Genomic DNA, 242,514 nt, shown 5'->3' with positions numbered 1-242,514 from the left:
CTCAAAACGAGGAATTGGGGAAACCGAAGTCTGACTCGATGTCAAAACAGAGAATTTGTACAAGCTTTGTGATGTGGCCAGCAAAAGAGTCAGATGAAAAGCTTTTTGTAATAGCCTAGGCTCTAAATCGGAGCATGATCCAGTAAGTAAGTCTGACTCTCAAACAGAAAAATGTCAAGTGCATATTTTCTAACGGCTTTCCACTAAATGCACCGTTGGCGACCGAGCACTTTGCCGGGATATGGACTTAAAAGGATATATTAACAGTCTATCAGAATACTGCCTGAAGGGTAGCATTCCCACAATCTGGAGATTTACATATAATCAACCATCTCTGAACCCAACATGTACAAAATCAGCAACAGAATGCAAGCAGGAATGGTCTATATCTCGAATCAGTTTTCACGGTAGGTATTTTGGATAAATGAACCGTAATAAGTGAACGGTTCCTTTTAGCAATTTAATAAACATTTTCCATAATATACTTCAATAAAGGATTACAATTAGGTTTTATCGCATTCAAAAAGATTTTTTAAAGGTTTTCAATTCTCTTTATGGACATGCCTTTCATACTAATGTGACAACATTTATTTGGCTACCTTCTGAAAATTTATGCATTGTTGTATACAAAAAAAAAAAGCTTTTCCATGTGCCATTGTTATAACTATTGATAAGGGATCACACTCATTTACGAAAGTATAAAAGAATGTAATCAGCGATAACAAGCACAAAAACATAGGACAGAAAATTTTTCCATTCATTCTGTTCACAACATGAAAGTAATTTTCATGACTCTTTTCTTCCCTTTATTCGTCCTCATTCTTTTTGCTTCAACGAAAATTGCGATATGTCACACACATAGACGTTAATATAAATACAAACAAATGGTACGGTACCTAAAACAAAGGAATTTTCCTGCTTGTAAATTGTTCTGCGCATTTATTGAGAATAAAAACTGTAAGAATGAAAATGAAAATATTTTAAGTAGAACAAAAAGAGAGCTAAAAAAAAAACTCAAAAAAAAGTCACACGAGCATATAATTTCAGGTAGGAACGATAAGAGCAATAAATTTCCATTTTATCTCAATAAAAAATTCTGTCTTGCTATTAAGAATGTCGGATACGTGCTCGAGGCTAATTGTTTTAAAGGAAATTTATTTGATTTTATTGTTAGTTTGAACCATTTCCGTACGGTTTTGTTCTCATGTCTTCTGTTACTCTTCATATTCATCCACAATAAATGTTGACAATATTAGTGAAACGTTTCATTTTTGTGAAGGAAAAGTACAAAAATTTAATTTTCATTTTAAATTCAATTTATAAAAGCTCCAAGTTCTATTTTTGAACTCAATTTCCTTGTTGTCTTCTTCTTCTTTATCTTTTGCTGATTTTGCATACTTCTTATTCTCTAAATGTTGAAAAGGGTTTAAAGAAAAGATCATAAAAATAGAATTTTTAGAAGAGACAAAAATTTATTTTATGCTGAATTGTAGCTTTTTTAAAAAATTGAATATTTAGATCTGTTTCGAAAAGTGTGATATTGGCATCGCCATGAAATATTTTGTAAGGACTATAATGGAATCTTATCTGCTAGAATGCTGAGCAAGCAAAATTTAAAAATTGTTTTAAGAATTGAATTTTTTTAAATATCAAATTATAGAGCATTCATAAACTTAACATTGTATACAAATTATACCCGAGTGACACAAATGAAGAAGGCACTTTGATACATGATTATCGGGTTTTAAAACGTACTCGTGTAAATACAGTATGTAGAGCTAGTATGTGATTCAGATCCTACTATAAACTGCAGAACTAAAGGGTATGGAAAAATCGATTATTAATCGATGTCTCTCAAGCTCATAAGGCTGGGTCCATCAAACGTTATATACACCAAATAAAAGCTCCCTCCGTGTGGATGCCGAATGCCAGATTTCATTTAGTGTTAGTAAAATAGTTTTATTCATTTGTCTCGCTCGACACATCCTTTTGGCTGTCATTTGACATCCACATAGAAGCTGCTGAAGCAGATAATGAAAGCTCCCTGGCGAATCCTTCTTTTGTGTAGCTCGGCAATTCATCCGAAACAATGAATACGTATATCAAGTTTAATTAACGAACATACTGGAACATACAACGTGAGATGAGTTAAAATTTCAAACTCAATAAATTTTTTTTTTTTCTAATAAATTGAAAATTTTTCAGCATGTAATTACTTTATAAAAAACTGCATGCACAGAAGAAAAAAAAAATCCAACTTTAAACTTAATCTACATTTTAATACTCTTTCAGTAGAGTGGTGCTTCATACTCAAGTTAATTTAGAGGACTTTTGAGGGGAAAAAATTGAAAAGAGTTGGAATTAAAAAAGTTTTGTAAAGAGCTTTTTAGTTTTTTTTATATAATTTTTGTTGGAACTGGACATTTCAGAACTCTATAGAAATTAATTTACTATTACTACACAGAAGCTCTCATAATAATTCGCCTTTTTAAACTTCAGTCTAGAATTCAATAGCTTCTTCATATAGACATTTACATACTCTAAGGTTCAATTAATATAATATATACTCAAAAACATAAAAAGCTCGAGGGCGGCCAATGAACTCTTAGAGAGATGCTGTTGATAGAAACAGTGAAGCATTTGGTAGTAGTAATTGGCAAAAAGCATCCTGCGATTGAGCCAGATTTGAACGCCAACTGAGAAAAGCCATGAATCACAGATGTTCTGTACGGCCAGCGAAGTAAGTAAGTAAGCCTTTCATCAAATGATTGAAAATATAAAATAAAGAGACCAAAAAAATTTAAACAGTAAATCCTCTTATAATCCATATTTTAACATGTGGAAAGAAGTAAATCCTCTTTTGGTTTCAGCTTCTCTCCTCCCAAAAAAGAAAGAAATCCTTAAGATTCCACAAAGGCTTACCAACAATAAAAAATTAAATTTGTCAAACACATAAATTACTTTTGAGGGAAAGATAAAAGAATTTTTTCCCATTTTCTCTCTCTGAAATCAAATTTATGGGAAGTGATGATGTTCATCCATAAATTCTCTATCATCCATATGCATAAATGTATACGACGTTGAGAACAGACTAAAGAAAAATGCTTTTAGTGCTCTCACAAGGAATCTGAAAATGTGAAAAGTTGAAATTTATGAATCACAGTAACTCACTTACTTTATTCATCCTCACGTGTAAGTTTATGGCTTTCTTTATCTCTACATGGAGTTATTTTTATGTTCAGAATGTTGTTCATGCTCATATTCCTAGCGTTCCTTTGTTGATCGTCAAATGCTTGTTTTCCAGATATTCTGATCCAATTAAATCTGTAAGCCCATTTAGGGTAATTAAGTATTTTTAAGAAAATCTAGATAACCTAAAAATGACTCGTCAATATCATTTTATGAGCTGCGAATCCGGTTATTGTTATGTTGACATTTTCAAAAATTGTTATGGCAAATCATCAAAAACATTTGAAATTTACTCAATGCAAGCTATTTTGATCAAACAATCCACTTTTATGTCTCAGAGCTCAGTGTCTGAAAATACAACCAAAGATATGCTGTGTCAAATAATATATGTGTACAGCATTACCACGTGAATATAAAAATATTTGCCATATGTCATCGACGATGAAAAAAAAAAGCTTTTTGGTTATTTTTCTTGTGTCTTGAGACAAAAAGGAAGGAACTTCACATATGAGAAATGCTGATGTGCTGTCATAAACTCAATTTTCATACCACGAAAGCAATTTTTCGTAAGTTATACATGGGAGTTTGAGTATAGCTTTATATCATTCAAAAAAAATTTCATTTGTTCACATTCAAAATGCTATCAAAATAAATCATTTTAGCGTCTCCTATGCCTTTCCTTTTTCTGTTGTTGCAAACTTCCCGCATTTGATGGAACATCATCATTCTTCTTTATTTTGTTACCTTTTTGTGCCTTCTGTTTTTCTCCCACACATTTTTGTGTCTCCCTTATACATTTATTTATCTACTTATCCATCTCGTACTCATTCAGAGGCCTCAATTCTACACGCTTGAAGGCTTGAAAGTATCATTTACATTTAATGTTTATTTTTGCATGAGCTTTGAAAAATGAAGAAAAAATGGAAGGGAAGAAAAAACATTTGCTGTTGATTTATGTTCGCATGAAAGGTGTAATTTTCATTTAAAGTATCAACAATTTTTTAACCTACGAAAATTGGCTTAATTATGTTGTTGCCCAAAAATGCTTATCTGCATGTTCTGTAAGTGTTTATATTAAAAAGTCTTTGAACTATTAAATATGTTCCATGATGAAAGGTTTTAATTATAATTTGAAATGTATCCTTCAAAGGATTCGGTTTTGTTAAGGATTTTCGATGCAATGATCGAGACTGGACTTCCCGAGTAGTCTCGGGAAATTCTCGAGACCGTGACTTCGGGAAACCTTAGTTTTTGTGGATTAGATAGTTCACGGTCTCCTAAAAGTGGTGAAATTGCAATAAATGTGACTTTATGCTACTATTAGCTTAACTCCACCATGTAGCAACCTCACCTTCTCACTGTGGAGTTAATCCAAGCCACTGTTTTGCAGAGTCTTGTGTTCGCCTAGCAATCCACCATCCATAAATACTAAGAGAAACAATTCCATGGATCACAATTGATCTGTACAGCCAACGAAGTAAGTAAGGTAGATTGCTCACATGTCAACTCAATTCAATTGTTAAAAAACATTCCTGTAAAATGAATAGGATTCGTTCATATATTATGTAACATAAAAAATCGAATTTTTGAGTCCCCTTCCGTCACTCAATAACATATTCTCCATGGTTTCATTATTTGGTAGTTTTGTAGCTAAACGGTCCCATAGGTATTTTTGTAAAATCAAAATGTTTTTTTTTCTCTCTTCTTTCGCAATTTTACTACAATCGTCATGCATGCCGTGCTGAGTAGAAGCAATTGAATGAAATATGAAAAAGAATGAGTTTCATGAAACCGCATATTTTCATTAAAAAAATACTTGATAACGCTTGCAGTACAATCTCTTTTATTCATTCATCTACGGATACCTTTCATTACAAATGAATCTTTCAGCCTTTGCAATTCCATCTATTTTTTTATTTGTTTGTTTTAATTAATTGAAAATGCAAAGTTTTCTTTCCATTCACTCTCATAAATATTTATCATTCACATAGGGATATATATATGCTTTTGAATGTTTATACATGAAGTTGCATAAATATCAGGCGAATATTTTTCATGTTTTGTCTCTTATATTCTAATTTATTCACGGTGCACATTTCGTCTTCTTTTGAATTTATTAGAAAATGTAGTCATAGGTGTTTAAAAGGAAAGAATTTTTGTTTTCATTTTTTTATGTCTGGCATCCTTTACGGGGATGTATTCAAGGAAGAGACTTGAATCAAAACCTCCCTTTTTTGGAATAATTCTTCAATTTTATATGGGTTTTTATGAAGAATAAAAATTCCAAAACCACCTCTAAATTTATGCGAACCATGCAAAAACCCCCTCAGTAACAAAATAATTTATCCAAACTTTATTCATAATTAAGTTAAGAATGTAAATGGTGAAAAGTTTATTTAAAAAAGAAGAAAAATTATTATTTTAATAAAATAATAATAATCAAAATCCGATAAAACTTTTCGTCTATACAATTTTCTGTTTTATCAAAATATTACGAACTTTTTATTTGATTTTATAACTGTTTATCTATTTACTAGAACAATACCCGATTAGCCATGGTGGGTGGATATTAATTCATTAGTTCCCGGGGCTTCCAAGGGGATTTAGAAAACTATCAAAATATTCAAAATTAGATTCGAATCATCTAAACATCTTGGATCCTAACAGGCAAAGAGTATGCTCTCAAGGGCAGAGTAAGCTGAGAGCACACTCGTGAGCATGTTTAACTAGCTCTTGAAAGCATACTCTTTCCTGTTAGGAAAATTTTAAAGCTAAGAGCGGAATAATGAACGAAATTATATTATTTAATTCAACATTTCTTATCACCGACTGGATTTTTTTGAAACTTAAGAATGTCAGAATGAAACATTATTTCACTTTGAATCTGAAAAGTTAAGCTTAAAAGCTCTCTTTCTTTTAGAAGACGATAGAAATTAGAAATTTAAATAAAAGCTAAATTAAAAGAAAAATTAACATTTAAATTGAATTAATTTAAATTAAATGAAATTTATGAAAACCTTTTGAATGAATAAATGAAGCAAATATATCATCACCATTAGTGTTTGCCTTATTTGCATATCAATTTCCATTTCTCTCTTTTTCCATCTCTTACTACGTGTTCTTATATAATTTATTCTTCAACATTCTCATTTCATATTGTTCATGAATCTTTTCATTATTATTTTAATAAATATCTAGCATGACTTTTCATTCCATGTGAGACAAAGAAATGAACATTCACATTCATGTGAGCATGTAGTTATTAAAATTTTGGAGTAATTTATTATTTTCAAATTGCAACGGTTCATTTTTGCACTTTTGATTCTCATCTCTTGTGAGTTATATTCTGTGAGCTATATGAGTTGACTTTATCACATTAATGTCTTTTATATCTTGAATAGAATGATGAATATTTAATTGAATTCACTTTTAATCGCTTGATTTGGGGTTAAATCATTTAACTATGTATGCAAGTATATGTACATTTAAGGAAATATTAATTAAGAGATTAAAGTCAACTTTGAGCTTCAGATTAGTTAAGCTCACACTCCATAGTACATCATAAGCTTCCCAAGCGAAACAAATGAAGAAGACGCCGTTACGTAGCTTTAAAAGGGTCCATTTGGTGTTAATGAAAAGCTCAGTGGCGGATCTAAACTAGCAAAGAGTACCGTAGTATGAGAATGTCTGTACCATCAAATTTTGCTTTTTGCCTATTAGAGGAAGCATTCTTTATTTGTGTCGCTCGGGATTACAATGTTCAATTATAGGATATTACGACAAGACGCATTTTTCACGTTGCAGACTCTGCAACTATGTTTACGCTTTACCTTTAATACGACGACATATCGTCAGAATTCGAAGTCGTCTCAACTTTCGTAAGAAAATCCAGTGTCCTAGCGAACACGCTGTGCTGTTCTAGATACATGTTAAGAAAAATACAAAGCCCATCAAATTAATTTTACTTGTTTTCAAGAAATTTTATTTTCAATTTTATAATTTACAGAACAATTTAATTGCTAATATCTCTTATATATAAAAATCACGAATACAGCAAGAGTGCAAGAACTCATAAGAATTTACATGATTTTTTTCATAAACTTTTGCACAACAAAAATGCAAGAAAAAAAAGTATGAAATTCAGTTAATGTTCCATGAATGTGTAGAGAGCAGGGATTAGGTAAATAGCTTAAATAGAGCATTACCAATCTCTGTTAATGAGCGGAAAATTTCTGAGTATTTATTTTATTTGCAGTCATTTTAGCATTTTTTTAAAATCCTATGTAGACATAATTTCCTGTGTTTCGTTCTCTTTTGGCTCTTGATTATTTTGAACGCGTTTAAATTTTTTCATTCTCATTCGTCGTGGAGGTGATCTTACATAAAATGTATCCAAAGAATTAACACCTGCTTGTGCTAGAACTTGCTTAAAACTATCACTTGACGAAAATACTTCATTATTGTTTTCATTTAAAAGTTCTCGACCATCACGATGATTCTGCAAATAATTACATTGAGCACATGGATATGGCACTTGTAAATATTGACCCGGAATATGATTTGTATAATTATTTGATGGCATACAGTGTGGCACAAATAATACTGGAATGAGACCAATTGCATACTGTGGCTGTTGTTGATTGTTTTGTGATTGCCATTGTGCATTTACATTTCCATAAGGAAATTGAGATGAAAAACTGCTATTATGGGAATGCATGTAATAGCATGGGCATGTTGGAGCAAGTGCGAATGGAAATGGAATGAAAAATAATGGTTGATGATTTCCAGGAATACTAAGGCCTGGGTTTGGTGTATATTGTGGTGGACGAGTTGAAGGTGGCTGAACTCCAATATTTCCTCCTGGACTACCAGTTGGGTTTGGTGTACTTGATGGTCGTGTCGGATAGGTATTGATGATAGGTCGAGATGTAGTTGATTTGGTTGAAGTAGGTCTTGTTGAAGTTGGTCTAGTTGAAGTTGGTCTAGTTGAAGTTGGTCTAGGTGTAGTTGGTCTAGTTGAAGTTGATTGAGTAGCAGTTGGTCGGTATGTAGTGACCGGCCTCCTTGATGTTGTTGTCGTTTTTGTTGTTTTTCTAGTTGTACTTTGAGTTGATGTATACGGATAATGTGTAGTTGGATAATACGTGGTTGGATGAGGATGATAACCTGGATGATCACAGTTAGCATCTGGATTATTAGGATCCGGTCTATGGCCTCCTAATTAAGAATTTCAAAATTTATTAAAATTTCTTTTTATCATGATAGTTTTTTATGTTTCTAATTTACCTTGATTATGCTCGGATCCATGTCCATGTGGTCCATTAGGTCCATAGCCTCCTAATGGAAACAGACAAACAAAATGAATTTGTTATAGCTTTTCAAGTTTTTAAACTGCATCATTAAATTCTAACTAACCTTGTCCTCCTTGTCCTCCATGACCTCCATGTCCTCCACTACCTCCTTGTCCTCCATGTCCTCCATGTCCTCCTAAACATACAAATTTATCATTAAAATTACTTCTCATTAAAATAAATTTCAAATTTGAGCTGAAAATATTTACAAAGCAAATAAGCAAACAGAAAATCTAGTAAAGTAATGAAAAATGCAATTTAGTTTAGTGATGCTATGCGTAAAATTGAGAGTGCTTATTAGGATTAAAAGATGATGTATGAAACTGATACCTTGGCCACCATGTGGGCCTGAAGTATGAATATATGGAGGGGCATGAGGTCCAGGATGATGATTGTAACTACCGCTATTATCTGGATAGTAATATCCTTCATGGTTTCCATAACTTGGATAGGAACCTTGATTTGAACCTTGTTGCCCACCGTGCTGACCACCTTGATTTGAACCTTGTTGTCCACCGTGCTGACCACCTTGATTTGAACCTTGTTGCCCACCGTGCTGACCACCTTGATTTGAACCTTGTTGCCCACCGTGCTGCCCACCTTGATGATGCCCTCCTGATATTTGATGACCTCCAGAAACATGTCCATGCTCAAAATGGCCACCATGCTCAAAATGTCCACCAGGCTTTGTATATTTGATGGCCTTGATTTTGGTTACCCCATGAACCTCCTCCAGAAACATGTCCATGCTCAAAATGGCCACCATGCTCAAAATGTCCACCAGGCTTTGTAGGAGTTGTTGGTGGTTTTGTTTGTCCTTGGCCTTGATTTTGGTTACCCCATGAACCTCCTATTTGATGGCCTCCAGAAACATGTCCATGCTCAAAATGGCCACCATGCTCAAAATGTCCACCAGGCTTTGTAGGAGTTGTTGGTGGTTTTGTTTGTCCTTGACCTTGATTTTGGTTACCCCATGAACCTCCTATTTGATGGCCTCCAGAAACATGACCATGCTCAAAATGGCCACCATGCTCAAAATGTCCACTAGGCTTTGTAGGAGTTGTTGGTGGTTTTGTTTGTCCTTGACCTTGATTTTGGTTACCCCATGAACCTCCTATTTGATGGCCTCCAGAAACATGTCCATGCTCAAAATGACCACCATGCTCAAAATGTCCACCAGGCTTTGTAGGAGTTGTTGGTGGTTTTGTTTGTCCTTGACCTTGATTTTGGTTACCCCATGAACCTCCTATTTGATGGCCTCCAGAAACATGTCCATGCTCAAAATGACCACCATGCTCGAAATGTCCACCAGGTCTCTTTGTAGTTGTTGTTGGTTTAGTTTGACCTTGACCTTGATTTTGGTTACCCCATGAGCCTCCTATTTGATGGCCTCCAGAAACATGTCCATGCTCAAAATGACCACCATGCTCAAAATGTCCACCAGGTCTCTTTGTTGTTGTTGTTGGTTTAGTTTGACCTTGACCTTGATTTTGATGACCCCATGTTACTCCCAATTGATGATTACTTGAACCAATTGTGAACGATCCTCCTGGTTTTTGAGTTGATGATGATGTTGGCTTTTTCGACGTAGTTTCATGATTGTGGATTATTTGATGCCCTCCTGAGACATGGCCATGTGAAAAAGATCCACCATGTTCATAACTTCCTGGTTTTCTTGAAGTAGTTTCATGATTGTGAGAAATATGATGTCCACCTGTAATATGATCAAATGAAAATGACCCACCATGCTCAACATTATGAGCTAAATGGCTATGAGATGATCCTTGAGATTCGTTAGGTGATGATGATGGATTATGATTATGATTGTCAAATGATTCTGAAATACCACCTACAGAACTACCTTGCGTGCTTTGTGCTCCATTATCTGAATCATCTGTTGCGAAATCTGGTTGTGAATTAGATTCTGTGTTAGTGTTATGTCCAGGAACGTGTCCAAGACCTAAATTAATAGACCCCGTATTGCCTAAGACACCAGTAAATTCTCCACCAATTCCAATTCCATGTGATGGCTGAGAATGTGAAGGGTTGTTGTGCGTATGTGTTATTCCAATTCCTGGTAAAGGAATATTTCTAAGATCATTGGTGTTTTCATCATTACGGTTGTTGTTGAAACGAGTATTATCTATCATACGACAGCCTTTCGGTAAATATAAGTCTTTCCACTCTGTCAGAATCATTTTAGGCTCAATTGAATTCTCGCTTTTATCAAGACTTGACGACCTTGTTGAGTAAATCAAATAAAACAGGAAAAATTGTAATTAAATCATTAAGAATATATATATAGTCTATGAATTTATACTTTGGATCAGCCACGACAGGATAAATCTTAACCGGTTTGTTAGCTTCAATAAGCCGATAGCCATGTGCATCAGCTACATAGTGTGTCATTAGCAACTTGTCATCGGTATCAAAATATCCAAAACATCCATAAGTAACACCGTCATTTCCTCTCACTTCATGATGAAATTGTCTATTTGTTCCAACTTCGTACCCGAAATTGTAAGATCCTGTAGTGAAATTAAGATTAAAGTATTGAAAATTAATTTAAATATCAGAAATTTTAATGGAATCTGGAAACTTTAAATTTATTTCTTCTACTTCTATTCTCTCAATATTGTCTGAATTCTTTCGAAATAACTAAAGAATAGAAATCAATGGCGAATAGAAAATAGCCGAGCATTTACTTCTATTTCCTTTAATTAATTAAATAGAAGTTTAGTACATAGAATGAGCATTTTAATCATCTTCAATAGCAGTAACTGCGAAAATACTTTCTTCTTTTAAAACTTATGGTTGACTGAACAAGAATAGAAGAACAAGAAATTTCCATTAGGATGATAAGATAATGTAGTCAAAATAGGGAGACGATGAGAATGAGATGATAGAAAACTTTTTTTTACAGTAAGGAAATAAATGTTTTAAATGATTCATTGTGGTTCAGTTTAATAAGACGCATTTTTACTGGAAGACTAACTGCACATGCTCCATTTGACACTAAATAGAACAGTATTGTCCAAGCTGTATGTTGAGGAACATTAGTGTATCCCAGAAATTTTTTGGTTGGTATATCATGAACTGCATGCCATGTTCGGCTTGAGTCGTGGGTTACCACCAAGGTGTGCCAAAGCGCAAACAAGCTTGGACAAGACCAAAATAGAGGAAATCTTTTTAAGACAATTTGTTCAATACTGTACTCTTAAAGTTTAATTGATTCTTAAACATGCTATAAAATTACAAAATTCTTCTTAAAGTATTTGAAAAAAATGCTGACTATAAGAAAAAAGAAGATAAATTGCTTTGACTATCTAGCATTACTTTTTTTCTATTCTAATAGACTTAATGTTGAAGAATTTACACAGTCAAAACATTCATCTCAGCTTTATATATGGTGATTGTCATGTAAAAAATGAAAAATGTCTTTTAACGCACAATAAGATGCAGTCAATTATTTTTGCATTTATTATTCAATGACAATTGCAGAAAGAAGGAAAATATGATGACATGCGACAAGTATATACAATTTTATATAAATTGTGATTGATTGCATAATTCAACTTACTTGTGTCAAAATTCACTTCATGATATTGAGTTTTATCTTTATCGTCAATCGATACTATTGTCTCTCGGCTTGATGCTCTCGAGAAATGGAGCTGAAAATAAAAAAATCAGAAAATAATGAATAAAATCCTCGATCAAAAGAAATGAGATATTCTCTTGAGGCTAATTAAAATAAATTTAATGTCCTAATGGTGTCATCTGGCAAAAGATCGATAAAATCACACGATAAATGCAATTAAAAATATCGTGCATGAATTAAGGACCGAGAAGAAATTTGCAATGCTGCGTGTATCCAATAAAGGAAATTGATGTCATTTGTCATTTTGTTTATATTTTAAAAAGCGATTAACGGTCTTATCACGATAAATCGAATGACAAAAATGTATAAAGGAAATCCTAATTAATTGCATTTCATTTGAATGAAAAAGAAGAAAGATGTCTTAAGGTTTCCAGAACTTAAAAATTGTTTAGTCAGATTTTACATTGTATATTTTTTACATTTTACACAAGGCGTGGGAACTCTCAAATATCCCAAATAAGTCGAAGCACTTTCTGACTAAAGTTGATAATGAGCATTGAGAGATGTAATATAATTTCATGTCACGAAGTTTTGGGATATTTTGGATTTTTGGCAATTTACACGATTTGATTTTACATTAATTGCAATCAAAATGAGCAAACATATCATATCATATAATGGCAAATAATCAATTAATTAAAAATAAATGTTATAATTGTGTAATTGGTGTAAAATATTTAATAAACTAATATATCATGAATTTGTGTAATCAAACGTGACAGAACATAAAACGTATTGAGGATTGAGTTACAACGTTCATTTAAAATTTGAATAATATTTATTGTATTTAGGTAGTTGAAAACCCCTTTTTACATGAAAAGTTTAGTCTGTCTTTAAATTCTGATGAATAAACATTTATTTATTTATATGTCCATGTGGACGTAGTTTATTTGGACTACAATTACCGCAATTTAGTAAGTAATTAACATATAAAGTTAATATTGCTGCCAAATAGAAGCAAATTACATATGAATCACTCGTTTGAAAAATCCACATTATTATAATTCCTACAATAGTGTTTGACACTTTTATTTCGGCTTTTTGTTAATTCTGCAATATAAATTGATATTGATTTTGTTTGAAGACCTATAAACAGGATAAAAAAAAAAAACCAGCAAATATTATTCTATATAACCTCCGGAAAATAAATCAATATCAATTAATTGTAATTTTAGGCATTTTCATAATATTTTCATAATGATAATAAATTAATTCTACCAATTTAAAATAGCTAATTGAAGAAAAAAGCACATACTTTAGATCTGCATACGCTGCGGTGAATGCATCGTTTTGTAATGTAATTAAATTAATAAATAAACAAGTAGCAACAATTAAATAAAGAAGGAAATATTTTGCACACAGTAAGTTGAGTATCTTACAACAACAAAATCGTTGGATATGCTTGCAAATGAGATGATATTCATGCAATATTAACTTTTAAAATCTTTAGAAATTACAATTACTACATTTTACGTGCCATTTCCCATAAAATTATTTTTGGCGTGTGGTATTCTCCTACTTAAAGTACATTCATTACCAAGGAGTATGTTGTGATCTTTTAACACATGTTTTTCACACTCACTTATCGCATGCTGTGAATATATTCTGTTAATTTTATTGATGTTATTATTTATCTGTCATGTCGCCTCTCATTCACTCTTTTCACTACCTTATTGTAAGTAATTTAAACTCTTTTCAGCGTGCATATCATTTATTTACTGTTTTTTGCAGTCTGTTTTTGAACTTTTCAACAAAATATTCATAATGGCAAATATGTCAAGTTAATTTCGCATTAAGCTTTAATACTTTTGGTTGCATGATTTTAAAGATTTTTAAATCTGTAATGATATTTAAATTGCAATCAATTTGAGCAGAAAATCAAAAATGAATTTTTCATAATGTTTCGGAATCATTTTAATAACTGAAATTAGTAATCTATGTAGCAACATCTTATACAAAGTGGCTAAAATGGATTATTAGCTTTTGATAGTAAAACTTATAATTTCTGACTTAGAATTCCCGAGTGGACAATAATACGTTATTACTAGGTAAAGGCAAGTAAATGCTATTTAATGACTAGTTCCAACGATTTTTTTGTCCACAGAATTCTTAGTCACAGATTCTTAGTCAGAATTTTTAATGCTCATACTATTTAGTTTATTCTTACTGAAAGGTCAAAAATATAGAACAAATCCGGATCGGTACACATTGAAATGTTGAATAGAGCAAAAATGCGAACAACATTGTCTGTACATTATTCTACTTCTTAAAGAATTAAGCCTAGATAAATATTAAAATCATGAAATGAAGGTCAATAATGGTATCAGTGTCAAGACTGTGACGTAAACGTTTTAAAGCGAAATAAGAAATATTAATAAAGAAGGCATGTCGATATTGTGCATAATGTACTTAAATCGTAATTAATGGGATTGCTCGCATGCTGTGCGCTTGTTGTAATTGAAATGAGTGAGTGGAATTTGCGATGATAATGCGAACATCACAAAAAAATAAATGAATATAATAGTAATAATAATAACAATTGTAATGATGACATTTAGAGATACACAGACATGATTTCTTATTCATCATTAAAGGTGGTTCCCATTGCCATTGTGCACAGTGTTACTTTTAAATCAAGCATTAGATCATAGGCATCTATACGCCTACTTTACAAAAATATATAGAATTCACTTTTGCTTTCGAATTAATTTAAACGCGCGCGCGTTCCTTGCCTAGAAGGAATGATGAATCTCTTGACATTCCAATGATTTTTACTTCTTCTTATTTCGTTTCTTAGAAAAAGTTTAAAATAAAAATATTATGTTAATTGAAGGTTCATTAAATTTAAGGTAGAGTAAAAATCTGGTAACCATAACTTTAAACGAAAAATCCAATTAGAGTTTAAAGAAGAAAAAATAACTTTTCACAACAATGGTAGTTGCTAGGTAGAATCAATTTATGTAAATTCTGTCTTCAAATAACAACAGTTCGCGTGAAATTGTAAAAAATATTCTAACAAGTACTATTGGAACATCAAACAGTAGCAAATAAATCTTGAACTTTGAATAGATCACAATATATTAGGATGAAAATTTAGAATCAACAAAATGCAATTAATTAAATAAAATTTTATTTTAAATGCAATTGTAATAGATTTATCCAGTTGTGCTGAATTGATGTGCATGCTTATTAATTTCAGAAATTTCTATTAAATTTAATCACATTTAGATTTCTAATTTTAAATATTTGCATTAAATCAGTGGTGAGCAACCTTTCATTTTCACGGCACACCTTGGTGATACGCCTGGACCGAGGCTGGACACGACAAACGAATCATGGCAAATCCAAAATATTTTGGTGGCACAATAGTGTACTGCGGCAAACAGATTGCTCACCACTGCACTAAATTATAACAAAATAATTATACAATTTATGGAATTACCTAAATTTCTCACCAATAAATTCTAACAACAATACAGAACTGTTGAAAATTAAAGTAGTGGGTGTCATCTAGGAAATACAGTGATTTATTAGAGAGTGTGAGATTCTGAGAGCAAATAATTTTGTTCATTAAGTTGTTATGAATACATTTTCACACACTCACCAGCTCGTTGAATTTACTATTAATCATTTATACCTTTATAAGGTCGAGTGATTCACATGAAATTAAAAATATTTCAGAATCATGAGAGAAAACCTACAATTATTATATTTTTTGAGAGATTTTCGCTCAGCATCTCATGTAAAATTCATTGAAAATAAAGCAATAACAACAAAATATTGCAATAAATGCAGCACAATTCAACTCATCGATTTATATCTTATTTAATATTTATAAAATCCGGATATAATTTGACAGTAGCTCGATTTACGTCTTTTTATTATGGGCTGGGGTAATCGTGACGTTATTTACTTCACACGCCCACATTTTATAATGTAAATAAAAAAATAACGCTCAAATTACTCAATTACGCTTATAATATCGATGAGCAATTATGAGCCCGAGTGACACAAATGAAGGAGGCTCAACCACTGAACTTTAAAACCTTTTCATACCCTCTCTTATTAACACCAAATAGAGGCCGCTTAAAATTTGGCTTTTAACGGGTTATGGTTGGTTTAACAGAGCTTTTCGTGGCATAACCTTCTTCATTTGTGTCGCTCGGGCAAATAAGAAGATCTACAACATTTTCTTATCGTTTGTAAATGGCACTAAAAAATTTTGATCAAAATTACATGACTTAATTCGTTTTGTTTGCTTTTGTTGAATGAAACCTTCAATGATGTGCCTCGGTAACATGATTTTGTACTCAGAAACGTTTATAAATATATAAAACAATGAGGAAGAAGATCTTTTCGTATAAATTATGTATGTAACTATCTTCTTGGATGTTTTTCTGACATAAAATGTGAATCAGGCTTCTTGTTAGATTTAAGCATAAATTTTTTAGTAGATTGAAAATCAATTGAACAATTTAAGCAATTCTATTGTTATTTATTAAGAAATTACCATCCCTAGTCAATAAATTAGCTTTTATGTCGGTGCATACAAATAAAAATTTAAGCAATGAACTTCCAATGGTTTAATATTAAGCTCATGATTGTCGTAAAAATCGTACAATAATATGGAAAAAAGAAGCAGTTAATGTGTGTTGAAAGCTGTTATCTCTGATTTATCTTCCATATCATGTCCTCATGCCAGCAAAACAGAGAGAAAAAAGAGACAACATAAAGAAGAGGTAAAAAAACGTGGTAGAAAGACTCACATTTACGTTTCATTATGACTATTGAGCGTGTATTTTTTTATTTGAGTACAAAATTAGGCAGAAGAAGCGATTTTTATGAAGTTGTGCGAATCACATTATGACACTTCATGATGTGAGCCTTGAAACAAAACTTTACGATCTCTTTTTATGTTTTATTGTATATATAATATATTTTTTTTTTCTCTTTTTTTCGGTCACTTTTTAAGCACATCAGTTGATGCATTTCTTTGATTTACCGTAAATTGTATTTTAAATTGAATCTGACCATAAATTATTGTCATGAATATAATAATGATTGTTTAAATTTAATGACTATTATCATTATTAATTAATGATGGATAATTGACATTTTTGGAAGATTAATGTACCGAGAAATTAAATACAAAATTGCAAAATATATACAAAAGGAGATTATGAATGCAGTGTATAATGGGAGATTAAGGTATACTGTAAATGAAAAAGGTTAACTAGATATCAATTTTTTCCTTTATGCTTTATTTCATTGAATTGTTTTTATATGTACATTAAAGAAGAACTGCTGTGTGTCTAAAGTAAAGTAGCGTGAATAGCTATGAATTGCTTCTGGCAAGGCAATAAGTCTGGCATTTCAGACATACAAATTATTATAATCTTTAAAGTGTTAATTAATTTTATTTCAGTCATTTTGAGTGCATTTTTTATCTAGTTTGATTTGATTTGTGTAAATCTAGACATTCTGTACCCTAACGGACCCGAGCGACACATATGAAGGTGGCTCCATTGCGCTCAGTTGAGTCGTTCTGGAGACAATGAGCATAATCACGTTAATGAGAATCACAATTAATATAATTGACTATACTCAATTTTGTGAGCATACTCATGAGCTCCTTGTTTGTTTTTGGGGTGAATCTAATTTTAATATCCATTACGCACTTAGAATCAAAGAAAGTTCCTTGATTTTTTTGTAAGTACCGTTGAGGGTACTCAGCAATATTTTTTACTAATTAAAACTTTTTAATGGAAACTCTAAAAAGTCATTAAAACACAAAAAATATCGGATTTCGATGGCTTCAAACTTTTTAAATTACAGCTGCTTACATTAATTAGGAAAAAAAGAATGTTTTGAAGGAATCAGACAAGATTACAACATGCCTTCAAAACAAAAGATTGTTTATACCTTTAAAAGAATTCTTCAAATTTAATCTCATTTATCAATAGGATTTTAAAGCAATCAATTTAAATCAAAAAATTTCAAAATGCCAAATACTTTTTGAATAAATCACGTCTTATCGTAAAAGAATTTGACTTAAGTCCACTGGAAACGTGTTCAATATTATTTCGGCAACTCATTAATATTTAATATTCATCATAAATTGGCAATATCATTTTTCATTAAACGGCTACCTACTGCTGTGCAAAAAATGCTTTTACTAAGTGAATAAGATCATGAGATTAAGATGGCATAATATCATAAAGATTATCAAACAGATCGACACTATAGTCAAGTTTTCAACAGAAAAGTTAATCAATAGGATGAAATATTTCATATTATCGTAGAGTTTCGGTTTTCAAAACAATTGAAGTTGTAATATAGTCAATAAACAGACATATTTATTAATCGCTATAGATATGCCTACTAGGCTTGCCTTGTTTACACCTTTTTTCTCCTCTAAGAATTATTTAAAGGAAGTAATCATCTTACATGAAAACATTTTGAGATTTATGTGAATTGAAGCTTTTGGTTCTAATATTTCCAAGGGTCAGGCACTCCAAAAGTACAGTTGTGTTTACTGTACTTTCAAATAAGTCCAGTAAGTATTGTAAGTACAGTACTGTACTTTTGGAGTGTCTGACCATTGTTTCAATTGGATCGTGTAACGTCAATCAAGGGCGTAGCCAGAAAAATTATTATTATTTTTTTGAACCAAGATGACCCTAACCTACTATCTCATCCCTGCTTTATTAGCACATTTTTGCTATAAAATGATTTTATGAGTATTTAATAAGCTATAAAATCGTCATTATTAATTAAGTACGTGATTTTAATGAACAATTATTGATCTAATTTTCAATTCTTAAATCAGAATTACATTAACAAGCAGCAGATGTCTAATCTGTCAGCCTAACTATAAGTCTTAGCTTCAAAATTTGAAAAATTAACTCAAAAATCATATGTGTGTAAATGTCACGATTAATGACGAAAACAATTTAACATTTAATATATTGTTGAAGGCAATCACTCAGAAGATGGTCCACTTATGAAAAATAAATCCAAGGAATGACTACTTCATACTGAATGAATCAGCTGTAAAATATTTATTTCTTAATAAACATTGTGTTATTGTTGTTGTAACAAAGGTAAATATCACTAATAAGGTGCTAATTGAGTCAGTCTTTTGAGACATAAAATTTCCATCTGGTGTCAATTTTCGATATTATGAAATAAGTTGAAATTTATTTGATAATTAATATTATCTTTTGAATTGAACTTTATTGTTTAAAATTTATGGTTGATTGACCGAATTTTAATAAAATGAGATAAAATCAGAGTCAGAGCTCGAAGTCGAGTCGGCATGAATTGACTTTTCCATCCAAAATTCAAGTCGACTTCGAGCTCTGATCTGAGTTGACAAAGACAATGCACAAGTTTTCGAAATAAAATATTTAATTCCCTTGACTAGGATCTAATAACACAAAAAATAATTCATTCAGCTTCAATGCCACAATTAAAGACTTAATTTACGCTTATAGTTTTAACAAGTATGATAGATTCATACGGAAACTATTTGATGTTATTACAGTTTTTTAAAATTGTCTAGCAATTAATTTTTGAATAATTTGCATCCCAAAAATACAACATTGTACAATGCACATCAGAAGATAATTAAAATTAGTATGAGACTTACCAAAAGTGTCGTGAGTAATATTTTTCGATTCATATTTGCTCTTGAATTATCTCGCACAGACGAGATAGATTTTTTATTTTATGTAATATTTGACTACGACCGAAAATATTTTTTTTTTCACATAAAGTGTTAAGCAAATTAATGTAAATTGAATTTTTTTCTTTCTTTTATTGCACAATCTTTTTTTTTATTCACCAATTTTTGTAAGCACTTTTCTTCCTTTATTTGCACTTGATCTAAACGGCTTGAATATTCTATTGCAACTGGCTAAGAATCTGCATCACTGCCAGAACTTAAATGATTTTTTTTCGTCCCGTTTTTTAGCAGCGGCAGAATGTAAAGTAGAAAAAGAAAAAAGGGAAGATGACAGTAAAAGAAAATTCTTTAATCCAATGAACTCTCTACGGTGGTATAAGAACGTGGTGTTTAGTATGTAAATGCAGTTTGTATAAAGGCAACATGCGAAAAAAGAAGGAATATTTTTGACATATATTTATATATGTGCGCGTTTTACAAAAGCGAGATGTTGCCGTTACTAATGCGAAAATGACAATGGAATATCCAAAAAAACTCACAATTTTATGATGATTTTTTTCTCATACTCAATGAGCTTAGACAACTACTCATCTCCTAATATTGTGTTTATTTTTTGCATCTCTCTATAAACGATCAATTTACTTACTCATTCGCTCACTTACACATTCATAGGATATGGAAATAATATATGAATTACTAAATTTCATCTCTTCATCTGTTGATTAAAATCGATTTCTCATTTTTTTGTGAATATCTAACAATATAACATATAAATGCTCTTCTGATCATGTTGCGAAAAATATGTCTATATATAAATGTCGTGGTGCTTCTGCATGTATGTTACATATGTACATGTTCTTAAGTCAATGTCTAAATATGATTAGATCAGTGACGGGCAACTTTTATGCTGTGGGATACTATTCTCCACACCATTTGCCGTATATCGAGGCTTATTCAACATCAAGGTTTGCAGTGAGAAATAAAAGGTTGTCCACCACTGGATTACAGCATAATAAAAACGGCTGAATTTTTTTGATCTCCAAGAATTTCATTATTTGTCATCACACATGTCTTTGTCAAATCAATATTGTATGAAGGTATAAAGTACATAGTCATGTCTATATATTATTTTTTGATGACAACAAGAGCTTACAGAAACTGTTTTAATGCATTTCTTTTAATTTATTACATATCATATATCTTCGCAGCTTTATCATCAGCTAAAACAATTAAGAGTTTGTTTCTTCCCTTTGTAATGATGCTCAATAAATTTGCCTGCTTTCGGCTGTCAACATAAATGAAAGCTAAACAGCTTTTTTACTTATTTGTCTTTCTCCTCTTTATTTTAAAAATAAAATTCGCTGTTTAGGTTTTAAATTGCAGTATGTTTGGACTGCAGGAAACATCATACAGCAGTCTTAAAATCTGTGCACAATCCTTGTTATTTCAGATTAAAACAAACAAATTCGCTACATGAAAATGTGAAACAAAATACGAAAATAAGAGAAAAAAAAAGCGATACGAATCTTTTACTGTCAGGTGCAATCAAGTGATTAGTTCTCTACATAACTTGGAGACAAAAATCTGAGAGAATCGAAAGTTATTTTTTAAATTGTTTTAATGCCAGCTTCTTAATGAAATGCATAGAAGAATTTCAATTGTTACCCGAGCGACACAAATGGAGAAGACTTTGGCATGGAACTCTGCTAAACCTCCATATGTAAAGCGCCCAAATTTGGCCTCTAAAAGGACACCAAAAATAGGTGGTAATAAAAGGTTTGAAGCCTTTTGAGATTCGAGACTGAACCCATCTCCATTTGTGTTGCCCGGGTTGTCATTAAACTATTTATTCGAAGTAATTCAAATTTATTGTCGACTTGCGTGCAAGAATGAATATCATTTAAATGTGGATTCTTCGTCTGTTAATGATGCAATCAAGGCATGTAGAAAGCTTCAACACGATTTCATAGAATTGCTGTGAAGATGTCTATGCAGCAATTACACACATATATAGGCATGATAACACATATCATATTTTTCAACAAAAAAGTAAATAAACATATAAAATTTGATAAGTAATGAATGTTAACAAGGTTTAACGAAGAGTTATAAATTTACTAGAAGCATGCCCAGGACATGAAAGTATAAACTTAAGATGTAATAGCTAGAAATTCAATGATTGTAATTCTATTGATACACCTATCCAACATTTATTATTTCTTGTATTAAATAATATTTATTATTTTAGGGCGTAGTTCTTGTGGATATTTAAGTCATTAAAAGCCGTTAAAATGATTTATGTTATCACATTTTCTTAAATCGCTTTTAACTTGCACTTATTTATGCACTGCTTTCCATTATTTTAAACTTAATGCTTAATAAGGAGAAGAAAAAAAATTAAATCGATGCAATGGCTATTTCATATGTTTTTTTTTCTATGATTCTCCTCCTCTCATTCATTTTTCAATTGTCATTGATTTTCAAAAGAAATTAAAATAGAAGAGCACAAGTTGTGATGTTCATGACGTTTCAGCAGGGCACAAAGCGCATTTACAAGGGTTTGTACGAAGATCATGAGCTCTCAAATCAGAGCGAACTAATGTCGAATTTGACCTCTGATTTATTCATGATCATCGATGATACAATTTCCCAAGAAATGATTCAATCGCTTTATCTGACCAACAGTCCTAACAACACTTCATAAGTCATGCAATCTCTTCGAAATAAGTTCAAAGAATTTTTCAACATTGAAATGGCAAAATGATATTTTTAGTATCATGTAGATACCTCCAGGGCCAGTCTATGGGATGTCCATTGTATATAGCTATCACAACAAATGTACACTTTTCTATATTTTGCGTAGAATGAGAATAAAAAATTTTTATTTATTTATTTTCCGATAGATTGTTTTATTCTTGCCTTCTTCTTCTAGGCTATTATATAAGAAAGAAAATGAAAAGCCATCCATGAGACGCTGCTCGCGAGCTTCTTTATTAAGAAATTAAATTGAAAGAAATTATTTGCATATAAAAAGCAATATAACTGAATATTTTTACATTTGAATCATTTATATCAGTACGATGATAAATTAGTTCAATATTAAAAATATCTCATGTTTGCATTTCTTCTATTTATATGCTATAAATCTCTCGATCAACTTCACAATTCACTTAGTTCATGCTATTTTAAATGTAATTGGATTAATAAAGAATTCTTTTATACTTTTGACCGCCACATGAATGCATACTGTAAATTCTTAGCGAAATTCTTTGTATCATGAATTTGTCAACTTATAAGTTCAGATCATGAATTGTTTCACAAAACAATGCATATTAGACAAAGACTACGATCGCCTATGATATTCCAGATATGTCATTAATAACATTATGCATCTATACTGTTGAAATTATAAATGATCCATTGGCATGATGCGGATTATAATGAGTTGACATGATACCATCTAAATAGATTGCTTACCATAAAGAGATTGCCAAACGGGATTTTTTTAAGTCGCACCTCAAATGTCCTTGAAAGGCTTTCCATCATGTATTTCTTTTATTCATATGTACACACACGCACATGATGATATGAAGGAATTAATATGAGAATATTATGCATTAAAATTGCTTCATGAATCATTTGTCAGTTGAATGGAAAACGCACATATGTACGAGTGATTATAGGAAATATAATACTTCAAATAGCAGTACCTAGCAAAAACTGATGATTGGAAAGAAATCGTATCTGATTTGTTACAAATCCATGTCGTCAGTGTTCTTTAATGCAGACTAATAAATATATTAAGCCATAAAACTATTTAAAAGCAATATTATGCCATAAAACTATTCAAGTTTATGAGGAAATAGAAGCTGTTCATTTTGCATGACGAATTTTTTCGATTGAGTTAGACTTGTAATGCTTCATGATAGTCTGATAAAGATTGAAAGAAACAGCTAAGGGAATGTTCACTTATTACGTTCAGTGGAAAACGGGGAGTGAGGGGGGTTTAAGGGTAGCTCTTATAAGCAACGGAAATTTCCAGAATTCCATTGTTCATTTTTGAAAAATTGTTCCTTATTCTGTGAGAGTGAGCTTGCCGGAACTGAGACAACAGCCGCCAATGGGCGTCTGCCGCCAAAGATAACGGTCGAGGACAGAAGGTGGAGATGGACAGCCGTTTTACAACGCTGTGTAAAAGTGATCAGCCCCTGAAGTTCTTAAACATAAAAGGTTTACAATTGATAAAAATGAAATAAAACTCCACACAACTCAAAATAATTCCTTTATTCTGATTTATCCATTCTCATTCCATGCTCATCGTATACAATTGTTTGATTTTTATCCATTTGCATGACATCTTTATGAAACATATGAGATTGAAAACATTGTGATTCATAACCATTACAAATCGAGAGCATTTACATCACGCGCCTCAGGTATTCAACAATATTGTTCACAGCATATGGTCGATGAACTTTTATTGATCCCGTTTAAAGCTTTATAATAAATTTTACTTTTCTGGATAAATCACAACATGAAGAATTAAATTGAATTAATGTTGATCGTGTGATATTCTTTACATTTTTTAATCAGAATAAAGAGCTGAGATTTGAAGATGTTTTGTAAATGTGCAGTTTCATACCAAATTGTCGCCACAGACAATGAGCATACTCTCCTAAATAAATGTGCTCATGAATGTACTCAATCAATCCTGCAATCAATATGATTGATAATGCTCAATTTTGTGAAAATACTCATGAGTATGCTCCTTGTCTGTTCGGGTAAATGATCTAATGGATTTGTTGGGATTCACCAAAAGTACAGATCACGTATAAAGGAAAGTGAGATTCCCAAAAAAAATCATCATCACTAATCATATCAAATCTTATCTTGTAAAACGTTCATCAATTAATTACAACATTTCAACAGAATTTGATACCAAAATTGTTTTAAAAAGCTTGTCGAAAAATGCAGAAAGATAAGTAAATCCATTTATTTGTTTACTAAATGAATATTCGGAATATTTACGAGTAAAATAACTTATTTTTGTGGTTGTTCTGTTAAACTGTAAATGTTAAAACGACAAAAAGCTTTTAAATCGATGAAATGTTATATCCGCTGCACTGAAAAATAAAATATACATAAAAATGAATTTTTCTTTCATTTCAAACCAGCTATATATTTTTTTTAACATGCCAAAAACACTTAAATTGACATACGATGTTTTTCTTCAGCTTCTCCCATTCAGCCAAAAAATTTATTTTAAAATAAAAACCCACGAAATAATGACGGAAGTCATTCTTATCTGAAAACATCAATGAATATTTTAAGTAAGTAAATAGTTGGGACTGTCTCAATCAATACAGTCTTGTTAATTTTTACAAAAGCGTTGATTTAATTGATATCAAGCAATAATGCGTCCCACACACGCGCGTATATTACACATCGATTCTCCACGCGCTTGATAGGTTTTTATGCCGTAAATAGTAAAATCAGTTACTACGAAGAATAGTAGAGTCAAGTTCATTGAATAACAGTGTATAAATAAAGAAATAAAAGAGATACATTGACTAAAAATTTATAATTAATTGCAATTTATTACCTTGTATGTTAAATGATTTTCATTGGTAATAAGTTTATGCTTCTTGCCAACTGCTGGTGGTTTAAGCTTTTATTTTTGAGTTGTTGAAAGGTGGTAAGGATTGCAGTCAGAATGTCTTTGGTTTTCTGGATGTTTCAATTTGAAATTTTATACTTCTTCATGTTCTGTGCATAAATATGTAAGAGCCTAGTAAAGACATGCAGATATGACTGGTAAATTTAAAGATTAAACCAGTGGTGGGCAACCTGTGTGCCGTCAAAAATTTTTGAAAATACCGTTTGCGGTATCGCTCGAGGTTTACCACCAAGATGTTCCGTGAAAAATAATAGGTAGCTCACCACTGATTTAAACTATGCTGCATGACTCTGTCACAAAAAACAAACTTACAAGATTATCTCGAATAGTCTCACTATCTTAATTAGGGATATTCTGAATAGTTTATTATTCAAATTAAAATTAAGTAACGCTAATTTCTGCAGTAAAGCAGAGGAGATTATGCTTCACATATTATGTGATTGCATGGCATTGTGTGCACACCGCTACAATCACTTTAATGATAAATTAACTGGATGTTATGTGTATAACGGAATCATACGGATAGTGCAGCAGATCAGCAAACAGAGTCCTTTTTCGTGTTAAGCTCAATTATCCCTTAGGTAAATTTTAAAAGATTATTTTTAAAAAATTATAGAATTATAGAAATAATTCCCATAATAATGTATTACAAAATCTGATAAATCTTCAGTTGCTTTTTTATTATTATCTTTAGATAAATATGAATCACCTCATTAACACGCTACAACACAAGATCGAAACAAGATGTTTTATTTTATCATTGCGCAACTATAAAACTTGCAATCATACAAATAAAAACCGTTTGGTGTTGTTCATTTCAAACAAATAACATAAGCTGTAGAAATGACAATTATAATAAATTGGATAGTTGAACGATACGATTGGTCGATTGAGGATAATCTCAAATTGATTTGCATTCCACGTAAAAAAAAGAAAATTAAATGATAATAATTTATCAACTGAATAGACGAACACACACATGATATTGCCAGGTGCTAGATAAAATGTGAATATGACTGAGAACCCCCTACGGAAATATATACTGCTAATTGCTTAAACCACCTGAAGGAATTGCTACATAGATAATATGAATGACTTATAACAAAGTTGTTCTGTTCCTTGCTCTCAGATTTTTCCTAGATTTTGCATTCGAAATTGAACATAATTCATTGATTTTTTTACATTCTTCTCATTCTCATTGGATAAAGCAGCTTTAATTGGAAAACATTTATCATTTCAATATAAGAATAAAAGAATGATTTAAATTTTTTTTATGTAATCAACTCTCTTTCGTGATTAAACTCAACTATTTGTTGCTCCTACGCTTTAATAATATAGAAATATTCTCCATTTAATGAAATGATAGAAAATCAATTTGAACTTTCCAGTTGCTTTGATTCTCTCTTTTTATGCTGAAAACTGTACTTCAATTAGCATCATTGACGAACACAAGTGGATAGAACGGATTAATGTGGTCAAAATGTGAATGCAATAGAGGCAAAAACAGCTCAATGAATGGCGTATGAATGTGAAAGCTGAAAGGCCACAGAGACACTAAAAATATACATAAGTACGAAAACAACAGCAAAAAGTACAACAAAACCGTGTTCTCCAGTATGTTGCACATTGCTCGATTGTGCATAAGTAAAAATATATAGACTTTATATAAAGCATATTGATAAGAATCTCAACATAACAAAATGAAGTGAGTGAACTTGTGAGCTAAAAAATTCATAATTGCTTTGCACTTCGTAACAGAAATAAAATAAAATTTTATTGTAGATGCAAACTAAAGTGAACTTTATAAAACAGGTCGTGATAGCAAGTGGATTTTTTCTTCTCTGAATGTATCATGAATAGCTTCATATTTAATTCATTAGTTTTTACTTTATTTATAAAAAAATTATTAGAGATTCACAAAAGAGACATGTTGAGCATTAAGAACACCAACGTTTATGTCTGATTTTAGTCATGACAATATAAAGGCAAACTTGGAGTCTTATTGTTTGAAGAAGAAGCTCGGTGGCGGGATGGTTTAGTACTTTGATACCTAATTAATGTACTACTGACTTTTCTATGACTTAACATTAATGACATAAAAAGAGTGGGTCTGATCACAATATAGACAGGTCTTCTGAGTGCAGAAGTCTAGCGCACCCTTATTCATTAAACAATTATAGCCACACATCAGCCTAGCTCAGCTCTGGATCACAATGATCTGAATAGCTTAAAGTTGTTCTTTTTTAAAGTGTCTTAATTGCCTTAAAAGTCGATTTGTTACTTGTCAATATTAAACTATCTATTATGCTCATATAAACACATTTTAAAAGTTTGAAGAAAGTTAAAGAAGTTGAAAGGAAGAGAAAAGTTTTTAAGAGATAAAATAAACAACAACAGAATTTCATGAGCAAGTTTCAAGGTAATTTAAATTTCAATCATCCACATATGCATGGAACCAACATAAAGAAGCAACAACATAAAGAGCAACATAAAAAAATAGTTATAAAACAAATAAACCAGCTTCAGCAAGTTCAATCACCATTTATTCCAATTGAATAACAAAATATTGAACCATATTAAGAGTCAATGAACAGAACATAAACATAAAATTAAATGTATGCAAAACAAAAAATCACCACCAGTACTCGATAACAATATTTTCGGAATTTTCACGTATTCTCCGTTCCTACATGAGATTCCCCTTTACCTAATTGAATTTATTGACTCTCGAACTTTTTGTAAAAAACCTTTTTTGAATTCAAAACAACGACAAAGATTGTCGAAATGAATTTGTGTACGCAATTAAATGGAAACGGTAACAATGTAAAATTTCGCTATGTAAAATATACTCATTGTGTGGCATCAGTATATGTACATAAAATATACTGTATATAAACTTACTGCTTCGTAAGAATTGAATTGAAATGGGAAAAATGAGCATCGTGCTGATGTTAAGGAATGAAGAAAATAAACACTTGCGGCAATATAACAATTCTGAGATTCTTTATCAAATGCTTCTTCTTTTTTCTTTTAAATGACAAAAATATCACAGAATAAAAATCAATAAAAATATTTCAATTTTAAATTGTTTTCTGATAAAAAATTTAAAAGCATCAATTATTAATTTTTATTTGTACTTTAACTTTTTTTAATAATTAATGTGACCAAATTAAAAATTTTCAAGATGTTCCATAAATTCTTAAATTTCATACCATCAGTTAGAATTTGACAGTCATGATATTATCACACAATAATCAATAGCAATATTTAATTAAAATTCACCGCTGTAATCAAGACTAAATTCAATTTGGAAAGATTTGAAAAATTACCAAATTTTACGAAAGTAATTAAATTTTATATGATGCTGAAAACCTGCAAAGAAATTAAAAATCAAAATTTAAAGTTTAATTTTTAATAATTGAAATTTAAAAGAATTTTAAAAATTTTAAGATTGATATTTTAAAAAATTAAAATTGAAATTTGAAAATCGTAAATTTTTAAAGTTAACAATTTACAATTTTTACAAAAAAATTCACATCTAACAGTGCTGTACAAACTTCCCCGGTACACTGGAGTGCTGCAAAACAAGATCAAATTTCCACGAAAAAAATTTAAAAATTTCAAAACATATTTAAATTTTGACAAAAATTTAACATTTGAATAAATAGCATATTTAGGGTACTCTTATTGTTTGTGGATCAATCCATCGTGCCAGACACTTAAATATCTTTATATTAGTAAATGTTCTAGCGCGAATAATTTTCAGCCAAAATGTACCATGTCTCCAAATAGCTTAGACAACACTGATTCAACAAAAACTCATTAAAAATACCACATTGCATTACCCACGCTTGGATATAAAATAAAAAGAAAAGTGAAAAGGAGAATCAGACTTTACAGTCAATTGATAGAATAGTATTTGAAAATTCAGCAATAAAAATCTTGCATAAATATTCTTCAAAGAAGCAGACAGACACTGCAAATAAAAATCGTACCATCAACAACTGTGGATAGAAAATGGAAATAAAAAACAATTTATGCATTGTCAGCGTCAACATCATACTGTGCTTGTTATAACAAGGTCAAGTTCACATTTACATCTGTAAGAAGAGTACAAGTGATGGTAAGTATCTCTCGATACACTTTCATAGCAATGAAACGAAAATTAAGCAGGAATTTTGTCGAACGCACCTTTAAAATGATGATTTGCAAATCTGTTGTTTTGAAACTTAAAGGTTAGATATTTGGCAGAAATAGAATGCTTATTCTTTTTTGTTACTTAAAGGAATGTGCAAAAATCCTTAAAGCATTTCCAAATACGTTTCTGCAATAAAATTGAGTTCAAATGTTTGCTTACATAACAAAAGCAACAAAGCATCACGTAAGAAAGAAGTGTAAGAATAAAAAAACTATTAAAATTTTTTAAGCACGTTCAGAAACTTTAAATCTGCACATAGCACATCATAAAGTGCACATTAAGCGTAATACATATTTCACGAGCTGTGATTGCTCTCAAGAATATTTTACAACATTCTTCCTAGCTATATAATTTTTTAGAATAAAAGAAATTATTTTTTGAACATGTACTTTAAAGTTACGTAAGAACTCACAATAAGAAGCTTTTTACGGTCCTCGAATAAAACTTTTACTTACTAAAGTGTGCTTGGACTAGCTTATTAAAGTAAATTTGATCATTTATTTAGGATTTTTCTTGTATTTTTAAATCATTGTCTAGATTCGCATTCAAATCCGGCATCATGCAAAAGTATCGCCGGTTTGATGTGGGATTTTGGATTGACTCACCAACTAGTGCTTTCCTTGCTCACCTTTAATATACTAGACGAGCATGTACGTCAACAGTGCTTACTATGCTCTTGAGAGCGAGCTCTTTATTTGTTAAGGAGGTCAGAAAAGTTTACAGTCATCCAAATTAGAATAATTTTTTTAAATACAAACTTTTGTGATTTGAAAGAAGTTCCAAACAAATCAGCTACACTGTTGATAACGAAGAAGATGGAATCAAGATCAAGAAGAAGATGGTTAAAGAAGAAGAAAAATAAAGCAAAAAGAAATTATGAAAATTCCATAGCAATGCACATAATGTTTGAAACGTGAGGGATCTGTGACATTTTTCAAAGTTCTTCTCGCATTTCTTTTGATTTGTTACATCAACTGCGAGATGTATGTAAGCAATAAAAGGAGATGAAATGAAATAGCGAGGGGCAAAAGGAGATTTATTTGCTTGTAAAACTTCTTTGATTGATTGCAGTGTGGATTGAGGATGAATTTTAATATTATGTAATCGAGGAGGCAGCACAACGGTGATGACAGTCTTAACTTTATTGATATTATGCATTAATTATCTTGTAATTTCTTCATATTACATTCAGATGCCTTAACTTGTCATATCAAATTTATCATTTTGATGGAGATGATTATAGCGTTTATTGATATGAATTGATTTTGGCTCTGTACTTGCAAAACTGTGTTTGGAATTTACTTCCTGGCCGTACAGTTCAATTGTAATCCATGGCTACCCTGAGATGTCGCCTGAAGCTTGTCCACCACATCGAATCCTGTTCAGTGTTTAGAATTTAGTTCTGTTTATTTTGATATTCGGTTCTTAAACTGTAGAACAATGGTAGCCAATTTTTGGCCACACCTTGATGGTAAGCCTGGATCGAAATCGCATACGACATATGATTCATGACACACAGGTTGTTCGCCACTGCTGCAGAATGTCATCCATAAGAACAAATAAATCTAACGCCAAGAAATCATCAATTAAAGCTTTTAAATTCACAATATAACAGCAATTAATTTTTTTTATCTTCAATAAATAATATGTGGCTCAGACATAAAACAAAAAGCTGCAAACTATAAGGAAAAATTAATAAAAAAGTTCAATAAAAGGAAAATATTTTCTTATCAACAATAAAGAAACTTTCTCATTGGTAATTTATTGCAAAAGTTTATTTCAATGTTTGAATACAATACTTTATCTCCATCGACTGGCCATGGCAATAACACTCCCCAGAAAGGGAAAAGCATCACATTTAATAAATAACGGAACGAAAAAAAAACTCTTTTCACATCAGTTTATGAACTATTGTTCATTTTTTTAGAAAGAAACTTTGTCCTTTGAATGAGCATATGACCCCGAGCAAGACAAATGAACAAGGCTCCTCAACGGAGCATATGGCTCGCAAAGGAAAGTGGCTTCCATTTGGTATTAATTAAAGAGGTTTAGCGGAGCCTTTAAAGCTCCTTGGCAGAGCCTTCTTCATTTGTGTCGCTCGGGGACGTACATGAAAGATTAAATTCTTTTATTTAGACATTTCTGTGAGGCTTGACTTTATCCTGCAAAAGTTTCAAATATTTTAATTAAATTTAGTATCGCGTGCTTAGGTTGTCATAAGCAAAAGCCGTGGAAAAAGAAAATCTTGCCGTATACCTTTGTTATGAACTAATTAGTTTGTCTGTCATAAACGATTATTTTATTTGCCATATTTTCGTGTAATCATCATTGCCAAAATTACAAAAGACGCAAGATTGAAACCACATTAAACTTCTCAAAAACAGAACTTTATCCCTCAAAAACCAAATTTTCCTTGCCGCATACACATGAAAGGAGAAATTTTACCAAACTCAATTTTAAGCAATAAGAAGAATAAGTTATGAAACTTTGTAAAGATCTCACACAACTCAATTCTTAAATGTTTGTTGAGAAATATCATGAAAATGGTAAGGAAGAAAATTGTTTTAAAAAATATTCAGACAGATAGGAAAATACACAAACTTATAACTTATAACTTAATATCCCCCAAGGCAGTCATTTCAAGATCTTATTTTCATCTATCTCACTTCTTCTCAACTCAACAAATGTCATAAGTTTTTATGAAACTTGTCACTCACAATTTCGTATCCTACATATAGCGAGAAATTGGTAAACATTTCACAAACAATCTTTGCTCTGCTTTGGTTATAGAATGGAAAAGTTTTTATTACAATTTTTTCTTTCTTTTATTATTTTACATTTTTTTCGCTTTTTTTTGTCTCTCGTACGCTTATTTGTCAAATTAAATAAAATTGACGTCATTTTCCGCTATTGCATATACATGCCCGAGGGATACAAATGAAGAATGCTCGGCTGAGACTCTCGAAAGTTCCGCAGTCATATGGACACCAAAAGTAGGCGGCTTCCATTTGGTAATAATAAGGGAATTGAAGGACCCTTTAAAGTTCCGTGAAGGAGCCTTCTTCATTTGTGTCACTCGGGATGTACATCTATATACATTCCGCTTTCATTATTTATCCCTATCAAGTCGAGGACATGAATTCTCAGGTGTTCGTTTAACGTTGATTCAATTTTATCATTTCATCGCGTTTCTTCTCATTCATTGCCTCTGTGGTTTAACGAAAGATATTTCCTCAATTGCGAGAGGAAAAAGTTTTTTTTTTAGTTGAAAAAAAAAAGTAGAGTAAAACTTTTAATGAACAGCACTTTCATTGCTTCTTTTTGTTTCACTTCATTTAATTTCTTTCTTTCATTATTTCTTCCTTCATCTTCTATTCCTGCCCGTCACAGACATGAACAGCAACAAAGAAAGAAAAGTTTTTTTTTTCATTCATTTACGCTTCATTGCATTACAATGAAAAGCAGAAGAAAAATTTAGTCGAATTACAAATTATAGGATAAATTGGAAGGGAAAACCACGAACAGAAAGTGATTTGAGGAGATTGATTGAAAAAAAAAAAATTTGCAAATGCAGAGCACGTCTATCGAGGGAAATTATGTCAATATTGGTAGAAAAAATTTTCCTAGTCGATGCCAATTAGTGATTTCTATTCTTGATTGAACATTTGGGAACTCGAATGAATGAATATCCTCTGAATATCTTAAAGGTCTAATTTAAGATGTTTGTTCTATTTTTCATCCATAATTGGAGATGTTTCTGAAATAGCTCCACCTTTTAACCTAAAAAACTGGTAATTTAGGTTTGGTATTTAGTATAATTCGTATTAAAACGATTCGATCTTTCATTAAATTGATACAGTGAACAAACCCAGGAAGCACAAGGCGAACAAAAGGCAAAAAATTACGCTCTTAGCTAAAGGGCAGTTTATTCTGATCTGTCATGCCAGATTCACCATGCCAGTCACTTCAGAATCTACACTCCCGTCACTCTAGAGACAAGCTGGTCTGGAGCTGGATTTTTCACCATTTCGACGACATGCGCTTTCCAAGAGAAGACATGAGCCTGATTTGTAGTAAATGGCATTTTGCTTTTTTTTTAACTCTGCACAGCAGCATGGCCAAGGGTATATCAATGCAATGTACTTTGCCTAAAATTGAGTCGTGAATTCACAAACCGAACTAGAGTGACTAGAAACTGCGAAAAAGCGTCCGAATCCGATTATTCTTTCATTGGGATCGAGAACCCGAGTCATTAGAGTCGGTAGGCTGCCACTATAACCACTACATCAATGCTTCTAATTCGCTGCCCCAGCAATTATCATCAACAATAAATAAAATTGCATACTTTGGAGCATGATTACTTAATTTATTTTTTATCAGCATTCTTTCTTTTTAACTTCATGATACATTTAATCTTTTTATATATTGTAGTCTAGCATGCCTTACACAAAGAAAAGAATATGAAAGAAGAAATAAGAAAAGTGATAGAATTTTTATTGATTCATAAATTATCAATGATGTGAAAAGATTGAACAGATAAGAGAATGAGCATACAAAGTTGATAGCAGTTCTTCTAGCTATTTGTCTAAATGAAAAGAGATTCAAAATTTCGCTGGATTTACTTAAACAATTTTTTGGTTGATTATGTTCATTTTATGCTGCTCCTACTCGGGTTGATTTGCTCGACTGAATTGGATGTCTTATAGAGTATTGCCAGGAAATATCCATTGCCAGAGTCAGACGCTTTGGGATTTGGGGTATTTTGTAAGGATTTGGGGTGCTTAAGTACTTGGGTTTTGGACCCAAGTAATATTATTATTTTTTAGTTTTTCAAAATTATTTTTCAAATTTTTAAGAAAATGTTGGCACAAAAATTATATATAACAATATATGGTTAAAATTTGACTTGCATGTAGATGCGTTGGCCTAAAATTCCAGTATTTGTTCTTATTCGGGATTTGGGATTTGTACAATATTTTGGGATTTGTACAAATCCTGAAAACCCAAATAAACCCCTAATTGGAAAATTGCCAGTTCAGACTGTATAAATATTGAAAATGTCTACTATTGCTTAAAAAACTTACTGATTTAGCCAAATAATAGCTGAACCGTGTTAAATTGTTCCTAATAAAGATACAATAAAAGTACAGACAGAATGCACCCACCAATAAAAAGAATAAAGTTCACATGTGCCAAAAAATTTTCATACTAATTTATTTTTCACCCTAATTCTTTACAACTACTGGGAAATCCAAATTCAATTATTTTATTATACAAGTTCAGTCAAGTGCAAATTGAAATTGGATCCAATCAATCAAGTTTCCAATTTTTTTTCTCTTCGTATTTTTCAGAAGTTCACAATTTTTCACAAGTTCACAACAACAAATATCAGTTTGGGAATGATTTGTAACTTACGTGATGGGAAAATGGCAATCATTTATGACTTTTATATATTTTGGTATATTCACATGCTCATATATGAATTACCTTAAGGATTCATAAGGCTTATAATTGAGGTTATTTTATGAAGAGAAAATTCCAAGTCATTCAATATTGAAACTTTTTTTTTGTATAGCATAGATAAGGAGCCTTTCATCATTTTGTCAACACGTTCTTTTTTATATTTTTTGTCGATCCCTACTTATGTACTTTACTGCTTATTAGTATCTTTTTATATTATATAATAATAAAATTCATCATTTCAATGAACTTAAAGTTGCAATTTTATAAACGGATGCTTGGATAGGTTTGTTTGTAATGTAGATGCAGAGTTGGCATGAATTTATTGTAGAAATTATCGAATAAAGCTCAGCGAATCACGACTTCTACAGGTGGCCTCTTCCACAAGTCTGCTGATCTGCAGAAGGGAAAATCGCATCGATGGAATGTGGCAACCTGCAAAAAATGTCACATACTAAAGACGTCACCTGCGGCAGGAGGTAACCTGCTCAATGTGGATTGGTAAGCTGGTAAACCAATCTTATGTCAACTCTGATGTAAATGATGAGGAATTATGTAGGTAAAGATACTACATCACATTCTGAGACTTATATTTGTTTCAGAAGCATGAATATATGTATAATATGACAATATAAAATTCTAACAATATAAAAAAAATATCTTTATTTGCTCAAATAAACAACAAAACAAGAAACATTCATTTTTATGTATCCTAAGGCTACAAATAAGATAAAAAATTATAAAAATATTAAAAAACAAGGAGAGAAATTTTTATTGTTACATTTGAATGCCTTTAAGACATAAAATATTGAAAGAAAAATAATTACAATGCTTACATTACTTTAAATGTTTAGCTGGGGATTAACATGAAAACATCTTGTAAATTCACACGCATGAAACTTACAAATGAGTTTTGTTGCATAATTTTAAGGCAAATAATTTGGAAATTTTGTAGTTTTAAGAAACATTAGGAAACATCCAAAAGCTTCATTCAGCATTTCTGAGCATATCAAAAGAGTGTAAAAAGATACTTAAAGACAAAATCTCAAATTAAAAGATATAAATAAGAGAAAAAATAATTAAAAGCTACAGGACGACAGAAATGGACATAAATTGCTGCCTCATAAATTCTAATTAAGGCAGTTTCTTTTACATTGTCATAGCCTGAAACACACCATGCTCATTTAATCAACATTTCTCCTTCTTTATTCAGTTTGAAATAAGTAAATGAAATAAAGTACATCCTAACATGATGTATTTAATAAAAAGTTGTAACATTGCCATGATATAATTGCTGCAAGTGACTTTTTAATTGGTTAGCAGCATCAAAACATTCAAACAAAATATATATTTTTTTCAATTTAATTTTACCGAAGTAACTGACCATAGTAACATGTTTATGTAGCACTTGTAAATATTATAACGTATGTATCACATGTACAGTAATTGTAATCTGGTTTATGTCAGCATTTTTTTTTTTTATTTCAATGATAAGACTTTTCTTGTGTTGTGATAAATGATTGTGTTTATGCCATTGTAGTTTTATGAAACCAGAATAAAATAAATTTGCAGAAAATGTTTTATATTATCCTCTGTATTGGACGATACAGATTTACTATACATTTATGTGGTTATATTGTTATGCTTAGTACTCATAATTTTCGATGACTGTTAAACTAACAAATTATACTAGCAAAATTTGACGACCACAATAAGCGTTTTGTTCAAGCACATTGGATATAATTCTACTAACCTCATGTGCTCAGCAATTAATTTATGACAAACCACAAAAATAACAAATTAATAATGGATTCACAAAATATTAAGACTCATGCTGGACGGAATGATAAATAGCTGTTTATATGCACGCAAAAAAATGCTCATCAAGGTTTAATATAAAATACAGCTTGTAAATTTGGGAATAATTACTAGATTCTTCTGCAAAAAGCAGATCAGCAAGTAATCAACTAAGAGGCTCAAATTATAATTTACGTCTGCATCCCTAATATTAGGCGACCTATTCGAAAAAAATTTAAACCCCCGTTCTCAAAAAAAAAAAATTTAGCATCGCCTCTGGCTGGGACAAAAGCACAGTTGTGTTATACCGCCCTTGATTAGAATCCGAAATGGAAACGGCGACTAGGAGCTCCGAAAGCTACTAACTTGGTGCAGAACAGAATATTAGCTTAACATCCAAATACAGAATTTGTACAAATTAGGTGACAGACTGTAACATGATCTTCACATAAGGAAATAATTACATTCAGTCAGTAAGTACTATCCCGAATACAAAAAATTATTGACTTTACAGTTAAGTTTGCCACAATAATTTACATTTGAAATATAATAACACGTTCATTATATTATACCTCATTCTTTTGTCATAAAATATATTTCCACGTACTGAATTAATTATTTGATATCCTCATAACACCTCATATCCAACTACTTTGTATGATAATATCAAAATACAAAATCAAGCAATAAAATAAAATTATTTATCGCTTCTTTTTCTTTTGAAATGGAATACGCAAATGAATGTGTTCGCAAAGTAAGCAGACATGAAATATTTTTGTATCAGTTTATATTCATGATGAAGGTATGATGATATGATGACATAACGAGGGTTTCATAGCAAAAAAATATATATGTATAAAAAAAAATCCTGTCGAATGCAGAAAAAGGATGCGAAAGGGGTTATGAATAAAGTATGTATGAGTATATGAGCTTTATTTCTTGCGCCATAAATATGAATGAAGTTCTTCCTTTTGTATTTTATCAAATGTGTACAGAAACGAGTTTTAAATGCAAAATTATGATTTTTGTGAGTTAAAAATGAAGCTATTCAAAGAGCATGTTCATGAGTATGTTCACAAAATTGAGCATGCTTAATTATATTGATTGAGTATGCTCATGAGCACGCTAATTTAGGTAGGTATGCACATTCTATGTTAGGTTAGGTATAAAATTAAAGCAGAACAAGCCAATTCGTCTTTAGTATGGAATAGTCGACTCGACTTCATATAAAATTCAAGTCATCTTCGAGCTCTGTATTTAAATTGCAAAATATGAGCATATCACATATATCATAAGTGAAACATAATAAAATGTCGGCCACATACCAACAGTAAATCAAAATCAAATTCATTATGGAATACATCATCAACGGCAGTAAATTTTTGTGAATAAATTCTACATTTTTTTTTTCTCGGCAAAATAAAAAATCAATGCAGAAAAAAAGGAGTCAACACATTTCACCCCGTCTCTTTTGGGGAAAAAAATGGAAGAATCTGAAAATTTAGATTTATCGCTATCCATTACGAGCACATCTTGGCTCGCCTCAAGATGAATGTGGTTGCCTAAAAGAAATGCTTTTAAGCCATAACAGAGGAAAAAAAGGAAAAGTCATGAAGTCAATGACGATGGAAAAATAAATTATACAAACAAGAAGAATATATCAAAATCATCTGACGGTGGTTTATTCAATTTTATTTTAGAATCTTTCTTTTTGTTCTGTTTAGTCTCTTATTTCACCCTAAAAATTTACATGGTTACCTATATTTAGACCAGTGGTGTGCAACCTGTGTGTCGCGGCACTCTAGTATGCTCCCAAGTTAGCTATTTGGAAATGGCATGAACAGGATGTCGCGGCGAATTTCGGTAGTGGCTAACCACCAAGATGTGCCGCGAAAAATAAAAGATTGCCCACCACTGCTTTAGACTAAAATATCAAAAAGGATAATAAATGATGAAGTCTATTCCCACAAGGAATTATTATGATACTAACTCCTATAAATAGATTAAAGGATTTAAATGTACATAAAAAGATTCTTGAATTCTTATTACATTACATTTCACTTCATTCCGTTCATGCTTGACATGCTAAAAAGCTCTATTCTTTAATTTCATCAGATTTTCTTTATATTGTGCAAAAAATGACATAAATAAGAAAAAAAACATCAAAAAGCACTTAAGAGATTTTTATTCTCGAAATCATTTTCTTCAACGAGCTTATCAAAAAAAATCTTTCATGAAAAGAGATCTTAAGCAGTAAAATTTTCTCTTTTAATATTTTAACTTTATTTTAATGCAATTAATTTAATACATTTATGCCTCCCCCAGGAAATACTTAACAATCGTTCTAAACTTACATTGTTAAAATTCATTCATATCCTTTCCCGAGAGACACAAATCTAGGAGGGTCCACTATGGAATTCTAAAGGATCCGCCTCCGCTAAACCTCTTTTAATAACACAAAATGGAGATTGCATAATTTTTGCGTCCATAAGGCTTAGTGAAGCTCGAGTAAATATGATTTTAAAGTATAAATTTTTAGATTCCAAATGTCACTTAGGCAGCCTAAGAACTCATAGAAAGTAGCTGTTGATCAAGATAGAATTGCATTTGACATCGGGAATGGACAAATAGTAACCAACGATAGAGCTGGATTTAGGAGACACCTATGGGAGGTCATGGATCACAATTAATGTGTACGATCAACGAATTAACTGTAAGTAAGTATGGCTTCGTGAAGGTTCAGTAAATCTTTCTTCATTTGCATCGCTCGGGAATTTAAATTGAACTTCAGCTTGATGAATATTTAAAGTATAAAATTGCATACTTCAACATATTATCTAAAATTTCCATGACTACAAATCAATTGAAAACAATTTAAACACAATTTAATTAACAATTCACTGTGAGTCTACAGTCAGATTTCATCCATAAAGGCACAAAACTTGAAAAAGGAAAGTCAACCAATTCAAATCATCAATGATATTTTTTGTGCTATTTGTACACATTTTGTTTACTTTACCAGTGAAATGCGATCCTTGTTCAAATATTACAACGGATATAATTTGGCCATCGTTATTTCGAGAGGGTATTTGGTACGATCAACTTCGTATTTATTCAGTCCCTCCACGGCTCGATACTGTTTCTTTATTTGTGACAAGATTTGAAACAAAATGTGGATTTTATGAACTGCAAGGCAAATCAAAAGTGGGATTTGATTTGTATAAAGGCTATTATATTGAACGTTTCGATGAGCACTTCTATCCATTCATGGCAAGAGTTAAAGCAAATTATGATAATATATCGTATAGTATTTTTCTGGAGCGGAAATTTTGCGATTATTATGCAAATAATGAACGAGTTGCTCATCAAATGAATATCCTCTCAACCGATTATGCAAGTTATATGATCCTACATCAATGTATCGATGGAAACAATTTTGTTATGTTACTAACACAAAACGAGAATTATATCACTGAAAATGATGATAAAATTGGCATCGAACAAGCAATTGTCAATATAATTACCAAGCACAATCTCGTCATTGAAAATCGGATATTCGTCTGGTCCGCTAAAAACTATTGTCTACAACATATTGAGGAAATTTATCCTCAATTTTATCGCAGAAAATATATTGATCGTAGACAAGTTGAATGTCCAATAAATTCAACAATAGATACAATTGAATTGGAAGATTACTGGTGGAATAAAATGGAAATGGAAAATGACCAAATGAGTTCTCTTAAAAAGCGTTTAATTACAATGGCCTTATTCTTGGTTGCAGTGGCTAGCATATTATTCATTGTTTATGTGTTTGATAGTAATTTTGAATTATACTAAGCTAAGATTTGTGGTTTGAAGTAAAGATTTTAATGGTTGTTGAATTAACAATTTTGTGTATTAAGGAGCAATGAACAAAACTTTAAGAATACTAAATGTTGCATGTATTTATATCTGTAATAATAAAATATTTAAAATCTATTCCAATATTGAAATAAAATCATTGAAAATTCAACTTTAAAATTCACAAAGAACATCTCTATGGTCTATGCTAATTGGCATTTATCGTTCGAGATTACCGATATCATTCAATTAATACTGTGCCATTCGAATCATTGAGATAAAATAGAAAATGAAAGAAGAGAACAATTCGACAAAAGAATCAATTTTCAATGGACAAACATACATAAATCAAAATAGCATGTTGAAATGAAAAGACATGGACAATTTTCTCATTGAAAAGGATTTTCATTTATTGATTTTATCGACAAACACTAGATTTCATGAGAATGTATGCTAGACTTTACAATTCACAATTTTCAATTAACTTTATCTTTCTTGCTATATAAAATTGATTTTTTTATTTTTGCTATGTATATATTGAATAATGTAACATCTCAAATATTGTGGTATAATATCAAATACTGTAGAACAGTGCTGGACAACCTTTTGTTTTTCACGGGAAAACTTAGTGTCAAGTCTCGACCAAAACCGTAAACGGCATATGGTTTGATGTCATTCCGAATTTAGAGGCACTCTAGTATGCCTACCAATGCTGTTGAGCATACACTAGGGTACCGTGGCATACATGTTCCTCATCACTGTTGTAGAACATGCACTAGTGTGCCATGGCATACAGGTTGCCCACAACTGTTTTAAAATATGAATTTTGTATCCAACTTTTTGTCAAATACCTATTCAAATAAAAGATAAATCATATTCAATCATTTCTAATTAAAATTTATTGTCAATGGATCAATATATAGTTTGAAATCACCTAGTTACAAATTTGAAATAATTATTATAAATTCTGATGAAGCATAAAGTTCAATATGGTTACATAATAAATATATTTAATAAGATTATGTCATTCACTACATGGAACTGTTTTACGACATATATAATGGTGAATTTCAACAAAACATTATACTTAAAAAATCAATGAACAGATGAATGGCTTCTATATTCTATTTACATACATTTATTAATAAAAAATAGGTCAAAATTGCATTCTTTTTAGGAATATTTATCTAACTTCTTGATAAAATATTGGAAAATTGTCAAGATTGTAAATGACATTGTCAGTGGAATTGATGATGCTTTTACCCAACCCCAAATATCATATGGATTGTCAGATGTCCAGTATGGTTTAGATAACTCAAGTTCACCACAAGATGAAAGCATAACTGGCTCGAATGGCTCGTCATCTGTTGTTGTCTTTACTCGCTCAATAACGTGAATCCATTCTTGACCGTCAATAACTTTTCCGAATACTGTATGTTTTCCATTAAGCCATGGTGCAGGAACTGTTGTGATATAAAATTGACAGCCATTTGTATCCGGTCCATGATTCGCCATACCCAAAAATCCTGGAGCCGTGTGATTTATAGTCATATTTTCATCCTCAAAATGTTTACCATAAATTGATATAGACCCGGCTCCATCTCCTTTTAAAATATCACCGCCTTGAATCATGAATTTGAAAATTACACGATGAAAACGCGTCCCATTGTAGGATAGTCCATCAATTCCCTTAGTACAAATGTGTCGAAAATTTTCTACCGTTTTTGGAGCATCATCACCAAATAGCCCAATAACGATTCGGCCAATATCATTCTTTCCATGTGCCACATCAAAATATATATGCGATGTTACTCTAAATTGTGCCGAGTACTTGAAAACAAAAACAAATTGAAATGATTCATTTATTCAATATTTGAGTATATCAATTTAAAACTTACAATCACACTAGGGATGAATATAAGGTAAAATAAGAGTGCTACGTTTGCCTTCATTTTTACAACTGGTCTGTTATTTTTATTTTCTAATTTTACAGTATGAACGAAGCCATATCGACAAATGTAATAAATTAGTGGAAAAGGACGTAATGAGGAACTGTCAATTGAGTAAATTTTATTAATTAAATATCCAGTCCTGCATCGACCACATAATGAATTGTTAGTGTCGATAACGAAACGGTGTATGAATGCTTACTGAGGGGTTTCGAAAATCAATTACAGAATTTTATCGTCTATGCCCTGGGACATATCGTTTTTATTATTATTATATATTTCTCACTCTCTCCCTTAACATCATACAAATATTTTGCGAGTTCTGGATTTTTTTTCTATAATTAAATCACCTATAGGTGTGGTAATAACGTGTTCATTTGTAATAAATTACATAATTTTTTTTTTAATTCGTTTTTGTGTACATTTAAAATTAAATTACCGCAATTTTTCTGACATTTTTATCCGATCGGCACAAGTTTTTCATGACAGCCAGGTGGTGGTCACATGACATCCAATTGATAATTTTTATGTCAGTTATCATGGAAATTTATACTTCGACGCCATCCGGCAGTCACTTATAAACTGAAACCATGCTCCACTGTGGAGCCTAGATTACTTACAAAAGGCTCTCCATCTGATATTATTGCTGATCTTGTCACAAAATTTGTACAAATTATCCACTTTTGGATCTAATTGACATTCTCTTAGGACCCTCCTACGCCATGCTGCTCTTAAAACTTCAGGTCGTCTATTCCCTTGTCGATTACATCAAAGGGCGGTAACACACACATGTGTTTCTTCCTTCACATTGACACTTTCTGCTGTATTTTGCTTTCGAAATGTGTGACCTATCCAGCCATACTTTCGCACAAAAGGTGGCAGTCACTTAGCTGCCATGAATAATTTGTGTCGATCGGGTTAAACCCAAACAAAATTAAAATTTTGAGGTTAACATTTAAATTGAGAAATCTTGATATGCATTCAAAATCATTAATTAGGTATTTCATTTCCAATTGAGATATGAAATTTGGTGTGAAAGCTTTTTTAAACCAGTTTTGCAATTTTAAAGTCTACAAAAACTCTGAAAATTTAGACAAAATTCAAGTTTGATGAATATCCGATATAAAAAAATTTGATTGAATTTATATGAAATAAGAGCAAAGCCCTTTGAAAAGGAAATGCATTTCGATTTGAAATTCTCATTTCAATAAAACTTTTGAAGTGCACTGAGGATTTTACAAAATAAATGTATTGTTGTGTATTATGTAGTTGTACATAATACATCATGATTGAAAAAAAATCAATATAAAAGCTCATACTAAATGTAAAGTTCATCAAAGTTTTTATTTTCATTCCATTTCCAACAACTATTACATGCTTTTGCAAATTTAGATCCATCGAAAATATTTTCTATGTAAATTTCCTTTTTTTAGTAAATCCTCTTTTCTACATTCACTAACATTATTTACTATTTATGGCACATCAAAAAAATTCATTTCTCCACTTCATGGTCGACCAACTTTACAACCATACACTTTTGCAAATTGCTGTGTATAGAGTAGATTGCATGTTGCGGCATTATTCTCGTACGTCATCTCGGGAACTGTATATTTAAATAAATTTTTTATCATTTGGATCAGATGTTAAAAAAGTCATGTTTTCAACCTCACCTTTATGTTCCGGATTGATGGATACTTTGAATGTATATTCACCAAACTCAATTTCCGTAATATCGATCCACTGACAATCAATGTTATATTTATATATGTCATAGCATCCAACGGATATTCCTAGAGATTTATAGAAATGATTTTTTATTCTAAAGCACACTTTAGACATGATGCTCAATTAAATAAGTTGACAATCCATTTTTGAAAATTTGTTGAAAATAAAAGAATTATGCTTATTGATGTTGTTGTTTACTTTGGACATAAATTAACCACAATTTAATCCATGAATAAAAATATGAACTTGTTTTCGTATTGATTTTAACATCTGCTTCTGCTTTTTAATCCCATTTACATTCATCGCACAATATTTTTTATTGTAAATTGAAGCTTACACAAAAAAATTATTTAACCCGAAAACACAACAAAAGTTTAAAAATGTCAATAAGAATTACATAAAATATACGAACCTTGGTCTCCATAATTGGCACATGCATAACGCGGCTGAATGTCATCTTTGCAGAGATTATCTTCCAAACAGAATGATGCTTTATGTCCCTCCGCCACCTTCTCACCTTGTTCATTTATAATATCGAATGTAGCAAACACTTCCATTGAATGATAATGCCTGTGTATAAAAGGAATAAAAAAAAACGAAAACCATGAAATAGTGTTATGGTAAACTTTGGCATATATCTCACATGTGACATAGATGAAATTCCCACAAGTTTTTGGGTATATGCGGGCGGAAGTCATCAGTGCCATTATTAAGAACTTTTGCTGTGAACTTTAGTAATCTTCGTGTCTCCATGTGCCAATTTGGATTTTCCTTTTGTATTTCATAAGCCTGAGATGCTACACAATTTTCTTCCATCGCACAGGTTAAAAAGTAAAGAGGTCGATCTTCCAGATGTGTCGTCACTTCTAGTTCAGTTCCATCGATTACTAAATCTGGCATAGTTTTAATACATGAAACACCTGCAACATGATTTTTATTCCCATGACATTTTGTTTGTCTACCAAATCCATCAAATTTGCATTGAGATAATTCCGTTTCATTCCCTAAACATTCTGTGCCACTTAAAACAACGTTTGTTCCATTAGATCCACCAAAAAAATCAGTTTGAAATGCTAAGTTTGCATAGCCAAGATTCAATTCCTTGCAAATTACATTTGCTTCAATAATAGACCATCCATCAGCACATATATCTCCAAAAGGACCATTTCCTCCGAAACGTACTTCAATGCGTCCTTCTTCCGGAACTCGTCCACCAACTAATCGAATCTCCATCGGCTCTTTTGATCGATACATAATTTTTGGAGGCTTTTTTGGTACAATTTTCTCAACGATAACTGTTTCGTTTTTATCGATATTACAGATAACTCCAGCTGCTTCAGAATGATCACAGTCACTACTTCCCCATCCATCAAAACGACAATCGGATATCTCCTTCTCATTTCCATTGCAGTATAAATTATCCATCCAAAATTTACGACGAGCATTCCCAAACACGCCACTGTGTGTTGCTTTGCCGCCTTTCTTAAATCCCAATTGTCGACAAACGACTTCTGCTTCATATTTATCCCATTCATCATCACAAATATTTCCCCATCGTCCGTTATGAAAAATTTCAATATTTCCCTCGTTATCGCTTTGTCCACCAACGAGTCGTATGGCGCCTTCCTCCTTCTTCAAATGCTTGAAATGTTTTCGTACTAATTGTTGACGTTGAGTCCTCGCATCACTTGTATGCTGCTGATTGCACATTGTGTACGTGATTAAAATGACGAAAATGTAAAAATTCACTATAAGTTTCATCGTATTAACAAAAAAATATAATAAAATCACAACGAATTTGCTCTAAAAAAAATTTAGTTGTTGACTCGACTAAAATTAAATGTGAAATGAACAGAATTTGAGAAAAATCAGCATTCTTAATGTACATCTAGAATATGTGACGATGACTTCATAATGTTTATTTTAGCTGAAAAACAAAATTTATCATATGGTAGCCGCATTAAAATTTCTTACCGCTACTCTCATTCCTCATTGTCATGCTAGTGAATATTTAAAAACATGTCATCTCTTGACCTAGTGATAGCTTCATGAGTGACGGAAATGGATTTTGTTTGCTCGAAAATTCACTAATGAACAACATGTTTTTTTAATGTACTCAAAAAACTATGTGCTGGTCATTATCGCAAATAAAATTCAATGTCAAAATTGCATTAGAATTTTATAAATTCCTTCCAGTTTTACATGGACATCTGTTAGAATAATTTAAATTAACTATCACTTAAAATATTTGTCATGTCATAATGATGACATCAATACCTAAATGTGAAAAATTTCTTTATATCATAATAAACAGATATTTTTATGTAGTACATATGTACGTGACTTCGATCGAGTAGACTAAAATTCTTGATCAAATAGATTGTATCCAATTTCAATCATATAAGCTTCGTCCCCAAATTGATGACAAATAGAGTGGACATGACGATTTGTTGATTTTTTGAATTTCATCATTCTCCTTTTTATTCCTATTTGGTTTTTGTGGCATCATGCCGGTATTGTTCGATAGTATCCAATCAACGTTGTCATGATAATTCAATACAGCCACATTTAAATCTCTGTTTTCAGGTTTTAGGTTTTTTAATACAAAAATCAATCATTTAAATTGGAATTTTAAAAATTGAGTTCATATGTGTGAGAGTCATATGACACTTACAGAGTCTGATCAGTAACTGACTCTTACATAGTCTGATCCAGTAACTGACTCTCTGCGTAACAATATTCTTAATCTTACATCGCAGTCCTTAAAAAATGTAGTGTAATGTAAGTTAGTAAGTGTTATCAAATGGTCACAGTTACTCTGTCACACATGCCCACGTAGTTGAACCAAATTCTTACTGGAGTTAATGTGATCATGCTAATCACATCAAATGAAGACGTCTCCATGTGAGATCAAAATAGATGTAATACGTAAGTTGAAAACAAATTAATGTCTAGTTGGTGATTGTTGATGAAGACAGTGAATCATTTGGTATTGGTAATTGGCAAAGGACATCACGCAATAGAGCCAGTTCTAGACACCAACTGAGAGAGACAATGAATCATTGATGCCTAAAAGCAGTCACTGTGCCTGTAAGGGACATAGATAAAATAAATTCAAAGACATGACTTCTAAATTTCTTATTTTCCGCTATAGATTTTTCTTTATTTTCCTCCTTCTTTAAAACTTGTGTTGAAATACAATTTTTTACCATGTTTTTATTAATAATTAACCATAATATTGGATTTCTATTATTATTCGTTCTATTTTATGATCTTGATCAATAAGACAATAATTCTTCGTCTTAATTTATTTCTTCTCTTTATTTATTCTACAAACTTTTTTTACTTAGGATATAATTTTTCTCAGAATTTTCATAGTTTTTCTTTTCTTTTTCCTTTAATCTCTTCTTGATTTTTTTTTTCTGTTCTTTTCATAAACTTTTTTCCTTCTGTCTTAAACAAAATTTCAGTATTATCTCATAAATTTAGCATTATCTTCACGTTTCTTTTTTCAAAAGAAAACAACAACAAGGAACGAAATAAGAAGAAAAAAATGAATCATTGAACTAACAACTAATTACATCTTTTCATTCGTATCTTTCAGAATTTTCATGTATTGTTGACTTTTTTGCTTATGTATTAAATATTTGGTGTGTGCTGAATATCAAGAGCAGTTTTTCATCATCATCATCGTTATTTGCTTTTAGATCTTCTTTTTTTCGATATTAATTTTTTGGGCTCCCTTTTTGTGTATGTATTTATCTCATATATTCCATACGAATAAGGACAACACAAAAAATGTACAACATATATGCTTATAATTTGAGATTAAATGAGATGATTTTTCATTTTTTTTCTTCTATTTATCCTTTATGCTTGTGCAAAAATCAATTTATCGATCTCAATGATGTAGCATTAAATGTGGTTTATGTTGGCTTTGGATACACAAAGTAAAGAAAAAAATCAAAAGAAATAGGATTTACTTCTTCAAATTCACCTTTTTTGCTCCTACATCGTGGATTTTGTTCATTGAAAAGGGCTTAGCATATTTTGCCAATTTTATTCTGTAACTAAAGTTCGACGAAACTTTTTCTCACCGCCCATTGTTATAAACTATAAAATAATCCAAATGCTCTTAGGATATTGAAGTGGAAAATTTATGTAAAAAATTAAAGTTGTGCTTCTAGTTATAAATTCACACTTGTAGGCAGAGGTATAGCCATGGGGAACTAATGGAAGGATAGAAACAGTTTTGCATTTGGTGCTAGAAATTGACAAATGGTAAGTAGTAATAGATTCAGTTTCAGGCGACATTTGATGGAGGCCATGGATCACAATTGATCAGTCAGGCCAGCGAAATAAAGAAGTAAGTAACCCTTGAAGCTCACAATGTAGGTATGGCTCAATAACTGAAGCCAGATCGACTTGATTCTAGTCTGAAACCGGATTTCATCAGACTTGACCTGAGTTCAAAGTCATGCTGGCTTGAGCAAAGCTCGAAGTCGATTCAAATTTTATATAGAGTCGAGTCATTTTTAAAGGTCGATTATTTTTCGCGTGACGTAATAATTGAACAGCCCTAATCTCTTGAAAATTTTAATGATTTTATTTAAATTTTCAAAGAAATAAAAGTTTAAAAGTTTCGCAGTTTAATGTCACATTTAAAACTTAACCGCCGAGTTTCTGTAATTATTCCGCATCAGTTATCCGACAAAAATATTTAGTACTCCCCATCCAGTAACAAAAATAATCATTAATGATGAAAAGTATAATATGATAATAAAAATAAAAATTTTGCCTAACTAGGAGAATTTCTGGCTTTTTTTAATTTACAACCCAGTACATTTATCGTATTGAAAAAGGTTAAATAAGAAAGAAGAAATAATGTAAATTATAGGATAATTAATATTAATTTAAGAGAACGGAATAATTTTCAACTCAGGCAAAAATTTTATTTTACTTTTCTATTTTTTTATTCGTTCTATGCTGTTTATTTTGCCTGAAATGAATATAAAAAAAAAACTATGGAGAATTGAAATTTATATTTTTTTCTCATCGTACTACGTATATATTCACATTTTTTGGAGTTGAGAGCGAGGAAAAATAAAAGGAACTAAAAAAAACAAAATAAATATACATAATTGAATAGGAAAGCTTTTTTATGTTATTTTTCTCGCACTCTCGAGACCGAAAACAACCGGCCTTCGTAGCAAATATTTAAATAAATTTTTATACTGTTGTGTTATGCCATAAGTAGAGAAGAAAATCAGCTTAGGCAAATTTTTATGCTTTTTCTCTAAAAAATTCACTTGCTGTATAGATTTTTTGACCTTTTTTTCATGCTTCAATTTTTATTCATCGTCGCAAGCTATGAACAACAAATGTCTATACAGATTTTAAAAATTCATTGCCTTAACGTCAGTTTTTTTTAATTATGCTGTGTGTTTTTATATAGTTAAAGCAAGGCATACCCAAAAACAAAAAATATTCATCAGATATTAAATTTAATTTAATTCAATTACGAACACAATACACAAATTGAAGGGATGAGGGGTTGGTTCCTTGCAGCGATTTGTTTTTAATAAGATACAGAATGAAAAGCATTTCCACACAAAAATCGCGCCTATAAATTATTTAACAGCAGAAAAGGTTTTCGTCTCTTTTTTTCTATTTCGAATAAAAATTGGTGGATGGATGGATGGAGGTTTATTTTTAGTCTGTTTTTCTCCCTTTTATATCCTCGGTGGCTTGAGATGACGACGCTTATCAAATAAACGGTATATCCATCTTTTGCATGCTTTCTCTAAATTATATGTTCGAAAATTGATCAATTCTTCTCCTGATGTCGTCTTCATACATAATAAATATTTTCATGAATATAAATTTGACAAGCTCTAGAACACTGAAAATCAGGTTGTAACTGTGTTTAGGAAAAAAATGAGATTATCAAATATTTATTCAAATAGAATTAGCAAAAGCTTTTCTATTAAGATGCGTTCAGAGATTCGAGTGAAGTGAAACATGTGCGATAACATTGTATATACTGTACTGTTTTCAGTGCAATGACACTTTATGCTGCGAATGAATATGACCCGAGTGACACAAATGAAGAATGATCCACTGCACCTCTTTTATTATCATCAAATGGAAGCAACCTTCGTATGGCGTACATGCGTCTTTCAGAAATATGCGACTTCCATTTGGTGTTAGTAAAAGAGGCTTGGCGAAGCCTTCTTCATTTGTGTCCTCTAGAGTTCCGTGTCGGTGTCTTTTCCATTTGTGTCTGTCACTCGGGTGAATAACATGAATTGATTTTTTCTTTTGATGTTGCAATTGAAGCATCAATGATTTATTTTTTCGAACGTATACATAAATCATCGAAATGGCGAGACCATCAAATTGAAACCTGTATTTGGAAAGCTATTCCTTTTTTCCATGGATTATTTAAACTGATTTAACCTGTTTTATTTATCAAAAAATTCTGCTAGCTGGTGTTATTGCCATTTAATATAAATCAGTTGCAAACTGTGTATACATATTTGGATTGTTGTCACATACATGTGTCTCAAAGCATAGCTTAACGTGTACATTTTGTGTGCCACCATATTTTGATTTAACCACATATACTTTTGATATTTTATGAGATCGATTCTGTATCCTAAACTAAATAAAAATTGTTACCTAAAAAAATTTTTGGCTATTTATAAAATAATGCTTGGATGTGAAGATAATTGATTTTGGATTTACATACTAAAGAAAATAAAGTTTATCGTCTCATTCGGAAATTCGTTTTCATTGACTTTTTGTGCGCTTTTTACACATTTTACATAAAACAGCAATAAACATAACGACAACAAAACATGATCCAGAAACAACTAATGCCCATTTAACATTTGCATATTCATCATATTCATAATCATTATCAATATGTCCGTGCCGACAAATTTCGGGCGATTCATCATTTAATAAATGTACATTTTTTAAATTAAATATTCCATATGTCTGTAATGTCTCTTCGATATTTGTTATTATTGATTCCATTGACCTTTCATCATTATTATTCGCTTTTGATGCATTTGGACAATTGACAATGCCATTGCATAATAAATGTTTGGGTAAACAAATTGTAGGATTTCCGGGACAAACAAAGTCACAAGGACTTTTTAACATTTGTGTTCCACTTGTGAGTGTACCGTCAGCATTTCTTGGTAAATGGAAAAGTTCTGTCCATACTAAACGGAAAGCACTCTTTCCAGGAAAACGATTGTCTCCTGTGTATTGAATTATAACTGGCAGTGGATCATCATTGGTGTTATCGAGTGCACCAAGCTCTGCAGCTGATAAAATTGGCAAATCTTTTGCCATTGTTGCATTTTCTGGACATACAATAAATCGTGGTTCTAATCGACCAGCAAGATATACTTCAATTTTTCCAATTTCACAACTTCCATAAATACCAAATTTCGCCTTATCAATACTCAACCATAAATCACGTTGCGCCGAAACTTTCAATTCCCATATACATTTAACATTCTTCTGTGGCGTGCCAGTGAGTGGTAAGCCGAATGCATTTTTATGCGGAAATACCAATTCACCATCTGCCTTTGGGCCGAGAGTAATATCACCACATAAAGGCGGATGCACAAACTCATAATTTGCTGTAAAGAGTGTATTTGGATATTTGAAATAATGTTGTGTTGCATACTGTCCAAGTACCATCATCTCTAAGTTCATTTGATTGTCAGATGATATGATGCGTACGGGACGTGGAATATTATCGCAAAAGCATGCCAAACGGTGTTGAGTCTTATTCTTCTCTTCCCATATTATTATCTTATCAACACGTTCTTCGTGGCATCTGGTGCATGGTGAAACTGTGTAAGGAGATTCTTTAAAGGAAATTGATATCATTTCAATTACAACACGTGCAAAAGCTCTTTTGTCGTTAACAAACTTATATTGGCATCGTACATCACTTGTAGACGCAACTCGCTTGTAAATAAGAGTATTTAATGGCGATCGTAAAATACCATGGGGATGTTCCCATGCGTAAAATATTTCATCACATAATGTATTTGGAACGCCTGAACCAAACTTTGTATTATTGAAGAAATCATAATGACCCCAATAATACAATGAACTTCCACTATATGATCCTGTACGGCTCACAAATTTAACAAACATTGAACGTCCGGTACTAACAAAGTCAACCTTCTCCATTGGCTTGGAAAATGTATCGCAGAATGTCTTAATAACTCGTGATGGATCTGGATAGTCTGCATCATAAATTGTCAATGATTCAGCACAGTCTCCTTCTGCTTTTACTATTGGCGCTTCTATGCGATTTATGCGGAAACTGTTTTTTTTTTGTAACATTGACGATTCCGATTTTGTTTTTGCATTGATATTGTGGCAGTTCCAAGAAGAAAAAGAGGAAAGAAAAAAAAGAAATAATTTATAAAATAAACTTTTTCGTTTCAATAAAGATTAATATTCCGCAAGAGCTACAGTTGCCGCTTTTTTTTTTCATTCACTCTGTTCCTTAAAGTCTGTTTATTATATATGTGTTGTTTTGCTTTTATGATATGAAAAATAAAGGCATGAAATAATGATAAAGTCTTTCCCTTTTACATATTTTTTCTTACTTTAAAAGAATTTTTTTGCTCCCTAACTTTACACACAGGGGTGTGGCCAGAAATTTTGTGCATAGGCCTAAGTGACACAAATGAAGAAGGCTCCTGTAAGCCACTTTTGTTTACATCAAATGGAAGTCGGCTTCTTGAAAGGAAGCTGTTGATAAAGACAGTGTAGCAATTTGGCAAACAGGTAGCCACAGGTAGCTAGTGTTAGACATTAATTGAGAAGGGGCCATGGGTCACAGCGGATTTGTACAGCCAGCAAAGTAAGTAAGTAAGTAAATGGAGCCAACTTTTAGCCTTCATACGGCTGCAAAAAATAGTCCATTTGATATTAATATAAGAGGTTAAGCGGAGCCTTAAAAATTTTGTGGAATCTACTTTATTTGTTTCGCTCGAGAAGGAGATTTGAAATTTTTTGCATGGATCTCAAAAATTTAGGGTGGTTTTGGAATTTATTTACTCCCAAAAAGCATGGGTGTGGGAGTTTAAACCATCCTGAATATACCCCTGTTTACACATCCATCCCTTTACATTTTTCGAGTCAGTCGATGAAATTTCAACGTTTTTATATTTTCCAGCTCTTGAATGAGAGAAGAAAGAAAACTTTTTATATTTAGAAAAAGTTTTGAGGGGATGAAAGCTCATTTTTTATGACTTACGAAAGTTCGAGAAATAAATTCCGATTATTTTTTTTCGGGTTTTTCTTGATAAAATTATGTTTTCATGGATACAACTTCCACCCTTCTTTTAACTTGAGAATATTCAAAATAAAGGATGTTTGAAGGCTTCTTTTCATTTCTCTTCTGCAAAATTTTTCATCGCTCTTCTAAGAACTTGTTACTATACAGAAATTATTTATTAAAAATTCCAAAATTACATAAAATAATGAAGAATGAAGCGGCAGAAAATTTGAATATTTAGACTCGATCAAAATTATTTAATTAATTTGATTTTTAAATAGCTCTGGGCACAAAGATTGTTAGCCATTTTTGCGTGCCAGTGATTGTTTCTAAGTATAATTAGATTGTATTAAAGTCGTAGCATAGAAATTTACTCATTTAAAATTCAAAAATTACCTTGGAAAATAAAGTCGGACAATTTCATTTTCCACGCCTTGAATATGATAGTTGCATGATGTATTTGGTGGATACCAATGAGCAACACTCAAAAATATTCCCTCGGAGGCACTTGTAAGTTTCAAGGCATTTGAGCTAAGAAGCCAATCGCATACATCATTCTTAATTCCAGCTGGCTCAACATATCCAGGCCAATTTCCAACATTAAAATGAAATCCTGTATTCAATAATGGACCAGCTGGAGATGATACAAATTCTACGTACATATGTTGTGATGTTCCTGAATAATAATGATGCACAGAAAAAAGAGAAAATCAGAAACTATTAAGAGAATATAAATTGATCATAAAATTACCGATAATACTGAATGGAAATTTGCCCATTCCACAAAATTGTCCAATAACTGGAGCGTTTTCATCACGTCCGTCGTGAACGGCTAACCAATCATATGGGCAATGCTCAGGGCCTGATCCAATTTCTTTCATTGGACAAGTAATCAGATTTTCACACCTGTTGATAAGATACAAGGGATTTAGTCAATCGTAAAAATCATCATAAAATATTTCAATGTTCATATTTGGAAATCTTTAAAGCTTTTGTGATTCTTTTAGTAAATTCCGACATTGGAATGTTTAATACTTCATAGAAATCAGTTTGAAAATTCAAAAATAAATCAAGAGAAAACCTCGAAGTCGACACGGCAAAAAGTGAAAGAGACTTGTTGCTGATATTTACAATAGCTTTTCGTGTTTCAAATCTATCTTAGTGTCACTCAATCTGTGCTTCGTTATAAAAAATCTTCTTTTCTTCTCCATCTTCTTATACATACTTTTCTTTCGACTCAGTTTTGCAAACATCAGATTTTATAAGAGAGAAAAAAAGCCATCCAAAGAAGCAAAAAACAAACAATAAAAATCGATAATGATATTAGAATGAATAAATAGAATGAATAGTGACTCAAAATTGCTTTAAGCGAATAAAGATGTAGAAAAATTTTGAAAGCTAAAAATAACAAATTTTCATTACGTATACACAACTTTTCTTTCGGGGAAAGTATGGTTATTAGAAAGTTTTATCATAAGCAAGACTTAGAAGTAAACAAAAAGTTTTTTGATGAAATTCATATTTTTTCTTCTTCTTCTTCCCCTAAATGCTCTTAATCTCCTAAACATTAAACCTTATATTTCCATTAAAGTGTTGAATTAAATCTTTTGCTACCACGTCATAAATATAATAGGTATATTATGAATCTCGTTTAATCCTCTAACCCGAGCGAAATGCGTCAAATCAATCTTTATGGTGCTATCAGGGCAACTTCTCTTCTAATCGTTAATAAAGCGAAATACCAATGCTTAAGCGAACAGATTGTGCAAATTAATATCCCGAACAGAACATCCCAAAAAGTTTGTTAAGGTTACTACGTCAACATATTAACGGGAAGACACGTTGTTTCCGTGATGGCACCTTGATGACTAATTTTGATCCAATCCCGAGATTTTTAAAGATTCTGCTAAAACTCTTTTATTAACACAAAATGGAATCCGACTAAATTTAGCGCTCATACAGACCTATGGAGTTATAAAGTTCCATTGCAGAGCTTTTTCCTTTGTGTCTCTCGGATTTTAAGGTGAAAATGAGATTCACTGCTTTGTGCGCCTCGGGTATAATTAATTATTTTTATAATTCTCCCTAATTGGATTGACGGAGGATAATAGCTTAAAAACTCTATACCCGGCATTAAAAAATTTTGAAAATTTTCATTACGAATGAATAATTTTCTTATTCTGAATTTTCATTTTCATCTGTATTTAAGGCTTACGAAAAAAACAATTTAAATACCTAATTGTCTCATTACTATTCGACATTCTATATTTCCGAATAAGCTATTCAATTAAACTCAACATTTTAAAACCTCAATTTAACTACAATTTAAAATAGACTGAAAATTAGATCTAAAATTGATTAAGGTAATTAAAATAATAAAGTAGCGAGTGATAAAGCAGATGGAAACTTTTACTTGAATCATTCTCAACAACCGACATCAAATCCACAACCCAAAAATGTTTTTACAGTATCACCTTTTCTTATCAGCAAAATAATTTTACTTTTAAAGTAATTATTATGACCTTAATTCCTTTTGCGTCGATTATTTACTTTAGCGCTATTGTTGGAAAATTTTAATAATACTGGTTAAGTAATAGGAAAAGTTTTATTCGGTGAGATAAAGTACATAAAATCTTATTTGAGAGAAAAGGGATTTGGAAATATATCCTTTGTATTTTGAATATTTTTATTCTAAAGTTTGAGGTTATGTAATATTTTTTGTCAGTTTATCAATTTTATCAATTCAATAACTGAGCGACACAATAAAGAAAGGTTCGTCTCGGAGCTTTTAAGGCTCCACTAAAGCTCTTTTATTAACACCTAATGGAAGCCGCTACATGTAGCCATATAAATGCGGCTTGGTAGCGAAATAAAGCTGCTGCTTCTTCAAATTTCATTTTTATTCTCAATCAATGTTGGTTAAAAATAGATTTCCAAACGACACAAATGAAGAAGGCTCCAGTACAGCCCGATCTGTTTGGATCCATGGCAGAATCTTCCTCATTTGTGTTGCTCGGAATTATTTCTCTTTAGCGACTTATTTGAAATTAATTCATATAGCTAGGTGCATTTTAATTTCATATGAAATTAATTTAATCCTTAAACTAGAAGTTTAATAAAAGTTTTTTATTTGAATTTATCAAAGGAAGAAGATGAGCATTAATAACTATGTTATTCATTTTTATCAAAAGATAATTATTTCTCTTTTAATTTTTTTAATTTTATTATAACCACATAAACCTCAACAAAGGATAAAAATCATGAGAGTAAAATAAATTAAAAATCCAAAAGTGCTCTGCTAAAAAAGAATTGTGTGGTTTGTTCATTATTTTAAAATTTTTCTATGAATATGCTTTATTATATTTTATTCTTTGTACCATATAAAAATCATTTTAAACAATTAAAAGCTTGTTCTTTGAAACTTGTGATAATTAAATCATCAAGGGGCCTATCACTTGCATATTACAAAAGGGAAGGGTCCTTGAGATTTGTAAAAACTCAATTTTTCGCTTTACTTACTAAGTCAGTGCGATCCATATTGTCTGCCGTGGCAGAAAAAGGCAATTATGTTGGAATAGCCATGCCACGAAGGTGTGCCATGGCACAAAACAGCTTAAACAATACAGAACTAAGTGAATATTCTGACAATCCTGACATTTACATAGCTCAATATAACCAATTTAAATTACATTTTGGATTGCAAACTGATTCGCGTTTCATGAAAGTTTCCACACCACTACTTTAATGCTTAAAAGCTTATTCAAGCTTACACTAATTGCACACCAGATGCTTGCAATTTAAGTACACATCGTTCTTGTTTTATTTCATTTTCCGTACATAAAATTTACGTGATGTGAATATAATTATTGCTGCCATTTTTCTCTAATTAGAAAATTTCTCTATTTTTCCTACCACTTTCTATACTCATAAATAATTTAACAGCGCGTCGGTAATTTTTATGTTAGTTGGAAATAAATATCATTGAACATAGGAAGCAAATGTATGTGGAACTGAAAACTAATAGACAAACCGACATAAGAAATCAAGGAAGCTTTAAGTTTCCTAAATGACACAATGAATTTACAGTCTATATAAATGCTTCAAATTACCTTTGTCCATCGATAGCAAATTGTTCATTCTGCAAATATAGCTTGATAAATGGCTGCCGCGTATGTAAACGATAGCGACATTTTAGTGCACGCGGATATATTCCAGGAAATGCTGGCGATTGCACGTAGCACGTCTGCAATCGACAATCACGAAATTCTCGTTCACAATACGAGCTATATTAAATGGAATAAAGAAAGAAAGAATGAGATGAAATACAATAAATAAATTTAGCAAAAAAGTAAATGAGAGGCAAGATAAAAGTAGATGGAGTAGTGGGATATCCATGAGGAGTGGATTTACAGAATTAATCATTCTCGACAAGTGCCATTAATTTTGCTCCCCCACAAACTCACATTCTCATATTCTTATATAAATGTGTATGCATTGTACACAACAATTTCATGTCATGTCCATGTGTTGAATTGTTATACTGTAATTTTGTGCTTTATGTGACTGTCATTGTAACACCGACAAAAAGCTGTAACTCTAACTGTAAAATGACATAAATTTATACTTCAGTGGGAGTGCCTTGAAAGCACTTAAAGTAAATAAGATTATTTTACTACATTTAATCCTTAAAAAGTACTTCCTTTAGAGTAAAAAAATAAGTAGGCAAAGAAATCTCTTTAAATTTATTTACTAAAGTTAAGCATGCATAATTTTGCCATTTTTACAAGTAAGCTTACTATATCTTAATTTTCCTCATCTTTATGTATATCTATCATCATAATCTCTCCTTTACTTCCCATACATATTTATCTATCGACTGTGTACCATATGTGCATACAAAATTATACTTGAATTTTCATACTAACCCTTGAACAATTTCTCCACGTCTGTTTGGATATAACTCAGGATGTTGACCATAACGTAAATAGACTTCTGTTTCAGCTCTCGAGTCGAATGCAAAATAAGTCTGCAAATTGCACATACAGGAAGTAAGGATAAAATTTCCACGAATAAAATATTTTTTTTACAGTTTACAGAGATTTAATGTTTACTGCTTCGCAAACACGGCTTGTGGATTAAAATGAGGTAAACAATTTTTTTTTTAAATGTTTAAGGCTATAGGAATTAGCATTAAATTGTTTCAGACCTTTTGTTTGTATTAAAATTGATGATTCCATTGAGAGTAATTATGGTTAATGTATAAAAATCCAAGTCAACATGAGAAAAACAACAACCTTTAAATGTCTTATAGACTGACTTTAAGAGAATCGATAACAATTCCTCTAAAATTTCCTTTTTAACATTATACATGCCATCACATAGAAATAATGAAAAACGGTTTTAAATTGCTTTCATTCTTTTCACATAATAGCAAAGCACCGTAACTGTAAAATACTTTTGCCTCCCTTCTTAATTGCATGAAAACAATGTGAAAGCGAGGACGAGATAATGTTGAATGAGTAAAAGGTGAAATAATTCTATGGAACAATATAAAGTATTGTTTAATAGCCTTACGGGCAGTAAACATTATAAAAGTACAATGTGTTGCTGCTTTTATATATATAAAAAAATAAAAACAGCTTTCCACTCACCTGGTCGGTAAAATTGTCGGTGTGAAAAACTACTTTAACATAGCTTGTTTCGCTAATAAATGTTTGTGGCTGCTCTGCCTCACCACAAAACATTCCCGGCTCGCGGCGATTTGAGACATCTGTTTTAGAATTTCCATCTACTATCTATTTAAAGAGAAAAATGAGAAGAGAAAATGAACATTTTCCACCAACAATGATTTTTTTTTTGCATGTATGCATAAAGTTTGGTAACTATTTACTTTATTTTCATCTTGTTCTTCTTCTACTCGTTATTTTATTCATTAAAATTATACATAAATTATTATTTTATTGAATCACAAATTGATTCCATTTAGATTCATGAATAATAAATGATTTCTTGTGCAATATTTCATGCATACATGCATTTTCTTTCATGACATTAATGCTGATGATGTTACTGCTTCTTGCTTTTCATACTTTTATTCCATAAATGAAAATTGAATATTTTTTCAAATAAATTGGTATGATAAGGCATCTATAGAGAAAATTGTGTGACAAATATGACTTAAATTGCATATATTGAAGCTTTAATGGAATATTTGCTGTAATTATGATACTGACAGGAAATATGATTCAGTGCAATACGATATGTATCTCAAATAAATGAGCTAAAGTAGGATGTCTATTATTGAAGAGTCATTCACTAAGCCAACCCTCTTGAAAATTGTAGGATAATTGTTAGTTCAAGCAAAAGAATCATTTTATGGAAGGTCAATGACAAAGAAGTGGAAGGAGTTCAATAATTCTGTTTTAGTGCTCTACGATAACTTATAATTAGATTCTGAATTAAATTTGATGTTTAATATTTAATTGATTATTTGATACTTTGTGTAAATAATTCGGAATCAATTCTCTGAGGCGTTGACACTGACTAAATTCTCTTTATTTGTTTTATTCTGCAACGAACAGCACAACATGTTTGCAACTTTGTCCCCGTAATAACCGTAACGGTAAGACTGGAAGTTGCCCTGACGACACCTCGACAACTGATTTCAGCATTGTGCCACTTAGGTTGACCTATATGAACCTTAAGTCTGCTTCCACCCAGATGAAAACTTTGTATGGTGATGAAGAAATCTATCAGGATTCCTGATGAAGCATGTATCAACGCTTTGCAATTCTATCTATATTGTGGCAGTAGCCATTTTATTATTAATGCTGAGATTGGATACATCATCATTATATTGACCTCATTTTCAATTAAATAGGAATATGATTTTGATAAATTAATTAGATATTTGTATATGGAATCATAAGCAAACAGAAAATTGTCGAATAAGCATATTTGTGATGCAATATGCCTGTAAGTTATAGGTTAGCTTTCCGTACTTTAATTCTAATGAATGAAACTCTAATTATTGGTAGAATCATACTTTAATGTTTCAGGAATTGGGTTTGATACCTCCAATGTACATCCGATTAGGAGTCGTATTTCAAAAACATTAAAAACTGTGCTGATCCGGTATATGAAAAGTAAGTATGAAATTTGAGCACTAAAAATTAAAGAACAAACTAAACATCTAAACACTCTCAGCTCTATCCATAAGAGAGACAGCCTTTCAACTTTATCTACTCATCACCAACGTGAAAACAAATATAATTTTCCATACGAGAAAACTTTAGCATTTCCCATCACATTGTCATCATAATTTCATTAAATTGAAAGAAAAATAAGAAAAAAATTTCACGTCAAAGACATTTGTTGGAAACTTTCGACGAACTGTAAAGTTTCTTTGGCACTTAAAAACTTTTCACTTTTCCCAGAAGAGTTCTTTGCCAACTTAAGTTATGAGATGCACGAGGAAAAGTTGTCTGCTGCATCACCTGAAAAATGATGGTGATAAAAACGAATTTTTTCGTACCTTTATTGTTCTCTTTAATTTTTTGGAACTGAAGAAAAAGTTCAAAGAAAGAGAGAGAAAAAAGTTTGTCTTTCAATTCTTGCTACAGCAAATAACAATGATTCATCATGTTAAATAAAATTTCATTAAAATGCAGAGAACTGCTCTACATAGCAAAGAAAGAAATAATAATGAATTGAGAGAGAGAAAAAAATGTAAAGAGAAGGAAGCAAACAATTACAGATTGTTGAGAAATGTCATAGTTGAATAAAACGAGAGCTTTCTAGATATAGAAAGCTCTTCAACTGATTAATTTCAAGGGAATTGTCAGGTACTGGTAGAATTTTTAGTTGGAAAACCAAATGTTGATTTTTTGGTATTTTTATAGACGTGATTTCCAGAGTTGGCAAGACATCATTGGGGAAGAACCACAATGCTCAGTTTTTTGGGTAGTCCATACTCCTTCCTCCGAGCGATACAAATGAAGAAGGCTCCAACACGGAGCTTATAAGGCACCATATGGCTGCCTTTGATTTTAATAAAAGAGGTTATGCAGAGCTTTGAAAATTCTTTGTCGGAGCCTTCTTCACTTTCGTCGCTCGGGTCCTTAACTGGATTTTTTGGAATCCAGACTCTAACAGTCCTGGAAAATTTCTTTTTTTTAAAATTCCCCTACAAGGAGCATGTGATAGGATATATATTGTTTCAGCATTTCCCAAGAGAATCAATGTAATACTTATGGAGCCGCTAAGGAAAAAGCATGCTTAAAATGTCAGTTTGAGTGTAACAAATAAAAAAATAACATTAAATTTAATTGCAAATAAAATGAAGTAGGTATACAAAAAATAGCATCAAGTATCATTTAATGTATATGTACGTGTAATATAAAATTCCTTACAGCGATTTGATGTGTGACTCAATTCATATACACAGATACACACAATTTCTGTGCTCACTTACAGCACACGTTTCGGTTTTAATTAGATTTTCATTTCAATTAAATTTTTAATGAAACTTTTTCATTTTTATATCACTTTCGTGTAATTTTTTCGTGTCTCTTCACAACATAGTAGCAATACACAGAAGCAGGAGCAGCAGTTTCATCACGACAATTAAATTTTTCCAATTATTATGAAGAAGAATTAAATTTTGCTCATCTTACTTTTTTCATATTTTCTTTAATTCTCATTATGCAAATTGGCACGAATAAAAAGTTATTTCATTTGAACCAAATGTTACCTGTAAATATCCTCCATCGCAATAAGTTGAATTTACGAGTGTTCCAACTTTGAATTTTTTAAATGTCAGTCTAAGCACCCACTCTTTTGGAACACCACGGATGCTCTTAAAACGATACCAACATGTGAGTGGTCGGAAGCGATTTAAACGTGTTAGTGGTGGTGATTGAATATCTACATAAATGTCCACTGTCTTATTACAATGATCATCAGTTGAATCTGTGGGCACTAATGGAAGTCCGGCTGAAAATAAAGAAAATACATGATTGTTAATTTCATTTCTAATAAATGAGACAAGATGAAAAGAACTTAAGCTACTCTTAATTAAAGTATCTAATGAACATGAAAAATTTGTTCAAGACCACATGTGAAGATAAATAAAATGAGATGAAATTTTTCTTGAGTGTTACAAGGCCATTTCACTAATTATTATTACTGATTAATGCTGCTATTTATCTATGCTGAATGAGAACCCTCGGAGAGAAAGCAAAATATGCTTCACATATTTTCAATGGTCTTCAATCTGATGAAGAACATAAACAAAAGGAAACAAAGAAAAAGAAATAAAAATCGAAGGATGGAAAATTTCTATTTCTGCACGAATCAGCAGAAAAAAAAATGGAATCGAGGAAAGAAGAAGACGATAAAATGGGAAGAACAGAAAAGCATGGGAATTATAAACCCGAGCGGTACAATTAGTTGAACCACATTTTTTGTCGTAAAAATGGATCGAAAGAAGCCTTCAGTCCAGCTTTGCATCTTGCCGTCAATACAGCGACTTAGCGGTTCCAAGGTTTCCCGAAGTCTCGGTCTCGACAAATTCTCGAGATCCGAGAAACTACCCGTGAAATCTCGGTGTAAGTCTCGGCATCAAGAACCCTAGCAAATACATTGAGCTGCTCGGTATACGGAGACATGAAACAGCATCAGCAGCAGTAGAAGCAAAAATTCAAAAAATGATAATGAAGGGTAATATTTTTCACTCTATAAACTTTGAGATAAACAAAACAGTATCAAGCCTGTGCTGTTATACAACATAACAATACAACAAGAACAATAATAAGGACATTGCGAGAAAATTTTTATTAAGAAGGGAAATGGAAATATTCTCATGTCATTGACTATATGCGATTTGAAATGACAAAAGGATAATAAGGGAATATTGCTGGAAATTATAAGCGATAAAATACATTGCAATAAAAAAAGTTGTAATGAGATCTTTTGTTGTCACCATTCTATTTGCTTCATAAATTAATTTCCCTTTTTTCCTATATCGTTTCCGATTATTTTTATTGCTAAAGGAAAAATGATGAGATGAGCGTATGATATATTGTGTTTATAAGTTGGATACAAAAAAGAGAACATTACAATAATAGTTGAAGAAATAGCAAAATAAAACGAGATTTATGTGTTGGGAGCATCGTAACTCATGAAATTGTTATTTATTCAAGGACTTTTTGTTTTTTAAGATTCATATATTCATTTTATTAGTTTTATGAGCAGTGATATCTGTAAATAGTAATTTCATAAATGAAAACATATAAAATATCACTCAAATTTTGATATGCTGTACGTTTTTGTTTGCTGATTAATTAAATGAAAACAAATTATCTCAATTAAACTATTTTAATGTAATAATATATCCTAAAAGGCACATGGCGTGAAAAGGTTGGAAAATAGAGTTGACAGGGAATCGTGATTTTGAATTCACCATGTACCTTTCGCCCGTGGGTATAAATGGAAACCATGACGTATTAAACTTTCAAGCAGCTTGAGAATCTGATGTACTTGAAACATTTAAAATCTCAAAATGGATCAAAAACAACCATCACAGTATCGTCAGGGGTTGATTTATAAGTTAACACATAACCCTACCTAGTGTAAACTTGGTGCATAGGTTTGCATACGTAGGTATAGCGTAGATGTAGGAGTAGGGGTATATCGAAAAATCGACCCAAGGGCAGATCTCTTAGATCTAAAATCAACTGAAATTTCATATGGAGTCGAGTCAACTTTTCTATTCAAAATCCGAGTCGATTTTGAACTCTAGGAGTCCCTAGCATCTCATGTTTTAAAGTTTATGTAAAACGTTCTAACAGTTTGATTCACATTATTGAACTATTTCAGAATTTAAGAACAATCTCACAACCAGAAAGGGAAAAACATTTACGGAAAAGATACATCCTCTACACTTCCTTTAAATTGTTTTAACCAAGTTTAAACTTATAATTTCAAAAGTTAAAATCAAATTTAATAAACACATCTTCAGTACTTTAAACAATATGTTACCATTAATTTAATAAACTTTTTCAGGAAAAATGAAAAAAAAAATATTTGATATTGCGACACTTTGCAAATAACTTCCTAATCTACTTCGAAACTTTGTAAAAAGTTATGTTATTCTTTTACAATATTGTTACAAGTATAGAAAATTCAACAATACATTTGATCAAAAAAATGGAGATGAGAGTAATTTCATCTTTAATAAAAAGCTTTACAAGTTTCTCTTATGTTGACTTGTAGAAAAGCTAACAGAAAATCTCTTACAATTCATATTATAATCTTTATGTGTGTTTCTATCTTTTTCTTCGTTCTTTTTGACGCTTTTCAAACACTCAAAATGAACAATAAAATGAAAAGTTTTCTTCTTTCATGTTTGTTTCTTTATCATTGTTAGATGGACAATAAAGTTTATTATTTCGTTTACACAAGAGAAAGTAATAGGAGATAGGAAACAGAAAAGAAGCTTTTATTTTCTTAAGCACACAAAAGTAAGAGACAAAAAAAAAGTCACAAAAGTAAGTAGGAAAATAAAAAAAAGAAAATGTTCATTTATGAAAAACCGTCTTTATGATTCTTTCGGCGATGATAATCTTTCGACTTGCGACTATAAACATTCATTCATTTTTATCACCGATCTTGAATTATATGCCATAGATATGTACATAAACATGAGTATTCAAAAATATTCTTTCATCACATTCATAAAAATAAGATGCAGAAGGAGCGAATAAAAATTTACTTGTCCCAAGGCATAGACAATATTTTGAAGCCTTAATTCTGATAAATATGATGGTACAGAGCTCGAAGTCGAGTAAAATTTTATGTGGGGTCGAGTTGACTTGAGTCGACTTTTCCATACAAAATCTGAGACAATTCTTTGTAATATGCTTTAACGATGAATTGAAAAGAATTTTTAGGAACCATAAAAAATTTATTTTTTCCTAACTTATTTCAGAATATTAGATGTGGTTATGTGGTTACCAGAAGCGTATCCAAGGGAAATAGGATCAAACATCTACTATTTGGTTAAACTTATTTAATTTGCTTAAAAATCCTCTAAAAACTTTGCTAATTTTACACTGGATTGCCATAAGACAAGCTAAGGTGTGCCTTAAAACATTTTTAAAATTCTAAAAATATTTAGACTGTTTCTAAGAAAATTTAAAATTTTATAAATGTTTCACGAGATTTTCCAAACCTAAAATAGCTTTTAGATTGTGCATAGGGTCATAGGCGTATTCAATAGGGTTTTGGGAGTCAAAATCCTTCTTTTTGAAAAAATTCTAGATTATATTAAGGTTTTTCGAGACATAAATCCCAAACATCTTCAAATTTTGCGTTTCATTCCCACCTTCACCCCTCACGCCCCACAAAAGCCATTTGGGTACCCCTCTGTAAAAATTATATAAAAGCATAGTCTCTGCCTAGTTTATTTAAAAGCATAACAGTGAGAAAGTAAAAATTTATTTCGTGCTCACTCAAAATAATACTTTATGTTGATATGAAATAAAATGAAACCATAAAAACATTATTTTTTTTGTGAAGACATAAAAGCAACTCTGTGAAATTTCCTACCATTGTATTTTTGTTTTCTGTTGTTTTATTCAAATGAATGGAAAAGAAAGTGAAAATCTTGGTATATTCTCACTCGCATGTTTGTACATTTATATGCGAGTGTGATACACACTTGTGCTGCTGCAGACAATTTCTTTACCATAAATAAAAGCAAAATGAAAAACAAAGGAATTTTATTATTTCCTTATGATGCTTTTTTCACTCGCAATATGGATACAATTTTACGAATTTTCTGTATTTTCTGTCTGTATATATTCAGTCACATACAGATAAATAAGTAAAAGTGACAAAAATATCATAAGAAAGGAAAGAAGATGTTGAACATAACAAGTGTTTATGTTTTGTCGCATTCTATCATCGTCACATAAGAAAAACTATGTCATCATTATATTATCTTCATGGAAACCCATTGCTATCTCTTCTCGTCATTATTCTATTTTATGCATTGAATGCATATGAAACCGACATATCTTTATCGTACTGTTGCTGTATTAAAAAAAATGTTGGAAACTGAAATAAGCAACAAAAGTTTGCGTTAACCAAAATTATTTTCATAATTTTATCCTCCCCTCTCCTCCTTCATTTACTGGCATATATGACCTTTCAGACATTCTGAAGCAAATTCTTTCATATTATTTCACTTTGTGTATGAATAAATATGTGCGTTTATTTTAACGAAAGGGAGTCCTTTGAGGAATAAAAAAAAACATACAGCAACAACAAACGAGAATTTCTTGCCTCCCATCTACGGAATGGAACAGAATTTTGTGTGTCTCGTTATATGATTATATCGTATATGCCTCATGGCTTATATTTTCACTTTATGTTGAGTCGCACAGTTAGGAGATATGGGCATTGGGAAATGAGCGATACAATCTACTCTTGATTTTTTATAACATAAAATGCTGAATACAAATTGAGGACATTGAATTAATTTTGCATTGCTTTTATGTCGTTCTTTTTTTTATAAATAAGTTCATAAAGTTTATATGATACTTAAGGAGTAGATATTGTGGATCAAAATAAAATGACTTGAGTTAATGGCATTTATGCTGTCCAAAGTATGATGATGAGCTTTTTAAAAGGAACTATACCTATGGTGATACAAATGAGTTCAGCATCATAAGGACAACAATATCTTATTTAGCTCCAAGTCGCCATACATACATACATCTGAACATTGCCCATCAAAGATAGTGAATTTTTGTGTGAATAAAAACTTGAGGCAGCAAGAAATATATAACAAATCCAATGCTCAGCTCACATATAGTGTAAAAAAGAAAACGAGCTTTATGGATTATTTTTTCCATGTTTCTTATATTTTGGCACAGTTTTATTTTATTTTTAATACATTGAGTTTTTATCTTTGTTCTATCTCTGTTATAGTTTCCTCTTTATGATTATTATTATTATTATTATTATGTTTTGTAAAACTGGAATTTTTGTAGGCAATTGCTTTTTAAATTTTTGTCTCCATGTTCTTAGTCATTCATCAAAAAAACGTTTTCTATTTCATTCTTATCATTTAATTTATTTGAGTTTTAATTTTTAACAATTTGCTATTTTAGAGTTGGATATGCTGAATTTTTGGCAAGAACATAACTTGTGTAACATCTCAGTTTGAAGAGAAAATAAGGTTTAAGGTAATGTTTTCCAAACTGTTTGTCATGAACCTCATGCCATGTACAGTTTCAATTGAGGCTAATCACCAAGGTGTGCCGTGGCCCAAAATTTTTTGAATAACACTGGTCTTAAGGAAGAAAGTAGCCAAGTTTTTGAATTCAAAATGTGTTCAAAAGGTGCGACAGTTAAAAACAGAGCTCGAACTCCACTCGATTTTTACATGAAGTCATGCCGACTTGAATCGAATTTTCAATTCAAAACCCGAGTCAGCTTCGAGCTCTGGTTAAAAGATTTTCAAGGATCTTACATCGGATCTAGATTTTTTTAAAACGTTTTCAATTCTTTTGTTCTCTCTAGTGGAATATCCTTCCCATATCATGACATGTTCCACAGATTTCAAGTTTTTAACTAGACATACGGTCTAATAATCACAGCCTGTTCAGATCTGATTAAATAATATTCTCGTTTAGTTTCAAACTCAGAAAACTAATTCAGACCCTTCTAAATCTGTTCCTGGATCGACTTTAATACCTCCCCTAACATACAGTAAAGTACATTGATGAACTTAAGCATGATGGGTAAATATAGCGCTTTCAATGTGTATACACGTCCATGAGAATTTCATATACATACTCTGATACTAAGCAAAACAATGAAAATAACAATTTTATGCTCTACAATGCTTAATTCTTTCCCTTCAACTATTGTAATGTATGGCATTTAAGGCGGCGAGGAGGGATGGAGGAAAATGAAGAAAGTATAAAACGCAACATGAAATCAAAATGAAGCACACACAAAAAAAAAGTTTATTTTTTGCCTGAAGTTTTCCTATATGCGTCGTGCTGTGAATTTCAGAGGATCATAGAATATAATAGCATGTGTGTGGTACATAGCGAGCTAGCGAACGAAATTGAGTATTGCATATAGCGTATATCATGTCGAGAAAGCTCACTTTACGCACCAGTAAATAATTCTCTACATTTTTAACAATGATAAATTGACTTCAATTGACTGGAAGAGAAAGGAAGTATTTCACGGCATGTCGACTTCAAATTCAGATAATTTAGTACTTTAAAGTATGTGTATGGAATGCTTCATTATTGATAAAACATCTCATGAATATTCCTGCATTAATATTCATTCAGCCCCCCAATTTGTCAATTTTTTGGTGTGTATACTCGAGAAAAAAAAGCAAGCCAAAAGCATCAAAATTTATCATATCTCTTTTATATTAAAAAATTGCGATGACACAAATATTTCATTTCTTTTTTTTTCAATTTTATGCATACATATTCGCACATATGTGGCAACTAAAGGAAAGAGAGGATGAGAGAATGATGGAGAGGAATTTCGTTTTTTTTTTTAGAATTTAAAAGGTCGACGGGAAGGAAGAAAAAAAAATAGGAATTTAAAAGAAATTTCACCTCTCTTCTGTATCGACTGCTGTTGTATTGATGATGCTGGTGTTGAAGTTTGCACAAGCGCAAAAATTAACGTAATAAATAGAATTTTTATCCATAATTTGAGTAATCCATTGAGAATAGGTTTCGATGATGTACGATAACCGATCACGAAACAATTAAACATTGATGGTGCCATCGCGAACGTTATGGTCACGTTGTCACTTGATTATCTAATAAATTTTTATCTAATAACATAATTTTCTTCTATTTACTATTTGATTTTATTTATTACACTTGTGCCGACAATTTTTTTTCTTCTTTCCTTTTTATATTTACTGGCACTGCTACACAATCACACACTCTATAATTTTTTTCTTCTCTCTTATTTCTTTAATTTTTTATTATTCACTTCTCTATTTATGACAATAAAATTTGCTCCAAATTGAATTACTTTTTATGCTTTTCATTCCAGAAATACACATCGGCACTCACATTTGTGTACACAATACAACAATAATCAATGAAACTGCATAAATTTTAAATGAGAATCCGCAATTTTCTCCTTTTTTCCCGTTTTGTGCAAATATTATTCCATATGATGCCTATATTATATTTTATGTTCATCACAACTTATCCATGCCATCAGTTGACTTCCTTTATTTTCATGTCTTTGCACCTCAACGATTGAAAATAAACTAAATAGAATACTCAAAACTCCTACGTTTTCATCTCCTTGCGCATAAAGCTTTTTGAGAGAAGCATGTTCATAAATGAGAGCTTTTCCTCTCTGTTGTTATTTCTAATCATATACGAGAGAGATTGTAGGAATCGTGTTGTTGATAAAAAAAATTGAGAGAAGGAAAATTTGGCAACATGTCTCAACTACAGGATACTCAGACATGAGATAAGGTGTCCAAAGTTGGATTTAATGACTTAATTAATAGAATTTTTATTTTGTATTAAAAATTTGGTAACAACAAGCAGGTTTACAAGGTACAGATTTCTTTGAGAATTGACTTTTTATAACAATAAACATTTTGATGGTTTCATAGACAACAAAGACTACCAAAAAGGACAAAATCTGTGCCAAATAATTGTTAACATTAAACCACAAAATTAGAAATTTTGTTGAAAAGATGAAAACTGCTAAACAAATTTCTCCATATAAAGTCCACAAAGTGTATTCTGTCAATTGATCTCCTGTCTTGCAGTACGAATTTCCAAATTGTTGGTAGATGAAACTGATGTCGCAAATGAACATGTAGATCAGCATTACGGTGGTAAATATAAAAAATTGCAGAAAGATCCATGGATGGTTATTAATATAGCACCGATTATGGCTGATAATATAAGAAGCAATTGTCTTTCTTCAGTTTGAAGATTCATTTTCTTGCAATATTTTGAGAGGTTTGTTTCTGTAAATTCGAGTACGTATTTTGAATTAAATGTTGAATTTTTCAATGGTTACTTTGATAATTTTAGACGACTTAGGATAAACAGGGGTGTCCAAGGGGTGTCAATTTATGTCAATTTTGGCGGATTATGGAAACCGAAATCCAAATAAAAGAAAAGAGTAAACTTACTTACTTCCTTGGCTACGATGCCCGCGAGCTCATTTCCAAAAGCCAGCTCTATCCATCGAGAACTTCTACCAGTTCGGAATGTTAGGATTTTTAGGATTTTCTACACATTCAATCCAGGATTTTTTTTGGTTTCTTTGCAAAATATTAAATCCTATCCAATTCATCTTGTCTTAAGGGTTACTACAATCAGACTAGGTAAACCTTAAGGTAAACAGGACTGAAAATATCAATTTCAGCCCTAAAACCAAGTTGTCTTCATTTTTCACTCCACATAATAAGTACCAAAAAAATAAGTCTAACAAATCGTCATGGTATACATAATAAAAGAATGTAGAAAAATATTTTCTGAAGCTTTAGCGAAATAAAGCAAGACACAGATGTAGATGTTATCATAATTATTGTTATTAACAATGGCATTTTAAAAATGTCTCCTTCTGCTTCATCTGCAGCAATTTATTTTTTTTTTCTCCTATTCAACATAATGAATGAAACCAAGAGTATGAAAATGGAAAAGAGATGGCAAATAAAGTATGACAAAAAATTGTGTCAACTTTATTTAAATCCATTTTATCTCATTTTATGGAAATTCATAATACCATTTTAGTGCATTAAAAACGAATTTATTTTCTGTTCGTACTGTTGCAATTAGGTTATAAATTTATTGCCATTCTCAATATTTGCTTTTAGTCTAAATGCATTAAGTTTCAGCGCAAAAATTATTAAAATAAATATGAGCGAAATGTTTTTATTTTCATCCATTTTTTATAACTTTACATGAACACATATTTTCACTGATTAAACTCATTTTACTGCCATTCTTAGATTATGATGTCAATATGACCGCATTATTCCATTATGTATTATATTATAAAATCCCCATGTCTTTAAGTACTTATTAAAATCGGAATTTTATTTTTTCTGTTATCCAGCATAAAAAAATGCTCATTCCTTTAGTGTAGTAAACATAGATGCCGATAAAGAATGAGCAAGATAGGGAGACGAGACGACTGGAAGATGAAGTGGAAAGAATTATTTATCAACGTCCTAAAGCTAATAAATATTCTTGATGGATTTTCCTTAAATCCACATAAAATTTCCATGCTCTCGTTTTTTATTTGTCTTTTTTTTGCTCATACACATGTGTACACAGTCAGTCGCCTAGTTTTTATGCCATCAATGAGAGAGAAAAACGAACATTGTTCGAGTCAATTACATTAAATGAGTTTTTATTTCTATAGTAAAGTAAAAGGATTCGTGGTCAGCTTAAAACAATGGATATGAGTAGTTTCCCAAATAATCTCAAATTGAACAATTTTTTATGTAAATATCGAAGAGATTAGAGCCGTATTAAGGGAGCTAAGCGGATGGTTCAGAGTCACCACCGCTAGCGCTACCACTTCCAATTTCAAAATTTAAAACAACACTCCAGGGGCTTTTCACTTTTAAAACGAGCGGAGAAAGGGGTTTCGCAACGTAATAAGTGAACGACACCCTTCCCAATTCAAAAAACTTCTAGCAACGCCCTTGGAACTGACTTCAAAATTGAATCCATGTTATGTTGTAGGTCAGTGATGGGCAACCTATGTGCCGCGGCACACTTAAAAATTTTAGGAAATGCCAAGAATTGTATGTCGTATACAGTTTCGGTCGAGACTTACCACCAAAGTGTGCCGCGAAGAATAACTTTAATCCACCACTGCTGCAAGTTATTATTAGGGTCAAAAAATATTTAAATTAAGTACGAAACTTGCAAAAAAGTGCAGAAAATAATTGAAATTCTAAAAAAAATATTTTCATTCATGGGCTTGAACGCTTACCTTGACACAGCAGCAAGGTACATCAGCGTCCCGGCAAAAATACAGCAGATGACCGCCCTAGTTATTATGAAATTTCATGTATAACATTTTGAGCAGACATTTTATTTATTTAAAGGATGTTTCACAAAATAATAGCTAATTTAATTATCCATAAATTTGAAGATCCAAAATGTAGGTTTAGTTTTAATGCAATCCATAAACAAAAATAATGGCTTTCTCAAAAGGTTCTGTTTATGATATAACATAACATCATTCTAGAAATCATAAATCACAGAAAATTTCACAATTGCCTTTTTCTCTATTAATGAGGATACAAACTCATCATAAATTTTTAAATAATCAAAAAAGTTTTATACATCGTCATGACTCATAAATTATCCCTTTAAACATCATCAACATCAATAACACAAAAAAAATATGAATGCAGAAAAACTTTCTGTTCCTTTTCTCATCATCTCTTTTCATTTCAATATTCATATTTTTATTATTTTATTATAAATTCGTACATTCGTAAGCCTGAAAGGCAAAATAAATTATATTCGCTAACAAAAAAAAAAAAAAGAATGAAGAGAAAGCCACTAACATTAATTATCTGCCTACAAAGGGATAATGAGGTTTCAAAAATTAGTTACCATTTTCAAGGGTTTTATATTATTGTTATATCTGCTGGTGGTGTTTTCTTTATGATACTTTACGACCAAAATATATTATACCTAATTTAATCAATTTAATCTTTACGCTTTTGACTTTCTTTCTGTGTCTTTGCTTCTTTATTACATTTTCTTTCCGTCTCTGTCTCTCGGATTTTTCACATCACATAAAACGAATAAAGAAAGATGAGATATGATTTTCAACAACATTAAAAAAATACGGATTTTCTTCCTTTTACAGCTTTCGTACAACTTATTTAAGAGAAAATCAAGTACATTATATTTTGTGGATTTTATATCTTAAGAACTTTTTCTTTTTTTCAAATATTATTTCCATCTATATGATTTACAAGCTATGTGCCAAAAATGTTATGTGTTCCAGCCATAAATTTTGAAATACCTTCAAAATTAGGAGTTGTTTTCTTATTATGTTTTCATTTTAAGGGGGAGAACCAGGAAAGGTAGCTAGTTATTCGGGGAGAGGGATGTTTTTCAAAAAAAGGATGGATAGGTTATATCCAATACAATTGTGTCAGAATTTAAGAGTGATTTTCTCCATCCAATCTTCCTTAATACAATGGTACACCACTCGTACAGTACCTGCTATGGCAAAGTAGTATATCAGTCTCGGAACAATGGTATTGGTGAACCATTGGTATGGTACAGTTATACCGTGGCTGAATTTAGTTCTTTAGAGTGCTTTATAGCTTGAATTTTGAAATGTCGTTTAGATATCCGGTCTGTTGCCTAACCATTCGGTCCGATAAGGCTCGATACTCCAGTCCATATTCCACTATACTCAGACATCACAAATTTGAACATATTTCCTTAAAGTTTTAACCAACCAATACAAAACCAAATATAATTTTCAATAAAAAAGTCTCACATTCCATCCAATTTGTAATTAAAATTTATTGCATTTAATTACGAGCCATTATTCGACACAAAGATCTGTAATATTGCGAAAAGTCAAACTTCTCAAACACACTCGAAATCATAAATTTTTTTAACTGTTTTACTGCTTTAAGAAGCGCCAACAAAAAAAAATTCAATTGCTGATAAAGTTCAGCGAAACAGCAATTTGTTGTTTGCTAAAAAGGCAGTTATAATGACTTATTTTCAACATATATACCTTACCCTTCTCATATTCGTTTTATATTTATGGCATATATACCTTACCCTTCTCATATTCGTTTTATATTTATGGCAATGGATAAAGTTTTCCACATTTAATTTTCCTCTTTTTTCCCTCTTATGCTATTCTATTTAATTAATTACTGAAAAGGAAGGAGCTGGATTCTTCTTTTTGTTTTCACTTTCTTTCCCTTATTGCACATATAAAGGTTCAACGTGAAATACATAATATTGTAATCAATTGACGATATCGATGTCCATCTGAGAAAAATTCACAGAAAACACTTAATGGATTACATTCGAATCAATTGCCTCATTTCCTTCTTTTTCCTTAAGCAATATTTACTATAGATACAGAAAATTGTTCATTGCTCATCAATGATAGCTTTACACTTCTTTCTATGTTATATATATATCGATGAAAGAAGTTCGAAGTAATCGGTAAATTGAAAATCAACATCAAATATTGAAAGAGGAAAATTTCGTTTGGGTATATAGACTTTTCAACCTTTTTATGACTTTTCTGTCTCCTTTTTCGATTGCTATCAACATTAAAATGTTTTTAATATGAACTTTTTTGTGGAAATGATAATAACTAGCAAAAAACTCTCTGGGTTCATCTAAAATTCCTTTTTACGTCTTACAAATACAAGATGCTTATTCACAGACAGGTAGCATACTGCAAATTCAGGACTTATACCCGAACAACACCACAAATTAGGACAACGGACTTCCCGGGATACTAACACAGCAGTAAAATCGTTCCGATCGGGATATAAGTTTAATAGATTACTCCTAACTTTATTTTGGCAGGGATTACTCTAAGTCCATAACATGTAATTGTATTATTCGGCAGTTAACGCTACACGTCATTCACTCAATCCTATTAACATCTTCCTAGACTTTTCAAACATACATATTAAAAAAAAGAAAAGAAAACCATAGAAACAGTAAAGCATAAAAGCCAACGCACAATATTCAATGATGAAATCAATAAAAGTCGAGATAAGGCACATCACATTTACACATATATGGAAAAAAGTGTTTCATCTCAAGATAAATGACATAGGAAATGGAAAAAGAAGAGAAAAAATAAAAAGAAATTGGAATGAAAAAGAAAAAATGGCATGAACAGCAAAAAGATAGAAGTTAATTTTTATCAGAAAAATATTGAGGAACAAAATTCAATGATAATGATAATGATGATCGTTTTTTGATACGTATGATTTTAAGTCAGAATAAGTTATGTATTCAACATGTTCTTTCTTCATTCACACAATCAAATAATGATGATGTGATGGAGAGATAGAGAGAGATTTGAGTTTCAATCCTTCCACACCAACATGCTCAACTTTTGCCATTCTTTGAAATGTGTACGAATGTTAAAACTGCCATATGTATGCATAAAAAATATACAGATATTGCACATATATAATCTAGTTTAATGGGAATTTCTGTCGTTTCTTATTCAAGATGGATTTACATTCAAAAGGCATTTAAATTTGAATTGTAAGAAGATTTTAAATTGATTTTTGATAGCTTTCTTATGAAAGAGCTTTTTATCCTTCAGCACAGATATGTTTGGCCACTAATCCAGTCTACTGTTTATAGCTGCAATGGTAGATAACCTTTTATTTGAGCGGCACACCTTGGTGGTGAGACTCAACCACAACAGGACATGGCATACAGTTCATACTTACTTACTTCGTTGCTTTGCTGGCCGTACATATCAGCTGTAATCCATGACCTCTGTGTGGTGATATCTAAAATTGACTCTATCGCTTAACAGCCTCCTTCCAAGATTTCTATGGCCATCTTCAAAATCAGATTGAAAGAACATACAGTAAATGACATTTCCAAAGAGTTTGGCTGATCAATAGTGAGCCGTGGTCCACAGGTTGCCCACTTCTTTATGGAATGAAGATCAAAAGGAGAATAAAGGTATGGTATAATATCAAAACAGTCCCTCGACATGATATCATGTATATCACAGAAAAAGATACACAAAGCGATGAAACAAGCTTTCAGATATGTCCAAATAAATTTTTAAGCCAAATTATAAAAGGTTACAAAAATGTTCTATTTTATAGAGACCGCAAAAAAGGAAGAAAAAAAAATTATAATGAGATTTATTCATGTGCCTTAACCCGCACACAAAAATATGAAGGAAAAAAAAACATTCTCGTTTGCCCTTGCTGCTGTAGAAATAAAAATGGAAGTATGAAATATTCATATATGTTATTCGCTTTCATATTCATTATTCATTGTAACGTTCCACTGCTTTCCTTCATCATTCCATCTTGGGGGAATTATTTGGCAAAAAATAGAATTTTTTTTTGTGTCTTCTTCATTTTCAAGTCGCGCTAGTGAAATGAAAGAGAGAGAGATGGAAAATAGTTTTCCTCTGTTCTCTATCATCATCACAATATACACGCGAAGCAAGCAGGAGAGAAAGAGAAATGAGGGCAATTATTTGTGTCCTGAAGCATAAATGACAATGTGGAGAAGCTGTAAGAATATTAAAAAACTTTTTTTTTTCTGCTGATGCTTCATATAAAAAACGCTTTTTGAGACTTTTGCAATATCATTCAAATTAAATTGTTTAAAAGTTACTGACTTTTTGCTGTTGGCTTCATCAGATGAAAAATCACATCATTTTATGTATATGTAGGTACTAAGATGAGACTGTAGGAGAATTGAAAAGTCATATTAAAATGCAAAAAGAGTCGAGAATCATGATTGTGCATGCAAACAAATCCAGCAATCTACTTGTAAATATTCATCTCAAGTTTCATTTATTTTCAATGCGGCAAAAATGAGTTTCAAGCGGTTAAAATTTTAAAAATTCCATTTGAGAGATCTTTCCTTTAATTCTCAAAATTGAAAAGGAACAAAGACAAAATCTAGCATGTATTCATATTTTCACAACAAAACTACTTTTATATTCTACATAGCAATCTTTTTAATAATGAGCGGCATAAGCACCAGGAATGAACGATGAAAACTACAGAATGCGGAAATATTCATCCTTTCAACGACATTAGAACTTAAAATATTATTTTGTATGCAAGTCTTTATGAAAAGTATTTGGAGCTTCTCTCATTGTTTTCAAATTATACATTGAAACTTTTGTTGGAGATTTAGACAGCGAGATAAGCTATGTAGAATATCTGATGCAAAATGTGATTGAAAATGGAATATTTAAATGGGATGGATCAGATGAATAAATGCGAAGAAAATATTAAAGTGTTGATTCTGGAATTAGAAAGTTGAAATCTCATGTTCAAAGGGGCATTCACTTAATACGTAACCAAACTACAAGTCGCGACACAAAAGTGTGCGACACAAAAGTTGAATTTTTACTGTAGTCCAAAACAACGATAAGAGCTCCCAAAATTTTATTGAAATACTTATAATGCACCGCATTCCGTGTGAGGTGTGCCATGACATAAAAAAAATTGTAGAACGCGGGTTTAATGAGTATCAATCTAAACCCTTCCTCACAGTTGAATTTTTGTGTGCACGCTCCCTATCAACCCCCAGTAGATGATCAGTGATAGAAGCATGCGATCAGAAATCGTATGACGTGGGTTCGAGTCCCACTAAGGCTATGTTATATTTAGGATTAATAAGAACATCCACCCTCAAAAAAGAACAAACGTAAAGACTTCGATGTACTAATCAATGATCCCACACTGTAAAGTTAACAAACTTTTCTAACAACCTTTACCCCTCTGAAATAACAAGACATATTATTTATCCATATGAATATTGTACGTATACGTGTTGAACTTCAAGTATTGAATAGGGGTTTCCTTGTTAATATGAAGACTCTCCTCATTTTTTTTTTATTAAACCAATAAAAGTAAAAATTCCTTCATTCCATTCATGAACATCAGTCGAGTTTTTATCAACAATACAATCTTTTATTTGCTTACTTTACCACTATGTTATAACATAATAAAACATACTTAAACATTCATAAGAGCATGGAAGAAAAAAACTTAAACTCTTAAGCTCCTTCATTTTATGTTCTATCATACTTCATATGTGTGTATCTACATATTATATAAATATAGTCACCGTAGCTAGAAATGAATGGGAATTTTTGTGTTTTATTATGATAAAAGACCATAAAGCACAAGACACAACACTGTAAGTAAGAAAAAAAGGATATTCATGCATGTCCTATACTTTGTATCATTTTCTTTGTTGAAACATATGCTCGAAAATTTTTCTATGTCACTCATCTTCTCCTTTCTTCTTAAAACCTTTGTCATTGTTTCTCAAAACAATTTCTATCAATTTAACTATGAACGAAGAAGTACGAAGAACTTTTTTATTAAACACAGCAAAGTATTTCTTTTTGTTAAAAGACAAAAACCAAAGAAAGTGACTGAAAAGGTTGTTTGACTGTAAAAGCAATACTGACAGTAAACAGCAAAACTTTTCGAGATCTAACACAAACTTTTTGGTTGATGAAAAATCATTCAATGTTGCTGTTTTTAGAATTATTGCCTTACAGACCGAAAAAAAGAGAGGCAAAATGACTTAAGAAACTTTTCTTTTAGAGTCAGGAACAATATTCCTTTTCCCAACCAGCACAGTTTTATGAGTTAAAGCTACGGTTGCCATATGACTCAATAGTGTACCAAATCCCAATGTTATGTCTCTATGTATTCAGCACTTATTGGAGATAATAATTTACAAATGGTCACTATGGTAAAAACATTCAAACGTGTGTTGCTCGGATAGATCCCATAAATACCAAAGAGGAAAGATTCTTCAAATAGACAAGTTTATTTAGTAAGACCACAAATCAAACAAAGGGGAGAAGAAGGCAGGTCAAATTTCTGGCTTTTCTGGAGAGGAAAATGAAAATGTCTTCGGAAAAGTTTTGCAATTAGCAAATTATATGAACTGAAGCAGTTTCAGTGAAGTTGATTCCTCAACTTCAAAAATTGTTTTCGATTAATAAGATAACACAATGAAATGTTTAATGAAGCTATTTGAAAGTTCTGTGCATCACAATTAATAATTCTAATACCAAATCTAATAGATTAAGCACAATTATTTTTTATAAAGGATGTCATTGGAAGTGATTAGTGAACCATCTGAGCGGCACGAAGCTAGAAATGTCGTTTTTCCCAATGAAAATGGATCAAAAACAGCCTTCAGGGGCATCTTCATGTCTTGTCGTTAATAATTCAACGAAGCGATCCCCTAGCGACTACGTGGTGCTACTCGGGGCATGTGCCAATCACAAAAAATGAAATTTTGTCATTCGATACCATGTCAGTTCACTGAGTTCATTGAAAAGTTAGTGATTACAAATTAAAACATGTGTCAAAACATAAACGAGAATACCTTTTACATCTTACCGTAATCCAGCTTTTCAGAATTGTATAGCAAGAGAAAACTTTTTCAACTTTCTTTTTAGATGCTGTATTGTGTGTTTGTCGAGTACTTCAATTTTTTTTTTACTTCTTCTTTTCTATTTTCTCATGTTTCTATCAATAAAACTTTTAAAGACTCCCTTAACAATCGAACCGAATGAAGAGCATGAAAAAAAATGAATAAAAGAAGTGAAAAAAAAGGTAATTTTAAGTTCAACGAGGATGCAGAGCAATAAAGAGCAATTTTGTTTTTTTCGTCTCATTCTCTTTTCACTTGTTCCATTTCACATGTTCTTCAATTTACGGTTAAGGTAATCTTTTAATCAATGTTCAATCGAATTTTTGCTTGTGCTATTTTTAGAGTATCCTTTGGCAATCTTCATCCTCTCATTCAAAAAAGGAATGGTTTTTATTTAACCTTGTGTATTCATTTGAAACTTGTTATGATTTTGAAAGGGATGACATTTTCCAGGAACATAAATCAAGTTTTCTTTGTAGGAAAAATTCAATTTTCAGACACAGCTTTTTCGAGTTCACAATATGCTTGAGATCAAAACTTTTATTTTTCTTTATATCGCATCCTATTTATCCAATATTTTTTTTTTTGCTCTCTACGCTTCTCACTCAAGTTATCTGCATCAAAAAATAATGGATTATTCAGAATCAGAAGTAAAGCCGAAATCAATAATGTACGAATTGTAATAAAAGGGAAAAAAAGGAAATGAAATAAGCATGGAAACAATTTATGGGATTCCGTTTTTATTCAATTCGCTCTCTTTGTAGTGTGCTCCAGTTTGCTTATTGCGAACATAGGATGATGTGAATTTTTTGCTATTGAGCTTTGTTGCTTGAGAAATTTACATATGAATAGGAATTTTACTGCTTAGATCTTTATAGCGCGGCATACGCAATGAAAGAAATCCAATACATTTTTAATCATATTATTTTAAACGATTCAAGTTTTATTAGAAAGTCCATTGGTCTTTTTGTTTGATATCAGACATAAACTATTGACCACAGAACTTGATTAAATTTTAATGGAAAAGGTCCAGTTACTGTTGATCTGACAGAAAAAGTGTAGTTCCGAATGACTTATAACGAGTGGGACTCGAATCTACGTCCTAGCTATCGACGCTGCTACATGCCTTGCCTTGAAAGCAGTTGGCCATTGATACAAAGGTGCCTTTAAAAAAATTTTGCATATGATCTAACAAAGTTTTGTACGATGCTACTTCCTTCTTTTTTGATACTTTGCAATATGTTTTGTATAAAGAAATTTGTGACAAGGAAGGAATTTTTAAGTGACCACATACAATAAAGACAAATTTATGATAACCTGGTGATCTGCATGCCTAGCCTTGATAATATGATTCGTAACCCATATTTCTGGAATAAAAACTAAAGTGGATTAAGGCAAGATGTACAAGCAGAGACAAATTTATGATAAAATCGATTGGAACTTTAACGAACTTCCTATTTGCTCTCTAACCTTTTACTTCATTTCTATTTCCTTTTCTCTCCTATTCTATTAAGTGCACATACAAACAAGCATCATTCATGCTTTTACTGTGGAGGGAAGTAAAGAAGAAAGAGAAGAAAAAAACATAATTTGATAGCGTAAAAAGGGCTTATTGAATAAAGACAAGAAATCCTTAAATAAATTGAATCAAAAGACCAAATAATCAATGTTACTTGTATGAGAGTAAATTCGTCTGGCAAATGGATAATGAAAGCAAACGAAGTCAATACATAAGGACAATAAATCAGATAAGCTTAAAGGAGAAAAAATCCGATCATGTTAATGGAAAAAGTGAGCGGAACCTTTTCATAAAAATTTATGATTGAGTACAATAAATGTTTATTGAAAATGAATATATGGGTTTTAGGAAATAGAAGTAATAAAAGTCCTGTACGGATAGATTAAATTTCGGAATCAGATCTAGATTACCCGAGCAGAAAATGCGATGAACTGCATTTTTCACCGTAAATATAGGTCAAAATCAGCTGTTATGGAGCCATCGTAGAAACTTTGCATCTTACTTCGACGACTTATTGTGACCTTGCGAACACGGTGTGCTGTTCGGGTTATTTTTAAAGGTTAAACCTTCCCTCGAGTTTTATTTATCTAAGCATTTCTGCAATCGGTTTAATTTTATTTATGAAAAGATAATTTTAGACCCACTCCTTCGTCCATATTAATTTTAAAGTGTCAAAAGCTCTAGATCCTTTCCCTCTTAAGAGAATAATGTCATTTTAGAATAACCTCAAAAATCTAGTAATCCAAAAAATTCTACTCTCGAAGAGACTTGATTAGCACGCTCATTAGGGTGAGTATGCTCATTGTCTGTTGGGGATAAGAATTGAAATCAAACTCAAGTTCTCAAAAAATTCTTGTTGCAATGTCCTTGATTATATGAATGTGCAGTATCGAATTTACTCTCAATTTTCATGGTAAATTACAATCAAAATATCCAAACATGGATAATATCCAATGGTAAATAAAAGCAATGACCTATTCTCTAATTAATTATTGAGAACCCATTATTCAGGATACTGAATATAATCATGATAAAGTGAATATTTGCAAATTTATTTTAATTCTCTTCATTAGCGTGAAAATTGTTTGAAAATACACAGTCGGGAAAATAATCCACATCATCAATGATCCGAAAATATGTATAATCAATGGAATATTGATAACTGGTATATGAAAAATAAAATTTAATCTCCATCAATTATACAAGGCCAAAATAATATCCATTGACATAGATGGTAGGGAAATATTTCAAAATATATTTTAATTCTAATTTGCATAATGTTGGGATATTAAGCACGCTTTATCAAACATCCACGCACGTAAATAGGGATTGAAATTTACTGAAAACTCTTTTCATAGAATTTTAATTATCGAAAAATTTGTTACCCATTGTTCATTTTAATTTGAATATAGAGGCGATATTGGGATGAGTATTGTTTTAGAAAATTTGATCATAGCTGAATATGTAGATATGAGAATTGATAGTTTATCAATTTTTTGAGTTGCAATTTATATCCCAAACACGTTCCGACTGTTCTCTATTACTTTCATACTTTCAATCAATTTTTGATACACGAGAAGCATAGATATATATTACATACTCATGCATTGTTGTGATTCAGATAGGCTTACTTTTATATTTTTATGGATATCAGGAAAAAATGGATAAATTTGCATAACATTCATGTGAAATAAGCATTGGTTTTCATGATGCTCAGCCATATATACCTCAATTCATTACTCTGTCTTGTATCCTTTCTTCTATTTATAAAGCTTACCATTTTTATACATTACAGAAAATGTCATTGTTAAGTTGAAGCACAATACGATTTTATCTATGTGTGGTACTTATATTAGTTTGCTGGCTTTTATCAACTTATTCTCAAACGTGACAAATTGGCTTCATCAATTGACTTTTTTTCTTCCTATATCTTTGTGGGATTTATAACAAAATGAAAGATTATATTCCTTTCTTAAAATTATCTTAAGAAAACTACAAAAACTCAATTTATTCAGTTTTAAACCCTGAAACTGACATATTAAGGAGTTCGTTAATCTTTGGTAGATTAACTGATTTTCTATTGCTTTCAGTTTTATCCGAAGCTGCAAGTTCTGTAGGATGAACTTCTCTTTTGTGTTTTCTACAATTTGGACCATTCTTAAACACTTTGGGACAGAAGTCACATTTGTATGGACGAATATCAGAATGAATAATTAAATGTTCCTGTTGTGAAGAAGAAAAGTAAAATTAACTTATTTAAATTTCCAGATGTTCACAATTTTCTACCTTGTATGTTTTTGTTCGTTTAAATTCAGCTCCGCAAATCTCGCAGGTATGAAGTATTAAATTACTATGAACTTTTTCGTGTTGCTTGAGTGTTCTCCTGGAATTCAATTTTAAGTCACATATTGCACATTTATATTCAGTTACAGAATGTGTATCAATATGGTTTGTCAAAGTAGATGCCGTTTTATACTCTTTATTGCAAATTGGACAAACGTGCTGCTTTACATTTGAATGGATTTTCATATGCTCTGTTAGTGAACCTTTCTGAAATGAATGAGGAACATGAAGACATTTTTAGATATCTGACAAGAATAATGCTAATAATATTTGCTTACAGTTGCAAATTTTTTGTGACATGAAGTGCATGAAAATTGTCTATCCATATGAAACCATTTAACGTGATTATTAACTGCTGTTTGACTGGATAAGAATTTTCCACATTCTTTGCACTCGAAAGTTTTCCTTTCTGTACTGGAAGTATGAATAGATTCATGATTCGCCAAAAGCTTCTTATTCGAAAACCTTTTACGGCATATATTGCATTTATACAATTTCTCATTCTTTAAATGTAGATCCATATGAGATTTCATTAAATTAACTGTAGACGTGTTGTGTCCACATTTGTCACAAGTCAAAAGATTCAATCGAATTTTGCTTTCAATTTTCGGAGGTAATGTTGGATTCAAAATTCTTATGCTTTGCTTTTCTGGAAATTTTTCTTGAATAATTTCAATTGGATTATCAAAACTTTCGGTTTCGACCAGCGGCTGAATTTCTCTGTTATCAACAATTTGAACTATTACTTCATTATCATCCAGTTCATCCAAATCTTCATTCAAATCATATTTTGACTTGATATCCCTTATATCAGCATTTTTGTTTCTCATTAATTCCATCAAACATTTTTCAACTGATTCATATCGTTTTGTGTATCGTTCTACATCAATTAAGAACTTGTGACATTTAGAACAGATATTTTTTGGACATCCAGGTAGATTATAATTCTAAAATAATGCAAAAGCATTCATTAACATGGGAATTTAGTTAAAAATTTTATTAAAATTACCACTAAAGAATATTCTCCAATTTTTTCTTGCATTTTTACTGGTAAGGACTGAATTGATATATCCACAAAGTTGTCTCGAGCACATAGAAAGCACCAATTACTAAACGAATACATTTTTTTATCCAGATATTACTGTTAAATTTATTAAACTAAAATTCAGTTTCAAAACATTGAAATGTAAACATTGATTGAGATGTAAACTGACAAAATTTGAATTTTTAAAAAAATAACTGTCATAACGGCCGACAGATGTCACTTTTTTAAGAAGATAAAAATTTTCATTGCTTTGAATATATCTTGGCGGAAAAATTGAAAAATTAACATACTTTACGGTACATAGAAGTAAAATAAGTGTATTAGAAGTGTAATTTGGTATTTGAGAGTGTTAACAGACGTAAAAGCGTGTGAAAACATTTTTAATTAGGCTAAGAAAAGCAAATTTTCAATATTTCGAAGTTCAAAAAAAATCATAACAAGAAGAAAATAAATTGTGCAAGTCAAATTAATTAGAAATTTATAAAAAATGATGGATAGACAATTGTCTTTTCATGGAGACGAGTCTGGAGTCATTGCCACGAATGACGATGCTTCAGAATCAAAAAGATCTTGCGTGAAATTGGGTTATTATCATGATGACTATTTGCAAAGTTTTGTTAAACTATCTGAAAAGAAGGCTCCAGAAATCAATCGTGGATATTATGCTCGAGTTAAAGGAATAGAAATATGTATAGAAAAGTTTCTTAAGGTATGTAAACTCTTAATTATTCAATTAATTTAAAATCCTATATTCTCATTTTCATTTGACCATGACCTTTTTTTCATTACATTATGTACGACTTTACTTACTCTTATAATAATAATAATATAGAAAGGGAATAAAAATTTATCATCTTCTCATTTTTTTTCTTCACTTATTTTCATCACTGCTACAAAAAAAATTTATTCATATAGAAAACTGGCGACAAATGTCAAATAATTAATCTTGGTTGTGGCTTCGATACACTGTATTGGAGACTTCGCGATGCAGGTCATATGGTGCAGAATTTTATAGAGCTCGATTTTCCCACAGTAACAGCAAAGAAATGTTATCAAATTAAAAGAAATAAAGTATTGTTGGAAAAGATTAACATTGAAGGTGAGAATCAGAACTGCTTTAAGCTTTGCATACATAAATCATTTATATGTTGTTTTTTTTACAGACGGAGAGATTAAATTCAGTCCTACAGATTTGCACGCACCAAATTATCATATTGTTGGAGTGGATTTAAGATCAGTTGATGAAGTGGCAAACAAACTGAAACAGTCGGATGTTGATTTTCAATTACCAACAATTTTTCTATGTAATCAAACTCCTCTTCTCTTATAATATTAGATTTAAAATTATCTATATTTCTTTCTTCTATGTCTTTATTATGGTACAGCTGAATGTGTCCTTGTTTATATTGAGACTGCCAATTGTAATAATCTACTGAAATGGATATCATCAAATTTCACATCAGCTGCATTTGTCAACTATGAGCAAGTAAATATGAATGATAGGTTTGGTGAAGTAATGTTAGGCAATCTTCGTGCTCGAGGCTGTAATTTGGCAGGAGTAGAATCATGTTTATCTTTAGACACCCAAATACTGAGGTACAGTTGACCTTAAATATCAGATATATAGAAAAATTACAGCCTTGACATTTTCGCATTCATCTATTTTTAGATTTGTCCAAAATGGATTCACAGGTGCTCGAAGTTGGGACATGTGCCAGATTTATGATAGTTTACCAACATCTGAGCGACATCGAATTGAAAAAATTGAGATGCTTGATGAAGGTGAATTGCTCGTACAACTGTTTCAACATTACTGCATTACAGTCGCATGGAATGGAGAACTATTTCAAGACATTGAAATAACGTAATTACTTACATGACTTTAAATACTTACTTTAGCTAATTTTGTATAATTTTGCCATTTTTAGGGTTGAAAAGAGACTATCCACATTAATGATCGATTAGATTCATCACCAATATAACTTTATGACTTAACTATCCATTGTTATTTACCGCATTATCTTCATCCTCTGATTCCTATTTTGTTTTTTCTAAATGAAATCCTCATAAAGCTCTTTAAGACTTTTACCAAAAAAATCTAAACCTTGAACCTTTTACCATTTGATTGGTTGTAATTTGATGATTACAAATAAAAATTTATTGTATTACATTAATTTCGTTTTCGACAATCAAATTTCACTGCAAAAAGAGAGAAGATAAAAATTTAATTAAGTGTTATCATCAATAATGAAATATAAAGACGATAAAAAAGTACATTTAAAAAATGGTGAAAAGAATTTTCTCATATTGTAAAGTGCACAAAAGTTATCTTTTGTTGTTGCTATGATTTATAAGTGTTTCATCAATTAATAAACAAAATTGATTAATTGTAGGTAGGAAGTGAAAATGATAAGAATTAAATGAACAAAAATTATGAAAACAAGAATGAGATTAGAGTATAGAATTTTTTGCACTGTCCATAATGTTCCAAATCAGTTGAGTAAATATGATTCATAGGATGTCAAGTAGAGCTTAGTAATTCGTTAATTAGTAATTCTGAGTAAGTTATCAATTTTATGACTGTTACTTGAATTCTTTTGACTAGTTTCTGAACAATTAGCAAATTACTTCCATCCTAAAGCTTCAGAGCTCGAAGTCGGCTTGAATGGAGTCAAGTTGACTTGAGTCGACTTCGAGCTCTGCTTGATACTAAGACTACAAAAACATCATTTGCCGTAGAATTCTCTTAAATATTTAATTTTATTAAATTGGTACTTTAACAGAATTTATGGCTTCATGATAATTCGGAATGCGTGATAGAACACAGTCAGCTGAATCAGTCTCATTCTTGTAAATATTAAACACGTAAAGAATATTTTTCCCTGTGCTAGTGATAAGTATTGAAAAATTAGACTTGATGTATATTTAAAAAAAAATATTGACTAAATTGGATATTTTAAATTTTTATTCCTCTTCATACCTAATAATTTTATATATCACACACACAATTTTACCATAACATTTTCATTTATAGATTAATCGATTTGAGAAGGAAAAATATTAAGGAACAAGATGAATGAATATAAAAATTGCATACATATTTTTGCTAGTCAAACGTATTTAAAAACAAAATGAGCATGTGAATGGAAAATTTAATGAAGTAAAACTAGTTTTATTTGCTGAATAATCCTGTAATTTTTAAGTGCAAGGATTGTAAAGTCATGAATTGATGCTTGACGTTTTTAAACATTTATGTCAGCTGACAATTTTCTCTAAGAGATGTAAGTTTGTAAAATAAAGTTTATTAAGGAATGAATTTTAAAAACCTCAAGTATCAATCCATTCAATCATTATAGAATGATTATAACTTTACGGATCTTTAAGGAAGAAAACAATTATTTTTTGAATGTAACTTACCGTAATAAATAATATGAGTATGCTGTTTACAAGTTATGACATATGACAATTATAAATCTCAAATAGAATTGATATAATATCAAGGAAGGAATACTTCCTTATATGACATAAATTGTGAACTCTAGCTCTAAGCTACAAAATAAAATATTTTGAATGGAGTAAAAAAAGTATGAAGTAAGTCAAAAAAGAATAAATTATCTAAGATTGAAAATAATGCAGATGAGGATATCTGTAAATGTAATTTTTCCTGTTTCGAATAAATGAAGTTTAAATTGAAAACTGAATTTAATCGCAGTAAGCATTAAAAAATTTTCTTTCAGTTTTGAAAAAGTTTTTCACAATTTGCAATCATGGATGTGAACGATTACGATGAAAATGATCCGGAGAGGCATAAGAAGCGACTCCATCAGGTGATGGGAGTTTCGCAGGCAATTGTATCAATGGTAACTAAAAAGAGACCAAGCTTGAAGATTTATACTGCGGAGGAAATGCTTGAAGAAATTTTGGTAAGCTTACAGTGATTTTTTAAAAGGAAAAACATGAATTCTAAGTAATTTACAAATATTAGAAATCCGCCAAAGAAGAACGACAATTTCGATTCAACAACATCAATATAAAGCATCGGTTTTTGTTGGATTTAGCTTTCTATGCACTTGGCGTAAATGAAGATGAATTTTACGCATGTTACTTAGATTCACAAGAAAATTTGGATCACTGTGAAAATTTATTTAGAGATTTTGGTCCTAAAATGTTTTTGATCCAATATCAAGAAGATGATCCGCCTTCTAAAGGTATTAAATGCCGTTTCTATAACAATCTATTACATCTGATTTCCTTTCTTTATTTAATTTCACAATTTTTTAATTAGCAAGTGGACGCTATAACCCTGCACTTGAAAATCAAACTATTCCAATGGTCTTATTCTCAAGTGGAACTGGCAAGAAAATCAATGGACCAAGCTTCTTCATCTACAGGATTTGTAATGCAAAAGAAATTGATTCAAAAAGCTTTGAGAATGTAAAACATTTAAAATATTTCTTAACAGGCAAAGATACCGCTTTTAGGCACCATAGTGGTATTTCTGAAGCGTAAAAGCATGCTCTATGTCTGTTAGGGATTAAGTTCACATTTTTAAGTCTAATAATTCAATTCATTTCAGAATTTTTTTTCATTCAAACTTCCGTACAACGAAAACTTGATTTCATCATTCCTTCAATTTTTTAACTCGGTCCTACAACCTGCTGTAGAAATATCAAAGGATTATGGAGACTGCTCTGAGGATATAAAGCAGTCGTTCTTGTATGGAGTTAAACATTTTATACAATTTCTAAGAAGTAAGTGCTTAACCTAGAAATTGAACTTTGAACTGGAAGTTGTCTCCGATTTTAAAATCGAAAATAACCAACAAATTGTAAATATTTTATTCTTTTTCACAGCTACAAGAGATGACATTTTGTCTACATATGAGATAAGATTTGATGTAAATCATGACTTGTACAAAGGATTTTTACTGACAAATTTTCAAGTTGTTCAAACAAGTAAAAATCGCATCAAAGTTAATTTAGTTGAAAGAGAAATGGCAAGATGGCTGAATCAAATAAAAATTGTCATATCACGTGGACATCAGTTGACCCAAGACACTAATGAATACGGTCCATTGAAGGAACTAGAACATTGGAGATCAATGCTTGCAATGTTTAGTCATGTGTCAACCTTTATTGATAGTAAAGAATTCAACAACTTCTATCGATGCTTGAAGCTTTCCAGATCTAAATTAATTGCGGTAATTATGACTATTGTTGAACTAATGTATATTAAGTCTGACTCATTATTTTGTGTTTAGAATTGGAAAGAAATCGACGACAAAATTCAATTTTTATTGATGGAAGCAACAGATAATGTCCGATTCTTATCGTCAGTTGAGCAATTGTTCGAGCCACTATATCGTTGCAGACCTTTAGTGATCACCAATTATTTACCAAAATTCATGAGCACACTACAAAGTATTTTCAATTGTTCTGCCTTTTTGAAGTCAAACGAAAGAATCACCAGCTTATTCTCCAAAATCACCAATCAAGTAATAATTGCATCTAAAAATTATCTAACTGATAACCGTCAAAGCATTATATGGAATGAGAAGATGAACATTTTGGTGGAGAAAATCAATGAATGTCTAGAAATGCAAAAAACTTATCGATCAAATTTCGACAAGTTGTTTGAAATTATGGAAGAAAGAAATGAATTCAAGTTTGAATATTCAGAAAATTATCTGTTTAGTCGACTTAATGCATTTAATGACCGACTGAGCAAAATCTGTATGATATTGGAAACTTGTCTGCGATATCAAGTTTTGGAACAACATAAAATTGGTGGCACGGAATGCTTTACAAATGATATAGAAAAGGCATTTCAAAGAGTATCGAGTAGACCGTACGATCCACTGTCGTTACATTCGGATGGCTTTGAAAAGGATCTCTGCATATTTAGAAAACAACTGTCTGAAGTTGAAACTGGAATTGAAAATTTTGTTATTGACTACGTTAAAGATATTCCAACGACTATGCAAAGAATCTTGGTGCTTAAAAGATTCGATCGTCTTAATTTACCTAAAAGTGTTAAAATAATTGATCGATATATTGACTTAGCAAGAATGCTTTGGCATGAAATTGAGGATGTAAAGGATAAATACAATGAAGAAAGAGCAAGTCCACCAATCGAGAGAGGAGTTCCACCTTGTGTTGGACGAATTATGTGGGCAAGAGCACTGCGTAAACGAATTCAGGAACCACTCAAGTTTCTCCTCAAATATGAATGTATTTTTGCTCACAAAGCTACTCAACGGTGCATCAAAATGTATAACTTTTTAACACCAATATTCTTAGAATATGAATCGACGACTCACAAGGCTTGGTATGAATATGTTGATCAAGTTAAAAAGAAATTAGAGCTTCCAATTTTAAGAAAAGATCCAAATACAAATCGGTATGAAATCAACTTACAACCGTACGTTCTTCAAGCTATTAAAGAAGCTGAATGGATGTGGAAGGCGGGTCTTGAAGTTCCAAAACTGCCTGGAGTATTAACAGTTTGTAAAGATCAAGTTCTTGATTCCTATAACCTTATTAAAGAGTTAGTAAGAAGAAATGATGAAGTTCGTCTCTCCATATATCCATGCTTTTTACCATTGATGAAAATACATTTAATTAAGTTGGAAAGAATATTTGCACCAGCTCTTACTCAAGTAACTTGGTTGACATTCAATATCAATAGCTATTTCATTGAAGTGTCAAGAGTCCTTGATCCAATTGAAGAGTTTGTCAAGGACATTGCAGACATAAATGATTCACAGATTGAAGCGGTATTAGCCCAAATACAGGAACACATTTTAGTGTACTTACCAGATGAACCTGTCAGTCCAGAAGTTTTACAGCAATTGAACATTGAACATCGTAAGGAAGTTGAGAAGTCAATTGAAATTAAATCGTTGGCAGCTGAAAAAGCAGCTGTGGATCTTATCAACAAATTTGTGCTTAGAGCTGATTGTGTTCCTCTTTATGACGATACAGGAAAATATCAAGTACCATTATCAGAAATTACAGATGAAAATAGAAGAGTTGAGGAAACTAAGCCTATTGACAAATATGATTGGCTATCATTTGAAAAAATTTACAAACCTGTTGGATATGCTACACCCGAAGAAAATGAAAGTCTCTGCTTCAAAGATTATTATGGACTGAATTATGATGTTATATTACTTCATATTGATTGTGTCGAGTTATTTGCTTATTACAATCACAAAACAATTGCTGCTTTAGCAAAATGTACAAAGAGAAGCATGGAACTTTATAAAGAACGAGCAAATTTGATGGGATATGTTAAATCTTTTGACTGCTCAAATAGAACAAATGCTCCTTTAATAAACACATCAATCAAGCTTAAAATTCCTAATTTCTTTTTGTCACCAAATATTTTTGACATCCAAGAAACTTTTGAGTCTGTTTTACTCAATATTCAGGAAACACATTATGCCGTTACAACTTGGGGTAAACAAGCAAAAACTCGAGAACGGAAGCTGCGACGACAACTTGTTCCCGAAAAAAGGCACGAGAAAAGCTGGTTTAAGACAATAACTGAGCATAAGGATGTTGCACGATACAGATTATCATTTGAAGATGGAGTCCTTCAGCTTCAACCAGAAATAGAATTAATTTTAAAAGATTTAACAGAAGAATACAAATTTTTATGGGCAAGCGACCGAGAAGAAAAGATTGAAGAGTTTGTAAAAAGTAATCCATTGACTGCCGATATTAGAGATAAGCTCATTTTCTACGACTCAATCACATCCAATATTTTGAAAATCAATCCATTTATATGCATTGGATTATTGCAAATTGATTGCAAACATTATATCAATATGCTGGTGCAGGAATCCAAACAATGGAAATCAATTTTGGGAGCAAAATTATGTGCTTATTATCAAATAATTCTTGAGCGTAATGTGGTGTTTATATCAGCACAAGATAAAATTCTATACAGAGACTTAGTAAACCTTGATGATTGTCGTGTTGCAATGGATTGCTTAAAAGTAATTCGAGAAAATTTCATCGATATTGATAACAGCTTGATGTTAATGGAACAAACATATGCAGTGTTTCAAGAGTTTGAACTTAATGTTCCTAGCGAAGATCTGGATAGAGTTGATGGGCTGAGGTATCAATTCAACAAGATGGTAGAACAATCAAGAATTGTTGGAGAAAAAGTTGCAAAAATGCAGCATCCGTTACTACAAGAATTAGAAGCTGGCGTTACCAGATTCAAAAACGCAGTTCAAACATTCGATGACGACTTTGTCAAGAAGGGACCAATGATTGAAGGAATACCAGCAAAGGAAGCTAGTGATCGTGTTTTGTTGTTCGACGCAAGACTTGCTGATCTTCAGAATCAACAGGAAATATTTTCTAGTGGAGAGCAGTTGTTTGGTCTCCCAATCAATGAATATCCAGTTTTACAAAAGCGAAAACGAGATATCAACTTTTTGAATCGTCTTTATAAACTGTATTTAGATGTTATGTATACAGTTGATGAATATTTCATCTTACCATTCAAGGAAGTTGATATGGAAAAAATCAAGACAGAAATACAAGATTTTGTCAATCGATGTAAATCACTTCCAAAAGGTATGAAAAATTGGCCAGCTTTTATTGATCTCAAAAAAAGAATTGATGACTTTTACGAATGTTGCCCTCTGATGGAGCAAATGTCTTCAAATGCAATGAAACAGCGACATTGGGAAATGCTGGAAAATTTAGTTCAATATAGGTTTAATACAGAAGATGAAGAATTTACGTTAGGATACGTGATGAAAGCTCCATTACTTGACAACAAAGAAAGTATTGAAGAAATCTGTGATGGTGCAAGAAGAGAACAGGATATAGAAGTTAAACTGCTAACAGTAATTCGTGATTGGAAAGATGTTGACATGCCATTGGCAGTTTTCAAAAATCGTGGAGAATTGTTAATTAAGGCCTCTGAAATGCAAGATATTATTACAAAATTAGAAGACAGCTTAATGATCATGAGCTCATTATTAGCAAATCGCTTTAATGGTCCATTTAAAAAGGAAATTAAGCTATGGCTGGATAATTTAAATGCTACAGCAGAAATACTTGAAAGATGGCTTCAAGTACAAAGTTTATGGATGTACCTCGAAGCTGTATTTGTTGGAGGCGACATTTCAAAACAATTGCCACAAGAGGCAAAACGATTCGGAAATATCGATAGAGCATGGATGAAAATTATGTACAAAACCAGAAACATTCTTAATATTATCGAACTTTGTACTGGAGATGATGAAATATCAAGAACATTAACTTTTCTTGTAGAACAACTTGAGCAGTGTCAAAAGTCACTAACAGTTTATCTCGAATCAAAACGATTAATATTTCCCCGATTCTTCTTCATTTCTGATCCGGTTTTATTGGAAATTCTTGGTCAAGCATCAGATCCATCATCAATTCAACCTCATCTATTGAGCTTGTTCGATGGCGTGGCTCGCGTTCAATTTGATCCGGAAAGAAGTGACACAATTATATCTATGATGTCAAGCAATGGTGAAAAAATATTACTCACATCACATGTTCGATGCATTGGACAAGTAGAAATTTGGATAGGAAAATTACTCGAATCAGTTCTAGAAACCATGAAAAAAATTCTTGGAGATCTTGGAATGCAAATAAGTGACGCTAAATTTGATTATAAAACTCAACTGTCTTATCTCTGTGCACAAGCTCAAATGATTTGTATTCAATTAATATGGACTAAAGATGTTGAATATGCTTTAAACAATTCTGTGGTAAATCGAAGAATTTTGGACAGCAAATATTCTGAAACACAAGAAATGCTCAATTATTTAGTTGATCAGACAGTCAAGGATCTAACAAAACTTGAAAGAATTTGCAGTGAAACTCTTGTCACGATTCATGTTCATCAGCGTGATATATTTAATGAACTTAAAGTCGCAAAGATACGATCGGGTCAAGATTTCGATTGGCAAAAGCAGTCGAGGTTCTATTACGATTTAAATCTTGAAGAAGTTTTGGTAAAAATAACAGATGTCGATTTTGTATATCAAAATGAATATCTTGGTGTAACTGAGAGATTAGCAATTACTCCACTCACTGATCGATGCTACATAACCTTAGCACAAGCAATTGGAATGAATATGGGAGGTGCACCGGCTGGACCAGCTGGAACTGGTAAAACGGAAACTACAAAAGATATGGGAAGAGCTCTCGGTAAACTTGTTGTTGTATTCAACTGTTCTGATCAAATGGATTTTCGAGGGTTAGGTCGTATATTTAAAGGACTTGCACAATCCGGCAGTTGGGGATGCTTTGATGAATTCAATCGTATTGAACTTCCAGTATTGTCCGTCGCTGCACAACAGATATACATTGTTCTAAATGCAAGAAAGGAAAGAGTCAAAACATTTATTTTTAGTGATGGAGACACAGTTAAACTTAATATCGAGTTTGGAATTTTTATTACTGTAAGTATATATTTTTGGTCAGACTGTGAAAGTTTTTAATGAATTTATGAATTTATTTATTTACTTTAGATGAATCCTGGATACGCTGGACGACAAGAATTGCCAGAAAATTTGAAGATACAATTTAGAACAGTTTCTATGATGGTTCCAGATCGTAAGATTATTATGCGTGTGAAATTAGCTAGCTGTGGATTTCATAACAACGATAAATTGTCTGAAAAGTTCTATACGCTTTATAAATTGTGTGAAGAACAATTGTCTAAGCAAGTACATTACGACTTTGGCTTAAGAAATATTTTATCAGTTCTGAGAACGTTGGGAGCGGCTAAAAGATCAGTCACTGGAAAAGTTCAGGAAGATGAAATTGTTATGCAAGTTTTACGTGACATGAATCTTTCAAAATTAGTTGACGAGGATGAGCCGCTATTTCTCTCATTGATTTCAGATCTGTTTCCCGGATTAAAGCTTCAAACATCATCACGTAAAGATCTTCAATCAAAAATATCTGAGGCTTTAGATAAAATGAAACTCGTAAACCATCCCGCATGGAACTTGAAAGTTATACAACTTTATGAAACCTCATTAGTTCGACATGGTTTGATGATTTTGGGACCGACTGGAGCTGGAAAAAGTAAATGCATGAACGCCTTGTTAGAAAGTTTGACCCTTCAAGGATTACCTCATAGGGAGATGCGAATGAACCCGAAAGCAATTACAGCACCTCAAATGTTTGGTCGTTTAGACGTGACAACAAATGATTGGACTGATGGAATTTTTTCAGTTCTTTGGAGACGCACATTGAAGTGTGAACACGATTATATTTGGCTTGTACTTGATGGACCTGTTGATGCTGTTTGGATTGAAAATCTTAATTCTGTACTTGATGACAATAAAACATTAACACTTGCCAATGGTGATCGAATTGTGATGAGTCCCAACTGCAAGCTTGTTTTTGAGCCTGATGCAATTGATAATGCTAGTCCTGCAACTGTTAGTCGAATGGGTATGGTTTTCATTAGTTCATCCGTAATGCCGTGGACAGCAATTTTAGATGGATGGCTGTTGAATCAGTCACCAGATATTGGAAAATCTTTAAGAAAATTCTTCGATAAAATCTATGCTGACCTTCATATATTTGTACAAACCAAACTTGAACCGAAAATGAAACTTCTGGAAGCTGTTTACATTCGTCAAACTTGTGATTTATTGAAAGGATTAATAGAAGAGAAGGTCAAGTACACAGAACCACATTTAGAGAGATTATTCTTATTTGCTCTTATGTGGTCACTTGGTGCGGTCTTGGAACTTGATGATCGTGACAAAATGGAAGAATTTGTCTTAAATCACTCGTCTAAAATGAAGTGGCCTAAAAGTGAAACTAATGAATCAATATTTGAATTTCTTGTTGATAGCACAGGCAATTGGAAACATTGGAATACGGAAATTGAAGAATATATCTATCCATCGACACATGTTCCTGATTATTCTAGTATATTAGTACCAAATGTTGACAACGTTCGTGCAGCATTTTTAATCGATACAATTGCTAAACAAGGTAAATCTGTGCTGTTGATTGGTGAGCAAGGAACTGCAAAAACAGTTATGCTTAAAAGTTACATGTCAAACAAGTACAATCCGGAAGAGCATCTATCTAAAAGTTTTAATTTCTCATCTGCAACAACACCAACTATGTTTCAAGTTATAATTGAGTCATATGTAGAAAAAAGAGTTGGATTAATCTATGGACCACCTCAGATGAGAAAAATGACAATTTTCATTGATGACATAAACATGCCAGTAGTAAATGAATGGGGAGATCAAATAACAAATGAACTGGTAAGTTACACACTTGCTATGCTTGCAATTTATTAAACATTACAAACTTTTTGAATTTCACAGACTCGACAATTGTTAGAATGCGGTGGCTTTTATTCACTTGAACGACCGGGAGATTTCATAACAGTTCAAGACATTCAACTACTTGCTGCAATGATTCATGCTGGTGGTGGACGCAATGACATTCCTGCAAGATTGAAAAGACAAATGAATATATTTAATTGCACATTACCAAGTAACAAATCAATGGATAAAATCTTTGGTGTGATTGGAAATGGATACTTCTGTTCATCACGTTTCAATAAAGAAATTGTTGACTTTATTTCAAAGCTCATTCCATTAACAAGAATATTGTGGCAGCAAACAAAAATTAAGATGCTTCCAACTCCAGCCAAATTTCATTACATCTTCAATCTTCGTGACTTATCACGCATATGGGGTGGAATGCTAAAAATTGAGCGTGATCAGTGCAAGGATGTTAGTTCGCTGTTAAGATTATGGTCTCATGAATGCACAAGAGTCATATCAGATCGATTTATTAATACAGATGATCGAGAATGGTTCTCCGAAAAAATAAAATCTGTTGCAAAAGCAGAACTTGGAGAATATTATGAATATTTTCCACAAGAAGATATATATTATGTTGACTTCTTACGCGATGAACCTGATGTAGAACTCGGTGAAGAGTTTAATGATGATGATGTAGTTTCAGAGTACTTTGTATATGAAGAAATTCCAAGTTTTGATGTCGTGCGAGAAAGAATATACATGTTCATTGGAGAGTACAATAAAGAAGTACGAGGATCAAAATTGGATATTGTACTATTCGAAGACGCTCTAATCCATCTGATGATTGTGTCTAGAATCCTTAGGACATCAAGGTTTGTAAAAAAAATATTGCTAATTTTTTTTATTGTAGTTAAACATTTTATAATTTTTTTACAGAGGAAATGCTTTATTAGTAGGCGTAGGAGGAAGTGGAAAACAGAGTTTAACAAAATTAGCCTCTTTTATTGCTGGATATAACTTTCATCAAATCGTTTTGACACGTGCCTACAACATTAACAATTTTGGCGATGAATTCAGATATTTGTACAGAGAAGCAGGTCTGAATGGTCAAGGAATTTCATTTATATTCACCGATAATGATATTAAAGAAGAAAGTTTCCTCGAATATCTCAACAATGTCCTCAGTTCAGGAGAAATAGCAAATCTTTTCCCAAAAGACGAAATTGATGAAATCACAGCAGAATTAGTTCCAATCATGAAGAAAGTTGATCCAAAACGAACACCAACTCAGGATAATTTATATGACTTTTTCATATCGCGAGCAAGAAGTAATCTTCATGTAGTTTTGTGCTTCTCACCTGTTGGAGAAAAATTCAGAAATAGAGCACTGAAATTTCCTGGTATAATTTCTGGATGTATGATTGATTGGTTCCAAAAATGGCCAATGGATGCTCTTGTATCTGTATCATATAATTTACTCAAAGATTATGAAATTAAGTGTCCAGTAGAAGTTAAAGATCAGTTAATTGAAATGATGGCTTTCGTTCAAGACAAAGCTTCGGATACATGCTCAGATTATTTCGAAAGGTAATTACCTAAAACAATATTCTTATCGACAAATTGTAATGATTTATTTCTATTTTATGCAGATTCCGACGTCAAACACATGTTACTCCAAAATCATATCTATCATTTTTATCCAACTACAAGGAAGTTTATAAAATAAAATTAGAAACAATAGAAGATCAGTCGATTAAAATGTTCAATGGTTTAGGCAAATTAAAGGAAGCGGCTGAATCTATCGATGTTTTGAAAATAGAAATGGAAGTGAAAAAGGCTGATATATTAATAGCAGAAGAAAAAGCAAACAAAGTTATTGTCAATGTCGAAAAGAGTCAAGCTATAGCTTCTGCAGCACAAGAGGAAGTTTTGGAGCAGAAAACAATACAAGAAGCTCTCGTTGAAACAATCGTTGCAGCACGAAAAATTGCAGAGCATGAATTGGAAAAGACTTTACCTCAACTACAATTGGCTGAAGATGCTTTAAAGACAATCAAAGGAACAGATATTGCTGTTGTTAGACGTTTAGGAAAACCACCACATTTAATCACTGTCATTATGGATTGTGTGTTGATTCTTTGCCATAAGAGTTTAGATCCAGTCAAAATGGATTGGGAGAAAGACTTCCTTAAAACGACTTGGGAAGAATCAAAGAAAATGATGGGTGATGTGAATTTTTTGAAAAAAATTCGAGATTTTAAGCGAGACGCAATCGATGCAGAAACAATTGATTTACTTCAACCTTACTTTGACTATCCTCAATATACAGTAGAATCTGCTATGGTAGCTTGTGAAAAGGTTGCCGGTCTATTAAAATGGACAAGAGCAATGGCAGATTTCTATAAAGTGAATGTGAATGTTATTCCTTTAAAAGCTGATTTAGCTGCAAAACAAAATTTGCTTTCAAAAGCAGAAAATGAACTTAATGCATTAGAGGCTACACTTGAACAAAGAAATGATGAAGTGAGAGCAGCTGAAAAAGATTTTATTACTGCCAATGATGCTTTACAAAAAGTAAAAGATGATGCTTCATTACTACAAAGCAAACTGGATGCAGCACACGCCATGATTACTGGACTCTCGGATGAAAGAAAGCGGTGGACTGAGCAGATTGAACTTTTTAAAAATGAAATCAATCGTCTTGTTGGAGATGTATTAATTCTAACTGGATTTCTTTCATATACTGGTCCGTTTAATCAACAATTTAGAGCAATGATTCAAGAAGAATGGCAAGTGGAACTAAAGAAAAGGCAAATACCTTTCTCATCAGATATTGATGTTGTGGAACGGCTAACAGATACAGCAACGATTGGAGAATGGAATTTACAAGGACTTCCAAATGATGAATTGTCCATACAAAATGGAATTATTGTAACGCAAGCACCACGATATCCACTTTTAATAGATCCACAATCCCAAGGAAAATCTTGGATCAAGCAAAAAGAAAAGGACAGTCTTATAGTGACAACACTTGGCAATAAGTTCTTCAGGAATCATCTTGAAGATGCAATTCAGCAAGGTCTCCCGATTTTGATTGAAGATGTTGGAGAAGAACTTGATCCTTGTATGGATAATCTTCTTGAGAAAAATTACGTCAAAATGGGTGGATCATTAAAAGTCAGAATTGGAGATAAGGAAGTCGATATTGATAGTGATTTTCGTTTGTTCATTACAACTAAGTTACCTAATCCAGTTTACCCTCCAGAAATTGCTGCAAGAACATGTGTCATTGATTTTACTGTAACAATGAAAGGATTAGAAGATCAATTGTTGGGACGTGTTATACTCTCAGAACGTTCAGAAATCGAGACTGAGCGCATACAATTAGACATGGATGTAACTGCAAACAAAAAACTTAGCAAACAATTGGAAGCCAACCTGTTATATAAATTGTCAACAACAGAAGGAAGCCTTCTTGATGACTTGAGTGTTATGGAAGTTTTAAATGAAAGTAAAGCAAAGGCAATAGAAATTAAAGAAAAATTGGAATCAGCAGAAGAAACAAAAGAGAGTATTAATCAAGCACGTGAAGAATTCCGTCCAATCGCATCTCGTGGAAGTGTTTTATACTTCTTAATTGTCAAGATGTCTCAGGTCAACAATATGTATCAAACTTCATTGGTTCAATTTCTTGAGAGGTTTGATTACTCGCTAGCAAATTCTGACAGAACTCCAATGACATTTAAGCGAATCGGGTTTATTATCGATTATTTGACTTATGACATTTTCAAATACAAATCACGTGGACTTTATGAAACACACAAATTCTTATTTGTACTACTTATGGCCCTAGACATAGATCTGCAAAGAAAAAGTATAAATTTTGACGAATTTCAAAATTTTATTAAGGGTGGTGCAGCTTTGGATATAAATACAGCACCTGCAAAAACATTACGATGGGCCACAGACATAACTTGGCTCAATCTCGTTCAGCTTTCTTTTCTGCGACAATTTCATGGAATATTAGATCATATCAAAGCAAATGATAAAGCATGGAAACAATGGTATGATAAAAATGCACCAGAAGAAGAGACTTTACCAACTGGTTATCACACACTAGACACTTTCCGGAAACTTCTAATAGTCCGATCATTTTGTTTGGACAGAACGCTATCACAGAGTAGAAAATATATTGCATCATCACTTGGCTCGAAATTTGCAGAACCTGTTGTCTTAAATTATGAAGTAATGCTTGAAGAAAGTCGTCCTTTAACACCTTTAATATGCTTCCTATCAATGGGTTCAGATCCAACACCATCTATTGAAGCTTTAGCTAAGAAGAATCTAATAAAAGTATCAGCAATTTCAATGGGTCAAGGACAAGAAATTCACGCCCGAAAATTGATGGAAAAGTCTTTAGAAGATGGTTCATGGGTACTGCTTCAAAATTGTCATTTGGGACTCGAATATATGAATGAATTAACGCTTCAAATAATGGAACTTGATAAAGCACGCGAAGGCTATCATGAAATGTTCCGATTGTGGATTACAACAGAAGTTCATCCAAATTTTCCAATCGCTATGTTACAGATGTCAATCAAATTTACAAATGAACCGCCATCTGGAATAAGAGCTGGTTTGAAAAGAACATTCAATTCGATGACTCCTGAAATGTTTGATTTTAGTGATTCACCAAAATACGTTCCACTTATCTACGCAACATCATTCTTGCATACAATTGTACAAGAAAGAAGAAAGTTTGGTGCATTAGGTTGGAACATTCCGTAAGTTCTTATATTTTTTGTCACTAGGATGATTATTGTTTCTATTATGTATTTTATTTTTAAAGTTATGAATTCAACTCATCCGATTGGCTGGCAAGTTGCCTTTTTATGCAAAAGCATTTAGAAGATGTGAATGATAATATTAGCTGGAAAACAGTAAATTACATGATTGGAGAGGTTCAATATGGTGGTCGCGTTACTGACGATTATGACAAGCGATTATTAAATTGTTTATCAAGGGTATGTATTATTTTTATCCCTGAATCATAGATTCTTATTTTATTATTGTTTCTTAGTCTTACTTCAAAGATGAAATGTTTGCTGAAAACTATGAATTTTATGCTGGCTACAAAATTGTTAAAATGCGAACACTTGAAGAATATGATGACTATTTTGAAACAATGATTAGTGTCGATCCACCAAATGCATATGGCCTTCATGCAAATGCAGACATAACATATCAAACAAATAAAACAATAGAAATTCTCGATACAATCATCTCCGTTCAACCAAAAGAATCATCTGGAAGTTCTGGTGAGACAAGAGAAGCTGCAGTAGCAAGGCTAGTAAACGAAATGTTATCAAGATTGCCTCAACCTTATGATGAGTTTGAAGTTAAGCAAAGATTAACAAGAGACATAACACCTATGAATATATTCCTGCGACAAGAGATTGATCGAATTCAAAAGATTATTCTGCTAGTGAGTTCAACATTATCAGATTTATTATTGGCTATAGAGGGAACGATTATAATGAGTGAAAATTTACGAGACGCATTCGATAATATTTATGATGCAAGAGTTCCAAAAATTTGGAAGCGAGGCAGCTGGCTTTCATCAACATTAGGATTCTGGTTTACAGAATTAATCGAACGGAACAAGCAATTTTCGACATGGTGTTTCAAGGGCCGACCAAATGTATTTTGGATGACAGGTTTTTTCAATCCTCAAGGATTCCTCACAGCAATGCGTCAAGAGACGGCACGTGCGAATGTTGGATGGGCACTTGATAAAGTCATCTTGCAAAATGAAGTAAAAAAGTTTGCCTTAGCCGATTGTAAAGAAGGTCCAAAATCTGGAGTGTATGTTCATGGATTATATCTTGATGGTGCTAGTTGGAGTCGACGAGATATGAAAATGTGTGAATCTACAAACAAAATCCTGTATATGTTGATGCCAGTGATAAGAATTTATGCCAGCAATACTAATGAAAGTAGAGGGCAAAACCTTTATGAATGTCCAGTTTACAAAAAATCCAACAGAACAGACTTAAATTTCATAACTGCACTTAATTTGCCAACAAGCGTTCATCCTGATCACTGGATTCTTCGTGGCGTTGCCTTACTTTGTGATATTAAATAATTTTCATTGTATTCAAAATTTTAAGTAGTTAATAAAATCAGTACTTGGATATTTAAAAGCCTAAAAAATTTATTTAATGACGCAATCTAAGTAAACACATCTATGACTTCCAATATATATAAACTTTAAAGCATAATTTATAATTTTCTTACTAGTTTTGAGAGCAACTCAATAAAGTCTTAAATCATTTTTCAAATCACTTTAAATTTTTTCTACTCAATGTCACATTGCCCCAAACAGATTGCGGCCAGCCTGTTCTCTTTTTGTCTTCACCATGATTTTGCTGTTGCTGTTGTTCTATTTGACTCTGAAAGTACAAAGAAATAAATATGGTGATTAATACAAAGGCAATGACATTATGAATTTCATGCAATAGGTCAGTGGTGGGAAACCTTTGTTCCGCGGTACATTAATTCCATGTGCGGTTTCGATTGAGGCTTACTTTTAAGGTGTGCCGCGAATAATAAAAGGTTTCCCACTACTGGAATAGACTAAGAAATCAAGCATTCAAAAGTTTAATTTCCCATCACGTCTTTGTTATTGGAAATTTAAGAAAAAATATCCGGTATTAAAGTATTAAAGCACTTCTAATGGAAAATGCCCGTTAATTTGATATCTCGACAGATTAATATTCAATTTCTTGTTTTCATTTTTATCAAAACTTCCGATACTTGATTATAACTGTTTCCCTTTCGAGAAGCACATCTACATATTCTAAAGAAGAAATAATGAAAAATGTCTTAAGTGGTTTGAATCAAGTAAGTAAGTAGATGGTGCCTATTACAATGAAGATATGAGCATACATTATATCAAGTAATATAAATGCTGTAGTATTATGTCTGGTATATGAATACTTGAAAGTCATAAAAATGTACATTTTATGTATTAATTGATGTTTTGGTCGCGACATTAATTTAATCTATCCTACATTAACTTAATTCAAATTCAAAGATAAAAAGTCGCGACCTCATAAGTAAAAATTCGTCTTTAAATTGCCGCATAATGATTTTCCTCATTCGGAATCATGTGAAAAAATATTTTGTTGCATTTCTTTTAGAAGAATGCACCACTTTGAATACTCAAGTGGTTTTTTGCTCCTTTTAATGTTTCTTCTTTTCAATTTCTTTCCTTCTTGGCTTTTTTTTTATTATTATTATTTTTTAAAGAGATTGTTCATTAGTGATGTCTATTATTTAGATGAAGCATCACACATCTCTAGATATTTTTGATTTTATTTAAATTTTTCCATTTCTTGAATTCAATTACTTCCTAGTTTTACACATTATCATGATTCAGTGTATACCATACAGGGTCTCATGTTCCATGAACAGTGAAATAACGCCTTAAATTCTATTAGAACAGTGGTGGGCAACACCTTAGCCTTGGCCGAAACCGCACACGACATACTGATGTGTCGCGGCCCACAAATTGCCCACCACTGCATTAGACCCTAACAGACAATGAGCATACCCACCTAAATGAGCGTGCTCGTGAGTAAATAGTCACTTCGGAAAAGGTTTACTGATATATGCATAACCCAGATCATCACCACAGAAATCCTATTTCAACATCATTTGTCAACAAGCCCTAAATCTAGTTTCAAAAGATTCTTGCGAGACGATTTTTACGAGCCACAGATGACAACGGCGAACCAATTTGAAAGGCAACAAATTATGAATTTACAATAAGATCAAGTGGGTAGATTTCATTTGACATGTTTACTTAAAGGAATTCCCCTCACAGTAAATGATCCTTTTTAGAAAAAAAAAAAATTGTAAACTGATAAATAGAAGTAAGGCAACGATTTTTGAGGTTTCAAATTGCATTGAGTGACGAGTGAGAGAAGAAATGAAAAAGATTTACTCAAACAAAGATCTCTCCTTGTTCTCATTTATCACACAAAGAAATTGTATTTACAACCTTGAAAAAAATGAAAACTTTAAAACATTTCGTTCCTTCGTTTCCATGGTTCAACGCTGATCAATGGCATCAAATATTCGATTTAAAAATAAAAAAAAACACTTATAAATGAAGCATATAGAGCTTGAGAATTGATTAGCATAAATACGCCCCTTTTACTATCTTCAATATATGTAGTTCAGAGAAGAAACAAAAATATTACTATGCGCATACGTCAGAGATGAAAAATATGTGAGGTGTTTTTATATACCATTAATTTAGAATACAATTTCTATTTATACCATACGTAATAAACATTATTGCTCTCAACTTGAATGTGGAAAAAGAAAATTTCTCGTTTTCTAAATAATGATTACGAAAAATCTCGAGGATGGGAAGCTCAAAATCGATCTCTTTATCAAGTACACCCTAATATAACAAAATAAACATCCTTTAACTATTCAAATCATTGAGATCCAGAGCTGTGCTAGGCCATTTCGTGGATAATGATTGTTTAACTAGTGAGGGGGCGCCACATCACTGCACTCAGTAGACCAACAGTTTATAGTTGGATCAGAATCACTTATCTTCTTTAGACTATAAACGGAGCCCATGACCGATTGTTTAACATCACAATAACTAGGTCCCGAATTATAAAACCATTCTGCTCACTTAGCCACCTCGACTCACATGCTCTAATATCAAGTGGCACAACTCAATTTTTGCAAAGATTGTAAACTGAATCTCTTCGCAGTGTAAAATTTCATGTTTTTAACATCCAGTTTCCAACCCTTAAAATCATCAAAAGTTAATAAAACACACTTTACTCTCTAATAGCATTAATTTACGTAATGCACTCAATAAAATACTTTATATTAAATCATCACATATTTTTTTGCACAAAAGTCAAAAAATTTCTCACAATTAAAGGCACTAGCATTGAAATAATGTTTATATTACTGACAGTATGCATAAAATAAAGTTATTCAATTTTGTGGATAATTGTGAGGGTTTATGTGTAACTGTCAAGTGGCAAAAATAATTTTCAGAGGGTTACGCGAAGTGAATCACAAATGGAATGAGTGAGAAAAAACAATAGGAAGGGATGGAATTGTGTGAGATGCTTTATTTTTATACCCACAAAAACCAGATGCACATAATTGTGTATTAAGAAATGAGAAAATTTTCATTTTATGGAATTATTATTGGGGTAACTATAACTTTGTATCTACGTATCAATTTGTGTAATTAGATTAAATTTTTCATTTAATACCACAAACATATAGTCATCATTATGGTAATAAAAACTCACTTGTATTTCTTTCTTCATTAATGCTCGACGTTCGGCGTTGATTTTCCTCGATGATGGCACCAATTCAGCTCGAAATCCGCTGTGAGTTCATAAATATTCCATTAATTTTTATAAATTAAATTAAAATTATCTACATACCTCTTGAAATTGCCATTATTTATGTTCGTTTCCTCACCCTCGAGAACATTTATCAGATAACTTATATAGGATGTTGCCAATCGCAGTGTTTTGATCTAAATCGTTTAAAAATCTGTCAAGTTATTTCATTGATCATTGATGAGTTTTAGATCATTCATTCATTACGTTTGGTCAAGGGTAAAGGATGTGTAGCTTAGTGACCATTCAGTAATGAATGATTCAGATCCTATTCAATACATACCTTTGATAACTTTGTATCAGAAGGAACGTTTGGTATATGCTCTCTTAGACTGGAATATGCAGAATTTATGCTCTGTGTTCTTCGTCTTTCCTTTTTATTTGCCGTCGTCCTTTTCCTCACAACTTTAACGGGAGCATGAATTTCGTTTGACGTAACTATGTTAGTTTTATTTGTGATCACATTATTATTATAATTAATATTAGTTGTGGTAATATTTGCTCGGTTCGGTGAATAATAATCTTCCATCACATAATCTAAGTAGGAAATATGGTTAAATAATTGCCTTTATTAATAAGAACTTGTGCTTACCATTTTTATCAAGTTGAGAATATACTGGATAATGGTAGGATGAAGTCGGTGATGATTGATTAATAGAATCGTCGGTTGATGAAAACTTTCTCATGTATTCATAATCCTCTTGACTTCCTGTATCATTAAGAAATTAAATTGTCATCACTTAACTAGATTTTGATGTTTAACTTGTTTATGTTTATAAGGATCATTTAGTGAAGTAATTTTATTTAAATGACATGTTAAATTTGTTTACATGCCAAATAGATGGATACAAGGAAAAGAAAAATTCTATGCACCGAGTTGAGTTGTATCTTATTTCAAAATGATTTTTGAAATGGATACACAGAATATTGACACGTGTTCTTTACCAAATTGATGATTTGTTTATGCATTGATAGACTGTTTGGTATGTTTAGTGTATCAAGATAACCACACACACAGGAGGAAAATGAGACGAAGAAGAAGAAACATAAAACATCATCAGCATATATACTTTCCTCGTCTTACAATTTTTCTTCTCTCTATTTGTTCATTTTTCGGCAATTTTCTCTTTCTCTATTACGGTACTTTTCCTGGACATTGTTTATGTTTACTTTAAATATCTTTTTTTAATGATCTTCTTTAATATAAACATTTTGTGAAAAACTAACTAACTTTTTCTTATGTACTGTACGGTACATAAACTGAATTTTTTCACTTCATTAAAAAATTTTCTCTCAATTTCCGTTTTCATTGAAAATGATGAAATTTTATTTCTTAAAAAATTTTATGGCATCTTCACAAAGATCTTTTTCAGCTCCAGTTTGTTAATTTTTTTAGGTTTATTACAAACGATAGATTAATAATTTATTTAACGTAGGACAATATCCTAAGTTCTAAAGAAGAAGAAAAGAGTGGAAACACCAAATCTATATGATCCGCCGTTTGTCATTACGGAAGTCAATAAATAGTTTCCTGATTTCGTTGTTATCACTGAAATGATGCTCGAGATCAGAGTGATTCCTTGGATCGACAGAATTTTATCAGAATTCCTACAAAATTGATGTAGAAATTCTTTTTAAACTGTTGAATTTCTGACAAGGCTCAGACTCTAATTTTGTCTCATTTATTAACAGAATCTATAAATGCTGTAAATTTTAAAGAATTCACATCGATCATATGACTCATAATTTAAATTATAAGATTTTCAAAACATGTCAGAAATTTTTAATAATTTTCCTAGATTGTGAAAAAGTCAAATGCGCAGACCTGCGCATCGATTTTAATAAACTAAATTTTTTTTTTTTTTAAAAAATTTTATGGCTTAAGAAATCAAAATCAATATAATATCCGAAAAGGACAATAAAAATACAGGAAATTCAGATCTTTCCGAGCCCTAATTTTTCTTAGTTTGATTTTAAAAATTTAACAGGAAATGAGGATGCTCATAAAATCGAGTTATAAGCTCTAATATAATTTTGCGAAATTTAGATAATTAAAGATTTTTGATGAAGGATTTATTTAACTTTTCATGATTTGGCAAAAGGAATTTCATAATTAAATTAAGTAACATTTTAATAAAAAGAATGCCAAATTCAAACAAATGTTTATCATTGGAAAAAATTAGGATCCAAATGAAATATGTCAAAGACATCGAATTTATCAAAACATTAATTTTTCTAAGTAAATTACCTGGATATACTCCATTTGAGTAATAAGTTCCATTTGTTTCGTAATAATCTTCATGAAGAAAATCATTGTCTGAATCGAAACTAGACATTTTATTCGCGATTTTTAACATTCAGATTGATTTTTAAACTTTTTCGTTTGTCAATTTTAATTCGGAATTTTTGTTCGTTATTTAAATTAAATTACGAGTCTGCAACATGTATTTTTGAAAGAATTTGTCTTAAGCACAATTAATAATAATTTTTCTTAATTCTCAATTTAATTCTATTAAAAAACACTGATTCAGTTCCAATAATTTTTTTTAAAATCCAGCTATTCTCTGTTAAAAATATTCTGTTTGATTTTTTCAAGTGTTTACCACTTGACTCACTAATTTTGACTGAGTCTATCCGTAAATTTACATCTCTAAAAATTGTGCACACATGCTGCTTTGTAAAATATTTTGTGGGCGTTGACAAAATTTTCATTCGATTGACTTGCATCGCCATTTTTCAATCCAACCAATCAGAGCAAAGTCAAGTTTTCAAGAAAGTCAAGTGAACTTGACTTATGAAATAATTTTGTTGGTGACTTGAAGATTCATAATGTTGCAAATATGTAGTGTCCTTTTCTGCAAAAATAATGTTGGGATTCTTCTGATCATCAAATAGCAGTATCTGGAATAGTAACAATCCTTAAAGAATTCAATGACAAGTCGTCAGTTTTACTCAAATCTTTATTTAATGTTTCTGTAATTCACCATTATAACGGATGTTTCGTATGATAAATACATTTAATCTTCACTTTTTGAATTTTTATCATTTTTGAAAACAGGAAAGTAAAATATTTCACATAATAATTCATGTAAACTTATTAAATTAAATTTATTTGAAAATAATAACAATTTTGAGATAAGAAAGAAGAATTTTTATTATTTTTTTTATATCCTCAGTAATCAAATACATAATTCGATATTTGTAAGTTTCTTTAGTGACCAATTTAATAAAAAACCAACTAAAAATTTCCGACATTTATCGACATTTTTGATAAAATTGAATCTTATATTCTCATTTTGCGGAATGTTTCTCTTAAATTACAGAAAAATTTCATATCATTCATTAAATGGTGAGAAAAATTGTATTTCTTGATGCTTGGTAATTATTAGTAGTTATACTTTTTAATGCTTTTTGAAAGGACATGGAGGATGAAAGAAAACAATTACGTCATCAGAAATGTAACTTTTTCAAGCCACAAAATCAGAAAGGTTTTTGGATAATATTTATAAAAGATTTACTGAAGCAATTTAGCAACAAACGATGAACTTTTTTTATACTCCTAATGTAATTTACTCCTTCAAACGGAAATGAGAAATTTGTTAAGAAATTCCTCTCTATTAAAAGTACCAAAAATATTAATGTTCAATTTTTTTAAAAATTCTACCTAAATTGTCTTTGAAACCTTTACATAATTTGACTGTAATTAAAACATTTGAAATTGTGCTAATTTAAAATCAATTTACATATTTGTATAGCTACTCAGTTTGCAAAGGAAAGAAAAATATGGAAGTGAATTTTGTATGACCATAAATTGCTAACTCAACTCGAATACATAGTGATTAAAATTTCTTTGCGAATTTCCCATTTCCTGGCCTTGACTCAGAGTTTTTATCTCAATTAATATTTCTTAAAACAAGAAATAAATGCATTTAAAGCCAATTTTATTCCATTCTGCTTTACAAAAAGAAAGAAAGAAATATTTCTCTTTATACATTATTAAGCGTCCTTAAATTTTTTTTATACTTTTGTTTAATGAAAGGTTATACAAAAATCGTACAAAGAACTTTTCATCTTTATATATCATCATCAGTTTGCCTTTAATAATTTTACAATTTGATAGAGAAATCTCTGTATTAATACAATTGAAAATAAAAAAATAAAAACAAAAAATTATAGGAGTAAATATAGAATTTAATGCATACATATAGATAAGAGGATTTGATAGGACAGTACAATTGATTTTTTATCCTTCTTTGTTGCCACTTAATACAAATAGAATAATCATAATAATATACTATTATATGCAATTTTTTTCTCATTTTTTAATAATTATAAGAATAATAAACTTCTTTACCACTTTTTATATTCATCAAAATATAAAAGCTTGTGATAATAATTTTTTTTACGAAATAATATTTTTACTTCCACTTTTAGTATTAATATTAATATTATTATTTATCATGCACGAGTCCAAGAAAAAAATCTACTTAATTAAATTTCCTTCCTTGGATACATTTCCCTCTTTCTTTTTAAATTTCTTTTTGTTCTATGAAGTAATAAAAAAGACAATAGAATTTTTTTTCTGACTGCCATCGATCTAAAAAATAAAGAGAAAATTTATCATAATTAGTTAAATGTTCACTTTGAAAATATGTTAATAAAGTATTATACAACTGAAAAGCTTATGAATGAATAATATTTTCACATATTACAAAACAAAAGATGCTGATAGAGACAATAATGTAAACTGTATAATTTTTTTTCTTCTGTTGAATGTTAAATACATTTGCATAAAGAAAACAATCATTCCGGATAAGCGTTGATAACTCAGAATTAAAACAGTTTTTAACCTAAATATAATTATTTTGGTTTCAATGTAACACAGTGTTTTGTCAATACTGTCTCAAAACTGCTATACTTGTAGCTTCATATGCCATAAGAATTTAAAAATAATTTATGATAATTTGAATGATTTTAGAATAGAATTCAACAGTGTTGATAAGAGATTTTTACAATTTAAAACCAGAAATTTGCTTAGACATGTAAACATCAACACTAAAAAGATGCTTCAAAAAAACAGCATAAATTATTCTATAATCATCTAACAAGCAAGTATTTTATGGAAATCCCGAAATCTCAATTGTGAACTTCATACTTTTGAGTTATTTGAAATAATACTTTTAGTTGTAGTTTTCAATTATTATAAGAATAAATCACCTTCAGTGCCAGAACATCACTTGTTGCAACAGTTCCCTGATGTTCGATTCGTTTCGTTACCGCTCGGACGTATATTTTGTTGTGGCCCAGTTCCCTCATTCTTGGGTAGTTTTTTCGCTAATAAAAGAAATTTTTAAATCATTGTTGTCAATGACTAAATCAATAAATATATCATTGCAGTATCACTTAGCACAATTAGATGTCAATAAAGTGCTCGATGATATGCAAAATTAATTACCTATTGCTAAAAATATCTCATTCACATTAACTGCTGTCTTTGCAGATGTTTCCATGAATAGTAAACCATTTTCATCGGCATATTGTTTTGCTTCCTCATAATCAACTGCTCGACTTGCTGCTAAATCAGCCTTGTTGCCGGCCAATGCAATAACAATATTGGGCGATGCCTACAAATTAAAAATGAAGAAAATTAATGATGATGACATAAAATGACATAATGTGACATAAATTACCTGTCTTTGGAGTTCCTTAACCCACGTCTGAGCACGAACAAAACTGTCCTGATTTTGAATGTCATAAACTACAATAGCAGCCTGCGCTCCACGATAATACATTGGTGCTAAACTGTGATATCTGTTGAAAAAGTAATTATATTAGATACAACTGACAATCATTTACGAATGATTAATTTACCTCTCCTGTCCCGCAGTGTCCTATTAGTTTCCAATCAAAATGATTCATAAAAAATAGGGGAAAAAAATAATAAATGTAATCTCAATCATTCAAAACAAGATAGTGCAACGCATTTTCCTCCAACATATCATATTTTACACATTATTGTTAAATAGACAAAGTTTAAGAAAATGCGCGATAGTACAAATCTAATCTCTAGTACGTATATGTATCATGACTCACCCATATTTCAAACTTGACAGCTGTTTCTTCAATATGCACAGTTTGAGTTAAAAATGCGGCGCCAATAGTACTCTCTTGATATTCATGAAATTGTCCCTTCACAAACCTAAGCACTAGTGATGATTTTCCGACAGCCGATTCACCCAAAAGCACCAATTTAAATTGGCAAATTTTATTTTGTGTTGCTCCATTTGGACGTTGAATTCCACCGCCGCGTTGATTATTTGCCATTTTTATTATATATAATTTCTTTTTTTACTTCTTAAAAAATTGTTAAACTTTTGAAATGTTCTGTTAAAATTGTTTGTGACGAAATCAAAATGAAAATAAACTGAAGAGGAAATGAAATATCTAATGTAAGGATCAAATCACCTAAAATGAGATGTAATAGAATCACGTAAGTATCGAATATTTTATAACACCACGTATTAAAATGCATTATAAATCATGCTTATTCAACAATTCCCAGACATATTGGTCTATCATTCATATTATCAATAATATCTAACTCAATTTCAATCGGTCCATTAAAATAGTCATGTTAAACTGATAAATAAATTGAATTAAGTATTTTTAACGATGAGTTCAGAAGTTCAAATTTAATAATTCTATTGCGAGTTACAGACATTGTTGATATCTATCAAGTTTTTATCATATATCTTGTGTTTACATACTTAAGAAATTATAAATGTATTCAGAACACATTTTGTAAGAGTAAAAACTTTATCACATGAATCAAGATTAATCCACTTTAATTAGCAATATATATGACCTTGACAATCACCGCACTTAAATTGTATTTTCCATTATTTTAACAAATCATCAATCACATGTTCTTTGTTGTTGCACAAAAATATTGAATTTTCCATGTCTCTCTATTGCCTTTACCTTGAAAACTTAGAAGTTTCACATAATATTTCACATAACATTAAATATAATGACATATAGAGTAGAATAATTAGTTACATTTATGACGTATTAAAATGGGGTGTAATTGAATTAAATTATTTGTGTGTGTAGGTTTTCATTTATATCAAATTTATATGAAATTCTAGAACAGGAATAAAGAAGAAATGATGAGATTTTTGGTAAATATTATTTGCTCCATAGTACTTTATGTCGTCATCGTTTCAACATTTTCATTTTCGTAAATGACTAATCATCACTTTCAGAGAACGGCAAGTTTTCGTCGTAAAACAAAAGTTAGTTACTTTTTTTCTATTATCTAAAAGCTTTTATCAACTCTAATTGATAATCGTCAAAATTGCCTTGATAAATGAAGAAACTTCATCTCGTCAAAATTCAAATATTTACACAAGTTTTATTTCAATATCCTCTTTTGATGAACAGTCATTCTTTAAAGAGTTTCAATTTTTCGCACAGAAAAAAGGAAATAACAGCAGGAATAAAAATTATATTTGTGTGCGACGCAAAATCAAAGAACAAGTTAGTTGGACTAGGTTTATGGACATACTTAATGCTGCATTTAATAATGATAAACGCACTTTTTAAATGTAATCAGAAAGTTCAAATAGAAAGATGTTCTAGATTTGAGATTTTTTTCATCGAGACAATGAGAATATCACAAAGAAATTAAGTCTTTTATTGGTCGCCTGTCAAAATATCACGACACTTGGCAATTCCGTATTAAAAACACTATATTTTACCATATCTTAATGAGTAATTGAATTAAAGATAACTTTAGATAGAAACACAATTAAATATATTAAGGAAAACAAAGAAAGCACTTTCTTATCTCAATTTTAATGCCAAGCGACCGATTTCTTTTTCTTGAAATTTTTTTTACACATTTCAAATTGAATTTTCGCCTTCAATTTTGATTTTCTTGTACGTACTTTTATAATCTTACGTTTATATTATCCTATATTGTAAGGAATTCAGCACAAAATGATTTAAAATCCAATAGATTATCTAAAAATGTCGATAAGAATCAACTCTAACTTTTTTATGAAGAAAACTCAGTCACTATTGCTATTTCTTTTCAGCAAGGGGACTGTCGACCTGAAAAAACAAACTATTTAAATTCTAAAAATTCGTTATTTTTAATTTGATATTTCTATGATTTAAATCCGCTTTATGAGCTTTTTCTACTGCTTCTAATAGTTCTCAAGATGTTACCAGTCATAGAATATAAATTATATTTCAGGTAGTAAATTTAAACTTGAATTAAGGTCGAGAAAAGTTTAAAATTGTGTGAAGCAAAATTCCCCTGATGAAATTAAAGAGGTTTCAATAAAATAGACTGTCCAAAATCTTACGGCAAAAATTTTCCACAGTTTTTAATAATTTTGTGTCAATATAATCTATTCTTTCTTATTATATCAGTTACTTCTCATCTTAATCTGCTCAGTACTGTGCATCTGTGATAAAAGATGGTAAGTTGAAAGCGTTTTAACAGTGAAAAACAAACTTTATTTACCGCACCCATAATTCTTTAATTTCCTTATCATTCTCAATTGTATAAACACTACTTTCATTTCATTTATCCTTTACATTATCTCATTCGACGTTTCCAATGTATATATACTTCCGTGACGCATTCACAGAAATCTAAATTTTAATATTTTCCGATACATTTGTTCATGAGTCATCATAGAAGAAAAGTTTACCAAAAAGAGATACAGTTAGTCGTCAACAAAAATATGAATCAAATTAAAAGTAAATTGCTTTATCATTGCAGAGTGACTTACAAATGGATTGTGCATTGGATCTTATGAGGCGATTGCCTCCACAACAAATAGAAAAGAATCTAATTGATTTGATTGATTTAGCACCAGCATTATGCGAGGATTTGCTCACATCTGTGGATCAGCCACTAAAAATTGCCAAGGATAAAGAAACTGGAAAAGACTATTTATTATGTGATTATAACCGAGATGGTGATTCATACAGGTAATTGTGCAATAAGCAATTTAAAGACTCAAATCTAATCATTTTGTTTATTACTATCTAGATCGCCTTGGTCAAATACTTATGATCCACCTCTGGAAGACGGGTCAATGCCATCGGAAAGACTAAGAAAATTAGAAATTGAAGCAAATCATGCATTTGATCAATACCGTGAAATGTATTATGAAGGTGGTGTTTCATCTGCCTATTTATGGGACCTCGATCATGGATTTGCTGGTGTTATATTAATCAAAAAAGCTGGCGATGGAAATAAGAAAATTAAGGGATGTTGGGATTCAATTCATGTTGTAGAAGTTCAAGAAAAAAGTTCTGGACGAACAGCACATTACAAGCTAACATCAACTGCAATGCTTTGGCTTCAAACAAATAAACAAGCTTCTGGAACAATGAATTTGGGTGGAAGTTTGACTCGACAGGTTTGTATGCAAATTAATATAGCTTTCTCTTTAGCTAATAAAATTTTTGATCTTTTAGATAGAACAAGACAGTCCCGTAAGTGAAACATCGCCACATATCGCAAATATTGGTCGAATGATTGAAGACATGGAGAATAAAATTCGAAATACTCTTAATGAGATTTACTTTGGAAAGACAAAAGATGTTGTAAATGGTCTGCGCTCTGTGGAAATTCTTGCTGATCAGAAACAGAAAGCAGCAATGAAACAAGATTTAGCCAATGCAATTATGCGACGAAATGTAAAAGCTGAGTGAATGAATGCAAACTGTTGAATGGATAATAATTGTTGATACAATAACATCCATTCGTGCTTTTTTATCCAGTATGATAATGAACAATTCATTATATCGATTTTCTTTAATATTATTTGTATTTTTTTAAAAATATGAAATGAGGAAGCAAAAGTCTCGCAGTCATTTTAACCATGTTGCGTTTAATTCATCTATAAAGCACACAATTTTTTAAGAAATGTTAATCAAATTTAAAGTAATTGCAAAGATTAAGAGTTAAGCGCAAAGTTATACATGATGGGTAAAATCGCGTCTATACATAAATTAATATTTAGTTTTTCATAAATGCATTTTTGTCATTATTTCGTATTTTTTATTATATTTTATATTAAAAATTTAATAAATTCATTAATTTGAAGCATTTTATTATCATTATCATTAACTAGAAAATGCAAATTTTGAATAAATTTAAAATGTTCTAATAATAGACAAATAGTCCATTGACTTTTTCTTATTAAATAATCTGTTTACTTTCAAGCCAGACGTTGCACTATATTGCAGAATGATAGGTCAGTAAAATTTTTTATCTTGACCTTGCAATTTAGCTGCTTCAACGGATGATAACATGATTATTTTAGAAATGAATGTAAATCAGATAGGTAAAACTGATTTTGTCACATTCCTAAATTTCTTTTCGCAAAATCAAAAATATATGTGTGAAAAGCAACACAACACATTACGCAAAGTTTCTAATTTTCAATACTAAAGCGTATATTTTTAACATCATACGATCAAATTTTCTTCTTTCAAGCTAGTCATACACATACTCAGAAATTCCTAAAATTGTCTGAAAATTGAATAATTAGCTTGAAATTTTAATTGATGTTTAACAAGAACCATTAGTAATTTTATAGTATTAATAAAACTCAAAATTCAGGAATATAAAGAGATGGTTGTTAACAAAAGAGTAAGTTAAAAAAAAATCGACGCCACTGCCAAAAATTATAAACATTGATTTTTTGTTAGTTTCACAGTTAAGTTTATTGATTAAAAGACTAGGAATCGTGCAAGACAGATTAATTAAAATATAGTAAAATAGGATAACTCTATGGGATATATTTGGATATTATCAAGAAGTTGAATTTATCGAAAATTGGATATAAAATTTCACTTCTGATCTAATTTCTTGCTTACTGTTTTTCATTGAAAAAAAAAATCACATGTATATTTTTCATTTGGATGTGAGTAATATTAATTATTATACAGTATTAGCAAATCATATTATCATTTTAATGCAAAATTCCTTTTTTAGATAGCTAACATCAGATGAAAGTTTGTCTCAATATTTGGAGTATTTTGGGAAGTTAATGAAATAAACAAAAACTAATTATTGGTTTTAAGTGCAAAAGGTTATTGAATTAGACAGCATAAATATACACCGCATAAAGCAAACAGTCCAAAGTGTAAAACGATAAAATATTTAACAAAATTGATTTAATTCCACTGCGTGTTAAAAACATTCGGAAAAATGACAAAAGTATTTTATATGGACTTCACGGACGAGCAAAGAGTCAAATCGACAATTTTCTATATGACAATTTCCTTCATCATATATTTGGGAGTTTATAAAATTCTTCGAAAGAAAGTAAATGTTTCTCCGGAATATGAGATCAGGCTTTTAACTTTTTTTCATGGACTCTTCTGCAGCATTTGTGCACTTCACTATGTCATGCTTCCTGCACTCGGATACTATGAAGGTAATTTCTCAAAAGTAATGGTATATGTCATACGCAAGAAAGAAAAATTACTCATTTGGTGATAAGATAATATGTGTAAGCTTATTTAACATAAAGTAAAAGTTTTACACGGTATTTCGATACACACAAATCAATCACGTCAATTTCTTACTTAAGAAATTTTCTAATAGATGTCGCTGATAGTAATTCATAATATGTTTACTTATTCTTGCAGTTAAATCAATTCCATTTCGGCTAATATTGTCAAACAGTTTTGGATACTTCTTGCTGGACTTGTTGTGGTGCTTCAAGCATGGAGAGACAGGAGCGATGAAATTTCATCACATAGTGACCGTGACAGGATTAATTTACTTCTCTTTCAAATTAACACAGCACTATTATATTCTTTTTGCGCTTGGAATAACAGAAGTTACAAATCCTTTGCTCCAAATCAGATGGTACTTAAAATTCCATGAAATGCGTGATAGCCTTGCGTTTAAAATCATAGAAAGTGTCTTCATTATTGCTTTCTTCTACATACGGGTATTTGTATGTACTTACTATACGTATCGATCATGGACAGAACCGAAATATAATTTCACTGGTGATGATCTATTTTTCATCACTTTAGGATTAATAGTTGGATACAGCCTATCATATCAGATGTTTGGGTATATTATGTATCAAATGAAAAAATCTAAGAATAGTGAGAAGGTAGATAAATATGAGTAGGTGTTTAGGATTAATATGAAAAGAGCTTAAAGCTTGCAGCAAACGAACAAAATAAAAAATAAATTGTTAATACTTAGTCAATACGATCACAGCTTTAAAAATGCTAACCTTTTCTTTTGTTTTTTTGTTTGTTTTATAATAAAACATTGGTTGCTGAAATATTTAATGGAACTAAAACTTTTTAATTAGGTAGATAATAAATCCAAATCTTATACATTTTTATTATACACTTTTCAGAACAGCCATCTCATGAAACAAATGCCGTCTCTACTAAACTAATGTCTAACTACTAAAATATTCTAGATTAAAATTGACAGCTTATCTTATGCTCTTTAATGCTTTTTCAATGTTTCTATAAACATTCGATGGTATAACATCTAATAATATTTTTTGATAATGAGAGTGTATCGAAAGCTGCTTAAATAGTTCTTTAGTATGATTTCTCGTTTCTAAACTTCCTTCCATTAACAAATTTGCTCCCGTCAATATTAATCGATCACGTATTTCTCTATGCATATTAAATACTTTATCACAGCCGATCCGGAATACGAGTTCATTCAATAGTTTTGCAGTTGTGCATCGAACAGCAGCGTTTTGATGTGTCGCTCCACGATATGATAAAATTAAAATACATTTACTAGGGTGTAATGCATCGCACATAGATTCCAGAGCTGAAAATTACAAAAAAAATTGTGTTCATGAATTATTAATGGTGATCAATGTTTTGTCATCAAGTTTACCTCTCGTTGCATCAGCTCTTAAGAATTTATTAGTGTCGGCAGTTCGATTTAAAAGTGCTGCAGCTAATTCTTCAGCATCAGCATCTAAAACCTTTGCGTGTGTCATGAAAAATTCTCCAGCAGCTGAACAACCAGCGCGTGACACTTGAGACCTCAAATTTTTTACTTGTTTTCCAATTGCAAGTGTAAACAAGTGGATTTGCGCATCGACATATTCTGGATGGTGCCTAATAAGCCGTATGAAATTTTTTAGTCCTTCCATCACCTCCTCCCAATTTGAGCTTTCTAGCTGATGCATTGTTGTGTTCACTGCATCTTTTGGTCTGTCAAATCTTCTCAATGATGGCGGAAACAGTGCATTTTGTTTTGGTGCCCTAATAACAACCGATGGCATTTGATTTAAGTTCGGCATTGGATTTTTTACTGGTGTAGCTTTATTACTTCTTTTCAGTACTGCTGGACGGTTCGCTTTGATTGGAGTCCTCTGTGATTTCATATAAACTTCACGAGGCAATGGTGATGGAGTTACTTCTGCATATTCACTATCATGCTCTGCTGCAGTTTCTTCTTCCTCAACTTCATATTCCTCATGGATATTTTCTCGACTTATAGTCATGGTTGAATCAGAACGTATCATCACCATTGGATCTATTATACTCGTTTCAACCTCTTCGATTTCTGTAGGAATATTTTCTGAAATTTCCTCTGTTTCTTCCTCGTGACTTTCTACCGGCATTTCAATTATTGGATCATATGGAGAATTCGACAATTGATCATCTGTAATTACATCATCTGGTGTAGGTGTTACAATTCGATGGAATGGACTTTCTGGTTTCAAGACAGATTTTGCAGTAGCAGGACGAGATTTTTGTGGTGATGCATTTATTTCAAGTGTTTGTCCTGGTTGGATAATATGACGTTCATAACCTCCATCAACTTCAGTTTCACCTGGCTCATAAATGAACGTCTTATTTGAATTTGCCGATGGTGGTCGCGTTGAATTTTTATGTGATGGTGTATTTGATATTGATTTCGTCTTTTGCATTTCTTCCATTTCTTTCTTGACTACTTTAATGGCAGATTGTATTTGTGCTATTTCATTGCGTACATTTTCTATAACAGATGAGGTAGAAACTATTGGTAAATGCAATGGTGAATTCTCAACATCCGACAAAATGTGACTGTTTGTCTTTCCGCTCGTCCTTCGTACTTGTTCCTCAACATAATTATCAACAAAATCTTTGTTATTAATAATTTCCTCTGACTTTTTAGATTTAGCGCTGGGTTGGGTTTTAATAACATTTTGTTCGCTCGACGCATCATCACTTTCGACCAAGCCTATAGCTAATGTTATTGGTTGTATCGTTAGTTCATTTCCATTAGATTTTGCACTGAAACGAACGGAAATAAAAAATTTATTAAATTAATTATGATTAATGATCTAGTCAAAAGATTACAACAAAAATTTGCATTCATTTTTCTTTCAACTCATAATTTTTTCATTATAAGAAATCTTCTTACTTCCATCACAATAAAAAAAAGAGTGAACACACTCATCAATGAGAAAAGGACTAAATATTTAATTGAATCGATACGTTTGTAAAAGAAAATCAATAAAGTTAATTTTCATGAACAAGTTAGGATTATCTAATATATGTAAAATTATTACTAGAATTAATTTCAATTCTCAAATGAGCTCTTATTGTCTCCCATTTGTTTGTAAAGCAAATGTCCGAGACATTTTTTATAGCATTTTTTTTATCAAAGCTTTATGCGAGTTTTCCTTTCAAAGCAGTAATTATACACATTTATCGTAGTCACTACTTGATTTATGTAGATTGCCATGTTTGGGGTGAAATGATGGCGGTAAATAATAAAAGTAATAATAAAAAGTTATTTCATTAAACACGAATGTCTTCAGTAGCTGAAACAAATTTAGAGGTCATCTCTATCACAAGATCAGTAAACTTCTGTTGATTATTGTTTTCAATGCAACTCACTTTTCATTTAAATCTAGTGTCGAATTAGTAAATTCAATTTGATCAATCGTTAAAACTGTATCATCGGAATTCCTTTCATGAATATCATTATTAGCATCTCCGTTACATTTTGCTGTATCAACACGCTTTCTACGTCGTGTAATGCAAAAGCAACAAACGCGAAAAATTAATGGATTATCAATTATAAACTTTTCAAGTAGATTATCACTAGTCGTTTGTTTTGCTTTTACTGGCGATTGTATAGGCTTCACATTATTACTAAAACATGATGGCATTATATACATTTTTGTAACACAAAAATATATTATTTCAATATCACTCGCACAAATTTAACAAATAAAATCATAACAGTTTAACATTAGGAGAGAAAAAGTGGATCAAAACTTTGGGTCGGTCAGTTTTATGATTATACGAATGGCCTATATTTCCTATTACACTTTATTTTCCCGCTGAATATTCACCAACATATGTTCGATAAATGGCCTGGTTTGAAACTGAATGAAAGAAAAATTGTGTTTGTTATGTCCACTCGCGAGCGATTTTCCATTTTCGCTTCATTGTACACTTAGTTTTTATTTTCTCCCTTTACCTTTCATTTTGAATTGAATTTTCTCCAGCACGCTCAACATTCTCTCTTGCTCAAAAAACTGTTCAATTCAGGCAATATAATAAATAGAGTGAGTTGACCACATAAATGTAGTTGACTTTAAAGTCCTTTGCAAAGTTAATGAGAACGATAAAACTTCAAATGCGTACATGCTTAATGTATTGCTTTTATACTATGATTTTTCTTTTCATTGTTCCTACATGAATAAATATTTATTTTATTTTAATTCTTTAATATTGTTGTGTGCATGAGAAATTTAAATTAATAATTTTCTATCATGCAGGATATAAAAATTATCCGCTCTCAATAAAAAAGAATTCGTTTCGTGTAGAAGTGTAACATTAGCTATCTAATCAATCAGGCTTTATTGAAATGGCGATGAATAAAATAGGAAACACTTAAAGGTATGGACAAGCAATTACTGTTTTGGAGATGTTACAGCAATTGAGATTGGATATTTTGATTAAAAGATTTTTCAATTGATTTGTGCATTTCAGGAAAATTTAACAGCAATAAAAAGTCATTCTATATTGCGAAATATAGTTAACTAGGACAACTTATTCCTTCAACCGTTTAGTAGACACGGACATAAAATATTTATCTTTATGAACTGTCGCGCAATATGACAACAAGGTGTTTACATACCTAGTATAAAAATCTTAAACGTTTTTGGCCAAGCCTTTCCATTTTATTTGTAATATACTGTAATATGTTTTATCATAGTCTTAATCTTTTATTATGCCAGACGCTTGTCAGAAGCAGACTGTCATTAGACGATTACCACACAATTTTGTTTGTTAAAGTTTTACTGCCTGAATATAAAATGTTAGCAAAAATGAATATTGTGAAAATTTAAAAAATTTGCTCATTTAATGAGTTTAAGGCATAAAATCTTCTTCGCATTTTCAAATAACGCAAAAAATCATTACGATTATTTCGAAATCACCCATTTAGAGTACAACATGAGGTTATTATTATGAAGAAAAAAAAACGACTTTTTGTTTACGTGCCACCTACGGTGGATAAATTGCTTTGAAGTGATTATAAAAGAAAAACTGAAAGCGTGTTATTTCTATTGTTATTTTCATGATTTCACAAAAATTTTCCGACGAATTGAGCTTCGTTTTACTTCTAATTTTCATTTCACTCAAAATAGCAATTAATTTTTACTTTTTTATATAAATTCTTATGACGCGAAAAAAAAACTTTTTTGATGAGAAATGTAATTTTTTCTTCAGCAATAACAAAGCAAGTAGGTTCTAACGTTAATTTATGCATAATAATCCCCGAGTCATTAGCAGCGGAAAATTCTTTTCTTGTTAATTTTTGTTCTTATTTCAAACAAAAAATATTTTGTGACCAATTGAAAATTTCAGTAAATGGAAAGGAAGAAGGATTGAACACGAAAATTCTTGACAAACTAACGTCATTTCACAGAAATTATGTCATTAAGTATTTGTTGCTATAATTAGAAATTTAAAAGCTCGAAGAAGAATTCTCTTCAATGTTTCCCACTCTTATGAAATACAAGAAGTTAAAAGTGATCAAAAATTGAAATGTCCAATAAGGTCACCTAAGAAACATAAAGAATACAGTAAATAAATAATGAATTACATAATATTGTAACACAATCTTTTTCAGGGAATCAATTATATTTAATGAAATATGGCGAATTCAGAGGTAACTAATATTTTAAATAATTATCCCATTATTCAATTTCAATCTCAATTTATGGTTTAACATATACTAAAAAAAATCTAATTAAAATTAAATGAAATTATCAGATCTTTTATCATCTTCATACATTTTAAGGACATAATAATTGTGTTTTACAAGCTACTCAATTTTCAAATCAATAATCACCATTTTAAAATTTGATGTAAATATCAAGTAAATATGAATGACCTCTAATTCTTTTAATTACATTTCATTAATATTCCTTCAAACTATGTAGTCAATGCTATATGGTCATGAATAATCTTAAACTAATCGATTCAATTATTAATTTTTCACTTCCATATTCTCAAATATCAAAAAAATCGATTAACAATCGAGTGGTCTTGATACTCACCTACTTTTGCGTGGGCTTTCGATATTGTCTGAACGTTTCAGTTTCTGTTTTCTTACCGGCGAAGAAGAAGACGAAGATGGTTCATTAAGGGTTGGCGGATGTGTTCTTGGTCGATGTTCTAAATGGTTTATCTCAATTTTTGGAGATCCTTAAAAATTTAAATTTATTATTAATAGAATTCCAATAATTTTTAATTAATTAATCATACCGTTAGATTCGACATATACTCCATCAGAACTTTGAGGGTGCTTCTTCGTCTTAAAAGTAGGTGCAAAGCTGTAAGGATTTTTATTGGTGTTTGTATTGCTTCTAGAATTTGTTTCCACATTTGGAAGTCTAAAAATAAAGAGTCATTTATAATTCAAAGCAATTAATTTTATCTATCAATATATGTACTTGGTAGAAGCAACTGGTTGTTTATTGTTTTGTCCCATTTTGACAGTAACTGTTGGCTGAGCATTATCAGACAATTGACGAATTGGCTGTTTCTCAGAAAGCTCTGGAAATGACCTTGAATGCAGTTTACCATGAAAACGACCTGAAATAAAGTTTAATACAAATTTAACACCATTGCATGTTAAATATGATATTTTGATGACTTGTCTGCCTACGCTACAGATTATTGATAGACATTTTTTCCTTTTCGCATGAAAATTGAGTTTATGGTTTTCATATTTTTAAATCAAAAACTAACCTGTAGATTCAAGAGGCTTTTGAACGCCTTGAAATGCAGTTCCTGCTACATAGCCATGATCATCGTCCTGGAAATACAATAAAATAAATTATTTTTTAAAAGTAAGTCATTTGAATAAAAAAAAAGTATGTGATTAAATTAATTTATTAGGCATTTCAATCTAAATTTGCAATTACGATGATTGGTTCTCGCATATCGCGATAACATTTAAGTTGTGGGATTTCCACAATTACGCCATTTGAAAAAGCTTTAGATTTCCAACAACGTTGCATTTTCCATTAGAATGGAAATTACTAGCAGGGTTTTACGTGATTTTGTATGCAAATTCTTTTGGAAAGCAAATGGTCAGTTGTTGTTGAAAATCCTTGATTCTTTTTTTGTATCATAAATTTTCAAATAAATTGCTTAAGAAATATGAATGCTTTGCCTCTAAAATTTCCATTCATGGTCAACTTATGTTCATTTAAGTCTTTTTATGAACTTCCGGATAACTTAAGGATTTTAAAGTATATGCAATTTAATTTTATTACCCGAGAGAATGCTTCACATCGTTTAAATTTCATTATTAATCTTTTTGATGACTAATAAATTTAATAAATTAAGCCTAGATAAATTATAGATATTTAAAATCGATGACACAAACTAAACAAGAACTTCAAAACAACTCAATTTTGTATAGCAACGAATTTACCTCTATTAATAATCAGTTTGTATGATTATTGACTATCTATTCGTAAAATAGTACATATCGTTCATTCATTCATTTATCCCTGCGTAGTTACATGTATTAGTAAAATGTTTGTCTCCAATCGAGTTGAATGAACACACGAATACGGTATGTTTACTATCTGTTGTATCATAGGCATTGCATTTTAACACTCGCATGCGACGTTTTGATTTAGCTTACTTGGAAAAGTATGGAAACTTTTAAACATAAACTTTGTTTCAATATTGGAAAATTTTTATGCAAATTTATATGTCTCATGCATGTGTTTTAATAATACTTGTCAACAGTTAGGAGTTGCACTTTGAAATAAAATTATAGAAAATTAAGCAGTTTAAATATTTGAAGCTAAAAATCATATTACAATTTTGTTTTGATCGAATATGTAGTTGTAACAAGAAAACTAATGCGATGCAGTCCGTTAATTGGGTTAATTAATTAAAAATTTATATTTTTTTAAAGCACACGCTCATATGGAAATTTTCCATTCTGATTTAAAAATAAATTACCCGACTGCACAACTATAATCTCCTTTATAAATCTTCCTTTCTTTGAATGAAGCTATTGCATGACCTTAAACATGGCTAATATTTTTTTATTGACATAAAGTGCAAAAACATACCCTAGAATAAGGATATGATGCGACTTGCACAATAAAATTTATGTTGATGTACATTAACTTGCGTCGTATTTGCAATTTTCATCGTCATTTATTTTTCATGTGCATATGTACATATGATTTAAAAAAATTACTTACAGAACTTGATCCACCTCCTCGTACAGGAATTCTTGACCATGGACTGGATTTTGTAGAATTATTTGCTCCTCCAACTGCATATCGATTCAAGCCATCAACAATCCTAGTCAGACAGGTTTAACAAATTAAGAATAATGAAATATTATTGATTTTGTATATGGTCAAATGAATGAAGATACAAATATACTATGCATGACACACAAACACTGAGTATTAATCAAGGAATAACAATAATAAAGGAAAACATGTGAAGATAATTGAACAACTAGACTCTATCAAATTCATTTTAACGCATGAGTTTGTGAAAAAAAAAAAAATATTCCAGGTTTGATTGGCATGCTATAAAATATTTATGCATACTTTTCTATACATTAAGTACTTTTTTGATGTATAAGTCTATTCCATATACTAACCTTCGTTCCTCAAATCCTCCTCTTCCCAACAATTCTTGTTGACCATGAATGCCACTTGATTGTAGTTTGAAAGATCGATTTTTTAATGAAGTGGGTGAAACTGATCCAGATCCGCTACAAATCCATTCCACATCTGAACCAAACATAATTGTACCACCCGTATTTGTTGCTGATGGAATCCTTAATGCATATACCACATCTCCTTCTGTACTTACTAATGGTAATTGTTTTCTAGCCAGTCTTGCTTTAACTGCAGAAAGTAAAGGCAATCCATCAACTCTACTGTCGGCTACCTGAGACACGACATTAATCACAGTACGAGGTGAACTTATTTGTCCCAAAACAGCAAGGACATCCAATGCTGCTTGTCTTACACGTTTCTTGCGATCTAAGGCTGCTTTTGTTGTACGCTCAACGCAGTTTGAAATGTCAAAGTATGTACTTGGAAATGTCACAAGTGCAAATATGACCATTTGAAGGGAATTTTCTCTAAACTTTGAACTTCTTGCTTGCAAAAATTCATCTGACAACAATTTTAATACAATTGCTGCAGTTGGAAGACGTTGCATCAAAGTCTTTGCTACTAAATTTGATCCGGCACCACCTTGACGACATAAACCTGTAACAATTTGTGTTACACGGTCTTCAAGGTTTTCGAGAGGTAATCTTGATATTAAATTGGACAGCACCCGTCGTTGATCCTCTAAAACATCTGGATGTCTTTCCGATGTCAAAAGAGTACGTAATAATGAGTCTAAATATGGTTGAACTCTTGCTAGATTATCAGACGATTTCAAAGCGTCCTCAATTGCACATATGGCCTTTGATCTCAATCGAAAATCCTGCAATGTAATTTAAAGAAAAACAGTTCCATTAAAATTAAAATAAATTTGAACCCAATTTAGACATTTTTCTATATTTTACAAAGTAATTTTTATCGTAAATTGTTCCTTATGGAAATTAGCACCATAAAATATATTATTTCATACTTCCGGACATTTTCATACTTTAATATAATGTCCAGCATACCATACTAACCAAATATGAAAAATCTGTGTCAATTGACTAGTGAAAAATATTTTCGCTCATTTCTACCATACACACAATTTCAAGTTCCGTCAGTAAGTAACTTTCATTTAATTTTTCTTAGCATGCATTCAACAAGCTCACCGTTTCTTCAAGTTTAAGACTAATAACAACTTGTACACAAGTGAAAAGTAAGCAAAGAAAAGAATAAGGATTATATTTAGTCATGCGGTCACAATTTAGGTCAACAATTTTTATGATAAGAATTGCCACCCTAGAAAATAAGAACTCGCCACTTACACTTTTAATTTCATTTCATAACGACTTGTTCTACATATGACTTTTATATGGCGAGACATAGAAATTATTTTCCTTTTTAATTACACCTTAGATCTCAGATTAGTGAGTGTGGTAAGAAAACTTTCGTTTTTAGGTCTTTATGAGCACGATAGAAAACTTTTTAATAGCCATAACATATTTTTGATAAAATTATTTATTTCATAATGTTCTGAAATTTTCTGCACCAAATATCATTCTGCATAGAATTTTGCTGTTATAAATTAATCATTTTTAATTGTTCTTCAAACTGGCAATTTAGGACTATAAAATGAAATTGTAATTTGTTGCTTCAATTTCGCATTAATGTACGCACAGTGACTAGTTTTTATCTAACTTGATCATCATTTGTTAATTATCTTTTATCAATTATTGAATTCTAATTGTACGTTACTCACAACTGTATATTACTCATATCCTTTCACCCTATCATAATATATTAATAATTATTTCATTCAACATGCAGTCTCGATGTGCTACGTGAAATTTGGGTCAAATTCTAGCCGCATTTATTTACTTTCTTCATTTCACATTATTCTAATTATTTTCATTATGGCCACCTACACATTTTTAGGTATTTTTAAGAAAAGGAAAAATCTGTGGCAAGAAATCGATAGAATAATTTTCATGCTTTGTTTTTCAAACAAGAAAGCATGTCGCGTGGTTAAAAAAGCCGAAAATATTGCTCATAAATAAATTTTGGGTTTTCGAATTTTATAACAATTGTAAATAAAACTTAACAAAAGCAATTAAATTTTTACAAAAACTAAGAAAGGAAGAGAAATAAATTGAATTATATATTCTGTAAACAATAAATGTCTTTAGAACTAGACAAATAATTAGTATATGACATTTTCTTCGCTAGAAATTACATTGCTTTACTTAAATTTAACTTAAATGTGCAATCTGATTTACCAGAATTTAATAATAGTATAAAAAAGCTTTCAGACAAAATTGAAACGTCATTCAATTTAGAATAATAATTCTCTATTTACATTTTAAAATAACAATTGTGAACTTTTTGTATAAATATATCATTCATCATCAAAATTTTTTAGTTGATCGTAGATTGCAGGCCGTGATAAACATGAAATTTATATTAAAGCTTACAATAATTATATTAGCCCTGTTTGAATTTGTTGAGTCCGCTCAATTAGAAGAAGGAAACGCATGTATCATACAGTATTTAAAAAATAAGAAAAAACTTTCGCAGGATTTTCCATATGATACTCAACCTGATTCGGTAAAATGCCGTTTGGTTATGCCACTAATTTTTAAGCATTTAGAAGTTGCTTTACGTCAAAAATTGTCAGAAAAAGAGGACATAAAAGTAGATTGTATAATGGAACATCTCAAAAATGGAAGTGGTTTGGATTATATGTTAATGAGAGAAATTATTCCAATGTCAAGGAGCTTAGAAAATTCAGAAATTACTCAAAAAACTCGAAATACAACCAAAGCTCTGAGAAGAGTTTTAATAAATGGAGCAAACAAATGTGGAAGTGATAGAAGTTACAGTGGATTATTTGATGACATTCTTGGCTTACAAAATATTTCTCTGGCAGTTTTACAACATAATTATTGCTTTACAAAGTATGCAGTAGAAAATAAATTGATTGAAATTAAGCATATCAACTTAAATCCTCGAAGAATTCCGACAATAAATCTCAATTGTGAAGAAATGGTTGATATTCAGCAAATAACAAAAGAAAGACAATTGTTAAGCCGATTAAATAATAAAAAACTTTCAAGAGAAGAAGTGCAATGTATAATGGATAAATATAGAAGCGAAAAGGCTTTCGACTCAAATGTTGCACTTGAAGTTGTTGATTTTTTACACATTTCTTATGAAGAAAAACGTGCAAATCGTGAAAGGATTGCAAATGCATTAGAGAAGTATATAATATCAGTATTCACTTGTAGAAAGTCAAATACGGAGGTTTTAAATCAAAGTTCTCAAGAATATGTTAAAATCATGCAATTTTAAAATGCTCGCACGCTACACATTACTCAATTTATGTCTCACAAAACAGTATCATAAATGTTATTATGTGCAAATTGGCGTCGTAATTTGTCACTTTATAACTCAACAATTCAATTTATATAATTTAGTTAAATGACTATTTATCTACTAAATCTACAATCAAGGGAATGTAGTAAAAATTTTGCTTAAATTTGCAATAGTCGTAAATATAACGCGAGAGAGAAACTTTATTCTAAACTATGATGTAAATTTTAATTTAATTCTCGAAATATAATTTAAAATGGAATTTTATTTCTAAATTAAAAATGTGAATAAACATTAAAAAAATAGATTTTTCATTTCTGGCAAATCAACAAAAATTGCAAAAGTTATCAAAATGTAACGAGCCAGTAGAAAGGATAATGCATAATATTTTGAAGTGAAGTGACCATGAAATGATATTATAATACAAAAATTTCAAGTATGTGTAGATTGCATCAATGACATATAAATGTTTCTCTCCATTCATCATAGTTAGATCACGAGTAAAATCGCAATGAAGTTTCTGAGCTTCTTTTTATTCTCCTTTTTTATTCACTTGTCGAACAGTGATACGAAGAAAACATCTATGAATGAGGACTTAAATCGTGCGTGTATTATTCGTTTTTTACAAATAAAAGGAAAACTTGATGAGCAAATTCAAGTATCACCAGCTCCAGCTGACATGTGTAGAATATTATTGCCATTAGTTTATGCAAATCATAGTGAACGATTGTGTTTGAGATTGTGGGAGACAAAAAGTATTAAAGCTGAATGTGTATTTGATACATTAAAGAAGTTTGAATTTGTTGATTTGGAATTAAAACATGAAATTTTTACTAAAACAAAGTCAATACCAAAAAATGACAAGAGAAAGTTCATATATGAAGTTACAGTGGCACAACGTGAAGCTTTATCAAGAACAGCTAAAATGTGTAAAAGTGATTTCACTTACGGAGGACTTTTTGATGAAATTTTGGGCATTAATAGTTCATTAATCGCCTTACAAAAAGAATTTTGTCTATTAAAATATGCCCTTGAAAATAAGTTTTTAGATATACGATATATTAACATTAATCCACGAAATATCGATACAAGAAACATTGAATGTACTTCAATAACAGTCCAATCCCAAGATGAAAGTGAAGAAAAATTATTGGAAGCGTTTAAAACTCGAAAATATTCGTCTGATGCAATTAATTGCTTAATTGAAAAATACAAAGATGAGAGAATATTCGGATGGAATTTAGCAAAAGATCTTCTAAATAGAATTAAAATCAGTGAAAATGAAAAGCGCGCAGAAGATTGGAGGATAAGCAAAAAGCTTTCAGACTTTAACAAAATCTCATCAAATTGTTTGTATTCTTTTAATTGGTCGCTTTTTCAATTTAAATAGTGAAAATTTGTTCAAATTTGATTTACTGCCATTATTCTTCAAATTTTCAACTCTTCATGAGTACACATTTGAAAATTAGAATGTTTCAATTATTTAAGGTTATGTAAAAAAATATTTTTAATAAATTAAACTGAATTCAAAAAGTACAATTTAAATTTTTGATCTTATCTTAACATTCACCTATATTACAAAAAGTACAACATTCTTAAACATGTCAAAATCACCATTAAATGAGCATTGACCTAAAATCTGTCACAGTTCTAGTTCTGATTAATATTCCTTGAGCTTATAATGAATAATTCATATTTATTTTCTTTTATATTACAAAGAAAAAAGAGAAACAAACTTTCTTATAATTATTTAAAGATATAAATTAAGCTTTGAAATTCTTAGCACATGTTTTTTTTTCAAATGGAGTACAATTTATTTTTGAACTTGCATAGCTTTAATTTCGTACTTGTTTCTAATTCTGACAGTACGTGGTTGATGTGGATTAGTTAGAATTTTATAACAAAAGTAGAATTCTGGGAAAAAATTAAAAGGGTTTAAAAAGAAATCTTTTACAAATTTTCCCAATTCATTAAATCATAAAATCGATCAGATTAGTCTAAAGTCTTTTGAAATAGCACGTCATATTTGCTCTAAATTACAGACTTTTTTGTATTTCACTTACTATTTGAAAGGTGAAATTAGTTTAATTTCTAACCATGAAAATTATAATTAAATTTAATTTAGACATTACTGAAGAACCACACCTCAAAATACAATTTTAGAAATCAATGTAAAAATTGTAAGAAACAGAAACAATAAATGTTAACGTACACGCAACTTTCAATTTAAGGACATTTTGTTCTTTCACCAAAAACCCTCATTTTCCTTAGCAACACAATCTTTTAGACAATAAACTAAACACTTTGTCTGTTTAATAATCAAGAATACTTTTTTAAATAGCTTAATTGAATTGAAAAAAATTAAGATAAAGTATGAGTTGAATTTCATAAACTAGTTATTAATTTTTTTCTAAAAAAAACCGGCAGTAATATTTTGTTTTGCATAAAAATGCGTTGTAATAAAATATTCAAGCTTATTACGTTTTAGCTTTTGTTTCTCATAAGCTTTGAATGCGAAAGGAAAGGAAATAAAAGGAATCAAGTTAGTAGAATGAAAAATCAATGCTCACCTACAATAGTCAAGCGCTATGTAACAATTTAATATGAAATTGAAAAGAGAAAGTGCATTTTGAGAGAATTGTTCATATAGAAATAGTGGCACTGAATTATTCACCGAGCAACGAGCAAAATCGATATTATGGCGAGACTTTTATAGTTTAAGTAAATTATTATGATTATGAATCTCACTTACCCCGCTTTTTAAATCCTTTAATACATTATAATCCACAATGCCTAACTCTTCCCATGATTTGTACTCTGGCATGGGCTGCTGATATATATTCAACGTAATTGGACTTTCTTTGACACTACACGGGGATTCTTCTACACTACACGAGTCTGTACATTTTACATCACCAACAATTATGGTTTGAGTCATTTCATCAGTTCTCACACTTCCATTTGGCGTCTGTGTCATTTCATCAAATCTTGGATTGTCTAGAGAAGTTTGTGTTGCTTCTTCAGTTTTAAATTCTATAGATACAGAATTTTTTCTATGTCTTGCTGGTGATGCACCAGGACTTCTCGTTAAATTATGAAGCATTGTTACTTCACGATGGATCATTCTTGGTGATAAGCTTGATACAGATCTTCTCATTGGAGTTCCAGAGTTCCCAGAATCTATGCGATGTTTTGATGGCGAAAACATGTTGGGTGTTGCAGGAGCAGATTTTAGTGGACTGTTGTTCATTGAGGAATGGGACGAAGAAGATGTCGGAGGTATTGTAATAATTTTAGGTGAAATCATAGGTGAAGTTGCTGGTCTTCTTGGATGAAGATATGTCTCTCCATGTGCTGGACTATTCTTTTTTATCATGATATTAGGAGGAGTGAAATGTGCTGGCAATACAGTTTCTACTTCTGGTATCCTAATGTTTAATTCCTGTGAATAATCAGTTGATGAAGATGATTCCGACTTTGATTCATGATTTTTAACGTTTATCGGTTGAGTTCTTAGAATCGGACGGTTACTAGAAGCTGGACGAGAATTAGATGGAGAGTTAATGAAAGGACGATTAGAAGATGTTGGACGTGAATCGGGTGGAGAATGAATAATAGAAGATCGAGAAGACACCGGTCTGGCAATCATTGGAGTTGCCCTAGAATAACTTGTCGAGTCATTCACATTTGGTATAATTATTTCTGCACTAGATTTTTTCACAAAGCTATCTGCTTTCTTTTCTTTCAATTGACCAATATTATTCCTTAACTGATTTAATGACAATGGCTCGTTCATAAATCCTACATTTGCTTGTCGAATGTATTCATTAGTTGTTGAATTATCGGATGAAATTGATGAGTTATCAGATAAATTTGAATTTTCTTTGACAAATGTTATATTTCCGTTACTATGTCCATTACTTGTCTCATTGTCATCACTCTGGTCAACAAAATCGCTATCAGGGGTCCTTATTTTAATTATTTCACCACCAAAACGAACACGACGACCATTTTTCTGTGGTGCCAAATTTTCAGTATACTTTGTGTCATCAACAAATTTAGCTTTCATTGGAGTCACAGGATAAGGTGCACTAAAGTCAGTAACAATTCTTTTTGCATTTCCATTTTCATCATCACTATCATCATTTTGCATACTAGGATTTTGTTCTAATATTCTCATTGTTACAGCAGTTTCTGGGGTTATTTTTATTTCAGTTTCCATTATCACTTTTCCATTCACAACAGCTTTTTCACCATTCACACCGTTTTCTAAAGATACAACTTTGCTATTTGCAAATGTATTATTTTGAGTTTGAAATGACATTGAACTACCACCACTTTCACTACCACTTGAATTACCATTAATTTCGACTGTTAAATTATTATTTGACAAACTATTTAAACTTTGTTCGGAAGAAGATCTTAAAATGCCAGCACTTGTCTGTCGTGGTGATCTAACCTTTTTCGGTGTTCCTAAATTATTACTTAGACGTGTTCTCTCGAAGGGATACGTTGCGTCATAATTACCACCAAAAAATTTTGAATTTGTTGTGTCAATTGGAGCATGTGATGTAGGGCAGTTACCTTGTATATCTTTTTTTGGTACAAATTTTGATGCCCATGGTTTTTTTGGATCATAAGCTGGAACATGCATATCTACACCGGAATCATTAAAACTTGGGCTTTTTGGTAATCCATACACTTTACACAATAAATCAAAGTCCTTTTTAACATTTATCGGCATGTATTCATGAAACTCATTAATCCCAACCATTTCCTTAATTTTCAGGAGAATTTTCAATGCTATTTCTTGATAAGTTATTTGCACCATTTTACTCGAGAGAGAATCAATAACAGCTCTCACAACATATGACCGTTTTGGTGTTATTAAAACTGGTAAAATTAATGCTGGCAAAGCAAGCATTATTGCTACAGTTAATCTTCCAGAAAATGGATCATTTGCAGGTCTATTCATTCCATTACTCATTATATCGAGCATAACAGTCTCTGGCATTGCACTTTGAGCAACATATACACGTAATGCATCTAAAGCACTTTTTCGTACAGCCGGTGCTATATGTCCTAAATTGTCAACAAGTGGATGAAGAATATTTCCAATATGATAATCTGCTTGCTGTCCCATCACAATCAGAACATCAACAAGAACTCTCAATGCATGTGACCTTACTGATATTTCAGGATCGTGTAGCCTTGCAAAAAACTCTTCAAAAAGTTCATCGATGTTTATTGAATGAGGAAGTGAGTTCGTTCTAATTATATGTTCCCATATCGGCGTCAATTGAAGCACACTGTAAATTAAAATTTTCACAAGAAATTTAAAATTAAAATTAAAAACTCAATAAAATTAATTATACCTTAATCCGCCCCCACAACTAATTGCTGAGACATTAGTTGTCCTTAATTGCTTCTCTTTTTCACCAAATGATCCACGTCGTTGTACATTATGCATATTATTGCCACTATTAGTATGACTATTGTTATGTTGGGTCTTCATTTGCCATGTTCGAAGTGGCGGTGATTCAGAAAATTGAACATGATTTGGTGACATTTCCTCAAAACTTTCTTTACTATTGTTATAATCATGCTGATTTTTTGAAAATGCACGACGAAAAAACATTTCGCGATTTTTGATTCTTTTATCGATATTTTCGTTCGTTAATTTATTTTTATGTCACTTCATTTTCATCTAATTAAGCTATTGCTTCTTCTTATTGCTACTGAATAATTCACTTTACAATATTTTTCCTTTTTATTATTTTTCCAACCGATCACGATGAAGTCCAAACCGCAACTGAAAGCTTTAAAGAATAAAACTTTCTACGTATGTACGACAATGTAGTAACTGGACATTTGGGAAAGCTATTCTCGGACTTGCGTGCTTAAACTTGGAAAATGATCGAAATTTCTGAATGAAAACACGTGCTATGGAAAAGAATAATTAAAGTTTATGTTATTTTTTGGAATATTGGAAAATGCAACTTTGTTTTATAGTTAGTAAAGTAACAAATATTGTTAACTAAACATATGTTCATTGATGATGTCATTGATCATTATTTTATAAGTTTAGGTATGATCATGTCATTAGCTATTATATGTGAAAATGACAAAATCATAAATATTTCTAGCATTTATTAACATACAGTATTAAAAATTATATGAGATGGATAGAATATGTATCTTCATAATCATTCATAAAAGCTAGATTCAATCTCTAAGAAAAAGCTTTTTATTCCTAACTTCTAAATTTGTTTTAACGGTCAACAATTTTTAAATATGTTGAGTGTGGTGGATATGGTTTTTGTTTGCAAACAATAATGTTGCTAAGCAACAATAAGTTGTAACATAAAATTGATGAGCAACATAGAATTAAATAAAAATATTTATCAACAACTAAAGTAATTAAAATTATAAAATGTCTGCACCCACACCGAAAAAGCAAGGATGGATGGATGAATTCAAAAAGTCTTCAAGCAAGAAGAATATCTTTGAAAATATTGAAAAAGAACGATTTTTAAATTCATTGGATAATACGAGTGAGATTGATATTCCTGAAATCGATGATGTTGAAGTGGACGAACAAAAAAGTGAACCAGTTCAGAACAAAAGTGCCTACAGAAAGGAACTGAATGTCGAAATTTTAAAAAGCAGCAGTATTAATCTTGATGATAAAGTTGACTTAACAATCTTACTTGAAGTCCTTGAAAATGAGAGTGATATAGAAGAAAAAGATGAGGTATGGACTTGGAATCAACTTTTCACGAAGGTGACAGCTGAAATTGCTGATGAGAAATGAGATCAAAATATTAGGACTTAATTATTTTATTTTTTTAAAAAACAACATATCAATAAATTATCACTTTAAAATTAATTTCTAGTTTGTTTTAATTATTTTGAAAGTGAATATTATTTTCATCATCTATTACTATTCCTTCTATAATTGTTTCCTCTGAACTATCAGTGCTTTCATCATTCTTTGGCATTAATCCATCATTTCCTACTTTGTCAATGATTTTACATATGAGTGGACTTTCAACTCCTAATACATAATTACAAACGGTTGGTTCCAATAAGTACAGACTGACCTGTGATGCTGATTGTGAGTTTTCCAAGCATTTCAAAATAACTTCAACTTGTCTAAATTTCCCAGTCTTATCGCAAACACTACCTTTTGAATAAAAATGTGTAATTTGCTTTCTTTGAGTTTTTGCTTTAGGTCTCTTTTCTGGATGTATGTTGAGAAAATCTTGATGCATGGTTTCATCAAATGTTCCCAGCATGATTGTCGTCTTTCCACCAAATTTGTCAACATGATATTGTTTGACATACTTTCCATAACAAAATTCATACTTCCACCAACCAGTTCCTCCAGTTAAGCAGGTTTTGCCTGACAAAAAGCTTTCGACTATTGATGTGTCTTCTGGCGTTGAAGAAAATTGAGGATATGGTTTCTTTGTCTTTTCACCGCTTTCAATCTTTCCAAAAATATCTTCGATTTGCTTAGAACTAACGTCCTCAACGAGCTCCATTGTAAGTTTTCCATCCTTAAATAGAAAAATATTAATTTAGTCATATTTTAATTATGATAATTATATTAATTCATAAAAAATAGCGTGATTGAAAACAAAAAAAATCTACAACATAAAACTTCCTACCTTTGAGTCTAACTTAAACACTGCTATAGCTTCTTTAAGACCCTTATTTACATCCTAATTAATTTGTGAAAATAAAATAATTTAACTAAAATTTGTCAAACACCTTTTAAAAAATAAATAATAATAAGTTGCAATCTAGCACATAACAATTTAAACAAACGATAAAGCCACACAATAACTCCTTAACTCACCATCAATTTTTGATATCGAAGCTTCATACTTTCAACTTCCATTCCTAAGAGACTTTTTGGTTTCTTTGGAGAATTGTCTAGTGGAAGGCAGTTAATAGCATTTTCAGTTGTTTCCTGGATTTTATATTTTGGATGCAAACATAATGTTGGTGTCAAGACGATAATCTCGTAATTGCAAGTTGATGTTTCTTTTAATGAATATATTTCATTTTTACCGTGTGCATAACATACATACAGCACTCTTGTAATTCTCGGTTCATTGTTCAAATCACAGAGAGTTCCGTCAATCATTTCAACTTCAAAATATGGCAAATTTAAGCCATCAATTTTCTTGTATTTAAGTTTTTCGTCTTTATTTGCTTCCAGTTTCTTTCTTAACTCTTCTGTCATCTGCTTGTTCCACTTTCCGAGATAATATTCCTGTAATTTTGTTGTCTTCCCATCGCGCTCTTCATGATATTGTTTGATGTAATTTCCATGACAAATTTCATAAGTCCAATATGATTCTATTCTGTAGGAACAGACATCGCCTTTAAACAGCGGTTCCAAATAGTCTAAAACTGATGTTTCTAATGTAGTTTTCTCTAATTCATCATTTTTGCTCGCCAATTTGGGTAGATGGCAATGATATTTTTCATTTGCATGTGTAGTCACCACAGTCGATTCTTCTTCATTTGTTAAAACCTAGCAAGTCATCAGATTAAATATTTTTTCATTGTCATATCAATAAAATTAAGTTACTTACGAAATTATCACCAGGAAAATTCAATGAAAATAAAATATTATCATCAAATCCTTTAAAATCATTGCTCAAAACTTGTTGCGAACAAGAAATAACTAATGCTAGCACATATCCAATGATGTGGTATTTTTTCATTTCAATAAAACCTTTGAAAAACCCTGGAAACCTACCGAATTAATTAAATTTTCTTACAAAAAATCCACGCAAGATAAAAACAAAATCAAAGGTTGCTCGGAAAAATGAAAACCTCTCTAATTTGTAAAAATCGTTATTTTTTTTAAATCAAAAAAAGTTTCAAATTGAATGTTTTGTTAGACAAGTGAGGTTTTCTTAAAAAAATTAAATTAACAAGACATTACGTGTTATTTATGTTTATATTATCATTTACTTAACACTTTGTGGTATAATTAATAACTAGAAATTCAATGTTAATCAAAAAATGACTTCTAATAATATAAAAGTTTCGATTAAAATTCGACCGCTAATTCAAAGAGAGAAAAATGATAATCTTCCTTCATTATGGTCATTAATTGATGAAAATACTATCAAGTCTAATAATAAGGAATACAAGCTTAGTTTTGGTATGTAATTTCAATATAATCAGAATAATATTTGATGAATTTTTACAAAAACGTAATTTTCAATGAGAAAAATAAACAATTGAGAAAAAAAGTCAAGATCACTTCATTAAACATTCTGTTGTAATTTTATTTCTTTAAAGATCATATATTTGATGAAAGTAGGAAGACAGAAGAACTTTTCAATATAGTTGCTAAGCCAATTGTTGAAAATGCTGTTAAAGGAATTAATGGCACAATTTTTGCATACGGACAAACGTCGAGTGGCAAGGTGAGAAAAAACTGCTGACAGTTCCTTTACAATAAACTAAATATTGAAATCTTTCTCTAGACATATTGTATGATGGGAACTGATGATGAACCTGGAATCATTCCATTGACTGTAAAGGAGATTTTTAAGCAAATAGAATTAAATGAAGACCGAGAATTTTTAATTCGTATTGGATATATTGAAATTTATAATGAGAAAATATATGATCTTCTTTTGGAAAATAAGGCTGAGATTTGTAAAGTTCACGAAACCACATCCGGAGAAGTTGTTGTGAGTCAAACAGAGATAGTTTCGTCTTCAATCCAGCACATTTTGGAATGTTATGATAAAGGAAATAAAGGAAGAAGAGTTGGTGAAACATGTATGAATGTAAGTAGTAATCACAATTAAGACTTAAATAAATATTTGATCTATATTTACTATCTGCTCAATAGGAACGGTCTAGTAGATCACATACTCTTTTTAGAATAGTAATCGAATCGCATGAAAATGGAAGTAAAGATGGTGTGTTTCAAGTCTCGACGTTAAATTTGGTTGATCTTGCTGGATCAGAAAGGGTTGATCAAACAAAAGCGACAGGAGAACGATTGAGAGAAGGAGGCCATATAAATAAAAGTTTGCTATCTCTTAGTAAAGTTATTCGAGAATTGAGTGACTTGAATGATGAAAAATCCAAAAATGCAGATGGAATCAAATACATCAATTATCGAGATTCAAAGTTAACAAGAATACTTTCTGCTAGTCTAGGTGGCAACGCAATGACGGCCATAATTTGCACAATTACGCCTGTCGCTTTAGAGGAAACATATTCTACCTTAACGTAAGTATATAACAAATTTATTTATATAATAAATTAAGAGTAATTTGCGTATTTTTGCAAAATTTGATCATTTTGTAACTGTCTTGTGTTGACACTCAAATATTAATTGATTTACATATAAATTATTGCTATCTCATGCTGCTCAGTTCATACCTATTGAATATTTCCATAATTTTTTGGATGAATTTAATAGGAATGCAAGTGAGTCACTCTATTACGAGTTTTTAATACATGTTTTGAATATTTGCCTAATTATCACAATTTAGACAATATGTATTAATTCTTTTCATTCTTGCATATGTACGAATATTTCAATTCATAAGATGTTAGGAAAGATTAACTTTTATTGCTCTTCGCATTCTTTTAAAAGAATGATGACAGAATATCAGAAAAACAAAGTACTTCCATCGTCTTAAACTTACTCGCTAAATGAATACTCAATGATTTTTTTTTTTCTTTTCTTGATTTTCAGGTTTGCAAGCAATGCGAAAAAAATCAAGAATCAGCCAAAGGTTAATGAGACAGTTTCTGATAAAGTGATCATGACACGATTACAAAAAGAAATATCTGAGTTGAAGGGTAAACTGGAAGAAGAAAGGTCCAAGAATTCTGAAGTTTCAAAAATTCAAAAATTAATTTCACAAATTTTTGATCGTGAAAGTCAAATTATTCACTTTCAACCTGGAAATATTTCAAAATTAGTTGATGCTAATCGCCGACGAACATGGATGTGTCCTACTACGCTTGACAAGACTAATGATGAAATACGTCCTTTTACAAAGAATAGTTTGATGGCACCACCACCTTTCATATTAAAACAAAATTCAATATCTCAAAATACTGAAACAGTCTTTACATCTAGTGACGATTTTCTTTCAAATGAAATTTTTCAATCTCCCGACAAAATACAATTTGAGAAGCAAATGATTTGTTCAGCCTCGAGGAGAAATACTTTAAGAAACTTTTCACCAAGTCAAATTCGCACTCCGAGATGTCTTAAGACAATTATTGAGGTTGATTCGCCTCAAGTTGGGAAACCTAAAAATATTAAAGATGAGAATGATATTCTAAAGGCTCGTATCATTTATCTTGAAAATGAACTGGAAGAGTTGCAGGATTTCAAAATGATAGAAGACAATATAATGTCATCAATTAGTGGCGAAGACCTAAAAGTTTTAGAAGAAAATTTAGAGCAAACGAGAAAACAATTGCTTGAAAGTGAACAAAAAGCCGAATTACTTGAAAATGATATGCTCGATAAAATGATTGAAATTGAAAATTTAAAGGGACTTGAGGCAAAGTTTGATTCCATGACAGCGGAATTAAAAGCAGCGAATCTAGAAAAGCAAAACGCCGAAAATATTCTTGAAAGTGTAAAGTATGAGTACGAACAAGCTCAAATTAAGTTTAAAAATCGTGAGAAGGACTTGATTCAGTGTTTGGATGAGGCAAGGAACGAGTCAGTTGAAAGTGAAAATGCTCTGAAAGAGAAAATTAAAAATCTTGAGCAGATTCTTCGTAAGACTGAGGAAGATCTTTTCGCATTTGAATCGCAGAAAACAGCTAATCAAACTCAAAAGATCTTCGATTCTGGTAAATTATCAGACTTGGAAAGAAATATACAAGACTTGGAAATTAAATTACAATCGGCATTGAAAGAGAAAGAAAAAACAGAACAAGCATTGAAAGAAAAAAATAGTGAAATGGAAACACTGTCAGACCAAATAGTTGAATCTGTTCAGGAAATTGACAGTCTTGAAGATCGTTTGAAAAAAATGGAAGAAGCGCTTAAATTGAAGGACAATGAATTTGTAGCAATGACTTCAAAATTAACCGAACTTGAGGAAATTTCTAATCGTTTCCAAAAAATCCAACAAATTGTTACAGTTGAGGAGACAGTTTCTGAACATGTTTTCGGTGAAAATGACGAAATATACAACTGTATTGTTGAATTAAAGCAATGCGCAATCAAAACTGAGTCCCTGGAAATGGAAAATAAGCAACTCGCCAGTCAAATTGCCGAAAATAATCGTATTAATGAAGAAGTTGAAATTTTAAGGAAGCAAATTGCTGATCTGGAAGATTCAATAAATAGCAAAGATACTGAAAATGAGAAACTTTTGTCTCAACTATCAGAGCATGAAAATATGACAAATAGACTCCATAAAATTCAAAATTTATTACTCAGCGATGAACCGTCCTTGAATAATGACGAAAATGATGATATATGCAAACTTATTATTAAGTTACATCAAAATTCGTGTAGTTTGGAAGCTGATAAATTAAAACTTTTAAATCAAATTAATGAAAATCAAGGTTCGAATACGAATATTGAAGATTTAACGAAGAAAATAGCTGACTTAGAAGAAGAAGTAAAGCTGAAAGATAGCCAAAAAGAGTGTCTTCAATCAAAGTTGTCGGAACTTGAAAATATAGCTAGTCATTATCAAAAAGTACGAGATTCGTTACAATCGTCAGAAGAATCATTAGAAAACAGTGATGTAATTAAACAAATATCTGATCTACATAGAATGGCAAGTAGGACAGAAATGCTGGAAAACGAGAAAGTTCAATTGTTGAATGAAATTGCCGAAATACGACAAGCTGCCGAGATTTTAACAGAAAAATTACAAAATCAAACTTTATCAGAAACAGAATTTCATTTGCGAGAGAAAATTGATGCTTTCGAATTGGAATTAAAGGAAACAAAAGAGCGACTTGACGAGCAAATTGTGAAAAATAATGACATTGAATCTAATAATTTGGACCTTGAAATTAGAATTGAAGAATTTCTCAACGAAAAGGAAGAGTTATTGTCTAAAATTGAACAACTTAGAAGCAGTAATGAAATATCAGCATGCAGTAATTGTGACAGACTTCAAGATTTATTGAATGAAAGCAATGCTAAATCTCATTCCTATGAAAATGAAATTTCACAATTAACTTCAAAACTCGATGATCTACTTCATCAAAACACAGATCTTCTTGCATCCAATAAAAATCATACCGATCAGTTAATTAGTATTGAAACAGAATTGAAAGAAGTAAAGGAACAACTTGAAGAAGCCAAAAGTGATAAAAATAATTCAGATTCTAATGATTTTGAGTTCCAGCAGAAATATGAACAGATCCTCAAAGAAAAAGACGATTTGGTTGTGAAAATTTCTCAGCTTGAAGGAGAGGTCGAGCTCAAATTTGATGAATGTGAGAAATTACGTCAACAGCTAGATGAAAATGTTAAGAGAGTCGAAGATTTTGAGAGTGAAATTTTTAAATTATCATTAAAACTTGATGATGCCAAAATTGAAACAGCCAAAGAGATGGAATCAAAAGCAGAAATGAAAGCCAAATTTGATGAAGTTATTAAAGATAAGGAAAGTTTTTCAGCTGTAATTGAGGAATTAAGGAGAGATTTAGAGTCTAGAAATAATGAGTATAGTGAACTGGAATTGCAATTGATTGAAAATTCCAAAGAAATTGATCAGTATAAAATTGAAATTGAACAGCTCAATTTAAAATATTCGACAGTTGCAGAATCTAGTTCTGACTTAGACACTCAAATCCAAGAGATTCTTAATGAAAAAGAAAGTTTGATGTCCCAAATTAAACAGTTTAAGGAAACTATAGAATCTAAAGATAACGAGCTTGACAGTCTTAAAGAACAATTGAATGAAGGCGCAAAGGAAATTGAACAGCTTAATTCAAAATATTCGATGGCTGCTGAATCAAGTTCTGATTTGCAGTCTCAAGTCCAAGAGATTCTAAAGGATAAAGAAAATTTGATGTCAGAAATTGAACAGTTTAAAGAAGTTATTGGAACTAAAGAAAGCGAGTTAGACAGACTAAAAGAACAACTCAATGAAAGTACTAAAAAAATTGATCAGTATGAAATGGAATTCGCACAGCTTAATTCAAAATACTCGACAACAACTGAGTCTTGCTCAGACTTGCAAACTCAAATCGAAGAGATTCTTAAAGATAAGGAAAATTTAGCATCCCAAATCGAACAACTTAACGAAGTGATTGGTTCTAAGGGTAATGAGTATGAAGGCATCCAAGAGAAGTTGAACGAAAATGCAAGGAAAATTAATGACTATGAAAGTGAAATATCACAGCTAACATTGAAATTCAATGAAATCAGCAAACAAAATTCAGAACTTCTTGAATTAAATTCAGAATACGTACATCAAGTGTCTAAACTTGGTGCTGAATTAACAAATAGCCAATCACAAAATTTATTAAAAGATGAAGGATTCAAGACTCTTCAGAATGAGCTGTCACAAATTAATGAGCAATTGCAGCACAAAATTAAAGAATGCGATGAATTGAAAACAAGATATCGACGTCGATCTGAGGATAATGAACGAAAGATTAATGAATTGGAAATGGCAAATACTAAATTTTTACAAGAAGTAGGAGCTGCAGAAGCATTAAGAACATCCATCGAAAACGATCTCAAGAAATTGAAGGAGGAATATGACCAAGTTCACAAAGAGAATAATTTATTAAAGGAACAAAACAACAACCATGATATGAAGTACACAATTCTTGATGAAAAGTATAGTCAACTTAGTGCTACTAATATGAAATTACAAGAAAAAGTGACAGAATTGCAGAAAATAATCGAATGCAAAAATAACGAAGTCATAAAGAAGCTTGAGAAAGAAATAATTGAACTTAATGCAAAGTTGCGGCAAAAGTCAACTGAAAATGAAAGTAAAGGTACAATTATTCAAGAATTGAATCAAAGGTGTGAAATGTTAATCAAAGAAGTTGATGAAAAACAGACGAAATCTAAAAAGTCATTCAGTCCATCACATCGTCGTAGTGACGAAAAGGAATTGTTTGCGCCGCAACATATACTTCATCTTGACTCTAATGGACATGCAACGCCTTCTCGTGCAGTGAAATCAAATATTGATAGGAAGACTCGTCGGCAAAGTGTTTATGATGAAAGACGTGATTTATCAGCTTGGGAACTTACACAATCGGAATCAACACAAACAGATCCCGTCGACAAATTGTGTCGCTGTGATGAACTTGATGAGAAAATTAGGGAATTAAGAATCGAAATTCGTCTTCGTGATAGCAAAATAGCAAATAATCAGCGAATGGCTAATGTTAATATTTATAAATATCAATTGGAGGATGCCAAGCTGGTAAGTTTTCAAGATTAATTTGTTCCCTGTAAAATCTCATTAATAATTTTTTTTTCTTTTAAAATTAGGAGTGCCAGAAAGAAAAACGAGAAAATAGTAAATTAAGAGATGTCATAGAAAATATTGAAGAGAAATTGCGCCACGCCAAGTCTAAAATTCAGGAGCTTGAGAGAAATCATGTTGATAATAAAACGCTAAAAGTAAGGATGCTTTTTGTAAATTTAGTTAGACATCCATTAACGTTATTTTGTTTATTTAAGGATGAGCTGGAAAAAGTTTCAAATGAGAAAAAGGTCTTGGATAAGAAGTTGAATGAATTGAAGCTCCAATTAGAACAGGAAAAGAAGCTTTCGGAAAAAGAAAATTTGAGTCAGAATACAAGACAACTGCAAAATTTCTCATCGACTGATAGCGAAATGTCTGATAGATCGAACACTACAAGACTTGATTATGAGAGCTTAATTAATGATCACAAAACATTGCAGAAAAAGTATGAAACTGCAAAGAGGTTGTGCAATTTGAGACAAGATGATTTGAGTAAACTAAGAGACGAGCTGCAAAATCGAACATTAGTAGCTGAAAAAATGGCAACAAAATACGAGAAAGCAAAACAACTTTGTGAGATTAGAATGGAGAAAATTCGTAATTTGCGCGAACAACTTGGCGAAAATCAAGACTTTCCTGATTCCAGTGGATCGACAATAAACTAAGCATGTTCTTTAAGATATATTTTTGTGAAATTATTAGTACTGTACTTAAAATTATTATAAATCTGTTATATACACGATGTAAAATAAAAAAGAAGTTAATTCCAGACCTTCATTGTTTATTATATCTAATTACGTAATTAACCGAGGATTAAATGACTAAAACTTCGTAATGCTTGTTGTTCAGTTCGTTTCCCTCATAAGCTATGTAACAGACATGATGACTTGGCTGTGAAATTAATGAAATTATACTTCATTTAATTATACTAGGAACTTACAAAACTTACCTGGATTTTTCCACAAACTATTGAATCTCCGTGCTTATATCTTCCAACATAAAGTGGCTCAGAATAAACTTCTGAATATCCTGCACGAAAAGCATTCTGAGGACAATTTCCTGAATCGGCAACAACCCAATTAGCACTTCCTTCACAACACAAAATTTCAAAATCATTTTTTGTATTCGATACACATCCCTAAAATGTTTTATTGATTATTAAGCACTTTGGATTGTTATAATTATTATTTTAATCATACCCAAGGTAACATGATCACTTTTTCATTCTCAAGAACCATTCCAGGCGTTAATGATCCTTAAACATTTGTTTAAAACAGAAAAAAAATGTAGAATTTAGTTTACATTCAAAAACCAGGTCAATATTTACGTTCATGATGAGCTCTTCCAATAAATACTTTTTGTCCTTTATATTTTCCACCAACTACTGCATTTTTTGGTAAATTAACTCCATCAAATGGAACCCAAAAAGGAATTTCGTCTTTCATTGTGCTGAAATATTTGTATTATATTGTTTTCGAACAGACAACAATGTTCACTGTGTATGAGTCACTGAAAAGCAAAATAAATCTTTCGAAAATAAAAACAATCAGCTGTTGAGTTTCGTTTAATGTTTATTCTTAAATCAAACAATATTTTCATATTCTATAAGTCTAATCATTCCCTAAAATTTATGATTATTTCAGATACATCACAGTGATCTGCCAATTTTTGAGTTTTGAACTCTTAATTAAATTACAGATAGGTAGTTAGCTAAGCTCAACGGTTAAAACGCCTACATATGTTCCAAAAATTTTAATATTTTTTTTTTATTTTCATTAAGGAATGTTGCCAGCCAAAAAAGTTGATATGGCAAAAATATTTTTGTGCATCTAATAAGATTTATGCTATAATTAACTAACATTTCGTTGCTGTTTTCATAATCACGTCTTCGAGACTAACTTTAAAGTGTGTTTAAAAGGGGTAAATAAAAAATAAAAGTTCTAGTAAGTGACATCATTCAATAATAAATTGTGAATATGAAGAACAAACAGTCATATGAATGCAAGAAGAAATGGCACATGGAATCTTAAGGATGATAAAGAAATTTAGATGCGAGAAATAAGGATGGCAGTGACAATAATTGAGCAAATTTGAAAATAATTTTACCATTTTTTTTAGAAACTATAATTATATTGTCTTCAATTTGGTATTGTCCAGCAATAATTTCTATCATTTCCCATCCCCATATATTTTTCTTCATATAAAAGGTACTATAACAATCTACAACAACTAGCATTATTTGTGCTACATAAAATTCATTTTTACCACCTACAAAATATTTTGGAAGAAATAAAACAGAATAGACATAAGTAAAAGGATATGAAAAATTACACAAAAATTTAATTAATTTACAATCATCATGAAATTATTAAAATAATGATTAGGAACTACATAAAAGTCAAATGGAAAATTAAAAACTATGGTAGTACAAATGAACACTGATTCTTAATACCCTCCTGCTCCTAAAAAGATACGAATTTGTTCGAAACTAAGCCAAAACGTCAATGACCAAGGTGCCATTCTAATCCAACATGGTAGGAAGCCCTTATAAAGAGCATATAAACCTTCTTTCGAGACAGTTTTTTGGAAGCAATCAACTGATCCTTTGTATATCACGCCGCTAAAATTAAAGTAATGCATGATGTCAACTTAGTGTGAATATGGCTGATAAGATTCTTACCGTCCCAATTCATCTGTTGGTTGATTCATAACTCTGGTTTTTATCACATCAGCAGGTGTAGCTAAAATTGCAGCAACTAAGCCAGCACATATTGATGAAATAATATGGACAACATGGTCGTCAGGTAAGTGAAATGTTTGAATGATATATCTCTTGACACTATCGTAAGTTGTCAAATCTCCTAAATTGACTAATGCTGCTCTTTGGACATTTGGAATACTTCCTTTCCATAATCCTTTGATACCTCCACGTTTGACAATTTCTCTGAATGCATGAGCTGCACTATTGACACGAGGTTCTAAGCCCATTAAACGTCTTCTTCCTTCCATTTGAATTTGAACTTTTACTAAATCAGCAGGTGATGCTAAAAATTGGGCAAGAGCTGAAAAATTCAATGATTAGTAATTAATTGATCAACTTATATACGTGTATATTTACATCCTGCAGATACTCCAGCCATGGCAGACTTTCCTAGAGTCATTGACTCAGAATTGTGGACAAATTTCTTCCTCAAAAAATCGAATGTTCCAATTCGAACGCCTGAGTAGACCAAATGTCTGTATAGTGCAGGGCTCAATCCTTGAAATAATTTTAACATTCCTTCTTCTTTTACAATGCCAAGTGCTGTTGCCACCATTCCACGATAAGCCTTAAACAAATATATTAACGAATGTATTGATTGAATGCAAATAAGCAGTTTCGATGGTTTCTATAGCTCAACAAAATATTATAATGATGTTTACCATTGGTTTACCGGCCGCATTTGCTGCTTCACCCTGTATTTGAAGTCTTGTTTTAGTCAAATCTAATGGATATGTTGCTGTTTCTGCAACACATGCAGCAGCTACAGAAATCACATAAGTGCACCAAAATGAATCCGCATAATGAACAGGTCTAACGGGACGCATAGAGTCTGGTCGATGGTGTGGCAAATTTTCATTTTTTTCCTAGTAACAGAAAAAAAATGATAAAAAAAATGTGTTTTTGTTGAAAAACAAACATTTGTGTATAAATAGCAAATGTTGGAGGCACGTCGCGATCACAAGCCTTTAACTTGTATGTTAAAGCGAGATAGACAAAAAATCTTGTTTTTTTGCCTCCATAAACTGTACGTTTTGTCAATATATTTTTACTTGTCCTTGACTCTCAAGATAGTCTGACAGATTTCAAAAAAACACTTATATTCTGTTATCTCTAGATTACTTCCAAAATATCAACACGAAGTGTGCCTTATAGTTTTGTTGCTAGTCCTAAGTATTTTTGTTATTCTTACATTTTAATAAAAATCAATAATACGTGTTTGGCACGTAGACAATAAATGAAATAAATCTTGTCACACGATTAATTTTATGCACTTTGCGGTGTTCTGACTCGTTATTATCTAAAAATAATTTTCGGCAACTCAACAGTATCTAAAATTAATTCTGTTAATGCAAAAGCTTCCCTATACTAATTGTCATCTGCTGTCGCACGTTTCTAAACAAAACTAATTTATAAACTGAAGGCGAAAGTTATTTTGGTGCTAAAATGCATCCTTTCTACTTCCGTTGCACTTTAACAGTATGTGAAAAATATGCAAATATACTTGTCTGCGACATTGAATTTTGCACTTCCTAAACAATTCTATAATTAATGCACATGACTTTTGAATATATATTGCGAATATTGAACTTAAACTAACGAACCTGACTTACTTCCAATGAAGACATAATTTATGTGCGTAATAATTGAATACTTTGTGATAATAGACGTTGAATTGGAAGATTTACACAATTTATTTGGATGTTTATGTAGAACTTTTTGGACTTTGAACTTCTAACATGCAACCAAGGTAATTTAACAAACAAAGATAAATCAATGTTCCTTTTATAAGTACGTCGTTTGATTAAAATTGAGTATTATCAGCTTGCAAATCTATTGTTTTACTTAATATGCTGATTACGATTTAAAATTTGCTTTGATTAAAACTTTTGACTAGTAATTTTAATTTTTGGAGATAATATCACTTTATTGTTTTGGAAACCGACAAATTCAGGCTGACTGAATATAAAAACAATTTAATTAACACTTCTTTTATATTATTTAGGAACTTAAAAGATGAATTACATCACTTGAACTAGAAAATTTTAAAAATGATATTTCACTGCACTTTAATTAAAATTGTCTAGATATACTCTTTCGTAGAGTTATAATGACTGTAAATTTGCTACTACAAATAAGTTCTATCATTGTTTGTTATTCCTTTTATTAATATCCTAAAAAAATCCAAAATATTTATTTTCGTTCTTTACTCGGTGAAATTTCACATCGGAATGATATTCTCTTGAGCATAAATACAGCTCAAGTTTTGTGGCTATAGTTTTTTACGTGTTTTATACAATTTTTGCACATTGTCCAAGTGCTTTTAAAGGCTGATCTGCTTAAATACACTAAAGCTTTTCTTCTTACAGTGAATTTTTACTTGTATAATGTAAATATTTTGAAATTTTACACGCGTTTACGAGAAACAGCTGTAGCTACTAATACATTTATGTTTGAAGGGTTCGACAGTTGCATTTTAATAACAATCACGTTTTACGAAGGAATTAAGTCATGACAAATGTTTACTTTAATTAAATTTAAATTAATTTATTTCATATGTAAATTTTACATATCAACTGTCTGAAAAAATTTAAAATTTATACTGTTTTTATGTGTCAAAATTTTGACCAGTATCGGCATGTTAAATTTGTATTTTATATCGAACCCTGCTCTTTGTAGCTAACACACATAAATAATTTAATTTTGGAAAATAATTTTAGAAAAACTTGAATTTATTTATTTTTTGGGTGTTTAATTTGATTATAAGGACATAAACATGCTCGGAAACATGTTTTTCATAGTGTTAAGTTAAAATAAAGTATTATATTGCAAAAAATTGAGCTAAAATTTGAGAAATACAAAATTAACTGTAAATCTGTCCAAGTCATCGAAAAAGTTTTATAAAAATCTCAAAAATGTACACGGAATGGACTTCTTTAACAAATCAAATCACATCTAACGTTAATGGATCACAATCACAATCAACTTTAAATAAATTTAGTCCATTAATATCTCGAGATGTTACCTTTGCCTTAGTAATGACTTACTTCATATTATGAGATACAGAAGAGAAAATTTACAGTTGATTTCATTTTAGGTGAAACAGTTAGCTGGAACTCTTGGAATATCTGGACCAGCAGAACCGTCAAAGCTTTCAACAGACCAAGATGTCTCATTTTGTATGGATGTTATATGCTTTGGCCTTTCACTCCCACTCACAGATCATGAAATAATTAAGGATTGCGTAAATCTTTATTGCGAGTGGCTTAGTGTCACAACATCTCCTAAAATTTCAGTTCCAAAGCCTATTTTAGATGATCCAAATATTTACACGCGTAAAATTATTGGTCATCTTCATAATTTATTTGTTCCGAGACACGGTGAAGGTATGAAGTAGATCGACGCATTTATGAAATATTTTTTTCACCAAAACTCACAAATGTTGCACGTTTGAAGTGTGTTTATTGTTTTGTTTTTATTACATTTTGGGTCGTTCACTTATGACATTCAAGATAGGGATTAAGGAAGAAGTCAAGATATATAGATGCTCTAATAAAATGAGTGTTAAATTTACTAACACCATCACAAAATTTTACGAAGAAATTCAGTAATTTTGGGATAGGTTTAGTTTTATGGGAGAAAGTAAACTCAAGTATACGAAATTGTGCACACTAACACAATCAATTAAATTCGTAAAATTGAATTTTTGAGTTATTACACAGGTATCAATAGATACACTATAGCTTTTAAAACTTTAGCCAGCTAGATTAGTAAGTATTTATACATTATAAGTGCTTTTGTTCTTAACAAAAAGCTCTCGAAAGTAGAAAATCAAATTTTGACAATTTTCTTTCATAGTGTTAGTGTTGACAAGAAATTAAAATTTTGACAGTTAAAAACTGCAATAATTTTGTATGAGAACATCAATATATCTTGATAGAGGAAATAGGAGGAAGACAAAAGAATTTCGGATGTCATAAGTGAACGACTCATTATTATTTTTAATTAATCTAATTGTGTTTTCTTTTTTTCTATAATTCACTTACAATACTATCACCAACCACTACACAAATCCACAAAATGATAACTTCACCATCCAAATAATGTGTACATAAATGTTGTTTCTTAATCCAAAATATGTTTCTCTTGTATATTTAGTCGTGCCATTCCTTTATCAGGAGAACCTAGGTACATGAATAATTTATAAATATGCATTTTTATTCTTTATTCCATAATTAATTATTAATTTGTACTAATTTTTATATAACATTAGCCAAGCATTACATAGTCTCCATACTTACAACTGTTTTGTATGCATTTCAGGAACTGATGTTATTAATAGACAAGCAGTTCTTTGTCATCGTGTGTTAAGAACAATTCAAAACATTGCACAGCATTCATCAATTTTGACTCGTGAAACGTGGGAGTCAATTTTATTGTTCTTATTAGCAATCAATCAGTTACTGTTATCTCACCCTACGTGTGATGTAGGTGATCAATTATGTGAACGAGTATTAAGTGTTTTGTTTGAGGTCTGGATAATATCTTGTGTCAAATGCTTCCCATCACCATCGCTATGGAAAACTTTTCAAGAATCATGTTCAAATTGGCGACATCGAATGGCTTTGGTTGAGCAGTGGAATCGAGTAAATTTGGCATTAACTGCTCGTTTACTTGAGTTTATGTATGGACCATCATTTCCAGAATTGAAAATTCCGGATGAAGATAGTCAATTGATTCCATTGGAAATGACCAATGATTGTGTTGCACAATCTTGGTACAGATTTCTTAGAATTATGGGATCTCCAACTGCTCTCTGCTGTCCTCAAGTTATAAGTCACACACCAGCATTTATGCAACATGTTTTGTTGCGTGAAGATTCAATTGAGCCACATCAACATGCTTGTTTGTTGTTGCTTCCTCAAATTTTTTTGAAAGCAATGAAAGGCATTTCAAGTCAAGTTGATGCCTTTTTAGGTAAGTCACTAAAATTTGTTCATCTATAAATTCTCACTTATAAAAATCCATATGTAATTAAAATTTATTGATAATGTACAGGTATATTTTTGCCCTTTACATGGGAAGAAGGAGTCATAATAGACAATACCATCAGCACAATTAACCAATCTAACACAACACCAGGTTCACATCAGCGCACCGCATCAGTAAAAAGTGGCGCTGATCAAAATGCTGCTAACAGTAGTAATGCAGCTGGTGAAGGGAGTAGTAAGAATCTTGGTGCAGGATTAATGGTCACATCTGATCATCCGCACACTTCTCCGACTCCGCCTCTTCAAAGGCGTCTAGCGAAAAGTTTCTCAGTTGCTCCATCACATTCACAATCAAAGGGTTTTTATCCACAAATTCTAATAATAATATTTTCCTTTAGTTATTCCTGCACTTTATATATTTATGTAGTTGCTACTGTTGATTCTATTAGTTTCAGTGCTTTTTGGATAAAAATTCTTTATTTTCTTTCGGACAACCATACTTAAACAAAATTTATATTTTCGCTAATGTGATTAACACTTCATTTCTTTTTTGCTAACATTATTTTTTACGCCCAATTTGATGTTGTTTATATCTAACATGTTCTCTTTTTTTGTGTTATCTTATTTTGCTTCTGGTGTAAAATCAGGGCTTTCAAAAGGTTCTTTGATAAGTTTAACGAGTAGTCGATCAACTAGCATAAATACCGTAATGGCAACTAATTCGGGGCCTACATCCAATACGTCTATTACATGTAAATATTTTCATTGTTCATGCATCTATTGTTTTGTTAAAATAACTGCGATTTATTTTATATGAATAGCAATTTTGTCGATTACAAATGAAAATCGTCAACCTTTAGCAGTAGCGAGGCCAAAGTGCAACAGTATTTTGCATTTGTTTGGAGAATGGCTGTTTGACGCAGCTCATATTGGCAGTGAAATGTGGCTTTTCTCGTTGAAAAGTAAATTATATAAAGATTGCTGAATTCTGATCACGTTTTAAATAAAATATATACATTTTTATTTTTGAAGAGCAAGCAAATGAAGCAAGTCGTAGACCAAGTTCAATGATAATTGACAACAAGCGTGGACTATCAACAATATCGCAACCAGCTTCATTAGAACCTACAGACATGCCTAATGGTTTAACTATTGATAAGTATGAAAGTGGTAAAGCGGAATCGATTGGTGCATTATGCAGAATATTTTGTGCTAAAAAGACTGGAGAGGAGATACTTCCGGTTTATCTTGCAAGATTTTATTTAGCTCTTCAACAAGGATTGAAAATAAGTGAAAAGAGTAAGGAGATTGAAGAAACATTGGCAAGTATATTGTTCAATTCTGCAGACCTATTTCGCTTGGATTTGGATGGAGTTCATGTATTGCTTCCGCATTACATTGCTGCACTTGAAGTTGTTCTACCTGAAAAAGATTTGAAAATTAAATCACATAACTTGGTGTTTAACAAAACAGAAGTCCGACGTGCTTCAATTCAAATTTTACTATCAATCTTGGCACTTCCACTACATTTTCAAAATCTTCCAATTAGAGATGTTGCTGGTGGATCGAATGATAAGTATGAATGATAATTAATGTTGGATATCCATTTTTGTTAAAATCGTATCTTTATTATAGAGTTACAACATTCGGTCAGTTAAAACCACGTTTAATTAACATCTTGATGAGTGGATTACAAGTTGAAACAGATTCACAAAACACTCATATGCTTCTTGGTGCTTTACTTCTTTGTGTACAAGATTCTGTTATTCACGAAGAGCTTGATGGTGCATCTTCAGATGTTCAGTCATCTTCTGCACCTGAGACTAATTTGTTAAGCTCAGGTACGTATTTAATTACATCATCATTTACTTCCTTTTAGTATTTTATTTGCTAGAATCATTTAATTTTTTACAAACCAAATTCTTTTCTCATTTTTTATTTCATAAATATTTTATATCATCAAATTATAAATTCTCGTCACAAAATGTATTCTCATCGGCATTAAAACATATAAAAAAATCATTCAACAGCTTGTTCAGAACGTAGTTCATATTCCATTGCTAGTAAGACATCAAATTCAAGCTATGGTGGAAATTCAAGTACGGCAACTTTAAGTAATGAGCCAACAAGCTTATTATCTGATGATATGATGCCAGAAGACTTTGAAAGTGGAGCATACGGTAAAGGATATAATTGATATAAATCGATGTTGTAGAATGAATTTATATTTAAGTCACACGAAACATTTTCACATGATGTCATCGAAAATTTAGCAATTAGAGATTTATAATTTATTGTTTGTACATTGCTTCTGTATTTTGCCTGTATACTTTACATCTTAAATTATTCATCATGTCTAATATTTGAATCTTCTGTCATATAGATAATGCCCATGCCTTATTTGTTAGAGCAACATACTTAAGCTGTCATCGATTAATTTCTTCATGGAAAACGGACTTAAATGTCTCATTAGCAGCACTTGAACTGTTATCTGGATTAGCAAGAATGCAAATTAAAGATTCAGGTAAATTTGAACTAATTTATTAATATTCAAGGTGCTTTATTTGTTGTTGTTTCCATTTACATGCAGCACGAAAGAAAACTGGTAGTTTATTTTTAACTTAAATAAATTTAAAAAAATTCCTTAATACATGCTTTAACTTAATGATCAAATTTTCACAGATGCACTTGAATGTAAACGCGCAGTAAAATGGATTTGCGACTATATTTGTTATCAATGTTCTCGTCCACCTCCGAGCCACAGTAAAGATTTGCATAGCACAATCGTAGCAGCTTTTCAATGTACTTCAATTTGGCTCATCCAGCATCCTTATCTGTTGCAAGATAGAGATAGCTTGACAAATGTTTTGGAAGTAATTGAGCTTGGCATTTCCGGTTCAAAAAGTGCTGGAAAGATTGATGAGCCAGTTAAATTAATGGACGAAAAGGAGTTAAAGCCAGTTTCAATACGAGTACGTGACGCAGCTGAAACATTATTGACAATTGTACTCGAACAAGTTGGGTATTTCCCAAATCCATGTGGAATACAATCAACATCATCATTACTAGACGAGTTTACGCTGATAAAGCATTGTAATAGTGGTGGAAATCAAGAGCATGCAATACAGAAGTTCCGCTATTTTGTTACAGAAAATTCTACAGTATTAGCAATTCTTGATGATCAAATCGGAAATTCCGAAGATTCTCAACCAACTGTCACATTATTATTAAGAACACCATTCGGCCGAAATGCCTGGACAGCTCAATTGCGTCATTTACCAAGAAGTAAATCAGGAACAAAATATCATGCCGTTAATCCTGGTCGTCCGATTGCAATGCATGATATGCCAATGAGGCATGAAATAGAACAAAAATATTTCCCTGACAGTGTCGAAAAAGTTTCTCCTTGTATTGCTGATTATTCGATTCCAACAATTGATCAAGTGATTCAAAAAGTCGGAAATGAATCAACAAAACAGTTCTCAAAATTATTAGAGGAACAGCTTGTACTTGAAAAGTTATCATGGGCTCAAACAGAATGCTCTGCCGATGGTTTAGGCCATGCTCAAGAAGCTGTTGCACCAGCAGTGTCACATGAATTTCAAGCTGCACGTCTTTTCTTGTCGCATTTTGGATTTTTGTCATTTGGTGAAAGTTCTCAAAAAAGTAAAGAGCCATCAATGCTCTCACCATCACTTATTGTTTTAGATTCTAAAAAGGGAGGCTTTGTTAATGATTTAGGAATTTTAGATAAAATGAGTCCTCGTACATGTGACACAGTTCATATTTTTTATGTGAAAGTAAGTCAAACGACTCATCATGAAATCATTGAAAACATGAATGAAGAAAACATGGGATCACTTGATAATAATTTTTGGCAAATGATACAATCACTGGGAAAGGTTGTAGAAGTTGATGAACATTGTGGTTGGACAGGATTCATAAATACTAGCTGGAAAATAAATAATTCGACAAATTTGAAGAAAAATCGAGGTGACTTTCGAGTTGGTGGTCTAAATTACAACGGAGAGAAACGAGTAATTTATTGGGCTGATGCTTCATCTGAAATCGCTTTTGTTGTTCCTAATCGTTGGAATCGTTTAGAAATAGATATTGGAGATGGATCATGTCTTTCTTCGACACAATCAGCGGATGTATGTTTTGAAAGAAGTGTAAGTGAACAACCGAAAAACGATAAAATGCTGTCTGCTCAAAATCCACGTGCATTTTCATTTGATGAAAGGAATCAAGGAACTAAAGCGAATGATCCTATTCCTCCTGCAAGAAGAAGAACTGGTGCTAAATTACCTTGTTGGAATCCATCTGCAAAAATATTGCTTGTTTGGCTTGAATCATTTGAAGATCATTTAACTTTCCCTGTCGATGATCTTTTGAATTATACTCGAATTGGTGAAGATGCTCATTATGGAAATTCTCAACAAGCTCGATCTAATGAATGCTATATAATTTTCATTCATCCGTTAAGCTCTGGATTATTGCGCATTAAATTACAAGCGCCACCTGGCAGAATGAATTTTGCAACTCCTTTAGTTGATGGAATGATTTCAAATAAGCGAATTATTGGTGCTTTAGTACGTCAAACTGCATATAATATGGCAAAAAGAAAGCGTTTAGATAGCGATTCCTATCAACCACCACATGTTAGGAGACGCCTTAAAGTTCAAGAAATGGTTCAAAAATATAAAATGGACTTGACTGAACCAGAACTCCTTACACATTTATTTTTAAATTCATAAAATTTACCAAACAGTAAACACTAAATTAATCATCAGCGTCGTTTTGTTGAAGTCACTTGATTCAACCTTGACCTCAAAAATGTAAACATTGACAACACTGATAATAATGACATCGGAGTATTTAAAATTTTATACTGATTTTATTAAATGCACATGTATTAAGTATTACAATTCACTCACCAAATTGCTTATCATGTTAAGCTACTAAATTTCTCTTGTTGTAGAGCGAATACTTTTAAATTTTTTATATTGCTCGAAAAAGAACTTACATTTTAATAAAATTAAATTTTTAACATCATATTCAAAATTGAGTATCTTTAGTTTGTGAATATTAGACGGTCATGGAAATTTTGATTCCTATCACCACCAAATCTATTGGTTGTTGATGTTGGAGTTCCTTTAACTCCATCATTATTACATCTTGATTTCGTGTTTGTATTACAATTTGAAATCATCTGATCTCTTTTATTTGAAAAATCATTGTTATTACGTGATGGAACTCCTTGTGATGGAACTTGATTATCATTTTCTGTTCTTGATGAAGCTAACATGTCGGTATTGAACACAGTATTAATATGATTTCTAAGACTTGGATTTAAAGGTTGTATTGAAGATTTTGGAGGTAAATAACCTGTTGAAGGCATTGTCAAAAGATCATGAGGAAAGACATTTTTCATTGCGTTTTTTACTTGAGGCATTAAGTCTTCTGGTGTATCAGAATCTTGATCAATGTCACCATATTCAAAATCATCTTCATTTCTATTGTCTGTTTCAAAAACATCCGTACTATCAGGAGTTGTAAGTGGTTCCAAAGGAAGTACATTTATAACAGTAGGTTGAGTAGTTGTTTGGATACTGGAGGTTCTAGTATGTTTGTAGAAACAATTGAGCGTGCTTTTATGTGGCTCAACTAATGCATTTCTACATTCAATGTCAGAACTGCTGATCAATGTTCCATTTGAGCACCAAACTTTCTCAAAGTTATAGTTATCATTATCACATTGAAGGGTTTGCCCTTCACATTCATCAATTAACCCTCCATGTGTCAAGCAAGAAAGTGTTATGTCACCATTATTACAATCATAGATCATTCCATCCAATTTAATTCGACTTTGTAGCAAATCAGTGGCATTACATGATAAAAGATGTTTGCCTTGTGGCACATCCAGTGGTAATAGTGTTGAAACTTTAAATGCATTCTTTGCTCCTAAAACGGCAGCTGCTGGTAATATACAATCCAATCCTATTTAATAGAAGAAAAATTAGATCATTTTTAATGTCCAACAGAAGTGGTACTTACCTGGAACTTTATTATCAAAATATGGAACTTTTGTAGTAGCAAGCCATTTCAATTCATCATCATTTGTCCATTGTCTTTGGTCATTATTTTCAAAAAGATTATTTGATGCAAAACCTTTATCCTTGTCTTTGTCTGAAAACCAATTATTATGACTTGTGAAATAACTACGCTATTACATTATTTATAATATAGAATCTTTACTTAGTAAGTTTAAAAAAATATTAAAATTTAAGTAAAATATAGAAATAAAATCAAGCTTCTTGTTGGCTGGATTCTACTTGGATTCATATTAATTTGTAATTGTAAGAAGATTAGTAATCTTGATTATTACTGAATGTTTTTTTACCTAAATTAGATCCAGAAAATCTGGTATTATTAACATTTGTTGTTTTTACTCCAGTCCCACGAATATCGACATCTGATGAATTATTCTCATTGGGCATAGTAAAATCTGGAGATTTTGGGAACTGATAGTCGACACCTTCGTCATTTTCATCTTCATCAACTAGTGAATTTGTAATTGTTATTCTAGTTGGCTTAATTGTTGTGTGTCTGATAGTTTTATCTTCAATTACTTCTGTAGTAGTTATTGGTCTCAAAGTAGTCTGAACCGTATTGGGCTTAGTATTAATAGGATCAGGACTTCGATTAATATTTCCTTCTGGAATACCTTGATGAATATTTGTTTGGGGAACGTGTCCAAGATTTGGCTTATTTTCTTCATTATTTGTATTAATAGTTGGGAATCCACCTTGATTTGAATTTGATGGTGGATAAGGAAGCTGTCCCTGATTAGGTGGTACATATCCATTTCCTTGATTAGGTGGCACGTATCCATTTCCTTGATTAGGTGGAACATATTCATTTCCTTGGTTATGTTGAGGATATCCATTTCCTTGATTGTTTGTGTTCATATGTGGGCCTGCTGGATAATTTGGATAAGGTTGGGGAAAATTGTTTTGAAATGGATACATATTTGGGAAGGTTGGAAAGGGAAATTGAGGAAAATAGTTTGGAAATAATAAGGGCATTGTCGGGAATAATGGATTGGGATTAAGTCCAGGATAATTGTTGTTATTGACCCATCCGATGCGATTATCTGGTGCATTTTGTGGATTTTGATTGCTGTCTAAATTACGATTCACTACGTTAACTCCACCTGAATTAATTTATATTTAAAAAAATTAGGGAAAACCCATAAAAAATATACGCAAAGGGAATTACCATAAGTTCGTGTCGGTTGATTAAAATTCCAACCGTATGTTTGATAAGGAACAGTCTGTGGACGATAGTGATTTTGTGTATTTACAAAATTATTTGCAGCTTCATTATAACGCGCTGTATCAGGGAAGTATCCACCATACGATTTAATATTTTGACCTGGTCCATAATTATGATTTTGCTGTTGCTGATAATCATGACACTTTGAAAAAGTCACAAAAAAAATCAACAACACGAGATTACACACAATCATTACTTTCATCACTTTTACTGTAACTGAATTATTTTGTTTTGTTCAGAACAAGTCTTACGATTCTGAAGTGAGAAATGAAACTAAAATACTTCTCAAAGAATCAATGTATAAAAGATTTATATATTGATTCTGCTCTCTCTTTTTTTTCATCATTTTTTGTTTATACTGTGCTTCCATATGTTTGTATTCTAACGTGATTATCAACATAAAAATTATACAAAAAATAAAGAGAGTCAACGAAGTTGGGTTTTTACAGACTCTTTCATTTCTTCCTAAAAAAGTAATAATTTTAAAGTATGAATAATGTTAAAAAAATGTATGTCGATCCCGAGCGACACATATGAAGAAGGCTCTCTCATGAAGCTCTTAAGTTTACCAAATGGAAATTGCCTTCATTTGGATGCCGTATGACATCCATTAAATCAGTGATGGGCAACCTGTGTGCCGAGCCATACTAGATTGTCGCCAAATTTACTTGGAAATGTTATGAACCGTATCTCGTGTGCGGTTTCGATCGAAGCTTACCACCAAGATGTGGCTCGAATAATAAAAGGTTTCTCGCAGTGGCATAGCTCCATGTTGAAGCCTTCTTCATTTGTGTTGCTCGGGTAAGAATACAGTTTATGTCGACAGGGACGTAGTCACAAACTTTTAAATTTGAAAATTTTTGGAAGCTTTGCATGAAATTTGGTTTCAAAGATTTTTAAAATTCTTAAAAAGCAACTTAGCAAATTGATAAATTAAGAACGAAAAGGGAGGAGACAAAACCCGTTAGCTTCGATTTTGACAAAGATTGAAGAAATACCTGATTATCAAGTATTATTAGGAAATCCAAATTTTTATTTGCAAATTTATACCTCGAAACTGATTTGTGATCATCGATTTACAAAAGTATATCGTAATGGTATATTATACCAAGACTGACTAAGTCTCAATTTGATTACATATAATGTAAAGCATCATCAAGCTCATTATTTGAAGAAGTATGTTTGAAGCATGTATTTCATATTTGTTCCTCTTCATTTGAACGGAAATTCTAAGAGAAATGATTCACACAATAATTGTAATAATATATAATTTGTTATGCCCAATTCAAGAGTCAAGGTTACTAAGGGTCATTAACTGTCTTAAAATGAAGTAAGGGAAAGTTTAGTAATGACGTAATACTTAGGGGAGAGAGGGAGAGGTGAGGAACCTCGCCTCACAATTATGCTATGAAATCCAGATGCTTCATAATTTTGTTACAAAGTGTTGCAGTAAGGAGGGTCTGAAGACGCCTACTTTAACGTTACGTAATTTTTGAACGTACCCTAAAAGGAATTTCTTCTTTTTTGATTTTTTCCCGATCTTTGCTTTCTGTAATGAATGAAATACTTACTGTTTCCAGATTAGTCATCTCTACAGTGATTATTAGTAAAGCATATAAATAGTCTTTGTATTTTTATTTATCTTACCATCAAAATATGAAAAAAACATTTGAGCTCAAAATGTAAATGCTATATAAATTCACATATATTTACAAAGCTTTGGCCTTAATTTTCTTATTAACTTCTATAACAAAAAAAAAAACTTCTTCCCATTTCAATAAACTATCGTTTTATCTATATTAACTTTAATATTATTATTATGTATTTATTGTGATAATTTAAGTGAGACTGTTTTGTGACATCTTTCAAAAGACTTGTTGTGATGATAAGATTGTTACTGAGGCTTGAATGTTTCCACTTTGTAGTAGTCTGTTATTTGAGATGGTAAATTATATCCATAGAGAGGAATTCCGTACTGCGGTAAGCCCCAATAATTGTACTCGTTACTTGCAGGTAAAATAGGTGTTTGTGGAATTTCTGTTGATGATTGAGTCTGAATAGAACTGGTTGGATTTTGAGGTAAGTCGTGATTTGTTGATATTGCTTGATTAATGGGTGCTTGCACTGAGCTTGGGCCTAAAGGCGTTTGTGGATTTACTGGTGTTTGTTGTGCAATTGGCTGCTGAGCTGGTATGCTCCCATCACTATTACTTGGTAATTGACGATTATCATAAATGATCACCTCACGATCTCTATGTCCGCTGCCTCCACTAAATGCTTTAGCTAATTGATAACCGGCTAATCCCGCAAATAAATTCGTCATTATTCCGCTTCCAAAACTACTTCCACGATTTTGATATGCAGGCATAGCACCCATCATTGGCATTCCCATCATTGGAGATCCTCCCATATAAGGAGATCCCATTCCTCCACCATACATTCCAGGTTGTTGACCAAATGAATTATGTTGATTATATCCCATGCTTGCTCCATAACTTGGTGGAGCTCCGTAACTTCCATGACTTCCATATGCAGGTGGAGCTCCATAACTTCCATGACTTCCATAGGCAGGTGGTGCTCCGTAAGCTGGAGGTGGTCCATGTCCATAATTTGTGTGTGATCCATAAGGTGGAGGTGCTGCATTTTGACCTCCATATAAGCCTCTATTTGTTTGTGGAATTTGAGGTCCTAATGGAGGCGCTGATGGACCATGATTTTGTGTATTTGTACTATGTTGACTATTTGTATTCCATCCAACATCTTTTTTTCTTTCAGGTGTACTTGGTTTTGGAACAGGAACGTGATCATCTCCCTCATGTCCATGTTGACCTTAAAATGAATAAATATTTTTTAAAATTATGCGACAAATATTTATATTTAAGTAATAGTCGTAATAAAAGCAACATTTTAAAAATTCGTTCTAAAATCCATGATCTTTAAAAGAATTTTCCGAGATAACGAAAACCAAAATGGAAGTTTAAAGTTTTAGTAAGCAACAAAATACTCTCGTAAAAAGTCAACTCATTAAAAATATTAAAATTGAATTAAATATGGAATAATCTTCGATTATTTGGAGTAAAATCTTAGAAATGAAATAGTGATCATTTGATAAAAAGCTTAAAAAAACTTAACATTTTAGGTCTAAAAAACAGATGTAATTTTATTGCATGTAATTCAACATGTAATTGGTACTGAGATTTAGAACAAAATTTTATCAAAAGTTTTCAAATATTTTAAATCTTACGAACACTAGGTATTTTCTAAATTAAATACATAGTTTATAAATCTTCACTGTTCTTTTTAAAAAAGGATTTTCAAATTTTTAAGAATCTTAGAATCTTATTTCCCAAAAGATGTGTTAAAAATAATTTAGCAAATAATTGTAATAATTTTTTAAAATAATAGATCTTTAAAAAAAAATTGACGTTAATTTTTAAATTTGATCTGACCCATTTATTCTTAGGCAGCTCGTAAGTATACGCCACAGTTGTAGTCTGTGGACTCGAATCAAAGTTGATCAGCAAAATCATTTAGACTCGTCTCAATTTTGAGCTCTAGATTTAAATTATATTGTCACAATTGTTCATCTTTTAAAGAAATTTCTAGAGTTGCATAAGTGATAATATTTAATAAAATTTTGAAGTGCCATTTATACACTCATGGAAAAAATTATAAAAATATCTTTAAATTTGTATGGAAAAATTAAAAAATGTTTTTTAATCTGTAATTTTAAAAAAAAAATATTTATTAAGAAACAAATTCCTTAATTTAGCTTTTACAATTTAAAAATATTTTTTAGGTAAATTGATTTTTAAAAGCACTTTTTATTTCTCTCCTTTGGAATTTGTAGAAATTTCGAGAAGAAAAAATAAATTCTGATCTAATTTCAAATCTTATTTTTCAACTCTAATAAACTTCACTCTGAAAACTTTTTCTTTTAATTTTGTCCTTTTTAATTGCTTTTTTTTACATTTTTTAATGTTCACCAAAAAACAACAAAAAATATCAATTTCGTTATTTCCATCCGAGTTGTCACAAAAATCAATTTTCAAATATTTCATTCAAAATGACACAAAATTTCAACTTTAAAATATTCAAACTTTTCTTAATTTTTAAAATTGTTAAAAAAAATTATTAAAAATTCACCTCTTCTCACTGATGGAGATTTAGATTTACTCCTTCTGCCTGTAATTCCAAATGATCTTTTGGCATCAATCGATTGCACATAATAGAGTTCAATAACGAGTAGCACACAAAAAAACGTTTTATAATTCACCTTCATTTTTCATAACAGTTCTTTTAAATAATTTTAATTTGTTTTAATTTCTCAGTTCGTTTAATGTCCATCCAAAATTCTACATATGCTTCTCTTTTTATTTCTTTCACTCTCTTCAAAACTTCCTTTTGAAATAAACTTTTTATCACTTCGACAAACAAACGATGACTGACAAGCTAAAGTTTATCCAAATTATATTTTATATTTCTATGCTTTTCTCATGAATTTTTTCGAGAAATATATTTCTTTGTATCCAGCACAACATATGAGATAAGTGTGCATGAATATCAATGATACGTTAGTTTTGCTTATCAAGTGAAGTTTTTTCGAGTTAAAGAAATTGCCTGCTACGTTCATTCAAAGCACTTCACGGATAATTTGTCAATTGAGTTATATTAAATTCAATAAATTTGTTGTTTGTATAGTAAATCATAACGTTTTAGTGTTGCTTATGTATAAAGCTTTTTATGAGAGATTGTAATCATTTTAAATGAAAGAAAGAGATGAATTTATTTAAACAAGGGGACTCTCTTGGAGAAACTGAGAGATGTATCAGGATGATTCTTAACATTGTTTATTATTTTGTTTTCCAAATAAACAACAAAGGTTTTACGCGAAATATATACAGTATACAATAAAATAAAAGATGCAAGGATGGATTTTTTAAGACATATTAAATTTATTATTTCGAGATTATTTTACTTAATTATTACAATTACTTTAATAAATTCATTCCTTTTCACTCAAATCTATCTTATTCTATGAATAATATTTACATGTGCTGTTCTACAATCAGACATGCTTTTATAAAGTGAGCCAGATATCTCAAGTCATGTATGAGATCTTTATTGTGTTATGAACTAATCACTGCATTATCAAATTGATCATCCATTTGGATGAGTAAAAAAATTGTTACAGTAAAAATATAAATATTAAATTAAAATTAAGCTTCAAGTGCTACTTTAAGGGGTTGTTCAAAAATGAGGTCAAGACAGGAGCATAGCCAGGCAAGCTTTTGGAAGCTCCTACAATCTAACTTTTTTAAAACAAAATTTTCAATGTTTTTCATCCTTTAAATTCTGAAGAATTTTCAAATTTCCTCCTCACCTTATAGATCGTTCAGGGTTGCAGGCCTGCAGCTTTAGACAAACTCAATTTTTGTTTAACCTATTCTATCTCAAACCATCCTTTACTCAATCCCATGTACGTCATAAGTGAACGGCCTCTAATTACATAACATTTATTGTTCGTAATAATCATTCTTGATAATTTAAGTAGTTTATTGCCTGCGATATTATCTTTATCTTGCGCAAAAATTGACAATGGAGTAATATTTACAAAGCAATTTGTTCATTATAAAACTCATGTATTGTGCTTAATATGTGCATATTCAAATGTATTGCGTCACATTATGCTCAAATTTTTCCATTCCTCATAATTTTTAACTTCGGTGGATTTATCGATTTTACTGTATTAAATTTAGTCACTTGATTATTGTTGATGCTTCTTAACATAAACATATAATTGACAAAATCTTTTCAAATTCTTAAGGCACAAAATTTTTTTTCACAACTTATGGAAATTGAATTTATGATTGTATCCTGTCTCCGTTCTGATGATCTCAAATGAATTTATACATCCACATAATATGTTTTTTAAATAGATGAATTTAATGATGCGTTGATTATTGATTTACGTTTTATGCCAAGTTGTACTCTTATATCTAGCTTCTCTTCTTTCTCATATGATGATATGTGCTGTTTACGTTTTTAAATTTTTGATACGAATATAATGAAGAATGAATGTATGAAAACCTTAAAAACTTTTTCTGCAAATCCTTCCTGAATTGTCTAGTTTGTATCCCTTTTGACATACTTTAGGAGCATCAGCCACAACAAATGGTGAAAATGCTACTACCATGGGTATTTCAGTGCTATTAGAAGTTTCTTCACTAATGTCTGTTTGATTATTGTTTATGAATTCACTTGACGAACTCATTTTAATTGTAACATATGCTCCAATAGATAAACACATCAATAGTAAAATCAATCCAGATAATAAAAATATTGGCACTTTCAATTTTTGCATTTTAATTTTTTTAACACTTTGAATACCGATATGAATACTTTTCAACGATTGAACAACAATTGAGCTGTTTTTAAGTAATTGTACAGATATTAATATATCATGAATATTTGAAGAAGACAATGAGAAAGGAAAATTCCATAAATGAGTTGAAATAAGCATGTGGTATTGAAGACAAAAATGAGATTTTACAAATATTTGCATTACTAGTTCATTCGTGTTAAAATTTATAGAAATATGTGAGTAAGAAGTATAAATTTAAAAGCTGTCTTTATCTTTTAAATGGTGTAATGGTGGAAGTTCCATTTAAAATCAGCAGTTTATCACAAGAACGATGACTTGAATTAATTTCGAGAGTCATGTGATTATTAATTGCTTCATCATAGTAAATATGCATTATTACCATCGTAGTTTCACAGTCACTTAGGATTTGTGATCTAAATACGAGGAAATTTAGAGATTTATTAGCTATTTTGTGACTCACATCGAAATTTAAGTATGTTGCTACCACGACGACGAGGCGACAGTATACTTAAATCAAAGTGATAACCACATGGCGAAATCAATCAAAATTGCCGCTTGGATGTAAATACTCCCATCTCATCGACGTTATATGGGATTTTCCAACGAATTTGAGACAATTCTTTTGAAAAACGTGCGGATTAACAGATCAAATATGCAGCAATATTTGACCAACTGTGCATTAGCTTCTAGAATAAAGCATGCGTCTGTAAAAAATATGTAAACTCGATTTTAGGTAAACAATTTATAAGCACATGAATATCTGCACATTTTTCTACTTTAATTGAATAATATTTCATACTTCAATTACGATCTTCCGGATAATATACTTACTTCTTCTTTTCATTTGTTGTTCATGTTTAAACTCATCACATTGTTGTGTAGAGTATGCGAAATAAAACATTGCGTGTTTTGAATTATAGAGATTCACATATAACACATATAAATCACTTATAATTTTCACTGTACTTATACTAATAATAACGTCATACATTATTAAATAAAAGAAGATCATCTACAATCTCGAAAATTGAATGACGTTAAATGATAATCAAATAAATATTAGTCATTTTCGTCAGATGATTTGTTAATTCAAATTCATGACTGATTTATGGGATTTTTTTTTTATAATTTTTGGTATATTTCAAGGAGTTTAATTTAAGTGGATTTCTTTTTGTAATAAAGCCTTTTTATCAGAAACAGCATAAAGGCAAATAACACCCAGGTGTGGTCTGAACTAATATTAGCTCCAAATCTAGATCATGACTGGAATTTAAAATATTCAAAGAATTTCCTATTTTAGACAAACACAAAAAAATTTAATTAATGCGCTAAATCATCCGTTTGGCTTGGTTTTTCCATTCCAAAGTAGACTGCAGATAAAAGTATTAGTTTGGATTACACTATGAATTATCTATAGGATAATCAGTCTTTTTATTACGAATATTTTTTATTTTTATCACAATAGATAATATCAAACCTTCACACCATAAATTTATAAAGGGGTTAATAAAAGTTAATAATCAATAATAGGTTGGTATTTATAATATAGGATATAATCAGGATCAATATAAATTAGGCACATTCAAGTCCAAATGATGACTTTGTGTAGCTCAGGAATACATGTTGAATTTTTTGATTAAAATACAGGTCTGCAAATGCCGCCATGGAGTTTCGTCCCTGGGGGACAAAATGTTGGGACATCAATGACATTTGTTGGCTGGGGAATAATTTAATATTTTTAAAATTAATCAACAAAATATTGCACACTTTTCCTTTGTTGACTTACAAATTTGCTTTTAATTTCGTTAATTATTTCATAAATTTTGTAACGGCTTTCATCATTTAATAAATCCTCGGGTATATTTTCAAAAATTCCTGTCAATTCATTACGATGTTCACTTGGTTGTTCTTCAATTGGATATGAATGCACAATTGCAATCATTAATACGCAAAAAATTAAATTCTTCATTTTAAATTCACTTTTTAATGAGTAAAAAAATATTATTTTTTTGTTTGAGTATGGACGATTTTATTGAACGACTTCTCAACACTTAATGGTAGCTTTTATTATTTTGATGACAATTTAAATCAATACTGTTATCAAGCTTTATCATGGATTTAGATTTTAGTATTAAATATTAAGACATAGGGATATAGCAATATTAGTTGAACGTAGTTTTGGGCTAGAATATTTTCTTTTTTTTTCAAAATTTTTGGATTAGATTAATCCTCACAACCCTCCCAAGGCTTTAAAATACAATTTTTTGATTTCGTGAATTTTGAAATCATTTAAAAAAAAAGTCTTAATTATTTAATAACAATATGAATATTTTGTAGATTAATATACTGGCTTGCAAACACCCCCTGTTGGTCTTGTTCCATCTGGACAGTGTAAAGGACCATCAAAAATATTTACTGGCTGCATTAATAAATTAAAAATTAATGTTCTTTTCACTATATAAGTCTATAGAATTCTTAAATCAATACCTCACTAAATATAATGTCACCAATTCGTTTTAATATTCCGGATATTTCTTCATTAACTTCGAAATTGTCGGGAATATTTGTTAAAATATCATTCACATCTATGTCATTCACATTCAACCTTTCGTCAATCGGAAGTGAATAACATCCAATTATTACAAATGAAATAATCAAAAAAGCAACTTTCATTTCAATTTTCTTAAGGAATTTTGCGAAAGAATATCACGATTAAAGTGTATAGAACTTCTAAATATTAAGTATTCCTGACAACTTACTTTTAAGACATTTTGAAATCCGATCTTATCTACTCATTTACGATAAGAATCAAGATTATCGCAGACATGTTTTATTGTGGATTAAAGATAAATATTTGTTTAACTTTCTTGGTCTGTATTTCCGATTTTTTTTGGACAACAGGAAGCAAAAATCTTATCTGCAACTTTTAAATTAATTTTATTTGAAGCTTAATAATGTGATACATATTATTTTGTCTTGGTTTAGTGAGCTGTTGCTGCATTTGCAGTTGCAGAATTAGGTGTTTTTGGTGGAATTGTCATATGTCTTAAAGGTTTTTCCATTGGAAGCTTTTCAATATGAGGTTTTTTTGGTGGAACTGTCACCATGGGTTGTTTCTGTATAGTTATTTCCATAGCAGGCTTATCACTTTTAGGTGGTTTTGGTGGAACTGTCATAGGTCTTAAAGGTTTTTCCATTGGAAGCTTTTCAATATGAGGTTTTTTTGGTGGAACTGTCACCATGGGTTGTTTCTGTATAGTTATTTCCATAGCAGGCTTTCCACTTTTAGGTGGATTTGATTGAACTGTACCCATGGGTTGATTCTTTATAGTCATTTTCACAACAGAATTTTCACTTTTAGGTGGTGTTGGTTGAGCTGGCATAGGTCTTAAAGGTGTTTCGTTAGCAGGCTTTTCACTGTAAACAGATGATACGAAGATTGCAAACAACAAACCAAATATAAAGATTGACTTCATTTTTGCGATTTAATTTGGAACTAAGTTAAAAATTTCTTATCATAGCTTTTATATAAATTGTTCAAGTTAAATATATTTCAGAACGAATTTTTAATTAACTTTGCAATACAGCATGAAATTAGTTGTTTCTACGCTTATTCAATTAAGAAATCTGACTATTACTTCGATAACCTGTTAAACTGGTTGCACAATTTTAAGGCGTAAACCTTCAAAAAAAGCTTCAATCTGAATTTAATCTCCAATACCAAAACAATTGTTAAAGAGCAGAAGGGAACATTTTTATTATTTAAATACCCATCTGTTGATTTACAAATGAGGTGAAAAATCAATTTACACTTGGTAATTAAATATTTAATTATTTTTTGTGGTTTTATTGGCATTAAGAAGTGCTTCCGTATCAGTGCTGTTTTAAACTTCTCGTTTGTTGCAAAATGTTTAATAATTCGGTTAAATTATTAATATTATTTTTAGCATCGATATCCTTTTTTGGGATCGTTGAATTAAGAGTGTTGAGTGAGAATAATAAAATATTCAAGGAATACTCTGATGAAAAAATGGTAAAATTTAATTAAAAATCAACAAAAGAATAAGAAAATTAATAACAATCAACTTTTAAGCAAACAAAAAATTCTATTTTGTGTAAAGCTGTCACAAGAGAAGTAAAGGATTTGAATAATTTTGAAGCGAATAAGAATTTTGAAATGGTAAGTTAGAATCATGCGGCTAAATTCAAGTTAACAACCATAAAAATAGCCAATTGGATGATATGTGGCCGCCATTGACTGACATAAAAAAAATGTGTGCCGATCGAGAATGACGTTAATAATTTTATAAAAAATTACACTAGAAACCACAAAGTATGCATCAAAAACCCATATACAGCAGGCTTTCAGTAATCAACAAAATAGATGTCAAAGTTATAAATGACAAAAAAGGTAAAACCTTTAAAAAAAAGAATATAAAATAATTAAAATTTAAATATTATAGATGATTACAAGCAATTGATTGATGATGCTTCAATTCACTCAAATAAAGATTTAAATGATTTATCCACAAACAATATGAGAATAACAGATTGTACTTTTGGTCAAGTGTATGCGAATGGAAAAGGATGTATTTTTACTTCTAAAACCTATGATGCAGAAAAGCTGAACGAAAATATTTATAAATCAAAATCAGAAGTAGAAACTAAATTTTTGGAACCTGGAAGTATTAAGCTGGATAATAAATTTTTTACTCTTGAAGATATGAATATGAAAAATTCAATTCGCGATAAATCAATTCACGAAAATGAAAAGTTTAATAATTTTCACATTTATTTAAACAATCCAAAAGATGAATTAATACAAGAAAACTATTCTAACAGGAGAAATATGAAAAGTGAATTTTCTTTTGATATATCGCTAAGAAGTCCATTTGTTAGAGTTGATGAATCCAAAAATGGAAAAGCACAATTCAAAAAATGGGATAAGAATCCAATGGAACAAAAAAATGGACATAATGTGAAATTCGATGCTGGAAAAAATTTGATTTTCAAATTGAATGAACCATACAAACTTATTAAAAGTGATTTAGAGAAACATGTGATTAATAACAAATTTGTTCACGGATATAAAGATGAGAATTCAAAAAATCAATTTAGGAAGACAGTATTACCGATAAAAGTCTACCCCAATAATAATCAATACAAAATAATATTAAAAAATACGGAAACTTTAAACTATGAAAACATCAATCCTTTTCACAAAGATACACCTAAGATGACTTCAGTACCAGTAATGAAAACTGATATGTCTAATGCTAATCCAGGATTAAAAACAGTTTTCATTCCCAGTAAAAAAGAATTTACTTTTTATGCCTTGCCATTTGAAAAAGAAAATGAAGAATTAAAAATTAGTCATGAAAAGCATCTTGCCATTTCAACCAAATCTGATTGTAAGTCAAACTGTGATTCTGAATTTAAAGTTAATCAACCGATGCAGCCAATAAAACCTGTCGAAAAACCATCATTGTCAGCCAAAGTAGAGCCAAATCCACCAACTTCTCCGCCTCGACGTGAACTGTCAACTATAAAGGAAAATGATAATAAGTCTAATAACTCAAGATATTCAGAGTTAATGAAGAAAGTTATTGATTTAGATAAGCAAGGTAAAGCAAAAGAACTGGAAAAATTTTCACAAAATATTTCTATTAATTCAGTTAAAAATTCACAATCTATTTCCTCTGAACCTGTGATGTCACCTACATACCAAAGCGATGAATCAGGAGAACCAGTTGATGAAGGAGAATTATTCCAAAGTTCTCCAGGAAAAGGAAGGTCAAAAGATTCAACTGAATTTGAATCACTTCCAAAAAGAAATGTTCTTCCTAATATTTATAAAGATTCATCAATTCCAATTGATCAAAACGCAAAAGCAAATAAAGAAAAAAGTAAGATTAAAGATGACAATCAGCTTAATCATTCAGGTTCAACCATGGATAAAAATTTAATTCCTACTTTCAAGCAACAAAATTTAATTGCTAATTTAATGCATCCTGTTGAAAATAGTTTGTCATTAATTCAAAATACCGCACAACATTTGTCAGATTCTGACGAGTCAACTGGATTTCCACAACAAAAGAGCGAAGATGTGAGTGCATTACTAAAAGCTAATCCACCTTCTTATATCACCAAATCTGTGGTTTCAAAATTGATTTAAAAAATAAATTTAAAATTTTAATCATTTATTTTAAATTTATTTAAATTTGGTACTTAAATTATATGTTCTTAATCATATTTGTCAATTAACAGCAAACATTAATAAAATATTTGCATACCTATAAATTATGTATTTGAGATGGTTATAAAGTTAAGAGATTATTCAAGCAACTTTATCTAATTTAGTTTGAGACGAACTCTTCGATTAATTATTTCATCTTATCTGTCCTTCAGTCTGTGTTTCAGCATCAAGTCCAGCTTCCTTTTTTGGGAATTCAAGATGGAGATTTCACTATTAATAATCATATGCTGTCATATGATCAATAAACTCGTCGTGGTTTCCCATTACTGTCTAATTTATATCCAGGCTCACAAACTTTGGGTGCATTCAAAACTCCAGCAACAAATTGAGGCTATAGATTTTTTCAAAATTATTTCATTTGGTCTTTAAATTGAATTTATCACTTTATCTAAAATCCTTAAAAATATTTTTACCTTTTTTGGGTCACTTTTATTTACATTAATTACACGTGTTTGAGTTTTATTGGCATTACTCTGTTTGTTTTTGTTCACTTGTGACTCAGTCGTTCTATTACTCATATTTAATCTATGATTTTTTATTACACAATAATATAATACACACTTGACTATCGTTATTGACGGTGCGAAATATCTTTGAAAATGAATGAAAATTTCTTAATACACTGATTTTTACTTGCTTTTAGAGTGTGCCGATAAGAACAAAAAATTTATGATAAGATAGTCAAATGACGCACGTCTCTTTATCATAAAATTCCACCAAAATAAATAGCGAATTTGCAAAATCGATTATAGTATTGACATAAAGGTGACTAAGAAGTCATACATTTAGTTAACATGAACATAAAATTATTTAATTTGAAAATAATACTATTTTAAGTCAGATCATTTCTCAATGTCAATGAATGTGACGTCAGATGTACAAAACAGAAAGATAAGGTTTCGTATTTGTTGTATTGAAAAAGACGAATTTGTGAATGGGGTTTGGATGTTTGCCCTATGTAAATTTACCCACTATTAAAATAATATTAGGTGAAAGGGTGATTAGGGTCCTTTAACCATTGACCTCAACAGACAAGGAACTTGCTCATGAATATGCTCACCAAATTGGCATAGAGCTGTCAACTGAAAGAGTGGTCATGGATAACAGATGATCTGTATGGCCTGCGAAGTAAGTACGTAAGCTCATAACCTGTAAGGGTAATCTGCTAAGATTAATTTAGAATTATATAGGATCTGTTTGGGATCTGTAAAAGGTAGGATTATGCAAAAATTATATAAATAAATAATAATCAACATTTGAATTGCATGACTTAAAATATATGTATAGTTTTTATTCGTAAACTTAAAATTAAACAATTATGAGCAAAGATTTTTACATTTTTTTCCTTAGTCTTCCGTTTGCATCTCTTCTGTAACCAGGTGGGCAATTCTAAAGAAAAAGAGTAAATAATAAATTTTAATTTTCCTATAAGCATACACTGATAGACAAAGAGACAGTTTTTAGGTATTGCAATGGTATTTCTATATCATGAAAGCGTGCTCTTTGTCTGTTAGGGATAAAAATTAATTAAAGAATTGATACTTACATCAGGTACGTTAAAGATATTTCCTTTTGTTGGAGGTAGGAATGTGGATGAAGTTGGTGGTTTTTTGCCCTTTGTTTCTTCACTGTATTCTTTAAATTCTGATGCAACTAGAAACAAAGAATATAAAAATTATTGTATACTGAAGGAATTCAAGATTTTTCCAGTATTTTCTTACAATTGTCCTTCTTATTCATACTGATGATAATTATTTGGCAAGCTACTTAATAACAATTCTTTACTATTGAATGTATGTACGTAAAATGACAAAATTTTCGCGTTTATAATCAGTAAAATATTCACTTTATCAGTAAAGAATTTTATGACTTTGATACCGTAAACTGCGATAATGTTGAGCCATAAACATTATTCATCATTATTTATAAATAAACGATAAGGTATTAAACAGAAATCTTTATCCGTTAAAATTGTTGCACTGAATTTTCTAATTTTTCAGAATGAGCCTATGACATCAAAAGCTAAATCAAATATATCGTAATAATGCCATCATCATTAAAGCTATATTCGACAAACTCAATGAAAAATTCAATAAAGTCACAAAATAAAATTATTGAATATTTGTATAGGTTGAACATAAAACTTATTGAATGAAAATGTTAATATAATTGATGGGCTATTAGTCTGTCAAAGGTATCAATAACAGAAATTTGATGGAATCAAAAAAACAGTCGCGTTAGCAAAAGAAAATTCAACTGTTGCATTTAATATTTCCATAACAAAACTATTTATTTGTTTTATTGTAGCATTTGCGTTTTAGTTGTAAATGCTCAACAATTCATTGAAATTTATAACGCAAGAATGCAATACAATATTCAGCTATGAATAAAATTGACCTTAAGTAGCATATATTTCTTGCAAATTCATCATTTTATGCACGTTTTTCTTTTAATGAACTTGAAAATTCTTAATTTTTTAATTTAATAACATGTCAACTGTTCTACTTACTTGATTAATGTTTCCTTTAGTTAAAAAAGCAAACAAACTGAATTTCTTTATAAATTGAATTATATGGCATGTACAGATTTAATTTGATATTTCTTGTTGAGTGAAAAAGTTTCACCATGTCTGTAAAGAATTTATATTTGTATGTCTGTATACTGTCTTGTATTATTTCTGTTATTTGTGTCCCAAATATTAAAAGAACAAACAATGCTGAACCATCAATAATCGAGGAGGAAAAAAACTTGGCATCTAATGAAGAAATTTTAGATGATACAACAACAACAGCAACAATAGAGTCTGAGACAATCAAAACTCAGGAGAATGAAATTGACAGTGAGATATTAAGAGATGAAACGACAACAAATGTTGTAGAATTGGAGAAATCAACATCAAGTCCACAACATGATCTAAAATCTCAATTATCATCAATTGACATGCCGATGATGAAAAAACAATTAATTGAACATTTTAAGAAACAACTGACAGCAAATGCAATTCGGGCTATTTTTCTTATCCTTAATGAACTAAAAAGACGACAAAATTTAAGAAATTCTGAACAACAAATTGCTGAAGAATCAAAATTAATTGAATCACGTGTACAACATGAACCTTGTGACTGTAAATGTGACAATGAAGGAAACGATTATAAAGAATCTGAAGAGGATGAAGCTGAAATTATAATTGTCGATAGAACAAGTAGAAATAAAGACAAATATTTGCCAAAAGACAAAAATCGTTCACAAATTAAAAAGAAATCAAAACATGTTAAGACCAAGAATGTTCAGGAATCTACTGTATGTGAGAGCTGTTCCATTAAAGGAATAGAAGAAATGTTATACAAATATTAGAAAAATTTACTTAAATTAACCGAATTGAATAAAATTTATTTATGATATCTAGTTAAAATTCATGAGTTTTAAATCAATGGAGCATCGGCGGTATTGTAGGGTAGAACGTTATTGAATTATCTATATCGTACAGTACTAGGGGTGTCGATTATTTGAGTTTTCAGGATTTGTACATATCCCAAATACCCAAATCCTTAGACCCCCAAGTACTTGTACAAATCAGAAATCTTTAGTAATAGAAAAAATCGTCATCAAAATCAAAGACCTATGCATACAGATGAAGTACAAATTTCAACTTCTTATTGTTAATTTAGTTAGTAAATACTATTGTAAATCTTTTTAAAATCCTTAAAATTACGATTTTTCATCTTAATTTTCTCAAATTAGAATTTTTCTGGATTCAAAATTTAGGGATCCGATTTCTTTTTAAGTTCCAAAATTTTGGGATTAGAATTTATCGAGTTTTAAAATTTTTAAATTAAAAAAAAAAAAAAATAATAATAAAAAAACAAAAACAGAAAAAAAGTCTAAAAAAAATCAAAAAAAATAAAAGAAATAAAATGCAAAATCAAACTAGTAATGAAGCGGATCACGCTTCATGAGAATATTCACACAATACGAAGATCAGAAACTGTACAGAAAAGTAAAAAATAAAAATAAAACAACTTGAACAAAATAAGAGATTTATGAAATAAAAAAAGATAATGTGCAAGTAATTAACTAAAATTATTCTCCGTAATAACATGTACAGTTACTACTTTCGAACTTTTAAAGAGCTTCGCTCGAACTGTTTTTCTTCTCACGGCAACATATTTTCATAGATTGCAGTTTCTAATGTTTGAGAAAATTTTCACGCCTTCACTCGCTTCGCTCCGTTCAGGTCGCAAAATTTGTGAGCTTCGCTCAAAAGTCCGAACTGCGTTCGAACTATTAATGTTCGAGCTTCGCTCGAACTGTTTTTCTTCTCAACTTATTTTCATAGATATGCAGTTTCTAATGTTTGAGAAAATACAGTATTTATATAGATCACTATACGAGCCGGGCTGAGCTTCGCTCGCCCGACTTGGGTAGATTACAGTACTTATATAGAACTATATGAGCCGGGCTGAGCTTCGCTCGCCCGACTTGGGTAGATTACAGTACTTATATAGATCACTATACGAGCCGGGCTGAGCTTCGCTAGCCCGAAGATTACAGTACTTATATATAACTATACGAGCCGGGCTGAGCTTCGCTCGCCCGACTTGGGTAGATTACAGTACTTATATAGATCACTATACGAGCCGGGCTGAGCTTCGCTCGCCCGACTTGGGTAGATTACAGTATTTATATAGATCACTATACGAGCTCGGCTGAGTACTTATATTCGTATTGTGTATATACGAACTAGGCTAAATGTATTGATTCTTAAGAAGTATTTTGATTTAACCTTGTTAACTTCGCTTTTGTTTTCTAAAAATTAAGCACATTAATGGATAGATATTTCTAATATCTACATTTAATATTTACATTTTTTTTTGTATACTTCAAGTATTCAAAAAAAAAACTCAAAAAAAAATGGAAAAAAAAATTTCAAATTTCATAGGATTCGATCTAACGACCTGAAGATTTCAATTAATTGTAACCAAATGCAATCAGCCAAATCTCAATAAAAATTATTATTAAATTTGGATAAAACATGTATATAAATTAATGAATTTTAGATCATGAAAAATATAGAAGAAATACTTTTAATTGTCTGCGGCCGAGCGAAGCGAACCGCAATTTTAAAACACGTGTTTTGGAATAAGCGGCTAATATTTAGGGAAAAAATTTCAGTTTTTTGCATTTTGTGCCTCAGTGGATGCATCTCATGACCCCAAAAACTATACAGCTCGTGTGAAACCAATATCTATCGATAGAAAAAACCGGAAGTCTTAACTTTGTGTTAAAATTGAGTTTTCGCGGAAACTAACTAACTTGCTAAAGGACAGAACGTGATTTTTTGCGATTTCTCGGCACTGGAAGCACCAATCATGAAGGAGTTTTTACCATTTGATATAATATGAATGACCGAACTTTTTTAAATTCGGCAAGGCTGAGGCAGTAAATCGAAAAAAGTATTTCTGTAAAACAAAAAACAATATATTCACACAATTTTGTGTGAATATGATTAAAGAGAGATGAAGAGATTATTTTTAAACTTTTGGGGATGGTTTTTCATAGGATTTTCCCTATGCAGAAAAAAAAAATTTTATGTGCACCAAGGGGAGGAACAAGATCCAGTTCCAGTTCATTCCAGACCTTTAAAACAAGATCCAGTAGGATCCATTTTACTTCTAGATACATAAAAACAAGATTTCCAGTCTACTTCCAGACCTTCAAAATGAGATCCAGTAAGAAACTAAATTTTTATTTGTGATTATGAATTAATTGTGATTATGACTTTAAACTTTTTGAATGGTTTTTCATAGGATATAGAAGATTCCCTATGCAGAAAAAAATTTTTTATTGCACCAAGGGGATTTATTCGAAACTTCCAGACCTTTAAAACAAGATCCAAATTTTAATTCTAGATAATAAAAACAAGATCCAAGGATCCAGTCTACTTCAGACCTTCAAAATGAGATCCAGTAAGATCCAGTGGACTAAATTTTTATTTGTGATTATGACTTTATTAATTGTGATTATGACTTTAAATTTTTGAATGGTTTTTCATAGGATATAGAAGATTCCCTATGCAGAAAAAAAAATTTTTATATGCACCAAGGGGAAAAAGATCCAGTCAAATCCAGTTCACTTCCAGAACAAAATCCAGTAAAATTTTACTTCTAGACCCAAAAACAAGATTTTAGGATCCAGTCCACTTCTAGACCTTCAAAATGAGATCCAGTGAGATCCAGTTCACTAAATTTTTTTTTTCACCAAATTAATTGTTTTGAAATAATCGTTTATTGAAACACGTGTTTTGGAATAAGCGGCTAATATTTAGAAAAAATTTCAGTTTTTTGCATTTTGTGCCTCATGGATGCATTGGAAAAAACTATACAGCTCGTGTGATAACCAATATCTATCGAAGAAAAAACCGGAAGTCTTAACTTTGTGTTAAAATTGAGTTTTCGCGGAAACTAACTAACTTGCTAAAGGACAGAACGTGATTTTTTGCGATTTCTCGGCACTGGAAGCACAATCATGAAGGAGTTTTTTTGATAGGTAATACGAAGCACAAACTTTGAATGTTCCGAACTTTTTTTAAAAGGCTGAGGCAGTAAATCGAAAAAAGTAGATTTCTGTAAAACAAAAAACAATATATTCACACAATTTTGTGTGAATATGATATTTTATTTTTAATTAAATTTATTCGAAAATTAAATTAAATGTGTAAAAAAAAAAAATCAAATGCTGAAAGTAAACTGAAAAAATTTAATTAAGAAAATTACAAAATTTTTAAAGTTATAAAAGTTTCAAAATTCCAAAATTTTGGAACTCGAAAAATTCGGATCCCAAAATTTTGGAACCCGAAAAAAAAATTCAGATTTGGAACCTGAAAATTCGATACCGATTTCTACCCAATACACTAGTTTCCTAAAATTATTTGAATCAAATGTATTACTCACATCTTAGCTTGCATAGGGTGGCCAGATGACTTTCGAAAAAATAAGTATTTTCAGTCCTGGACTTGAACCCGAACCTTCAAAACGAAAATGTTCATAATTTATCCAAAATTACAATATCTGTATGGAGTTTTCGACATCTTGATAAATCGGGACATTTTTAGGATTTGTCGTGACACAGCTTGAGAGAAAATTACAGCAGTGTCATGGCAAAAATACAGCAAAGTAACCGCCCTTAGCTTGCATCATTTATGAAGTCAAATATGATTCAAGACATTGTTGATCGATAATTAATGGAGCACGATGAAAACTTGAATGAGGAAAAATAATTTACAATGATTGCTTGGTTATTTTCTTGTGTCTTTAAAATTTGTTTGAAATTTGAAATTTGCATGAAGATTTGGTCTGCACATCATTTGACTTGAGGGACTTGATAACGAAGATTGTTAAATTATATCCATCTAAGACTTGTTGAATTTGAAATATAAACTGAGAATAAAGAAAAAAAATTTAATATTTTATAATTTAACAACCTTTGAAAATTAATAAAAAATTGCAATTGAACTATTGAAAATGACTCATTGATGTTGAAAGTATTTAATTCAAATTACTTACATCTCGGGAAGATCTTGTCAAACAGGAATGATGGCAATGTTGAACAACAACTGATAGAGCCCGAAGAAAACGGTCATGTTGCTTTGTTGAAAAATTTTTGTATGATTTTGAATGAAGAAAAATAATTTTCAATGGTTACTTGATTTTTTTTTTTGACCTTAAAATGATTTTTTATTTCTCTTAAAAAGTTTTAACATTTGATCATCCTTACTGACAGTCAAGTTTTCGAAATTTCTGATTTGATACCCCTATACAGTACCACCACTGGAGAAATTGGCTCCTGGAATATTTTTTAAAATATGATAAAACTTATTTCAAAAAAGTAATGAAAAATTCACGGAATTCCCTATTGCAGTATCATCACGAAGAGCTTAAAAATTGACATGCATTTTTCCATACAGTTACTACATTCTCCATTCATGCAGCCAAGTTTTTTTTTCTCCATTTTTCATAGACTTCCAGTTGCATGTATGTACATATAAAAAGAACCAATAAATGTTAACATAAGAAAATTACAAAATTTTTCTCGGTTTGGTTATTTTTATTATTTTTAGCCAAATAAATAAAATAAAGTAGTTTTTTTTGTTGCTTCGCTTGCCGTTTTACATTTAGCAGAAAGAAATTTTCATTCAATTTATACTTATTGTTGCTACTGCTATTACAATAAAGAGCAAAGCAAAAAGAAGAAAGGAAAATTCTAATTGTTGCATTCCATATGATTTCACATAGTATGAGCAATAAGAAGCAAAAAGGGAAAATAAAAACATTAAAGCTGCTTCGTAAGCTTATTCAGCATTAACATTGTAGTGCTTTTCCATATCTTTGTTCTTCTTCAAAACATTAATACATTTAAAAGTTATATCCTGTGAACATTTGTATTTGTGTCGTTAAAGCTTCCTTTGAAAGTCATGCACAAGCGCATTTTGAGGTGACACATTGATGATGATAAGCGAAAAAATCCTCCCTTTCATATTTCATTCTAAACTTTTACTCACTCATTCTTCTTTCTACATTAACCATAAATTGATTTGACGGCAGAATTAAATTTAATTGGGTGCCAGCCAAATTAGAGTATAAAAAGAATAAGAACAAAAAGTGTTTGAGAATAACATGAAAATAAACAGGAAAGCGAGGAAATTTGCTATTTTATGATGATTATCAAACTTTCTTTTAGTTTTCCTAATTATGATGTAAAACACTGTAATATTTACAAAATCATTTTCACACTTAATTTCTATGCGAATAGTGATTAATTGAAAATTCCTCGCATGTAGTTACATGCTTCATATAATGTTAACTTTCATAAATCATACATACCAACATACGATCCTGCATGTGTAAAAAATTAAGTCAATCAAACACGTGTTTTAAAAATAATAAATCAGTTAGTATGACATATTAAGTTGCATGACTGTAAAATATTCCAATTTTATTTTAGGATTTAAAATGTGAATTTTTTTATTGCCACGCTTGTTAAATGGTTGTACTAATTACTATAACATTACATATGTATTCCAAAATCATGCTACATCCCTGTGAAGGAATCCTCTCTCGTTTTTACTGTAAAACATTGTTTAAAAAACATTATATGTGTAAGGACACAAATAGTATTCATTCAAAACATTCTCTTACACATAAGCTTTCCGTTTCAGTAGCGAGTCACACGTTTTTTCACCTCTTCGTCGTTTGACTTTCTCAATATTGTACAAAAAAACTTAAACTTCTCTTACATTCATCCAAATTAAAACTATTAAAAACTTTAAAAAAATAGTCAAAAATTAAAAAGATTTATGTTAAGTAAAAGTGAACTGATGAATTAAACTCTAAAATTTGTTCGGAAAAAGCTTCTATCACTGTATCGAATGAGACGAAAAAAAAATCGTGAAAGTGAAAAAAATCTAAGGAAATAGAAAAAAAAAAATATATGTAGTGGAATTTTTCTCACTTCATCTTTTCATTGCTTAAAAAAAGTGAGAAAAGCTTAAATAAAAAATTGAATTATATTCTTGAGAAAGTTGAATATCAAAGAAACTTGGCGTGTGTTTTACTAACCATATAAGTGTAAAATTAATATTAATAGATATATTATTTGTCTAAGCTTGAAGAATAAAGAAAAGAATACTCAAATTTAAATATATATTTAATAATGGAATAAACTAATGGTGAAAAAGTGAGAATAAATCTAGTGAGTGCTTATCAAAAATATTCCTTTATCATCAAGTGTAATAAATTCTAAACAACCAAAAAAAGGCAGCAAAATGAGATATTTTTGCATTTCATGAACAAAAAGAAAGAAGAAAAAAAAATCATAGAAGTAAAAGATAAATAATAAGGCAAAAGGAATTTCGTTGTTGTTGCTATAAGTTTTTCCTCTCTTAGTTCTCTTTCTCTCTCTATGCTTATGCTCAAGGCCTCATTGTTGTAAAGGAGATGGAGGGAAAAAGAGAGGAAAGCAGAAGAAAATGTGTGTGATGTGTTGAAGAAGATAAATTGATTTTGAATGAAATTAAAGTCAAAAATTCATAGACTTATATTCATCTTTATTTCATTAGTTAGTTTGTTTACTTTTTAAGAGGCATAATAAGAACTGCAGATTTAATTTTCTTCTTCTTTTTCACTATTTGTGCCAAAAATCGACATGATTATTCACAAAGTCGTATGTAGAAGCAGATTTATTCACAAAAAAATTTAAATTCTAATCAATTTACAATCTGCAGCAAAGTTTCACTATATTAAGCTTTAACATGTGCATAATTATAAGTATCAGTGGTGAAAGCAAGTCGGGTTTTAAAGTCTAAAATTTCATTTTTTTAATTACTGTCTTGAATGTTGATGCTTTCACGATTATGCAGATTGTCGATTTCGATATGTTTCAAGAAATTTGTCTTCCTACCGGAATTTGTTGGATGAAACTCAGTATGCATCACTTAGGTTATTTGTCTTTCTAAGGCCCATCTCCTACTTCATATTTTGCTTCTAAATATCAATGAGTATCTTACGACTTGCTCATTTCTATAGAAGCCCAAATTGACGGGCTATATTCATAACTGGCCGTCATGCTTGGCAGGATTATTTCCTAGTAATTTGAGATTTGTTTTCATATACCTGCAAGCAAGTTTTCAGAAACTCAAATGCTCAGACCTAGCAATCATTAAATTGAAATCCTTCCACCATTCTTAGTGGGTTAATGTTCTAGTTTAATGCTATTTTAAACTAAATATGTTTTATCACTGATTGTTTCAAAGCATAGCCCATAAAAAAATTGCTAGTATTAACACAACGATAATAAGGGGGATGATAATAACAATTTGCTGTATTTGTTGTATTTATCATTCGTGATTGATTAAATTGTTCATTAAAATACCATTATAGGATGATTGAGGTGTTTAATTTATATGGATTTTTATTGTATGATTTAAGCTTTTGGTCGTTTATGATCAGGAAAATAGATTTAGCTAGTTCCATAGTATTGGTTTAGTGTAAAGATATTTTTAAAACATGTTAACATACTAAAATTAGCTTTTTATTGCCAGTTTGAGTCATAACCTGATTATTAAATTTTGAAATTAATCAATAACACACAAATTCTATAGCAACAACTTGACAACTTTTCGCACTATTATAAATGATTTTAAAAAATTATTAAAACTTCGTAGACATATTCTTTAACAAATAAAAACAGTTTTTACTAAAAAACTTCCTGCTGTGTCAACAAAGGTTCATATTGTGATGAATTAAGCTAATTAAAAGTGTTTATAAATAGACTAAACTGAATCAAAAAAAGCCGGCTTGTCAAACATTTTCCAATAATTCAACGTGTATAATTTTGTGACATTTCTTCTTTTATCTTTCAATTCTTGTACTGGAGATCCTCGAATAGTTATGGTGTTTTAGATGCTGATATGCGTAATTTTAGGACTGTCTGCTTTGTAGATCGGAATACTTATTAAAGTCGCCACCACGGTGAAAATACTCTTGATACCGAAACCAAGACTTCTCGTGAGTCTGGAGAAATGGAAACTTCGGGAAATCACTGCCAAGACAGCTGTATAATTAGAGCCAACCGGCAGATGAAGTCATTTTCGTTAATTAACTCCCATAGAACATAATCATATACTCAATGAGCATCTTACTCAATTGGTACCGTATGGTATATGAGTTATCGCTCGTATGTTAAGCCTCATGGATCTAGGTATATTGTAGTCTTGGCGCCGTTGTGGCAGCATATCAATGTGTGTCGATCGGGTTCATAATTTCTATGATTCTCGATGTTAAAGCACCTCATTTAAATGATAAAAGTTTTAAATTAAGCTGGATAATTTTAATATAAATTAAAATGTGGTGCAGCAGTAAAAAATTACGGATTTATATAAACTAAAATGATAAATAATTTCTGAACCAGTTTTCTGATTTTCAACTGATAAAACAATTTTATGCTCAGTGCTTACCTTAATATTGCGCAATGATCCCATACATTTACAAACTTTTATATTTATAACAGTCATGTTATCTCTTAATTTTCGGAATTTTATGGTTAAGCTTAAAAAGCTGTGAAAACAGTGTAGGAGAAACTACTTTACAATGAGTCAACTTCTGATAACAGAAATCTCTTTTGTAGTCTGAAAAAGTGATTTCATAGACATTATTATTCCCTTGCGCATCATATTACAATAACAATGTATCATTGCAAACAATTATGTAGACACGAGAGGTATGAGAATAAAAATGGATGGAAAAGAAAAGAAAAGAATTGAAAAAGTAAATTTGTCTTGTCCACTTCCTCCTCTGTCTATATATAAAAAGATTATAGTGTAATGAGAAAATTGTCGCTTAATTTAGAAACTGATGGTTGAGTTCGATAAAAGAGGAAGTATCGTATCGACATTCATCACTCTTTTCAATGCACTTACTAGATGTTTATATATATTGAGTACACAAACATCCTTGATGATTTTTCATAGGCATGATTTTATTTTTATCTACAGCCATCCATGCTACCAATATATACATTTACATGTATCAGTTTGTGCTTTTTGATTCCTTTCATCTTTAGCCTTATAAGCATTTTATTATTATTACATAGTCATAAATAATTAAGTAAAAGATATTTCCAATTTAATAAGAAACGATGAGACATGATGAAAAATGATAAATTCATAAGCATGAATATATACCAATTTTTTTTCTTATGAATAAATATCTATTGCCAACATTTTTGCTACATATTGGATTAGATCTGAATGTCATCAAAATAAGAGAAAAAAATATTTGACCTGAATTTTATTCCAAAATTTCTCAAAAAATTAGCTTCACAAACTTTTTTATACAATGTAATTAAGGGTTTCTGATGCCGAGTAGCCTAGGTTTCGGTCTCAAGAATTTGTCAAGACCAATACTTCGGGGAACCCTAATAAACACTGGAATTCTCGAAATTTCAATTGTTTAAATCAGATTTACATCCCCCACACCCTAAATGTAATAATTGTATAGTCCTTAAAGCATGTATAATATGTCTTTTATGGCAACCAGATGACAACCACGTTGGATCCAAGAAGCAATTTTTCTGACAGTTAACATGAAGATTGCCACTTTAAAGTAACTTTGCTACCATGAATATGATTTGTGCCGATCGGGATACTTATGAGAGATTAAATTTTAAAAAAGTTTTGGCCTCTTCAAAGAGACAAAAAAGAAAAATAAGGGAAATTCATATATCCATCACAAAAGTGAAGTCAACTTTTTTCTTCCTATTTTTTTGTGAATGACATTTATCAAGACATAAAATTTATTTGCTCTATGCTACAAATGAAAGGAAGAAAAACTTTTCCATATTTTTATATTATGCAATGACTTGTTTCTTTTTCTTCTTCTTATTTCTTGCCCTGATAAACTTTTTCTCCCCATTGTTACATACTTTTTTCTATTCTTTCTCTCTTCGTTCCTTTTTCTACTCTCTTTTTGCCACAATAATGGTCGAATTGTCTTTATCATATCTCAATGCATAGAAACAAAAAATAGACATAGCTAATAAAATTCATGTGTAAGAAAAGTTCAGCGTTTGATTTCATATTTTGTGGCTTTATTCAGAAAGCTTTCCCGAGCAGCACATTACGGTGAACCACATTTTCTACTTTAAAATTGGGTCAAAATCAGTCGTCACGGTACAATTAAGATATCTTCCGTTAGTAGGCAAAGAGATTAGTCTCAAGAGCAAATTAAGCTGCGAGCAGCACTCACAAGCATGCTCATCTATTTTATCTAAGATGCCCAAGCTCTCGAAAGCATCTTCATTGCCTTAATTCATCTTACCGTCAATACGGTAACGTAGCGCTGCCCTTGCATGCAAGCTATTTTGTTCGGGCTTGTATACAAATGTAGTTTTCATTCAAGTTTATATTCCATAGCGAAAACCATAAGATGGCTAGAGAATAAGCTTTATTATACACGAAATTTTTATTTGATCAAACACTTGCCGTTGTTTTTCCAATGCGGTTAAAAAAGCACATACAAAACATTCAAAAGTTTTTTTAATTATTTTTTGTTCTGAACTTTTTAGTTCCATTCACAAGATGTAAACTTAAATTTATATAACATGAAGTCAAGCTACACCCACACACTGTAAAATGTTGAAACTCGTCCCAAACGAAATGGATCCCAAATCTGTTGCCTGAAATAGAATTATCCAGAGCTTTTCCATATTAACATTTTTTAATTCAAATAAATTCTTTACAATTCCTAGTTCTAATGATAGAGCTGTTTCGACCACACCTGCTGTTTATAACCAATAAACTAGATGAGGCAAGAAATCATATCAAGAACATAAAATACATTCACTAACAAACATTTGTGAATGAACACGAGTGTGTTAGTATATCATATTAAGAGATTTATAATGTGGATAATAAAGCACAAAAACACAATAATAAAAAGTAAAAGAGAGTGGAGATAACGTGTTGAAAAAGGACAACAAGAAAATTTATGTGATTTAAGGTTAACACTTATGCTGTAGAGTGCTGGAAAATAAAATTTACGTTATGATATTTTATACTCAAAAGGATTATGAACTTGTACTACATATATATATCATGTGTGTCCTGTATTATTTTTACGACAGTTTTCGTTATCCACCTTTGGGACCGTTCAATTCTTATTTACAAGTAGTGGTGGTTAACTTGCATGCAGCAACACACTAGTGTGTTGTCATGTCATGCGCTTTCTTCATTTGTGTCGCTCGGGAAGTTAAGTGATTCTCAAATATTTCAACAATGAAAACCAAATAATGATGACATTTTTTCAAAAAGAATCAGATGAAAAATCAGAAATTCTGTGTGTTCATTGTGTCGTCAGGTATTTTTTAAGAACCACTAATCCACAAAATGCACACAATATCACAATAAACACTAATGCGAGAACAATATAAATAAATTGCTAAACAAGAAATTTTTTATCACTCTACTCTCCTTTTGTTGACATAAAAAGAGTGCTGAAGAGATGAATGAAACTAAATAGAGGACATGCTATGGTAAAAAAGAATGAAAGAAAGAAGAAAATGTCACTTAATTGCACGTGAGTTGGAATTGTTGCTTAATTAAGTGAGTTAAGGACTTGAAATTTTAAAAGCTTTTTTGTCAAAAGTTTTAACATCGAGTGCAGTGAAATTGGTTGAAACTTAAGCAGTATGGATACATAATGAACTTTTAAAAAAATTATCATTGCTTCCGACATTTTTAGTGCCAAAATAATTTCTGAATTAAATATACTTTAGTGAAATGCTAGTGAAATCTCAGCCTTAAAGGCATTTAAGGATAAATCAATATCTAATAATAAATTAATAATATTTGCAATTCCTTTTAAATATCTTTGAGAAAATTTTATCAATAAACTGCAAATATGCAGTCTGAAAAGAAGAGAAAATTTTCTCAAAGGCATTGATTCAGATTCAAAAGAAATGCATTTAAAATTGTGTAGATTAGATTCTAATGAATGCAGATGTAAAAGCAAAGGAACTCATCAAATCATGAACTCTTTTGAAGTGATGCAGTGAGCATGCAGATGTGAAATTTGAATAGTGAAAAACGCGGAAAATCTGTTAAAATCTTACATAAAGCTTCAAAGTTAACCCAAATCCAGCATCCAGCATAGGAAGGAAAAAGGTTAGTGAAACGATATAATTATTCCTTATTATCATTAGATATCATTGTTTATATGGCTTCAAACGATAAATGCCTCTTTTCATTCACATTTGACATTCATGGATATGATGAAGTTTAAATATTTTTCTTTTATGTCTTCTTAGAAAGACACACATATACATTGAGTGAGAACATATGAAATGTAATTGCGGAAAAAGTGCTCAAAACCATTTATGAAAAAAATAAACTGTCAACATATTAAAAAGCACTTCCTTGTTATTCTCTTTGCTCATTTCATTTTATTTTCCTTTTTCTCCGTTGAATATCTAATAAACGTCGCAATGAGAGAAAAAAAGATTTTTTTTTGAAAGTTTTCAACTTGTTTAGTTTAGAAAATGAAATAAATGAAATTTAATGGCAGGCAGCCAACAACTTGTTTCATAAGAATATGAAGCTTTAAAAATAGCACATTGCATTTTTTTTTTCAAAATAAAATAAAAATTGATATTTTGATATGCGGATTCTTTTTTTCTATATGTTGATTGCTAATATAAAATAAGGTCCTTGTGTATAAAAAGTCTATGAAATGTTAAAGCATTGAAAAATTCGATTAGAACATTCAGAAATGTTTTCTAATTGTTTTTGTTGCTTCATACTTTGTTGTTGATTTGTCTACCTTCAATTATTACTTTTCGTCTAGGCTGAGTAGGAAATGTTAGTTAATCGATCTGTCGTGACTCTGCCATGGAGCCGGATTCGATTTACTAAAAGTAGATTAATTGATCCAAAATCCGATACCAAGCTGACGTGACCTTGGAATGAAGCCGGGTTTAAACCGAAGCCGGCATTAATTCAGAGTCACACTGGCCTAGGATCGAATTTTTTAATCAAATGACCCATTGGTGCTAATCGTCCTCTAAGAATTTTCTAGATGACTGCTCTTTATTTGGGACTTTTGTTCCCTGTTCCTTAAAGGGTTAACTTAGGTTCACTTATTAGGGTATCTTTATATATGTGGGGGTCTGTCTATGAACAGATGCAACAGTCAATCAAGGGGAGGGGTTTGAGTTGGAACCAGGACATAATGAGTGAACGAACTCTCATCTTATGCTTCTCTTTATAAGATTCTCTCTTATGAAATTTTCATATTTAATAATATGACATAATGACTTCATATTCGACATGATACAAAAAGTTTTAATTGAATTGAAAAGTTATAAACTAAACGTGCTACAGGAATCACTAATTTAAATTGATTATCACTAATCAAGCCATTAAGGCTGTTGAATTAGTTCAAAGCTAGATTTGAAAAATGCACAAACAATACAAAAGACATTTTTTTATAAAGAATATATGTACATACAGCACAGCGAATTTGTATAGTGAAAACGAATCTCTAAATGAAGCCATTTAAATTCAGAATACGTAATGAACAATTTCAGACTCAATGATGATTTTAAGCACGAGGAATAATAACTATAAAGATCAACACTTATGATGATAATATTTATATGCTTCATCTTTGCTTAACATTTCAATTTTGTTTTTTTTTTTTGGGGATGTGTATCATTTTATATTATTTTTTTATGTCGAATATGATAACAAAATCTACATAGTATAAATTTTAATGAACTGAGAAAATTTCAAATGGCAATAAGTTGAAATTGATGGCTTCCAATGTCTTATTTTGATGAAAAAGTCGTGTACATGCTTGTTTTGTTTATTAACTAGAATTAGGCACAACAGGTCTTTTCAGAAGTCTTAGATTCTTGAGCGAAACAAATGAAAAAGGCTCCGGCATTGAACTTTTAAAGCTTCGCTAAACCTCTTTTATTAACACCAAATGGAAGCAAACGTAACACCAAATGACGGAGCCTTTTCCATTTGTGTCGCTCGAGCATATCCTTCTCAACAATTTATAGCCTCGGTAGGATTTACGACATTTCATTTTATTTTCAACCTCAGATCCGAAACATTTTAATCTCCCCCCATATATCCATGAGTGCAAAAATATTTGTTAAAAAAATAAACATATTAAAAGTCAGCATTCGTATTGAAAAATAAGAAGAGCATAAAAAGAAGAATTAAAGAGATGGAGAGTATTGTTATACGCCGTTATATGATTCCATATATGCAACAGGTCATCATTGTATTCTTGTTATGAAAAAAGAAAGGAAGCAAACGATGTCGGAAGTTAACATAAAAGAGACACTAGAGTATAAAATTTTGAATTATTTACTTTTGAGATCATGAATGTTTTTAGAATTAAATATTAATTACTGAACATGCTGACAATTAATATTAATCTTTTGATCCTTGATTTATTGATGCATCTTGATTATTTTCAATAAATAGAATTATAAAGTTTAATCCAATTAAGCCTTGAAAAAAATAACAATTCATAAACTCAAGTGTAAATTTTTCAATAAAATCGAAGGATGAGCCACAATAATAGATATTTATAGAATATTTAATGAGGATTATCTTGATATCAGTCCAAACTACGATCCTAATTTTTTGACTGTGAAAAGTGTACGAGGTAGAGTTTTAAAGCCCGAGACTAAAATGTACTGAACCACAATATTGTTACCGAAACTACATATAATTCATAAAATTGAATTTTATCTTCGAAATGTCTTAGAAGATCCAGTTCCAATTGAATAATTTATTTTGTCATTATCATGTCTTGTCTAGAAACGATATATGCTCATTTTATATGACATTCGTTGAATAAAGGTAGACAGACCTAATCGAGTAAACAGACATTGAATAAGAAGAATGACATACTAATAATTAGAATTGTAAACAACCATCTTAAATGAGAAATTTCTCAAAACACCTTTACTAACATTAGATAGCTCAAAAACATAGTTCATAATGCTTTAAATTTATAATTTTTCACCACTAAAGAGAAAATGATGATGACATACAAAGGTAATCGAGAGGCGTCAAAAGTCTTTTTTCTCAAAAGAGTGAAAAAGGAGAGAAAAACTTGCATTCACATTTAAGAGAAAAGTTCATCAGTTTCCTTTTGTATTTTTCTCTTTTTCATGTGCTGACTACATGTTTGTGAAGATAGATAACAATTTTTTTGATAATGCTCCTCTTGCATACAAGCATACGCTCATTTTGCATGTTATGCTACTTATTGAGCATGCTCCTTGGTACCTTTGAGCATCTTAGGATTCACCTAGTGAGCATTATCATTGGTACTGTAAGATGCATTATTGAGCATATGTATGTATGGTCTTAGAATTAAAATCTGATATTGAGTATGGAACAATAGGAGACTTGATCCTATAAAATTCAAGTCAATATGAGCATGAGCGTATTCTGAGGAAGGTTTTGAGGTCAATCACTTCCCTATTTTGAAAATATTCTTGACTTTACCATGATTTTTGGTGAATGTTTTGCGATCCATATATCTAGTCAGCCTTCATTTGTAGAAACTCTCTTTCTCCATGCTATTTATGTGTTTATCATAAAATGGAAAAAATAGACATGCGAAATTGTATAACCAATTTTATCTTACCCTATTTTCTTTAATATCGCACAAAAATCATCACTCTAAAAAAACAAAAATGGAAAGAATGAAGAAAAAAAAAGTCATGGAATCAGCAAAAATTTTGTTATTGAACCAAAATTATTGCATGACATATTCTATCAATCATTAAGCTTTTTTCTTTAGTTTCATTCATATCTCTCAACTTCTTCTATAAAAGAAATAAGAAAGAATAAAAATGAAATGATTTTCGGTCATTGATTTGCATCTGAAGCCAGATATGATCTGGAAATATTATTACATTCTGTGCTTATGTTTGCAAATGTTATCCAAATTGTTTCTGTGGATTTTCGCCTTTGTCGTGATTTGTTTATAGGGTTTCGAAAAATTGATATTTTGTCTGAACTAGTTTGGATATTAAATTTTAAGTTTATTTCGGAATTCGTCGGTTGAAAGCCTTAGACTCTCTAGTCTGACGTGTGGAGCTATCATTGTTCAGACATCCCAGCACATTCCTTCGTCGCCAGTTGTTTATTAATTGATATCAAGGAATATCACGAGACGGTATATACTTGACATTTGATAAGATTAGTAGTGAGACTTCGGCTTCCTCAATTCTCCAAAAGCAACTGCTTTTAGTCTTAAGACTAGAAGAAATAAGTCAGATGGAAATCCTTTTGCAGTTACCTAGGCTCCACATCAGAGCATGGTTCCAGTAGGTAGTAAATAAAGATCCGAAAAATGCATTTTAAAAGCTTGAAATAGTTAATATTTAGGTACTTAAAAAGTAATGTTTTACTAACCAATCGTGCAATGAACTAACGTGATGTTTTAAAGACTTGTGATATGGATGACAGTATGTGACAAATGTAAAATTTTAGACACAACTCAATGTCAGACCAGACAAAATTGTATTATGAACGTCTGCCACGACTTTTAAAATATTTACGAATTTTTTGCGTTTGAAAACATGAAAATATTTTTCTTTAATTAAACGAACACTTTCAGTAGCGAAGGGAATGATTTTGTAGATTGATATAAATGCAATGAATTTTTGCTTAGACATTCAGATTACAACTTCAGTTCAATAGTTAAAGTTTTAATATTTTTTAAAAAAAAATTAATTAAATTAAAAATGAATTTCAAATTACTATCATTGTTGTTATTGATAAGTAGTCAGATGGCATTTGGTGCTGAAGCTGATTGGGAGGTTTTGAATTTGGCATTGGATAATATCAATGCAGCTAATCCTTCAGTTTTAGCAAATTCGATCCTTAATATTTTCTCAGGATTCCTTCCTGCTGATCAACGAATTCCAGTCACAGCAACATTACCGTAAGAATTTTATTTCACTTCCATTGAGATAGATTTAAAATGTTATTTATTTAAGCACTGTTACAACACGTCCAAACACTCAACCACCTGTTATCTTAAACATCAATCCAACACCTGCTCCTGTTCCACAACAACCAGCAACTCAACCACCACCAGCACCTGTTCAACCTGTTCAACCTGCACCAGTAAATCCAATGTCATCGATTTCAACACTTTTCCTCCTCTATCCAGATTTATACAGACAACTCATTCAATCAACAATGCCTCAACCTGCACCACCAGCACCTGCTCCTGCACCTGTTCAACCAGCACCAGCACCAATTTCACCACCAGCACCTGCTCCTGGACAAGGTCCATCAATTACGCAAATCTGGACGACTCCAACACAAGGATGCAACTGTGATTGTAAAAAGAAGCCAAACTCTATTGCTGAATTTGAAGTTAATGTTCCATGTCCAACGACTACTGAAAAACCACCAAAGAGAATTGTCGTAAAAGTCCCATGCCCAACGACCACAACAACAACAACTGATAAACCATGCAATTGCCAATGTTGTTCATGCAATTCAGCACCACATAAACCAGTAAAGCAACATAAGAAACCAAAGAAGGACTGTAGCGAAAGTGCTCAATCGGAATCTGAGGAAAGTAGAGAGGTCAAAACAATATATAAGGCTTATGAGGTTCCAAGAAAATCAAATGCAGTCAGAAGCCACTACAAGTATGCTCATGACTGCAGCTCTGAGGAAAGTCACTAAGGACACTTCAATTAACTTGTTTTTGTTAAAGTTTTAATTTGATTTGTAATATTGTTTCTGTTATTTGATGATTTAATTTGCTGAATAAAAATATTTTGAATAAAATTCAAAAAGTCCATTCATTTTTAAGAACTCCTTTATTTATTCAAGTGTGATCCATGACCTCCCTCAGATGTCGCCTAAAGCTGGTTCTATCGCTGGCTTCCGACTGCCAAATGATTACGATTATTACTACTATAAATTAACCCCTAATTATTGACACTTTTGTTGCTCATTGTTTATTTTTTAATTGGGATTTCAAATAGTCTGTTAATTATTGATTTGAATTTCGCATAGGTATAAAAATAGTTGGGTAAAATGAAAATCTACCGAAACTAAACAGCATAATAAATATATCCACTTAATCCACTTTAGTGATTTTAGTCGCATATCAGTAATTATTGAAATATTTTTCAATGTTCTAGCACCAGGTATTTTATGTAGAGGGGTTTAAGAAGAGTTGGAAGGAGTCGAGTTGGGATTTTTGTTCACTATGTAACGCAGCTAACGTAAGATGCTCATTGAGCATATGTTTGTACATATGTTAAAAGAGAATATTCCCAAATCCCCCACTGGATACGTCCCTGTCTAGCAGATTCTAGTGAAAAAATTACCAAATTAATATGTAATTAGCTTAGCTGTTGTTTATAGAATATCGTCAATAATGATGCGTACAAAAATTTTATAACAAAAACTTTCAGTTGTCAATTAAAATAATTAAGGTCAAAAAATGAATAAAAAGCAAGCATTGTCCTCCTCACTCAGCAAGTCTGACAGTCAATAAAAATTAATGAAATTAGACCAGAAAATAGAAATGAAATTGATTTTTTTCCCTCAAAACTTCCGTGAAAATCATTTTTGCGTGTTTAGTTTTTTCATCGTTCTTCTTTTTCCTTCATCATTTACTAAAATTGATAAAAACATCAAATATTGAAGAATTAATTTCAATGTAATACCCACACATTAACTATTTATTGTTTATCATTCAATTTATTACATTAAAACATTTCAGCAATTTCTTGTTCATGTTTTGATATTGTGGAATAAGGAACGTGAACGAAAACATGACGCATCGCCAGTAATGTGAATTAATACCTCAAGTAAATAAATTATTGATTTTATTGTTTTCTTGTCAATGAAGATTGTCCTCTTCACTTGTGTCTTATATTATTTCGTATTGATGAAATGAGCGATTAGAAGCATTATTTATGCTGATTCGTTCGGTCAATTTAATTAAACGTTGTAATCCTTATTTTCTAATCATTGATTAATGATTTGAGTACTTTATTTCCTTGAAAAATTATTACTTTACTTTCCATTTCTTTGGGGTTATTCACATATTATGTCTGCTGGCGATTTGAAGCTCTCTAGCTAGTGTTACAGAAATTAGAGCTCGAAGTCGACTTTTCTATACAAAATCCTAGTCGACTTCGAACTCGGACAAAAACAAATTTTTAGATCGTCATCATTAATGAATAAAAAGTTATTACTAATGTGTTTCCCCCGTCATTCTGACGGGAAGATATTTATTGTCGGTCATTACAGCTCTTATGGAGATTTGGGGCTTCTGTATAGATCTAGAACATTTTTAGAGATTTAGGGCTTCCATTAGGATATAGAACTTTTTCACGCCAAAAAATGTGGATGTTCTTAATTTAAGTAGTATGTAAATCAATAAAATCCTGCTTAATGTTGCTCATGATAATGTTGTTGTTTAAAAATGCTTCAAAAGACTGGACAAAACTTTTTAAAGAAAGCCCGCTTAGCCTCAAAAACATTATAAATAAATTAAAGGTACGGTGTTTATCCAAAAACATTAAGAAATTTCGTCAAATATTCGGCGGTAATTTGATTTCTGTTAGATTGTTCCAGACTATATTATTTCCAATCCGGTTCTTCAATTACTCTGTGATACCCAGAGCCTCGTTTAGCTCCATTCCACCATGTGACAATGATTAACGGTCCCCACCGCGAGAGAGAGAGAGTGAAGTTAGTACATGGTGGAGATTGTGCTAGGTTTAGCTAAAGCGAGCTCACCATCTTTATGAAACCTTTTATTGTTCTTTATCATTTAATTGGCAAAACTGTTATTGCTAGTGTATGCAGACATATGTTATTCCCGGTTATTTTGAAATGAATACCGCTTGTGCATTTTACATTTTTTTGTTGCATGCGTTGGACAAAAAATAATAAATTCAGATTTTTATTTTATTTTTTTTGTTCAAATGTACAAGTGTGCTGAGTGTGCTTTCAATCATAAATATTCATGAATGAATTGCAGAGAGAAATTGAAACAATTTTGACAATTTCACAGCACACACGTAGCAACAAATAAAATGTGATCAAAAATTAAAACAATTCATCATAATTTTGTGTAGTATAAATTGAGATAGAATTTCTTAAAAGTTTATCAGTTCAATATTGAATATCAAATATGACAGTTTCAAAGTTTTCATTCATTTTTGTTGCACTCTTGTTTGCATCCAACTATAGTCCAGCATGTGGTCAAGCACAAAGGACACCAGCTGATTTCTGGATTACATTCGGTCAACAACTTACAACAAATGTTTTAAATTGGTTTTTGAATCTTGACATCATTCCTGACGGTATTATTGGTGGTCCAATGCCTGCAGCTCCAGCAACAGCTCGACCATCAATTCCACTTAATCCAAATGAAATAAGAATTGCCATTGTCAATGGGCAGCCTGTTATTCTTCCAGCAAATCAAGCATCCGTAAATCCAGCACCATCACTTCCGGCACCACAACCACAACCACAACCAACTCCAGCTCCAATGGACCCAACTTGGCAATTATGGAATTTATTATGGAATCTTAATACACCACGTCCAAATCCACCAATGACAACAACTCCACGTACTACAACACCAACATGGTATGTACCAACAACTCCGACACCTTCAACACCAAATTGTGTAGGAGGTCAATGCAAACCTGAAAAAGTAAGAATCGTTGTTGTTGATGATTGCAAAAATCAAAAGGGCTCTTCAGAAAGCTGTTCAGAAGAATCATCTGAAGAAATCGATGTTATTGTTCCTCGTAGGAAGTACTCAAAATACCACCACTAATCAACTAAAATCTCTATGATTTGAGATTGTTTTGTTTGCAGCATTTTCTATTTTCTATTTTTAAATCCTTCATGTTAAAAATTGTTAAAAAATAATTTTTTTTTACTTTAATAAAATTTAAATATTTAAAATAAATAAGTTAATGTTTTAATTTTCAATCTACTACAGTGGTAGCCAAACTTTTTCGATCCATGGCTCATTGAATATTTAAAAAAAAATAATTATTAGGTTCAAAACTATACTGACTGAGTAATCAATTATATAGGGTTAGAAAATAGAAAATAAAACATTAATTTTTGAATTTTGGATGTTTTGTGAAGAACTTAGCATTCACGGCATACAAGTTGGACATCAATGATCTATTAAAATGTATAATGACTTAACTAACGATCCCTAACAGGCAAAGAGCGTGCTCTCAAGACCAAAGTAAAAGTCTCGCTAGCAAGCACGCTTATCTACCATATTTAAGGATAGCAAGCCCTTGGGAGAATCTTCATTATCTGTTCGGGGACATAAAGCTATGATGCTGGTGAATTCACTTGTATTTATATGACATACGTACACTAGAAAAATTCTAAGAAATGGACATACGTTCCGTGTAAACAAAAATACGTTATAACTAGTTGAAAGCAAGTTAATGTACAGTTGAAGTCAGGTTCCAAAGTATTTTTGTCCACTCGGGAATATTATCTTAATCGCTTAGTTTCCATCCCCTGCCCTAATAATCTATTGATAATGCACACACATACTTTAGATTGAATCACATAATTGCTTTGAATTCTATCGATTTCTCATCATCATTGAAACTATGTTTAAAAAACTGTATACGAAAATGGAGGCAAAAGCATTTTTCAATTAAATTGAACTAATTATTGTACGTACTTTATTATGTACTTGAATAATTGTTTGTAATTGAACACAGTTCTTAAAGAAATGAATAAATAAGTGGATAATCAAAATTCTTATGATTTACATTTTAATAAAACGAGATCATTGAATTGTGATGGGAAACCATCTGTTTTTCTGGAATATTATGAATAATTTTAAAAGTCTTGAATCAAACTGTTAATTGAATAAATGAGATATAATTATACTGTAACTGGAAACTATAAAATTTTATTGGCTTTGTTAATAAGCAATTTGAAAAAGTCCTAGCTAAGATAATTTTTTGTCTGCGTCCTTCAGTTGAATTCATGTTTCAGACATGACTAATACCTTGATGGATCCAAAAATTTCAATGGTATATTAAATGAGCGTTAAATGATCAACGAATAATCTAGACTTTACCTAACACTCTAACTAGACTTACATTTTAAAGTGTAATCTAAATAACTAATTTGACGACATTATTGCCTGCACGATATAAGTGGACGGAGAAGTTACAACAACAATGTTTATTTATGAAAAGGTATAATTAAAGAACTTCCTTAAGGATTTAAGTAATTATTATGTTTATTGTTTGAAGTTAGAAAACGGAATAAAATATTGATATGAAGGGGTAAAAAACTATAAAGGGGGAAACAACTAATTATAGTAGCTAATTTAATTTGAATATTAAACGACAGTTGACATATTCTCAACAAACAAACTGTAATTCCATTACAAATGATTAGTAAATACTGATTAATTTTGGTAATTAAATTTCTTAATAGCCTTTCTAAGGTAATTATTGTTTAAAATCGTTTGAAATTATTAGTTAATAATAATTATGTAATGAACATATGAAAATAAGGTTTTATAATAGCTACAAAACGGTTTTAATTTCATTTAAGCAGTCACGTGCGAGTTTTTAAAACTAATCAAAGTTAGTAAAGTGTGATTAAAAAAACTTTTGTTCAGCATGCGCGTATAAATGTTTTTAAATCATGGCGTAATAATAATAGTAATGCAAATATTGTTCTATAACACTCAATTATGCGTGGAAACGTTGCAATTATAGAATCAATTTTATAAACACTTAATAAGTATAAAATGATATGATTTGAGAGATTTCTTGCTATTTTATTATCAAATTTTGACAAATAATGATGTTACGAAGTAGAATTGCTATTATTTTTGTGCTCTTAACCACATCGGTTTTAATAACCGATACGGCAAAAATAGTAGATTTAATTCAAATGGAATCAAACGAAATTACTCCAATGGTTAAAGTGATATTTAAGTTCTTGCGTACAGGTCAAGCTATATTATCTCTCTTAAGTAATCAAGAAGGTGCTGTGACATCCGATAGTGATAACATAGATGATTTCTCGTTTGATGGCATAAATACTAGAGGATTTAATAGATCATTATCAAGGAATAAAACTGATTCAATGGAAGACACCACGGAACTAGAAAGCACAACTGTTATTGATTCACAAGAAGACTATGAAACTGAAGATCCAACCGAAGGTGAAGATGTTGTAGACGAAAATGTTGTGGATGAAAATGTTGTAGATGAAAATGTTGTGGACGAAAATGTTGTAGATGAAAATGTTGTGGACGAAAATGTTGTAGATGAAAATGTTGTGGACGAAAATGTTGTAGACGAAGATGTAGTAGATGAAAATGCTGAGGATGAGAATGCTGAGGATGAGAATGCTGAAGATCAAAGTGGTGTAGATGAACCAGAAGCACCAGCAGAAGAAGAAACAGAAACACCAGAGGAAGTAAATACTGACAAAAATACCACAACAATTGTACCAGAGGAATAAATCATTTAACGAGTTTGAATCCTAACAAGCTTTTATGGTACAGAATGACCAGTAAGGTACCTAAAAGTGGTCTCTTTGTTTGTTAGAGGAATAGTAAATTATGTTAAAATTGTTAATTGTTGAAAACTGATCTTAGTATATTACCTTAATAAAAACATTTGAAAAATGAACAGCAACAGTCTTGAAAAGTATAAAAATAACGGACAAAATATTTTCATCATGAAGCTTTTCTTGAGCTTTTTTAGCACTGGAACAGGATGAAACTGAAATTCGTTGACGTTTTAAAACAATCAAATGTTGTATTTAATTTGTTATTTAAGCAGTTCCAAAAATACCCAAAAACAGAAAATTAAAAAATTAAGAAAAATAAAATAATTCTTTTAAAATTTGATAAGCTCTTAAAAAAGGAATAAAATAGAAGCTTTCGATATATAACATACATTTTAGCACAACTCTTATAGAAAAGCATTGATGCTATAGTTTTGGCATGTTTCATTTACTAGAAACATACAAAAAAACAAATGAAAAAAACTTGCTTACTCTTTCGCCACAAAAAATATCAAGTAAATGTTTGACGTGCACTCTCAGTATTGAATTGACCATCGTTGAGTTTACATATCCTTAAAAATGCTAGAGTGCTTATTTGCATTTACATTGATTTAATAGTGCTATCGTTGTTGTTGCATGTCCTTTATTTATTGATTTAATTTCTACCTTACCACATGTTAAAAATGATTTTTTTAATCATTTCATCAAAAAAACAGTGAAAAAAAATATCTAAAAAAGATAAAAAAAATTATAATATAAAAGTGAGGAAAGAATGGGAAATAAGGAATAAAATTTATGATGATGAAGATTTATAGTGTAATGATAAAATGATCTGTGATAGTTTTTGTCGATTTACTAGACAACATAAAGGATGAAAAATATATGAAAAAATGTAATCATAAATGTAATGAGCTGTAAAGTTCACATACTACGTGATGAGGATCAAAATGAAAAAGAAGAAGACATGAAAAGTAAGAAGAAGTTTAACAATATTATTATGTGTATCGATAGTTATAGTGATGACGTAAAAAGTGATATTAATGATTACAATAGAATTAATTAGTTTTCAAAAGGCCGAGCACGTCAATATGAAAAACGTGCAGAATCATTTATTGATGCATCCAAAGTGATATATTCATCAACATTTATGAATCTAGTGTTTTCATTCCTTTTAGGTATTTTAGTGCAGGTTTTGAAAATTTTAAAAATTTCATTAATAATATTAATAAATATTAATATGTTTTAATGAAAAAGTGAAAAAAGGTCAAAAAACTTCATTTCTTGCAGTTTTCTTCGTATGCAAGCTTTTTTTGGTTGATTTAGTTGATTTTGGATTCGACAAGAAAAATAAAAAGAAACACCTAAATTTATGACCTTCGTATTAGTACGTTGTGTCTAAAATTGTTTAAAAAATTTGTTAGACTGCAACAATCTGGTCGATTTTTATAAGGTTCTGCGGACTTGCATGATTATAAACAATTTTATTTAGATTTTGATTGAAATTTCTATCAAAAGATATAATATTTATAAAAAGGAAAAATGAATTAATACTAAAAAACTTTCATAGAATCGTTTTAAGTTGTTAACGAAAGCTCAAAGTTTTGGGAAGCAGGAATAATTGAAAATGTTTGGCAATTTCATTTAAATGAATTTTTTTCATTTAAATGAATTTTTAGGCAGGGCTCTAAGTCGGAGGTTATACGAAGTTGAGTTAACTTGAATAGACTTTTCCTTAAAAAATTCGGAACGACTTTGAGCTCTGTTCCTGGCTCGGTTTTTAGGTCATCTGTTGAGTAGGAGTAAATTTTCGTTTACCTTTTGATTAAAAACCCGAACCGACAAGGAACATGCTCATGAATGTTGTCTCAAATTAGAGTATGCTCAATTAATAACATAAAAAATCTTAATTCTAAATAAAGAATCAGTTCTGTTCATTATACTTCGTTTTTTCTTAATCTCAACTCTTCTCATTACTTCTGCACACCGTTGACTATTCGTCTACGCCATTTGATTTTAATCAGAATCATTCTTTCATATGCTACTACATAGTAGGTTTAATTCAGTGGAATAAGATGCATAAAAGATTGTAATAGTTTAAATTCTCAATCCTTTTGATGCTATTCATATGCTCTTATATATTATGTCAGTAATTATAAAAAATAATTTTATATTATGAAACTTGTGTATATATTTCATGTTGAAAGCAATCTCCTTTACTATGCCTTGTACAATGAAGAAATAGATGAGTGAAATTTATGAAGCTTTTATGAGGATATACTTCATTTCAAAAGAAGAAAAGAAAAACTAATATAAGACCGGTTAAAATATGAGAATCAGACTCAGCGAAGCTTCAATTGACTTCACAATTTCATTCATTCACTCATTAAATATTTAAGGCATCAGAAAAATAAAGTTTCGCTGAAATAGTACAAGAAAAATTTTAATTTTTGACCAGCATCAGTACTCAATTTAAAGTTTAATACGAAAAAGTCGTGAAAAGTTATCAACCTTACCTTACCTTATTTGCTGTTTATTTACCTTGTATGTATTATGTATAGTAACAAAGTAGACATTTTCTTACGGTTGAAACATGAAATAGCAGAAATAAGAAGATATAAAAATATAAAACAATATGAGACTATCATAAGCAGGTCATATTCAACATCTAAAAAATCCCATTTTCTTATATCGTTAATACTCACTTTTCTCACTTCAATTCCTTCTCATTGCTCTAAGCGTGATTGAATTTTTCATTTCATGTAATAACTTTTTATGCTTCACTGAATTTCTTTTTTAAAACTTAAGATAAAAAAGTCATGTTTTGCAAATTTAATACAAATTATGTCTCTAATTTTCTAAAGGAATCAAGCATTCCGATTTGTTTCTAGCATAGTCTGATACTTCTGTCCCTTTTTTCTTAACTTAAAAACTTACCTTGTTGATAACTGATTTGACATGATTTAAAAAATCCTCACAACATTAACTAAACTGTTCAACGAATTGTCGCTATATCAGTAATATAAAATTCATGGACTTTCTTTTTCTTCATATCAGTTCCGTGAATGAGAAGTTTTGTAGACAGCAATCAGGGGAATTAATAAAACACTAGAATTTAATTGACAATTTGTCTATCACAATTCAAATTGATACATTTTTAATGAAGTTTTGTATAATGCGGGATTTATCATAAATCATTAATGATTTCATCAATTAGGACATTTGTTGCTGGACTACTTTAAGCGTGTGAATTGAAATTTTTCACATCTGCAGTAAAAAAGCAACAGCATCGTAGTGGCTAGAGTGTTAATCGCTGGGAAAAGTCTGTTTGAATTTGGGTGCTGTTTCGCTGTTCTTGCCACGTCAACTCAAGTTGTGTAATTCGCGACATACAAATTGTGGTTAGGTATATTTCATTAATATACAATGGGTCATGCTAATGTGCATTGTCTTCTAAAAGGCAGTTAAAAAAGCAAAAACACACTTCATGTACCGTAGTGGTATTTCTGTAAATTTTTTCCTGTTATATGGGCATACTCTAAATCTAAATTTAAGGGTTAAAAGCTTATTTCTGATTCGCTAAAAAAAATTACCAAAATAAATTTATATCCATAAACAGAAATTTGATGCCTTGCAATACTATACTCTGAAAATTTTATGAATTTAAAATTAGTCTAATTTTAAACAATTACATTTTTAAACGTCAAAAGAAGCTTTGTTGTGTTACTTCCAAATGAGTTCTGGCTTCCTAATTCCAAATGTTTTTCATTATCTTTTTTTGTGCCGAACATCGTTGTTGTCTTAATTCCATATAAAAGTTTTCAGTTCCTTGTTTCACATATGTGTAGTAATTTTTGTTGTGGTTTTTTTTGAATTTCACACGATGATTAGAATATTTTGGCCTAATTGTTTTTCCAAATGGTGCTTTCTAAAATATATGAATCATGTTTTATTTAATTTGATGAGCCCGAGCAACACAAATGGGGAAGGCTCTTTGGTATCGCTGCCAAATATAGGCGGCTTCTATTTGGTGTTGATTAATGAGATTTAACGGAGTTCCGTGACGGAGCCTTCTCCATGTGTGTCTTTCGGGGTGATTAGACATAAAAGATACTCTCAATGAAAAGAATATATATTAAATCGAAATATCTAACATTTATTTAGCTCATCTTGTTAATATTTTATGAACTACTGTTTTCATTTTGGTTTAGTACTTCAATTTGTTGAAAAATGTGAAAGCTATTATCAGCGAAAAAAATATAATGACTGCGAATGGAAAGGCATTTATTAACGTTTGAAGCCATTTTAGAACATTTAATCATTTTACATTCATTTCATATTTCCATTAACCATTCATCATCATGATCATTTAACAATTATTTTCTATTTTTTGCAGCAAAATTTAAAATCGATAGACAAAACAAGAAGACAACAAAATCGATAAAAATAAAACTTAACATCAGCAAGACTAGAACAACTACAGATCCTAAAAAAATCCCTCCAAAAAGAAAACATTTTCCCTTCCATCTATCTTTTTAATCAGTTTTGATCATTTTATGCTAAACAAGACAAACTAAAATCATTCACTCACAAATGTGGCCACATTAGTTATTTTTATGTCAAGGAAGCACAAACATATAAACATACACACGCAAATATATGAATGTATATTTATTATAATGCAATAATGTATACGTAATCAAAAAAAAGTAAAAGAAGTAAATTAAAATGATTAAAAATGTTGAATATTTATATTATGCTAAAAACAAAAGCAACAAAGCAAAAATGATTTAAATACATAAATATCAACAGCAATAAAGGAATACGAAGAAATTGAAAAAAAAAACTTTAGCTAAACAAATCAATAAAATAAAAAAAATGTTTGTGTGTGTATGCGTAACATTTTCACTCTTATAAGAAGAAGTGGAAACCCTAAAGGAAGTGAAAGAAAAAAAATCTTATTTTATATGAAACCCAAAGTGTCTTAAATGAAAATTTTCAAATAAATGTGAATTAAGTTTATATAATTTTGAATTAATTTGAAAAGATAAAAACATCAAACTTATGAGAACTCTAAATATGAAAGCACAACTTTTCTATGAAAGGTAGAGGAACTAGAGGATTGACGCGTAATAATTATTATCAGAGAAGTTATTCTTATTATTGTAAGAATACATATACATTAAATTAAAGTAAATATATTTATATACTTACTAGGAAATTAATAAAGGAAATCTTAACGGCTTTGGTGTTCGATGTAATACAAATAATTTTGATATTTTTGCTGACATAGACATATTTATACAATATTAAAACTGAATAGAAGTAAGTATTCATAAAGAACTTTGACAGTATAAAGCAGAATATAATCAAAAAGCTAACAATATAGAATAAACAGCCGACCTAAAAGTAGTAATTGTCTTGATTATCAATGAAAAACGTTGATTGATATACAACATTGTTATTAATGAATTCAAATGTCTTTTGACACAGACAAGAAGTTTTTATAAAAACACTACTAAGTAAGAGTTTATAGCCAGCGAAATTGATAACTTTTTTTGTTTGAAAGACTTTAAATAATTTTCAATTTAGTTTTCTTAATTTTTGACGATAAACTTTTTAACTGGAGGCAATCAAAACTTTTTAAATAAATAAAGTCTACTAGAAAGCTTATATCCTCGCATTTTCATTAAATAAACGAAAAATATAGAGAGAAGAATTAAGTGCATATAAAGTATAAAGTTGTTATTATTCGCCTCAAACAGGATTATGATTATTATTGTTGATATTGGAATGAAAATCAGTTATACTTATTAGTCACTAACAGAGCAATATTAAATTAAAATTTAAACAATAAATGTGAATGTTTATGACAAGTTATTATTCCTCCATGTATGACAAATGTTAAATTTATTGCCTTTGTCTTAAAAATTTGAAAATGGAAATAAAATTTAAAAAATTGTTGAACTTATTTTTTTAAGACAAATAATTCAAGGAAGAACAAATACTTTCTGAAAAAAACATAAAGGAAACGAAATTGACAATATAAAAATTTGTTTGACTTGAGGAAAGATAAATCCATTGTTGGTCTAATATTTTATAGCTTTTTACTATTATTTATACTTTCTGTTGAACATTGATAGTAAAAATTTAGCGATATTTATGTTGTTGAAGTTTCTAGTTTTTACTGATGGTCTAATAAGGTTCAAACCTTAAACATTAATAATAAGAACAAAATTAAAAGTCCAAGCCTATATAAAATCCAGCTAGCACACAGAGATCTTGAAAAGAAAATCAACCAAAGTTCAGGAATTTCCGTTAAAATTCTAAAGCTTTCAGCATAAAAAAGTACGAATATATAAAGAAAAAAGTTCAACAGGACAAGCGAACAAATTGAAGATAGAGGGAAGGAGATAGTGGGGACGTACACATAAAGCATATAATGAATGAAAAGAGAAACTTTTTTATTTCTCATTTCACTTTGCCATTTTATATTCGAAATACATGCAACTGGTTGACACATAAAATATTGAAGAGCTTGAAAACGACTATAATAGCTGTGGCAGTGGAAAAAAAAGAAATAAGGGTAGGAGAGGAAAAAATTCTTCCTACACAGCAAGAGCAACAGCAACAAAAGCTAAAGTAAAGAATTAAAAATTGTGCTTCTTCTCACTGTTAAATGCCTAAAGAGAAACAATAAGTGGAAAAAAATAGGAAGGAGGACAAAAATACATAGTAATAAGTAAAGTGGAATAAACACATTGACACTCAAATTGTGAAAGTTTTTTTTTGTTGCGTGTCAACCTGAATTCAGTCCTATTCTTTATTGTCGTGTGTGCTCAAAGTAATTTTCCACTATATATTTGTTTACTTTCATGAATCGATTGTCAAGTGACTATACTAGTAGGTGACTATAGGCTACTTGGCACTGAATTTCAGTCATTTTTTTATAGTTTCCGTGACGAAATATTTAACCTTGCATCTACATATACATGCATAAATAAAAGTCAATTGTCCATTGATGACTAATCGACTAACTCTTTGTCAACGTCACGCCATTGAACTTTATATCCCCCAAAACTATTGTTCAATGTAATTACCTTATTTTGTACCCCCTTATCTCTATGAAAATATCTCACTGACTACTTATAACTAATTTTAAAGAATAACTAACTACTATTGACATTGTAGGAAAGCTTGTAGTGCATGTATGTGTGTCTGAACTTGTGATTTATGTAATACTATCGGTTTCAAAAAAAAAGAAGAAAACTAAAGGATTTACTGTTGCGCTTTAAAAAACGAGAGGGTATAGAATAAAAAATATTGCACTCCTGACAATTGTACTCATTATTTTATTAGCATTATTATTATTTATATTGAAAAAAATTTCCCTCATGTGAATTCCTTTTTCATATCCAGTTCTATTATTTTAAAACGGATGAAAAATTTTACACATTCTTCTTCCATCGCAGTGAAACTGTCTTTCATATAACTCATTTAATAATATATATAATAAGGAGAAGCTGAAGCTGAATTGCAGGAACTTTTTCTATTCCTATTTTGAATATAGTTATCATTTTTATAGAAACTTTTTCCTCTCATTATTCGCTGAGCATTGAATGAAAACAGAAGAAGTTGAATACTGCTCAGAAATTATAATTGGAAAACGTAGCTTGAAGAATTTTTTTGTAAGTTTTTGATATCAACTTGTTAAGTATTGATTTTGTAACACTATAATAAAGTATAAAATATTGCAATATATAAAATATATTTGCAAGTCAAGGAATTGAAACTTAGTTCCAAAAAAAAACTAAATTTTAAGAGTTTCTGGAAGTGATCCAGTGGCAAGAAAAGCTCTTTGTTTGATTATTAAGACAGGCTAGTTACTATAGAAACTTAAAGAATAATTAAGTATAAGTAAATAAATTAAAAATAAATGTTATCACGATATAAAATGAATTGTAGTTAATGTAAGGTAAAAGAAAAAGAAGATTATGAAAATCTATACAAAAAAGTATAACAGCAAACACAAAAGGAAAGCATAACAGAATTAAGTAGTTCTGTTGATAAATTTCAAAATATTTTTTTAAAACAAAAATTAAAAAATTAAAAAATTTTGGAAGAAAACCCCAAAAACTCACGAATTTAGTGCAGCACAAGAAGAACCTTAAATAAATTTTGTACTCGATTATTTGGTTATTGGAAGTACTAAGAAAGGTCATTAAATTTTTTTATATGTGTAAAATGTTCAGGTTTTAGAACATTGGTCTAAATTTTACTTTTCAAAAGTTTATTTGAAAATTTTCAAAATATTAAAAATCAAGTCCAGATTATCTTTGACACTAAATCAGATTAAAGACAGAATACATAAAAATAACTAATCAAAAAAACTTTGTAAACACCCACCTCAAGGTCGTTTCATTCCCACCTATTGAACTTTTACAACCATACACAACTGACTGCTTCCATTCATTATCATTATCACCCTTACCATCACCCTACAATTTTTCCTTCCAAATCACACACACCTTTCGGAGAAGAAAATATTCTTTTTTGATAAATTTATAACGCGATGATAATGCAAAAGTAACATTTGGGTCGAAAAATTATTATGTGGACACACCTAACTCACTACTATTAAGAAAAAAAAATTGTAAGACTTGTGTGTGTGTGTGAGTGTGTTTGTCAAAATTAAAAAGTCGAAAGAATATTAGACAGAAAAGTGGCAAAATAAGCTTTACAGAACATACATAGAACGGAAATCGCCATCAAGAATTATCAAAGATCAAAAAACATAACAATACATACACAACCGTGTAGTGTCTCTGTCAATATACACATAAGCAATTCAGCAAAATAATAATAATAAAAGAGTATCGCGTTTATAAACAAAGAGAATGTATGCGGCTGCAGGAGGGGCATCATGCCGTCAAGCACGCAAAAGACAGGCACAACAAGCGTCGAAGGACAAAGCGGCAATACAGAAGGCATTGAAAGAAAAATTAGCTGCTTCAAAGGCTAATCTTGCAGCAACGCCAACAAAAAGTAAACAGTTTCATCAATTACCGGCATCATATCTAAGAACACCGCATGCTGGTGTACGAAAATTAAGCGCCGGATATACGGGTCATAGTAGACTATTACTACCAATTAACGAGCAATCTGCACAACAGCATTCACCTTCACATCAACTGTTGTCTTCATGTCATCATCATAATAATAATCAACATGCCCGCACTCCAACATTTGGACATCGAGAGTTGAGACTGGATGTAGAGCACCACAAAAAATTAACAAAGTCAGCGACTGCATCATTTCCATTAGTTTCGCAAGCACAAACACCACCCGCATCGCCACAAGGAACGAATTTATGTCCATTTCATCATCTTCAACATAATACTAATAATAACAATAACACTACAAGTAATTTTCAAAGACAAAGTCAATCAAATTTATTATCAGTCCAAGTGCCACTGAACGATGGAATTATTATCACTCCTGCGACGCCACTTCCGTCTCCCGGCAGTGGTTCAAATCGAGAGCAACAGGGAGATCAACAGTTGATGACATCTTTAAGTGATTTACGCAAACCTAAAATTGTTGATGATTTGCCAGAGTTTCCACTGGGTCGTGCTTGTTCTGTCTATCGTAATCGTAAATTGGAAGCTGATGAAGCAGCCAATGATCAACAGACGGTTAAAGTTAATATTACAAATGATGATTATGAGCAGCAAAAGCAACAATTTTTTATCGGGACATTGCCAAATGGAAATGCAGCAACAACTCAACCATGGATTGAAACGGATTATTATGATCCAGAAAATCCAAATTGTATTGAGGTAAAACTTTAATGACAGTAATATAATTGTTTAATATCGTTCGTACTTTTTGTTATCATTTTCCTCATTTTCATCATCATATCATTTCATGACAACTCGTCACATGAATCATTATCCATCATCATTTCACTTAAAAATAGCTAAAATGTCAGTGACTTGTTCGGCTTCAAGTTATATTTTTCAAACCACAAAAGTTGTGTTTGACAGTCCTTGAAAGGTCAGAACTTAAGAAGGTAGACCTTTTAGAAAAAAATCGAAATGTTTTCAAGAATTTTCCATTTCTATATTAAATATTAAAAAAGGTCACGAACAGAGAGAATTTAATTAGCTGAAAATCATAATTGTTAAACATGAAAGCTCACAATTCCTTTTCAGCAATCGCACAAATCAAATAAAAATTTGAATGAAAAAGGCACCGAGAGCAAAAAAAAAGTCAATAAAACCTGTTGGCAATTTCACAGCTTTTCAATTTTTATCCCTGTTCATTTCATATTTATAAATAAAACTCAATTACCATATTTAAATACTATTCTGCATCCTCTCTCTTTTTTTTGGTGCGTAATTGAGAGTTGCTACATCCATATATGAATGTGAATATGAAGTTTTTAAAAATAAATTGGATAAAAAATCAATATCAATTAAATGTAAAGGGGGAATAATTAACTGCTATCCTATACAGACTAAAATTAAGTGCTATATTCCGGGATTTATATTTAAACTAGTTCAATAACATCAAGCATGGAATGATTTCCAATAATGATGTCATTAAAAAACATTTTAGTGGTTAACATCACTAAATATTTAAATTTTGTACTTTAGGGCTGTTCACATATAACAAAACGCAAAACAAAATCAAATCGACTTTTTGATCTACCCTTTCCCTTAAGGGCCAATATTCCTCTCAAAATCTCAACTTCCTACCCAACCCAAACGCTACGTAATTAGTGAATTTCCCCTTTCCTAGATTTTCTCTTATGTTACTCGAAAAACTAAAATTTTGTATGTCCTTTTGGGAATTTAAATAATTGCAAGTACTGCTCCTGACATTTCTATTTATTTCCAATTTGCAATTAAACGATATTGACCACAAAAAACATTCTACATTCGAATTCATGTTTGCTTGTTCAAGTATTGCATTTGAATACCTATTAGGTATATATGGTTTTGCAACTTGTTGAAACTTCTAAAATGTACAATATGTGATGAAGTATGATTAAACAATACCTTCAATACTATATGTGAGGTTCATTGCTTACCATATGCTGCCTAAGAAATTTTGTGGAAAGCTTTTTAATAAAACGAACAAAAGGGAACATTTGGGATATCAAAATATGAATTTGGCTGAATTGATTGCATTGTGTCTTTTACATGTAGCTAAAGAGTCACCTGAAAATAATAACGCGGTTTTCTCTATTGATGAAAAGTTAATCACGGATATTGCTAGAATTCCTGAGGGGAATCGAATTTTAACCGTACAAACGGATCGAAATCAGCCGCTACGGTGCTGTAAGGACATCCATGTAACTTAAATGTTGCACATGTAATATATAACGTTCCTAAGGAATATCAATGTAATACATTTGGGACACTTTGGTTACATGTGCATGTTTGCGTTTTATCGTTAATACGGCGACTCAGCGATACACTACATGTTGTGCTGTTCGGGAAAGTGAATTGGATTCAGATCGTCCCTTTTCTTCTTGTTACAAATTTTCCATGCAAAAACTGTTGCAAAACCGAACGTAGTATATGAACAACACTAAAATGTCCGAACATTTTCACGGTCCTTAATCTGCGGCATTAAACAGAACAAACTCCCTTTTATCCAATTATGGTTATTCCCAAAATTACAATCTTTAGAATTCAGTCAATCAATATTCTTAAAATTACAATTACATACTAGATATTTTACAAACTTTTAATGCTCAAATTTAATTGTGAGAAAACAGAACTTTAATAAAAAGGAAGCAAAACCAGCAAGAATCGATAAAACCACGTGCTATTGTATAGTGCAATTGAAAGATGAATTTTTCATGTGCATAATGAATAAAAAATATTTGCAATGAAATTCTAATCTGACAAGTAAAATATTTTCCACATCGAGCACATTTATACACACTATCATCTGCCCTTCCTTTGATATGTAAATTTTTTATTCCTATTCGCAAATTGAATTCTATGCAATTTTGATTCGATTCAATTTTGATCAATGGATGGTTTGTTTGATTTTGAAAAGCGAATCATCTCCATGTTTTATTTATTCAATAGTGATGAAATTAGAATTTAATGTACAGCTATGATTAGTTTTGTCTGAATATCCAATAAATAATAAATCCATATTTTTATCATGAATATTTGATGCGATATTTTGACGAGAAAACAGTTAGATACTTAAAACTCAAAGAGCTATTCAATAATATGAAGACGTTCATTCATTCAACATTTACCTCCTTTTCTCTTCTTGAATAAACTCCTCTTGAAAGAACTCTTAATTGTCGTAAATGAATTAATTTTAAAATTGAAAATCGATTTGTTGCAAATTTTAATTCAAAACTTTTGTAATTGTGGTGAATGTAGTTTAATAAAAACTTCCCCTAGCGACACAAATGAAGAAGGCTCAGCTAAGGAACTTTAAAGTCTCCGCTAAGCTTCTTTATTCGCGATTTTCTTCACGAATTTATAAATAAATGAGATGTTTATTTATCCAAGTTCAAAAACAGACTGAGCTTTTTTATGAAAAGGGGTTTTCAACTATGTAAAGTAAATATTATTCAAAACTCAAATGAACGTTACAACAAAAATATTGGCAAGGAATTAATGGATTCAAAAATTGAGTTATTTCGATGAAATTCCCTTCTTTTTGTTATTTTTTCTAAGAAATCAAACAGATATGCAAATTATATGCTATTCAAATCGAATCTATTCATTTTATGCTCAATCGTATAATTTTATCGTGGTGGTATATCAAACCCAATATAAAGCTTGATTGCTTCTTTTCCGATTTTTATAGGTTTGTTTCTTTATATGAAGAATCGAGGAGACTTTTGTTTTCGATATTCCATGCTATTGTCTATTTTAATAAAATAGTTTTCTTTGTTAGTCTTTATTCCTGTTTTTCTGATTTGAGCTGAAATGGTGGGATCCCAAATATGCAGTGTGATGTTTAGCTTATCCGAGACTTGAACTCAATACTCAATATGCTTAATACTCAATATAATCGTATTCATATTCATCATCCTTGATGAAATACTACTCAAGTTAATACATGCCATTATTGTTTTCTTAACAATCAGTAAAGGTTATTGAATTAAGACACAGTGTTTATTTAAAGCAAATTATGGTAAAAGAAAGCATTCAGAAATCAAATATTTGAAATTACAAAAAGTATTTGATGAATGTCATGTTTATGTTAAAATAAATAATTAAAGAAAATTAACGAGAAAAACCATACATATAAATAAGTCCTAGGTGTTTGTGCTTATTAAATCAACTAATCAACCACGAAAAATCCTTGCATACACGAAAACCAAATAGAATTATTTATGTTATAGTATGTATACAAATGAATGTATACATATAAATGGAAAAAACATAATAATAAGAAGGAAAGCTATCGACACAATGTATAGAGAAATAATGTTACGACACACCTAAGCAACCATCATTAAATATAAAAATAATGACAACAATGGTCAAGTCAGCACAGGCAGTAGAAAGTTGAAGTGTAAAAATCTCATTAGAATAATTAAACACTCTCTTCTGCTTATTTAGTGAAGCGTTTAAATCACGCGCAGCAACTCATGGATAGTGATAAATGTAAATGAAAAATGAATAAAATTAAATTATTAAGTAATCACGTGAGGGACCGGACCATAACAAATATAAGTTAAATGAAAAACATGTTAACAGAAACAGGATTACAAAGTTTTTTTGGTGATAAAAAATTAGCGATGAAGAAAAAGAAAAATTTACATGATGCATACAGTAGTTGCAACTATATCTTATGTTCTTATCTGCTTCAACGTTTTTGAATGTAAATGAAAAATGACAAAAATGTGAAAAACTCATGAATTTTGTAGAGAACAAAAACTAAAGCTAAACGTCAAAAAAGTGTGATAAAAATAATCTTAGAATTTCATTGTATGAGTGAATAAAAAGACAAAAACAACAAAATGCAGGCAGCATTAATGTTAAGGAGTAAACAGCGCATTGCGCGAAATAAGCTACGACGTCAACGACTTGGTGGTCGAGATGAGATTCCTTGTAATGTTGCACCACCGTGTCTAGAGATTCCACCGTTCCCGCAGTTTCCACCAACAAAAGCTGAATTTGCAGTACGTCGTTCAAACTCCTTCATTGTAATTACCCCTCCATTTTCCCAACAAATTTCTTTCTTCTCTCTATTCTGTTCTACTTTAGCATATCAAAATAAAGCAATACTTGATCCATATTTCGTATATGTGTGGATTGACAATTTGAGTTCACTTTTGTGATAATCATATAAATGTTTTTTATTAATATAAAGAACAGATGTGAAAATGCTAAGTAGCACAATGAACATTCTTTAATAGAGGTTTTGCAAGCTAAAATTTTATTTATATGCAAGAATATAATGTTTGCTGCTTGAATGCAATTTTAATTCTACATTAAGTTCGCTAATTGTTGATAAAGAGCTTATTTATGTTACCTAAACATTTGTGCTTTAAGAGTTCCTATCTGCATTTTTCAAACGTTGTTCCGAGTAATGTTTGAAGTCGACTAGGATTTTATTCCGATCAGCACAAGTTTTTCATACATGGCATTTAAGTGACAATTATGGCCGTTAACATGAAAATTGCCAAAACTGTCACTTGGATGCCATATGATAACTACTTGACTGCCATGAATAAAATCGAGTCGGCTTCGAGCTATGATCCAGCTCGATTGTTCAGCTTGGCAACAATGACATCTGTAAATTTACCAAATCATCCAATCACAGACCATGTTCACTATTAGACCAAAACAACATATAATTCATTTCAAGAAAGGTGCAGGTTGCTGAATATTAATTATTTTATCATGATAACAAGCAGCGAACTTAAAAGATTAATTTTAATAGTAATTACTTGCAAATTTATAATCATCTACACCAATTATTAAAAATATATCTTTTTTTGCATGTAATAATTACAATTTATTGATTAATAATTTCATTATTATGATCGCTCATAACACAAAACTTCACATTTGTACATAAAACTGTTGAAATGTTAACACGGAATGGTTGCTCGTAAATTTATATGAAATAATTATAAAATAAAACTAGTGGAAGTGGCAATTAAAATCTGAACAATTAAACACCGTTAAATGAGTGTTTTGAAACCGGTAAATGTTTGCATCAGGAATAGTTTGCTTTAACTTTAAGTACTTTTAATGATTTTGTTAGGAATTAAATCAGCAAGGCTTTAAATTACTGGTGCATATTTATTTAACAAACGGATTTACAAGAATAAGTTTTACATCAAATGAGCTTTATGTTTTGGGGACGTTCACTTATTACGGAGTTAAGGTTATGTGACAACTCAAAGTCTAGGGAGGGGATCTAGAATATTAAGTACTTTCTTACAGTTACACAATTTATGAATAACTTGAATTTGACATAATGCCAAAACATAAGTTATATTAAACTAGAACTTTTTTCACTGCAAAGCTGCTCATTTTCCTAAAAAAAAAGTGGATTTTCCTTAATGTCTACGATAATCGAAGCAAATTGTTTTTTACTACAAAATACATTACCTTTATTTTATTCCTCATTTCAGTACTTGAACGTTAAAAATACTCTGTTCGTGTTTTTGAGACATTCAAAATAATATCAGCAGAATAGCTTTACTTAGGCTTTCCTTGTTCAGGAATGAACTGTAACGAGAATCTTTAGTTTCTATGACGATGGATGTAAATAATTTTAGTGTAAAAATTCCAAAGATAATTGAACAATTTAAGACCAATAGGACAATGATAACATTAGATCAGTGATGGACAACCTGTGTACCGCAGCACAATAGTGTGTCACCAAAAATGTTTGAAAATGGCATGAACCGTATGTCGTATGCGGTTTCAGTCGAGACTTACCATCAAGGTGTTCCGTAAAAAATAAAAGGTTGACCATCACTGTATCAGATCAAAGGAGAACTTTTGAAAAACAATACGAAAAGTTTTAGAACATTTCAGACAATTTAAGATTTTTATCGATTACAACTATTACAAATACATCCTAGATGGGAATTCTTAGACGTAAATTTTGCTATGTAAAATATTTTCCTGTAGTTCGATCCAGGGCCGCATTCAGGGGAGTATTTAACTCTCGTTTTGGCACAAAAATTCTTCAATTTGCTACTTTTCCTTACTTCCTCTCTAAAATATTTCTAACATCACCTCTGGTTTACTCTGCCTGCATTAAGACGTCTATTCCATAGTTTTTCATTTACTTATCCTCACACATTAATTTAGAGGATCGGACAACATAATTCTCGTACTTATAATCTTTTAGATAAACTTTCTATCATAACTTAGATTAAGCTTGAACATTTTCCTTATTCTGTGCAAACAATGAGCAACGCAGAAATAAATATTTTATGTTCTATACCGGCTTTTGTTTTCGATCGGCTTTTGGTTTTAGATATTTGAGTTGCTTAATACTTTGAGTATTAAAATAAAAGTAATTAGCTAAGAAGCCATTCGTTTATTATGTTATGCATTGATGTATATTTAATTTTACTTACTCAATTACTTCGCTGGCCATACAGATCAATGTGATTCAGGACTTCCTCCTGATGGCGTTTGAAACTGGTCCTACCGATGGCATCCGCTTGCCAATTTCCAATATCAAATGCATTACTGCTACTGTCAATAGCTTTCTTCCGGGAATTCTTTGGACGTCTTCCTGATCTTTAAATCCCGTTACATTAAATCAATATCATACCTTAGTGAAAAAGATCAGTGACGTTGCAAAGGTTTGTGGCATTCTAGATCAAACCAAAAAATTTACTTCCTTAGAATCATATGATGTTGTCACTAGAAACTCAAGGCAAAAGCTTCATTCATCATCGTCATACAGTGTCACTGTGGATGATTGCTTCCACTTTCTTTCAAAGAACAAGATCATAATATTTTAAGTTCTGGAATAAAAATGTATCATATGATGTAAAGTCAAGTAATTTCTAATCCTATACAGCAGTCATAAAACACAAAAATTTAAATCATCAACACACTCCGCGTATAGAACAAAGCAAAATTCATTTCATGTTAGTTACAAAAAGGCAATTTGCTATAATAATAAATATTGTATTTTTGCGTGCTGAAACTTCTCACAGTTCAACCATTTTTTTTATTATTTTATATATTTCTTTATCTCCATTTCTTTTCCTCACTCTCTCGAGGTCGAATCGATTTTTTGATTCATGTAAGCAAAGCAAAATTCTGCGAGACTTTGAATATACACATGAAAAATGAAAGTCTACGACATAAAAGTCATGAAATGTGAAGAGAACTTGACACTCTCTGAAAGCAAAAGTCATTAAAAGTAAATTTTGGTATTGATTTCAAATATTTTCAAGTACGTACATTGCACATTTCCCGATACGGTGTCGGTATGAAATTGAGGGTGAAAAATATCCTAGCGGAAGTTTCGTCAGAATTGTAGCATAATTGTGGTATTTAAATTCTTACTTCTGAAAACATTATTTCTTCAAGTTACGACTTTTTTGATAAGATTCACTTATAAAGTAGGGTAATTGATTGCATATTGTAGGGCAGTGATGGCCAACCTTTTATTTTTCGCGACACACTTTGGTAGCTAGTCTCAATCGATACAGCACTAAGCCCAGGGTTCATGACATTTTCCAAAATTTTTGGCGGCACACAGGTTGGCCACCACTGTTGTAGGGGAAGAAATGATTGAAAAATAATGGCAAATGATGCAAAACTCGAAAAATTTATAGTTTCTCCTTATCATGATAATCGACATGAGCGGTTAATATATACATACTGAATGAATAAGTGTATGGGTGTTGATAATGATGATGACGATGATAGCATAGTCATTTAAAGGAACTATTTTTTTACTTTATATAAAAAGTTTCAGTAAATTCACACTTCAAACTACAAAAATTGGATGTTCATGAAGATGAATCAATTTAACATGTATGTAATCGATTAAGTCAGTGGTGAGCAACCTTTGTGTCGCGATACAATAGTGTTCTGTCAATTTTTTGGAAATATCACGATCCACATGCGGGTTCAGTCATGGCCAAGTCATAGATTACCATCAAGATGTGTCGCGACACAAAAAAGGTTGTCCACTACTGGATTAAATGAACACGAGCATAGATTAAAGTAAATTAAAGAGAATTGTCATCTGCGGGAAAAAAGACGAATGAAGCATTTGCGCTAGTAATAATAAAACTTTCGCTTTCGTCATTTGTTTGATGGTTGACTATAAAAAAAGAAGAAGATACATCATTTATATTATTTCTTTCTCTCTGCACTATTTCTATATCCTTTATTTTATTTCTTAGTTTTTTTTAGCAATAAAATGTGCTAACAATAGTTATTCAAAACATGAAACGAGGCTTGACAATGACATAGTACAATTAGCTATTAGCGATAATAGGCTACAATTTTGAAAATATCATGATCATTTACAAATAAAACTTTGAGGCTAAATGTAGCCACTGAAAATGAATTATTGACTTTTGGGCAGTATCCAAGTAATAATTTATAGTTGTTTGATAGAGAATAGAAATTTTTAAGATCTATAGACCAGTGGAGGCCAGTTGCTATCAACACTTCAACGTAATGGAATTACCGACTAAATTGTGCTGCTCGGGTTCCTCATAAGATTCAAAGATAAAACAATGATTTCCCAAAAAAGATCATTTCGACGGCGTTTGACACAAATTTTATTCAGAATTACAAATCACATTCAATAATTCAATAAACATTTTTATATTATTTGCAAGCTGACTGCTTCTTTCAATTTAAATGTTTTGATGTAAACCGACAAATCGGAAGGATGTAAAGAAGAAAATGTAAAATCAATGATAATTCAAATTCAGAGTGAAAAATGATCTGGAAAAGTTTATTGATTAGAATAATTTTATTAACTTGTCTTTCTTCGTGTGACATATTTCGGTACGGTTATTATTGTAAGGGAGACACCAAGCAATTAATGAAAGCTTGTTGAATGTGGCCATAAAAAAGTAAAGTGAGGAATTTATGTGTTCTAGTGAATAGAAAGATGTTCACATTCTTGGTTATAAAACTAACATGATAAATTCTCAAGCCATTCAATCCATGTATCATGATTCATGAACAACACATCTTGAACAAAACTTTTCCATTATCACCTGAACTATAGTAAAATTATTAAGTTTTCAATCTAAAAAGTTATTTGGAAAATTCATAACAAAGACTCATAAGAGATATAACTGCATCTTCGTCATAATTTATATTTATTTATGTGGATGATGATGCAAGGTACAAATAAAACTTCAAGGAACAATAATAGTAAATGTGTTTTTGCCTTCGTCGTTGACATGAAAACATGAAGCTCCATGAAGCTTTAAATTAAGAAAACTTTGTAATGGATACGAGTTTTTATAACATATTCATGGCTTGAAATCATTAGCATAGGTAGGAAGAGTTAGAACTAGTGAGTTTGCTATTTTAGCGCTTTTTAGGAACTGCTATATAAAAATTATGATTTGACCATGTCAGGTTCAAAAAATATATAATATGGATTGAAGATTATCATCGTCCAGAGCTAATAATTTGTTTAACGAATGAGGGTGAGGTACTCAGTACCGAAGGATAAAGGGATCAGAATGTTCTTTGAGCCACTACATATGATTCGAAATAGAACAAGTGAAAAATTCCTCCTTCCATATCTCGATCATGCAAATTGTACTCAGAGCATGCAAATTGCAATAATTGGGTACCAAAGTATTAATCTATTCCACCACCGAGCCACTTAAACTCATCGTCCTTGGCGGATCCTTTTCCATTTGTCTCGCTCGGGCATGAAATTCACAATTTCAAGTGTATCGAGTTGCTTTAATATGCACCTATCAATAAAATAATTCTATCAAATCCAATAATCGGTAAAAAATCGAATTTTTATTGATTTCCGTCGATTCTTTACACCAAAAATACCGAGTACAAATTTATATTTCCATATTTTCTATCTCATTCATCATAATCTTTTTCACTCCTTTCGTGTCGTTCAGCCTCACACCACTTTCTCTAGAAATAACACTATTCTGTGTTTGTCTATAGGTCAATGTTGCATTGTTGGAAATGATTTTATTGCCATTTTCCAAAAAAGCAATTGAAATTTATATTTTTTTTTTCAAATATTGGAAACTTATTGAAGCATTTCGTTTTAGTCTTAAACCATCACTGTGGATATAATGTGATTGCTTATTGTATTTAAAATAATTTTTTGTGGAAATGGAAGTAAAGTTATCTGTATCTTCATCAAGAAGAATATCATTTGCAAGTGATTTAAAGAATTATGAGTATGATTTAGAGTTAGAGGAACTAGAGAATGAGAGGGATAACCCAACAGGCAAATATAGTAATCGAAAAAGAAGCCTTTTTACATTTTCAAATGAAAATGACGAGAATGATGATGATGAAGATTTTCGTCAGGATTATGGCAATGTAAATATTACAAAATTAGAATTTAAATCCAAGCTTTATGTTGATGAAGCTCAATGATGATGTTATCATCTAAAATGAATATTCCTACTTAACTGGAATAACGTATTTTTAATTATTTTATAATTTACACAATATAAATAAAAATATTTAGTGGCGCACATTTGAAACCAAGCATAAAGGATCATATTCCAGTCGACTGAATATGAAAACTCAGAAAGAATTATGTCAAAAAGTCAGAATGAAGAGAATGTATTCTGTCGAGGTAAATATTTATACTAAAAACCTCAACAATCTTCACCATTAGAACGATATGTAATTTCATACAAATATCATCGTATCTAGAAAACTAGTGATTGCCTTAAAAGATTTTCATGTTTCACAAACTCTCGTGCATGCATGCTTGTGTTATGGAGATGAGAAAATGATAAGGATTAATTCATCAAATTTCATACAAAAAAATAATCTAAAAAAACAGTTTCAAGAAAAACATGGAAAAGTGGATTTGCTTGTGCACAATAAATTTGAATTTGAATTTATGATCATCAATAGTGCATCTATTGACAGATAGATAGTGATGGAGAAAATACTTCGATATGCATTTGGAAAACAAACAAATGGTGTCATAAAAAAGCAATAGCACCAAATAGTTTTTTTTTCTTTCTACATAAAAATAGAACATGATCAAAATATGTCGTATGCCTAAAATGAGTCATTTTTTTTTTTTATTTTTGCTTGTATACACACAAATAAATTGATACAGTTGCATGGACGAAAATTCCAAAAAAAATAATAATAATATTTTGATAGCGTGGCGCAAATGCTATAAAAATAGAAATTTTTACCCATTTTTAATTTTGAAATAACAATATATTGTTATGGACACAGTTCCTTGCAGATGTAAATTTATTGAATTAAATTGAACGATTTTACCTAGTTAGGTTATTTATTTTGTGATAAATTTGGTCAAAAATAATAAGATTCAATCATTCTTGATCGGAACAAATTGGAATATTGTTACTTGATAACATTTTAATCAACCAATGTTTCGATACGGTATACATAGACCACTGATATGATACAATGATAAATCTGGTTTGGCAAGGCGATGTATCTGTACCGTATCATTGGTGTACTAATATTGGAGCATTGTACCGCTACGTACCTCTGGTGGAACAATCATACACAACTGGTGTACCATTGGTACAAAACAAGCATATTACCTTGCCATCCTAGGTGTAGCTTTGCCCTATTTTGCATTTTGGTAACTGAAAAATGTTTAAACATTAAGTCTTAAACTGGCTCCTCGTTGCCGTTGTAACAAAATTAAAATATGAGTCGATCAGAATTATTTAACAATAATAGAGAATTTTTGTTAAGGAAGTCCTTCTGATGGAGTGATAGATAGTTCACTCTTAAGGGTTCTTTAGAATGTTTAAAATAGTGGTGGCTAGCCTGTCTTCCGCTGCACATTAGTGATTTAAATTAAATGAATAACGAAACGATGGCATTGGGATTATTTAAGGAGGCAATTTTGTATCGATTGTGATTTTTTGGGGTAAAAAATTTCTCCGAAAAATCCGTCAGCATGATTTATTAGTCACAAACTACTCGTACCTAATTAGCTACTTAATAAAATATTAATAAAATGATTTATTGATTTCCATTGATTCTCACATATCGTGATGAAAAATCCTTCAAAAATATATTCATATTCATTGGTAAGAATCTCGCCATTCAATCGATCAAATTTATTTTCATTTATAAATCCAATTTTCTGTTTATTTGCATAAATATTCATACTTTTATGTTTGTTAGCAAACAAAACGAGGAGGAAAAAGCAGGAAAAAAATGAAAATGTTTGCAAATGAAGAGGAAGAATGAATCGGAAAAAATAAAAAGCAATAATAAAGAATTAATAGTAATAACATAAATTTTTAATGGCATATATGCATACATGTGATTAAGTATCGTATTTCTTCACCATCACGTTTTGTAATTTTGACCGATGCCAAAAAAAAAACACTTACTTATATAATATTACTCAATCATTTCCTTCCATGCCTTCTCTCATAAATCATAAAAATAAAAATGAAAATGGAAAAAGGATATGGCATCATGACCTTGCGAATATTTAAGCCAGAAATAATATTTCATTTTTTGATATCAAATAATTAGTTGAATTATGAGGTAGGAATTAATGATCAATAATTCCACAGCTAACATTTTTGCAATTAATCACTCGAGCGGTAGAATGCGGTGCCGTCAGAGCGTCATTAACGTCTTGCCGTTAAAATGGTGACGTAGCTGTTGATCTGACAGAAAAGTATGATTCCAAATAAAGGATCCCGAATGAGACTCAAACCCACGTCCTACAATTTTCGGTCGCATGCTCCTACCACTGAGCTTTCGGGGGTATTTGACTATATGGCAAAGTGCCATTTATAAATTACACATTTCCTGTAACCCTCTTACTACTGCACTGCAATCCAATTCCAACAGTAGTGGTGTCCTAGCGGATATGTTAAGCCAATTTTGGGAACCTTAGCGGGAAACCTCGACCGAAACAAAACCACATGTCATACGATTCATGGTATTTCCAAAAAATTTTGGTTTCCCACCATTACGTTATGCTGTTCGGATCAACTAATTCAAACGAAATTAGTGATTTCTTTTATGATTTCAAGAAATACCTAATTTGATTACTAAGGAAATTCTGTCTGCTCTTTTTATTTTTCGCAGGTCATTTTGATTATGTATAAATAATTTTTATTATCCAAATGACTTTTTTCATTGCGAATGTATATCAACTAGTGCTTATGGTAATGAAATCGGATTAATATATGGAGAAACAACTTGACTTTACGGCCGTGTTATCGCTGTCCGGCTTCCATTTTTGCTTCCTATTCCTTAAATTCAGAGAACAATTTCTATCGTTAACTCAGTTTTAGTTATAATAACTGTACAGATAGGGACTGATAGGGACATTTTAAGAAATAACGGAAGTAACAAAATAACGTGTTTATTGTAGGTGAATAGTGAAAATTCCATCAATATGCTGATTCTAATCGATGAGTGGTCTGAAAGTTGCTTTTTCCATGCTCACATTCAGCTTGTTATGTAGTTCCGAAAGTGGTTCCTACCATTATGTGTGACGAAAACTGAATAAACGACGAACTTTTAATGTGAATATAATTCATTCTCCGGACACAAATCGATACAAATTCGTTTGGCTACTTTTGGAGAACAATTAATTGCTGTATATCCAAAAAGTCATTGTTACATATTTACAAAATCATGCTTGTCGAGAGTGTTGTTTTTCATATTGTTGTCGTTATGTCTATTTGGGAATTTATGGGCGAAAAACTTCATAGACTCAAACTGTGTCAATGTCGGTAATGAATGAAAAATTTTTCATGCTCACTATGAAGCAGACATGAACTTTTTCACTAATTTTTCCATTTTATTGATTTTAATATTGCTTCTGATTTTTTGTTTTTGATTGAGCACGTGCTTGATTATATTCAAAATGCATTATGAATGTAAAAGGCTGTTGGAATCGATAAATAAATCGACTCGAACGGAACAACGAAGCCGTTAGAACGCCGCTAAGTCGATATGTTGAAGGCTAAATGACGTGAAAGTGCCTGACGGGTGGTTAGACCAAGCGTGATGGCAATAAATTAAATTTTCAAGAGTGTGCCGCTGGGACGATTGTTGACATTTTATCAACAGTAATTTCAAAATTAAGGAAGCACTAAGTCATTCGTAGAGTGCCTAACTCAGTGGTGGGCATCCTGTGTGCCACGGCATCCTAGTGTGCCGCCAAATTCTTTTTGAAATCCTATAAATCATATGCTATGAGGTGTTTCGGTCGAGGCTTACCACCAAGGTGTGCCGCGAAAAATAAAAGGTTCTTTACCAATGGCCTAACTTAATAAATTTTTCAATATTCTTTCCTTCGTAAAACATGAAAAAAGTGATCGTAAACATGTCAACTGTTCGAATCACGCAATGTTATTGGACTGGAGTAAAAGATTAGCTTTAATTCATAACACAAGCTTCTTTTGCTTTTTAAGAACTAAAAATAAAGCATAAATTTCACCGAAAATGTCGCCTTTCTGTGTTGTCTGCTAAAAAGATTTAGTTCTTTAGTGTCATGACACTTGAATTCTCGATTCAAACAAGATTATTATGTAAATAGAAGTAAGAATGACTTAACGTGTTTGAGTTATATTTAAATTTTCTTGGTCACTTTTTGACATTCACTACCTGGCTAATGCATTCTGACGAGTCATAAATGCTTTTGTGTATAATTGACGTTTTGCAATGCATATTTTGTTATCATGCACCTTTTATCAACTTTATTTTCACTACGTTGGTAATTAAGATTTTTTATCCATAATCACAGCCTTATATAAAGTATGAAATGAATATTGTATTATCACGATATGATGTTCACTTAAAAATGCATGAATAATTTTTTTCATATTAAGGAAAGTCATGTACTGCTATGTACTGTATATACTATTAGGTGTTGGACATAGTATTCAATTTACAGATATCATGCAATCAACAGATTTATTCAAAATTCAAAAAATATTTTAATACAAATTTTGAATTTATTTTAACTCATGTGCCATAAATGAATATAGCTTTGTCACGTCTTCATCAAGGTTCAGTCATGGTCACTTTTACTTAATTACTTTGTTGGTCGTACAGTTTAATTATGATCCATGACCTCCCACACGATCACTTTAATTAACACTAAATGTAGGCATATATGCAGAATTTGCACCTTTGTAAGTATGTGCTTCCATTTAATGATAATAAATAAATCTGTGACAAAACCTATTTCACTTGTGTCACTCGGGTCAGTTAAAATTTGCACGAATATTATTTTCTAGAGCAGTGGTGGGCAACCTTTTAATTGTTGCGACAAACATTGTTGGCAAAGATGGAACGAAAACGCAAGGAGACACAATAAAGTGTCTGTTATTCATACTAGTATCCCGCGACATACAGGTTGCCCACCACTGTTCGAAAGCCTGCAATATCGTACAAAATCTGTAAACTATTAATCATTCATGCACGATTCCTCTACATATTAATTACTGAAAGCAAATTTTTATAAAATTCGTTATCTATAGGCAGGTGCAATCTGTAGATTTAAATGTCGGTAACTGTCATTTACAATAAACAGGAGATGGTTTACATTACTGTTATTCATCGAGACTGTATATTGCCTTTTACAAAAAAAGAGGCAAAAATACCTAAAAGTAACGAACGGCTATAATAAAGCTCTACCAAAACTATCGGGCACTCGAGAATTAATGATCATGTGCTTAGTGTCTATAAATTGCAACATTTCAAATCAATCAAGCATGAAGAAAATGCTATCAAATTGATGTAGTAAAGCACAAAATAAAAATGTTTCTAATAAAAAATGAATGAGAATTGTTCCTTGATATTTACATTGTATGCTACATGCAATAAACATTTTTAACCCAATTCGTTTATAAGGACTGCAATGTTTTAAATTACAATTTTCGGTACAAAATTGAATTTCTTTTGTTCATTTTTAAAACTTTTTAAGCAAAATAACAAACAAAAAAAGAGCAAAAATGGAATCAGTTCCACAATTCAGCAAATTTTGTTCAACTTAATAAACCAAAACCTTCTTAATCTATTTAAAAGTTCGCATGAAGTTGTTCACTTTATTTGAATATTTAGAGCAGTGGTGGGCAACCTGTGAGCTGCGATACATCAGTATAATGCCATAATACGTACGTTATGATCTAGATTTAGAACCAACGCGTGCCGTAAAAAACAAAAGGTTGCCCAGCACTGATTTAGACAAACCAGCAAAAACTTTATTTTATAAACTCGCCACTGACTAAAAACGAGCTTACTATACAAATTGTTCCGTAAAAAAATATGCAATAAACCTTAAAGGATAATAAGAACCGCAAAAAGTACAAATAACAATTCAAGTGATAGAAAAATAAAGGTTCATGTTGGCAAGAAACGAAAGCAACAAAAAAAATTAATTTAAACAACTTAAAAGATAAATTTTAGCATGCAACTGGTTCTTCCTTTTATTTCCTTTCATGTCGGCTCTTCTTTCATGCACATAAATCCATTTGCTTTTATAAAAAGCTGCAAAAATCCCATTCCATACCTTTTGAAGAGAGCTTTTTTAATTGAAATTGTAAATCGTCACTATTGGTGCTGATTAGACCATTTTGGTTAAGTTAACACGAATAGGTGTTTTAGACAGGACTTTTACAGTTTTGATTATAAGATTCTCATGTAAAATAAATATTCTTTTTCCTATTTAAACTTGCTTAAACTTTTTTGTACATTCGCTTATCAAAAAGATATGTCTCGAGAACTTTTTTATTAGTATTCTTTAAATTCCATTTGTTTTAGTGTGCACAAGGTCGCCAAGCATGGCTTGAACGTGGTCGACGATGCAGTGTACAAGATCCAAATCAAGCTTCCTTTAATCGGCGGTGGATGAAACGAAATAGAGTAAGTATGCATATTATCTTGTTCAGGTCATCACATTTTCAATGCATAATATTGGATAAATCAGGCATATCTGCTGCATTTTAAAGAATTCAATTTAAATTATAATAATGCTCAGGTAGCATACTACATCAAATGTCACAAACCATTCCCGGTCGACACAAACTCTCCATGCCATCCAAATGGTTGCCATATGATATCCAAGTGACAATTTTCATGTTATCAGCCATAAAAATTGTCACTTAGATATCATGTGGTCGCCATCTGACTGCCATGAAAAGCATGTGCCGATCGGGATTGATTTATTAAATTAATTTATTTTTAGGTACAAGATGCGTCAATCGGAGGCTCGTCAGACGATGAAGATCTCTTAGGTGTAATTAGAGGCCCAAGTTCATTCGCCAATGCCTTCCTCTATATAGGTAAATACTGAACATATCTTACAAATGAGTAAAATATCTTAATCGATCATAATTTACAGGTTTAGGAACAATTTCTATCGGTTCAATCATATTTTTCGTAGGAACGGGAGAAAAAGGCTTTAAAACTCAAGAATTGAGATTGATAGGGCCAGTATTAGCAAGTATGTAAATTCAAGTTAAGGATGAATGATGACTTAATTCTTATATGCATTTCTGCTTTTATTTCTTTCTATATCATTAAACATTGACTGTCGTCAACAGTAATTGGTGTCATATTTTGTGTACTTCGTATCATGTTTTGCATATGTCCATCACATTGTATTAGTAGACGTGAGCGTAATAAAAAGAATGCAAAGGTAGATGCTGATCATCGAACTTCCCTCCTAGGCGACACTAAACGTGTATCGATAGCACGTGGCCCGTATATCAATGTAAGATTTGCAATGGGAATTTTTTAGTTTTTAATTTTAAGAATAGATGCTTGAAAATGTTATGGAAGAAGACAGCAGATGTGATAATGATAAATGGATGTTCTCTACGTGGTGAGAAGAATTAAACAGTTTCTGGAAAAATAAGATAAACTATTCAGCTATTCAGATCTAAAAGATCCAGGAACTTCGTATAATATGCATCTCAAAGCTAATGCTAGTTTAACGAATGAGGTTTCGCACTCAAATCTAGTCCTGCCTGGATCCAAACCACTCCTTCAACTACATTACTGCCTGCATCCTACAAACGGATGCAGTGAGTCGGGTATCCAGTACATATGATTCAAAAAGGACATTAGAAGCATTTACCATGTCGAGTCTCGAACCCATGACCGCTTGGGTCGGTTAGCAATGACTAAGTCCCGAAGAACGAAACCATTCAGCCACCGAGCCGCTTTGGCTCAGTTTCTGGAAAGGCTGTTAAAATTGCATCATAATGCAAAAGTCACCTGGATGTGTATTTGAAATATCAAGTACAGTTAATACTGTTCTTTAAAAATTAATTATTCAATATAGAAGCACCTAATTTGTTTATGACATACATAATATCATTATCATATTTGTGCATGTTTGTCATGTACTTCCGATAAAAAATTTGCTCTATTCAATTTTACATGTTTCTTTTTTTTCTAGAGTAAAATTCCAATGTCATCATCACAATCATCACAATTTCCACCGAAATCGATAGTTAAAAATAAATCATATGAAGGTGTAGAGACATTAAGACAAATTGCATCAACATCATTATTTTTAGATAAGGAGCAAAAATGTAATGCAATTTCAGGAGGTGGATTATGTCAGACAATACCGACAATAAAGGAGCCTACGGATGAAGGAAGCAGTAACGTGTCGCTTATAAACTTGATGCCACAAGCTAATGATGCAATTCTAGAGCCGCCAATAGAGATGATGATGAAAATGGATACGCTTAAAGTCGATACATTAAATGTCATAGATATTCTTAGTTTAACAGATTCCGAAACTGAACGCGAGATACAACAAATTGATATAAATCAGGAAGTAGTTATTCCTCGAGTAGAACCAACATCATTATTTAGTGACGATGATGATAAATGTGATGTTGGTGATCTTAACGAATTAATCGAAGACGATAGTCAATTAGATAGTGATGGAAATAAAAAGTCAACAGCAATTAATAAGCTTAATCGACAACGTACGTCATTAAATCAATCTAAAGTTAAAGATGCTGATACATTATTGATGGAGACATCACTTATGATAATTGATCCTGCGCCTTTATCACCACCGCCGTTTTCACCGCCACCATTGCCGATTAGTCCCAATATAGTCACGACAACATTCAATATACCATCGACATTATCCTTAACGCTTCCTCTTACAAATACGACTACATCGTCGTCATCAAATGCTGCCGTTTCTGGTGAAAATAGCACAAACGATAGACAACATACAACAGCTGCAGATGGAGGATCAAGAAGACATAAACATCATCATCATCACCATCACCATAAGGGATCATCGCAGCATAAACATAGACATTCATCAAATACTGGACGTTCTGCGTCTACAGATGAACGAGGTCAACCAATCAAGGATAGTCATCAATTCACCGAAGCTGAATTAGTTTTAAGTCCATCAAAATTAGGGCAGTAGTAAAATGAAAATAAGAGAGTAATTATTAAAAAGATATTAAATTAAAGAAAAATACTAAACAATACAGTTACAATATATGAGAAATAAGTATATATGAAGGAATAAAATAAGAATATACATAAATATATATATTTGGTATACAGCTCATAATGATGACTTACTTATGTATATTGAGAGATACTAATGATAACATTATGATATATAAAATTTTTGGTTCCTCAAATTTTGTTTGAAGAAAATTTAAATTTTGAAAGTTTAAAAAATTCGTTACAAATTCAAATATTTTCAAAAAAAGTTCGTTAAAAAATAAAACGGTCTGATTTTTTTTCAAAAAAATTTTGCAATGCTGAGTTAAAAAATAATTAAAATAAATCAAAGTATGCGTTGAACATGAAAAAATGAGATGGGAATATTCAAGATTTTATTCAACAATGTTCAATTATTCTGCCAATAATTAAAAGATGAAGTAGACAACATTATTAACTTAAAAATGTTAAATCCCCTTTGTTTACGTAAACCATAAAAAAGATATACACAGAAACATAAAATAAAAAAAAATCGCTGTAAGTGTGATTAGTAGAAGTGCTTGCGTTAAATAAAACAAAAGAAAATTAAAAAAAAAATATTTAGATAAAGATGATCATGACCTTAAAACCAGTAAAAAAGGAAATACTGATAAACAAAACAATTCTTTTGGTAGATTCATTCCATAACCCTGATTTTGAATCCTTAACTAATCTTAACAGGATGAAGACTTAGTTTAAATCTTGTTCAGTTTTAAAATTCTAAAGTTTAGCTTGAGGATCGTTCACTTATTGTGTTATCCAAAATATTCAGTTCTCTATCCGGGTTTCCCCAACCTCTACCTATTTGAACATCGCTGATTTTATCAAGAACATAAAATCATTGATTTTGGTTTACGCCAAACCTACATCTTAATCTATTATACCTCGGGTAGTAAAAAGTCGGTTAATCGATCCAAAATCTGACTCCAGGCCAGTGTTACTTTAGAAAGGTGCCAGTTCTAAACCGATTGTCACCGAGTATGAGTCACGCTGTTTTGGAGTCAGATTCAGAACTCGAAATCGATTCGGATTTTGTATGAAAAAGTTCATGTCGACTTCGGGCTCTGGTCAGACTTTTGATCAATTAGTCAGTTTATGCTATTCGAGATTCTTCTCTTTAACTTGTCAACAAAGTTCTATCAGCAACAAATCGTTTTGTTTTAATTATCATATCAAACATCTTCTTACTAACTTCTAATCCAATCTTAAAATTAAAGCGTGATAAGTGAACGACCTTACTTAAAAAAGTATAGACACCTCTGAAACTTTAATTAAACTAAATTTTATTTGTTGATATAAAAATGGGAATTTAGACTTATTGTTTTAAGATTTCATACCTTTCATCTGAATCTAACTCCATAAACATGATGAAAATAGCACAAAACATTTACCCTATAAATGCAGCTTATTAGGACATATCGTCATGAAAGAATTTTCTACAATTATAATTTACTTCCGTCAAAGAAAGGAATGAATAATGTTTAATGGAAAGGAAAAAATATATATTATTGTTATTTATAGCAAAAAAAACTAAAACTGATAATAATCAGACCCGAAATGTTAATGGAAGTGAAAAAAAATAATAAGCAAATATGAAGTAAGTAAAATTTACAAGAATAAAAATGCGAAAAATTTTGTAGATCAAACTGTGATGTGAATTATTAATTAGAGGCTTTATTTCAGAACATTCTTGATTCTTGATTCATTTACAGTAACTTAAAGGAAATAATACAGTCATGTGAATTAACATTCTAGAAAATGTCTGCAATGCTCTGCCATATTGTATGATGAGCTGTAGTGGTTTCAACTGCTTGTGTGGATGAAGATGGTGCATGAGTTGTTGATTCACTCACGGAGGCACTTTCAGATAAACTTCTTGCATTTAAATTAGCTGGGCTGCTCGTAGAACTTCCTGATGAACTTGTGGTTGCTTCTGACGAACTGGGTGCTTTTGAGGTTGTACTGTCATTCGATTGGGAAGATGTGGATACAGTTGTAGTTGATGTTGATGCAGATTCACTTGATGCGCTGCTACTTGATGATGCTGATGTGGATTCACTTGATGCACTACTTACTGTAGATGCAGCAGTGGTACTCAATGAGCTACTGGATGGTGTAGATTCACTTGATGCACTATTAGCTGTTGTTCCAGTACTTGCAGTTGTGCTTTCGGATGCAGTGGAACTGCTAGGTTGTGTTGTGCTTTCGGATGCAGATGCAGTGGAACTGCTAGATTGTGTTGTGCTTTCTGATGCAGATGCAGTGGAACTGCTAGATTGTGTTGTGCTTTCGGATGCAGATGCAGTGGAACTGCTAGATTGTGTTGTGCTTTCTGATGCAGATGCAGTGGAACTGCTGGATTGTGTTGTGCTTTCGGATGCAGATGGAGTTGTACTGCTGGAAGCCGCAGCTGTAGTTGCAACAGTAGTAGTAGTCGTAGATTCCTTATCATCATCCTTCAAAAGTTCACTTACAGCATATCCACCTGCTGCACCTGCTAAAGCACCAACAGCTAATCCACCTACTGTTCCCAAACCGCCTCCTGATGATTGTCCAGGTTGTTGTTGAATCACGTGATGTACGACAACTGGTTGTGGAGGTGCTGAATGTTGATTAACAGCAGTATTATAACTTGGAGGTGCATCATTGTGGATTGGTTGGGGAGGAGGTACTTCGGCTGTTTTAGGAGGTTGTGTTGCAGCTGTTGTAGGAGGATGTGTTGCAGCTGTTGTAGGAGGCTGTGTTTTTGGAGTGGTCCTTCGTGTCGTTGCTTTATGATGCTTTGGAAGAGCACTAGCACTTAATATTGATAAAACACAAATTAATCCAAAAACTCTTAAAAATCTTCCGTTAGCCATCTTTGATCGAACTTATCACATGAACTGTTACTATAAGACTGCTGCAAATCTTCATATTTCCTTTATTTATTGACTCTATGTACACGCAATATTAAGTTGAAAAAATAAGATGTGTTAATTTTCTTAATAAACTTGTGATTGACACGACGAGTCATAGATACGTTTTTATTTACTCAACAAGATGTTTCATAATTTCTTAAACAAAGGTGATAAAAATAAATGAAGGGATAATAAAACCGTATATACTCAAAACTGCAATCATATTTTTTTGGATCATATTTATTCAAAGAGAACTTATAATAAATACCTTAACGAAATAACTTAAGTTAACATTTATTTCCTAAACTGTTTACGGAATTTGTCAAAGTGATAATCATCAGTAGCCCTTTTAGGTGCTTTTGTATTTGAATTGTCGTTATCTTGTCCAGGTCTCTTGCGTTGTTGTTCACCTTGATCAATGTTAACTAAAAGAAAATGAAAGCATTAAATACAACCCAGCATATTATGTGAAGACCAAACTTACATCTATGATGTTGCACAAAGTTTACAGCATAATTTTTTGGAACAAATTGTGATGGTAGATCTTTCTTGCTCTTCTGATCTGCTAGAATTTTCATCTTAGCTTCTTCTGTTGCCTCAATATTTCTAATCTTTGCTTCAATTCCAAGATTTATTTCTGGAATTCCATTTAACATTTGATTGGACAACATTTCTTCAGACTTTTTCGTCGAGGTCTCACGAAGATGTTTTGGAAGGGATAGAATAGCTGCATCTTCTGGACTTAAATATCGATTTGCATCAATTTCTTGCTGACTGGCGGCTTCCTGACCTTTCCTTTTGCTTAATTGCTCGTCAATATATTTCATCATCTGCTCATCAGTGTCACCTAAAATTTGATTAATTATTAGTAAAACTTAGATAATTCTTAAAATCAGGATATGCTTTACAGTACCTATATTTGTTTCCGCCGAAAACTGTGTTCCTATACCCAAATCATATGCGTCATTTTCACTGGATTTTAATTTTCCAGCTTTGAGTGCCTGCATGTTAACCATACCACCATTTTGCACTTTAAATGGATCTTTAGCTGCTACTTCCTCCTCTAATGTCACTTTCTTTCCAAGAGCTAAAGATACAGCATTCACTCCATTTACCCGATTTCTCAATTTTTGTTTTTCCTTAGTTTCTTCAAGTTTTGCCAAAATTTCAGCTTCTTCATCGTTTTTGCTGCCGTCTTCGTTGTCTGAGGACACTCTTCTTTGTCTTAAATTCTTCTTCTTAATTGGTTTAAACTGTATTTTCTCTTCGTCACTCATTTTATTTAAAATAATAGAAATTTCAAGAATTTTTGTTCAATTTTTCAAAACATAAACAAAAACAAATGTGCTTAGTTTCAGCCCTGCAACGGTTTATCTCATTATAACATAACACAAGCATCGTTTCAAAATTAAAAATAACGTTATGTAGATAGAATAAAAGTTAAATGGTAAAATGTAAATTATTATGTTAATTTATTAAAATTGCAGCTTTTAAATTGTAAATAAATACTATGGTTCATTTAATATGGGTAGATATAATTTTCGTTTTTATTTTTTCTCATTTTAAAACGCTTCAAATGATATTTTCCAAAAAACATTTATATGGTTTTAAATTTGGTCACACTTAAAATTTGTTTAATCGTATTTGGACATAAGTTGTAACATTTTGACACTTTATAAACTAGATAGGTATGCAAATTATTGTACGATTCACTTAAATTATATTACCTATTTCAAAAATTGAAATATTTTAACAAATACACATTAATTGTTTCATTTATGTCCATAAAAGCTAATTTAGTCACATCAAGTACCTTATGAAGTAGATTATAAAGTTTTGACATCAAATATTATTCATTAAAATTAACTTATTTTTCTGAATAGAAATTTTATAAAATTCCAGGAAGGTCCAAAAATTTCATTCAATTCTAGACACCCAATTTGTGATCAACACATAACAAATTTTAATCATAATAAGTACTCGACCTTATCTAGCGACTTTAGCGGATTTTTGTCCCAGCCATCAGTAATTGACGAAATAAACTCTAATTTATTTGCATTTCCCAATAAATTTATAAACGTTATAAATGGATTTTGTCATATAACGGTTTTCTAGAATTTAAATTTTCTAACGGATGTTAAAATTTAAATTTATTGAAAGCAACGCTTTAAAAAAGCTTCTTTTTTGTTTATAAATAAAAAATCTTTAATTAACGTATATTGAGATAGATTTCTGCTTTCAAACCAATTGATTCCAAAATAACTCGATGACACGGAGCTAAAACTACTATCTTAATCGCCCATGCGAAGCTTTAAATTGAATTTTAATCCGTTATTGATATTGTGAGATTATTTTTCCGAAGCATATCTTCCAAAATCCTTTTAAGCATTTCAACTTTTGCACGTTCGTTGAATGTAAACTGAACTAGTATTATAAGATATGTGCTAAGGCTTTTGACAATCTATAAATGAAATAAAGAGTTCAAGGTTTCTTTTGAATGTTTTATTGAATCTTTATTACCGTAAATATTAGAGTTCTGTCTAACTTAAACATCCCACATGCTGTGAATTTCACCTTCCTATGCATCAATTGCATTGACAATTGTGTTAATTTGACCTTTAAATCCTCATTGGTGGTAACATTCAAAAGTTTATGTACACAAATTGCTGTCTTTTCACTTTCACGTGCCGCTGCCGAACTTACAAAAACAATCGCAAAAACAGATGCAAAGTGTACGGCAATTTGGTAGGAAAAGAACAAAACAAACTCAAATGTATTAAAATACTCGCCATGATTTGCTTCTCCGAAAATTGCGCCGAGGATGTAATAGCTAGATGTGAACGAAAAATATATAAAAAAGCTTAATTTACATTTAAATGATCGAAATAAATTCTTCATATTTTTTTATGCTCATTACGTATTGAAGACAATTATGAGAAAACAAACAGCGACAGTTGTCAACATTTGTGCTGTAAAATATTCTTCTGCAAGATTACATGCATCGCAGAGCTCATCGTGTATTTTTGCAATTTGCGATATAATCTCAGTTGTGTCTTTCTGAGAAAGATTATAGAAGCTGCAAATACCACAAGGACGAACAATTTTGCAACGTTGTTCCGCATCAAGTGTGTTTCGTTGATATAGACTTTTCAAGACCTGAATAAAATTGGAAGAGAAAATTGATAAGATTAAGGGATGTTCATTTATTGCTTAGCCTAAATAAAACGAAGTTTAAGAACCTCCTCCCCCATCTAGTTCTAGATATTAGCATAGAAAATTTTTTGTTTTCAACCTCTCCGAAAAAACATTGCGTAACGTGATAAGTGAACGGCCCTGAAGAGATATTCATAAATGACGTCCTAGAAAAAAATTAAGTCAGGATCTTCTTAGTCACTAGTTAAAATGCCATTTTTGGATATGTTCGATACACGGTCAGTTATTGCTAAAGTATGATTCGGAGCACAACTGTAGATTCATATTGGAAGCGAAAAAGCAGCAGTGGCGGAGTGGTTAGAATAGATTCCTGCCTTATTCCCTAACAGACAATGAGTATACTCACCTAAATAAACATGCTAATGAGTATGCTCAATCAATATAATTGAGCTTACTCATAACTCATGAGCATGTTCTTTGTCTGTTCGGGGTTATGGTTTATTGTCTAATTTGCCGTTTGCTTACTCCGTTCGCTTTTTGGGGAAGGAGATCAATCGTGGAACAATTATAAGAATGTAGACACCCCTCATCCACTTAGTATACTATACAACCCCTATCTCATATAATCAATTATTTTAAATTTATTGAAAAACAGTTGGACAGCTCAATTATTTTTATAAAGAATTAATGAAGATGCACAGTTGGTTAAATCGGATGTTATTACATTTTATCTTAATTAACTTTTTGTTCGTAAACTTTACTTAGGTCTAAGTTAATTTGCTGAACTATAAAGAAGTGCTAAATGTTTGTTTGAATATCTGAAATAATTGATATTTATGGCTTCTATATGGAAAATCTAATGCTGTATTGATGTTAAGTAGAGAACGCAATATTTGATTCTGTTACAATTTTGGATTCTACTTTTAGGTTTATTTTGAAATCTCATTTATTCATTGAGGCTGTCTGGGCTAATTATAATAAATTTTTAATTGGGTATTTCACTTGGGAACCGTTCACTTACTACGTGACGCTTTTGGGAAGGGAGGGGGATGGGGTCGACATTATGTTACTCGTCAACGTTATCCATAGAGATTGTCTTGGGAATTGGGTCAAAAATTCAATTGTTTGTGTTACATAATAAGTGAACGGATCCTTGATATCAAGAAGATACTTCTTTTAAAGAGGAAGTTTAGTGCTTGAAATCATTATTTTTTATATCCATTATTAAAAATGGAATAATTTCAAGTTATTCTTGGTAAAATGTAGGCATTTATAAAATGGAAGTATGAAGGAGGTGTATTGTTATGCAATCAATAACTTATATACAATACACCTGCTAAATTATAAAGGAAGTTCTTAGAATTTTGATTAAAAGAGAAGAAAATCTTATTTTAAATAGGATGAAAATGTAGATCAGGTGTGGACAACCTTTTAAATGCGACGGCACACTTTGATGAAAAGTCAAGATTGAAACTTCACACGACATACGATTCATGGCATTATCAACACAATAGTGAGTCGCGGCACACAGGTTGCCCACCACTGATATAGACAGTTAAAGCTTTAATTAGGTCAATTGGGAATCTTAAGAAATTTGACACATTTTCTTTGATACCAAAAGATGAAAAGTTTAATTATTTTTGTTAAGATTTAGAAATTGGAAAAATCCAACCTGAACCTTTTTATTCCTTAGTGAGGTCATGTTGTCAAGGCCTAAATAATTACGAAGTTTCCCAATCTTGACAACATTTAATAAAATAAAGTTGTTATTCATTTCGGATTTGATATTTCATTTTACCTTATTGAGTAGGAGAAATCGATGCTTCATTTGCTTCACAAAGCATAAAAATAACACAACAATGATGGATATAATTAGATGTGGTTGAAAGAATGATACCCAACACGTATAATTTGGATAAAGATTTGCCATTTTAAATAAAACCCAGCTTCCGATTAGATAAGTATTAAATAACACAAATTTCACTGTTAACACCAAAAATATGAACTTTAATGTACTTTTATAGTCTGTCTCAACACCAATTTCTTTCAATTGTTCATCTATTTTTGCCATTAGATGGAACCAAAGAATAAAAGTTTGTCGTTTACAGAAGCTGTAGAGGAACACAGTACATATTCCAATTAATCCAGTACACAGTTGCAATGTATCACCAAGAACAGATATTTCAGTTTTAAAGAAGTAAGACACAATGCTGTCATGAATTGTGATGGTTCTTAAGTAACAGAATGCAAATAATGACATGTGTAGGATAAGAATGAAGAATCCAAAAAAATGAATTTCCAATTTTCTATTTCCACAAGATCCTGAAAGTTTTAATGGAGCTATTCCCGATATGAAAGCTATTTTCAATAACAAGTTCTGAGCTGAATATATATCAACTGGATTTAACAGTTCTCGGAATGGATTCAAAGATTTAAACCGTGACATTTTATCAGATTAAGTTCACTGGTCCGTTGATATAGCAACAAGTTGATTTTATCAATTTACTAAATTATTCAGTTCCTTTCTTGATGATATGACCCAAAATATTCAAGTCCTTCTATACTCAACAAGTTGAAGTCATACTGAATAATTGAATGGTTTTGTTTACACGTTTACTGTTTACTTCCTTACGCTCTGAAACCCACGATAGAACTAAACTAATTTCCATTCACAATAGCATAAAAGGGACTTCATTGACTTGTTTTTACGCATGCGATAAGGAACCTTCTGGCTATAATAAATCTTATCAATTCATTTATTGTTAATTTAGCATCAATTTTAGAATTTATACCTAAATTAGATTGGATTTTAATTATATTTTCATTTAATGGAAATGAATTAAAAGAGTGCTGGGTAACAAGAACATCACACACTTCCTTGACATCATAAATTACATTAAAGTATCTCCCTATTCATAACATTTTCGTAGAAAAAGATGAATATTTCTTAAATTTCAATAATCCTTATTAAAGTATAATTCCTCTATTCAGATGTTTCCTGCATCGGTAATAATCATATAATATATGTGATTGATCTGTCTTTCTATACACCAGTGATGGACAACCTTTCATTTTTCCAAAAAATGTTTGAAAATGCCATGAACAGTGAGCCATTTGCGATTTCAGTCAAGGTTACCAAAGTGTGCCGCAAAAAAAAAGGTTGCCCACCACTGCTTTACACGATATACATATTTCCACTAAAATTAGCCACGTCTCTTTCCTCCCATGTATTTTCGCAGAACCTTGAATAATCCAATTTTTTCAATATACATATACTTGACAGGGGACTATATTGCTAGTTACCTTCAGAATGGTAAAAATGTAATAATATACTAAGTTCATAAAAAGTAGATGATAAGAAGATATTATGCCGTGTCGAAGCTTAATTTAAAGACCGTAGTAAAATTTTATTAGTCTATCAAAAATGAATTTTAAGAGCAATTCAGCATAGATACTAATTCATGTTAAATATTCTTGACCTTTGAAATAAATAATCATCCATTCCATACAATGAAGTTGTTATGCTTATCATATTTTTGAAGTTTGCATGATAATTGCTTGTCAGAGGTATTGCCAGTAATTTGAGGCAGATCACCAATAAATTGAAGATTTTTCGAATTTGAACCTTTACCCCTAACTCCTCTGAAGACGCCTCCGTACCTGATAATATACAGCACAGAAATACAATAAATCGTCACAATATTTTGTAATAGAAATGACAATAAAATAAGCAACAGCATTAAATTTGCAGTTGAATCATAATCCTCAAATCATCATTTATTTAACAGCACTTTCTCTTTAAAGGAAGTTACATACATGCATGCATGAAATCATCATTAGTTAAATGATAATAAAACAATAAAAGAAAAACTGAAGATGCTGTATGGTTAGGGACTACATAAATCTTTCACACACTGGTCAATGACACTTGAGTGCCATAAAATTGCATTGTATGGTAAATTATGAGTACATACTGCGAAACGGTTGAGCAACTTTGACATCTGTAATTTTTAATTTAAACAGTTATTAAATATTAAATGCGCTTTAAAATTCATACCGAAAGTTATTTAAACTTGCATATTTTTCATACACATTCACTTATTTTCTATCAGTTCCATAGTAAGTGTGAAACAACTGTAGTGCATTCGAGTTTACCTCATAAAGGCAAAGTCAAGAAAATACTGCAATTTTTCATGTCTACTCATCATTTATTGCTCGAAAAACGAGAGTGAAAACGTAAACATCTTGTGAGATAAAAGAAGAGGATTGTAAGGCTTTAGCAATTTCTATTAATAAAAACATCGATAAGCATTACCTCAAATTGAATGTAATGAATAAAGTAGTTTTAATTATGATGTGGATTATGAGATGCTGTTGAAGATACTTCCTATTGAGTCGTGACTTGCATGATTGAACTATTTGAAGATTTTTGTGTTATCTAAGATTATCATATCGAGTGAACCGAATGTCATAATGTCAATGACAAACTAATGACGTTATGTCTGGTGTTTGAGGAACTTATCTCAAGCTATCAAAATCATAAATATTTATTGTATTGGGTCCGTTCATTTATTAAGAGGGGAGATAGAGGATTCTCTGATTTGAACAATGGAAATTCCTATATGAGCTCTGACTCTATTGCTGGCCACATCACAAAACTTGTGAACATCACAAACTAAATGAACGGTCCCAAAATTGTGGGATCACATTCTAATCTTTGTATGACTAATCGAGGTGAGTCAAGGTGGCTCGATGGCGGAATGGTTTCGTACTTCGGTACCTAATTATTGTGATAACGACAAGTCAATGGTCTGGCGAACACTCACTCGTTAAACAATTAGTTGCGTTAGACATTAGTCGGGAAAAATCCAAGCGCAGCTCTGGATCTCAATGATCTGAATAGCTAAAGGTATTTTTTGTATGACTAATCAGCTCCTGATTAACTACTGTTGCACATGAATCAAATTGAAACTAATTCATAATATTTTCATCACCTTTTAAGATATGAACTAGATGTATCAATAAGAAAAAGTCAGTGAAAGAAGAAACAAAGTCTTGATTTATGTATAATATTTCAAAATATTCCCTTTATGAACTCTTTAAAAAGCACAGTCGACAGGTGAATAGAAAAATAGATAAAAGTGAGCAGTTAGTGAGATATGTGTCGGTTTTAAAAAAAGAAAAGAATCGCTGTGTAATAAAACTTACTTATTTCACTTCATTCAGTTTTCACTTTTGTTGTTGATAGAAAATCGATTTCATATTTTTATGCTCCATTCATGTCTTTAGGTATTTCAAGTACCATTCAAATAAAAAATGTAAGAATCATAAAAAATATGGAAATGGTGGCAATTTGTTTCCAACTTTAAGAGTACTCGTGATGTCTTTTTTTGTAATTTTGAATAACACGATTTAAAAAAAAAATAAAAATCGGCAGACGTCCGTCAAAGACGTAACATAATCAATTAATCATGAATGGATGGATTATGGTGTTCAAGATTTTATGTAATAGATGTATGAGCAAAACAAATCAATTCTATAAGTGCTGACTGATATGAGAAATTTTGGGAAAATTACATTTTAGTCATACACACGTCGCACTCGGTTAAGTATGCTGACTGAAATGTTTTTGGGATATTACGACAAGTTTTCTTGGTTTAACTCTTGTTGCCACGCAATATATCCATTTATTCTAAATACGGAAATGCTACATCTAATGATTTTCATATTTAATTGAGTAATTTCGGTCATCTTCTTTTCGGTCGCAATTTATTGTGTCACTTATTACTTTTTGAATGCTCAATCTCTATGTGATTACTCAATTTATGCTGTTTATCAGCATTTTGTTGCTCATTAAAGTAAAATAAAAGAAATGTCTTTTGTTCCAGAATTTTAAAAGGTAGGAATATCATAATGAAATTAAATAAGTTTTGTGATCGTTTTCTTCTAGTTCTTGGAATTACTATTGTATAAATCGGATCAAACTCCCTTCTTTCCATTACGGCCCCTTACCGTAGCCACGGTTATTTTAATGACATCTGTCCTTTTTAGATGGCTCAAAAATTTTCATCCCAATACTTGACTTTGATCTAAGTATTTATCCTTTTTTAAAAAATC

General features: G+C 30.9%; 25 protein-coding genes and 4 long non-coding RNA genes across 41 annotated transcripts; 10 read left to right on the top strand and 19 right to left on the bottom strand.

Moving 5' to 3' along the window:
• Positions 1–7,219: 7,219 nt before the first annotated feature.
• On the bottom strand, positions 7,220–20,379 carry LOC139090630 (hornerin-like). Its single transcript, XM_070640417.1, has 8 exons — positions 19,850–20,379; positions 12,121–12,211; positions 10,861–11,068; positions 9,325–10,781; positions 8,871–9,224; positions 8,605–8,676; positions 8,476–8,526; positions 7,220–8,406 (listed from the first exon to the last, which is right to left on the bottom strand). The coding sequence occupies exons 1-8, from the start codon at positions 19,880–19,882 to the stop codon at positions 7,469–7,471; spliced, it is 3,204 nt and encodes a 1,067-aa protein (XP_070496518.1). The 5' UTR covers positions 19,883–20,379; the 3' UTR covers positions 7,220–7,468.
• A 21,599-nt stretch (positions 20,380–41,978) lies between these two features.
• ninaA (neither inactivation nor afterpotential A) lies at positions 41,979–42,809 on the bottom strand. Its single transcript, XM_070640502.1, has 2 exons — positions 42,756–42,809; positions 41,979–42,687 (listed from the first exon to the last, which is right to left on the bottom strand). Exons 1-2 carry the CDS (start codon positions 42,807–42,809, stop codon positions 42,031–42,033), a joined length of 711 nt encoding a protein of 236 aa, XP_070496603.1. The 3' UTR covers positions 41,979–42,030.
• Positions 42,810–44,131: 1,322 nt separating this feature from the next.
• Positions 44,132–46,367, bottom strand: Loxl2 (Lysyl oxidase-like 2). Its single transcript, XM_070640354.1, has 4 exons — positions 45,175–46,367; positions 44,944–45,101; positions 44,477–44,596; positions 44,132–44,409 (listed from the first exon to the last, which is right to left on the bottom strand). Exons 1-4 carry the CDS (start codon positions 46,290–46,292, stop codon positions 44,312–44,314), a joined length of 1,494 nt encoding a protein of 497 aa, XP_070496455.1. The 5' UTR covers positions 46,293–46,367; the 3' UTR covers positions 44,132–44,311.
• A 2,670-nt stretch (positions 46,368–49,037) lies between these two features.
• LOC139090591 (uncharacterized) lies at positions 49,038–70,155 on the bottom strand. Its single transcript, XM_070640353.1, has 8 exons — positions 69,507–70,155; positions 62,603–62,844; positions 59,502–59,645; positions 58,776–58,876; positions 57,960–58,133; positions 54,602–54,756; positions 54,247–54,526; positions 49,038–52,887 (listed from the first exon to the last, which is right to left on the bottom strand). Exons 1-8 carry the CDS (start codon positions 69,679–69,681, stop codon positions 51,324–51,326), a joined length of 2,835 nt encoding a protein of 944 aa, XP_070496454.1. The 5' UTR covers positions 69,682–70,155; the 3' UTR covers positions 49,038–51,323.
• Positions 70,156–83,568: 13,413 nt separating this feature from the next.
• On the bottom strand, positions 83,569–85,138 carry LOC139090765 (gastrula zinc finger protein XlCGF26.1-like). The gene is made up of 4 exons (XM_070640585.1): positions 84,956–85,138; positions 84,225–84,893; positions 83,890–84,153; positions 83,569–83,826 (listed from the first exon to the last, which is right to left on the bottom strand). Exons 1-4 carry the CDS (start codon positions 85,067–85,069, stop codon positions 83,611–83,613), a joined length of 1,263 nt encoding a protein of 420 aa, XP_070496686.1. The 5' UTR covers positions 85,070–85,138; the 3' UTR covers positions 83,569–83,610.
• Positions 85,139–85,210: 72 nt separating this feature from the next.
• Positions 85,211–88,692, top strand: LOC139090611 (leucine carboxyl methyltransferase 1). Of its 2 annotated transcripts, XR_011544439.1 has the most exons (7): positions 85,211–85,700; positions 85,907–86,090; positions 86,155–86,295; positions 86,377–86,587; positions 86,661–86,855; positions 86,920–87,841; positions 88,026–88,692. XR_011544439.1 is itself a non-coding variant. In XM_070640387.1 (6 exons), the coding sequence occupies exons 1-6, from the start codon at positions 85,479–85,481 to the stop codon at positions 86,954–86,956; spliced, it is 990 nt and encodes a 329-aa protein (XP_070496488.1). In that variant the 5' UTR covers positions 85,211–85,478; the 3' UTR covers positions 86,957–87,968. The 2 variants fall into 2 exon arrangements, 1 of the variants encoding a protein (XP_070496488.1); XM_070640387.1 differs by lacking the exon at positions 88,026–88,692 and having other exon boundaries at positions 86,920–87,968.
• Positions 88,693–88,758: 66 nt separating this feature from the next.
• Positions 88,759–103,488, top strand: kl-3 (dynein heavy chain 8, axonemal kl-3). Its single transcript, XM_070640501.1, has 11 exons — positions 88,759–88,914; positions 88,977–89,199; positions 89,277–89,387; positions 89,845–90,191; positions 90,252–95,456; positions 95,526–97,292; positions 97,356–98,173; positions 98,238–98,888; positions 98,951–102,085; positions 102,151–102,325; positions 102,382–103,488. Exons 1-11 carry the CDS (start codon positions 88,759–88,761, stop codon positions 103,444–103,446), a joined length of 13,653 nt encoding a protein of 4,550 aa, XP_070496602.1. The 3' UTR covers positions 103,447–103,488.
• Positions 103,489–103,490: 2 nt separating this feature from the next.
• LOC139090612 (heart- and neural crest derivatives-expressed protein 2-like) lies at positions 103,491–109,358 on the bottom strand. The gene is made up of 6 exons (XM_070640390.1): positions 109,002–109,358; positions 107,346–107,462; positions 107,037–107,290; positions 106,796–106,890; positions 106,658–106,736; positions 103,491–103,753 (listed from the first exon to the last, which is right to left on the bottom strand). The coding sequence occupies exons 1-6, from the start codon at positions 109,108–109,110 to the stop codon at positions 103,643–103,645; spliced, it is 765 nt and encodes a 254-aa protein (XP_070496491.1). The 5' UTR covers positions 109,111–109,358; the 3' UTR covers positions 103,491–103,642.
• Positions 109,359–109,695: 337 nt separating this feature from the next.
• Rab5 (RAS oncogene family member Rab5) lies at positions 109,696–114,843 on the bottom strand. Of its 2 annotated transcripts, none has more exons than XM_070640690.1 (7): positions 114,703–114,843; positions 112,847–113,218; positions 112,625–112,644; positions 112,444–112,564; positions 112,209–112,377; positions 111,971–112,087; positions 109,696–111,350 (listed from the first exon to the last, which is right to left on the bottom strand). In XM_070640690.1, exons 2-6 carry the CDS (start codon positions 113,075–113,077, stop codon positions 111,987–111,989), a joined length of 642 nt encoding a protein of 213 aa, XP_070496791.1. In that variant the 5' UTR covers positions 113,078–113,218; positions 114,703–114,843; the 3' UTR covers positions 109,696–111,350; positions 111,971–111,986. The 2 variants fall into 2 exon arrangements, with proteins under 2 accessions (XP_070496791.1, XP_070496792.1); XM_070640691.1 differs by having other exon boundaries at positions 114,717–114,839.
• A 239-nt stretch (positions 114,844–115,082) lies between these two features.
• Positions 115,083–116,959, top strand: cpb (F-actin-capping protein subunit beta). The gene is made up of 4 exons (XM_070640689.1): positions 115,083–115,242; positions 115,548–115,759; positions 115,821–116,193; positions 116,252–116,959. Exons 1-4 carry the CDS (start codon positions 115,240–115,242, stop codon positions 116,486–116,488), a joined length of 825 nt encoding a protein of 274 aa, XP_070496790.1. The 5' UTR covers positions 115,083–115,239; the 3' UTR covers positions 116,489–116,959.
• Positions 116,960–117,282: 323 nt separating this feature from the next.
• LOC139090847 (uncharacterized) lies at positions 117,283–118,574 on the top strand. Its single transcript, XR_011544464.1, has 4 exons — positions 117,283–117,431; positions 117,491–117,705; positions 117,777–118,221; positions 118,436–118,574. It is a non-coding gene; the product is annotated as an uncharacterized lncRNA (long non-coding RNA).
• A 469-nt stretch (positions 118,575–119,043) lies between these two features.
• LOC139090843 (uncharacterized) lies at positions 119,044–135,932 on the bottom strand. Its single transcript, XM_070640688.1, has 10 exons — positions 135,684–135,932; positions 133,061–135,617; positions 126,939–127,780; positions 126,526–126,628; positions 125,045–125,111; positions 124,747–124,888; positions 124,559–124,686; positions 124,351–124,498; positions 119,673–121,063; positions 119,044–119,603 (listed from the first exon to the last, which is right to left on the bottom strand). Exons 1-10 carry the CDS (start codon positions 135,875–135,877, stop codon positions 119,251–119,253), a joined length of 5,925 nt encoding a protein of 1,974 aa, XP_070496789.1. The 5' UTR covers positions 135,878–135,932; the 3' UTR covers positions 119,044–119,250.
• Positions 135,933–136,741: 809 nt separating this feature from the next.
• Positions 136,742–137,122, top strand: IFT43 (intraflagellar transport 43). The gene has a single exon (XM_070640500.1). It carries the CDS (start codon positions 136,742–136,744, stop codon positions 137,120–137,122), a length of 381 nt encoding a protein of 126 aa, XP_070496601.1.
• Positions 137,123–137,132: 10 nt separating this feature from the next.
• LOC139090562 (endoplasmic reticulum lectin 1) lies at positions 137,133–139,134 on the bottom strand. 2 transcript variants are annotated; one of them, XM_070640309.1, is made up of 4 exons: positions 138,918–139,134; positions 138,173–138,856; positions 137,982–138,035; positions 137,133–137,870 (listed from the first exon to the last, which is right to left on the bottom strand). In XM_070640309.1, exons 1-4 carry the CDS (start codon positions 139,047–139,049, stop codon positions 137,211–137,213), a joined length of 1,530 nt encoding a protein of 509 aa, XP_070496410.1. In that variant the 5' UTR covers positions 139,050–139,134; the 3' UTR covers positions 137,133–137,210. The 2 variants fall into 2 exon arrangements, with proteins under 2 accessions (XP_070496410.1, XP_070496411.1); XM_070640310.1 differs by lacking the exon at positions 137,982–138,035.
• Positions 139,135–139,321: 187 nt separating this feature from the next.
• On the top strand, positions 139,322–146,558 carry LOC139090850 (uncharacterized). Its single transcript, XM_070640697.1, has 7 exons — positions 139,322–139,495; positions 139,636–139,763; positions 139,824–140,132; positions 140,198–140,583; positions 141,056–145,742; positions 145,811–145,942; positions 146,003–146,558. Exons 1-7 carry the CDS (start codon positions 139,354–139,356, stop codon positions 146,450–146,452), a joined length of 6,234 nt encoding a protein of 2,077 aa, XP_070496798.1. The 5' UTR covers positions 139,322–139,353; the 3' UTR covers positions 146,453–146,558.
• Positions 146,552–147,285, bottom strand: LOC139090852 (uncharacterized). The gene is made up of 4 exons (XM_070640700.1): positions 147,115–147,285; positions 146,987–147,042; positions 146,737–146,925; positions 146,552–146,678 (listed from the first exon to the last, which is right to left on the bottom strand). Exons 1-4 carry the CDS (start codon positions 147,230–147,232, stop codon positions 146,601–146,603), a joined length of 441 nt encoding a protein of 146 aa, XP_070496801.1. The 5' UTR covers positions 147,233–147,285; the 3' UTR covers positions 146,552–146,600.
• A 55-nt stretch (positions 147,286–147,340) lies between these two features.
• Positions 147,341–150,855, bottom strand: Ucp4A (Uncoupling protein 4A). 2 transcript variants are annotated; one of them, XM_070640698.1, is made up of 5 exons: positions 150,153–150,855; positions 149,211–149,414; positions 148,906–149,116; positions 148,468–148,849; positions 147,341–148,407 (listed from the first exon to the last, which is right to left on the bottom strand). In XM_070640698.1, the coding sequence occupies exons 1-5, from the start codon at positions 150,174–150,176 to the stop codon at positions 148,233–148,235; spliced, it is 996 nt and encodes a 331-aa protein (XP_070496799.1). In that variant the 5' UTR covers positions 150,177–150,855; the 3' UTR covers positions 147,341–148,232. The 2 variants fall into 2 exon arrangements, with proteins under 2 accessions (XP_070496799.1, XP_070496800.1); XM_070640699.1 differs by having other exon boundaries at positions 150,162–150,847.
• A 394-nt stretch (positions 150,856–151,249) lies between these two features.
• Positions 151,250–158,603, top strand: LOC139090833 (ral GTPase-activating protein subunit beta). 7 transcript variants are annotated; one of them, XM_070640666.1, is made up of 13 exons: positions 151,251–151,583; positions 151,646–151,934; positions 152,707–152,736; positions 152,872–153,525; positions 153,607–153,897; positions 154,187–154,291; positions 154,361–154,501; positions 154,572–155,115; positions 155,175–155,380; positions 155,570–155,719; positions 155,923–156,063; positions 156,130–156,144; positions 156,222–158,603. In XM_070640666.1, exons 1-13 carry the CDS (start codon positions 151,464–151,466, stop codon positions 158,294–158,296), a joined length of 4,761 nt encoding a protein of 1,586 aa, XP_070496767.1. In that variant the 5' UTR covers positions 151,251–151,463; the 3' UTR covers positions 158,297–158,603. The 7 variants fall into 7 exon arrangements, with proteins under 7 accessions (XP_070496772.1, XP_070496767.1, XP_070496770.1 ...); XM_070640670.1 differs by having other exon boundaries at positions 151,252–151,583; positions 153,607–153,774; XM_070640671.1 differs by lacking the exon at positions 155,570–155,719 and having other exon boundaries at positions 151,250–151,583.
• Positions 158,417–161,160, bottom strand: LOC139090834 (putative uncharacterized protein DDB_G0282133). Its single transcript, XM_070640674.1, has 4 exons — positions 160,821–161,160; positions 159,943–160,755; positions 159,597–159,728; positions 158,417–159,539 (listed from the first exon to the last, which is right to left on the bottom strand). Exons 1-4 carry the CDS (start codon positions 161,077–161,079, stop codon positions 158,614–158,616), a joined length of 2,130 nt encoding a protein of 709 aa, XP_070496775.1. The 5' UTR covers positions 161,080–161,160; the 3' UTR covers positions 158,417–158,613.
• Positions 161,161–162,545: 1,385 nt separating this feature from the next.
• LOC139090623 (macrophage receptor MARCO-like) lies at positions 162,546–165,420 on the bottom strand. Its single transcript, XM_070640406.1, has 2 exons — positions 165,024–165,420; positions 162,546–163,706 (listed from the first exon to the last, which is right to left on the bottom strand). The coding sequence occupies exons 1-2, from the start codon at positions 165,157–165,159 to the stop codon at positions 162,772–162,774; spliced, it is 1,071 nt and encodes a 356-aa protein (XP_070496507.1). The 5' UTR covers positions 165,160–165,420; the 3' UTR covers positions 162,546–162,771.
• Positions 165,421–168,688: 3,268 nt separating this feature from the next.
• Positions 168,689–169,990, bottom strand: LOC139090657 (uncharacterized). Its single transcript, XR_011544441.1, has 3 exons — positions 169,750–169,990; positions 169,049–169,681; positions 168,689–168,979 (listed from the first exon to the last, which is right to left on the bottom strand). It is a non-coding gene; the product is annotated as an uncharacterized lncRNA (long non-coding RNA).
• Positions 169,991–170,243: 253 nt separating this feature from the next.
• Positions 170,244–170,738, bottom strand: LOC139090700 (uncharacterized). The gene has a single exon (XM_070640499.1). The coding sequence runs from the start codon at positions 170,736–170,738 to the stop codon at positions 170,244–170,246; it is 495 nt and encodes a 164-aa protein (XP_070496600.1).
• Positions 170,739–171,799: 1,061 nt separating this feature from the next.
• Positions 171,800–173,437, top strand: LOC139090699 (uncharacterized). Its single transcript, XM_070640498.1, has one exon. It carries the CDS (start codon positions 171,800–171,802, stop codon positions 173,435–173,437), a length of 1,638 nt encoding a protein of 545 aa, XP_070496599.1.
• A 1,342-nt stretch (positions 173,438–174,779) lies between these two features.
• On the bottom strand, positions 174,780–175,333 carry LOC139090793 (uncharacterized). Its single transcript, XR_011544454.1, has 3 exons — positions 175,240–175,333; positions 175,065–175,171; positions 174,780–174,907 (listed from the first exon to the last, which is right to left on the bottom strand). It is a non-coding gene; the product is annotated as an uncharacterized lncRNA (long non-coding RNA).
• A 7,814-nt stretch (positions 175,334–183,147) lies between these two features.
• LOC139090809 (uncharacterized) lies at positions 183,148–206,524 on the top strand. 2 transcript variants are annotated; one of them, XR_011544459.1, is made up of 3 exons: positions 183,148–183,265; positions 189,054–189,233; positions 205,069–206,524. It is a non-coding gene; the product is annotated as an uncharacterized lncRNA (long non-coding RNA). The 2 variants fall into 2 exon arrangements; XR_011544458.1 differs by having other exon boundaries at positions 183,149–183,265; positions 189,049–189,233.
• Positions 206,525–206,611: 87 nt separating this feature from the next.
• On the top strand, positions 206,612–230,494 carry LOC139090526 (uncharacterized). Its single transcript, XM_070640258.1, has 6 exons — positions 206,612–210,511; positions 227,639–227,740; positions 228,063–228,159; positions 228,219–228,320; positions 228,421–228,590; positions 229,281–230,494. Exons 1-6 carry the CDS (start codon positions 209,570–209,572, stop codon positions 230,280–230,282), a joined length of 2,415 nt encoding a protein of 804 aa, XP_070496359.1. The 5' UTR covers positions 206,612–209,569; the 3' UTR covers positions 230,283–230,494.
• Positions 230,495–231,979: 1,485 nt separating this feature from the next.
• On the bottom strand, positions 231,980–233,257 carry LOC139090527 (uncharacterized). Its single transcript, XM_070640259.1, has one exon. It carries the CDS (start codon positions 233,203–233,205, stop codon positions 232,099–232,101), a length of 1,107 nt encoding a protein of 368 aa, XP_070496360.1. The 5' UTR covers positions 233,206–233,257; the 3' UTR covers positions 231,980–232,098.
• Positions 233,208–234,596, bottom strand: LOC139090528 (splicing factor C9orf78). 2 transcript variants are annotated; one of them, XM_070640261.1, is made up of 4 exons: positions 234,158–234,596; positions 233,729–234,091; positions 233,513–233,669; positions 233,208–233,280 (listed from the first exon to the last, which is right to left on the bottom strand). In XM_070640261.1, exons 1-3 carry the CDS (start codon positions 234,519–234,521, stop codon positions 233,539–233,541), a joined length of 858 nt encoding a protein of 285 aa, XP_070496362.1. In that variant the 5' UTR covers positions 234,522–234,596; the 3' UTR covers positions 233,208–233,280; positions 233,513–233,538. The 2 variants fall into 2 exon arrangements, with proteins under 2 accessions (XP_070496362.1, XP_070496361.1); XM_070640260.1 differs by lacking the exon at positions 233,208–233,280 and having other exon boundaries at positions 233,443–233,669.
• An 894-nt stretch (positions 234,597–235,490) lies between these two features.
• On the bottom strand, positions 235,491–239,011 carry Gr28b (Gustatory receptor 28b). Its single transcript, XM_070640664.1, has 4 exons — positions 238,196–239,011; positions 236,162–236,400; positions 235,765–236,074; positions 235,491–235,705 (listed from the first exon to the last, which is right to left on the bottom strand). Exons 1-4 carry the CDS (start codon positions 238,841–238,843, stop codon positions 235,568–235,570), a joined length of 1,335 nt encoding a protein of 444 aa, XP_070496765.1. The 5' UTR covers positions 238,844–239,011; the 3' UTR covers positions 235,491–235,567.
• Between the last annotated feature and the right edge of the window lie 3,503 nt (positions 239,012–242,514).

Source organism: Chironomus tepperi, unplaced genomic scaffold (genome assembly GCF_022539635.2).
Source record: "Chironomus tepperi strain 1889 unplaced genomic scaffold, CSIRO-AGI_Ctep_v1 contig_219, whole genome shotgun sequence".
Classification (NCBI taxonomy): Eukaryota; Metazoa; Arthropoda; class Insecta; order Diptera; family Chironomidae; genus Chironomus; species Chironomus tepperi.
This window is presented reverse-complemented; position numbering and strand designations above follow the sequence as displayed.

Bases quoted from the DNA above. Each gene is read 5' to 3' on its own strand.
- LOC139090630 (XM_070640417.1), bottom strand. From the start codon at position 19,882: ATGAATCGAAAAATATTACTCACGACACTTTTG. The intron at 10,782-10,860 runs GTATAAATTCAT...TTACTCAACAAG, and splicing joins CCTGTCGTGGCTGATCCAAA to GTCGTCAAGTCTTGATAAAA. The intron at 8,407-8,475 runs GTAAATTAGAAA...ATTCTTAATTAG, and splicing joins TGGATCCGAGCATAATCAAG to GAGGCCATAGACCGGATCCT.
- ninaA (XM_070640502.1), bottom strand. From the start codon at position 42,809: ATGAAGGCAAACGTAGCACTCTTATTTTACCTTATATTCATCCCTAGT. The intron at 42,688-42,755 runs GTAAGTTTTAAA...TTTGTTTTCAAG, and splicing joins TATTCATCCCTAGTGTGATT to TACTCGGCACAATTTAGAGT.
- Loxl2 (XM_070640354.1), bottom strand. From the start codon at position 46,292: ATGAAACTTATAGTGAATTTTTACATTTTCGTCATTTTAATCACGTAC. The intron at 45,102-45,174 runs GTGAGATATATG...TTTTATACACAG, and splicing joins GAATTTCATCTATGTCACAT to GCATTATCATTCAATGGAAG. The intron at 44,597-44,943 runs GTTCGTATATTT...ATAAATCTCTAG, and splicing joins TGCCAATTATGGAGACCAAG to GAATATCCGTTGGATGCTAT.
- LOC139090591 (XM_070640353.1), bottom strand. From the start codon at position 69,681: ATGGCACCATCAATGTTTAATTGTTTCGTGATCGGTTATCGTACATCA. The intron at 62,845-69,506 runs GTGAAATTTCTT...CTTTATTTTCAG, and splicing joins GCAGTCGATACAGAAGAGAG to CCGGACTTCCATTAGTGCCC. The intron at 54,527-54,601 runs GTAATTTTATGA...ATTATTATTCAG, and splicing joins ATTTCCATTCAGTATTATCG to GAACATCACAACATATGTAC.
- LOC139090765 (XM_070640585.1), bottom strand. From the start codon at position 85,069: ATGTATTCGTTTAGTAATTGGTGCTTTCTATGTGCTCGAGACAACTTT. The intron at 84,894-84,955 runs GTAATTTTAATA...GCATTATTTTAG, and splicing joins TTGGAGAATATTCTTTAGTG to AATTATAATCTACCTGGATG. The intron at 84,154-84,224 runs GTAAGCAAATAT...CATTCATTTCAG, and splicing joins GTCACAAAAAATTTGCAACT to AAAGGTTCACTAACAGAGCA.
- LOC139090611 (XM_070640387.1), top strand. From the start codon at position 85,479: ATGATGGATAGACAATTGTCTTTTCATGGAGACGAGTCTGGAGTCATT. The intron at 86,091-86,154 runs GTGAGAATCAGA...TTTTTTTTACAG, and splicing joins GGAAAAGATTAACATTGAAG to ACGGAGAGATTAAATTCAGT. The intron at 86,856-86,919 runs GTAATTACTTAC...TGCCATTTTTAG, and splicing joins TTTCAAGACATTGAAATAAC to GGTTGAAAAGAGACTATCCA.
- kl-3 (XM_070640501.1), top strand. From the start codon at position 88,759: ATGGATGTGAACGATTACGATGAAAATGATCCGGAGAGGCATAAGAAG. The intron at 90,192-90,251 runs GTAATTATGACT...TTTTGTGTTTAG, and splicing joins CCAGATCTAAATTAATTGCG to AATTGGAAAGAAATCGACGA. The intron at 98,889-98,950 runs GTAATTACCTAA...TATTTTATGCAG, and splicing joins TGCTCAGATTATTTCGAAAG to ATTCCGACGTCAAACACATG.
- LOC139090612 (XM_070640390.1), bottom strand. From the start codon at position 109,110: ATGTTAAAAATCGCGAATAAAATGTCTAGTTTCGATTCAGACAATGAT. The intron at 106,737-106,795 runs GTATGTAGATAA...ATGAACTCACAG, and splicing joins AATAATGGCAATTTCAAGAG to CGGATTTCGAGCTGAATTGG. The intron at 103,754-106,657 runs GTGAGTTTTTAT...TTGTACTTTCAG, and splicing joins TAATGAAGAAAGAAATACAA to AGTCAAATAGAACAACAGCA.
- Rab5 (XM_070640690.1), bottom strand. From the start codon at position 113,077: ATGGCAAATAATCAACGCGGCGGTGGAATTCAACGTCCAAATGGAGCA. The intron at 112,565-112,624 runs GTAAATTAATCA...CTTTTTCAACAG, and splicing joins GACACTGCGGGACAGGAGAG to ATATCACAGTTTAGCACCAA. The intron at 112,088-112,208 runs GTAATTAATTTT...TTCTTTTATTAG, and splicing joins TGAGATATTTTTAGCAATAG to CGAAAAAACTACCCAAGAAT.
- cpb (XM_070640689.1), top strand. The intron at 115,760-115,820 runs GTAATTGTGCAA...ATTACTATCTAG, and splicing joins CGAGATGGTGATTCATACAG to ATCGCCTTGGTCAAATACTT. The intron at 116,194-116,251 runs GTTTGTATGCAA...TTGATCTTTTAG, and splicing joins GTGGAAGTTTGACTCGACAG to ATAGAACAAGACAGTCCCGT.
- LOC139090843 (XM_070640688.1), bottom strand. From the start codon at position 135,877: ATGTCACCAAATCATGTTCAATTTTCTGAATCACCGCCACTTCGAACA. The intron at 121,064-124,350 runs GTGAGTATCAAG...CGTTCGTTTCAG, and splicing joins GAAAGCCCACGCAAAAGTAG to TGCAAAATCTAATGGAAATG. The intron at 119,604-119,672 runs GTAAACTTGATG...TGTAATTTTCAG, and splicing joins AAGAGCTGATGCAACGAGAG to CTCTGGAATCTATGTGCGAT.
- IFT43 (XM_070640500.1), top strand. From the start codon at position 136,742: ATGTCTGCACCCACACCGAAAAAGCAAGGATGGATGGATGAATTCAAA.
- LOC139090562 (XM_070640309.1), bottom strand. From the start codon at position 139,049: ATGAAAAAATACCACATCATTGGATATGTGCTAGCATTAGTTATTTCT. The intron at 138,036-138,172 runs GTGAGTTAAGGA...CAAATTAATTAG, and splicing joins TTCGATATCAAAAATTGATG to GATGTAAATAAGGGTCTTAA. The intron at 137,871-137,981 runs GTAGGAAGTTTT...TTTCTATTTAAG, and splicing joins TGTTTAAGTTAGACTCAAAG to GATGGAAAACTTACAATGGA.
- LOC139090850 (XM_070640697.1), top strand. From the start codon at position 139,354: ATGACTTCTAATAATATAAAAGTTTCGATTAAAATTCGACCGCTAATT. The intron at 139,764-139,823 runs GTGAGAAAAAAC...ATCTTTCTCTAG, and splicing joins GACAAACGTCGAGTGGCAAG to ACATATTGTATGATGGGAAC. The intron at 140,584-141,055 runs GTAAGTATATAA...CTTGATTTTCAG, and splicing joins GAAACATATTCTACCTTAAC to GTTTGCAAGCAATGCGAAAA.
- LOC139090852 (XM_070640700.1), bottom strand. From the start codon at position 147,232: ATGAAAGACGAAATTCCTTTTTGGGTTCCATTTGATGGAGTTAATTTA. The intron at 147,043-147,114 runs GTAAATATTGAC...CAAATGTTTAAG, and splicing joins TGGAAGAGCTCATCATGAAC to GATCATTAACGCCTGGAATG. The intron at 146,679-146,736 runs GTAAGTTTTGTA...TTAATTTCACAG, and splicing joins TAGTTTGTGGAAAAATCCAG to CCAAGTCATCATGTCTGTTA.
- Ucp4A (XM_070640698.1), bottom strand. From the start codon at position 150,176: ATGTCTTCATTGGAAGTAAGTCAG. The intron at 149,415-150,152 runs GTTCGTTAGTTT...TTCTGTTACTAG, and splicing joins CTTCATTGGAAGTAAGTCAG to GAAAAAAATGAAAATTTGCC. The intron at 149,117-149,210 runs GTAAACATCATT...TATTTGTTTAAG, and splicing joins ATGCGGCCGGTAAACCAATG to GCTTATCGTGGAATGGTGGC.
- LOC139090833 (XM_070640666.1), top strand. From the start codon at position 151,464: ATGTACACGGAATGGACTTCTTTAACAAATCAAATCACATCTAACGTT. The intron at 151,935-152,706 runs GTATGAAGTAGA...TTGTATATTTAG, and splicing joins TGTTCCGAGACACGGTGAAG to TCGTGCCATTCCTTTATCAG. The intron at 152,737-152,871 runs GTACATGAATAA...TATGCATTTCAG, and splicing joins CCTTTATCAGGAGAACCTAG to GAACTGATGTTATTAATAGA.
- LOC139090834 (XM_070640674.1), bottom strand. From the start codon at position 161,079: ATGAAAGTAATGATTGTGTGTAATCTCGTGTTGTTGATTTTTTTTGTG. The intron at 160,756-160,820 runs GTAATTCCCTTT...AAATTAATTCAG, and splicing joins TCAACCGACACGAACTTATG to GTGGAGTTAACGTAGTGAAT. The intron at 159,540-159,596 runs GTAAGTACCACT...TCTATTAAATAG, and splicing joins TTTTGATAATAAAGTTCCAG to GATTGGATTGTATATTACCA.
- LOC139090623 (XM_070640406.1), bottom strand. From the start codon at position 165,159: ATGAAGGTGAATTATAAAACGTTTTTTTGTGTGCTACTCGTTATTGAA. The intron at 163,707-165,023 runs GTGAATTTTTAA...ATTCATTTTAAG, and splicing joins ATCTCCATCAGTGAGAAGAG to GTCAACATGGACATGAGGGA.
- LOC139090700 (XM_070640499.1), bottom strand. From the start codon at position 170,738: ATGAAGTCAATCTTTATATTTGGTTTGTTGTTTGCAATCTTCGTATCA.
- LOC139090699 (XM_070640498.1), top strand. From the start codon at position 171,800: ATGAGAATAACAGATTGTACTTTTGGTCAAGTGTATGCGAATGGAAAA.
- LOC139090526 (XM_070640258.1), top strand. From the start codon at position 209,570: ATGTATGCGGCTGCAGGAGGGGCATCATGCCGTCAAGCACGCAAAAGA. The intron at 228,321-228,420 runs GTATGTAAATTC...TGTCGTCAACAG, and splicing joins GATAGGGCCAGTATTAGCAA to TAATTGGTGTCATATTTTGT. The intron at 228,591-229,280 runs GTAAGATTTGCA...TTTTTTTTCTAG, and splicing joins CACGTGGCCCGTATATCAAT to AGTAAAATTCCAATGTCATC.
- LOC139090527 (XM_070640259.1), bottom strand. From the start codon at position 233,205: ATGGCTAACGGAAGATTTTTAAGAGTTTTTGGATTAATTTGTGTTTTA.
- LOC139090528 (XM_070640261.1), bottom strand. From the start codon at position 234,521: ATGAGTGACGAAGAGAAAATACAGTTTAAACCAATTAAGAAGAAGAAT. The intron at 234,092-234,157 runs GTACTGTAAAGC...ATCAAATTTTAG, and splicing joins TTCGGCGGAAACAAATATAG to GTGACACTGATGAGCAGATG. The intron at 233,670-233,728 runs GTAAGTTTGGTC...ATTTTCTTTTAG, and splicing joins CTTTGTGCAACATCATAGAT to TTAACATTGATCAAGGTGAA.
- Gr28b (XM_070640664.1), bottom strand. From the start codon at position 238,843: ATGTCACGGTTTAAATCTTTGAATCCATTCCGAGAACTGTTAAATCCA. The intron at 236,075-236,161 runs GTAATGAGCATA...GTTCACATCTAG, and splicing joins CTCATAATTGTCTTCAATAC to CTATTACATCCTCGGCGCAA. The intron at 235,706-235,764 runs GTAATAAAGATT...TTTCATTTATAG, and splicing joins ACAGAACTCTAATATTTACG to ATTGTCAAAAGCCTTAGCAC.